Genomic DNA, 273,153 nt, shown 5'->3' on the forward strand with positions numbered 1-273,153 from the left:
AGCCCTTAAGGAGCCCTAAGCGCTTCTTCAGCGCAACGTATTTGCGCAGTGAATCGCATTGATTTGCCCGCGTGTCTGCGCATAGTCCTGTACTTTTTTTTGCGCAGGCAGGACATATTTATGTGCGCATGCAACACACAAATTAATGGGTTCCATTGGCGCGAGCAAATACGCCCGTGTGACGCAGGCCTTATGCATCACATGTCCTGGCTTTGTGTGAGTATATAGTACATCACAGATGTGTCTACAGTGTGATTCTAGTTGTGTTCCCCCCAGGAGTTGTTACCTGTCTGCATCTCACCTGTATCTGCTTCCCTGGTGGCCGTCTGCGATGAAGAACCTCCTCCCCTCCTCTTCTTCTTCGTTTCCATATCTCACCTGCTCCCCCCTCCCTTGTAATATACGTCTTGTATCCTCTAAGGTAAGGACCGCCACATCCTCCTGTACCCACCGCTACTATTCTAAATGGCGTATGCCAAATTCTGTTACTTTACAACATGGGAGGGTTTTCAGACTGACTGGCATCATTAAATCACCCTTGTATTTCTCAGCAGGCTTTTCCTTAAAAAAAGACCAAATTCATGCGGTATCAGCCCGAAAAGATCAACTACCTGCTGCAAAGTAGAAAACAACAAGCGGCGTAATGCAGAGCAGCGGTGGTCAAAAGGCCCAATGGGCGCTCGCCTGCTGGAGTGGTGATTACATAGACACAACGGTAGTGTGGACATCTAGAATAAAGCCTTCGGCACACTAGCGTATTCAAGGCTATATTAATTAACGGACAGCATGCCGTCCCATTATAGCCTATGGGGCTATGCAGATTTTTTCTCGGACTGATGATCCGCATGAAAAATCTCATCACATGCCCTGTTCATCACATGCTAATCCTTGTCTATGCACTGCATCCGTGTAACTACCATGGGCGCAACTACGCTCGGTGGCACGGATCGTAGCTGCGCCACAGCACAGGAGCTTGAAAATAACCGCGGGAAGATAGGTGCCGCACGATGAAACTGTCATGGAATTTAAAGCCGCAGCATGTCTTTTTAATCGCCATCGCCGCTGCGGCGCAAGTTTTGAAGGTGCATTTCTGCCTCGGAAATCTTTATTTCCATGCGGTCACGCTGCGGTCATTCTGCAGCCTTAGAGCCCCGTGCTTTCAATCTGCTATACACATCTATGGGGAAGCGCACGCACGAGAACCTGAAAAGAGTCCCATTATCTAGCTCCACGCGATCTTTGCATGGAGACAGCGCTGGATTGCGTGAGCCGGTGAGTATAAAAAATGCATTAGTCGATTGCCTGTCATGTCCCCTAACAGCACCACAACTTAGTTTATAGTGCTGTGGGGATGTGACAGGTTAGGGCACATTCACAGAGATGTATAGGGATTCACGATAGAGTAGGGATTCGCGAGACAACAATGACCCTTGAAGTGGGCTCACGGGCTTGGCAAATTCACGAACTGATACTTCGTACTTTTATAGCTATTCCATCTGATTATGTGCACAGGTGTGTTTGGTAAGTGTTTTGGTCATTTGTCCATCGTTGTGCTATGTCTGTATTCCAGTCTATGTCTTTCCACCCATCGTTTGTTGTTGGACGCCTGTTTTTTTTTGTTTGTTCTAGCCGTCTGTTGGTGGGCAGATGCACCAGCCTTGCCCTGCCCCCTTTGTCTGTTGGTAGGTGGATGTTAGGGCCTTGTTGGTCTGCCTGTTCCTGCATCTAGCCACCTGTACACCAAGCAAGTCGTCCGTCCTGAGTGCCCCTATATCATGTGATCCCAGTGTCCCATCGGCAGTTCAGGACGAACGTAACACTCAGAAGTCCAAATCTAACCCCAAAATGTGCATTATGCTTTTAAAATGTTGGTGGGAAAGAAAAAAATGCAGCCTTGTTCTGCATGTATATCTTATGTTATTGGGACGCCTCAATTGCTAATCTCACACTTGTTGCACAATGAGGCTCATTTAAACCTTCTAAAAGGCTACGGGCACTGGTGTAACTATATGGGATGCAGGGGATGCAGTTGCACCCCGGCCCAGGAGCCTTAGGGGGCCCATAAGGCCTCTCTTCTCCATATAGGGAGCCCAGTACTATGAATAAAGCATTATAGTTGGGGGCCCTGTTACAGGTTTTGCATTGGGGCCCAGGAGCTTCAAGTTACTCCTCTGGCCACGGGTGCAGGTTTTCTCCATTGCACAATGAGCCTTCGCTGGGCTAGATCTATCAGATGAGAAGGAAGTCTAGCAGACAAATACTGCAGCTGCTTCAGTAGCACACTCCATGTATATCTGGTTAGCTAACTTGAAACCCATCCTGTGGTATGTGACCTTCTGTTTTATCTGATGCTTCCATCAACAGATAGGATTCAGGTGTGCGCTAATCTGGGCAGCGCCTATAGTATTACCGCTGATTGGAGTACTGAAGACGGGAAAGAAATGAACAGGTCCCCAGTAGAATTACCCTACACACGGGGTTGAATTCTGCCTTTTGCCTTAACCCTACAAGAATGAAAAACTATAGGGGTTGGCTCTATGTGCGCTTAATACCCCGACATAGGACCTGTTTGGCCTTTGGCTAAGGCCTCATTTATGCAACCGTACGCGTTTTTACGCTCACTGCATCGAGTGAATGAAGAATAGCTGCGATCAACTGCTGATCTAAATGAGCGTTTTCTCATCCATTCACAAGGGGCGACTGCCGTGTATTGGCGAAAAAATACACTACTGCGCGAAAATCCCTCGGTTGGCAGAAATCCTTGGAATAACTATTAATGCTTATATAGAGGCACTCGTCATCTTCTCCCAGCGTTGGTCACAGCAAAACTCCCTACCCCTCCCTTTTTTTAAGCTCCTATAGAAACCTTTGGGAGCCCCTCGCGTATCTCAACCAAAGATAGGGCAATACCTATCTTTTCATGCACCGTATAAAATCGGTCGCCGTTGTCCTATTATTCCCAGTGCAATGTTTTCGAGTGCCTGAAAATCGCTCATCTGAATGAATACATTGGAACCCAATGCTTCAGGCGATAACCTCTTATGGCTTTGCCTTATAGCCCATCAGCCTTTATGGCTTTGCCTCATAGCCATAATAACTTTGCCTTATAGCCTAGTCGCCTTTATTGCTTGGCCGTAGAGCCTTTATGGTTTGGTCTAATAGCCTTTGAAGGTTGGCTTCATAGCCTAATAACTTTTATGCCTTTGCCTATAGCTGCCTCATAGCATTATGGCCTTGCCTACTAGCCTTATAGCCTTTATGGCTTTGCCTCCTTGCCTTATAGTCTATGTGTATCAGATGCCCTGATAGCACTAATGCCAGCCACACAAATAAGATGCCAGCTAAACACTTGTAAGGCCAACATCTATGCCTGTAATCTCCCCATTAATATGCATGCTCGATTGGGAGTGCATGTTAGTTTTAGCAGGGAGACAAGCTGCTGCCAGGCACCCAATCTTCCCCTTGAACTAAAAGACTAGATTTCAACATTCCCCATCCCCATTTTCTCTAATTTAATGTTGGGGTACAGTCAGAAGACCCCCACCCCTACCATATGTACATTATTGTCCCAATAAAAGAATAGGGTAGCTGGTGGGGGTCCAACTGCTGGGACCACCCGCGATCACCAGGTTGCTGAGTCTCCCTGTGTGAATGGAGCAGCCGCCCTGCGTGTGCACTGCTGGACATAGTGGAGTACACGGCTCGGCAGCTTTTCTTCAAATATATATTGTGGCTTTGTACCAAGTAGGTTATGTGATCATGATATTTAGGGTACGGAGATGTACTCGGAGTACAAAAAGCTATGATCTAATTTTAGGAGACTGTGGATAAATAGAGCCGTATTTCCTGGCTAAGTGCTCCTTCTGCCTCCAGTGATTTCCTTTTAATACATTCTTCAATGAACGCTCTCTTTGTCTGGACGTGGTTTACGGCTGCCATAACATCCACATCAGTAATCAGTGCACAGAACAGTAAACCTTATAGCCTATAGTAATCGCTAGTCATCCATTCTAAGTACTTTTCACTTTATATACATCCAGGAATAAGCTAAATATCTACAGTTATGTCAAAAATTACACTGCATCCATATTATGTATTATCGCAGCTGCAAGCAGCATGTAGTGAGTGTATCAGATGTTATCAGCTGTATGAAGAAAACAGTATAGAATCGTTGATGAAAGATTATTGCCCCGAGGCCTAGTTACTTTGTCACCACCACAAAGGGATCTTTGCCGCCACTGGAGATGAGCGAGCATACTCGCTAAGGGCAATTACTCGATCGAGCATTGCCTTTAGCGAGTACCTGCCCGCTCGGAAGAAAAGATTCGGAACGGAGGGGAGATCTCTCTTTCCCTCTCCCCCCCCCCCCCCCCCTCACTGCCGCAACTCACCTGTCACCCGCGCCGGCAGCCGAACCTTTTCTTCTGAGTGGGGAGATACTCGCTAAGGACAATACTCGATCGAGTAATTGTCCTTAGCGAGTATGCTCGCTCATCTCTAGCTGCCACTTATATGATTCTAACATTATATTGCGGAGTTGCCTTATCCGCATTTCTCTAAAGTTTTGGCTACAGGGTGACCTTTGGAGTAACTGGGGTCACACAACCAAAGATTGCTGTGTAGGCCAAGGCTAGATCGTATCCCCACACAGATTTAGCCGAAACAATGCGCAGAATTCACATGCAGAATTTCTGTCGCACTTCCATGTGGATCCATGCAGATATAGGTATGACTTGGCTTAGCGAATGAAGATTTAAGTTGGATGCTGTCCACATCTACTACAGGCTTGCTGATGGCTGGCGAGTCCAATTCGAGATAGGCAGATCCGGCCACAGTGATTGCAGGGGAAAGTTTGTCCTGGATTCGATGCTGCAATGTCCTGATCCTTCTCCATCTCCTCTTGTTCTCAAGAGCAGCCCAGTGAGCATTCTCAAAAGAGGAGGCAGCTTTGTAAGTGATATGCCTCCAAGCTTTATGATTGGAGGGTAGAGTAGACCACTAGTTATGATCAATATGGCAGGCTTCAACGGACTTCTTCAAAGAATCCTTATACCACTTCTTTGGTTTCCTTCTATTTCGATGTCCAGTACTGAGCTTGCCATGCCACACAATCTTGAGAAAATGGTGATTCTCCATCCTGGAGATATGCTCTGCACATCGTAATTGTGTCTTCAACAGCATGGCTTTAATGCTGATGATTTCCACCTGTTTGAGGACTTCAATATGGGTAGTGAAGTCATATCAAGGAATCTTGAGAATTGTGCAGAGGCAACGGTCAGGATTATGCTGATTGTATATATGATTATTTAGACTCCATTTTTGTCCTTTTCAGCCATTTATGAACTTTGAGTAGTTTTTTTTCCTGAGCAGAGAGCCAAAATGAAGAAATCATGCCTAATGTGTGGGGTCAGAATTTATGGTTGTGTAACAGGATGCAGCTGTGGCAATGAGCTTGCTTTCTGCTTTGTGACAGAATACACTGAGGTAGTTTCAGTCTTGAGAATTAAGAAATGAATACATAGGCATTTGTGCTAGTTGTTACATTTGTGTGGGCAAGTGAGCATCGGGCCCACACGAATGTTACCAAGGATTGGGAACACCAGGTGAAACAACTACCAAATTAACACCTCTCCCTATCTTTTACAAAGGAAGCTGACCAAGGACTTACCTGACTGGGGACATCGCCCCAATAAAGGTCGGCCCAGCGATCTTCCGATCTGGGCCCTTGCTGCCCCTAGGAACCCAAGCATCCAGGCTAGGATGTATATACATGCTACCACCGACAGGGACAACTGGACAGGATAAGAAAACACACAGAGCCAAAATCACACCATACAGCAGCCAATACGCAAACACTAGTAGCAGATGTTAATGCTATAAATGCGAGGTATTAGTTGACATTTTGGCCAAAATATGAAAGCTAGCTGGCCACGTCATGGCTTCTGGCTATACTGCTAGTCCCTTCACTAACCAGGAGTCCAGCGACATAACCAAACAAAACACAAACCTTTCTTGCAGCTACCACACATAGAACCTGCTAACACCACACAGAGAGGGAGAATGACAACAGAGAAAGCGGAACACACCTACACCTGGGAAGACAGCTTTTATGTGTACTGACCCAGAGTGATTGGCTGGCTGGAGACACACACAAACACCCAACCAGCACAATCCCCCCACACCTGAGCAGAAAAGCTCCAGAGAACCTGTAAAACCACAGGTCTCAAGAGACACACGTGACACTAATATAGTCTAAAGCTTGTATTTTCATTGAGCAAGCTAAGATAGAAGTTCTTCATGACAGGTGAGGGGATGTCCTACTTGTCGGTCTAATTCCTGGAGAAGGTTTCTCTGTCTTGGTGCCGTTGAAAACGAGCTTCCCTGATGCTCTTATACAAGTCTGATGATGCTGCCTCTCAGTGATGTGATGTAAGTTACAGTGTTTATCTGTTGTATATAGATAATGATGTGATGTAAGTTGTAAACTTTATCCTTTGCATATGAATAATTTACAAAAGAAGGACAATTTTTTATATTATTGTTAAACCTTCCACATTGTCTTACTCTCTTTAAAGCTGTATCCAAACCTAAGTCTTGCTGATGGAAACTCTCGAGATGTAGACCAATCCGTATAGAAATGCATCGGTTATTCCGCACGCAGACTTTGCCCAACTATTGTGTGGATCCATTGCAAAAACCACAGGAGAATAGCTGCAGATTTCTACTGCGCTTTTACAGGCAGCATTGCGCGGAATCACCTGCGTAAACATACATCCTTGTTATGATATTGTATGATATTTATAATGGCTCTAAAAGTAACTGCTTAGTCATTGTTTTTGGCAATATTCTAGAAATCAGTCATTACACCCAGAAGTGTATTAATATTTTGAGCGTACAGTTTGTTCTCCTGGATTGGATAGTGAATGATAGTGTCCGGACTTGGAGATAGAATATAAAAGCTTACTTATTACACTGGGCAATTATAGCTGCAATTCATTTGTGAACAATCATACTAATAACTGGCAAGTGTAAATGCACAAAAAGATCAAAAATAAACCACAAAACTGGCATTTTGCATGGATCTGATTGATTATGCTACTTTAAAATCATTGTTAGCAGCAATGGTATCAGAAAATGTAAATAGTATCATAGCCACATTTATGGTGCCTTGCAGAGCCTCTAGTAGCCACATTTTAGTGTCTTGCAGAGGCTCTCATAGCCCCATTTATGGTGCCTTGCAGAGGCTCTCATAGCCCCATTTATGGTGACTTGCAGAGGCTCTCGTAGCCCCGTTTATGGTGCCTTGCAGAGGCTCTCGTAGCCCCATTTATGGTGCCTTGCAGAGGCTCTCGTAGCCATATTTATGGTGCCTTGCAGAGGCTCTCCTAGCCCCATTTATGGTGCCTTGCAGAGGCTCTCCTAGCCCCATTTATGGTGCCTTGCAGAGGCTATCGTAGACACATTTATGGTGCCTTGCAGAGGCTCTCGTAGCCCCATTTATGGTGCTTTGCAGAGACTCTCATAGCCCCATTTATGGTGCTTTGCAGAGGCTCTCGTAGCCCCATTTATGGTGACTTGCAGAGGCTCTCGTAGCCCCATTTATGGTGCCTTGCAGAGGCTCTCATAGCCCCATTTATGGTGCCTTGCAGAGACTCTCGTAGCCACATTTATGGTGCCTTGCAGAGACTCTCATAGCCATATTTATGGTGTCTTTTTCTTTTGCACGAGAGAAAAAAAATGGACAACCCACCGAAGTGAGAAACGGACACATGCAATTTACATACAGATTCCAAACTGAACATACACACACATGGATTAAAATTGGTTCATTTTTCACTTACCAAAATCAGACTTGCTCGTCTCCATGGGCCTTTAGAAGGAAAAAGCTGCATGTGACATGGCAGTGGATCGCAGGGTTTGCAGCCATTCTAAGGATAGTGTGGCATATATACTAAACTTTGTGTGCCAGATTTCTGGCGTACAAAAGTGATAAGTTATGACGCCTGCTATACTTTGCAACTTTTTTCTCCGGACTCCATAACTTTTTGAAAAATTGCGGTGCTGCGCAAAAAGGGGCTATAGTTGGAACATATACCAGCTACTAGTTTGTGTAGATTTCAGTGTGGCACATGGAGGTTCCGCCAGATGAGATAAATCAATTACCAGGCTTGCTCCTCTTAATACATTTGTCGCAATTATGCTGGTACATGGTATACTTACACCGGCATATGAAAGTAAATACGCCCCAGTGTACCCTCAGGGCACGTCCATAGGTTGTGGAATTTCTGCAGTAGAAAATCCTTGATAAAAGCCATGTTTTACATGTTTAGGGTTTAAACAGAAGAGTGTGTAACGCTGCGATTTTGCAGAAAATCCCGCTTGCAAAACACGGAGAATAGAACTCATTGATTTCAATAGGTTCATTCTGACTTCTTTTTTTCTTCTGTTTTCGCTCTATCTTGTGCATGCTTGTGCACCAAAGAAACTCATAGAGGTCTATGGGAGGTGCGCAAAGACGCACATCTGCCCGCGTGGATATGCGGTAAAGCTGCGCATACCCACGACCACCGGGACCACATTAGGCTTAATAGCAATTTAAAGCGGGCAAGGGTATTCCCCCCACTGCTTCTCGGACTGCGCCATTGTGAGCTGTCCTGGCGGCTCAAACAAATATAGTAAAAACTGCTGATACAGGCACAATAGCATGTGGCTGCGTGCCCTGCAAAGCACATTTATCTCATGGTATGGTGGGCATATATGCGCTTACGCCCATGTGCAGCTGACCTTAGAGTTGATTTTAGTAGTGGCCGAGCATACACATGGGGCATTTAGCGCAATAGTCTCGAGATTACTGGGGGTCCCAGCAGCCGGACCACCAACATTCGGACATTTATCTCCTTCCCTATGAATCGGAATACAGGTCTTTAATGAGAAAACTGCTTTAATTTTTCTTGCGCCATAAACCATTAGTGCATTATAAAATCAGAGAGGTGAGAGAAAAAAAACATACAAAGACATAACTCACAGAAAAAGAAGCCAAGTATGCATCCCATTGCAGGGCAGGCTCAATCACCATGTTCATTAGTGCATTATACACATCATCCATTCACTGCTCAACTCCAGATACCGCCACACAATATTTCTCTATTATGAGGTTTATTGAAAAAGTAAAGTGACAAGCTCTGTAATTACATACATATTACATGGATGGTCACAACGTGGGCTGCACGTCACTCACACACTGTAGCAGGATGGAGTGGGAGTCACTCTCCTCCATTGAAGGCTAATAAGGGACAGGCACAGAGCAGTACTGTGGAGATGAGATCCGTACCGTCATGTCTACATGTGGCCGTAAGCTTTCCAGCTGCTACATCAGTCCAGAAGGGAATCGGTACAACTATCTGTAACTTTCTTTTCTTTTTGCTTGTATTTCACTGTATAGATGTAGGAAGTGTCAAGGTGTGAAGACGCTGTCACAACGTAGCTTACAGTAAGGTGTGAAGAGGCTGCAGTGTGTCATTTTGATGGAGGGAGCTATATCAGAGGGACATGGTTTACCCCGATTCCACCAATGCAGAGCTTTAGGCCCTCAAGACAGGTTGCCTGTAAAGACGATATAGGTCACTGTCCATTTACTTCTTGTGCTGTGTTTTCACCTCCATACGTATATTTTGATTTGCTCAATAGATCTATATATACCGCTCTTTATACTGTATGTCACTTATGTGGTAGGTACCCATGTCCAATCTCATAGACATGTACTTTTCTTCAATGCTATCTGCCCCAGCTGTAAGCTGACGGCACATGTATGGTATAAAGGGAGTATATAAGCCACATGTTGGACAGCAGAACCACGTATGTAGCAAGGGCACACAAATGGCGGCTACACAGTATACACAGTAGCATGTAGTACGTGTTTCTCGTGGCACTGACCCCTGGCCGGGTTACACTTTTCGAGTTGGATACCATAAATGGCCACTATAGTGACACATTGAACTCTGTGACCAGAAAGTCCATAAAATCCTTTTCTTTGGTCTTAAAAGCTTCAGCAATGATCCTGGCAGCCTCACGATGTTCTTTATCTTGTAAGGAGACTCCATTTACTTCTAGGATGATCTGTCCCACACGGAGCTTGCTGCAGTTATGAGCTGAGCCTCCTCTCTGCAAAAGGAAGGGGCAAATCAAGTGGTTAGTCAAGTAAAGTGCAGTACGTGGCTGAATAACTAATGCCAAGTTAACGATTTTCTAAGGCTAAGCACTTCCGGTTTGGCCTATTATATCCCGAATGCCCACTCTATTGGAGATTCCCACCTAGTAGCATGTTGGACCTTCTTTGGCCTTCAAAACAACAGCAATTCATAGATGTAAGGAGTTAAATGCCATTATGTATATATTACTGCTGTACTTTGTTTATATGTTCCTTCTTAGGCTGCCTGTAGACGGCCGGGTCGGATCCGGCTGCGAGAATTCTCGCAGCGGGACCCAACCCGAGCGTCTGCAGAGAGCAGCGTGACACTCACCTGCTTCTGCGGCCCCGGCTCTTTCATGTGCCAGCTGCCGGCGCATGCGCAGAGCGGAGCCGGCGGCCGATGAGTGATGTTTCTGTGCGGGGCTAATAGAGCATGCCGCGATTTGTTTGCCGCGCAAGATTTCGCTCGGACAAATCGCGGCCGTCTGCATAGGATTGCGTTTGTTAATGCAATCCTATGGCAGCTTCCAGAGGCGGAAATTTTGCGGGAAATCCCGCCGCGGAATTTCCGTCCTTCTGCAGGCGGCCTAAGACCTACAAAGAGAGAGAAGTCACTTTGATTTTTGTTACTGTGGACTGACAGCACCTGAGCTGCAAAATGATTGGCTGAAAGGTTGGGTATAAAAGAGGTCCTGTTACTGCTCTGATGAGCTCAGCAGTTTTAGAGAGGGCAGGGAAGAGAGAAACCCAGCTAGTGGGAGCTGCAGCAGAGCTGACCTGTAGCTGGACTTTGTGTGTACCCAAGAGGGAGAGCCTTGAGTGATTGATGCTGCAGCTTCTTACTGAGCAAAAGGGACCTGTACTGGTGAGAGCTGGCAACAGAGACTACAGGTGCACTGATTCTGCAGGTGAAGCACCCTACAGAGAGGCCTCGAGAGTGGAACCGTAAACAGGATCCTACCTAAAGACCGCTTACAGTGTCACCAGAGACTACAGAGTAAACCGATAGTTAGACTAAACAAAATACCCTTGAGTATGGGTTCGGATTCAGTGTCTGTTACTATTCTTGGCCAGGATGGACTTCATAGTAACTGTTGTCAGTTGAGGGTGCGCACCTATTATTGCAGGTACTTGTTCTTAAAGGGACTATTAAATATATATTGATACATGCAGTGATTTCAGTTTTAGAAAACGGTTATTCCCGATATTATCATTATCCAATTTTTCAGTAAAGTATTGTTTTTGTTATAAACCTATGCAAAGCCTTTCCATAAACTGCGTCATGTTCCGATCCTGTTACATAGATTCAATTAGGTGTTGAAATCATTCTGCAGTAATATTGGCCTATGAGGATGGGAGATATTCTTATTAGAAATTCAGAGCATGTCAGCACCTCCATCTAACAAGAAGGGTTCATCGATTCGTGCTTCTAGTGCCAAATTCTCACCTTCCCATCAGCACAGTGCCAGAGAAATCTGAATTCATCTGACCAGGTGATGTTTTTCCACAGCTCAGTTTTCTAATTTTTGCACTGTTTTACCCACTGGAGTCTTGTCTTTCTGCTTTCCTTAGTAATGGCGCTGGAACTGGTGGTCTACTGCTATGCACATCCATGTTCGGACACATTAGTTGGAGCACCAGAATTGTATAAGGCTTCAATTTCCCTGACTGTGCACCACCTGTTTGTCAGAACGATTCCTGACATCCTCCCCGGACCCCTTTTATTGATGAGTTGTTTATATTCACAGGATCCCCTTTCACTAGATCCTTTTTTTCGATCACACTATTCTTGGTATACTCTCCTCACCGTTACATGAGTAAACCTATCAGTGAAACCCTGGCCCCGGCTAGTCTAGCACCAATGACCAGGCCTCATTTGAAGTTACCCAGAAGGCTGGATTTTCCTTTTCCAACGTGGATTCGCACTGAAATTGATCCACGGAAAAAACTTGTCATTTGATTTTATGCTGCATTTCGGGGTCATATGTCTAATTTCTATGCTCCAATCGCGAAAAGGCTGGGGTCTCTAACAAAGTGACCTTCAGTGTATTATCCCAGCTCATGTTCTAGCAATTATCTAATGTCCACAAGGCCCATCACATTCATGTCTCCATCAAAACCAACCAAGCGCGTTATACGTTAGTGTCTAATTACTTATTTCGTTAGTTAAATTATCTAGGAAGCAGAGTGACTTTGATGCCATTACTTCTACAGAGTTTTCTAGACTCCTGAAAGGCATATCCGCCTCCCTAATTAACCCTTTCCAATCCACTGTCTGACGTCTAAAGACATTCTGATTGAAGGCTGTACAGCTCTAATGTCAGAAGACATCCGGCAGGGTATTCTCACTGTAGATTACTGGCTGCTCTGTTGTCAGGGGGCCTCTCCAGCATGTGCAGTACTGGCTCTAGCCAGCAGATGGCGCCATTGTATAATGGCAGAAAGAGAGAGCCCCCTAGTAAACCATGAATCCAAAATTGGATTGCAAAGGGTTCATAAGAACTCCCATAGTTCTGCAATTTCCGCATGTGATCTTTACTTTACAAACTCCTTTTTACTTATTTACCCTCGCCTGGTAAAGGAGTGGGATGCCAATGAATAGTGGTAGCAAGTGAATTTGATGGACTTACCTGTATGGTAACAATACGTGGCAAAGGTTGGCGAGTCTTTGCTCCTCCTTCGATAGCTATTCCTAAGGTAGGGGCAGTCTTCATCACGCGCACTAAGGTGGCAGAAGGCTCGAGCAGGCCTGGCTATGGAGAGAAGATATTCTGTCAGTTCCTATTGTCAACTAGGTGAAAGGATTAGTGTCATGAGCGGATAAAAGAGATTAACACAGAGCACACAATGCAAGAGGGACACAGCGGCACAAACAGAAGGAGCTCACCATAATAACATCTGCCCTTCTTGTCACAACCAGTCCCAAAAAGCCACTAAACATTTACCGCTGCCTATTTTTATACATCAGACTACGGGAAAGGGAACTGATAACGAGCAATAATCACTGTGTAATGTATTGCACTGGTCAGAACATCAATTGGATCTGTTTATAGATTATATCTGGACACTAATTGATCAATTGTAGCATTTAATGGACCAATCTGAGAAAAGACACATTTTTCCATCCCTGCCCCCTTCACCCGATTATCTATTACACTTGGGATGTCTTTTCTGTGTATTGCACTCACTTCCATGCAGTGCAGACCCCTGTCAAACATTAGCAAGTAGAAATGAGCGAGCATACTCGCTAAGGACAATTGCTCAATCGAACATTGTCCTTAGCAAGTACCTGCCCGCTTGGAAGATTTCTCCCTGCTCACTTTTTCTATGCTCTGCTAGCACTCCCATGATGCATCAGCACAGCATCACATTAACTAAAATCTGTACCATCTCTGCCTGCTGGGAGGATACTGCCATTATCTTTAATATTCATCTAAATAAACTACAGTCAGGAGGATGAGCTGTGTTCTCCTTCCTTATAATTGTGTGACAGGAGCCTCTAATCATCATCAATAAGGCTGCCTGCAGACAGGCGGGTCGGATCCAGCGGCGAAGATTCTTGCCACGGGACCCGACCCGAGCGCCTGCAGGGACCAGCGCGTACTCACCCGTGCCCGCAGCTTCGGATGTTTGATGTACCGGCTTGCCGGGCAGCCGGGGCATTTTTCAGACAGGAGCCGGCGGCGGGTGAGTGACGTTTCTGTGCGGGGCTCTGCGAGCCCCGCACAGAAATAGAACATGCCGCGGTTTGTTTGCCGCGCGAGATTTTGCGCGGCCAAACCGCGGCCATCTGCATAGGATTGCGTTTGTTAATGCAATCCTATGCAGGCTTCCAGCGGCGGAAATCCCGCTGGAAATCCCACCGCGGAATTTCCGCTCGTGTGCAGGCGGCCTTAGGCCTCATGTCCACGGGGAAAATAAGATCCGCTGCAGATTCTCCATGTAGAATCTGCAGCGGGTCCCTCCTGCCCCGCGGACATGAGCGCCGAAAATAAGAATTTAAAAGCATTTACCTATCCGGCGCGGGCGGGGAAGGTCAGCTGTTCCTCACGGCCGGATCTTCATTTTCGGCCGGCGGATGAATTCCTGACGCCGGCGGCACGTCGCCGGCACGTCGTTGACGTGCCGCACGCATGCGCCGGGCACATCCGCCGAGCCGAAGCAAGGGAGATGCGGCCGTGAGGAAGAGCAGAGCTTCGCGGCCCGCTGCGGGTGAGTAAATGCTTTTAATTCCTATTTTAGGTCTCCCGCGGATCCGGACGGCTTCCATAGGCTTCAATAGAAGCCCGCGGGAGCCGTCCCCGCGGGAGACCCGCATGAAAATGGAGCATGGTCCAGATTTTTTCATGCTCCATTTTTTTTTAAATGCCTTTTATTGACGATCCGCGGGTATTTATCTACCCGCGGGTGGTCAATGCATCCCTATGGGGTGCGGATCCGCGCGCGGGAGATCCGCTGCGGATTTTAAATCACATTTTGCCCGTGGACATGAGCCCTTACTGTGATAGGGGTGGCTGTGCCCCCCCATGAAGAGTTTGTGTGGTAGAGTCCATATCATTTGATCACACAGGAATTATACTAACTGAAAAACTGACTTTTTGAGAGATCATAAAGCCCAGTAGTTCTCAGGTGGTCAGAATGAGATCACATCATCCACCTGAAGACAACGACTTCAGGAAGTTTCAGATAGAAAGGAATACTAGCAGACTTAATATATACTGCGGGGGCTGGTCAAATAATCAATGAGACAAATGTCACCCGGGTGGCCCTTTAATAACATTTGCATGAGATTGTAATATTTAGGACAATGCAACTGTTTTATCGGAATGATCCCACTTGAAAACCAAGTTATTGCCAAATGTGTTGGGTTAACGATAAACTATCTGCTTTTGGAGAATTCATCTGATCGTGCGCAAATCTTTGTGTCTGTGGCCACTTTAATAACAGGGTAACGAATAAAGATTCACGTGGAAATAAATTGCTAGATCCGATCTTCTTACTGGTTTCGCCATGTTCTCTGCTCCTTTGGATTTTTGAGGCTGAGGGCTGCTGTCTTTGCTGCCGCCACCAACTTCTCCTGCGTCTACTCCACTGTCCTCGCTCAAAGTTTGCCCACTGTCAGAAAGTTGGGAAAGAGAGGCAGGAGGCGACGTAGGAAGGACAACTGAAAAAAGAACAACGCAAAAAAGCGTATCGTAAGTAAACTAGAGCGTCCTAAAAAACCAATCATACAGTATACAGCAGTTAATATATTTCAGGTGGTATAGCTCTTTACATACGGATGCTGTCAGCACCCATGTAGAAATACAGCATACCCTATGCTAGCTGCCGGAGAAGAGAGGTGGGAGGAGTTTAGCAGTCAGCGTGACTGATAAACTCCCTCCCCCTTCTCTTGTCCTCTGCGCCCTTTGCCTCTGTTTGCAAAGAGAGGGGGCGTGGCAGGGGTGAAGCTAAACTGGCTGCAGACAAGGAGCGGGAGCTTAGCCCCGCCTCTATCCCACCCCCTCCTACTGCAAAAAGTCCGGAGAGGAGGTGAGCTGACGAGGGGGAGGGAAGAGGGAATGTCTCCCCAGGCCCATGGCATTGTGGCCTCGGTGTATATGCGCCGGGCCCTTTGCCATTCAGGTGTTTTTATGGCAAGGCGGGCGTATATAAAACGCCTACGGACGTGTAATAAGGCCCTTAAATACGCTCGTCTGAAAGCAACCTTAAGGCTATTTGCCACGAACGTATTTGAGCAGGCATTTCCGCGCACTAAAAAGTCGCAAGTATAACGCGACCGAGTGATGCATTTCATTTTGTGTTTTCCTCCACCCATTTAAAGATTCATAACTAGTGATGAGCGAGTATACTTGCTAAAGGCAATTGCTCGAGCGAGCATTGCCCTTAGCAAGTACCTGCCCGATCGAGACAAAAGGTTCGGGTGCCGGCAGGGGGGCGGGGAGCTGCGGGGAAGAGTGGGGAGAAACGGAGGGGAGATCTCTCTCTCCCTCTCCTCCCCCCCCCCCCCGCTTCACCTGCTGACTGCCGCAACTCACCGCTCCCCCGCGCCGGCAACCGAACCTTTTCTCTCGAGCGGGGAGGTACTCGCTAAGGACAATACTCGCTCATCTCTATTCATAACTCTTTTATTTATCCATCGCTGTAGCAGTCTGAGGGCTTGTATTTTTAATGTACCATATAATGTACTGAAAAACTTTAAAAAATTTTAAGTGGAGTGAAAAGAAGAAAAAAAAAATTCCACCATCTTTGGGAATCTGAGCAATTATTGCTCTTATTGCTTTGGCAGTGTCTTGTTTCTACAGCATACAGACTGCTACAAAGATGACCTGATCCCTTTATTCTATGGCTCCATACCATTACTACAATACCAAATTTATATCCTTTTTTTTTTTTTTTTTTGCTGTACTACTTTTTTTTTCTTCAAAGTTATATTTAATTTAAAAAATTTTATTTTCCGCCGCCCTCTTCTGACCGCCATAACTTTTTTTTATTGTACCGTCAAAATAGTTGTGCAGGGGCTCATTTTTTGGGGTCGTCCTATAGTTTCTACTAGTACCATTTGGAGTACATACGACTTTTTGATCAATTTTGATTACATTTTTTCTTGGAGAGGGGGTGACCAAAAAGGTGCAATTCTGGCAGTCTTTATTTTTTTTTTGATGGCGTTCACCGTGTCGGGTAAATAATGCATTACTTTGATAGATCGGACTTTTACGGATGCAGCGATACCTAATATGTTTTTTTTGTTTGCGTTCTGCAGGCTTAATCCGGCCCACATGAAAACATCCTTAGAAATGCTTGACATTCAAGGCTAAAAAAGCCATAAAAAAGTGTAAATGAAGGAAGCCTAAGGCCCATTCAGACAGGCGTATGCGAGCTGAACCCGAAAATCTAGTGAAAAATCTCTTACAGATTTTGCTTTGATTCCGCAGCAAAATCTGGCCTGGATTTTGCTGCAGATCTCGCCCTATGCGTTGCATGCTTCTTCTTCTTCCTGGAGCGGTTTTTAGCTTTAGCGCAAAAATCTGTATCAAAACCTGCAGTGTCATTAAAAGGAAAACCGTGTGAAACCACCATAGATTCGTAGGAACCTTTCAAGGCCATGATGTAATTCAGCAGCTGTGTGATGCGCTCTAGTAGCTCTGCCCGCCATGGATTAGCACCCGCGGCGCATCTACTACCTCCTCCGTATCTAAAGAGTTAAACGATTCAAGCAGCACAATTGCTATTACAGTTTCTCAAAAGATGAAATTATAATGCGTACTGGAATTTACTTCTATTGCTAAACTGACAAACAATGTGCTAGATCAGTAGATGCTGTATGGAAATATTCAATGCAACCACAAGGGGGCGATATTTGGCATCTTTTCCTTTAGTGATAAGCCGTAATACTGTTCTTTGTAAAAATAAAAAAATCCGGCCCCTAGAAGGAGTTGTTGTTTTGCTGCAAAGCTCAGCATGCAGTTATATTTCAGGCCGGCTTCACACGGGCGAGAAAATCGGGCGAGATGCACAAATCTCAGACGAATATGAACCCCATTCTTTTCAATGGAGTCATACACACGAGTGATGTTTTCCATAAGGGACCTTAAAAGAAGTCTCATGGGACCCGCTACAATGTACATGTGAGTGCGATGGAATCCTCTGACACACATGAAAAAACACCTCGCATTGGTGTGAAAAACATACAGCGCACGCCCACGTGAAAATAGCCTGAGTAAAGCCATTTTGGTGTCCGGATCAAAGACTCACTAAGTAATTAATCAGATCACTAACCAGACTTGTACAATGTTCTTCCATACAGACAGAAAAAAAAATTAAAGCGTACCTAACTTTTCAGATTAAGTTGCCATATGAGGATAATAAGGAAGATGGAACATTACCTCTGCAGCGCCACCTATTGGGTGGCAGCAGTCCTTCAAATCAATTTTAGATCCTTTATACAAGTCTTTAAAACAATGATTGGGAATTGAAAACCAAGCCAGGAAACCATACACAGACAGCTGTTTCGGGGTGTTTGTCCCTCATCAGTGTGCAGTAGTCGTGGCTGGTGAGAGGCCTGTGATGTGGGTCGAGAGGGGGGACTTGTCTCTCCCCAAGTAGAGCACCCAGAAGGGGTGTGGAGACACCTAAGAGGTGAGTGAGGAGCCTTACAAGGCCATGCATGCTCCTCTGGGTAATATATGCAAATAAGGAAGATGGAACAATACCCCTGCAGCAATAACACTATTTCTGGCCATTATGTAACGGGTTGCGGGTAAGCGCCCAATTTGCAGGTTTTGTAATGGCGCAGTAGCTGACAGAAGGAGACAGTATTTTTTTCTAATGTTGTAATCTTTACTAAACATACCTGTGGCTTTATATCACTCCATAGGAGGACACAAGCTAGCTAAGGGTTTTGGTTTCAACAAGGGTCCATACTGACAATATGTATCTACTTCGCATGTCATTTTTCTCGTCAGGCGCGGATCTGCGTGCAAGAAAAAAATGGACATGCTCCATTTTCGTGCGGGTCTCCCACGGGGACGGCCCCCGCAGGCTTCTATTGAAGCCTATGGAAGCCGTCTTGATCCGCAAGAGACCCGTACCAAAATTAAACTCACCTGCTCCGGACGATGCAGATCTTCCTTCCTTCGCGGCCGGATTGTCTTTCTTCGGTGCCGAGCACATCCGCCGGGCTGAAGAAAAAAGATCCGGCCGCGAAGGAAGGAAGATCCGCATCGTCCGGAGCAGGTGAGTTTATTCTTATTTTTAGGCCTCATGTCCGCGGGGCAGAAGGGACCCGCTACGGATTGTACATGAAGAATTCGTGGTGGGCCTGATTTTCCCCCGTGGACATGAGGCTTAACTGCTTTAACTATGAAAACACTGTGTCACAGTCACTACACTACAGTCCATGTTTGTTCACCACAGTCCTAATACCATGCTCAAAGTACCACATCGGAGACCGGTCTCATGCATTTAGCAGCTTTGCCTATGTCCCAGGTCCATGCTGCAGTTAGCGTCTTCCAGGACTGAGTCCTATGCGGGAAGGGAGATTCCATCACCTTCCATGCAGCGTGTAAGATTCTTCGACCACTGGGTTGCTTAGGGCATATTGGTAGCTAGGGCATCACCCATGGCTCAGGCCAGGGGCGTAACTAAAGGCTCAGGGGCCCTGATGCAAAAGGTGAGCTGCCCCCCCCTCTATCTGTATCTGTACCCATACCCATACCTAAACAATGCTGCACAGAGGCATAACTTGAAGCTCCTGGGCCCCAATGCAAAACCTGTAACAGGGCCCCAACTATAATGCTTTATTCATAGTACTGGGCTCCTTATATGGAGAAGAGAGGCCTTATGGGCTCCCTAAGGCTCCTGGGCCCGGGTGCAACCGCATCCCCTGCATCCTCTATAGTTACGCCCCTGGCTCAGGCTGTCTCTCTCTGTTGCAGCCTGCCTCTAGCTGCTTCCCCGGCAGGTTAAAAGCTTCCTACCGCTGCTGTCTTTAGCTTGCGAGCTCCACCACTTCTTCTGCAGCTGTGTCACAGTCACCTTGTGATGCTGCTGCCTCGGTCTCTTTCTGATGCTGCATCACACCTCTTATGGCGCAGCTCTTTTACTTTATATATGGCCCAAGATAGTCACCATCTGCATAACACAGGGGTGTCCAGGGGCAGGCCTTACCGCCCCATACACTGTGCCTTATTGAAGTTGCAATCTTCTCAGTGGTGACGTGCTAGCTGCGATTCTGCTGGCTGACGTCATGCAGGAGGTGGTGCCTCCTCTCACATCAGCGCTGTAAGCGCCATCTACTGGAGCTCTCAGCATCTGTCTTTTGCGTACTTTTGAGCGCTGCCAGTGCTCTTAGCTTGGCACTGCCTATGCCTTTCTTCTCTGCTTCCTCTGCCCTGTCTGACAAGAGCAGGACCGAACTCTGTCCTCAACATACTGTACAGTGGCCTTTGGGCTGCTTGTTCCAGCAGCTGTAAGCCGCTACCGTATACTAAGAGGGTAGCGAGATACTGCTCCCCCTTTTTACAATTATATGGCTTGTATCCTATGTTTTTACTCTCTGTGGGGTGTATATCTGATTCTCAATCCTCTCAGGACTGATGAGAGGAGCCTGGCTACTGTGCTGTGTTCTACATACTGGGGCGCAGAGAACTACAGATCCTTGACTGTAAGTGTCTATAACACACAGGCATAACATCATCATGTAGGAATGTACAAGTAAGACTGAGCAGTGTACATGAGAATAAACAGCAGCCGGCAACTCATCATTAGCTCATTCACCATGTCTGTATGTGTCTCTCCCTCTTCTTTCTCCGCCTTCCTCTCTGCTTTCATACATTTCAATGAACACAATGTCTCATCCCCCTCCTCCTCCTCCCCTGCTCTACCTCTCTTGTCAATCATTTGAGAGCAGACAGTTCACAGCAAGCTAAGAGGAAGGGAGACCCCTAGTGACCAGCAGTTTAGAGTCATTTTTCAGCACAAAGACATCATTTTAGGTAAATTAACTAAATGACAGTTTTACTAGTAATCACAATGGCTATCCTATAAACACATGTTGCTTGAAAAGTTAGTGTGCATTTAAAAGCATCTTACCTCGGGTTTGTGGAACAGCTCGGATTTCATTCACATCAGGTTCACTATTGGGTCGATGGACTTCCACCATTACAAAATGTTGACTTGTTTGAGGGTCTAATGCATCTGTATGTGAAGGGGAAGATGGCTGAGGGGGGCTCTCTACCACAGGCTTTAATCTAGTGGGTGACTGAACTCTTGGGAAGGGGGTCAGAGGTAGCTGCGTGACCAGAGCCAGCTGGGCCGCATGGCATATAGGAGTATGGTTTTTGGGTGAAACCGTAGCATATATAGCTTGGTTTGGGTTCTGCGACTGAGGAGAGGCTGGGGGTGTAGTAAGAGGTGGTAGAGGTGGGTTTGGGATTGGGGGAGATTTAAAAGGTGGGAGAGGAGGACTTGGGTGAGATGGAGCAGTGAAGAAGAGTCCGGACTGAGATGACCCAGAGGAAGGGCGTTGAGTTCGTTCCCCACTCTGTCTTCGAAGAACTGCAGGAACTTCTTCTTTGCGTATAGGTGGAGGTGGTCTGTAAGCAGGGGGCTCGTCTAGGAATGAGTTGACATCATCCTACAAATATTAAAAAAATTATAAACCTCAATGTAATCCATACAAGTATATACTCCAGCAGATCCCCACAAACTACAATGTATGAAAAGATAGAACTCTTCAAGTTTTTAATCCACCTTACAGATATTGGATGTTGGCGCCGTTGGTGACACTAGACAACCTAAAATAATGAATCTCTGCTGCAGTGGAGTCGATAACAGATGATATGTTGGTTCGCGTCTGGTGAGAACTGGACTACCAACTTGACATTTGCCGGATCACCAATGGTGCCCACATCGAGCATCTATAAGGTGCATTAAAAGCTTGAAGGCCTGGTTTTGTCGTGTTGAAAAACGGCTTCTGGGACACTTTGGAGAAATGGTCGTACTGCTGGTTCCATGACCAAATCAATGTAACACTGAGCAGTTAGTGTACCTGGAATAAAGACTAGAGGGGTCCAGCTACCATACATAATGACACCCCACATAATTCCGGGAGCAGGACTGGTGTGACGTTCCCTCATGAAGGCCTCTTCATGGCATTGCCCACATGGTTTCCAATCTCTGGCTATGACTGCGTGTGAGACAAAAGCAGGACTCATCACTGAAGAGGATAGACCTCCATTGTCAACCTGCTCTACACCAGGATAAGCTTAGAGAGCAGTGGTGTGAGGTCAATGGAATACCTGTCGCTGGACGTCTGCCTCATAGCCCAATGTCCTTCTGATGGTTTGTATAGACATTATTCGACACTTTAGGCTTGGGATGCAGCATGGTAACATAGTATGTAAGGCCGAAAAAGACATATGTCCATCCAGTTTAGCCTATTACCCCCCAATGTTGATCCAAAGGAACGCAAAAAAGAACCCAGCCATAGCAGCGGTCCCACTGGGACTCAGAGAGACGTGGAAAGCTGATTTCTGCGTCTCACACGCTACTCTTCAACTTTGCAATTGGGTTTTTCTCTCTATCTCTTACAGGGGCCACAACAACAAATTGAAATCTGTGTTCTTTTCCCCCAGGGGTCCATGCGCCATACCATCATGTAGAGCATCCATGTCTTCCTGTTCAAGTACACTATGGTTGTTTCAATATAGAACACCAGCAGTGAGTTGTAGCGCTGGATCCGGCTTTTTGACCATACCCTGTCTAATTTATCCACTTCATAAAGAAAAATAAATATGTATACGACTGTCAAGCTACAGGGGCGGGCTGTATCCTGTTCATTTCAAGTTATACTAGTTTCATTGAGCCACATACTGATCCTTTGTGTGACCCATCATTGGGAGAGATTTACGAAGCAAAATGCACCAGAATTTGGACACAAATTGCTGCAAAAAATGTGTATATGGTTTACACACTTCTTACACCTAAAGGCTCACGCATATATGGCCCCCGCATCACGGTCATATTTTTTACACATGTCCACAGGAGGATTATTGTCCATAAGGCCAAATGCACACGGCTAAGTCAGATTCCGCATGTGGGAACCCGCAGCGGAATCAGACCCTGTGCTGGCCGGTGATGCCTCGCGTACCTCTCCGGATTGGTCTTCTCTCTGCTGTGGATGTGCCGGCGATGAGCAGATCCGCAGCAATTTTAAAATTGACATTTTGGAATCGCCGCTGGCCGGACGGCTTCCATTGACTGCAATGGAAGCCGTCCGTGCGAGTTCTGCACAAAAACAGAGCATGCCGCGATTCTTCCTCCACCAGCGCAAATCGCAAGTGTGCGTGGAAAAATCATTACATGCTATGGACGGACAATGCTGCGGAATCGCAGCCAGGCGCCCACCGCGGATTACGCAGCAAAAATCTGCCCGTGTGCATTGGGCCTTAGGGTGAATGGCACTGCTGCAGAAGTTCAGCGGCAGAGCGCAAGCCAAAATTCTGCAACAATGTACAGTAAAACTAAGTAATTATTCACGAACTCCATTCATTCACAGCGGAAAATAGACTTGCTGGGGATTGTCATTCTTCAGCATGCTCTTATTTGTTGCAGACATGCCAGTAAATTACGCAATGAAACAATCAAAATCCGTACGTAGATTTTGGCGTGGATTTTCTTCACGATGCCCTAAAAACGGACAGATGCGCTAAATATTTTCAGTGGAGTTTTCCTTTAAATGTAGCCCAGTCCTTTCATAGCAGAATCCTAATGAGTTATTAAGTATAGACTCGCCTGACCAGTTTTGCATACATAATCACCTTTCTCCTCAAATAGGTCTACTATATTAGCTCCGCGTAAAAAATACTATTGACCTGTCCGCAAGCCGCCCGGATTAATGGCCAGATCATGCATAAAACATTGCTTTTAATCTGTAGGACTGTGCAGAAGGCCCCGAGGGTAGAAAGATTCATTTTGGATTTGCTGGTACTATTTCCAGAACTGTCTATTGTAGCGCCAGCTGCAGATTCTATCAGCGGTATAAACCACGTTCACGATGCCTGCGAGGGACGATTGTCCTTGGAAATGCATGACACAGCCTGTCGATTTGAGTCTATCACCAGCATGGATCGCCATAATTACCAACGTCAGAACATTCATACTGACCAGGGAAATGTCAGGCAGGGTTGTTCGCAGGCTTCCAGAATCCGCACTCCCCTCGGGGTCGGCTCCATTCTAGTTAAAGCAGAGGAGAAATTTTCAATACCAATGTAGGAAACAATTCACATTACGCCGTAATAGCCTGCATGGAATAATAGCATTGAAGAGATAATACTCCATCATTTTTTGTGTTGCAGGCTAGAACTCCAGAGCGAAGTTACGTCGGACGTATAGGAGTCATTTACGGAAGCACATTATGTGTGGGCATGCAGAGATTCTCTGCTTCTGCTAACGTGTCTATTAGGCCATCTGGTGCTTGCGTGCAACCTGCTTTTAGTAAGTGCATTTGGAAAATTACTGCGTGACTGCTTTAATAATTCTGCGGGTCAAGCAGAAAAGGTTTAAGGAGCTAGTCACATTTAAAAGGTTTTCCCAAAACTCCAATGTTGATGACTTATTCTTAACGTGGGTCAGGAAGTATCGTTTCTCCTTAAGGAGAGCAACCAAAAGTGTGTGAGTAGACTTATAAGGCCACCCACGCTCCTCTGGGAAATATGCAAATAGGAAGATGGAACAATATCTCTCCATCACCACCTATTGGAAGGCAGAATTTCTGCAAGTCGATGTAAGACTTTTTGAACAAGCCTTGTAACAATGACTGGGAATTGTGAGCCAAAGCCAGGATAACCATGCACACATGACATATATTTACATCATGAAGGCTCCATAGATGGCGGGTGCTGGCTGTGTTTGACAGCTGACACCCACCCGTAACAGGCGTGATCAGAGATAATTCTGTTAATCCTTTAAATGCCGCTGTCACTTCCGACTTCACTGCTCTGGATACCTGCCGATCAGCTGTTGAAGAGACCGTGGCACTTGGGTGAGTACCGCGGCCCCTTCTCAGGTCAGTGAAGTCTCATTAATTCATCACTTTTGGTAAGATAGTATACACTACCTATCTATCTATCTATGGGCTGTTTCACACAAGCATATATTGGCCACTGTTCTCTTGGCCAGCCAATACATGCTACGATCTGATGCATTGGATTCCAGTGCATCAGATCACATGGCCATATTCCCGCGGCGTAAAAGCGCCCGGCTGGGCCACTATTGCGCCAGGTGCTTTCATGCCAAGCCGAAAAGATAGTCCTGGAACTATCTTTCCGGCTGGAATACATTGGCTGCTGCATGGGCTCCTATGGGAACCAATGACAGTGGCCAGAGAAGGGAGGTGGGAGGGAGCTTAGCAGCGTGACTGCTAAACTGCCTCCCTCTTCTCCACTCCTCTCTCCTCCACTCTGCCTGCTTGCAATGGGAAGAGGAGGGACGGGAGCGGAGCTAAGCTCCCATTGCTGGCTGCGGACAAGGAACAGGGAGGGGGCGGGCACTTAGCGCCGCCCTGCTCACTCCCATTGCAAACCGCCAGAGGAAAAGAGGGAGGAAGTGAGCCAGCAAGGGGAGGCAACGGCATTGCAGCCTCGGTGTATATGCGCCGGGGCCTGTGCTATCTGAACAGGCGCACAAACGTTAGATTTGTGCACCCGTTCACGCATTTTTTACGGCGCCGGCGTGCGCACGTAAAAATGCCTGTGGCCGTGTGATAGAGGCCTCACTGCGGCAGAGGTTCCGTTATGGTCTGGGGATGTTTTATGTGGAATGGCCTCAGTCACGGCAAGAACCATGAAAACAGAGGTAAACCCTGACATTCAAGACAATGTGTTCCAGACAATGGGAATGGTCGGCCATACTTCCAACAAGACAACGCGCCTTGTCACACATCCAACATTGTTTTATGACTGTTTCAGAACATGGATGTTCCATGATTAGACCGGCTGCACAACCTGAACTCTACTGAACATCTTTAGGATGATCTGGAATGTCTGGTCAGGATTCTGAACAGCATCTATCTTCTTTGAGAGAACTCACCAGAAGTTTGCAGGATGAATGAAAGGAAATACCAGCTGAAGTGTATCAGACATTAGTAGAAAGTATGCCACAGAGCGTATCTGATGTCATTAGGGCCAAAATACTACTTTCGATTCTTGCTCAGGTGTCCAATTACTTTTGGTAGGAAAGTGTAGATTACACCAGTGCTTTGGCAATTTGCCTTATCTGAGTTATTTAATAATCAGCTACTTATGCCGGCTTTGCAATTTTTGAAACAAATTATACGGAGGTCTCTGTGGTTTAAATGAGCCCTGTAGTCTAGTCATTTTAATGATTACAGTAAAGTTTTGATTTTCAGTTGAGGAACAATGTTAATTGGACTTATTTGCCAATTCAGGCAATTTTACTAATTCACACAGATAAGGACACCACTAAACAGTGCCGCTAGTGCTTTAGAGCTAATTGCTGCGCTGCACCTACACTTGCAAGTTCAGCTCAGCAATCATCTATAAAACACGGGCGCTAGCAGCCGCCGCTAGCACTTGCGCGATAGCGCCCCAAGTATGCAGACTAACAATTCATTAGGAGTGAGTGATGCTACCGTGACACTTTATACCCCAGGGGTGCCACTATTTCCCAATGAATTGACAGGTTGAGAGTCTAAAAAAAAATCCCTTTATATCACAAATTCTCTCCTCCGTGCACAAAAGCTATCAGCCTTTCATGCTAATAACAATAAAATATATAGCCAATGTGACTTTCACCAAGCAGGTTTTTTAAATTGTGTCATCAGATTTATTGGAGCTCATTTCGGTTAATGCAGTATTTCTCTGATGCTGATTCAAGCTGTTATATGGATAGTAGCACCCTGGAGATTTCCGATCATATGCATTGGATATTCCCAGAGGAAAGCAGTAATTGGCAAATGATGCCAGGCGTGCAAAATAATGTGGGACAACAATTATTCTTCATCTGCTGTAACTTTACAATAAATCACATTCCAGGCTGTGGAATAAAAGTTTTACAAGGTCCTTCCGTTAGCAGCAGAGACAATAGTGACTCGCACCTGGTACCTGGTCCCATTAGGTGGCTCACAATCCAGCAGTACAGAACATGTGTGTGTCCACTTTGTAGAGTGCTCACTCCCCTTTGGAACCAATAGCACCCTACTGATCCGTGGTACACATAGAAGACAGCAAAGAACCCTTCGTTATGGTGTTGGATTTAGTTTTTTACCTTGTGTTAGTTTCCTCCTCTACTATCTTTTTAGCATTCTTGGACTGTATTCAGATGGCTGTATGTGAGTTGTGCCCGAGAAACGTGGGAACGAATCACATTGGACAGCATAGAGATACTCATCTATGTGTGAGAGGGGTGAGCAGTGCTCTGCTCCCCTCTTACAATTTACAATGGCTCTGCCACCATGTACTGAGCTCCGGGGAAAGGTCTCGTGTCCTGCCTCTATCAGCCATTCTGTGGCATCTAGGACTGAGTTACAATAATGCAGACTACAGTATCACCTTTGGCAGCAAGACAGAGCCCAACACAATTAAAGGCTCTTACACAAGTGAATAGAGAAATTAGGCTGTAACAATCTGGTTCTGGGTTGGAGTCTCCTTGTTATAACCGATGCGGATCGATAGCGTGGTTAGTGTAAGCCAGGGGTCAGTATTTGGGTTGCATCAGTTGCAGTACAAGACAAGCAGTCAGGTAGCGGAGTCAGGGGAGAAGCCAGTGGTCGGTATCCGGTTAATATCAGTTGTAGTACAAGAGGAGCAGGCAGGCAGTGGGGGAGAAGCCAGTGGTTGGTATCTGGGTAATACCACTTGCGGTACAAGAGAAGCAGGCAGGCAGTGGGGGAGAAGCCAGTGGTTGGTATCTGGGTAATACCACTTGCGATACAAGAGGAGCAGGCAGGTAGCAGAGTCGGGGAGAAGCCAGTGGTTGCTTTCTGGTTTGTATCAGTTGCGGTACAAGAGGAGCAGGCAGGTAGCGGAGTCGTGGAAAGCCAGGAGTCAGTACACAGAGCAATTGCTTGGAGATGAAAGAGCAGGAAAGAGAGGCACTTGATTACAGGCTGGGAGCTCAATAACCACACACTGATGGAAGAGACAGGGCACGGTTGATGCTCCTGCCCGGGCTAGGCCTCGGCTATGTCTCTGCTGCCAGAACTTTGCCTCCTCCGGGAATGAAAGCACAGGAGATGCTGCTTAAGAGTCAGTATGGGAATGCAAGAATTGTATGCACCCCCACTGAGCTGCATGTGGAGGGGAAGCGCAGAAGTCTGTTACAGCTAACGACTAAAGTGAGAGTGAAATGAGAGACCATGTAACCCAAGCAAGTGCCCTTAAAATAACAGCGACTGAGGATGTGTGTGCTTTGGGAAAATATTCCTCTGTTATTCCTCCTAGAACTCTATGAACAAATTGACGACTTGGCGTTACCAGTTGGAGTTTTGCCCTTGCAAGGCACTGGAGAGCGCAGGGACCAAGGAGAGAGACAGACGCTCCTGCCTCTAAGGAGAAGAGTCTGCATCCGACCGGGTGGGGAAAAGGCTGAAGTCAGTGGAGAGGGCAGTGCGACGGAGTTGGGTCTGTTCGGTTCCATCGAAGACGAACCCATTCGGCCATGGGATTCCCCTTTCCTGCTCCCCGAACGGAACAGGAAAACAGAACCCTGAGTGTAGATGTGAAGGCAGCCTTCTACTAAGAACACCGAACTGCTGTTAGGATTCAGATACCCGAGTTCATGGACTGCGTTATGTAAAGGGACATTGCGTGTGTATACGGGAACCGGCTATTCAAAGAGACTATATCAGAGTGTTAACCCTTAAAGGGAAAGCTGTATATTGTATTCTAAACCTGTGTTCCCCTGAGATGGCATCGTTCTTGAGCCGAGTATTATTGTCATTGGTGCTGTTATTGCGGATTGTTCACAAAGTGTTGTTATGCCAACAGTTTAGCTAGCGATAAATAGTGCTTAGGTCTTTGAAGGTGAACTTTTAACTGCATACTCGCTAAAAACGTCACTCACAGTCGTGTGAATGGACGAGAAAACACTAATTATCTGTGGCCGTGATCGCGGAAAATCATCCATTCTTGCGAATTTATGGCGCGGACCAGAGAATGTAAAAACGCATACGCTAGTGTGAAAGAGCCCGAATTGTTACTTCATGCGGAATGCAAGTATTTACTAAAAAAAGACATGTCGGGAGCTATAAGGGTTCTACGTTAAAGAAAGGTTCCAATGGTGGAAGATTGACAATGATGGGGGATTTTTACTGTGTCTGCACTTGTTAACCCCTTCCCGACTGCATAATGTCCATATATACGTCATGCAGTCATGAGGAGTGCATGGAGCCGAGTGCATTCCCTACCCAGATACTATCAGCTGCTTTTAACAGCGGACAGCTGGTAGAAACTGATGCAATTTGAATTAGCTGTGATCGTGGCAGGTTACTGCTTAAGTGTCACGGTCAAAGCTGATTGGGAGCTGCTGATGGGCTAGCATGACAGACCGCGTCTGCTGAAGTCTCCCAGGGCTGCCGGGCAGCATTAAAAAACACATTATACACTGCAATACTTCAGTATTGCTGTATATAGTACAATAAATCAAATGATTGCAAGTTCAAGCCCCTTGTAGGGACTAAATAAAAGTGTAAAAAAAAGATTTAATAAACATAAAAAAAACCATTTCACAATTAAAACACCCCAGATATTACGTATTACCATGTATGTAAAATTAAAATATCACAATACTTATCAGTGAAGGCTGTAAAAGAATGTACAGAATGCCAAAATTACTTTTTTTGTTATCCCTGCTCCCAAAAAAATGTAACTAAAAAGTCACCCAAAGGGCTTATTCACACGAGTTTTCACAGCCGACCAATACATGGTACCGTGTAATGCAAGGGCTCGGCGAATATGCAGTTTTCCTCTCCCCTCAGCGGCTTACCTCCTCTCTTCTCCCCTCCACTGTTTGCAATGGGAGTGGGCGGCATAGGGGTGGAGCTAAGCTCCCGCCCCTTGTCCGCAGCCAGCAATGGGAGGGGACGGAGAGGAGAAGAGAAGAAGGAGGGAGTTTAGCAGTCATGCTGCTAAACTCCCTTTCACCTCGCTTCCCAGGCCACTGTCATTGGCTTCCATAGGAGTCAATGGTAGCGGCCGTAGTCTTTTTTTTTCATTAATCTCCACTTTTTCCATACATTATATGGTGAATTAAATGGTGCTATTAATAAAAAAACAACTCGTCCTGCAAAAAACAAGCACTTATATGGCTTTGCCAATGGAAAAAAATCAAAAAGTTATGGCTGGGGCCCAGGGGCGTAACTAAAGGCTCAGGGGCCCGGATGCAAAAGGTGAGCTGGGCCCCCCCCTATCTGTATCTGTACCTGTACCCATACCTAAACCATGCTGCACAGAGGCATAACTTAAAGCTTCTGGACCCCAATGCAAAACCTGTAACAGGGCCCCCAACTATAATGCTTTATTTATAGTACTGGGCTCCCTATATGGAGAAGAAAGGCCTTATGGGCCCCCTAAGGCTCCTGGGCCCGGGTGCAACCGCATCCCCTGTACCCTCTATAGTTATGCCCCTGCTGGGGCCGAAAAAACAAAAATAAAAAATCTCCAGTCCTGAAGGGGTTTAAGAAAAGTATGGAAGAAAAACATTAGTTACAAATAAGCCTTTTGGAGAGATGTTCTGTCATAGATTTGTCAGACGCTCTGACATAGGAAATCTCAAGAGCTCCAGCTGCGGTTAAAATCCATTTTCCAGGGTGTTTCGCCAGTCATCGCGGAATCTGCTTTCTATTTTTACGGATTTCTCCTAAAGATAGCAAGTATCTTGTATACAGAACATTGTCACTTCTTCAAGCTTTGGAGATACATTTACAAGACTCGATGGCTTTTCACACGTTCCATCCGGCTCTAGAGAGATTCTACTCTTGATGAATAAGACATCTGTATTCTGTTCCAAGTCAGTAGAAATAATGTTTTATAAAACAAAACAATGGGAAGAGATAGAGCCCCGACCTTGTCAGCGGCGTGCAGTGTCTTCTATACTTAAGTCTCGCCAGATCAGATGATACATCTTGCACTGATGTTATGCAGCAAAAATGTCCTATCCTCTTAAATTGTCATTGATTTGTTGCTGCGGAGTGCGGTGAAAATAACGACGGGCTGAGAATAATTTTTAAGAATGTGCAATACATCTTCAGCCTGATGGAACGAATCTCCATCTGTCTAAGCAAGACTTTTTCGCTGTAAATAGATAAGTCCGCACATTCTCGGTTATTCTTAGTTATACGTGTTTTGGGGAAAACTGGATGACAAACAACTTGTCTGCTATTATGACTCCCAGTGGCACTGCTGCCTAACTCTGTGCAGCAAGTCTGCCTCATTATACGTCCGCCCGAGGCTATGTTCGCATGCAGCAGGTTTGTTGCCAAAATTTCTCAGACTGAAAATTAGTTCCATACAAGTGAAGGGGTTAATTTTTGCTGTATGTGTATGGATTTCTGCAAACCTTATTCAGATTAATGGGACATTTGCAGAAATTTATGCAGCAAATCTACATGTGATTTCATCCTAACGGCTCATGAACAAGGTTGTATTGTGGCTGTTCTCTATGGAGACTTTATAGCTGTGGTCCCGTTGAAGTAATCACTTAATTTAGGGGATACTCAAGGGGTATAGAAGCCTTATCAATCAGGTATGCCTAATTATTATTCGATGCATCAGAGAAAAAAACAATGAGAAACACTAAAGTGACGTTTCCAAGCTCTTCTGTTTTAGTGTTCCAATGCAAGAGGTTATATAGCGTTGCATCCCCAACAAAGTCAACAATTCAAAGTTTACAGCATGTGTGAGACTTCTCTCTTAGTAAAACATTACAAAGGTTAATAATGACAAAGCTGCATACTTAGCGGCTGGGACCCTATTAGGAAAAAATTTCACTGTAAAGCGTGTCTTTTGCACACATTCTTCTTACTATGAACACAGCACAAGTATTATGCACATGACACTATTGCGTAAAATATAATTCAATACTTTCACAATGTGACTAAATACTTTTATAGTTCCCTGTCACTGGCTCAAGCAGAGGATGTTGCTAGGATCTTAAAAAAATCAGGGGCACAAGCCCCAAGGTGATACCCCCCCTCAAAAAAAAAAGATTTACATACATATATAATTATCATATGTTTGGACCACATATCACCCCCATACTCTTACTGAACATAATGCATTATACAAAAGGATGTTATTACCAAGATACAAGGTCCTAATAATACCACCACACCTTGATCACTACTGATACCACTAAATACTGACTGAATAATACTGCCATACAGTAAATGAATACACACACTTTATAGAGACTAAGCGGCCTCCCAGAAAGTAATTACCAGTCTGTGGCCAACATTATGTAATAGTGTGTCCCCTCTGTGGCCAATAGTGTGTCCCTTCTCTGGCCACAATTATTAGTGTGCTCCCGGGGTGCAGCCCCGTAGACTGCCTGAAACTTTGTGAAGCAGGATACGATAACATATCATTAGAGCTGACACTCACAGCACTGCAGTACTGCTTGCAGACGTCACTCTTCCTGCTGTCTCCAGCCCAGCACTTGTGAGCACTTATGAGAGTAGGCAGCGCCGGACCGGAGACAGGAGGAGGAGCTTAGGTGAAGGCTGCATGCGGCACTGCTGTGCTGTGATGTTTTTCACTGAAGGGGGGCAAAATTGGGCAGCCCTAAGTATCTTTTGGGACTGGCCTTGACAGGCATTGTAATTTCAAGGGTCAGAAACACTATCTTTTCTCCTTAGGGAGAGCACCTAGACAGTGAAGGAGGAGACTTATAAGGCCATTCATGCGCCTCTGGGTAATATGCAAATAAGGGAGATGAAACAATACCTCCACAGTGCCACCTATTGGATTCCTGGTCATTGTTACAAGGCTTGTATAAAGAGTCTGATATTGACTTGAAGGAATGTTGCCTTTCAATAGGTGGCAGTGTGGAGGTATTGTTCCATCTCCCTTATTTTCAATATCAAGAAATGAATGCCTTCACCAAGATGGCGCCGTGCACGAGAACTGCCCATTGTAGCTGGCAAAGATTAAAAAAAACACAAAAAAGGCTTTTCCACAGGGGGCAACAGACAGCAAATCACTGTAGAAAAACTCCTCAGAAATGTTTGCCAGCAGCATTCAATACATATACAGATACCTAAAGACATCCAAGTCCATATGCAACGCCACTTTAATTGTCAGAGCCGATGACTCACAACCATAGTCCACAGTATAAAAGATATCAGTGACAGCATATAAGGTGCGAAAAATAGTTTCCTTCTTTATTCAAGCTTGATAAAGACCTCTATGGGTCGAAACGTCGCTTTGATAGAGGAAACAAGAAGGAATCTATTTTTTGCACCTTATATGCTGTCACTGATCTCTTTTATACAGCAAATCCCCATAGAGACTGTGAGGCACTCGACAAATGTTATTAGCATGTCAATAGGATTAATAATATGCAGTGAAAATAAAAAAAAGTTTACTGATATGGCATCAGGTCTGCGCAGTAATAATGCTGTAAAGAGGATGCCATAATAAAGATGGCATAGTAAATGAAAAGTTAGAAAGTTGAATATACCAAAATAAATGGCGCATACACTGCAGAGGAAAAAGAGGACTTTTTAGGGTCTATTGCAGAAAAATAACAACTAAAGGAAAGGGAGATCACTGTACATAATTACTAGAAATGAGCGAGCGTACTCGCTGAGGCAAACTACTCGAGCGAGTAGTGCCTTACGCGAGTACCTGCCCGCTCGTCTCTAAAGATTCGGCTGCCGGCGGGGAAGAGCGGTGAGTTGCGGGAGTGAGCAGGGAGGAGCAGGGGGGGGGGGGGGGGGGGAGAGAGTGAGAGAGAGATCTCCCCCCCCCCCCCGTTCCTCCCCGCACTCCCCCACCACTCCCCGCCGCCACCTGAATCTTTTGAGACGAGTGGGCAGGTACTCGCATAAGGCACTACTCGCTCGAGCAGTTTGCTTTAGCGAGTACGCTCGCTCATCTCTAATAATTACATCACATTAATGCAAGAAAAACAAGCATAAAAACTAATTATACCATGGATACCTAATATAATAAGTATATGATAAAAACTACTATGGTAATGGTAATAAAAGAAAAAATATATTAAAAAAACACCTATAAGTTAAGACTGCCATTCATAGAACCAAAAGTATGTATAAGGAATGGAGGAGAAAAATCAAAGTGCTTCATTGTCCCAAATACTAACTAAAAATAAAGATGTCTAAAGTTCAAAAGATGGGAGAAACCATAAGTAGATAAAGGCAGACAAAGAAAATCCCTACAACAGCCAAACAAGTGAGCTTAAATATCCATCTTGCTTCTTCTTTACAGAGTTTTGGATACAAGTTTCCGCCGTGTGGGCCCAATTTGAGTTTACTTCGGGCCTACTTGCCATTGGCAGTTCCTTCTGTATTATACTTTTTATGCCCTGGTACTTCCCTGGGTCTCTTGTTCTGTTTTTTGTTACACCGAGCATTCCGGTCTCCGGCCAATCATTCTCCCTCTTTTGAAGGCTACCACTTCCACCTAAGGGACCTAAGCAATTAGTCTAAAGTGTGCAAAGGTGCTTCAGGGATTCTGTTTATTGTCTTGGTTTTTGACTTCTGCTTGGCTACTTAGCCTTCCCGACTTCTGTGCTCCTGACCTCTGCTTGTTTATGGACTATGACTAGAGATGAGTGAGCGTACTCGCTAAGGGCAAATACTCGAGCGTGTATTGCGTTTTGCGAGTACCTGCCCGCTCGTCTCAAAAGATTCATCGGGGGGCGGGGAGCGGCGGGGGAGAACGGGGAGGAGTTCCCTCTCTCTCTCTCCCCTCCCTGCTCACTCCCGCAACCCGCCGCCACCCGAATCTTTTGTGACGAGCGGGCAGGTACTTGCAAAAGGCAATACTCGCTCAAGTATTTGCCCTTAGCGAGTATGCTCGCTCATCTCTAACTATGACTATTCTGTTTGCTGCTTGCTCTGACCTTTAGCCTGGTTCATCATGATGGATGAATTCCACCTGTCTTGACCTCAGTTCCATTCTTCAACTATGTATCTGTCTAAACCCTCTGGTACTAAGTTAGGTCGCCTGCATACGAATGGATTTACATTGCAATATCCGTGGTTGGCATCCACACCGCAGATCCGCAGTAAGATCTGTTTGTTACAGGCTATAGTAACTTAGTATGTTAGGCTGAATGAAGACAATGTCCATCTAGTTCAGCCTGTTCCTAACCCCTCCCTTGTTGATCGAGAGGAAGGCAAAAAGAAAACAACGAGGCAGATGCCAATTTAGCTCATTTGGAGGAAAATGAGTTCCTTCCCGACTCCATAATGGCAGTCAGAATAATCCCTGGATCAACGTTTGAGTTCCTACCTGACTACAAGAATTGCTCCATTTTTATGCCGATTCCACATGGACGGCTTCCATTGAAGTCAATGGACGCCATCCGAGCAGCGGCCCTTTCGTGGAAAGGTCGCGGGTACTCAGGTCATCGCCTAGCAATGATGTGGGATAAATTAAGATTTGAAAAAAAATCTGTACTGTGCATGTCCAACAGCGAGCCGTACGGACCATCAGCAGTACAGATGAAAATGAAAGAAAGCCGGTACACAGGGTCGCCGGCCGTGGTCAGGGCTGGATTCTGCTGCGGGATTCCATATGCATAATCCGGCTCTGCCGTGTGCAGACGGCCTTACGGAAAACCTGCCCAAGTTCTATCAGCTGTCTCTTAACCGAGACTATTTCTGGGGTAGTTCTAGGGTTCCCTGCAGCAAAGACCAGATCCCAATTAGTGGAGGTAAAGGGTGAAGACCAGGGATTCGCAGGCACAGCCCTCAGATCTAGCCCTAAGCCAAATCAATTTTGAGGCACATCGGATCCACGTCTGCTGTTATGACATACCTCACCTAAGCCTAATGCTGGTCTCTATTAAGTAAATCACCAAGAAGAATAAGATACTCGATAAGGGGTGATTGTGGTGAATATGGCATTACAAGAAAGAAAATATTTCACAGCTGAGACATTCGTGCATGAAGCACTGCTCACGGCTGTCTGCGCAATATCTGGAATAGCAAGCTACGCTGCCATGTCAAGAGCTGCTATGTCATATTTTCTTCCTCATAAACGGCCATGTACTTGGAGACACTAGAAAAACAACAGCGTAAATCATTGATGGAAGATATACTTTATTTATAAGTAGGGATTTGTTTTCCCTTCTTCAATAAATCAAGCGAGAAAATGCGATTACTTACTAAGAACCTCGGCTCTGTGTCACGTTAGAAGGGCCCTCCAAAACTCACACAACAATCAAGCCATTAATGCAAATGAGATCATTACAGAATTCAAGTACTAAGGATGAAACAAATGTACATTTCCACCAATACACACCAGTATACAAAATATGGATTATTGGTACAGAAATAGGTCTCAGATCTGGAAGAAGGTTCTCAGAGATGCCAAAGGGGCATCACTGGCCATTTGCCAATTCTGTCAAATGCCAGATGGATTGGTGTCCACAGTGGGCTGTCAACTTTTCTCTTCATCCCTGGGTCCTGTCCTGTACCTCCACACAAGGATAGCCTTAGTCGCGTGCGACCCATGCAGATGCACAGGGCACGGACCATTGGGGGGCAACAGGCAGATTGGGGGGCAATCTCTTCCCTTAATTCTGCCTGGTGAGATGATTCTTTTTCTCTGTGTAGCAAAATCTTGCGGAGTTACATGACTCATTCTCCTCACATATGATGTTCTGCAGCACAATTGCCTAGTTTTGGTACTGTATTAATGTTATGAGTTTGGTTCTGGTATTGTGTCTATGTACTAAGGTTGGTTCATGCTGTATATATCAAATGGGTTTGGTTGTGGTGCTGTACTTATGTTATGAGCTTGGTTCTGGTGCTGCACTTACGTATGAGCTTGGCTCTGGCGCTGTATTTATGTTATGAGCTTGGTTTTTGTGTTGTATTTGTGAGGGTTATGAACATGAAAACTTATATATGTATACATTTCATCCATCTGTAATATACGTTTCCGGAGGCTGTAGGCCTAAATTGTACACTCTATTCTGTGTCCTATGAAAAGCTCTGCTAAATGAAGTGGAGGTGTAATCTTAAATGTCCATCATGTCTCCAAGATCTTGTTCAGCTTTTGTTTACAAAGGTTGTGAGGAATGCTTTGATCATTGTCTGCTGTCTAGGTAGGGCATGTGATTAATATGTAGAGTGTGATGATAATCAGGATACCAGACACGATGTCTACATACAAACAAATAAAGCATTGTTTATAGAGAAGACAAAATTATGTACCAGTAAAACAGGTCGACCTCTGTAAAGCAGTTCAACCTCTGATACGCCTACTATTTTCTGTATAAGAATAAGGCAATGTATACAATAAACTCAGATTGCTCTAAGACACGACCGTGATGCCTGTGTCTATTGCTTTCTCATGGTGGCTGCCATAACCACCTCTGATTTGGAGCCCCACAGCATATTAACGTAACATGGATTTTATCCCTAACAAAATTGGCGCCCGAACGCGGGGCTTGATGGAACAAGAGGACCACCTACACCTCGAACCCCCCCGGACCCAGATGGGATAAGGAGCCACTCGGAACCACGGATTGACAAAAACTGCGCAGTAAGGTAAGGTTTTATCTTGCCACAATCTATCCGTGCTTCCTGGCTGCTCCTTTCCTGTCCGAGGGGTAAGAAGTGCATGCCTCTTATAAATCTTCAAGCTTTTTAAGAATTCATATGGTGGGCTGAATATGCTGTGCGGGTGTTTAACTGTTATTGTCTTTATTTGTTACTTTGCATGGTCAGTGTACAGAATATGAAACCCTCTTGCCAATCTCTGGAAGGCATGGTATAAGTTATACCAGAGAAGCCTAAAATTTTCAGGGGATAAAACCCCTGATGGGATCCTCTTATTAACATAAGAGAAGTAGTAGAGACGAGGTAAAATATGCAGGGTGAGGAAGTACAGAATATGAAACCCGCTTGCCGATCTCGGGAAGGCATGGTATAAATTGTACCAGGGAAGCCTAAAATTTTCAGGGGATAAAATCCCTGATGGGAGCCTCTTATAGGTATAAGAGAAGTAGTTGAGACGGGGGGAAATAAGCAGGGTTGGGAAGTACCGACACTTTTAGACAAGTGAAGTACTGACACTTAAAGTACTGACAAAAAAAAAAAAAAATAGTAACTGACATGCAAATGTTTTTGTCTTTATGTGTGTGTATAAATGGAAGGACCTGTATGAGAGACTGTGTTATATGGTGTATACTGTCCGGTAACCAGAAACGAAATGAAGCAAAAATGACCAAATGCTGAGCCAGACCACAGGGGGTGGAGCTAGGTGATGTAAGGAGATGGGAGGGAAGAACAATAGGAACAGGTCTTGCTCCACCCTCCACACAGTCCAGCCTAGGTGAAAAGTGTGTCTCCATTTTAAGTGGATGTTGGTGTATATATATGTATATTGTGGTAATGTATAGAGTGAAGGTCACTCTTAGACTCCATGTTAAGTCTCTCACTTGAACAAATGGAGTGACCAAAGGAGGGGCATCTAATTTTATTCCTGAGACTAGTTGTGTGAGATAATAGCCCAGGATTACCACAGTGCATATATGTATATACAGATTCGTGGAATATGTGGAATTCAAAAATATTGAGTTGTGTTAATTTGAATATTATTGAATTTAGATATTAATATGAGATAATTGTGTACTTGAAACACCTGATAAGTACTTTAGTCAAATTAATAGCAAAAGTTCTATTTAAAGTGTATCTCATTTCCAATTAACAACAGTATTTTATTTGAAGAGTGTATAAAGAAAATAATAATAATAATAATAAGCCTCTTGGTGTACATAAACCGCCAGCCATTGGCCATAGTGCTGGTAAAGAGGATAAGGTATGGAAGACTGCATAAGAAAATAGTGAAACAAACAATTGTTTTATGTGTGTGAAAGAATAAAAACAATAAGCCTCTTGGTGTACATAAACCGCCAGCCATTGTCCATACTGCTGGTAAAGAGGATAAGGTGTGAAGGATGGCTGGGGAGGTTGGCGGATGAGTGTTGGTCCCCATCCCACTTATTAGGGTCCCAATCAACTACAGTATGAACCTTTTATAGTGTCTTAACTCTTTTTAAAGCGTAATTTGAACTAAGTCTTGCTCCTTGCAGCAATACATAAATGGCGCTGTGAACAGGATTACGCAGAGAGTAATACACTAGTTTGTTTTAAAGGAAAATTTTGATAAACTGATAGTTGAAGAATTTCTTGTGATAATCGGGCTTAGTGTGAAAATGTCGCCTTTTAAGAAAATCCGCAATAGTACGAAAATGTCGGTAGCTAAGAACAAAGAAGTGTCCGATGAATTGTTAATTATGCCAGGGTGGAATAAAGCCCCCTATAATATATTGGCCGCTGAGTGGTCGCAGTGTGGTGAATATCAGTATGTGAGTAGAAATGGGCATAAGTTGTATTGTGTTTGTCATTGGGTAGCCTATTCTGAGCAAATTGTGTAAAAACCGCGGTACTAAGAGTTTTTCTTATCTATACATAATTCGCTCATTATTGGAAGTCTGGTGTACAGTAAATACAATCCCAATTTCTACTTCACATATTATCAGTCCGTATAGGAATGAATAAAACCCCCCTTAGTGAGTGTGAATTTGCAGTTTTGTAAGGTGGGGGGGGCAAGTGTATTACATTCTGGGTTAATCTTAAATAGACAGCCCAGGAAGATAGTCACAGGCAGTGGAACCAGTTATACAGCTATCTGTCTGGACAAGTTTCTGTGTTCTATAGAAGATAAGATAAATTTCAAAGGGTGGGGAGTACTGGGCTTTAGAAGACCTACTATTTTAATTTGTCTGAAACATTGGGGAAAAAGAAAAAAAAAAAAAAAAAAATTTGAGAGAATCCTCCTTGTCTCTTTCTAATATCACACAAAGAGAAGGAAGAAAGTGTAAAACAATTCTATGCCCGCCTTCAACAACATTAGTCAGATCTGGGGTATAGGGGCATAGAAAAGATGGGCAAACATGTACTTAGTATGGCCTTTGTAGAAGGTCTATTGGAATCCCTAAGGTCATAGATAATAAACCAGAGTGGAGACAGTCTGAATCTCCGGCCCTTTTTCAGACAAAAGGGCATTTATGTAACTGTCCTGCAGGCTTGGACTCCGCCTGAGGGGACTGTGCTGTTGCAATATGTTAATGACTTTCCAGCTTTGTGTTGAGGATCTGAAACATGTCAATCTGCATCTATTTCTCTTCTAAAATTTTTTTAGCAGAAAATGGCTGCAAGGCTTAAAAAGGAAAAATTACAGCTTTGTAAACAAAAGGTTGTTGTCTAGCTCAAGAAGGCAGACATCTCACAGAACGACGCAGGGCTGCAGTTCAAGCCATTTCTGTATCTTCTGCTGCCAAAGCTTCGCACCTTTTTGGGACTTGTCTCATACTGCCGTCCCTGGCCTTTCATGCGACAGCAGTATTGACGCAAAAACATGGAGGACGTCCACGGCCACTTGGGTATTACTCCATGAGATTGGATCCGATAGCCTGAGGAGCCCCCTCCTGTGTCCGTGCGGTAGCAGCAGTACAAGCAATGGTTGACAAGTCTTCTGAGTTGGTCCTGAACTACCCCCCCCTAGTGGTTCTCACCCCTCATGACATCCAGAGTATACTCACTCAAGTACAACCTAAACATCTGTCTCTAGCTCGTCAAATAAGGTTGCAATGTGCTTTGCTCATGCCCCCCCTTTAATATTTCTTTTCAATGGTGAACCCGGCTACTCTTCTTCCAATCGAGTATCCTGTTTCAAATGGGGGAGGGGGAGGCATAGGTGATCAAATGGGGGAGGGGGATGCATAGGTGATCTATGTATTACAGATCAGCTATTTAAAAAAAAAAAAAAAAAAAAAAAAATTTTTGCAAATAAGAACGTGATCTATTTGGAATAGAATATCAGCATGATTGTCTAGCATTGATGCAACAAGAAAAGTTTAAGTTTTAAAGAGTTATTGAAACCCCTTGTTAATACATATTTTGAGTTGTTTTTATAGATGGTACCAGGGTGATTGACTCCACACCAGATATGCAGTGTTCACACAACAAGATCTCTAAAAGCAGAATGCCTCCGCATGTCTCGATACAAGAAGCGGAACTGAAGGCCCTCACTGAGGCGTGTAGAGTGACAGAAGGTAACCATTTACACTGACTCCTGGTATGTATTCGGCATAGATCATGGTTACGGCCCAATATGGAAGGCCAGACATTTTTAAACTTCTGTAGGACAACCCATTGAGAATGGTGTAGCAGTACAGAACCTTATGAAAGCCCTACTCCTACCAGACAAAGTAGCAATCCTGAAGGTGAAAGCTCATACTAAAGCCAACAGTGCAGAAGCAAAAGGCAACGCCCTAGCAGACTTCAGCGCAGACAGCGGCCCTCAAGCCGTGGAAGAAAGAAGAAAAGAAGATACTGACCGCACAAGTCAGAGACTATGATTTGGACTTTGATAAAAATTTGAACATTGATGTACTAAAGACATTACAGTCACAAGCCAGCAAAGAAGAAAAAGATAAATGGACTAATATGAGAGCAGTAGAACAGGGTGGCGTATGGCAAACAGTCAGTAACTTGCCTACCACGATCCCTGTACCCCATGATGGCCCAGCTGATCCATGGAAAGACTCACCTATCGAAGGCAGCTATGTTACCTACGCTTGAGAGAGAGAGGGTTGCCCCCTGGGTTCTTTGTAGCTGCTACATCATTTGTCCAGTTTTGCATGAGCTATGCCGTAAGCAACAGGGTAGAAGTAAATTGACCACAAAGGCACTTGCCAGGACCACTCTACCCATTTCAGGGATTGCAAATTGACGACATTCAGCTCCCACGTGTTGGGAAGTATGAATATGTGCTTGTTGTTGATGTTTTTCAGGTTGGAGGCGTACCCTGTTACAAAAGTAAATGAGCAGGTAACCGAAAAGAAGCTCATGAATAAGGTAATCTGCAGATACGGGGTACCAGAGGTAATCGAGTCAGATAGAGGTACACATTTCACAGGTGAAATAATGCAACACTTCATGTCTGCCCTGGGTAACTCCCAGGCATTTGACACCCCTTATCATCCACAAAGAGCCAGAAAACCATATTGCATTATAATATTTCTCTTCAGGCAATGAAACCCTGCACCAGAGGAAAACGAAAATGGTATGATACCCTATTAGGGGGAATTGGTACAGGTGTAGGGGTTCTGAACTCTATAGATTTAGAGGTGATGAAGAATAAAATGGCTGGGGTAGGACAGGATGTTTCTAGATTGATAAATGTTCAGGCACAATGCATGCCTTCCTTGTTCCTCCCCCGATGTCTTGCATTAAGATATGATAAGGATGTATTAACGCTTTTTAATCTGGTTTTGCGGTTTAAAAGGATTTGTTTGTAAATATGAGTAAATTCATGAACTATACACAATGTAGCCTGCAATATGTATATATGATTCACGAGAGGGACAAAGCAGTCAGATGTGATGACAAATAATGAAAAATTGTGGAGAAATATTCTCAATAATGTAATTCCAGTAGCATCCTGGATACGGCCCCGGGCTGATAGTGTAGAATGCTCTGATGAGTATAGCACTGGGGAAATGACTTTATGATGTAAAGGACACAAGCCTGATGTGTAAGTCTGTAGTACTACCTGTGGTGTTCGGACCGCCTCTATATGCTTTACAATATTGGTTGCCCAAGTTCACAGGTATGATGATTTATAGTGAAAATAAAACCCATGGTATAGAGAACTGTGAAGAAACACTGGATGGCCTAGCATGCGGACGGAGTACAGCCGCATATGAGCCATGTTTCCAGCAGCCTTCAGTCAGCATATGTGATTGGACGGTGTTACCTGCTTCTTCTATATGCTGATAGAAGTTGGCCCCCAATATGTATATATTCTTTGTTGCCAACCGAACTGGAACCACCAGTATGTATAATCTCACCACTCCATTATCTGGATGTATACAGAACATATCGGTGATACATAGATTTACAGAAACTTACACATTTTTGCCAGATGCTGAAGCAACATTAAGGTACTAGTGGTACCCAGATACTATCCCTATGTCAACTCTGACAGTATCCTTGGGTAGAATTGTAAGACTAATGATAGATACTGAACACCTTTAAAAGCATTTGGATGTTACTAACCTCTCCCTTATGGAATTAGAAAAATGTATGGGTAGGAGATAAGCTAGTCAGCCTAGGTATTGAGATCCAGGTAGACACAGAGTATAACTGGTATGATATTTTTACTGGATGGTCACCTACAGCAGGAAAGATGATGTATTTTATGTTTCACCCATTACTAATACTGTTTCTTTTGTTCATTCTTTTGAGTGTTTGCAATTTATGGACATTCTGTGGGATACGGAGACAAGCAAATTATCTGGAATCGCTCCCTCTACGATATCGTTAAAACAGTCATACGTAAAAGAGCAACAACAGTGGGGATCCGGCGAAGAGGATAGAAAGACCGGCAGGGGTGGCTTAGCACCCTTGATAGTACCACTACAAAGGCTCTTTTCAAGATGGACTGTTTCAAAATGGGGGACTGTGAGGGTTATGAACATGAAAACTTATATATGTATACATTTCATCCATCTGTAATATACGTTTCCGGAGGCTGTAGGCCTAAATTGTACACTCTATTCTGTGTCCTATGAAAAGCTCTGCTAAATGAAGTGGAGGTGTAATCTTAAATGTCCATCATGTCTCCAAGATCTTGTTCAGCTTTTGTTTACAAAGGTTGTGAGGAATGCTTTGATCATTGTCTGCTGTCTAGGTAGGGCATGTGATTAATATGTAGAGTGTGATGATAATCAGGATACCAGACACGATGTCTACATACAAACAAATAAAGCATTGTTTATAGAGAAGACAAAATTATGTACCAGTAAAACAGGTCGACCTCTGTAAAGCAGTTCAACCTCTGATACGCCTACTATTTTCTGTATAAGAATAAGGCAATGTATACAATAAACTCAGATTGCTCTAAGACACGACCGTGATGCCTGTGTCTATTGCTTTCTCATGGTGGCTGCCATAACCACCTCTGATTTGGAGCCCCACAGCATATTAACGTAACATGGATTTTATCCCTAACATATTTATGTACTGGGATTGTGTCAGGTAGATGGATGTTGATCCACCTTGCCACACATCGGTTTGGCTGTTGGGCTGGGGTGGCAGTACCTGGGGAATCTCGGTTTTCATGCTTAACCACTTTGAAGGATTTTACAGTTTTAGGACTGGAGTGACAGAACTTAAACAATGAGTGTGACGAGTTCTTCAACAAGAAGTTTGCCCAGTGGGCTAGTTGATGACTGGTGAATGTAGACGCAGCCAAGGTAGTCCTAACAACACTGAGTTTATAGATCTGGGTAGAATGAGCAGGGGAATCTCTATGCAAGAACCTAATTTGCAGATTGAGTGGGACGGTGACAGACCTGATGACATCAGACAACCATAAGTGATGGAGTGGGTATTTTATGCTTGACCACAAGATCCTAGTGGATGAAATTCCTGGCGGAGCTGGAATCCAAGCATGCCTCTGTAGAGTAGTGCGAGTCACCACAGGTCAGAGATGCTGGAAGCAGGAGTTTTGGAGAGGACTCCACCTAGGGCAGCTTCTCCTACTGGTGCTAGATGGCGCAGTTTCCCTGGCTTGACTGGACAAGATTTTACGTAGGTAACTTCACTGACATGCTCTCTAAAACATATATCAATTCTGGAGGCCAAGGAGATGGGGCCTCTAAAGTTCTGAAGGTAGATCTTTGCAAACCAGCTCATTTTTGATTCTGCTAGGGAGCCCCTCGCAAAACGCTGCTTGGCTGCGAGTTCCCAAGCTGTTACACAGAAATAGTCCCAGTTATGTGGCTACTGTTGCTGCACCGGGCAGAGGTGCAGTACTTGATCGTCGGAACAGGAGCTTAACCGAAAACATAGCAGAGATCAGCAATGGCAGCACAGTAGCAATATCAAGGTCCAAGCAGAAAGTCTGGACAGGCAGCAAGCAATAATCAAGTCCAATAAACAGAGCCGAGGTCAGAGTTGTCAGGGATCAAGCAAGAGTCAGAACTGGAATACACAACTAACTGGGGCTTTGTCACAATGGCTAATGAGACCCTAGGGGGTAGATGTCTAATATAGCGGGAATAGGATTGGAGGAGGAATGGTTAAGGGAGTGTGCGTTGACCCTTCAAGATAATGGGACGAGAGTGTGTGACGGAGCAGGGGCACATCAGCGACCCCTCGCAGCAAAAGAAGCAGCGTACGATGAAAGTGTGCCATGACAGATTCTGTAGCTAAATTTATGTTATGATCTTGGTTCTGGTGCTGTATTTATGCACTGAGCTGTTCTGGTGTGGATATGCTATTATCTTGCTGCTTTTTGAACAAGCAGAATACAAGCAGACTGCCTATAAGAGTAATATATAGAGGTTTTTTTGTTATAAGGTGTTTTTCACAGGGTGCCATGTAACTTAAGGCCGGCACGGTCTCTATACTCTGCTAAGGCTCGGACTAAGTAACTTCTTCTCTGAGCAATGCACAGAGCACTCTCCGACCAGCATCTGCTACACTATTGCATACTGTAAGGCTGACTGTCCACAGGCGTAGTGTTTTCCTGCAGCATATTTCTGTCGCGGGAGAACGCTAAAGTCACCACGATTTTCCGCAATGAACCTATCATTAATGATAAGTTCATTGCGGAAAATCGCGGCAATTTTCCGCTCGTGTACATCGGGCTGCGCTTTCCATAGTTATCCTATGGAAAGCGTTCATCGTGCTTCCCGTGTACAGTTTATCGCAGTGGATAACGCAGTGGAATATCACCCATAGACAGGAGGCCTATCTGTGGGTATTGTCATCTGGTTGGTTGCAGAGCGGAGCTGACATTGAGTCCCAGCCCCATTTCCTATCATGTTGCAGTAAATTGCTTTAAAGGGGTTTTCCGGGCTAAATACTATTGATGACGCATCCTCAGGATGGGTCATCAATAGTTGATCAGCAGGGGTCCGCCGCTTGGGACCCTGACCAATCAGCTGATTGCGCCCCCACTGACAGCGCCACAATTACTCAGGGGTCAGAGCAGAAGCAGATGCTCCGACACCGGTATAGTGGCTGGCGCTTGTAACTGCAGGCTGGAGTCTCACTGATTTCAATGAGAGCTGCGTTTTTGCGGCACTGTCACTGGACACACAATCAGTTGATTGGTTGAGGTCCTGAGCGGCGGACTCCTGGTGATAGGTCATCAATCAAATTTTTCCTGGAAAACCTCTTTAAAGCAAATTGCTGTACATTACGGCACGGTGATGGAGCAAATGGGCCTGTGTGCTTTCCAAAGCCAAGGCTGAATTTCAGTTTCGGTCAGATTCTGAATACTGATATATTCAGCCAAGTCCTGAGGATGGAAATAGAACTTCCGAATATACCGTCTAATGAGGATTTGTAATATCCTCATAATTTACTGGAGACCTTCACAACAGACTTTAGTGGTAAAAAAATTTTTTATGCTCGCGCTTTGATAGTTGATGGACACAGCTCACCTAATCCGCTTCCCTGTCACCTATGCTATTAAAATAAAAAGCTGGAGGCAGAAAACACAGAATCACATTATTAACTATATATAATGAACTCATCTCACCTCCTCCTCCCTCCCCAGCATAATGACCTCTATACAGGGCATAGTAATGTAAAAAAATAGAATAAAAAAATCTACCGAGAATAGAAACAGATTAAAAGAGAAATTGTGTTGCAGTATATATCGTGTCGAAGAGTAGTACACAGAATGGCCTGTAGGGGGCTGTAGACGGGCATTCTGGTACCTAAAAGGAAAGAAAAAACCTGTGGGTGTGGCAGGAAGCAAGATAAAGGATCAGTTCCTGCCACACTCAGGGGAAAGTTGTCTGAAAAGCAGCGGCCACCAGGCACTTGAAGCTTGAGGTCTGGCGTGGACCAGACTAGAACCAGTCACAAGTCTGACAGAGGAGGATGCTCTCTAGATGCCCCAGGTCAGAGATAGTGACCCTTGAGTTTGTCGTGTGTTCCAACATGTTAAATACTGAAAACGTTTGCTGTAATATGAAATAAAAGTGGCAGCTGCCAGAATGGCAAGAGACCTGAGTCCCTGGAACGTTTATGCACATAGTGCCCACCCTGCTGAAAGTAAATGGTGATCCTATAAGTGAGCAACCCCAGGTTGCCACAATTCTTTATTAGTAAAAATACATACACTCCTCCTGCTCTGTCCCTTCCACTTGCTTTACATTGCAACTTTGCTTACTTAGATGTGTTTACTATCACCGCAAAATACACAAATAACAAACCTATTAGAGACACCCATCTACTGGGTTTCCCTGAAAATAGGACCCTATCATATAAATTTTTGGCCCAAAAGAGGCACTAGGTATTATTTTCTGGGGAGGTCTTATTATACTTGCCTAGCAGGCTTGGTCCAGGTCCCTCCCGATCCTCTCCTTAGCTCCGGCGTGCGCTTCCCCGCTATCCTCGGCGCTCATACAACATTGCTTCCTGGTTATGGGATTCATAAAAGCCACCTCCAGGAAGCGATGGCTGTGATTGGTTCTTCGAGTGCTGCTCAGCCAGTCATTGCAGTGCTGGATGAACCAAACACAGCCATCGCATTCGTTCATCCAACGCTGCATTGATTAGTTGAGCAGCAGTCGATGAACCAATCACAGCCATCGCATCCTGGAGGCGGGATTTAATAAGAAATAATAATCTTTATTTGTATAGCGCCAACTTATTCCGCAGCGCTTTAAAGCATGGGAGAAACACAATCAATACAACAATTACAATGTGAGATACAATCAGTTTGAAACAAATGGGGTTGGGGTGGTACAGAAGGTACAAGAGGGTGAAGCGAGGCATTGGGAATACAAGCAGTAGGGAATTTCATGTGGAAATCAGTTATTAGAAAGCAAATGTGGTGGGGCGGTGAGGAGGTGCAAGGGTAGAGGTTGTATGTGATCGGCATGGTGGAAGGTGTGGGGATTTGGTATGTGTCCCTGAAGAGGAGCGTTTTTAAGGCGCGTCTGAAATTTCGTGCATCAGGAATTGTCCGGATGCCGTGGAGTAGAGCGTTCCAGAGGATGGGTGCTGCTCTGGTGAAGTCCTGGAGGCGAGCATGTGAGGTTCGTATTAGAGGGTTATTTGGTCTGAGAGTGTTAGCGGATCGGAGTGAGCGGGCTGGGTGATGTACGGACAGAAGGGAGGCAATGTATGGTGGCATGGCGCCATGCAGAGCTTTGTGGGTGAGGTTTATGAATCCTGTAACCAGGAATTGATGATGTATGAGTGCCGAGGACTGCGGGGAAGTGTGTGCCGAAGCTATGAAGAGGACAGAGAGGGTCCTGGACCGAGCCTGATAGGTAATTCCTTTTTTTTAATGAAGCGTTACAAGGGCTTATTTACGGGGTAGGGCTTATATTCCAAGCTTCCCCGAATATCCGACTAGGGCTCATTCAGACAACAGTATTTGGTCAGTATTCTGCATCAGTATTTGAAAAACAAATTCAAGTTTGGATCCAATATGGAGAAAGGCCAGGCTCACACGGATTCCGCATGAGGGAGGCCCACAGCGGATTCTGTCTGTGACCCTAGGCGGCAACCCCACCCTACCTGCATTATCTGTAATGCGGATGACCGTGGAGGCTCTCTGGCGGTCATGCGCAGTACTGTTTTTTTTTCCAACATTCGTATTTCCCGCGCCGACACTTGTATAGAGTTTGTCTGCACGGAGTTCGCAGCAAAATAGAGCATGATGCGATTTATTTCTCCACACGTATCCGCGAGTGGGAGTAAGAAAGCGAATTTACATGCCTAGACTTCGGCTAGCCAAGCACCAATGACCGGGCCTCATTAGAAGTTTCTCAGATCGCTGGGTTTACCCATTCTAATGTAAATTCACACTGAAACTGATTTCCATTCCAGAAATAACAGAATGATTAAAAACTACAAGCAACTAACCCATCAATGAGAGAATAAACCCACTGTTGGGTATCTGCTCCACATATGCTGTGGTAACGAGCCTCAATACGTGAAATCTAATTAAGGCCTCCATACACAGCAGATCCGGATTACGACGGCGGAATCCCCAATGGAATCCGGCCCTGACCGCGGCCAGTGACTCCTGCGTAGCTGCACTTTTCTTCTTTTCCTATACTGTGGACGGACCGGCCGTCATGCCAGCGCACATGCGCAGTACAGATTTCACCACACTGTCGCTGGGCGATGACGCGAAATCCGTGGCCATTCCGGAATTGACATTCCAGAATGGCTGTGGGTTCCGCACGAAAATGGAGCTTGCTCCGATTTTTCCTCCGCCAGCGGAAATCACTATTGATTTCGACTCATGTGGAGGAAGCATTGGAACTCCATAGGAAGTATTGGCCGATATTTGCTGCAGATTCGCAGTGTGAATGCCCACCGCGGGTTCCGCAGCAAATATCCGTCCGGGTTCACACGGATTCCGCATGAGGGAGGCCCACAGCGGATTCCGTCTGTGACCCCAGCCGGTGGCCCCCACGTACCTGCATTATCTGTAATACGGGTGACCGTGGAGGCTCGCCGGCGGTCTTGCGCAGTACTGTTTTTTTTTCAATATACGTATTTACCACGCCGCCACTTGTTAATTGCCTATGGGCTGCGGGTTGGACGGCCTCCATTGACTTTAATAGAGGTTGTCTGTGCAGAGTTTGCAGCTAAACAGAGCATGCTGCAACTTATTTCTCCACTCGCAGAATACTCAATTCGTATCCGCGAGTGTGAGTAAGAAAGCGAATTTACATGCCTTTGAATGGCTGCGTTTTTCTGCGGATCCTCTGCGCGAACGCCGATCGTGGATTCCGCAATTGGAAACTGCTCGTGTGAGCCCGGCCAAAAGGTGCAAATCTAACCATTATCCTGGTTTTGGTTTACAAATACTGATGCTAAATACTGTTCAAAATGCTGCACATTGAAAGGGATTTCCAGGACTAACATATTGATAAGCTATTGTTTGGATAGGTCAACTAAATTAGATTGGTGGGGGTCTCCTACTATGGACACCCGCCAATCACCTGCCTGAAGTGGTTGTAACATTCACTTGAGCACTACTGTCACACCAGAGACAGTGCCATACATTTCATAGTGGCTGCACTTGGTATTGCAGCTCAGTCCCATTCACTTGAGCATGTGACAAAGAAACGTGACATCACAGGATCGAGAAAAGGCTGTGGCATTCACCCAAGTGCTGCAACCCGTCCAATCAACTGATCAGTAGGGGTCCTGAACAGCACACTCCGCCCCCCAATTTGATATTAATGACCTAGCCTGACGATAGGTCATCCATATCTTCTTCCTAGAAAACCCAATTTAATGGTACCTCACCTTGTAGAATAACATCCCAACATAAAATGCTGACTTACTGCCTGCCTACATCATACAGGTATGCCATACACCTGGAGACGTACAGTATATACCCATCTCAAGAACAGGACTGAACTCCCTCTGAGAACTCAGACAGGCAAATCAAAGAGATACATAGGCGCAATTAAATAGGTCCAACCTGAAGGGCAGGAAAATCAATAGTAAAAGAAAGCAGTTTTATGATCTAATCTTAAGTCCAGTAAAGATAACAACCTGGAACAGACGGAAGACGCCAACAGCTCACTCTTGCATTTAATGCTGCCATAGCATTGTTTTTATAGGACGCCGCCTGGATCTTATTTCTCCCCTTTAGTACTTGTAAATAGTAAGCTGAAAGTTTTTGTGGGTATATTCAGATAAACCATATATGGCCGCAGCCTGGAAGGTGGAATTATATAGTCAATTAATGCTTTAAAGGGCTTTTATCACGACCATAAAAACTTCTCCGGCAGCTGGGCCCGCTAGAAAATAAAAAAATAGATCATATTCACCTCGAATCCCTGAAGCAGAGCTGAGCAGCTCACACTACCCCGGCGCCAGTTTCTGGGTAGAGGGTCAGACGTCAGTGAGTGAAAGCTGTGGCCAATCAGAGTCTGCACTATCAACGTCCGTGATCCTGGGATCAGCGCTCATATGCTGGGCGCCATGGTGCCAGTAGTTTGGAGACATGACACTGCGACCTTTGATTGGCCATAGTGGTCACATGTAGAGATGAGCGAGTATACTCGCTAAGGCACATTACTTGAGCGAGTAGTGCCTTAGCCGAGTATCTCCCCGCTCGTCTCTAAAGATTCGGAGGCCGGCGCGGGTGACAGGTGAGTTGCGGTGGGGAGAGAGGGAGAGAGATGTCCCCTCCGTTCCTCCCCGCTCTCCCCCGCCACTCCCCGCCCCCCGAATCTTTAGAGACGAGCGGGGAGATACTCGGCTAAGGCACTACTCGCTCGAGTAATGTGCCTTAGTGAGTATACTCGCTCATCTCTAGTCACATGCTTACGCCCGCCAGCGATGTGGAATATGCTGTCCTTGAATTCCACATCAAAATCTGCACTGGTAACCGCGGATCTGATGCAGAATTGCCAGAAGGATTCTACTATCTTCAATTCTGCACCAAAACCCGGACATTAGCAGTGCAGCCTTTGCGGATGAATATTCCGCAGAAGGGCATATTCTGCAATGCTGTTGTGGAATATTCTGTCTCGTGGGAAAGGTCCCTAAAAGATGAGCATGAACATTATATAAATTATGGCTAATCTTAAATAAAGTCCAACGTGCCAATGAGTATGGGGCAGCTTGAGTGGGTCGGGGAAAGCAAGCATTAGCCATGTTGGAATTTGACATGCTCCATCCTTTGCTTCGACTATGAAGAAGGTACTTACCAGTTTTGCCTGGCAGTGGATTGCCCCCAACATCCATGCTCAGGTAATCCTAGTATGGTATGGAAATTAGAGATTGATAGCTGTTGGCTGAACTTCCATTATTTTTAACCCTTTCCAATCCAGTGTCGAACCTCGTCCGACATTAAGATTTCCCTGCATAGCTCCTATGTGGGGCAAGGTCCAACACATTTCCAGTACTATGCAGGACAGCACTCTAATGTCAGAGGCTGTTCTGCATATGTATGTTACAGTATGCAGGACTGCATACCGATGTTGGAGGGGTGGTGTTCAATATGGTGTCCATTTGGAAAGCCGCCATCTTGGAACCAAGTTGATATTTTCAAATGTATCTGATAGAGAATTGGATGATTAGTGTGACCTACCTTAATTCCTGCCAAAGTTATTATCTATTTTCTCTTTGTTACAGACACAGTTATGGCTTTGAGATGAATATGCAAGGAGAGAACAGAGATTGTACTGATCTCTGGGGAGCACAGTACTCGAGTCATTGCAGTGGATTTCAATGGTCGGCACTCTAACAGAACACCCATCTGCTATGGCACAGTTGGCAAATTGCTTGCCAAATTTCCCCAAACAGATTGTGGGTTGAACCTGACAAAAAGTGGATATAACAAAACTGCCACAGATGACATAACAACAATGACCATCCTGGCGTCCTTCTACAAGAGCCCACATCATAGTATCCAGCGTTTGTCACAGGGTGAGTCCAACCACCATCGGATGGGTACTGGCGACACACAAATGGCACCCGGACAAGATCCAGTTGTTGGATCATCTCAATAGGAATGATCCCGATCACCATGTTGGATTTGCAGAGTGGGTGTCACAGCGATTACAAAGGGATCCACATTTCACAGAGACGGTACTGTTCAGTGATGACGCAAACGTGAATGGGGAGGTGAACAAACAAAACCTTCGCTACTGCTCCGATACAAACCTGCACTGGACGGATGGTTGGTGCACAGAAAGTCATCGTGTGGTGTGTGGGGTACGAAAATAATGGGCCCATTCTTCTTTGACTGTAACCTTACTGCTGCCAAGCATCTGCAGTTATGTGACGAAGATGGCACATTCCCAGTCTTCTTCCAGTAGAATAGTGCCCCTCCAACCCCCCACCCACACATTATAGATGTGATGTCCGCAAGTTTTTGGATCACTAGTTTTCAGGGAAGTGGATTGGGCATTGTGGTCTGGTGGAATGGCCCCCGCTTGCCAGATCTCACCCCCTTGGACTTCCAACTGTAGGGTGATGCCAAGTCCAGGGTGAACATCCAGAGTGTGAAAATCCAGAGTGTGGAGCGCATGCAAAAGCGGATCCTGGACACCTGTGCAAGCATTTCTGCTAAGGTGTTGCTTTCAGTGCATCATGAATGAGAGAATAGGATAGCCTTGACAATTCAAAGCAACGGGAAGCATGTTGAGCATTGCCTGTAATTGTGATCCATGTCACTGAAAAAATGTAAAATAACTTTGGCAGGAGCAAAGATGACATTTACGGGTTGGATTCCATGTCAAATTCTCTATCAGATACATATGTCACATTAACCCCTTCCCATTTGAAAATATCGACTTGGCTCCAAAATTCTTGCTTTCAAAATGGCTACCATGTTGAACACCGCCCTTCTCAAATTTGCTTGCTTCCCTTTACCAGCATGCCACACACAACATCCCAACCACCGTTTTCCATTGATTCAAGAGTTTCCATACCTTTGGACCACCCTGTGTAATGCTAAAAGCTAAGGCTGCTTTCACATGTGCAGTGGGGATTCCATTGTCCTGATCAATTCGGGGAGCAGGAAAGGGGAATCCCCTGATAGGATGGTTCCTCCCTATGATGAAATTGAACAGCACCGAATGGACCCCATTGACTATAATGGTTTCCGCTCAGTTGCCCAGCAAGAGAGATGGATGCAGCACACAGGAAATGAGGGTTAATTGGAATCTATGTAATGTAACTTAATAAAAAAACTATTTAAAGTACTTTTTCACTAGCTATAGGGGAAATTAAGAGTTTATTTCTCCCCTCATGTTTTTGCTGATGTTAATAACATTTTTTAATCTATTCTTCACTTTAAATAATCATCATCATATATTTCTTGATGTTGGGCTCATACAGCATTTTTAATCTCTCTTGAGCTTTCTTGGCAGGGGGCTACATTTGAATACCTGAAAACAGCGCTTTCTTAAATTGAATGGTTTCGCCGTGGGATATGTTTGCATACTATTTTCGGGTATTCAAATAAAACCCCCTGCCGGTAAGCTCAACAGAGATCAAAAGTGCTTTGTGAAGCTCATACATTTGAGCAGAAACTTTGTGGACTCGCTTTTTCCGAACACAATAAAGAACAACCTTCTGAGCTGCATTAACCATCTTTTGCCAAAGTGTGGTGTGTTACCCTTCAGACTACTAGAAAGTATCGTGCTATATTGTGTCCCATCATGTCATGTCTGTCGGAGATTGCAGATGAACTACTGTGCTTTCCCAAAAATAGGACCTACCCTGATAATAAGACCTACCCCAGTTTTTAGGGGAGACTTAAAATATAAGGTCTCCCCCGAAAATAAGTCCTAGCTAAACTGCATTAAAAAAAATCTATACTCACCTGGTCCGCGGCGTCGCGATGCCTCCCAATAGTCTCCGGTGCGTCTCCGGCAAACTGTGTCCTCCCTGTCTGACAGCCGAGCTTCTTCCTGGTGACGGGGCTTTGAATACCCCGCCTCCAGCAAAGCGAGCGCTGTGATTGGCTAATTGAGCCCCAGCCAATCACAGCTGGCGCTCGATGAGCCAATCACAGCCTCTCAGTGATGTCATTCACTGAGTGGCTGTGATTGGCTGATCGAGCGACGGCTGTGATTGGTTGTCTGATGAGCCAATCACAGCGCTCGCTTTGCTTGAGATGGGGTATTCAAAGCCCTGTCACCAGGAGGAAGCTCAGATGTCAGACGGGGAAGACGCAGTTTACTGCAGCGCCGCCAAAGACATCAGGACACTGCGAACCAGGTGAGCATAAGCCACCCCCCCCCCCCCCCAACGAAAATAAGACACTGTGCCTGTTTTGGGGCAAAAATTAATATAAGACAGTATCTTATTTTCGGGGAAACATGGTAGGACGAACAGAATACCAAAGCAGTCTGGACAGGTGTGTATACCGAAGAATTGTGGTAGCTAGACGCAGGACCGGAGAGAGCACATCGGTGCAGAACCCTTCCTGAACCTCCTCAACTGGACTCGCCTCGAAGCGTAGCACCCGTCCCAAAAAGGACAACCCCACTGCTTTAGGAGGCAGGGTCCAAAGTGAGAGAGAAACCAAGGAACCAAACCAGGGGCTATGGAAGTACTGGATGCAGAACACTGACAACAGACAGGTAGGCTGAGAGTCCTGACAGGACCAGAATACTAGAAGTATAACCAGCATCCTCAGCAAGGAGGAGCTGGTTTGTATATCATAAGAAAGTAACTGACTGGGCTTTCAACCAAGCCAGTCAACCCATTGGCTAAACAATTCTAACTAGGTAACTTGCTGGTTGGACTGTCAATCACCAGCCAGTCCTTCTGCTAAACAGCACGGAGATGTTTAACGCTTGATGACCTGGACTGACCGAAACATGTGTACACCAGCAGAAGCACCACATGACCCGGAGCTGATGTAATGACGTCCCCTCAGACCTGATCCTGAGACACAGAAGAAACCAGCAGCAGTGGCGCCATTGCACATCAGTTCTATATACTGCATTGTGCACTTGGTGCCAGGTTCAGCATAAGGGCTTATTTACATGAGCAATATTCTCAACGTGCGTTTTGTGTGATGCCATGTCCATTCTGGATTGGCTGCACGAAGAGTGAGAGATCGGAGCCAGATACTGGATGGTAAAATTATCTAAAATTTGAGCAAAGTTGTAAGCCTCAATAATAGCTCCACACCGGACCCATCACCGGATACCAGCAATGAGACCGAGCTGTGTAATGTAGCTGAATGATTCCTGTTTTGACATGGATTTGCAGATTACACACAACTTCATGCAGTCACCATCTAGGAAGACAGTACATATAGGGGTATTATAGATGATCTTCTGATTTGAACCCCTCATAACTCCAGTTTAGGCGGAATGCACATGGCAGATCTGGATTCCGACAGCAAAATCCCGCCTTGACTGCGGCCGGTGACCCCGCGTACCAGTCTTCTTCTTTCTGTTTCTGTACTACTGATGGTCCGGCCGTTGCGTCGTCACTACGGCGTTGACATTCCGGATGGGATGCGGGTCGGACAGCTTCCATTGACTGTAATGGAAACCGTCCGTGCGGAGCTCACACAGAAATGGAGCAATTGGTTTCCACTCATGTGCATGAAAAATTACTTTTCTATAGCATGCAATGGGCGGCCGCCCCGGATTCCGCAATGCAAGTCCACCTGTGTGCAAGCGGCCTTAATGGCACTCAGATACATACATTTGATATCAATGGAAACAAAAACTCAAAAAGTTTTGTTGCACGACATAAAAAATGTTTCCCACATCAAAAGGTGTTCAGTGTGACCCCCCTTTGTCACTCCACACACATCGAGCCTGCAAGTCAAGTTCCTTCTATACACGTCTTAATGTATCACGACTGACTGGTGCAATGGCTTCTATGATGCCGAAGATTATGGTGGGTGGTAAGGGGAGAATATAATTTTAACACTCCCCCAGAGAAAAAAATCACAAGGAATAAGGTCCGGGGAACATGGAGGCCAAGGAAGAAGTTCACCATCGTCACCACCGGCACGGCCAATCCATCTGTCTGGTAATCGCCTACTGACCTCACTTCTGACCTCATTCTGACAACTAGGAGGTTACCCTATATCAACTTTTCAAAAGTCTGATCAGTGTGGCTGATCTCACTGTTGAGACCCCCACCAAGCCTGAGAATTGGGGTCCTGTGTCCCCCTTTTCGCAACACTGCGGAGTTGCTGCACCCACCGGCGGTGACTTCGGATTGAATGGAGCAGTGGTTGCATATGCATGGTAGCAACCCATTCATTTCAGTAGGGCTGATGGAAATACCTGAGTACAAGCGCTCTGCTATCTCTGACGGTCCCATTGAATATGAATGGAGCCACACTTGTGCAACATTCAATCTCCTCCTCACTGTGGGGGTGCAGCAAGCCTACAGTAAGGAAGAAGGGTACATAGGATCTACATTCTCAGAATCATGGTGGTCTCAGCGGTGAGACCCCCACTGATCAGACCATTACCACCTGTTCTAGTTTTTGGTACAACTCATCTATAGGGATTTACTGTAGAAGATTGTAAAAAAGGATCTGCATTTGGTTTTCCATTAACTGCCACTCTCGTCCATGGTTGAGTCTGGTATTGCAGCTCAGTCTAATTCATTGCAGTGAGTCTGAGCTGCTATACAGGCCGTGAACAAAAGTGGCGCTATTTGTTAAAAAAAATCTGAACTTTTTTCCAAAAATCAAAAAAAAAATCTAAGAAACACAACTTTAGCACAGGAGGTGCACAGACATGTGATACTGACCTCCATGACATCCAGCAGCCATAGAAGACGTTCCTAAAATGTGAAACAAGGAGACTTAGTCATTTAATGTGATTGTGAGAAACCAGTATTCATTGTAAATCAGCTTCTTACGTACGTACAATGAAGTGACCCCTACCGCGCCGACGGGACTGCACTCTACACTGCGGTAATCATCCATTTAATATCATGTATATTCCGTCTCCATGCCGGCAGAGTTCAGATGCTCAAGTGCTCAGCCACTTCATACCGCTCTTAATACTATTCTAAGAATTCAAGAAGGGCGCAAGACTTCAATAACGATATGTCTTCCTGGAAGGAATCGCTTTCTGCTGCTAGAATATAAGCCATTGGCAGGAGTGCTTGCTGGGCACTTATGTAATACAGATATGACATGTAGCTTATTGAGCCAGTAAGAGAATATGGTTTTAATTTGGAAGTGATAACCTCTAACCCCTTAAGGACGCAGGCTCTTTTTTATTTTTTCACTTTTGGTTTTTCCTCCCCACTTTCAAAAAGTCATAATGCTATTATTTATCCATCGACGTAGCTTGATATATAATGTATATATATAATGTACTAAAAAACTTTTTAAAAATTCTAAGCGGAGTTCTTAGGTTGTACTGCTGGAGTTTGTTGTTCTACAGGGTTCCAGGAGCACACCTGCACAGGTGAGGGTTAATTGAGCTGGCTGGGTGTGGTTGTTCAGGTCAGCCAATCCCCTGGGTCTGGGTGTAGATATATACCCCAGTCCCTCTGCAATGAAGAAGCTGTATTTCCTCAGTCTTGTCTGCTGTGTCAGTAGTGCCTGGTCAGCTTGCAGCTTGCTGTGTGAGTAGTGTCTGGTCAGCTTGCAGCTTGCTGTGAGTATGGTCCTGTGCTGCCTGTTTAGTGTCTTGCTAGAGTAGGGACTGCAAGAAACGAGCAGCCTTGTCGAGGCCTTGATGCTTTAGTTCATTGGCCAATGTACGAACTAATCCCTCGCTTTTATATTCAGCTTTACCATCTGCTTTAGTGTGCGAGGTTGTGTGGTAAGTGAGTTTGTGCATTTAATGTGTCAGTTCTGCCAGGTTGTGAGTGTCACCCTTTCAGGGAGAGCAGGGCCAGGGTTCCAGCGTGGGGCCACCTTTATTGAAGCGATGGCTCTGCTTGTAGGTTGGGCCCCACCATCTTCCCTGCAGCACAGTTTCCCCCCCGTGTCTTCGGGTCACGTTGGTGTGGGCCCGGTGCTTAGTTGCCCACACGAGGAGTGAAATAAAAAAAACCCACAATTCTGCCATCTTGGGGGAGGGGTGGGGGGTGGAGAGTGTCTTGTTTCTACCGCGTACCGGCTGCAGCAAAAATAACTTTATTCGGTGAGTCAGTCCGATTACTACTATATAAAATTTATATAGTTTGTTTTTTTTTACTTTTAAAAAAGAAAATATCTTTGGAAAAATATACAATTAATTTCCGCCGCCATTTTCTGATAGCCATAACTTTTTTATTTTGACTTATTTAGTTTGACAGCTCGTTTTTTGACAGACGTCCTGTAGTTTCTATTGGCATCATTTTTGAATACATACTACTTTTTGATTGCTTCTTATCAATTTTTTTCGTGCAGACGGCGTGACCAAAAAAGTGCAATTTTGACATTGTGCATTTTGTTTCTGATGATATTCGTCATGCAGGAAAAATAATGCATTACTTTTATGGATCGGACTTTTATGGATACAGCGATACCAAATATATTTTAGTTTTTTTTATTGTAAATATTTTGGAAAAGAGATTTTTTTAACTTTTACTACTTCATTTTTTAAATAATTATTAAAAGATTTTTTTACTCTTTTTTTTTGGTCCCCATAGCGGACTTGAACTCGCGATAATATGATTGCTCCTGAAGTATAATATAATACCATAGTACAGCAATATGACAGGCAGTCTATCAAACCACACTACAGGCCCCCCAGCAGCCATGGCAACCAAATGGCATCCTGTGATCTTATCGAGACCCCCAAACTCCAATTGGGGCATCTAAAGGGTTAACAGCTGCGATCAGGATGTGCGTTTGCATTTTTAATGTGCAAATATCATCAGAGTGTCATCTGTTTTTCATGCGCATCAAAATAAATAGTAGTTGGCCCAAATGATGTAATTTAAAGCTCCCACTGAAGTCAATAGAGTGTGAAAAAATGAAGCACACTCATGTCATGCGAATACATTTCATTTTTTCAACGAAGCCATTGACTTGAATGGGTGATTCTGGGACTTCTTTACTCGGACCAATGGTCCATGAAAAGAAAAGATCACATATGTGAATGTACACATTGACTTTAATAGGTCCAAGTTCTGTCAGAGCTGGGATGTTACAATCTCCTGTGTGAGCAAGCCCCAATAGCAACCTAATCTGTTAACACCCAAGAGAAACCAGGGGATAATGGACAATTCACAATATATTTGGGAATATAACCCAAATTATAGTATCCCTTTACTAAGAGATATAGTCTTTATTGATGTGCATTAGATGTGAATTGATGTGCAGGAGTTTGGGGCTAAATGGCAGTCCAATGGGGGGTGGGCAGGGTAGTTTGTAGCCTCGGATGACCTCACCAACCTTCGTCCCCTGATCCAGTCACGTTTCTCAATGAACCAATAAGGACCAATCTAATTTGTGAGGAACAGCCAATCACACATAGTATGGAGTTCACCCTATAGCCACTTGTGACATTATCAACTTGTGTTCTCCAATCAGATCAAGTTTCTCAATCAACCAATAAGGACCAATAAAACTTGTGAGGAACAGCCAATCATGCATAGTATTGAGTTCAGCTGATGACTTCCAATGACATCATCAACCTGCATCCTCCAATCAGTTCCAGTTTCTCAATGAACCAATGAAGAGTGGTGTAAGTTGTGAAGAAGAGCGGATCACACATTGTATGGAGGAATCACTCACCAATACTGTTGGACCTGCCAACCACCAATTAAATGTTGATGCTGGTGAAAGCGTAGAGTGCGGCCAATCCCCCCCACAGGGTCATCAAGTTACATCTCCAAGTTAGTGGGAAAATATTGGGTTTTATTGCCTCAGGCAAATCATGAATAAGCCCTGATAACACTTTTTAGATCATGGAGGAAAATAAAACCTGTTTACTGCACTATGTTGGAGAGTGCATGAGACCCTAACACAAAGTTTATATAGTTCCCTCTGTTGTATAGTTGATGCAAATGGCGACTATTCTTCCTTTTAAGCAGGAATATCTGAAAGAGGTCTCTCCAGTGTACCCATCAGCATTGGTAATTGGAAGAAGCCCGATCTTGGCGACCATAGACAATTTGCATTACATGACCCAATGTCTATCGAAGAACAAAGAGGCATTTCCGTATTCTTACCCGTGCAGTGCTGGCCGTACTGACAGTTTGGTGGCTCTCTGTAGATGAGGTGCTCGGACTGTGGGATAAGACAGAGATAGTGTCTCCTGAACGATGACGAGATTTCATTGTTTCGATTTCTCTTTTCAACACCATATTATCAAACACTGCCAAATCATGTGGGTAGATCTGAGGTCGGAGCTCAGACAAGAGAGCAAACTGAAAGAGAGAGAATTTTGCATCCTTAAAAAGTGGGAATCTCAAGTCCAATATTGCTAGAGAACATGTCAAACCAAGGTCTGTAATAGAATGGACCCAATGTTTACCGTATAGAATGGTATAGCCATTCAGTTTGCAGTAAAACTCCACCTAAAACTGATACAGCTTCACTTTTAGAGATTGGTGGCATAAGCACAAAAAATAATCCCTTTAGTAATTGTCCCCGGCACGGATAGGCAAGTATGTTCCCTTAAGCATCTGGTACAAACTTGTCCACCTTCTGTTCCATGTTAGGGCTTCTTCTTTGCCTAGAGTTCTTATGCAGAGCACGAACAACCGACTGGGATTGCAGGTTGTAATTAGCATGCAAGTCGGGCTGTTTAGCATGCTGGATGCATTGATTAACTCAATAATCATACTGAGAAAGATTGGATATGGTAGATTATAAAGGAAAAAGATATATCTCTCTGTGGTAATATACTTAATTGTCCTTAATAGTAGGGTAGATAGGCTGATTAGCTTAATGGCACGAGCAGAAAGCTATCTGTCCAACTTGCTGGAGCCTGTACGTGATCAACTAAAAGGATGTTATGTAAGGATTTGTTTTCATTGCCAACGAATAATTCCTATATGTCACAAGTGGCGGATATAGATTTATTCTTAGGGATGCAGACAGTGCTAAGTAAAAATCCACTATGCCAAAGGATTCGCTGTACTATATAACAGTATATTATGAGCGTACATCTTTGGATAAAGGTTACATAGTTCTATAGATGCTTACATTGAAAAAACACACATATCCATCGAGTTCTAACATTTTCATTTATACAGGGTGATTATCATGAAAGTATCAGAGATGTCTAGAGAGAGATCTACTGGGTGTAATTCAACTAAATTTCGTAATAATACTGTCCAGGAGATGCAGAAGTGATCCATGTGAAAAAATGTAGTTACAAATCTCACCACCAGAAACAGGATTTTCAGTACTGTGACTGGGCTATATCTAAGGGGACTTTTACATGGGCCAATAGTTGACCAAGTAATCATTCAAAAGAGCAATTATGGGCAATTGCCGTCCCATGTAAACAAGAATCACTCACTTGTCAGTGGGTGTTTTTAATTCACCTAAAAACCAAGTGACTGTTGGCCTGTTTAACAGGCAGTTGTTCAGCTGCCTGTTTACTCTGAATGGAGGAGGGTGATTGGAAAAGATCTGCGGCATACTCCACCTCCGTTCAGTGAGAAAACATTTGTTATGGACACAGTGTGGACCCACTGGACCAACCAACCAACTTGGCGCAAGGCCACTCCTGGCGTGGCTGGCAGCTGATCCCTGGTGGACAGATGGGAAAACTAGCTCTTGACTAGTAAGGGAGATGGAGGTTACCCTGCCTAGAAGCAGGGTAGGTGTCCTAATAAGACGGCCCTGCGGTCTTCCTCTCGGACCTGACTATCCCTGACAGGACACAGGAGAGGAAGAATTGATACGGGATGCACCAAAGACACAGGGCAAAACTGTACAAACCAAGGAACTAAGGACGGTGCCGAGATGGGATCTGTCAGCAGAAGGCACAAGCAAGGCCAGGGACAGACCAGGGTTAGGAACAGGTACGGCAGAAAACAAGCACACACACTAAAAAAGGTACAAGATGCTAATGCTGGGTGACTGGAGCAGGAATACACCAGGCAAACATATCAAAATCAGGCAGCAGCAAACATAAAAGGCAAAGAGCAGACTAAGAAGACAGGAGTGGGGAAGCTATGCAGGAAGACAGAACCAAACACACAAACGGAATAAGGGCAGAGCCAGGGAGTCAACCAGCAAATGGAATACAGATAAAGATACATGATCAAACAGGCAATAAAGACAGAAATAGGTGACCTAGGAGAGCTGAATGTCTGAGCAAACACACAACAACTATCAGGCAAAGAGGAAGTGCCTCAGCCCAGCTTAAATAGGAAAGTAATACCTATTAACCCCACAGCTGGGCTGAGAGCCAGAGAAGAAAACAGACATAAAGAGTCCATACACACAGGAGAAGCAGAGAGATGTTTGAGTCTGCCCAGAACCGCAAGAGGGCGGCAGAAAGGGTAGCAGACCTAACAACGTCACTCTAGTGCCAAAGCACAGGAGCGATAATTGTTGGAACCGCTGCGAAGCTTAACTGCCCAACAGTTGTCCTGTGAAAAAGGTACTCTAATTGTTTTGAAACAGTACATCCACTGCTTGTTTCTTGCAGATTCTCCATTGACCTCCCAACAACAGCTGTAGCCATGTCTTCTGCTTGTTGTTAAGATTTTATTTTTTCACACAGATCACTTCCACATGTCCTGGATAGTATTATTACCAAGTCTGGTTCAATTATGTCCAGTAGTTGTCTCTCTAGATATCTCTGAATAGGGATACTTTAATTACGGGCGGGCGGGTCAAGCTTGATAAAGGCTGGTGACCGGCCGAAACGTCGCTGCTTGTATCCAGTTTTATGGATTTGAAATAAAAGGAAGTTTTTTACTACATCTTCAGTCTGCTGTGGATCCTCTTTACAATTTGAATTGTGGAAACAGCATAGCTTGCATGCTGAGTTGCTGCAGTCACTACTATTCACTTCTATGGGAGCGTAGAACAGCCCATTCGGCTGTCTCCATAAACCTGGCCACAGTGTGCCCAGGAGGGTGACAATAGGTGGAGTCCCAGATGTGGGACCCACATCTGTCAGACATAGATGTATGAGTGTCTAAGCAGTCATTGTATCTGGCATTACTACCTCTTGTGGTAAGACATTACTTAGCAGCACACTATCCTATATTGGCGTGTGAATCACTTTTCCTCCCCACATAAGGAATGTCCCTCCTGGTCCTTTCTACAGTTTTTGGAATGAATACATTATCTTTTAATTCTTCATATTGTCCACATTTATATTTATACATCTATACTTTCTATTATAAAGTCTTCATCCTCCAGTCTTCTTTGTTATCAGTCTTCCAGTCCCCAAGCTGTTACCCCAAGATATCGTTTATACTCTGCAACTTGGACCACCTTAAAGCATAACTTGAGTTTATGTCAGGTGCAAGCTGCAATAAAGCTATATTCATACTTACATTGGAGTGCCAAAAAAATGGAACACCAGAATGAACGGATGCCATTATAAGTCAATGGAGTCTGTCAGGCGCCAATTGTGTCCATCATACAATGGAACAGGCATTGCGCTGTGGCCTCCGTAATAAGACATACAATATTTTAATACCTATCATCTTGGTCTGAGTGGCAAAATCACTCTCAACATAACCAATTTCACTTCTATGTTCCTTTCGAGTATTTGCCGGCAACTTCGTAGAGGCACAGTCCCATCGCTACAACACATTCTCTGCAACAAATACTACTTTTCCTAAAGTTCCCACATACTGTACCTTGGCCTGGGTGTTGAAAAGTTCAAACATAGCCATAATAAAGGCCTGTACGGGAATGTGGTGTTCCTTGTACTGATGGAGGTAGTAAGTCATAGTGCTTCTTTCAGGTTCAGTCAGCAGCAGACGTGCCTTCTCATCTAGAAGAACCAAGGTCTGGTTTCCAAGACTGCTTAGGGTGACTTGTGATCCCGCTGGTCCTCTGTAGAAGACAGGCTGTTGGGAGACAGAAGTGTTAAACATTATATTGTATGGTTTTTGGACTTTGTGCATCATTTTTAGCCACCATGTGTTTGCGTGTCAATGGAAGATTGAGTGGACTTAATCCAAAGCTAAAAATGTGTCAGTAATCTGTGAGGATCACGTTGAACAGCTCTTTAGCCTCTTAATGATGCAGACCTTTATTTTATTTTATTTTTTTTTTAATTTTTGTCTTTTCCTACTCACTTTCAAAAAATCATAACCTTTATTTCTTCATCGTCACAGCTGGCTGAAGGCTCGCTTTTGTGGGATGAGTTTTATTGTTCAATGGTACCATACTGAAAAACCTTTAAAAACCTCCAAGTGGAGTGAAATGGAAAAAAAAACGCAATTCTGCCGTCCTTGAAGGGGGGCTCTTGTTTTTACAGCGTACTCACTGTGGCATAAATGACACAATACGTCTATTATGTGGGTCTCTACTAGAGATGAGTGAACGTACTCGTTTCGAGTAATTACTCGATCGAGCACCGGGATTTTCGAGTACTTCAGTACTCGGGTGAAAAGATTCGGGGGGCGCCAGGGGGCGGGGGGAGGCGTGGCGGCACGGGGGGTAGCAGCGGGGAACAGGGGGGAGCCCTCTCTCTCTCCCTCTCCCCCCCACTCCCCGATGCAACCCCCCACTCACCCACGGCGCCCCCCGAATCTTTTCGCCCGAGTACGGAAGTACTCGAAAATCGCGGTACTCGGGTGAAAAAGGGGCGTGGCCGAGTACGCTCGCTCATCTCTAGTCGCTACGTTTACGATGCTTTCAAATTTTATATAGATTTATTTGCTGTAATACTTTTAAGAAATAAAATATCTTTGGGGGGAAAAAAAAACAATTATTTTCTACCGCCATCTTCTGACAGCCAAAACTAGTTTTATTTTTCTGTTGATATAGTTATGTGAGGGCAAGTGCATGGCAATCTGAAAAGAGTCAGATTTCTGTGCGCCATGCGGACTTTAGCAGGGAACAACTTGGAGTGGGCGAGTATACAAAAATACATCACCAGTAGAGATGAGCGAGTATACTCGCTAAGGCACATTACTTGAGCGAGTAGTGCCTTAGCCGAGTATCTCCCCGCTCGTCTCTAAAGATTCGGGGGCCGGCGCGGGTGACAGGTGAGTTACGGCGGGGAGCGGGGGAGAGAGAGGGAGAGAGAGATCTCCCCTCCGTTCCTCCCCGATCTCCCCCGCCGCTCCCCGCCCCCCGCCGGCCCCCGAATCTTTAGAGACGAGCGGGGAGATACTCAGTGCCTTAGTGAGTATACTCGCTCATCTCTAATCACCAGGTTCCTTGTTATAAACTTAGTTTATGGTGCTGGAGGGAGGTGGCAGGTTCCCTTTTAGTAGGTTTAATATTTGCTTCCAGAAAGTATGAAGAATTGGACATGTTGACCAGATATGTAAATGATCACCCACTGTATCACATCCGTGGGAACCAAGAGTCAATGTTCTCAGAAACTTAGAATGCAGTTTAGTGGGGACATAATAAGCCCAGTGCAGATCCTTGGCTGCAGTTTCCCCAAGTGAGACCTGATAGCTAACTTTGGAGACCATCTTACAACAATAAGACAATTTAAAAAAAGAATAAAGAGATATTTGGGTCTACCTCCCATTGGGACATAAGTAGATGGGAAGTGTCAGAAAGAAGGGTGTTGAAAATAGAATAAGGAGTAGAAATGAGTCATCTCATGGATATATCACCACAGCATCTTCTTACGGAGCACCATATTGTTTATTAGCTCGCAAGGCGATAGCATTAAAGTGGATGGCGCCATGCGTACCATCCATTACACAATGGAAGAATATGGTAGATACCACTGTAATGCATGAACAGGTCATTAATAAAAACAGAAAATGTCCTGAAAACATGAGGAAGGTATGGGGAAGTTTGTGTGATTGCCACCTAAAGGTACCTTGACATGGTCTGAGAGTTGCCCAAATAGTCACCCCTGTACACGCGGCCCCCGAGGGGGCACTGTGTGAGAAGTCACACAGTAGCCGCTAGTCATTCTGTTTCAGTGAGCTGAAATAGAATAACTACTGAGCAACTTCTCACTCATTATAAACAAGAGTTGTTCAATCTTTGAGCGACTTCTTCTTTGCAGTAAATCAAGGCGGACGTCTAGACTAGATCACCAGCCGGCTCCTCCTCCACCCTCTGGCAGACTATCACTTGGCTGTTGGGTACAGTCATACCATGTAAAAGTACCTTTACATCAATGACATCATAGGGCTTACACTCATTATTAAACACATAGTAAGGTGTTGACATACGATATGCCTCTAGACCTGATGGATCGTCCATTTGTGATACTGTGTGGGACCATGAAACTACTGATTTGTAACCTTTATTTTATATGAGGTTATTTGTATGATTCTCTACCTTTTAGTTTAACTGTGTTTTAACAAAAGTTTCAATAAGCCGAGTTAAAAAAAAACATAAATCATTACTCTTCCTACAGGATCCATTACACGTTAGTTCAAAATGAGTGGCTTTAGGGAGACCTCCTTGGGAAAAAATGAATTTGAAGGGGTTGCACCAAAATATTACGCTATCCCCAATCCACAGGACAGGTGATAACTTGTTGATTGGTGGGTGGTCTCATCGCTGGGATCCCTGTCTATCTGGAGAATGGGACTCCCGTGGCCTGTTCTCCTGTCACTGTGGGGGTCGCTTCTATGAGCATGCATGGTCAGCGCTCTAGTAATTTCAATGGGAATTAGGGAAATACCTGAGTGGGTGCGCAGCTCGGGTACTTAGCAGTCCCACTGAAAGTGAATGGAGCGCTGGTACTCTTGTGGGAACAGTGCTTCATTCAGTCTCCTTATTGCGGGGAAAAAGGTGGCACAATGGACCCTCCTGATTCTTGGGATCGGTGGGGGCCTGGGTGGTGAGACCCACACAGACCAGCAAGTTTTCACCTCTCCTGTGGCTAGGGAATAACTTGCTATTTTGGTACAACATCTTTAAGAAAGTGAAATACGGCACAGGATTAAAGCCTTTACTCCTGCAATTAAACAATGTCAGACACAGCCAAGAGACCTGGAGCGCTAAAAAGTAAATGCGGAAGTGTTAGTTCCGCTATGCGACCCGACAATCACGTGACTGTCAGGTGCCCTCTGTCACAGTAGAGCTGCAGGGTCCTAGTAGATCCTCATCAGCTCTGTTAGTGGATGCCCCAGCTACAGTGGAAAAGTGTGAACTTAACAGAAAAAAAAAACTAAAACATATGAATGACCTCCAAAAGGTCTTATACGACGTCATGGGGGACAGAGATGTTAAAAAAATAGTTACAAAAATATATATATTTTTAAATTACAGAATATAACAAAAATATATATCTAAAAAAGAAAATGACCCCAAGCCGACGACAACCATGTACCCTGCAATCCAAGACTATACAAATTATGTATCAAAGTGTCCAAAACAAAATGAGGAACCCATTTTTATCCCATTAAGGACCAAGCACAGAAAATTTACGGTGCTTGGTCCTGGGCTTTAATCCCAGCCGATAGTAAAAATACGGTGGGGGATTAAAGCCAATGCTTCTGCAATCAATTAGTAGCAGGTCGGCATGTCAGCTGTTAGTCACAGCTGATAACCTGGAAGAGGATGGAGAAGTGGTTTTTAACTCCTCCTGCCTTCTCCTTTCTTTAGTACACATCGCTCAATGAGTGCTATGTACTAAAGAGTGAAAGTGGAAGTGTTTCACGTGACCGCTAGGATCCCCTGGCACAGCAAAGCTACAGGGTCCTAGCAAACCCTGATCACCTCTGTCAGTGACAATTTTCACGTCAGGGAATGTTTTAAATGCAACTGGGGCTCATATGGATGCCCCAGCTACAGTGATAAAATGTCAAATAAAAGAAAAAAAAAGACCATATGAATATCCCCCAGAGGTCTTGTATGACATCATGGGAGACATAGATAGTAAAAAACATAATTCCATACACAAGTATAACAAAATTACAGAATAAAATAAAAATATATACATAAGAAAGAAAATAACTAGAGATGAGCGAGCATACTCGCTAGGGACAATTACTCGAGTGAGTATTGTCCTTAGTGAGTACCTGCCTGCTCGGAAGAAAAGATTCGGGTGCCGGCGCGGGTGAGTTGCGGGAGTGAGCAGGGGGGAGCGGGGAGGGGGGGGGAGAGAGGGAGAGAGAGATCTCCCCTCCGTTCCCCCCTGCTCTTCCCCGCCGGCACACGAATCTTTTCTTACGAGTGGGCAGGTACTCACTAAGGACAATGCTCGCTCAAGTAATTGTCCTTAGCGAGTATGCTCACTCATCTCTAAAAATAATCCAAAGCCGACGCCAACCAAAACCGTCGTCAAATGCGCCCTGTAATTCAAAACCATACATATCATATATCAAAACGTCCGAAACAAAATGAGAAACCCGTTCCCATACTTTATTTTAGCGTAAATATACTAATTTAAAAAAAAACTATAAATGTTAAAAAAAAACCTACATTTTTTTTAGCGTTTTACCCCCAATAAAACTAAAAAACGGGGGGAAAAAAGGCAGTGAAAAATATATTTAAAAGATTATATGCCACGGGAAAAAAAATAGGGCAGTAAAACCACCACATGGGTAAAATCCCTAAAAAGTGTCTGATCCTTCTGGTTAATCTCCCAGCTGGTGTACAGCTATACATTGTCTATTTTCTACATTTTCCTCCTACAGAAGTGGGATACTCTCCTGCACCAAGGCCGCAGTGCCTACAAATGTACATGTCTGTGTTAGAAATTCAATTCATTTCAATATAGGGCACAAGAAAAAGCAGCTATAAATATAGGCAGGTGGTAAGACATGAAACTGGAACTCTAGCAATTATAAAAGAGCAGCCCGAGGCTCCAACAAATAACTGGGACTATGTTCTAACCGGTTAACTAATAATTTTGAGCTATATTTCATTGTGCAGCATATTATGGCAGGAGCACAGCCAAAGACGATGCCGCTGCCATACTCCTAGGAGGCCCATAGACCTCTGATGCTACATAAGAGAACAGCAGTAGTATATGGAGGCGGTGTGTGTGGGGGCACAATGTCTTCGTTATTCCTACGGTGATGTAATGGTGCTATACAGATCAATACTTCGCTCTTTCTTGTAATGTATTTAGATCTTATACCAATCAAATACAGCAGAACACAAAGTTGGACCACCTTCCGTTTAAAGCGACCCTGCGGTTTTGGGAAAAAGTTCTGGCCCGCGAGTGAAGGGTGGAGGAGGTATATTTCCTGCACTTGATCTACTTGACCATCTCTCCGTTCCACCGGTTATGGTTCCCATTTGTAGGCAAGCGTTTTTTAACCACACTGTTTTGTGATTGGCCAGCAGCGCTGCCAATCACAGAGCAGGTAGTCTTAACGCTAGCAATGCACTCTAGGTGATTAGTTATTTTAATGATGGCGGCCAATTTGGCCGCTTGAAAAGGAAAACTAGAACCGGCGGAAAGAAGGGATGGCAAGAAAATCTAGTACAGGTAATGATCACGCTCCACCGCTGGTCCAGGGACAGAATTTTGTTACGAAACCAGAGGGTCACTTTAATGATCTTCTGTGCTGCTGCTCCCTATTCTGCTATGTTGATACCTGTCCTCCATCATATGGTTAGACAATGTACAGATAACCATACCATACAGTGCCTAATTAAACACACTATATAATAAGTTGCCCAAATAACTGTGTGATATGTCAGTCCTGTAACATTTCCACATGCATTGCTAAAATAATGCCAACGTAGTATGACCACATAACAGCTCCATGCGAAAAGTAATCTAATAACAGAGCTATATAATGTCTAAAAAAACGCTGTATAATTACTATTAAAGTGGTTGTCCAGTTGTAAACTATTGATGGCTTACCATCAGGATAAGTCATCAATAGTAGATTGGCGAGGGGCCAATTCCCTGGAACCCTCATAGATCTGCTTTTTGCCAGGCCAGAGTTCTTGTGCCCTGAGCTGATATCTGCAGGAAGAAGACAGCTCTATTCTTCTTGCAGTGGCCAGGCTTGGTATTGCAGGCAAAGCTCCTATTCATTTAAAATTCAGTCCAGTACATGTGTTCACCAGCCCAGTGATCAGCTGACTGTTCCCGGCCAACAGACGCCCTCCAATCTACTATTGATAACTAAGGATAGGCCATCAATAATTTAAAACCGAAAAAACCCTTAAAAGGCTTTTTCGAGACCTCTATAAATGTAATGAAAACCAAGTATCATATTAAAATAATAGATATATTTCATCTGTTTCTTTTGCTGCCATTTTGGCACTACCTGCTGTTCTTTGATCTTAGCACTGCAGCAGTTACGTCACCCACTATCCACATGACAGCTCGCTACAGCCAACTGCTAGCCTAAGTGGTCACATGGCTAACTTCTGGCATCACTGCTGGGTCTAACCAACTAAAAAGCTTCATTGATAGTATTGGTTTGCAATATGGGGAAGAGAGACTTTATGGACCCTCTAGGGCTCTTGGGCTTGATGCGACCGCACGACCGCACTCTCTGCATCCCCTATAGTTACGCCCATGGGTATCGGTGTCAATATCAGTGCAGCCCCAGAAAACAAAGACCACCTGGAAGCACTAAAGCTGCAGTGCTGGAGCGGTGGTAGAATGAACCCTGCAGCTCTGCTATGGCAGTGGGCACCCGGTGGTCACATGATTGCCAAGTTGAATAGCGGAAGTGACACTTTCGCTTTCTCTATTCAATACTAGTGCTCATTCAGTGTTATGTAGCCTGCGAAAGAGAAGGCAAAAGTGGTTAAAATGATCTCCGGCTTTCATTAAATTTGTGCAGGTCTCAGAAAACCCCTTTTTAAGTCTTGCGGTGGTTACATGCCTTGGTTGCCAGCCTATTTGTGACCCTTCAACAGCAGCGTCTGTTTTGCATTGTGTAACTGCAGATGTCACACGGCTCAATGGTTGACCCTGCTTGTTAGGTCTTGGGCCAAGGCAAATGACCTTCAAACTCTATCTTTGTACTCCAGTAATAAAATAGTTTTGACATATTCAAATCCCTATGAAATCTTCAAGAAATTATGAGAACTCTCAGCCTTACCTTTGTGGTGGGTTCTGTTGAGGAGTTCCCCAGGATTCTGTGGAGAGAAAGAAAAATCAAGCTTATTCCATTAAGTCTTTGTGTTGTGTGCACAAAGTGATTTTTACAACAGGGCATAGAAACGCTTTCCTTCAGGTTCCAGTACTGGCATTGTATGAAGAAAGGTATTTTCCATGGAGACAGGAATAGACAAAGAGATGATTCTGTACTTGCTCGTGAAATAGTAATTGAAAAATAGATGTAAGCTTCAGATGACCTTCAGAGGTCACTTTATCTTTTTCTCCTTTACTGTTTGCTCCGCTGTTTGTTTAGAGTCATGAAGTGAAGAACTCTTCTCTTTATGAAATATTAAACAATTATCTCTCCAATCTTCACGGTTAAAGAGTAACTGCACTTTTTAAAAAGTGTTGACATTTCAAAAGTTTTGATCAATGGAGGTCCAAGTGCTGAGATCTCTGCTGATTGCTGAAATGAGTGGGCTGGAGTGCTCACCCAAGCGCTGTGCCCCTTCAACTGTCTTCATGGCCTGTCGGCTCTTGAAGACAGACACATAGATGTCTATAAAAGTCTGTGCATCCATCATTAGCTGCCGAGAGGACCCAACAAGCAATGGAGCCAGCAGAAGCGGCACAGCACTTGGGTGAGGTTCCAGCCCCTTCATTTCAGCAATCAGCGGGGCTCTAAGCACCCGGACCTCCACTGATCAAAATGATTGACCTGTCGCTCTGACATGTCAACGTTTATAAAAAGTGTAGTTACTCTTTAAGGAATCAATATTAATTATAATTTATGAAGTTTATTGACACATGATCTCGCATTCAGCTTTTTGGTCCAAATGCAAATGGAAGTAACTAAAATCTAGATGAGCACATATAGGGGTGGGGGGGGGGGGGGCATGGTAAGATATCTGTGAGGTGCAGCTTCAGCCAATAGCTGCAGAGAAATGAGTCATGTCAGAAAGTGGCATCATTTTGGCAACTTCTGCTGTACGGTCCAATAACATGCAGCAGTAGTTATTAGAGATGAGCGAGCATGGTCCGTTAGGGCAATTACTCGAGCGAGCATTGGTCTCACCAGAACGATGGTGCATCAGAGTGCCCAGAACAACAGTAGAATGAGTATAAGTTTGATATTTTAACGCAGCTTTGAGATTATTTTCCCCCACAAGACTACCCCTTTAACACCACAGGAAATAATAGCTACTAGAGATGAGCGAGCATGCTCGGTTAAGGCAGTTACTCGAGCGAGCATCGGTCTTTTCGAGTAACTGCATACTCGTCCGAAAAAATTTGGTGGGGGGGGGGGGGGCGGGGGGTGAGAGAGAGGGAGATCACACTCACTCTCCCTCCCGCCGCCCCCCGAATTTTTTCAGACGAGTATGCAGTTAGGTACCATTGCTAAGTCCACTGATTAGCTACAGTGGTCACATGTTTAGACGAATGTGATCAAGCTACCCAGAAGCAGACAGAGACCAGAGGGGACCAGAGTGGCAGGGATCGGAGTGCCCATCACATTCATAGTATGTTTGTTCGCTAGTTTAATGCAGCCCATGCCTTTAGGAATTATTAATCCCAATGGACAACCCCTTTAAGAACCTATTGTGTATGTATTGGCTGCTCAGATAAAGTAAAAGTAAATTGGATAGTTGGTGTGCTTTATCCAATTTACTTAAATGCTGCGTTGGCGCCACACTAACTACACATCTGAAATGTACTTTGGGGGAGGGGGTATCAATAGTTTAAAAAAATTATAAGTTAGACAACCACTTTAAAATTAATTCACAAACACCCTCCTTATAAAGGACAAGCCAGCACAGTCATCATACCCAGTTTCTCTAACCTCCATCAGCTGTTATCATCGAGAGAAGCCATTTCTGTGGTTGCTGTGGGGGAAATGTAGCATTACATATTGGCCATTCAGATGAATGACTGGCCATATAATATTGCTTGAGTCCAGATAGTGTACAGTTGAGAAGGCCTACCCTAAAGAGTCAAAATATTGCCATCGATATAGACTGTGAGTTGTGCCAAAAATTGCACTAAAATCACCATTTCCACCAACAATTGCACCAGATTTCAGTACACTGGAACTGAGCATGCTTAGTAGGAACTTTCTAGAGACTGGAATCTTGGTTATAAAAGGAACTGAGATAGTGCTGAGCAGAGAGAGCTGGAAGTGCTGATAAAGCTGGGCCTGAGAGAGCTGAGGCCTGTTAGGGGAAGCTGCTGATAAAGGAGGGATTGGAGACTGCCTGGTGTCAGGAGCTAAGAGAGAGAGAGCCAGCATTGTGTCTTCAGACCAGCCGGACACCTGGATGGTGACAGGGTCTACAGAGGTCATGGCCGAGCAGCACACCTGACCCTGGACTAGCCTGAGTTAGTCAAAATGGGTACTCCCATGCAACATATTGTAAGTGAGGCTAGCCTCAATCTGCCAATAGGTGTGCACACCGGCAAAGGGGTTAAAGACAGTGTGTTAGCAGGCCTGCTATAAGAGATAGGACTTGTTATTATACATACTAACATTTTACAAGTTTCTGATGCCCAAACTCAAGTTATGGACTGTGTTATTTAAAGAGACATTATGTGTGAATACGGGAACCAGCTTTTCTAAGAGACTGTATTGGAGTGTTAATCTCTGAGGGAACTCTGTGTTGCTGTGCCATATATTTCATAACCGGACATAATGATAATGTGAAACGATGCTGATAATAGTCGAGTGTTATTGCTATTTTTCTTCTGGAATTATTTCATAATGCACAAAGTAATATCTTTAGGATCTAGTTAGTCGTAGTTAGCAACGGGTGATTCTAAGTACAAATTGCCTCATTGGTTGAAGATAGAAGGTTATATAAAGCACGTCTAACATGGTTCCCATAAGCCCAGTTTTCTAAGATTTTTTTTGAAAGATATATAAACAGTGAAGGACATAGAGGAGCAGGTAAGAACATGGCAAATATATCGCCATCTGTTAAAATGGCACCTACTATTAACAAAGAAACAACATCTGTAAAAGCCGATGGGGGTGCTGTCAGAATGATACATGACAAATATACTAATGAGCATTTGTGGGGTCTACTTTTTCTTCACCAATCTCATTTGGCCAGTCAGTAGTTCGGTGAGGGAAACACATGATGTACTGCTAGACTAAGCAGGACCATTCTTTGGGGGGCCATTTTGTAAGTACACTTGGCTGTCCGCGGCACATTAAAACTGAACGAGGTTACTAATGTTTATAACAGTTATTTAAAACTAGATAGTTTGGAGCTAAATACATTCATTGTGAAAAAATATCACGCGCCGGGAAAAAGTGGTGGAATCAAATTAAGCTTGGTATGTGTGATTGTAACATTGATATAAGTGATTACAATATAAAAGCAAAAGGATAATTTATTGCGGAAAATTGACCCCTCGAAGGAAGGCTCTAGTACCCTGTTGTACCGCCTCTAGCTTGGACACAAGATGTGATACGGGTGGGCATGGAGGCTCTAGGACCCTGTTGAGCAGCCTCTAGCTTGGATACAAGATGTGATGCAGGCTGGCATAGAGGCTCTAGTACCCTGTTGTACCGCCTCTAGCTTGGATACAAGATATGATATGGGCAGGCATGGAGGCTCTATTACCCTGTTGCACAACCTCTAGCCTGGATACAAGATGTGATATGGGCAGGCATGGAGGCTCTAGTATCCTGTTGCACAACCTCTAGCCTGGATACAAGATATGATACAGGTGGGCATGAAGGCTCTAGTACCCTGTTGTACCACCTCTAGCTTGGATGCAAGATATGATACAGGCGGGCATGAAGGCATACATATTCCATATAGAATCCTGCAGCATATTGGTCCACATTTGCTGTAACTGAGCCTCTAGATCAATCAAACTTGTAGGCTGTTGAAGTTGGCGTCCCAGATGGTCCCATACATCTTCTATTGGTGATAAAGCTGGCAACCGGGCAGCCATGGAAGCGTGACAATGTTGTGGGGGCTCCTGTGACCCCCTTGTATGTGCGGCCGAGCAATATCCTGCTGGAATATGCCTCTTGGAAGCCGCCATGAGAGGAACACATGTGGCTGCAGGATATCCTGAACATATCACTGAGCTATCATTGTCCCTTGTATCACTACTAGGGGAAGACCGACTGTCGTGTGCGATGGCCCCCCAGACCATCACACCAGCAGGGGGCAGTGTGCCACTCCACAGCAATGGCAGGATTGAAGAGCTCACCCCGAGGTCTCTAGACATGAACACTACTGTCATCAGTGCCCAAACTAAACCCGGATTCTTCGCTGAAGACAACCCGGTTCCATTGCATAGCATTCCAGTATAGTCGTTCATGGCACGACTGCAAACAGAGGTGATAGTGGGTGTCAAAGGCGGTACATGCAATGGGCGCTGCTGTGTTACCAAATGTCCTTCAGTCAAGCATCAGGTAATGGTTCCGACAAACACAGGGTGTAACGATGGCGCCACCTGTCTCTGGATGGCAGACAACAAAACAGATGCAGCTGCTCGTGCTTGTCGAAAAATCCTCTCTACTGGTTGTCTGTTGAGACCGCCCTGAGCCTGGTCACCTTGTGTGCCCTCACACATCCACTGGTGCCAACACCTCCTAACAGTCTGGACAGAACAGTGCAGGTAGCGACAATTCATCGATACGACCATCCAGCTTCTCACACCCCAATAATGCGCCCCTCTCAGACTCTGGTAATGGGTGAAATCTCTTCTCTGTGTCATAGAGGCGTCTAGTGGCCAACAAGCTCTACACAAGCGGAAGAAGAGGTCACTACACACAAGGAGCCTCCGAGAGCCTCTTATAGGGCAAGGGGGAACCACTTTTAGGGCCTCCGGTGACAAGACTGTCCATCAAATCACCACAACTCTAATCATTTACATATCTGCCTGAGATGGAACTGCATGCCGGCTTTTGCAGCAAAACGACAACTTCTTCTAGGGGCCGGATTGTTTTAATGTTTTTGATAAAGATTGCATTTCATGAACAGCCTTTCCCTCCCACACCGGCATTTATCTCCACACTGTAGAGGTGTGGAGATAAACAGATATAGAAAAACAGCCGCCTGTTTCTTACAGCCTAATTATTTCAGCTAAATGAACACACATAATCATCTCCCAAACTGTAAAACAAGAAACTGCTTACTAGGATTTCTGTGCGAGATCTTGAAGATTGCACTTCCATTTCTTCCCCTGGGTGTACGTCTCTCGCACAGACTAACATTATAAATGTGTTTGTTTCCACTTCATTTGGTGAGGCATTTGTAATCGCTCTCAACAACATATTAGACATTACTTGTAATGCCAAGTAGAACAAAATACACCGCAGCAGGGTGTTCGGCGTCATTGGATGTCATGGACGGAGTGATTATGCAGCACATTGGGATCCTACTCAAATATTAAAGTGGTTGTTGGCTCTTCACTACACTAGTGAAATGGAAATGGGGATACAACAATTTGAACAAATATCACTGCAAAAACTAACCCCTCTAAAAACATATACTTTACTAGCTGATATACCCGGCTTCGCCCCAGTTAATTTGGTACTGGTGTTTATCTGGTGTTCACACAGAAAATCTTATGAAGTCGTGGTTACTTTAGAGATACTAAGGGGAAAAAAATGTTCACCATTTTGCATAGTTCTCTGCGTTACCCAGGAAACACCACGTGGAGGAAACCATGTGACGTTTCCTTTATATAAAATGACATCAGGAAGTGAGAGATTTAGATTACGTACGTAAAATTTGGACGCTAATTCTTTTGCGCTTAGAATTGAATAATCGATTTGGGACCCATTAGCTTTTCCTATTTATGACATAATCAATGCCCGTGCCAAATTTCATGTTTCTACGACATCGGGAAGTTGGAGAATTAAATTCCGTACAAAAATTTGGACGCTAATTCTTTTGCGCTAGAATTGAATAATCGAGTTAGGACCCCTTTACTTTTCCTATTTCGGACATAATCTATGCTTGTGCCAAATTTCATGTTTCTACAACATCGGGAAGTTGGAGAATTAGTGGCGAGTCAGTCAGTGAGTGATTGAGTCAGTGAGGGCTTTTGTCTTTATATATATAGATTACTCTAAAATACCTGTGTATCAAAAACACTGATACCCTTACATAAAAGGTAGACATATGCATACATCCATATATATATATGTATATATATATATGGCATAAGGCACAATTGACCAAATTCAAAAGGAATGATTAGTTTTTGCAGTGATACTTGCAGCTAACAGAAGCTATGGGTGCAAGTCGGGATGGGGTCAGGGGACTCCTGCTCTGGTGATTGGTGTGGGTCATAGAGGTGGAAGTTGGATTTATCTGACATTTATGGCATATCCTGTGGATCTGTCATAAGGACTAAATGTGAATACTCCTTTAAAGGAAATGTGTCATGTATATTTTTTTTACTAATCAAAATTAGATAGTGAAACATCTTCCATTTTATAATCTAGTTTTATTTTCTGATCGTACATTTCTTCACTCCATTGTCTGTTGCTATGGAAGTGTCCATCTTGCCTGAGCTGTAGTTGGCAGCATTTAGAGATATGCTTTACAGCAGAACTAATGTCCTGTAGACATAATAGACATGAGCTGACCCACTGACTTCTACAGGAGACTATTCTAGGCATGCTTAGTGACCTGCTCAGAGGTCATTGCATACGTTGTGCAGGGAGGGTGAGGAGGTGAACTGTGAGCATTAACTATTGTACACAGTGGATCATGTGTTGTCTATATAAAAGTGTTCCCTTTTATTGTAATCCTGCCTGAAATGATAATGAGGTGAAGGCTGAAAAGTTTTCTCTACAAAACATAAAGTGTCGGACTATTAGGCTTAGGGGTCAGTGCGAAAAGTGCAAGATATTAAGATAGGTTATAGATTGTTGTAATATAAGGAGATGAATGAAGTGTCCCCCCAGCTGTCCAGTATCAATCAGCTGCCATTCAGGACACTAGTAAAGTGGAGTGACATCCTTCCCCCTTGAAATTCCCCTTACTTAAGATAAATACATAGATATAAGTTGGATAGATATTGTAAAGACTTAGCCTGTCAGACATTCTGTGTGTGTCTCAGCGTCCATTGTTATGTTAGCCCATGCAGGATGATGCGTCTACCTTAGTCCCACATGGTTGGTCAACAGTGTTGTATAGTTTGTAGGTGAAGGAGTTAAATGCTTTTTAGCATCCAGGAAAGCTGAGTGCTGAAATACCTTTGGAGTAGACTTCAGCAAAGGCTGTTATACCCCTCCCCCAGGGGGTCTCTGATGTCCTACAGCCAGAACTAGAAAATGTTTATATTAGTAGATAAGGGCAGGAACAGGCTTCACGTTCCCATGAGCTTCTCCCCCCCATTTCTTGAAGGCTATAGCCAGACCTGTTGACCTACAGCCACAAGTTAAGAAAGGACGTTCACTCGAGACAGAGAAAAAAATGTGATTTAGAAATTATGAAAGATCTGTACATTGCAGCCTGCTGACAAGGGTATTTTGCGAAATGTCGCATCACCGTGAATAAGATGCTGGGACTCCCATTTTTCTGGGATGCTCAGAAACCAAGAATCACATATCTGGGACAGGATACACCCGAAGCTACTCATGTGTGGACTCAAGATGTAGGTAAAATCATGAGAGGAAACGTCGTTGTTGTATTTTTGTGGTGGATCACATCCACACGGAGTTATGAAGAAAATATGTATTCCTGGGATTATGTGCTCCAAGGTAAACCAGACCCCCACGGTGGCTGGAAGGAACTAAATGGGAGTTACCCCACTAAGAGTTTAAAAATCACACTTGGAGGTCACTATACGTGAGGACTGGTCCATGGTAACCCTGCGAGACTCCATGCATAAGAATGGTAACACTCTTACTTTAATCCCTGTAATATCATATGTAAGTCTCTTGCGGATTATTTTATAACATCATTTTTGTATTTTTCTGTAAATGCACTGCTCCTTTTTGAGAAATAAACTTTAAATGAATTAGTGAACTTTGTCTGTGTTAACACAAAACCATATTCTCCGAAGATTGTATTCACAAATCGGGTTACAGTTTACCGATAACGAAACTGGTGGTGGCAGTTGTATGCATATTGTAGAGTTCTGCAGAGCGTTAGAATGGATCAGGTGGATGATTTGAGCCTTCGCTTTGCATGTGTGCAGGAGCTTGGGAAAGCTGGGTACAAATCAGCCTGTATTCTAACGACTTCAAGCTTGCAATACTGCAGAGTGATTGAGGACAGAAGTGGGATCGATAGGCATCATCCCCTCTCTCTCCTCCTGTTCAGTACAGGACAAATTGGTTTGCAGTGCAGGGCCAGGTGGATTGCTGTAGAGTTGTGGCAGAAGGTGATGATCGCTTGTCTGGTTGACTTGCAGAGTCCTGGGAAGTTGGGTACCAGTCACTCCACAATCTAACCCTTCTCCTCGCCTACTACATGACAATGTGGCATGGAAAATAAGAATAAAATCACCAAAACGTCTTTAAAAATATGTTTAAAGGGAATCTGTAAGCTCAAATATAAGATGTCCAAACTGCAGGCATCATGTTATAGAGCTGGAGGAACTAAACAGATAGATATATAGTTTTATGGGGAAAGATTTAGTATAACTTGTATTTTATTCATCTATACCTCTGCAAATTCTGAGCTGGATAGTCCAGTGGGTGGAGCTATCAGTGACTGACAGCTACCCCTGTATATACAGTCATACATATAGCTGTCAATCACTGATAGCTCCGCCCACTGGACTGTTCAGCTCAGAATGTGCAGAGATATAAATGAATAAAATGCAAGTTATACTGAATCTTTCCCCATAAAACTATATATCAATCTCATCAGCTCCTCCTACTCTATAACATCATGCCTGCAGTTTGGACAGCGTCTTTGAGCTGACATATTCCCTTTAACATAGAAACATGATTTATATAATAGATCATTTTCTGATGACACCTTCCCTTTAAATAGACGCTTTCACCTACTTTTAGTCCTATAAGCTAAGCTAAGGCTAAAACTAGATGACCCACTGAGTCTGGGAATAGTAGTGTATATCCTCCATTATTTTCCCGGTGTGAACGCTGAAAGCCACTGCTCAATGCATTGAGCTTTCAGTGCTCACCCCAGGGAAATAATAGGGGAGGTAAGTATAACACCTGTACTCAACGGCTCACTTACTTTCAGCCCATAAGCTTAGCTAATAGGGCTAAAAGCAGATGACAGATTCTCTTTAAAGAAGCCTGACAGACAGGAGCTCAGCCAGTGGTCATCTTTTATGAGACAACCCCTTTAAATCAGGCAAATGTTAAACAAGGAAAACCAAAGTTGCCATAGTAAATAATGGGCAATGGGATACAATGGAGAGATTTAGTTATTTTGCCATCAAATTCTACATATGGGTTGTACCACCTAACAGTTGTTGAAATAATATCACAATTGTGAATAAACTGCCATAGGCCATCAGTGATATCCTGAAGCACCGGAAACATCTTGCAATTGCAAGTAGGCACAAGTCCCTGAAAGTCGAAAGTTGCAGGTACGACTACTGCTTACCCTGTAGTTGTGAGGGGGTCTCCGGTTCCTGTATAGGAGCTACTGAGCCACTGAGTCTCATCCACAACTGTGCGAGAATGCGGGATACGGCCTACATCCCTGACAGTTATCATCAGATGTTGTGAAGAGCGAAGGATTCTGACAGCCTCATCATGGGGAATGGAGAGGAAGCTGATGCCATTTATATCCAGGATCTGATCACCCACCTGAAACAGAGGAAGATTCTCTCCGATCAGTTTTAAGAAACAAATACTACAGTGATCAATAATCCAATTTTAAAGAGATGTCACTGATATGTCACACATAGGAAAATATACAGACTTTATATTTAAAGGGAACCTGTCATCAAGTTTTTACAATGCAATCCGTGATAAACCTTTAACAGCGCCGCTAATAAGATTTCCTTATCGCTAATTAGCTTTGTAACACATGCCCCGCTAGCTTTACAATCTGCTTTCAAAGTTTTCCCACACTGTATTAAAATGAGTTGACCTCCGTTCGGCCATGCTTCATACTGCTGCCCACCTATTGTTACCATCCTCAAACACTATGGGACTATAAGAGACTTACTGCTTAATAATTTCATCCAGGTGTCTGATGAAGAGGTCTCAGCCTTGAAACGCATTGCTTGCTGGCTTATAATAACATCTTAACCACATCACTTCTCATTTCATTGCTATCACGATTGTTAGGTTGTGCCAGACCCCTAGTTTTTTTTTTTTTCTACTGTTCCAAATTTAAGGTGGGGTGACAGGAGGGATTTGATGGGAAACTGAGCAAATTTGCCGACAACACAAAGTTAAGAGGGATAGCTAATAGAGATGAGCGAGCGTACTCGCTAAGGCAAACTACTCGAGCGAGTAGTGCCTCATGCGAGTACCTGCCCGCTCGTCTCTAAAGATTCGGGTGCCGGCGGGGGAGAGCGGTGAGTTCTGGGAGTGAGCAGGGGGGAGCAAGGGGGAGAGAGTGAGAGAGATCTCCCCCCCGTTCCTCCCCGCTCTCCCCCGCCGCTCCCTGACCCCCACCGCCACCCGAATCTTTAGAGACGAGCGGGCAGGTACTCGCATAAGACACTACTGGCTCGAGTAGTTTGCCTTAGTGAGTACGCTTGCTTATCTCTAATAACTAACACTAGGGAAGAGAGAGAGGATTCAAAAAGATCTAGAAAAGCTCGCACAGTCGGCAGCGACTAACAGAATGGTATTTAACAAGGAGAAATAAAAAGTCCTACATTTGGGCAAGAAAAATGAAAAAAGCGCATACAGAATGGGAGGAATTGAGCTAAGCAGCAGCACATGTGAAAGAGACTTGGGTATACTAATAGATCACAGACTGAACATGAGTCAACAATGTGATGCAGCAGCCAAACAGGCAAACACAATTCTGGGATGTATTAAGAGAAGCATAGAGTCTAGATCACGTGAGGTCATTATCCCCCTCTGCTCTTCCTTAGTCAGACCTCATCTGGAATATTGTGTCCAGTTCTGCGCACCCCACTTTAAAAAAGACATGGACAAACTGGAGCAAGCTCAGAGAAGAGTTACCAAGATGGTGAGCGGTCTACAAATCATGTCCTATGAGGAACGGTTAAAGGATCTGGGAATGTTTAGCTTGCAAAAAAGAAAGCTGAGAGGAGACTTAATAGCTGTCTACAAATATCTGAAGGGCTATCACACTGCAGAGGGATCAACCCTATTTTCATCTGCACAAGGAAAGACTAGAAGCAATGGGATGAAACTGAAAGGGAGGAGGCACAGATTAGATATTAGACAGTGAGGGGGATCAATGAGTGGGACAGGCTGCCACGGGAGGTGGGGAGTTCTCCTTTAATGGAAGTCCACAAACAAAGCCTGGACAATCTGGGATGACTTAATGAATCCTGCACTGAGCAGGGGGTTGGACCAGATGACCCTGGGGGTCCCTTCCAACTCTACCATTCTATGATACTATGACAGGTCCTCTTTAAAGGAATTGTCCAGCAGTAAACTATTGATGGTCTATTTTGAGGATAGGCCACGAATTACTAGATCATCACGGGTGTGTCACTTAGGATCCCCACTGATCAGTTGTTCACCAGACTGGTGTACTTGTGCACTGAGCTGATTTCTGTAGGAAGTAGACAGCTTCGTTTTTACTGCAGTGGCCAGGTTTTGTATTACAGGCACGGTTCCCATTCATTTCAGTGGTAGCTGTGCCTGCAATACTAAGCCTGGCCATTGCAGTAAGAACGGAGCTGTCTGTTTCCTGCAAAAATCAGCTCAGAGTGCAAGTACACTGGACCAGTGAAGAGCTGATCGTCAGGGATCCCAGGCAAAAGAATACTGGTGATCTACTGGTTGGTGGCCTATCCTGAGGATAAACCATCAATAGTTTACAACTTGAAAATCCCTTTAAATGGGATTTCCACTTTGTAAGTCTCCTCTATTTAATAGCAGAAAAAGACCAAAGAGATAATGCAGAAAATTAGAACTGGCATTTACTACAAGAGTTGCAAAATTACCTTCAGCCCAGCACTCTCAGCTTCCGAGCCATGATCCACTCCTGTGATGTAAATCCCCAGGGAGTACTCAGCGCCTCCACGGATAAGCAACCCAAGAGAACTCCCCTCTCCCAGCACCAGGTTCACCTAGGAGTGAGAAAAAGATTTAACTGTTTGGGAAATGTGTATAATTTAGTTGTCATAATGTACATGGAATTTAGGCCGTTTTCACATGAAATGCACAAATCTCACCCGAACATGAACCCCATTCTTTTGAATGAGGTCATACGCATGAACGATTTTTTTCCTGCATCGCACCGCGGAAAACAAATTGCGGCACATCCTATCTTTGGGTGTGCTCTCACATTGCATCGCCTCTGGTTTTTAATGGAGCCGGCGGCAGCATGGCACTACATGCTAGGTACACGCGGTGCAATGTGATGCGAGGTCTCCCCTTTGAGAACAATAGGAAAAACTCCACTACCCTCCGGTGCGGATGAAGCTACTGTAGTAATGCGAGGTGGTTTTAATGGAGTTGTCCAGGTTTAGAAAAAAGTGCTGCTTTTTTTCTAGAAAAGCGCCACTCTTGTACATGGGCTGAGTCTGGTATTGCAGCTCAGTTTTGTTTACTTGAAGAGAGATGAATTGCAATACCAAACACAGACAATGGACAAGAATGGCGCTGTTTTTTGTTTTTTTTAAAAAACAGCCCGAACCCCTGTCTGTTCACTGGACCAGCATGCTCATGCACTCAACTGATTTCTGCAGAAAGTAGACAGCTCTGTTCACACTGCAGTGGCCAGGCTTGCTATTACATGCAAAGTTCTCATTCACTTCAGTGGTGAAATGGCCTGTAATACCAAGTCAAGCTACTGCAGTAGGAATAGAGACCATGAAGAGCACTAACCAGAGAACCCAAAGATTCCTTGCTGCAAAGTGGGAGAAAGTAGCCGTGTTGCAGCCATGATTTGTTGGGAACAGCTGATATGCGACAAAGGAACTAAGGAGAACAATGCAGCAGAGTTGCACTTCTGACTTGGGACAAGCCTAAATTGGTTGTAGTGGCGATTCCCATGCAACAAAACTGTAAGTGGGTCTGGCCTCAATACACACCTTAGGTGCTTACTAGGAACGTGACTAGTCAGGCAACATTCCTGTTGTATAGGGAGGCACCACATAAGGGATTTGGACTATTTAGTAAATTACCATTGCTTGTGGTTATGGACTGAGACAGTGTTAACGAGACGAGAGCCTATATAATAGACTGGAATTCGAACGCTGTATCTCCAATATATGGTACAATACATGGTATTGAAATTAGTAAAGTGTTAACAGTTTAGAGAAGAGCTGTATGCTACATGATTTGCCTGTATTGTTTTACAGGGCTGATCTTTGTATAGTGTTACTGATACTATGCTTCCAGCAGTATTTTGCATTGCGCACAAAAAAGTATCATTCCTAGCATTTAGTTAGCCGTAGTTAACAACAAGACATTCAAAGGTAAAAGTCTAATTGCTTAACCCTTTATTGCCTTATTATTATTGTTCATTTCTATTCCTGTGTTTATAAAAAAATATTGTAAACTTTGGTTACTCCATCCGCTGCATCCTATCCTGAATCCTGCAGCAACATAATTTGGCGTAGCTGGCAGGATACAATAACAGAGAAGGAAGTCCACAGCCAAAGTGTTGAGGTTGCACCATTGGGAACCATGTTAGGTTACCTCAGTAAATTTGACAGGTGCATCTTACAGTCTATTACCATGTCAACATTTTAACCCTTTTATTGTGGCCCCTTACACTGTGCATGCTTGTTGAGAGGTGACAAGTTCCCCTTTAAGCAGAATGCAGAAATGTGCTGTAAATGAATCCTATAGGAGAACAGCTACTTGCAAATATAATTTCAATTTGTCACCTAAAAGAACATATAAAGTGATTATGAAAATGCTATATAATGATTGTTTAGAATACAGTGTTACCCCCACACCTTCTTTTCATCCCCTTCCTGTAGTAGCTGTAGATGACTCCTCTTTTCCTCCACCGATGGATTGTGAAGGCGGGGTAACCCAATGGGAGGCGAGACACTACGACCTTGCGGATCAACCCAAGTGTAAATATGACTGGAGATATGGCCTCCGGGGACTCGGCCTGAAGACAACACGGAGAGGACCAGCTTCTGAGAACCCCGCAAAGCCTGGAAGAGTAAGCATAGAGCATGTAGGATGTACAAAATATTAGGCACTGTATGGTATAAGATCAAGGAAACAAGAGGAAGCCATTAGTTACAAAACATCACTGATGGTGACGATGCTTGACTGATGACTAATCTGTATAACATATTCAACATCATATTTGTCATCTATTTCCATATATCCAGTCGGATTTTGCTTTATTGTTCTAGTATATAAATATCCACATTCATATTCAGTCCGGTATCTGTCTCAGCTGTCGCTGCGCTTCAGGACTATGACATGATCCTAGTTGTCAGATTGTTTTATAACAGTTCCATCTAATCATTTCCACCTACAATAAAAGAACCAATGCATATAACTTTGTGAAGACTTCTTCTCTTTCCTCAAGTTTCTAACTGAACCATTGAGAAGTTTTTAAGTTATTACTTTTTCTTTCCTCTGGGGTTTTTATAAAAGTGACAACAGGAATTGGCAACCAAAACAGCTTCTGCAGGTTGTCTCTCTATTTTTCTAAACTTCTGAATGGCTAAAATCCCAATAAAGGGGCAAGCAAAGTGTAATCGAAATGGTAACCTGCCTGTATGTAACTGGTCACACTATGGTTAATTCTTGGAACAGGGGCAATAGATTCTTGGACTCAGGAGGGTCTGGCTAAATGTTTATAAGGACATTTTGACAAATGTTTCTTTGCCCAGTCATTGGGCCATGTAAATATGCTCACGATCAGCCGATAAATGAGCAAATGCTCGTTCATTGGATAATCGTGCCTTTTATGCCACCATACAAATGCTCAATCACAGGCTGTACATTTTCCCATGTAAACAGGGAGATGTGTAGCCGACCAATCATAGGTGTAGAGGGATGAACAATAGAGTTGAGCGAACGTACTCTTCCGAGCTTGATGCTCGTTCGAGTATTAGCATACTCGATGGTGCTCGCTACTCGAGCGAGCATCACGCCGTGTTCAACCCCGCCCCAGTTTTGGCCCCTCCCCGCTGCGACGCTGCGCACATCAACGGTAGTTTGTGGCTGGCTTGGCAGAGGAGAGAGAGAGAGAGAGAGAACGAACAAAAAAAAAAGCTCGGCAACCGGCGGGTCCCATACAAAAATGCTTGAGTCTCCCATTGAAGTCAATGGGGTTCGTTACTCGAATAGAGCTCTTGAATTTTACGAAAAGCTCGACTCGAATAACGAGGACCCGAGCATTTGGGTGCTCGCTCATCTCTAATGAACAATCCTATTAACCATTGTTCATCTCCATACTAACTCTTTTGAGGAAGCACAAAAAATAGGCAACATTAAGGACCGTAGACCCAGTGGTTGGCCAAGGAAACTCAGTGCAGCAGATGATAGACGCATTATGCTTGATGATGATGATTTATCCATTCAATCGTTGTCAACTTTCAGTCAACTTGTGGATAAGCATACGCAATGCTTCCCTGTCTTTGGCTGCTTCTTTCCAATGTTCACATGTTTATATCAACCCTGATTGTGTCTGTGTCTAGCCAGTGTGTTCTTTGGCGTCATCTTCTTTAAGACCCACTGACAGTACCAAGCATTAATGTGGTTTCCAGAGAATTGGCTCTTATGACATGACCAAAGCATGAAAGCCCTTGTTTTGTAATTTTCCTTTCTAGTGATACAATTGGTCAAACATGGTCTGGGATTGCCTTATTTGTGACCATCTCTGTCCATGGTATGCGCAGCACACTCTGCCAACACCACAGCTCAAAGGCCTCCATCCTTCTTCTACCTACTTTCTTGATTGTCCAGCTTTCGCATCATGCTTATTTCCCTTTGATATTTGAAGATGTCCAGCAGTACCATCAGCTCAGAACTGGCAGAAAACCCTGAGACCCAGGTACACCCAGCTAATGTTCAGAAAAGTATGGCCAGAAGTGGTCTACATGGAAGAATTCAGGCCAAAAAGCCATACCTTCAATATAGAAACAAGACCAAGAGACTCAACTATTCACAAAAACTTAGGAATTGGGGAAGAGGCAGGAGGGGATAATAAAAATGGCAGCAGTTGCTTTGGACTAAGAAATCATAATGTGAAATATTTGGCTGTTGAAGCTTGAAATCAATAAATGCTCCTGACTTGGACAACAACATTTGTTCAGTGTGCGGACCAAATCCAAGTCTGCATTGTGTGACCCTCGTGTATTCCTTCCCTCATGGAACAGAAGAGACTGTGAAAGAATTGTGTTTGTTCTTTCTCTCTTTTATTTTGAAACCGTTTTATGTTATTTTAATGCCATCATGAGGTTTATGCTGGGAATGTTGGGCATGTGACACAAAGTATCACTGGCAGATTTATCTTTCCAGGAGTTTGAAAAAGTTGACACACTCTTTCATGTAGCAAACATTCACAGGCAGCCTCCTTTTAAGTAACTTTCCACCATATAAATTATTTTTTATCTGTCCTTGAAAATACAATGTGCCGCAGCTCGGCTTCCCTCCTATCTGGACAAGAGCTACAGATAGTTGCAGAATTTATGTGTGTTCCCTGAGAATAAAGATTATTCTCTTCTCCCAGACAATCACAATAAGATGCTTCAGCGGGTTTTACCTGCAGCCCCATGGAAGACTACAAATAACAAATCACAATATCACAATGAGTCTTGCCAAATGACAAACCAAGCTCTGCTTATTTATATAGCGCTTTTCAGCCGGAACCATATGCCAGAATGACAGTGAAGTCATAAACACATCAATATCTCAATAGGCTGGTTAGCATATGAATAGCCGATACCAGAATCTGGCATTCATGTGTTAATAAGTAGGACTCTTGTGAATATCTATGTCTTACTGGACTGGGCTGCAGGCGGTACATTGAATGGTTCATTCATGTGTGTAGATTTTAATGTGGTTTTCAGCATGGTTTTGACTGCTTTTATAGAAGTGACAGAAACTGCATTTTTCTGTTCTTAGTCTATAAAAGTATCACAAAACAGCATTTAAATGTAAATGTGTGAACGCATCCTGAAAATGCAAATGGGCGAATGAAGTACTAAATTGACATATTGTACTTTATATGATCAGCCAGCAGAAGCTAGCCTTCATGCTGACAGTTTCCATGTAGCAATTACATTTTTCATGTAATGCACAGAGTTAAAAAAAAACTAATGGAAGAATGAAGAAAATAAAACCCAAAAAAGGGTAATGAGGTGTATCACAAAGATGCATTTGTGGACTATATAGTATGTCAATCTGAGATGGTATGCAATAGATCAGACACTGACTTGCAGGAATGCTACCTTCTAATTGGTGGCACCGTAGAGGCATTGTACCATCTCTCATTTGCATACTAAATCTCCCAGAGGAGCATGTATGGCCTTATAATGTCCCATTTAGATGGGATGACAGTCATCTGAGCCCTGACATGACCACTAGGTTGTTATTGCTAGTGCAGAGCATTTAGACAAGAAGATCACCTCTGTATTCTCACTGGCTTCTCGCGATAATCGGCCCATGTAAATGGCCCTTAAAGGGGTTGTCCCGCGCCGAAACGGGTTTTTTTTTTTTTCAACCCCCCCCCCGTTCGGCGCGAGACAACCCCGATGCAGGGACGTACAGAAAGCTTACCGGAGCGCTTACCTTAATCCCCGCGCTCCGGTGACTTCTATACTTACCTGTGAAGATGGCCGCCGGAATCCTCTTCCTCCGTGGACCGCAGCTCTTCTGTGCGGTCCATTGCCGATTCCAGCCTCCTGATTGGCTGGAATCGGCACGTGACGGGGCGGAGCTACACGGAGCCGGCATCCTGCACGAAAGGCTCCATAGAAGAAAGCAGAAGACCCGGACTGCGCAAGCGCGGCTAATTTGGCCATCGGAGGGCGAAAATTAGTCGGCACCATGGAGACGAGGACGCCAGCAACGGAGCAGGTAAGTAAAAAACTTTTTATAACTTCTGTATGGCTCATAATTAATGCACGATGTATATTACAAAGTGCATTAATATGGCCATACAGAAGTGTATAGACCCACTTGCTGCCGCGGGACAACCCCTTTAAGTCTACTCACACCTACTCTGCTCTCCACAAGGAGAAACTTTACCTCTCCTGGCACTTGACTTTAATAAAAGATGAATTACTACTGATATCCCATTTTCTTAGCATTAAGCATGAAATGAAAAGACCAAAACATAACTATTTTGCGTTATACTTAAAGGGGCTGTTTAGTTGTAAATTACTGTTGGTCTATGTGCAAGATAGGCCATCAATGGTCGATCAGAAGGGGTCTGCCGCCACAGGCCCTTTGTGCTCATGCATTGAGCTGATTTCTGCAGGAAGTAGACAGCACCATTCCCATTAGAGTGGCCAAGCTTGGTATTGCAGGCATTGCAGTGAATGAGAACTTCTCCTGTAATACCAAGTCTGGCCACTGCAGTTGGAACAGAGCTGTCTACTTCCTGCAGAAAAATTCATATGTTTAGACAGCACCAGATGCCCCTCCGTGTACTTATCCACAGTGTTACAGGAATACAATAAGGTTGCCAGGATGATCCTTCCCAGCTATTTTGAGACTCCAATGATTCTAAAAGAGGTCAGCATTTCCAGTAATTGCTTTGTTAGATTCCAAATATGAACAAAAATTGCAATGATTTGGTTACTATGAACCTTTTTGAAGCATACATTTAGTCGATATATACCATTACATATATATATATATATATTTAGGCGGTACCATGAGTCCCATTTTCTCAACTATGCATGTCTGCCCAACTATCTCATTGCACATCTTACAATCTTGAGCGTCCATAACAACTGAAGGGACGGGGGATCAAATGACAAATCACATGACATACAGAGACCTGCTTTGATAATGACATCATTAGGTCCACCCAAGAAACTGAACTCACAAAGTCTATATAATCTGCCAACAGAACAGCTGTCATGTTGCCACGGCAACTCGAATGCTGACTATCAGTACAGTGCTCAACAACTCCCAACCTTGGGATGTGTATGTTCCCGTGCCCTGGCTTATAGTGTTGCACATTGGGGAGTTCTGAGCTCTACATTCCAATCTTAAGAGCATATGATGGTCTTCTCATCTACTTTCATCCTATCCCCCCCAAGGCTGGTCTTCTGACCCACCATCAAAACATAAATCCCTGTATATTGGGTCTGTATGACAAAGAAAATAATGCACCCAGATAGAATTGTCGGATTGCTGCAAAAATTCTGCAGTTATGTCTCAGGTTGATAAGCAAATGCTTACAGTTTAGGTCAGATTAGAGGCCCTAAAATGCCTCCGCTGTTGACTACTAGACATTCCTCTACGATGCTCTCAAAGATATTTTGCCCATCTAACAGAATTTGCGAAGGGGCATATCATTGGAATGAGAGAAGGAGGATGGTCATTTTGATGAATTGCCCACCACCTGGGCCATTACTGACCAAGCTGTTAAGGAGGTGTTGAGATCAGTGCATGCGTGAGGGCACATACACACAGCGAACAAGCTCTGGATGCCCCAGATAGTCCATCAGTAGAAGGGATCGTTTAAGCCACCGACAAGCATGAGCAGATCCAATAGTTTCATTGTCCACCATCCAGACACAGGTGGTACCATTATTACAGACCCCAGTCTCTGCCCGAACCATTTCCAGGCACTTAGCAGAAGGAAATTTGGTGTCATGGCACCAATTACATATGTGGTGATGTCATGAATGAGAACTCTGGACTTCTATAGACTGGAACTGCATTGTCTTTACTAGAGATGAGCGAGCACCAAAATGCTCGGGTGCTCGTTACTCGGGACGAAATTTTCGCAATGCTCGAGGGTTCGTTTCGAGTAACGAACCCCATTGAAGTCAATGGGCGACCCGAGCATTTTTGTATTTCGCCGATGCTCGCTAAGGTTTCCATGTGTGAAAATCTGGGCAATTCAAGAAAGTGATGGGAACGACACAGCAACGGATAGGGCAGGCGAGGGGCTACATGTTGGGCTGCATCTCAAGTTCACAGGTCCCACTATTAAGCCACAATACCGGCAAGAGTGCCCCCCCCCCCCCCCCATCCCAACAACTTTTACTTCTGAAAAGCCATCATTAGCATGGCATACCTTAGCTAAGCACCACACTATCTACAACAAAGCACAATCACTGCCTGCATGACACTCTGCTGCCACTTCTCCTGGGTTACATGCTGCCCAACCCCCTTCCCCCCTGCACGACGCAGTGTCCACAGCGCACACCAAACTGTCCCTGCGCAGCCTTCAGCTGCCCTCATGCCACACCACCCTCATGTCTATTTATAAGTGCGTCTGCCATGAGGAGGAACTGCAGGCACACACTGCAGAAGGTTGGCACGGCTAGGCAGCGACCCTCTTTAAAAGTGGTGGGGCGATAGCCCACAATGCTGTACAGAACCAATGAGAAATATAATCCTGTGCCACCGCCATCAGGAGCTGCACACGTGGGCATAGCAATGGGGAACCTATGTGCCACACACTATTCATTCTGTCAAGGTGTCTGCATGCCCCAGTCAGACTGGTAATATGTACCTTAACAGTAACCGCGTTGGTGGTAATGTGGTGGTGACTGCGGACCTAGTAGCGCGGTTGTATTTTGTTGGTTTCGGAATGTGGCCAGGATTAAGTTGGCCGTGGCGGGGGATGTTTTTGAGGCACTACGTGTCCTCTCCACGTGTCCGTGGTTATATGCACCTTAACAGTAACCGCGTTGGTGGGAAATGGCATCGCCGCCATCATGTCTTTGGGAAGCCTCTGTTTCCACACCCCAGAGACATACCATTAGCAGCGGTATAGGCAGAGCCCATAATTCGTAACATTTCAGCCGTAGCATTAGGACAGGCCCCACTAACATATCACTAGCAGCATTATAGGGGGAGCACAGTATTAGTTCCATTTCAGTAATAGTAGCACTCAAGACAGGCCCCAGTAACAATTCCGAAGCAGCAGTATAGTGGGAGCGCAGTCTTCGTTCCATTTCAGTAATAGTAGCACTCAAGACAGGCACCAGTAACAATTCCGAAGCAGCAGTATAGTGGGAGCGCAGTCTTCGTTCCATTTCAGTAATAGTAGCACTCAAGACAGGCCCCAGTAACAATTCCGAAGCAGCAGTATAGGAGGAGCATAGTCTAAGTTCCATTTAAGTAATAGTAGCAGCCTACACAGGCCCCAGGAACAATTCCGAAGCAGCAGTATAGTGGGAGCGCAGTCTTAGTTCCATTTCAGTAGCTGCAGTATAGCCAAGGCCCAAGTTACATTTATGTAGCTAAAGTGTAGGCCAACCCCACACACCTTTCTGTACCATGAGTGCAGGCGAAGAACATAGAAATTGCTATGATTACACTGTAGGTGAGGGCCCCAAAAAATTGGTGTACCAACAGTACTAATGTACCTCAGTAAAAATTGGCCATGCCCAACCAAGATGGCAGGTGAAACCCATTAATCGCTTTGGTTAATGTGGCTTAAGTGGTAACTAGGCCTGGAGGCAGCCCAGTTTAACGAAAAATTGTTTCAAGTTAAAGTTCCAACGCTTTTAAGAGCATTGAAACGTATAAAAATTTTTTAGAAAAATTATATGAGTGAGCCTTGTGGCCCTAAGAAAAATTGCCCGTTCAGCGTGATTACGTGAGGTTTCAGGAGGAGGAGCAGGAGGAGGAGGAGGAATATTATACACAGATTGATGAAGCAGAAATGTCCCCGTTTTGGATGGTGAGAGAAAACGATGCTTCCATCCGCGGGTGCAGCCTACGTATTGCTTAGGTATCGCTGCTGTCCGCTGGTGGAGAAGAGAACTCTGGGGAAATCCAGGCTTTGTTCATCTTGATGAGTGTTAGCCTGTCGGCACTGTCGGTTGACAGGCGGGTACGCTTATCTGTGATGATTCCCCCAGCCGCACTAAACACCCTCTCCGACAAGATGGTAGCCGCAGGACAAGCAAGCACCTCCAGGGCATACAGCGCTAGTTCAGGCCACGTGTCCAGCTTCGACACCCAGTAGTTGTAGGTGGCAGAGGCGTCACGGAGGACGGTCGTGCGATCGGCTACGTACTCCCTCACCATCCTTTTACAGTGCTCCCGCCGACTCAGCCTTGACTGGGGAGCGGTGACACAGTCTTGCTGGGGAGCCATAAAGCTGTCCAGGCCCTTAAAGACTGTTGCACTGCCTGGGCTATACATGCTGCTCAATCTCCGCACCTCCCCTGCTACCTGGCCCTCGGAACTGCGCCTTCTGCCACTAGCGCTGTCGGATGGGAATTTTACCATCAGCTTGTCCGCCAGGGTCCTGTGGTATAGCAACACTCTCGAACCCCTTTCCTCTTCGGGAATGAGAGTGGGAAGGTTCTCCTTATAGCGTGGGTCGAGCAGTGTGTACACCCAGTAATCCGTAGTGGCCAGAATGCGTGTAACGCGAGGGTCACGAGAAAGGCATCCAAACATGAAGTCAGCCATGTGTGCCAGGGTACCTGTACGCAACACATGGCTGTCCGCACTAGGAAGATCACTTTCAGGATCCTCCTCCTCCTCCTCCTCCTCAGGCCATACACGCTGAAATGATGACAGGCAAGCAGCATGGGTACCGTCAGCAGTGGGCCAAGCTGTCTCTTCCCCCTCCTCCTCATCCTCCTCATACTCCTCCTCCTCCTCCTGAACGCGCTGAGATATAGACAGGAGGGTGCTCTGACTATCCAGCGACATACTGTCTTCCCCCGGCTCTGTTTCCGAGCGCAAAGCGGCTGCCTTTATGGTTTGCAGGGAACTTCTCAAGATGCATAGCAGAGGAATGGTGACGCTAATGATTGCAGCATCGCCGCTCACCACCTGGGTAGACTGCTCAAAGTTTCGAAGGACCTGGCAGATGTCTGCCAACCAGGCCCACTCTTCTGAAAATAATTGAGGAGGCTGACTCCCACTGCGCCGCCCATGTTGGAGTTGGTATTCCACTATAGCTCTACACTGCTCATAGAGCCTGGCCAACATGTGGAGCGTAGAGTTCCACCGTGTGGGCACGTCGCACAGCAGTCGGTGCACTGGCAGATTAAACCGATGTTGCAGTGTCCGCAGGGTGACAGCGTCCGTGTGGGACTTGCGGAAATGTGCGCAGAGCCGGCGCACCTTTACGAGCAGGTCTGACAAGCGTGGGTAGCTTTTCAGAAAGCGCTAAACCACCAAATTAAAGACGTGGGCCAGGCATGGCACGTGCGTGAGGCTGCCGAGCTGCAGAGCCGCCACCAGGTTACGGCCGTTGTCACACACGACCATGCCCGGTTGGAGGCTCAGCGGCGCAAGCCAGCGGTCGGTCTGCTCTGTCAGACCCTGCAGCAGTTCGTGGGCCGTGTGCCTCTTATCTCCTAAGCTGAGTAGTTTCAGCACGGCCTGCTGACGCTTGCCCACCGCTGTGCTGCCACGCCGCGCGACACCGACTGCTGGCGACGTCCTGCTGCTGCTGACACATCTTGATTGCGAGACAGAGGTTGCGGAGGAGGAGGAGGAGGAGGAGGGTGCTTTAGTGGAGGAAGCATACTCCGCCGCAGATACCAGCACCGAGCTTGGGCCCCGCAATTCTGGGGGTGGGTAGGACGTGAGCGGTCCCAGGCTCTGACTCTGTCCCAGCCTCCACTAAATTCACCCAATGTGCCGTCAGGGAGATGTAGTGGCCCTGCCCGCCTGTGCTTGTCCACGTGTCCGTAGTTAAGTGGACCGTGGCAGTAACCGCGTTGGTGAGGGCGCGTACAATGTTGCGGGAGACGTGGTCGTGCAGGCCTGGGACGGCACATCGGGAAAAGTAGTGGCGACTGGGAACTGAGTAGCGCGGGGCCGCCGCCGCCATCATACTTTTGAAGGACTCCGTTTCCACAACCCTATACGGCAGCATCTCAAGGCTGATAAATTTGGCTATGTGAACGGTTAACGCTTGAGCGTGCGGGTGCGTGGCGGCGTACTTGCGCTTGCGCTCAAACACTTGCGCTAGCGACGGCTGGACGGTGCGGTGCGAGACATTGGTGGATGGGGCCGAGGACAGCGGAGGTGAGGGTGTGGGTGCAGGCCAGGAGACGGTAGTGCCTGTGTCCTGAGAGGGGGGTTGGATCTCAGTGGCAGGTTGGGGCACAGGGGGAGAGGCAGCGGTGCAAACCGGAGGCGGTGAACGGCCTTCGTCCCACCTTGTGGGGTGCTTGGCCATCATATGTCTGCGCATGCTGGTGGTGGTGAGGCTGTTGGTGGTGGCTCCCCGGCTGATCTTGGCGCGACAAAGGTTGCACACCACTGTTCGTCGGTCGTCAGGCGTCTCTGTGAAAAACTGCCAGACCTTAGAGCACCTCGGCCTCTGCAGGGTGGCATGGCGCGAAGGTGTGCTTCGGGAAACAGTTGGTGGATTATTCGGTCTGGCCCTGCCTCTACCCCTGGACACCGCACTGCCTCTTGCAACCTGCCCTGCTGCTGCCCGTGCCTCCCCCTCTGAAGACCTGTCCTGTGTAGGCGTTGCACACCAGGTGGGGTCAGTCACCTCATCGTCCTGCTGCTCTTCCTCCGAATCCTCTGTGCACTCGTCCCTCGGACTTACTGCCCTTACTACTACCTCACTGCAAGACAACTGTGTCTCATCGTCATCGTCCTCCTCACCCACTGAAAGGTCTTGAGACAGTTGCCGGAAGTCCCCAGCCTCATCCCCCGGACCCCGGGAACTTTCCAATGGTTGGGCATCAGTGACGATAAACTCCTCTGCTTGGAGAGGAACCACTGCTGCCCAATCTGAGCAGGGGCCCGAGAACAGTTCCTGGGAGTCTGCCCGCTCCTGAGCATGTGTCATTGTAGTGGAGTGAGGAGGCTGGGAGGAAGGAGGAGTAGCAGCCAGAGGATTTGGATTTGCAGCACTGGACGGCGCAGAACTGTGGGTGGATGATAGCTTGCTCGAAGCACTTTCTGCCATCCACGACAGGACCTGCTCACACTGCTCATTTTCTAATAAAGGTCTCCCGCGTGGACCCATTAATTGGGCGATGAATGTAGGGACGCCAGAAACGTGCCTCTCTCCTAATCGCGCAGCAGTCGGCTGCGATACACCTTGATCAGGAGCTCGCCCTGTGCCCACACCCTCACTTGGGCCTACGCATCCTCGGCCACGTCCACGTCCACGTCCTCTAGGCTTACCCCTACCCCTCAGCATGCTGTATTACCAGTGATTTCCCAGGCAGGAAATAAATTGGCGCAAGCCTGCGGGACAAATACAATTTTTCCCTTGTTAGGAAACGGAGGGCCCACTGACTATATTCAATCAGATAAGATATGTGTTGCACAGAAATGCAGTTATATGAAGTGCAGCAGAGCAGAGACTTTTCACAGGCAGCAAATAAATTGGCGCAAGCCTGCAGGACAAATACAATTTTTCCCTTTTTGGGAAACGGAGGGCCCACTGACTATATTCAATCAGATAAGATATGTGTTGCACAGAAATGCAGTTATATGAAGTGCAGCAGAGCAGAGACTTTTCCCAGGCAGGAAATAAATTGGCGCAAGACTGCAGGACAAATACAATTTTTCCCTTTTTTGGAAACGGAGGGCCCACTGACTATATTCAATCAATAATATATGTCTTCTGGCCCTGCCTACACAATTCTCTCCCTGTAGTATTACTGCAAGGCGCAATGCTCTGCAGACAGCCGATTTTGAAAAGAAAAAAATATGCAACACTGCTAACAGCAGCCTGCACAGTACTGCACACGGATAGATGTGGCCCTAAGAAGGACCGTTGGGGTTCTTGAAGCCTACACTCACTCCTAACACTCGCCCTACCTAACCACCACTTCTGTCCCTGTAGTATTACTGCAAGGCGCAATGCTCTGCAGACTGCCGATTTTGAAAAAAAAAAAATTTGTGCAACACTGCTAACAGCACCCTCCACAGTACTGCACACGGATAGATGTGGCCCTGAGAAGGACCGTTGGGGTTCTTGAAGCCTACACTCACTCCTAACACTCTCCCTACAGCAGCACCAGCAGTAGCACTTTCCCTCACTAACTCACACGGCATCTGAGGCGAGCCGCGGGAGGGGCCGACTTTTATACTCGGGTGACATCTGATCGCCCCAGCCACTCACAGCAGGGGGGTGGTATAGGGCTTGAACGTCACAGGGGGAAGTTGTAATGCCTTCCCTGTCTTTCAATTGGCCAGAAAAGCGCGCTAACGTCTCAGAGAGGAAACTGAAAGTAACCGGAACATCGCGTGGTACTCGTTAAGAGTAACGAGCATCCCGAACACCCTAATATTCGCACGAATATCAAGCTCGGACGAGTACGTTCGCTCATCTCTAGTCTTTAGTTAAAAATTCCAGGTTCTGTTTGGGAGCCAACTATGGTCATGTTCAGGTATGGAGACCTCGGGGTGAGCACTTCAATCCTGCCCTTGCTGTGGAGCGGCACACTGCCCCCTGCTGGTGTGATGGTCTGTGGGGCCATCGCATACGATAGTCGGTCATCCCTAGTAGTGGTACGAGGGACAATGACAACTCAGTGATATGTGCAGGACATCCTGCAGCCACGTGTTCCTCTCATGGCGGCTTCCAAGAGGCTTCCAGCAGGATAGTCTCAGCTGAACACACAAGGGGGTCACAGGAATGTCTACACAACATTGTCACACTTCTGAGGCTGCTTGGTTGCCAGATTTATTGCTGATCAAGTATTTATGGTAGCAGCTGGGATGCCAACTTCAGCAGCCTACGAGCCTGCAGGGTCTAGAGGACCAGTTGCAACATCTGTGGGGAAATGTGTTAGCAGAATAGCATAGGGAACCTGTATGCCTCCATGCCCCACTGTATCTCATCATGTATCCAAGCTAGAGGCGGCCCAAAAAGGTAGCAGAACCTCCTCTGAATTGTATAGTTTTCCCAATAAACTTTTCCTTTTGCTGTAATATTGTAATCACTTATTTATATCATCATTGCAGTCACACATAGAAGTGTGTAGTACATCCATTCCTGGCCCACTCCATAATATCATACATGTCATGTCTTATGTTAATGCGCTGTGCAAACGTGTCTAGTCATTCTGTTATGTATATTGCCCAGCTGCAGCAAGTGAGGAGTTAAGTGTTTGCAAAAGCCTGCAGATTGCCTGTGAATGTATCAGTTTATGTCCTGTCACATGGTATGAGTGAGAGTATAAATAGGAGTGTCAGAGAACAGGAAGAGGTGCATATCTTTTGGGTTCCTGACCAAGAGTGTCAGCTACATGGGGGTACCTTTAGCCTTCATGTAGTGAAGAATGAAAGAAAAAGAGAGGTTCCCTGGATTGACTGTTCTAGCATGGGAGAGGAGTGAGCCACCAAGTGGAGAGAGAGCGTGAGCAAACCATGAGTGAGTTCTTCCAAAGGTCCAGTGCAGAGGTACTCGTCTCTAATTCACACATCCGGTGTCCTGAAGTCTGGGACTACAGGGTGGAGGTACGCGTCTTTAATTGTTCACACATGGGCGTCCTGAAGTCAGGGATCACCGTGTGGAGGTACTCTTACTCAAGTCTGTCTTAATGCCTGCACTGGGAACATTGTTTATTCTGCCTTGTACTGTTGAAGTGTTATTCAAGTAATGTTTTGCCAGGCCCTGACCATTCCCAGGTACCTGAGGTACGTAATATTTGTCTGCGGCTCCTTTATTCTCCACCAAAGGTCATTCCGGTTTCATTCCAGAAACCTATCCCTGTTCTCATGTTTATTGGGCATCCCAGGGGTGTCCGGAAGAGGCAGAGGCGCTCTCCGGGAGGGAGTGTGGTAAGTGCCGCTGTGACAAGCCAGCATCTTACCCCCCGGCTCCTCAACGTATGCCCTGTGTCTGGGGTCACCCTACGGGATGCTGCACATCCAATTCCAACAACTCTTTCTTGGTGCATTATTTTTTTTAATGAGTATATATCGTTTGGAATGAGGGTGGATGAGAAGACCATCATATGCTCTTTAGATTGAAATGTAGAGACCAGAATTCCTCGATGTGGCAAACTATAAGCCAGAGCACGCGAACATACGTACATACCCCAAAGTTGGTGGTTGTTAAACACTGTGCATTCGAGTTCTCATGGCAATATGATGCCCATTCGGATGGCGAATCTTATAGGCTTTGTAAGTACAGTTTTGGGGGGCAGACCTTATGATGTAATTATAGAAGAAGGTGGTCTCTTTAAGTCAAGTGATATGTCATGCCCCCCCCTTTGGTTGTCATAGGCGTTAACGATTGTGACATGCGCAATGAGACAGTTGGACAGACCTGCACGGTTGAGAAAACAGGACACCAAAATAATGTGGATCTGAAGACCCCCAGCCTAGTGGATTTTCTTTTGGATTATGTATGTGATTGGATATGAGGAATATCATGTCACATATTTGTGACCGAAACATTGTAATTTTTGCATGCATTTAGGATCTAATAAAGTAATTACTGGACAAGCTGACATATTTTGGAATCACTACTTCCTACTGAAGTTAGCTCAGTGCATAAATGCACTGGCCCTGTACACAGCTGATCATGGGGGTCCCTGACGGCAGGCTCCCACTGATTCACCGTTGATGGCCTATCTCAAGGATAGGACATAAGTAGTTTGCAACTGGACAACCACTTTAAAATGACAGTGGGTGGAATATGAAAAGAGCTATGTGATATTAGGATAGGTTCACATGGTGTTTTTTTTACCATACATTTGTAATGGATTCCACCCAAATCTGTGGCAAAATCCGCATCCTGAGCTGTTCCATTGGTTTTAATCCACACTGTATATACTACTTACTATTTTTAAATCTGCGTACAGGAAAAAAACAGTAACGACTCATCATCAATTCTTCATAGGGACCATGCCAAATCTACATTGGGAAATCCACGTGTGGATTTGCCTATTGAGGAGCGATAAATCTGCATGCAGATCCACAGCACACCGAAGTGCAAATCCACAGCAGAAATTCAGCTTGAAAGGGGCCTTTTATTCTGCTGAAACATTGCACTGTATTATGACTAGATTCATTAACTAAGGGTGCATGCAGACGAGCGTGTTTATGTGTGTACATACGTGCGTACATAACCACGCGTCTATGAGAACCATTGGTTCCGTATGGTGTGTTCACATGTCTGTGTTTTACAGGCGTGCAAACACATGTACCTGCCAAAGATAGAACATGTGTGCACCATAGGTCCATGGTGCATGCCAATATCCCCCACGGTGAGTCTCCTCATCACTGAATACTGTGACAGCACTGTCACAGTGTTCAGTGACAAGGGGACTCCCCGTGGGGAGTAAAGAATCCCCTGCCACAGCTATAACAGCTGTGGCAGAGGATCGTGCAGCTCTCCGATTGATTTCAATGGAGCCGCCGCTCCATTTTCGGGGAAGGGCTTTAAATGAATTCAATGAATGGCTGAGCGCTGCCTGCTGCAAAGAACTTCATTACAGTGATGGGACCCAAGCGGCTTGACACGTCTGAGCCCCAGCAGTGGCAGAGAGGTGACTATATACATTTTTTATTTTTTACAGCATATAGGAATGATTTTCAGGGAAGGGTTTATATTTAAAGCCCTTCCCTGAAAATCACTGCAGGGATTCCTGGCAGACCATTGCTTCCAATGGGGCCACCGGCAGCAGCTGTGGCTCCATTGAACGCAATGCTGCCTGCATTCACCCGTGTTTGTGCAGACCCGTGCTACCCCACTATAATTGCTTTCATGTTTCTGATTAGACCAGTAAAACGTCTGACAGCTTTCAGACCCGTGACCTATTCATTGCAGTTCTGTATAGGACACGTAAAGAACAGCTTGAGTTGGTGGTAAATCAAAGATCATTGACCTTGACAACTGAGGTCCCATGAGCATACACTATTGTATTGGACGGACGATACAATATTCTAGTCACATAGAAGCAGAAGTGCTTAGATCACCATTTACTGAGCTGTGGCTTGACCATGGTCAAGAATTAAAATATCTATGGCTTAGCTTTACGCTGTATATCCTACTCAATTAAAGAGACATTCCGTTTACATGGGACTGATCTATAATAAATGCAGTCTAAAAAATAAAAGTGTACGAGAAAATATACGCTAACTAAAAGCAGTGGTTACAAAGGATCGCCTCCGAAGAACTTGAGGCTGGAATCTTTCCATCTCTCTGCACTGCAGCAAAAGCCTCGCTCCCTCCTACAGACTCTCAACTGCACTTGTTCTTCTCCAGCTAAATTAAAGTACTTTGTAACCATATCCCAAATAGCGAGAGACAGAACATTTTTCACGAGGAGCCTCCCTGGATAATTAATAGAGACGGCGAACAGAGAACAAACAATGTCTGCTGAGTTTTCATTTTAGAAACCTTGTTACAAATAGAATAAGGGTCACATTGATGTTCACGTTAAATAAAACCTGGCACCACTTCTTGTCCTATTAAACAAACACATGGGGAGTGTACAGCCCTGCTAGACTAGTGCTTCTTAAAGCTGTGAGGTGACCCTCCACCTTTAGTCCTTGATGTGAAACTATTAAATAATATTTTACGCAGTAGTGTCACTGGATTTTAAGAAGGATGTGTGCAAAAGAAACGCATTGTAGTATAGTTTTACGAACAGGGTCTCAGACGCTGAGCATGCAGCTTTGTTACAATTAACCTTTGTAATGCTTTACTAAGAGAGAAGTATCACACTTGCTGTAGACCTTGAATTGTTGACTTGAAGTATGACTTGAAAAATTGTTGAAGTAGTATGTTTACAAAAGACACACATTGTAGTAAAGTTTTACTAACAGGGTCTCAGACGCTGAGCATGCAGCTTTGGTACAATTAACCTTTGTAATATTTTACTAAGAGAGAAGTATCACACTTGCTGTAGACTTTGAATTGTTGACTTTGTGGGGAAGCCACACTATATAACCTCTTGCATTGGAACAATAAAACAGACACATTTGGAAACATCCCTTGAGTGGTTCTCACTATTTTATTCTCCGATGCATCACAGAATAATTAGGCATACCTGACTGATAGGGCGATGATACACCTTGATTATCACCTAAATTAAGTGATTATGTCAACATTGATGAGCTGCAACAATACTGCAGTCCCAAGTGACTATCAGTGCTACAGACCCACTTTCCCAGGACACAAATGGCTTCATCCAAGAAGACATTCTCTGATGTAGATTGGCACAAGTACAGCTAGTTAGGCCTTGTTCCAAAATATCTGGTGAGCCAGTGTAGTTTCCCTCTTGTGTGGTATAGAAACACTAGGTTTCCAAGGATAGGCCATCAATTAGAAGTCCCAGCCAATCCTTTTACATTTTTACCAAGACCTGGAATTGCAAATGTCTAAAGTCTGTGTTCCCTCTTGGTCTCATTACTCACTCCTGCACATCTGTAGCCGCTCTTAGCAGCAGATTTCTTGGCACAGCATATGTTACACTTTACATGTTCACACAGTTTAGCATAACTTCTGGGTTGAACAAAGTAGCATCCAGAGAGATTGTTAGTTTGCCTACATTAGAATCAATGAGGAGGCAGATATCCTAATGATACGAAAATCTGCTCAAAGTAGGAGCTGTATTCATCCTTTCTTCCTAGTATGAATTTGGAAACTAATGATAAATTTTAAGATAGAGAGAATAACGGAACTCTTAACCCAGAGGCGTAACTTGAAGCTCCCGGTCCCCAATGCAAAACTTGTAACAGGACCCCCAACTATAATGCTTTATTCATAGTACTGGGCTCCTTATATGGAGAAGAGAGGCCTTATGGGCCCCTAAGGCTCCTGGGCCCGGGTGCAACTGCATCCCCTGCACCCTCTATAGTTATGCCCCTGTCTTAACCACTATGTGACAGGTGTTACTAGAGAAAATGTTGGCACCGATATATACTAATTGTTTGGCTATTGAGTATGAACCAGCAAATTAGGGATCTCGTACAGTAAGCACTGGTTTCATAACATGCACTGCCGGTCAAATGTTTTTGTATACCTCGATCACTGATGGTTTAAGGGTGAAAACAGTCAAGAAGAACATGGATATTCGAGCAAAGCAAAATAAAACATTCTATTTTTTTCCTACAGTAACATAGTATGTAAGGCCGAAAAAAGACACACGTCCATCCAGTTCAGCCTATTACCCCCCAGTGTTGATCCAGAGGAAGGCAAAAAAATCCCATGACGTAGAAGCCAATTTTTCCAGTTTAAGGGTAAAAATTCCTTTCTGACTCCAATCTGGCAATCGGAATAATCCCCAGATCACTGACCCTTTAAAAGGTATTAATGATCATAACATAATATTGCATCGCTCAAGAAAGACATCCAGGTAAAAAACACTACCATCCAAGTCCTTTACGATGAAAAAAAAACAAAAAAACCTGTCTTTTCATAAAAATATATTTTTTATCTTATTTTTTCGATTGATACCAATCAGCCGAATTCTGGGTGAATGTCACTGCAGTTAGCGCAGGAGACAGAAAGCGCTGACCACGGCGCAGTGGCCCATCTTGGTACTGCAGTGCAGTTTTCTTAGATGAGAGCTGCATCTGCAATACCAACTCAGGCTGTTGCACTATGTTTAGTGCTTCCTGCTTCCTTTGCTGACCGCAGTGGTGGTGGTCCTAAGAATCAGCTGATAAGCAGGCATCCGAGCAGTCATCAATAGAAAAAGTTTTTAAAAGTTCCGGAATACCATTTAAAACACTTTTGATTACTTTAGGCATCCCATTGACTAGATTTTGTAAAATGGTTAGTTGAATTGCTTCCATGAGGCTCGTAATATATTCTATAGGCTTTTTTGGAAGGTTGGACACTGTTCTCTCACTTCACGGTTGAGTTGTACCCAAAGAAATTCAATTGGGTTTAGTTCAGATGATTGTGGTGGCCATTCCATTCTTTGCCAAGTACTTCTGGAAAAGCTTTGAGGTGTACTTTGGGTCATTATCCTGCTATATAACAAATCCTCGGCCCATCCGTTTTTTTCCTACAGGGGCAGCATGGTGAGCAGTCCTTTTGTGGTAACTTCTATGTTTAAGAATTCCACCACTCACTCAAGTATAGGAAAATTCCCTTCCAAACCATTATGGACCTTCCACCAAGTTTGCTAGTTGGTGGAACACAGTTTGACATCATCTTTTCATTCAGTCATACGGTAAATTTCTCTTTTGCTCCCAAACATCTCAAATTTGGACTTGTCCATCTACAACACTTTAAAATCTTCTACGGTCCTATTCTACTCTCATTGCATTGTCTTTTCTTCTTATTTACTGCCTTAAAAAGTGATTTCTGCACAGCAGCTTTCCCAAAGACGCCAGCTAATCTACGTCTTCTCTTGACAGTCTCCACAGATACCTGCTTGTCCTGGCCTGCAGTAAATTGTAATCTGCTTGAGTTCCAGTAGTTTACTGTCAACCTCATTTGGAGAGCAGCACGATGGACTTATCTTCTGCTTTCGTCGTCACCCGTGGCCTTACACTTCGCTGTTAATCTTTGAGGGTCCCAGTTTCACAAAAATTCTTGATGGGGTATGCAGCAGTTTAGCTGAGGATCCTCAGTTTTGAGGTAATGTCATGAATGGAAAGACCATCTTTGTTGTAGTGTACATTGATGATGGCCCTTATCTCTCGGTCCACATTTGGTCACAGCTGGGGAGCCATCTCCATCGATTCACCAACTGCAAATCCTTATGACCATGTGATCTCATAAATTACATGATGGTGAACCTATAGGAGGTCCAGAGGTTTCTGTCCCATTGGGGTCCTGATGCCACAAGAATCACAAGAACAAGAATACTAGATTATAAATGGCACAATAATGTAACAACATGGGCGACGCCATATCACCGCGAGAAAATCACAGTGATATCGGATCTGTGCTCTGCATTTTCTCGTGGCGATATTGCAATTTTATGTGGCTATAAAGTGTTACATGACATGTAGCGCTCTTTTGCTGGGATTTTGGAGAGGATGCTTGAAATATAAGCCCTATCCTGAAAATAGGCCCTATCTGCATAAAAAAAACCAAAAACATCCCCTATCGGACGCTGCCAGCTTCAGCGTGTATCTCCGGCACACTTTTCTGCAGTCTTCAGGCAGCCCTTCCTGGATTGGAGTTTTTAAATACCCCCCTCCAGAAAGCGCTGGCTGTGATTGGTTCATCGAGCACTGGCTCTGATTGGCTGAGCCATGGCGTTAGAGAACCAATCATAGCCAGCACTTCCTGGAGGCTGGGATTTTAGACTTCCAATCTGGGAAGGGCTGCCTGAAGACTGCAGAAAGGTGTGCCGGAGCTGCAGAGGAGACACGCCGGAGCTGGCAGCACCTGATAGGTGATGTGTTATTTTTTTCTTTTTATGCAGCTAGGGCTTATTTTAGGGCCTCTACAGTAGGATATCCTACTGTAAAAGTTGCATCGCACCGCATGAAAACTGCGTTTTCGTGTGATGTGATGCAACACAAAGAAAGGCTCCATAGGGAAACATGGGCTACAGAACATAGCAAATCCCGGCTGTATACAGCATGTTGCGATTTTGTATTCTCGTAATGTAGCAGCCTACAAAACATCGCTCATGTGAAAGAACCCATAGGAAAGCATAGGCTTCACATACATGCGATCTGTAGCACTGTCGCATCGTGAGAAAATTGTGTGATTTTGTCGCCCATGTGGAAGCGGCCTAAAAACCATACCCCCAGACTCTGAGGCGCCTGTTCTATGAATCCATAAATTTAGTTTCTAAATTTACCGGAAATTTAGCAATTTTCAAACTTTGAATTTTTCTGCTTGTAGACAGATAATCTATAAAATGCAAAATGGTTAATATATATCATGCACCATATGTGCACTGCATGTTAGCGCCATTCCTAAAGCACCCTTTTTTATTTTGCATATCAGAAAGCGTGTAATTATAGCAGCAGTTTTGAAATTTTGCTGAAAATATTCAAAATCGATTTTTTTTAAAGGAACCGATTCAGTTCTGAGGTGACTTTCAGAGGCCTATATATTAGGCCTATATATTAAGTTTTAAGCCTCCTACACAGCTATTTCTGTTTCAGTTAATGACTGTATTTCAACCTACAGGTGAAAATGATGCTCATTATCACCCATTTGGTATAATGGATAAATCATACACCTGACTACAATCTTAGGCTAGTTTCCCATGAGAGTTGTACTGCGGCGATCTTGTAGCGATAAAACGCCTGCCGAAAATCGCGACCATCTGAAGCATTGGATTCCCCTGCATCCATTCAGATGGGCGATTTTCTGATGTGTGAAATCGGTCGGACGAAAAAGATAACTCATACGATGTGCATTCCGACTTGCCGCTTTTACGCTGGTTGGAAAAGATAGAACTTGTCCTATCTTTTGCCGGAATATGCCGGCTGTACCCATAGACTCCTATGGGAGCCTATAAGAGCCGTGAGAAAAGGGAAGGGGAGGGAGTTTAGCAGCAGCTCACGCTGCCAAAGTCCCTCCCCTTGCAGGCAGCTCCCATAGGCTGGAAAGGGAATTTAGCCTGACAAGCGCTGCTAAGTCCCTCCCCCTTCCCTTGCCGGCAGCCTCCACAGGCTTCTATGACAGCTTCTACTGATGCTATCAGCCGGCAAGGCGAGGGGAAGAGAAGGTCTCTGCCACGGCCCACAGAATTCCGAGCTGCTGCATATATACACCGCAGTCCGGCCATGCGTACAGGCGAGAAAACTGGAGATTTAGCCGCGACTTGGTCACGGCTTTCTCCTGTTCATCAGATTTTTGGCCGCGATTCGGGCATTCGAGAATCGCAGCGCCCCCATGTGAAAGAGCCCTTACAGAATCCCTGACTTGTGTACCTAGAAGAACTGATACTGTTTTGAAGGCAAAGGGTGGTCGCACCAAATATTGATATGATTTAATTTGCTCTTTTGTTTATTTATTTTGGATTTTGTTAATTGACGAAAATAAACTATTAACCCTTTCCAACCCACTGTCTGACCTCTGAAGACATTATGATTTAAGGCTGTACATCTCCGATGTTGGAAGACGTCCGTCGGGGTTCTCTTACTGTATATTGCCAGCCTCTCTGCTATCAGAGCCTATCCAACGTGTCACTTCATGCAGTACTGGCTTTAGCCAGCAGATAGCGCTGTTGTTTAACGGTAGAAAAAGAGTAAGCCCCCTAGGAAAACCAGGATACAAATTGGACTGGAAAGTGTTAACACTGTTAGATTTGAAAGCGTTCTTACTTTGCAGCATTATTTCGACGCCTGCCTAAAACTTTTAGCCTAGATGGACCAGAAGTCTTTTTCTGCCCTCAGTCATCTATGTTTCTAAGGAATATTCTGCAGGCGGTCTAGGGTGGCCTTGGACGCGGCTACAAATAGCACGCAATTTCGGTCCCTTCCTAGGTGATTTAAAGTTGCCTTAGTGACAGACTCTCCAAATACAAAACTCCATCACAAAAAGCACTTTTCCATTTATGAGCAATAATAAATCAAGTGACACTTACAGCTGAGAAAACAACTGCTATCCCTGCCTCTTGACACTAAAGTGTCTCATCAACTTAGTATATTGTATGAGTTATTACACCAATTAATAATTCCGCTGCAGGTGCACAATATAGAAATATTATCACACTCTCGCTATTCTGCAAGGAAAGCCTGGACCTTAAATTTCTGTATCAATGCAGCCGACATGTTTAAAGCTGCGTCTCTGATCCAGCGTATGCATGCACATTACAACCTGTGTAGCATCTGAAATGTGATCGCTCCGGTAATTATAAGCAGTCATCATGAGCAGAGGCAAGGTTCAATAAGCTGCAATCACAGCTAGATTTTCCAAATGATCAGTTTATGCACCAGTCACAAGATGAAATTCCTCAAACTTGAGGTAGCAGAGTATGATGGAACAAAAGCGTACAGTAAATACGTGTATTCTGCAAACTAATAATGAGTTTGTGAGCAGAGATTATAGAGGTTGCAATCAAGCTCTTATATTGGAATGGCTCACATCTACCATGCTCTGCCACTTGATTAAAGCTCAGTTACGCATCTAACTAAGGGCCACTAACCCCACCACTCAGACATCACATGTACAATCAACTGTTCTTTGGGCTGAACTGATTTCTGCAGAAAGCAGACAGCTCCGTTCTCACTGCAGTGGCCAGGCTTGGTATTACATGCCATTGTCTTAAATGGGAACCTTCCTGCAATACCCAGCTTGGGCCACTGTAGTGAGAATGGAGCTGTCTGCTTCCTGCAGAAATCAGTTCACTGCATGAGTGTATTGGCTTAGAGAACAGCTGATTAGTGGAGGTCCCAGGCAGCAGATCCTATTGTTCTACTATTAATGGCTTATTCTGCGGATAGGTGATCAATAGCTTACAACTGGACAACCCCTTTAAACCTTGCCATATACATTAGCCGACTGTTAACTGAACCACTCTTATTTTTGGCAGGATTTTCTTGCCTAAAAGTCTAATGTACATGGAGGGTCACAGAAAAGTAATTTGCAATCTGGCTCTGATAATACTGCGACAGGATGAACAAAGTGGCTTGTTTTTTTCCAAAGCTTTATTATTTTTCCCAACTGGTAGTGGTACCTGTTCACTTCTATGCACCTCTGAGCACATTGCAACATGTTGGCTGATACTGCCTGCAGCTCTTCAACGGTGATGTTGCAGATAGTGTTCGTGATGTCTTGCTTATTATTTAGACCCAATAATCTACACACCTGAAGAAAAATATGTTTATCAAATGGAAGGGGGGGGGGGAATATCTAAAGAAGAATATAATGTAGTCTGCAGAAACTGTAGGGCAAGTGTCAGAAAAGCTAAAGCTAATAATGAATTAAGGCTTGCAACAGAGGACAAAAGCAATAAAAAAGGATTTTGTGGGTATGTCAAAAGCAAAAGAAAAGTCAAAGATTCTATTGGATGCTTACAAGATGAAAATGGTGAATTGGTTAAGAATGATGTTGAGAAGGCCGAACATTTAAATTCCTATTTTGTATCTATTTTCTATCAGAAAGTAGATGGAACATCAACTGATCTTCCCTGTGCTATTGGGGGAATAAAAAATGCAGGCTATCTATAAGCAGAGAGATGGTGAGGGAACAGTTAGCTAACTTAAATGAATTCAAGTCTCACGGTCCAGATAAATTATATCCTAGGATGTTAAAGGAAGCAGCAGAGGTAATTGCTGAACCACTTGCCATAATCTTTGAAAATTCCTGGAGAACAGTAGAAGTCCTAGAAGATTGGAAAAGGGCAAATGTTGTCCCTATCTTCGAAAAAGGGAAGAAGGTGGATGTAGGAAACTACAGGCCTGTGAGCCTGACTTCTATACCAGGAAAGATCTTTAAACAAATTATTAAACAGCATGTATGCAAGTACTTGGATAAAAATGGAGTAATTAACCAAAGCCAGCATGGGTTTGTAACAAACAAGTTCATGCCAGACTAATCTAATTTCCTATTATGACAGAATTACCAACTTGGTGGATCAGGGAAATGAGGTAGTATAGTATATCAAGACTTTAGTAAAGCATTTGAGAAAGTATCTCATATCATACTTATTGAAAAAAAATGACCAAATATGGGATTGACAAGGCAACTGTTAAGTGGATTCACAACAGGCTGAGTGATCTATTCAAAGAGTGCTGCACATCCAAGTGGAAGAATGTATCAAGTGGGTTACCAGAAGGCTATGTTCTAGGCCCAGTGTTTTTCAACATTTTTATAAATGATTTGGGGGAGGGAATTGATGGGAAACTGATCAAATTTGCCAACGGCACAAAGCTAGGAGGGATAGTTAACAATAGGGAAGAGAGAGAGAGTATTCAAAAAGATCTAGAATAGCTTGAACAGTGGGCAGAATGGTATTTAACAAGGAGAAATGCAAAGTCCTACATTTGGCCAAGAAAATTGAAAAAGCGCATACAGAATGGGAGGAATTGGGCTAAGAAGCACATGTGAAAAAGACTTGGGTATACTAATAGATTATAGACTGAACATGAGTCAACAATGTGATGCAGCAGCCAAAAAGGCAAACACAATTTTGGGATGTATTAAGAGAAGCATAGAGTCTAGATCACGTGAGTTAATCCTTCACCTCTACTCTTCCTTAGTCAGACCTCATCTGGAATACTGTGTCCAGTTCTGGGCACCCCACTTTGAAAAAGACATAGACAAACTGGAGCAAGGTCAGAGAAGAGTCACCAAGATGGTGAGCGGTCTGCAAATCATGTCCTATGAGGAACGGTTAAAGGATCTGGGAATGTTTAGCTTGCAAAACAAAGGCTGAGAGGAGACTTAATAGCGGTCTACAAATATCTGAAGGGCTGTCACAGTGCAGAGGGATCAACCCTATTCTCATCTGTACAAGGAAAGACTAGAAGCAATGGGATGAAACTGAAAGGAAGGAGACACAAATTAAATATTAGACAGTGAGGGTGATCGATGAGTGGAATGGGTTACCACGGGAGGTGGGGAGTTCTCCTTCAATAGAAGTGTTCAAACACAGGCTGAACAAGTATCTATCTGGGATGATTTAGTGATCCTGCACTGAGCAGGGGGTTGGACCCGATGACCCTGGATGTCCCTTCCAACTGCACCATTCTAGGATTCTATGAAAATCGCAGCGCCTGTGTGAAAGAGCCCAAAGATTGTTGTATCCGAATACAAATATTTTTTACGAATTAAGGTTGGACACTTTTTGATCACACCTCGTATTAACCTTTAAAATGATTTGCTGACCAAAAAATGTCATACATGTTGTCATTCAGTCAATCAATAATAAGATAGTTATCGGTTGTTGTCAGATACTGATTGGTTATTGTTATTTTTCATTTACCCTTAAAAATAAGGAAGTCTTAACTTAAAAGAGCCTTGAGCTGAGACTCAACCACATCTGCGTTGTGTCCAAGTTCTTCTCCAGTGAACTGTACAGATAATTAGACCTACCTGATTGATAAGGTTAAGATATCCTTTGAGTATTACCCAAAATGAACCAAATACTCTATCACCAGCACCTCTCTTTATTATACCCCATGTGTTAGGTATGTAGTTTTTGCAGCACGTCTACATGCGGCAAAGGAGATCTATAAACTGTTACATAGCATTGTGCCAATTTACAGATCTGTGCATTGAATTTCTTTTTTTTCACTCGAACACAAATAATACTGCAGCTGGCAAATAGCAATCACTGCGGGGACTGGAATAAACAGTCTATTGCTGTTCTGTTTGATCAGTAGAAACACAGAGGCAGAGCAAAGCTATCAAACTGAAGGTTCCCATAGACATTCAACAACTGTCAGGCGAACAATTGTTTGTCCGACAGTTATTTCCACTGGCTGCCTCGTACCCATAAATGTTCAGCTTGGTCGAACTTTCATGCGTTTATATAGGTAAGCCACAATCACATACCTCTGGCAGTGGCTTATCTCCTGGGGAACAATAGGATCAAGTGTTGAAATTCATCCCGATCCTTCTTTCCCCCTGACATCACCTGTCAAGAATAAGTTGAGCCGCCCCCATATACATTAGACAGTTGAACAAACCTTCTGTTATCGGCAGGTTCAGAAGACTAAAATTTTAGGTGTTTTGGGGGTCTTTAGACTTTGCCTAGATTCCCTTATTGTTGCAGATCCAGATATGAAACAATGGCTAACAGAATGATGGTGCTGGGTTTTACATACCAAGGTTAACCCTTTCCAATCCACTGTCTGACCTCTGAAGACATTATGATTTAAGGCTGTACAGCTCCGATGTTGGAAGACAGCAATCTGGGTTCTCTTACTGTATATTGCCGGCCTCTCTGCTATCAGAGCCTATCCAATGTGTCACCTCATGCATATAGTGCTGTTGTATAACAGCAGAAAAAGAGTAAGCCCCCTAGGAAAACCAGAACACAAATTGGATTGGAAAGGGTTAATAAATGAAGAAAACCCAATTTTGATTTTGGCTGTTTGGTTCCAAGTGTTGGCTGAAGATGGAGTGTCTATCTCGCCCAGCCATCACTCTAGAGTTGTATTTCTTTATGGCTGCGTAATTCATCTTCATCGGCTATTATATATTGCTAATGCTGATGGCAGGTGAAGGCATAGTCCTAGCAAAATTCTAATGACAGTGTCATGAGTTCTACAAACTAGAGCCAAGATGTAAAACTCACGATTCGGGGCAGCCTATATTACAAAATTCTCACAGTCATAAGATCATGAAGATGGATGTCCCCTGCAGTCACCATCAACTTCGAAAAAGCCAAATGAATCTGAGCTAATCAAGAAAAACTATTCTCTGTCATGCAGAATTTCATAATAAATGCAAATAAGTACATAAATAAATTACGCTTTTCTATCTTCAGATCTTTGTTCTGAACATTCAGCTCTCACTTATTCAATTGCTCATAAAATTAGTTTTAGAGAAAAAGAATGTAATGGGATAGATTTACATTTTTTCCATATAATTCTTCAACGGGTGGAACTTTTCGGAAAAGAATGTGATTATCCAGCTATACACTGAACAATCATTGCATTAACTTAATAACGGGTTGGTCCACCTTCTTGAGCGATTACGGCTTTCGGATGTTGGTAGAACAGTTTCCACAAGGTGGTGAACATCCTCCATACTCAACTCAACCCATGCCCACTGCAGCAGCTCCGTCAGTTGGTGCACATTTTGTCGATAAGTGGGAGCAGATCTCACAGCCCTTTCCAGCATATCTCAAACATGTTCAATGGGGTTATAGTCCGGTGACTTTAGGGGCCTAGGCAGTGTGGAGAATTCATTGTTGTGTTTCTATTGGCACTCCTTAGTGATCCGAGCTTAATGACAGAGTATTGTACTGTTGAAAGATCTTCCTGAAGATCTGGGTGCAAATGGTCAGCTAAAAGGGCCCTAGTGTTCGCGATTCAAGGATTGTGGTAGGATGAACAATGGTCTTAGGCTATGCCAGGAAAACTCTTCCCAGATCATGACTACTACTTCCGGCCTGTTGAATCGTAACAGTACACACATGGAATATGGCGTCATGCTGTTTTTGCGAGATGCAGACTCATCTATCCATATGGTTCAGCAGGAAACAAGACATCACTCTAGATAACCTTCTGCCATGTGTCCAAGGTCTACTGATGTCTTTCCTGGGCCCATGCAAGGTATTGTTGGCAATTACGTGGGGTCATCAGTGTCACCCTGGTTGGTCTTCAGTTATTGAATCCCAGTTGACGCAAGGTACACCACAGGGTCATTGTGTAAATTTGTCTTTAACTTCCACACTGTTATACTGCTTGGTAAGTTGGTTCACTGTGGCCCATTGTTGCTGAGATGCGAGACGTACCTCCTGATGCTTGCCTTTAGGATCAACAACACATGGCCTGCTACTGTGTGATCTTCTGGCATATGTCTGTCCGTGGTTCAAGCATGCTTTAGGAATAGCAAACAAGTGCAACTGTTTCAGAAATACTGGCACCACATCTCTAGGCACAAACAGTCTGCCTGTGGTCAAAATCACTCAAGTCACCATGTTTACTCATGACTGCCAAGTGTTGCCTTCTACTGTGGCCATCAAATGGTACCATGTTACTAATCACAAGATGTCAGTCAGCAACTTTTCCTAATGCAGTGATCATTCAGTGTAGAGTGCTAATCATATTCAAAATGCCTAGGGACCAATGGTCTGTTCTCCTCACACAGTTGCTTTATCTGGTAGGGTAAAAATTCTATTACACAATTAGAAAAAGGAGGAATGGATTGGAAGATTTGCATCAGGGAAGGGTTGGGATAGATCAAGCAGGACCAGTCACTTTCTAAGGCCCCTCCATAGTCTTGACTTACCTCCAGGAAGACACAAGTAGACATGTTTTACGTAAAGTTACCACTATATTTTGTGGGAAAGATCTGGTCAGAGTACTTGAAACACACTACAGCTGTTCACTCAGAAGTTACCTACAATGTCAGTAATCGTACATCCAAGAAGAAATCAAACTTATAGAATCACAAGAGAACCCAGAAAGAACATGAACATGAAGGCTGTGGAAAATTGGCTGGCCGGGCTGTCTTTACCCCAGCCAGCTTATCCGTAACTTAGTTTAGGTATTTATACTGGCTTCTTTGACTAGAGGATTCCAGTTATACTCTTGAGATCAATTGTATTCCCAGTCTGATACGTTGTGGTGTGGGGTTGTGCCCCTTATAAGGTCGCTCAGCTTATTGTTTTGTCTCTGGACTGCATCAGTTTGTCCACCTTACTCCTTGCACTGTCCACTCCTCTTGTGCCTTTTGTCAAGTGTATCCTATATGCTTGCTGGTTTTTGTCCCATTTGGTCCATCCCTGGTTACTGCAGGGTAGCCCCAGTTGTGGGGGGGTCGCCCTTTTCAGGGCAGGTGCTCTACTTCCTGGGCAGGTTCATCCACTTTAAAAACAGGGACAGATACTTGCCCCTCCTCATCTTATGTCTCTGAATCGTTGTGGTTTCTGTGTAGTCAGAGTTGGATGTGACACCTGGACAAAGATGTCAATACCCATGACCCACAGAACAAAAAGATAGTGAAACCACAAACCTAAATGGAGCTATTATAGTTGTGATGCTTTCTTATGTAAACCTCATATCCATACTCTTATTACATCATGCTGCCTCAAATTCCAATTTGTATTTCTACAATCATCCTTCCTCATGCATGAAAGACCAAAAATCTTAGTCCATACACTTATACGACGTCTAGCCTAGTGCAACACCTTTCTTTGTGGCATATCCTTAAACAGACCAACACTTTCGATATCTTTGAAGTAGTATTGCAGTAGGGGTGCAAGGATTACAGTCCCAGGGGTCTACAAGACTTAGGCTTCTGGGACACTAGCCATGAGTGCAACTTGAGGCTGAGATGCTTGGGCGCAACTCGCATTGGTCAGCACACAGATTCAAGTCTGTGCGCAGTCCGATTTACACATTGACATGCCCTGGCATATTCTGATTATCGACTGTAAAATGGACAGGCATAAGACATGGCATGAATTGGTGCATGTAAAAAAACGTCAATGTGCATAGCCTCGTAGGATAAAAAACTGGAAAGTATATGGTCCCAAATACGGTAGTGTGCACCTAGCCTAAAGGTAGTTTTACATGGGCAAATATTCTGCCCATTAACAAGTGTCATTCGACAATATAACATTTCGATTGGCACGTGTTACTGCCATTTATATGCGGCAGATGATTGCTAGCATGGGGTCAAACGATTGTTAATATTATTGTATCAAGCAGCGGGTGTGAACCCACCTTGCCACAAACTGATTTGACTTTGGGCTACTTCTGAGCACAGCAACATTTTGGGGCTCCTGGTATTCACCTTTAGCCTCACCATTCGGGATCTGGTCTTTACTGCAGGTCAGGAAACCTGGGATAGGTATAAAAAGGAAGGATCTAGCCTGTCCTCTGGCAGAGAGTAAGAGTAAGCCAGTATTGATCTAGTGTGCACACTGTATTGAGAAGGTCAAGCCTAGGGCTTAGCATCAGCAAATGAGGCCGTCACTAGAGTGTGCCACCCCAGCGCCCAGAGAGAAAAGCCACGCATCACTCAATCCAAATAAAGTTCTGTGTTAAAAGTTGAAAATGGATGTGGGCTCCATTAATGCCAGCGATGGTGAGTGCCAGTGTAAGAACCAGTTACTGAGAGCGGAAGGCAAAACTGTGGCAGAAAAAAACGTTGGTGAGCTAGATAGATGAAGTGGATGCCAGGTTCATCCGGGAGGAAGTTGCATCGCCGAATACAGGTAGGCCCCTGACCTCTCATGGCCTACAACACCTGTTGACTGATTCTGATCCTGGCGCAGGGGACTCTGTCTGTCGCAGCACTTTGTTCTTCATTTGGCATCACGAATAGAATCAGCAGGGGGAATCAGAGGTCCAATGTGACAGCAGGTGTGTTGCCGTACAGCTTGCATTTATAGGCAGCACATCCACCCGTTTACATGAGGAGGTGTGCTGCCTACATGAAAGCATGAAAGCCTAATCGCAGGCATATTCAAACAGGCAATGGTCATTAAAAAGGAATGTTTAGACGAACATTTATACTGACAATCGAGCTGCGTAAATGGGCCTTAACCCTTTCCAATCCACTGTCTGACGTCTGAAGACATTCTGATTGAAGGCTGTACAGCTGTGATGTTGGAAGATGTCCAGCAGGGCATTCTTACTGTATATTACTGTCCGCTTTGTTGTCGGGGGGCCTCTCCAGTATCTCCCATACCGCAGTACTGGCTCTAGCCAGCAGATGGCGCTATTATATAATGTCAGAAAGAGAAAGCTCCCTAGGAAACCCTGAATCCAAAATTGGATTTCAAAGAGTTAAAGAGACTCTGTCACCATTTTTTTGCAGCCGTCACTGAGAGCACTATAAGGTAGTGCCTGTCACACTGATTGCAGTGATATGTCTTCCGTGTAGATCTGTGCAGTAGTTTTGGAGAAACGTGCATTTAATTAGTAGCAGCCAGACCCAGAACTAGTCCTCCATATACATGAGCTGCATTTAGCCACATCCACCCCACCAATCATTGACAACTCACTCACTATGCACACTAATAGGCAGATAGCAGTCACTGGCTGGAGAGTGCGGTGGGCGGAACTAGCCTGCAGCTCATGTATATCCAGGACTACTTTAAGTAGTCCTCTGTGTATGTGCTGCTACTGATCAAATGTAATTATCTAGAAAACTGCTGCACAGACTCAAACAGCAGACATATCACTGTAATCAGCGAGACTGTCATTACCTTATACTGCCCTCAGAGAGGTGTGCAAAAAGATGGTGACAAAGTCTCTTTAAGGCTATGTTCCATTTATAACAGAAGCCACAACACTGCTGGATCTGTCGTACGATGGATACCAACGTCACCATATGGACCTCGCTGAATTACAATGGAATATGCCAGTTCAAGCAACGCTATTCCTCCTGTCAAATCTGAAGAAATGTACAAGAGTCTTTGATGCAAATATGAAAAGCCTAAGACGTTAAGAAAAAATGCTGTGCAGAAGTGAGATGTGATATCATGATGACTCTACAGTAATTATGCAGATGACATTTAGAAAGGCTCTGGTACAGATTTTGCATTGAGGTTTTAGAGCTTCCACCTTCAATTCTGTAAAAAGTAGAGTCTGTAGACTGAAAATCTGTACAGCAAGTTTGTAAGTGAGCTTGAGTCTACCTATAAACAGGATCATTTGCCATATACACTGAATGGCCCCTTTAAGATACACCGGAACTTTCAGTGGACATTCCCTGTATGGAAATTGGACCTGTGACTCCGGAGTGCCGAATAAAATCAAGTGAGCAAGTTTCTGCGGACCAGTTTCAGTGTGAATCCACTTTCGAATGGGAAAATACAACAATCCGATAGATTTCCAACGAGGCCTGGTCATCAGTGCTAGACTAGCCGAGGCCAGGATTTCATACACTGCCAACCTTGTGGGGTTTTCTCATGCAGCAGTGTAGAGTAACCAAGGAAAAGTGTCCAGCGAAAGGGCATCCTGTGGACTTAAACAGCTTGTCAAGGAAAGGGGTCAGAGGAGGATGTCAGGAATCGTTCTGATGAAAAGGTGGTGCACAGTCAAGCAAGTTTCAGGCAAATACAACTTATGTGTACAAATACACAACGCGTTGTTTGTTAACACGGATGGACTATAGCAGCAGATGTAAAGTTCTAGCTCCATTGCTGTATAAGGGCGCCCACCCACTGGCGATTTTTTTTCCCTGCGAAATTCGCAGCATTTTTTTCTCTGCAGGGGTCTATGGGACTTGTAATGTTAAAATCGCGATCGCGCAAAATCGCGATTTCGCGGTAAATTGCGATTTTGCGCGATCGCGATTTTAACATTACAAGTCCCATAGACCCCTGCAGAGAAAAAAATGCTGCGAATTTCGCAGGGAAAAAAATCACCAGTGGGTGGGCGCCCTTAGATTTATAACCTATAATATCCTTCCTCTCCAGAAAGACATCAAGTCCCCTTTTAAACTCCTTTATGGATTTTGCCATCACCACTTCCTCCGGCAGAGAGTTCCACAGTCTAACTGCTCTTACAGTAAAGAACCCCTCCTCTTAGCTGTCCAGAACATGTCAGCTCCTGCATTTAATTTGTGTCAACTGCCAGATGCTTCCTATCCACATGGGCTGATATTCCTGCAGAATGATTTCAACACCTAATGGGATCTATGCCACGATGAATAGCTGCTTCTGAAGGCCAAAGGACGGCCAACGTGTTACTAGCGAGGGGTGTAAAGAGGGAGGGAGATTGGTGTTTTTTTTGCCCACTGTTTTATAATATGTTTTATATTTGTATTTATGTGCAAGAAAAGAGCAGAGGCTTTAGAAAGAACAGAACTGATGCCTTGCTTACCGCCCAGTAGTTGGCTAGATTCTCCTCACTGTCCCACCACAAGGGAGTCACTACATTAATGGCGGTGATAATCAACGGGCTCACCAGAGTCAGTATACCCGGTTCCCGGGGACATAAGAATACTGCCATAACAAAAGCCTAGTTGCCTGCCGAGCACGGGAATATCTGGATACATAACTGTGGCCCGAGCAAAGCCTTGCATCTGAACTGTTATTATTGTATGCAAGTTGTCCACTGCCAGAGCAAGACCTCTACTTCAGACTTGTTTCTCCTGTTCCAATTAAAGTTGTTACAGCAGTAATGATAACTTTTCAGAGTTACCCCAGAAGCATTTGTTGCGTTGCTAGCCCCTAAGTGGTGTGTAAGGCCAAACGTCACAGACCACAAGCGATTTACCTTGGTAAAGCACAGGGAATGAAAGTTCGATTACCATGCCCCAAAGCAGGCTGACAAATCCACTATGACCCCCTCCATAGTACCGGCTATAGTGCAAACTGACTAGTTGAGTCCTGTCATGGTAACACCTTGGCTTGATTCTCTAGCCCATCCACCTATGGTGGAGGAAGCCCCAGCCAAGCCTGATCCTCTGCACTGTGTTTTAGAAGGGGGTATCTAATAAAGTGTCCAACTCTAGTGGCTCAGAGTTAATGAGGTCCCCTCCAGAATGACAGCTGAGACCTGCCCCTGATTGGTCCCTGCGCCAATTACAGGCAGCACTCACTCACCCATTCATGAATTGGTGAGTGAGAGCTGCCTCTGATTGGTGAGGGCTGTGACCAATCAGAGGCAGCCCATTCAACAGGCGGGGATTTTAAATTCCACGCCTGCTGAATACTACAGAGAGCAGTTCAGGAGAACTGCCGGCCGGACGCGGCTGAACTCCGGCTGCAGAAAAAAGGTGAGTATACTTTTTTTTTTTTTTTTTTTACACATTTGCAGGATGCTTTTCAGGGAGGGGCTTATATTTTAAGCCCTTCCCCGAAAATTCATACAGCGCTTGCCGGCAGCCCATTGCTTTCAATGGAGCCAGCTGTATTGCCGGCTCCATTGAATTCAATGGGCGAACAGCTGTGGCAGAGGATAGCGGGCAGCGCTCCTTTGATCGGGCCCTTTCGCTGAAAACGCTGCTAGGTGCAGATTTTTCAGCGAATCATCGGCCCCGGTCACGCGATTTGCGGATGTGCATCATTATGCGATCCGCAAATCGCGGGAAAAAACACCAGTGTGACCGAGGCCTTACAGCGAGAAAAGAGAGAACATTGGTGTGAGTGTGTTGCCGGTGAGAAAAGTGATTGCCGAGATTGAAAGAACCTGCAGATAACTTGGACTGTGGACTGTTCCAATACCCCGTGAGTTCCACCGAGATAGAAGTCTTGTATGTTGTAATTCCTGCAATTGTTATTGACTTTATTGAGAAGTTAAATAAATGGACAAGATCGACCATTCCCAGTTTTGTTACAAAATATATTCTTCTGGTGTGGGACTATATTTTTCATCTACAAGATTCACTCTAGGAGGAGGAACGTTGGCGTCACGAGTGACAATTGGACTTAAGGTAAACAAACCCCGGTTACTATCCCTGTGATCTCCCCCAGCAATAACGAGGTCAGCACCCGAGCTACCCTCAGGGGAGGAGATGGTAGAGCCCCGTATCAAGCATAACACCTCTACCCCACTGTCTCCTCGGCTGTGGGCCTGCTTCTCGGATGCTGCACATTCAATGTATGTCTCTCTTTTGTGCACCTACTCAGCCACCCCACAGTCAACATAGCTCAATACATTGTTTTTAAGTCCTAAGAAAATAGAAGCTAGGTTCTTACTGTTAGAAGCTTACTTTTTCTGATTCCCTGATTGGTAATTCCGGAAGGGAAGGGGGGAGGGGGTGGCATTTCGTGGGTAAATTCGAATTTAGGGCATTTCTGTAGGTAAAGATAACCTGGCCTTTGATAGCTGCTTTTAATTAAACCATGTAAATATCATATGATCCAGCAATTACAGGTTATTTGCGCCCACGACCTTGTTTTATCTGAGCAATAATTGATATGGACTGTTCAGGATTTGTTTTACGGCTTTAGGAAGAGCTGTAGACATAATTGAAATGACACAACTCCATGTAGATGACCTTCTGGCTTATTTTACATGCAACCGGGGTGTGATATAGCCAGACGGCTTGGCGTGTTGGGGCTGTATTTTAATTCTGCAGTTTTAATCAAACTGACGGCACACTTGTAGGTGTAAACATCTACGGTACTAAAGTATATTGCTTTATGGCTGCCTACATAGCAATACTCTATAGTGGCATCCAGGGACACCGTGGCTGAGCCTTAGAACTATTGTAAAACCAATCGAACTCAAAGTTGCCTTGAAGAAACAATTCACCGCCCTCTCCGTCATTAAAAGCATCGCTGGATGTGGTTATAAATACATTTCGACTGTACTGTGAATATGAGAAAAGTCTATAGCATGTGAACGAATGGTGAAAATTAAATGTAACCTACAGGGAAAGAGATGCTTTTGTGCATTCGGTCAATACTGAAGCGGAGATGTTTCCAAGGACTATTTCTATAGAACAGAAAAACCTTTTCCCGTCTCTCATGATAATGCCTTGAGCACATGGCCGTATTACCATACTGTACAACCTCGGAGTTGTATGAAGCCATTGTAGGTCACCCACAAAATATTCTGTATGCCTCTGTATTCACTTGGATGGGGCTGATTTGCAGACCCCTGCACAGCGCATGTCCAGGATCGCCGTTGTGCAGAGAAAACAGCCCCCTTTTATCTTAAGGGAGTGTTCCAATTTTTTTTATACAGGGTGTCTCAAAAGTGTGGAAACACCCATGTAGAATGAAAATGGTGTGCAAGGTTCCCCTTGATGTGGCGGATGGGCACACATGACTTTGATCAAAGAACCTTGCATTTTTATGCTGTTAGTATAAACAACAATTATGCATTTTTCTGCAGATATTATGTGTGTATGAATGCTGAAGCAAGTATGTGTTAGGCCGCTTTCACACAAGCGCCAGGGATTCCGCTTTCCTTCTCCATTCGGGGAATTCCCTCGGCCGAATTGGTTCCGTCCATGGATGGAACCGAACAGCGCCGGCAGACCCCACTGACTATAATGGGGTCCACCTGCTTTCTGCCCCGCCACCTGGCTTTGGGCCGGAAGGAAAAGTGCTTCATGCAGTGCATTCTCTTCCGGCATTTGCAGCTGGATCTGTGGCGGAGTCTCCGACCGCAGCTTCCAACGCAAATGTGAAACCGGCCTATCCTGAGAATAGATCATTAACCCTTTCCAATCCTCTGTCTGACGTGTAAAGACATTCTAATTGAAGGCTGTACAGCTCCGATGTCGGAAGATGTCCGGCAGGGTATTCTTACTGTAGATTACTGACCGCTCTGTTGTCAGCGGCCTCTCTAGCATGTCCCACGCCGCAGTACTGGCTCTAGCCAGCAGATGGCGCTATTGGATAATGGCAGAAAGAGAAAACCACCTAGGAAACCCTGAATCCAAAATTGGATTGCAAAGGGTTAATAGTAAAAGTCCCGGAGAACCCTTTTAAGATGCGTGTAAGTCCTAGAGGTCCGACACACACCAATCATAAAAAGCTAGTATAGCCTTGCCATATGCCATACCTTAATACATTGGGAATACCCCATTTATATAGCACTTACTCAGCGGTCACAAGAGAAACGAAAAACTGGCAACTAGATGCACCCCAACCGAATTATTACTAGTATTGGCTTCTATAGTCTTAGCTCTTGAGTCGAATACATCTTGGACTAAAGAACTTCTTTAAAGTGTTTATCTTTATTTTAGACTTCATCGTTCCTCTGGGCGTTTTTTGTCAGACTTTGAACATTTTTCATTTTGAATATATTCACATTTCCGAGGCCTCGGAAATTCAGGGTCACGTTAAACGAGAGCGTTCAGTGCATTCCTAATTATAAGCTGTGTTTTATGATAAGCCTGTCTTCTTCAATCCAGATCCGGAACCGGAGAAAATGCCTCAAAAGTGGATATTTAGTTATCATAAACGTTGTCAACGAGGCATTTCTGTAACGGAGGCTCTTTAATGCACCACAAGTCGTGTGAAGTTGCCAGCTAAATCTCTCTAATCTACACCACGAGAGGGGTTTTAAAAAGGAATATCACATAAAAATAAATTAAATGGTGCGGAGGTTGAATTATGCTGCTCAATTATTGCGCTGTGTAATAAGATGAGTGACAGAGCACTTCAGAGGAGCGAAACGCACAGATTATTATAACAGCGGGATCGGGAGACAGGTACGCTTTATTTATACTGAGGATGAGATTTATTATAGGCCTAGAGCCAAACGATGCTTCTGTAAGATACATTCAGGAACCAGACTAGCGGGGGCCAGATCAATGTAAGGCAGTTGGGAAGATTAAATTAGCCTTTATCTTTTATTAAAAGGCATAAGCCTTTTCACCTTCACTGTTGCTCGCCTGCCTGTGGGTATTAGAACAATAAACAAATCAGTTGCGCCGCAGAGATGGCATTTAAATTCTCAAGCGGATGCTCAAACCTCAGGAAAACATCTTTTCTAGCGCACAGTTGTATATAGAAATTCATCTCCGTGCCCTTACAGAAAATGAAGGCTGCAAATTAAAGCTTGGAAGCCCTCAGTGCTCAAAAATGTTGCGCCTATCAATAAACTTCATCACTAGAATAAATACTTGGTTGGATATAAAGCAAATTAGGACCCCTTTGCACGGGCGTATTCGCGAACGCAATATGTGCGTGGAGAATAGAACCTTTTGATTTCAATGGGTTCGTTCACATGTACATATTTCGGTTGCACGAAAAAAAAAATGCAGCCTTCTCTTTATTCCTGCACATTTGCACAACCAAAGTCCCCATAGAAGTCAATGGGGAGGCACGATAGGCTAAGAGATGCGTGAAAGACTGCGTAATTGCGCAGGAAAAAGATCACATCTGGAACTAATTAGCCATTTCAATTGGTGCGTCTTTATTTGCCACACGCAAATGAACATGCCTTGTGGCACAAAAAGTGTAATAAAATATGGCAATATGCAAATGTGCATGAAGGGGGCCTTAGGATATCAAGTCAAACTACTAATGACCACTTGTCCGTTATATGTATGTATGTGTGTGGGTGCTTCTCGTGCTCCGCCCCATGTGATGTCATCGCTCCGTCCCTGGTAACGTCATTACTCCGCTCCCTGGTGACATAATCGCAGGTCCTACAACATATATAAAGCACAGAGCCTGACCGACATAAGAACAACAAAGTTAGGGCTCTTGGAAGGGGATGACAAAAATAACAAAATGAGAATACAACCAAGCCGTTATCTCAGACACAACTCAGCAGTCCTAAGAGGAGACATCGACCTACCACCATCACAGAGATCTGGTGAGCTAAAGCAACTGTGGTAATGTCACTGCTGTGGGAGGAGCCATGGTGCAGTTTGGTAAAAGAGATCCATTGGGCTGAAGGGCCTGCGGTGACGTCACTGCTGTGGGAGGAGCCATTGTGCAGTTTGGTAGAAAGTACTGTATACTGGGTAAACCGACAGCAGCCACCAGGACCTGTGATGATGTCACAGTCATGTAATTGACTGTGTGGGTGGAGTCAAGGATCACATGATCAAGGGCTGATCACTGTATCCAGGAGTCTGCTGAACTGGTGATGTCTGGAAATCAGCATGGATGTACCCCAGCTGTATGTGTGTGATGTGTGTGAATCAGGATGCAAATAGTAGAGCTGTGTGTGTGATGTGTGGGGATCACAATGGACGTACCAGGCAGCACAGCTGTGTGGTGTGTTGTGTCACCAGAAACACTGGTACTATAATTTCCTAATAATTACTAGTACTCTTGTATAAAAAAGACAAAAGTATCGTAGCATTGATACCTTTATTAGCTAACTATAGACATATATACAAGCTTTCAAGACTACTAGCAGGCTGGTGTAACAATATATATCTGAAGAAGAGCCCAAGTAGCCTCGAAAGCTTGTATATATAAGTTTATAGTTCGCTAATAAAGATATCAATGCTACAAAACTTTTGTCTTTTTTTTTTAAACAAGCGTATTAAAAATCGTAGATTTTTCTGGCTAACAAGGTAGTACACTATGTGGGCTCTACAAGCAAGTTATTAAAGGGGTATTCCCAAAATTGACTTTTAGCATCTATCTATGTGTAATGCTGAGAACAGTGCTCTTGTGACCCTCACTGAGGGCTCACTGCAGCCCCACAATGAAGAGGAGACAGAATGAAGTGGCAGTTGAGCATCTGCGGTGCCACTCTGTTCATTTCAATGGGGCTGCTGGTGACAGCTAAGCAAATGTACTCAAGCTATTTCCGGCAGTCCCAATCAAATTAATAGAGCGGTAATGGATATATTCGGCCGCAGCTCCATTCAATCTCTACATCACTGCATGCGGTGCAGTGAGCCCACAGTGAGGAGGATAGGGGGACATGAAAGCCCCATTCTCAGGAACAGTGAGACCTGCACTAATCTGACTTTTAGCACCTATCCTATAGACAGGTGATAAAAGTCAATTTTGGGAATACCCTTATAAAGGGGTATCCCTACCATATCCATTGAAAGTGCCATAAGTGTCTGAAAATTGGGGATCCCACCTCTAGCACTCCTAACTGGTAAAATAGGGATCTCATGACCCAATTTTTGCAATAGGAGCTGTGCAGTGGTAGTAGGAATCAGGGAAAATTTAATCATGCATTCTATGTATACCGGTCTTCTCATTAGTCTATGATAGAAATAACCTGGCATGCAATGCTTTGGCATTCAATGAGAAGTGCATGCAAAAACTGCAAGATCCCTGCATACAGTTCCAATAGAAAACACTTGACAATTAGCAATCTAACCAATCTTTGTGCAATAGGTGTACACTTAAAAATTGATGAACTACTACTCTTTATGAATGAGGCCTAAAGGCTTCCATATACTTTAGACAACAGTTGTCCAAACCTGCCAATTTTAATGCGAATGGTCAACTCATATGTGTACGGCGGCCTTCGGACTTTCCCCCAACAGATGAAAGAAGGATAAGGGATGTTGAATTTTTATGGCAGATCTTTTTGTATCTCCTGGAGATATAATTGGTTGACTAGTCAGGGGGAGGTGGGATTCTTTGGCGGATGTGTATTTGAAATTTCGACCCCTCCCCAACGAACACTCATTGCTTCCTGAATTCAATGAACACACATAAATATGTGAGAGTGGTCTTCAAATGAACACTCACTGCTGCAGTCTCTCTATGGTTTGTCTGAACAATTAGTGCTGTGGCCCTCCTTTCTTCTAGAACCATAGAATGGTAAAGTTGTAAGGGACCTCCAGGGTCATCGGGTCCAACCCCCTGTTCAATGCAGGATTCACTAAATCATCACATACAGATAACTGTCTAGCCTCTATTTGAAGACTTCCATTGAAGAAGAACTCACCACCTCCTGTGGCAACCTGTTCCACTCATTGATCATCCTAACTGTCAGAAGGTTTATAGAATCAGTTTTTTTCTCGTTCGAGCTATTCATACATGTATTCCATTTTGGCTTACCTCTGATAACAGATGAGCCAAGAAATAAAATCTAGGCAGGTGATTATCAGCCGGCATCAATAAGCATCTCTTCGAAGACGAAAACCAGCCAGAAACCATAGCAGCCAGTGTTTTTTCAAACACTTGCAGGGACTCTTCAGTTGAGGATCACTCACACATATTCATGTGTTTTGGGGAATGGATGAACATTAAGTAGGATGGCAATGTTGAAAAAAATGTCGGGAGCCAATTAGCGTTTAGTGGGAGGCACACGCTGAACAAGTGCACACCACCCAGCAAAGTTGTTGGCCAGTCATTGAAAGACATTGATAACCAGTTTAAACCAAATGATAATGAATCAACTAGTGAACAAATTCTTGCTCATCAAGTTGGTTGGTGGCCATGTTAACATGGAACAACTGTTGCTTACATTCGCTTTACCGAGTGGCTATTCAGACGATAGTTGTCCAGTGTAAAGCCACCTTATGATGATCCAAGCATTTATGCTTATGGCGGGTTTGGGAGAAATAGCTGTTGGCCGATCGAGCATTCGGCTGGCAACTACTGAAGGTATATGGGGCACATTAAGAAGATAATGAGAGGAAATGTCAGTGGTAAGAAGTCATTGGGAAAGCCACCGTTTAGATGGAGAAATGAAAACAGGTGGTGCTTTGATATTCAGGGTAGTGCTATAAGATATAGACACCATAAACTAGAATGGGGGGAGGCTAATGGAACATGGCTATTCGCAACAAGATTATGCTGGATACCCGAAGAAATCTTCCCGAGTCCTCAGCATCTAATGCAGTTATCTCAGCATATAAGCCGCTAGTATTCCTTCAGCCCCTGCAGCCGATGTAAGCAATTTGCAGCTCTATGGTGAATGCTAAATTGGTGATTCTAATGTCCGTCAGCAATTGCATATATTTAATAATTCACCCAGCACGGAGCCTGATATCAGGAACTGACTCAGGAGAAAGTCGTTCTCTTTTTAGTTTTATTTTATCGAGCATTTTAATGGATTTTAAAATGTGTGAATTTCCGTTGCCCTTTAGAGAAACATTAAGGGGATTGGGATGCCTCCAGGGTCAGGCTCCAGTACAATACGTAGGGCTCCAACATTCTAATTAATTAGCAATAAAGGTCAGTATGTGGACAGCTCCTATAATTACTATTAGTTTTATGGTTTAATAGGAAAAGCTCCAAATGTTCTACTTTTTTGCTCAGTTTTCGTATAAACTGAATGTGCCACCCATTTCTTAGGGCTTATTCAGACGGGCGAATAATTGGTAATTTTGTAACTTGCCGTCCATATAGTTCACGGATTGGAACCATTATAGTCTACTAGGTTGAGACAAGTGATCTTTCACACGGACTGATGGTCCATGTTATAGGAATCGCAGTATGCCCTATGTTCACCCACGGACAAGAATCGCACACGTAATGTGCAGGGTCTGAGCAGTTCGGACAGCACACGCATGGGTGTCCATGTGCTGTCCAATCCATGTTGCTCCCAAGATTCTAAGCCACAACACACATATAGCTGTCAATACTCACCAGAGCTTCAGGCACTTGTCAGTGCTGACAGAGCATCTTTTGCTGGTAACCGGGTTTCAAGACCCCGCCGCCAGCAAGAGATTGCTCTGATTGGCTGAGTCGCAGACTATTGGATGCACCAATTACAGCCATTCATTGAATGGCTGTGATTGGTTCATTAAGCGCTGGCTCTAATTGGCTGAGCCAGCGCTCGAAGAACCAATCAGAACAATCTCTTGCTGGAGGCGGGATCTTCAAACCCTGTTACCAGAAAAGATGCTCTGTCAGCGCTGACAAGTGCCCAGAGCTCTGGAGAGGAGCGAGAGGGACCCGGTCAGCACCAGCTAGGTGAGTATTGATTTTTTTGTTAGGTAGTGTAGCGAGGGCTGCCCAATCATTTCAATGGCAACACACAGCTGAAAACGGCAAAAATTAGAACATGCATCGCTGACAAAGCGCAGCATTTTGAAGTTGCATTTTGACGCTTGTGTGAACAGCCCCATTGAAATAAATGGGAGCGTTGTACAGCGTTTAGCGCAGCGTTGAAAAGGCAGCACTAAACGCTGCACAAAAATGCCTGTGCGAGGGAGGCCTTAGGGTGCGTTCACACAAGTAAGTTTCTCGCAAGAGTTTTCTGCGTTGCGAGAAACGTGCCTTCTATTATGTAAAAACCCCATAGAAATCAATGGGTGGAAAAAAAACTGAGTTTAATTTAGTTTTAATTCAGTTTCTCTGCTCTAAAATTGTATCAGAAGAATGGAATGATGACTGAAGCCCTAATTGACTGAAGCGCTTACGCAGATCTGAATTGTGCCTAACTTTTCATTATACAATGAATGCAATTTATTTGCTAAAACTAGAATACTCCTTTACTGATACCTTACAGATTGCTATTGAAAATCCAAAAGCTCTTATGACAGAGATGGTTAAAAACATTCTGTATGTTTGTTTAGTGTCATACAACTCAATGAGAATTTAAAAGCTATGAAAACCTTTGAGCATGAAAAATCAATGCAGACAAATTTTACTGAGTCCCTGCAAAAAAAATGATGCACTTTTCTTACTTTGAGTTCCCATTCTCATGCATTTAGAAAGCCTCATACTTGATTTGGAGGCTCTACTACATTTACATTTCTGGCTGGGAGGCATCAGCTGGTCTCTGACATGAATGCACACGAGCTCAGCCCCCCCTATCCTCTTTTAGAGACTGTGTAGCAAAACCACGCCCACTAAATATTACACAGCTATCTCATTCCCCCTCTCTCTCTGAGTAGCTGTTGATCCTGTTCCTCTTCTCAGCTAATAAGAGCAGAAAATTCAGCTGTAGTGAATTAGAGCCCTCTGTAATAGTAGCTTTCTCTGTCCTCTGCCCTCCTGATCTCCTCCACCATCCCCCGGCACTGTCATACAGCCCTCTGTTATAGCTCTTTGAAACGGCAGTGAATGCACATTCACAGAAGGAGAGCTGGCTCGGGGAGGAGCTGTCAGTTTACTAAGATTTCAATCCTCCAGTCTGCAGAGCCTTGGAAAACAATAGAAGCATAGAAATCAAACAATCAGAATTTTTTAATGGAAACGAATTACAAAAAGTCTTCATTCCCAAAAACAGATTGATTCAAAGAAAAAAAACTGCAAAGGTGCATATAGCCTTTAAAGCTTTATTCACATGGGCAAATGAATTGCGCCAGAGAATCTTAGGAGCAACTTGCATCAGAAAGCATACAGTCACTTATCCATGTGCTGTCCCATCTACATGAACTATTCACAAAAAGGAGAGCAAAAGGTGTACATAGCCTTTAAGTGCGGCTTCAGATGAGTGTAAGCACAAAAAACGTTCACTCCAGTGCGACGCATTTGCGCGGCGAAGGAGGATTTTTTTGCGCACGTGCCTGTGCAAATACAGTGTGCATTTGCTCTCATTGACATAGTTGGGGAAATCGCTCCCACCTTGATTTAAATAACTATTAAGCTAAATTAGTCGCCGATGTTCGCGGGTATGCACAGTGTTTTACGCTGTGGAGTCATGTGTGCACATTTGCGCACCTCCATAGACTCCAGCTTTGATGTGCAAATGTGCACAAAAATAGAGCATGTTGTGTTTTTTTTCGCAGATCTGACAGAAAAGGCATCAGAAGAATGTATGATTCTTGCGCGGCAAACCACTGCGAACGGAAAAGCATCAGCGAAGTAAACAACAACACAATAAACAGGACTTTATTAGTTTCCCATGGTAATCGTGTTTATAGCGGAATACAATGAAGGGTTTTGAGTGTAAAATAAAAACACGGCATAAGAGGTTGTAAAAAATAATGACCATATTATAACATTTCAGAACACGAATGGCTGGAACTTAAATAAGTACATAAATACGGCATTTGTACGGCGCCCTGCGATGAATATCTATATGAAAGAAGCTCGCAAAAAGAACCTTAAAGCTCCGCTTTTGATTAAAATAGGATATGTAGTCTTCAAATGGAAATCTTGCATTTGATACATCTTCCTTTCTTGCTTTTTTGTGCTTTCCACTTATTTTTCACTACTTTTGTGCAATGTAGAAAAATATCATGCTGCTACCTGGAAACTGTCATCTAGCTGCTGTCGATGGATCTGTCATTAGGTGCTCCTTCTATATCTGTGAATAGGTTGTCATCGTGAGTGGCTCTTTAACATTTTAATACTCCCGATGTTCATATGGTAACTAGCTGAGCTGCCAAATGTATCCAGGTACACATGGCATAATTGGAATATACATGAAGACATAATAAGATCTGTCAGCAGCAGACAGTCTGCTAACGGAGAGTTGCAAGGTAGCAAAAGATTCCGTTTCTGCCTGCACAAAACTGGAGAACAGGGAGAAAACTACAAAAAAAGGTAATGGAGATAAATGTCTCCGGTGGATTGCATTCATATTCTCATAGATTTCAGTTCAAACCATTGGAACTTGGGTTCCATCAATAAAGTGAAGATATAAGACCAGAGGAGGAATTACTCATGACAGCAGGAGAGGAAGAAGATAAAAATGGTTCCAAATCCAAAAGGTTTGATCAGGGAAATGCAGTAGATATAGTATATCTTGACTTAAAGGGGTTGTCTCGAGGAAGCAGTGAAATTTTTTTTTTGCCCAGTCCCCCTTATTAAGCATACATTACTAATCACCTGTGTAAATGACTTTTAAAGCCGGTTTCTACTTACAGTTCCAGCGTTTCAGCAACTTATAAAAAGTTTCCCAAAGATGGCCGCCGGCTCTTTTCCCAAGGTGCACCGCGGTTGCTTCAGCCCGACGTGCGCGCTCCCGAGACGCTACCAGCTGTGTCTCCCTGACAACCAGACGCCCCGTAGCCGCCGACCGGACCCCGGGATTGAACGCGGCCGACCACGGCACACGCTCTTGGGCCACAGTCACCCACCGCCAGGCAGCAGGTAACCGGCGCTAGGCCCCGGCTCCCCCGCGCTAGGCCCCGGGGCCCAGCGGCAGGCCCCTGACAACAGACGAAGGCTCCGGGGCCCAGCGGCAGGCTCCGGGCCCCGGCGGTCTATACAGTCCCCCCAGCGCACACAAACCCCCCCCCACCCCTCACTTACATGGGCGGCTTCTCGGCAGGGCTGGGCGGCTTCTCGGCAGGGCTGGGCGGCTTTTAGGCAGGGCTGCTGGGCTGGGCTTCTCGACTGGGCTGCTCAAGTTTCTGCACCTTTCTCTAACAGAGAATGGTAGCAGAATGGCCGCTCAAGCGCGTTTCCGAGAAGTGACAGCTCGTCTGCGCATGCGCAGAAGAGCTGTAGCGGCTCGCAGGCTGAAGCGGCTCGTGCTGAGAGCAGAAGACCGGACTACGCAAGCGCGTCTAAAAAAGCAAGCAGACAGCGAAATTAGACGGAGCCATGGAGACGGGGACGCTAGCAACGGAGCAGGTAAGTGAATAACTTCTGTATGGCTCATATTTAATGCACGATGTATATTACAAAGTGCATTAATATGGCCATACAGAAGTGTATAACCCCACTTGATTTCGCGAGACAACCCCTTTAAGTAAATCATTTGACAAAGTATCTCATACCATATTTATTGAAAAAATGACCAAATATGGGATTGACAAGGCAAATGTTAGGTGGATTCACAACAGGCTGAGCGATCGTACTCAAAGAGTGATCATAAATGGCTGCACAAGTGGAAGAATGTATCAAGTGGGGTACCAAAAAGCTCCGTCCTGGGCCCAGTGGTGGTCAACATTTTTATACATGATCTAAAGGAGGGATTTGATGGGAAATTTGCAGACGACACAAAACTAGGAGGATAGCTAACATAAGAGATGATAGAAAGAGGATTCAAAAAGATCTTAAAAAGCTTGAACAGTGGGTAGCAAATAACAGAACGGTATTTAACAAGAAGAAATACAAAGTACAGAATGGGAGGAATTGGGCTAAGCAGCAGCACAAGTGAAAGAGACTTGGGTATACTACTAGATCAGACTGAACATGAGTCAACAGTGTGATGCAGCAGTCAAAAAGGCAAACACAATTCTGGGATGTATTAAGAGAAGCATAGAGTCTAGATCACGTGAGGTCATTATCCCCCTCTATTATTCCTTGGTTAGACCTCATCTGCAATACTGTGTCCAGAGATAGACAAACTGGAGCAAGTTCAGAGAAGAGTTACCAAGATGGTGAGCGGTCTGCAAATCATGTCCTATGAGGAACGGTTAAAGGATCTGGGAATGTTTAGCTTGCAAAACAGAAGGATGAGAGGAGACTTAATAGCTGTCTACAAATATCCGAAGGGCCGTCCCAGTGCAGAGGGATCAGCCCTGTTCTCATTGGCACAAGGAAAGACTAGAAGCACTGGCATGAAACTGAAAGGGAGGAGACACAGATTAGATATTAGAAAAAAGCTTTTTGATAAAGAGGGTGATCAATGAGTGGAACAGGTTACCACGGGAGGTGGCAGGTTCTTCTACAATGCAAGTCTTTAAACAGAGGCTGAACAGATCTTTGTGATGATTTAGTAAATCTTGCACTGAGCAGGGGGTTGGACCCGATGACCTTGGAGGTTCATTCCAACTCTATCATATTAAGCGGGCTGTGTTTACACATCATTGTTTATTAAATAAGGTCCTTTCTTTTTAGCACCCATGCAGTGATTGGAGGGTAGCACATGGTTGGCGGCCCACAGAGACGTTCTGTTTGCTTATCTGCCTAGGTCCCCAACAACAGTGCCACCTGTACTTCCCTGGGACCATGGTGGGCTGTAGAACCATATCAGATAGTGATGTTAGGCAAGATTCAGGTGGATAGTTAAATGGTTTGTGCCAAAATTCACTTTTATCACCTATCTATAGGGGTCCCATGTACACCTATCCTCCTCCTCACTGCTAGATCTTTGCACTTCCTGCAGTGAGGAGGAGATTAATAATGAGGTGTCCCTCTATTCATTTTCAAAGGGACTGCTGGAGATAGTTGAGCACTTGTACTCAGCTATTATCATGAATGGAATGGTGCCACACAACCACTGCACCATTCAATCTGATATTGCGGGTAGGTGCAATGAGCATGCAATGCAAGAAGAGGGGGACATGGGACCACTGTTCTCGGGATCGGTGGGAGTCTCAAAGATGAGACTTCTTTCAACTATCCTACTGGATAAAAGTGGATTCTGGCTCAACCCATTTAGCACTATGCAGTCAACAGGTACCAAGTGAAGCTCTAAAAGATTAACAAGCTGGATTTAGGAGATGGCTATATACTTTAGATATAGATCAGCTCAATTCAGAGGGTTCAGCAGCACCGCCAGTCATCTAATATGTATGACAACCTCTCTAGACAGCAGATGTCAGTTGATATAAGGAACAGGCAGTTGGATTTCAATGTGTCTGACAATAGCTTTCTCCCTTTACTACACATGCACACTTGGCTGAGCGTGCATGTGTATGTAGGGATCAGGAGATAGCTGTTGGCTGTACAAGCATTTGGCCGACACCTATCTCATTTGTACAGGTAGCTTAAAAGGTAACTAACCTGTTTACAAACTTCTGACATGTCATAGTGGCATGTTAGAAGTTTGATTGGTAGAGGTCCGGCTCCTGAGAGCCCTATTAATTGCTATAACGAACGGGCAGAAGTGCTGATCTGGGTGCTATGCCCTGTTTCCATCACTGCTTCGAGTGGTGTATGGGCTCCATAGAAAATCTATGGAGTCCATACACTGCTCGCAATGACAGCCAATGGACAAAGTGCTCCTGCCCTTTGTTTTATCCATTATCGGGTCTCAGTAACCAAACTCCCACCAATAAAAACTTCTGACATGCAACTATGAAATGTCAGTAGTATGTAAAAAGGTTAGTTATACTTTAAATCAAGAATGAAAAAGGCCCAGTGCATGTACAGATGGAACAATCATTAACATAACTGGCGCATCATGATAACTCGACTTACAGCATTGCTAAGTTATCATGACGTGTTAAATGTCAAGTTGGCGTTTGCTACATATGTACAGAGCCATCTTGGTACAATCATTTCCTTTAAATACAATTACCATTTATTACATAGTGTGAAACGAGTGAATCATATTTTATGCAGTAGTGTTGTGAGCATAATAGTTGTGCCATGTGCCACGTATATTGCAAGAAGTAAGTGTACAAAAGACATGTATTGTGTTGAAGTTTAACTAACAGGGTCTCAGACACTGAGCATGCAGCTTTGTCATAATTAACCTTTGTAACGTTTTACTAAGAGAGAAGTATCACACATGCTGTAGACTTGAATTGTTGACTTTGTGGGGATGCCACACTATATAACAGAAGAGCTTGGAAACATCACATGAGAATTTCTGATTGTACTCTTCTCAGATGCATCAAATAATAATTAGGTATACCTGACTGATAAGGCTACGATACCCCTTGAGTATCACGTAAATTAAATGATTACTTCAACAAGGCTGCATCCTCCCAACATAGATCCTAGAGTGTCTGCCACGGCAGAGCCTTAGAAGAAGCATATCCATCATGACAGTTTTGTTGTTTTACTCACCAAATGGTGTTATTTTAGAGTTGCTAGTCTAGTGGATGGCAACCTGTGACTTACTAACAAGGCTCACAAAGTACCAGGAGACTGCAGTCTCACAACAACTGGAAACCACATTGCGAACAAATGTTGTAAGCAAATTATATCCATTATTTTGTGTTCTTTTTTACATCTTGGTTGTTTATTGTTATCTTGGGAATTACTGTTTCTCTTCATGTCTATAACTACATGATGTTCTCTTCATAAGAATATATTTGTATAGCACTGCATTAAAATTGGCAATCAGTAGGAGGATGTTGACACCATCAAATGAAAGCATCAGTTAGTTGTTACTGTCTGTTACATAATGCCTCTAAAATACTAAATATACACTGAATGATCAATGCATTAGGAACAACTGAAGTGTGTCATCTTGTGATCAGTAATGTGATACCATGTGATCGTCGCGTCACGATCTGCTGTCAGATTATGTGCTGACCTCTCCTCTGTGCATCAGAAGACAACATTTGGCAGTCTTGAGTAAACATGGTGACTTGAGTGACTTTGACTGCAGGTAGTCTGATGGTGTCTGGAGATGTGGTACCAGTATTCCTGAAATAGTTGCACTTACTGTTCCCAAACCGTGGTATCAAGAGTATACCAAGACTGGTTGAACCATGGACAGACATCTGACAGAAGATCACATAGTGGTAGCCCACTTGTGGTTGATTCTAGAGGCGTTGCGTGGCACATCTGGTATCTCAGCAATGACGTGCCACAGTAAACCAACTGACCCAACAGTAGAACAGCGGGGTAGTTAGACAATTTTACACAATGACCATGTGGCATACCTTGCGTCAACTGGGGTTTAATAGCTGAAGACTAACAAGGCTGGCTTTGATGACCACCAACAACACCTTGCATGGGCCCAAGAAAGACGTCAGTAGACGTTGGACGCATGGCAGAAGGTTGTCTTGAATGACGAGTCCTGTTTCTTTCTGAATCAAACACATGGACAGGTCCACATCTGGTGTAAAGAGCTTACAGCCATGTCCCTTGGGTGCAGCATTGGGTTCCACAGGCTCACTAGATTGTAACCCTATTGAGCATGTCTGGGATATGCTGGAAAGGGTTGTCAGATCTGCAGCCACTTATCCACAAAATGTGCATCAACTGACGGAGCTGCTGCAGTGGGCATGGGGCGAGTTGAGTATGGAGGATATTCACCAACTTGTGAAATCTCTTCATCCACGTCTGAAGGCTGTGATCAGCCAAAAAGGTGGACCAACCTGTTATTATGTTGCAGTGATTGCTCAGTGTATATATAGATAGTTTTCTTAGGACATGTGAATTTTAGGGTGCCATATAAGAGCTTCTTCTAGGTGCTCATTCATATACAGTGTGGTTGGATTAGGAGAAGGGAATAAACAACTGTTCATTGGAGTCAGGCATTGGGACCCCCAGTGATCCTGAAAACTCTGACCCTGAATGCCCCATGTGAATGGAGCAATGGCGCACATGCTTGACCACCACTCCATTCACTTTTATGAGACAAAGGGAAATTGATATGGTTGGCAATCTCCCTCTGTCCCATATAAGTAAATGGAGTGGTGGTCACGCATGCACACCATCGCTTCATTCACATGGGGCATTTGGGAGTGCTGTTCTCAAGATTGTTGGGTATGCCAGTGATTGGACACCCACCAATCAGAAAATTACCCCCTGTCCTGTCCAAATTTACACAATGACCATGCGGCATACCTTGCATTGACTGGGGTTCAATAGCTGAAGGCTGCCCTTGATGACTCTGCGTCATCGCCAACAACACCTTGCATGGGCCCAAGAAAGGCGTCAGTAGACCTTGGACACATGGCAGAAGGTCGTCTGGAGTGACGAGTCCTGTTCAGGCCATATTTCACGCGTAATACGCAGAGGATAGAACCAATTAATTTAAATGGATGCAATCAAATGCGCATATTTTTTCCTGCACATTTTGGTCGCACAACCCCCCCTCCCAAAAAAAAGTATATGCTCGTGTGAATCTGGCCTATACCTTAAAGAACAAAATCTGTCAAACAGCATATTGTTAATAAACCACTCACAGTGCTATCAAGGATAACAGCTCTTGAGAGGTGACCATCAGCGAGCGTCTTGAGGGAATGACCTCTTTGCACATTGAGGACATCCCTGAATCTCAATCATGACCGAGTTCTAAAATGCTGGGATTAAGCACTGTAGAACTGTCAGGCTGCGGTACGTATGCTCAAGGAATCAATAGCAGTAAGGCTTGGAGATGAACAGTCATCTGTCACATAGTTTGCTGCCACTAAAAAAATGATCTGCTACGATTGTGTGACATGGTGCACCTCTATGGTGGCGGTACCGCCGGATAAAATGAGTCATTTTCAGTGATTTAACACAATATCTCGCACTGCTCTTCTTTACAAACTCTTCTTAAGAAGCCGTATCTTCTTCCCTTCACATTACTAACTATAACGATCTGCACACCTCTGGTATACCAGCCGTTTTTCTTTAATAATGATACTATACTAGTGGCCATATTGTCTGGTTTGGTGTTGGTCTTCCATTAGTTGACGGAATGGTTTTTGGTGCTCTCATCATAAGAAAAAATGATATACTGTGTATTGCACGGATATACAGTATATCTGTATTCTGATTGTACAAAAAGCAGTAGGATAGTAGCATACCCACACCAGAACAGCTCAGTGTATAAATATTGTACCAGAACCAAGCTCAGCACATAGATACAATACCAGAAGCAAGCTCATAACATAAATAAATCACCAGGACCAAGCTCATAACATACATACAGCACTAGTACCAAACCAATAACAGAAATACAGCCTCAGGATCAAGCTCATAACACAAACACTACACCAGAACTAAACTCATAACATATATACAGCACCAGAATCAAACTCAACACAAATACAGCCCAAGGATCAAGCTCAAAACATTAATACAGAACCAGAGATAACCTTGGTACATACATATAGCACCAGAACCAGTCTAATAGCTTAAATACCACACTAAAACCAAGCTCAAAGCATAAGGGCTCATGTCCACGGGCAAAATGAGATTTAAAATCCGCAGCGGATCTCCTGCGCGCGGATCCGCACCCCATAGGGATGCATTGACCACCCGCGGGTAGATAAATACCCGCGGATCGTCAATAAAAGTGATTTTAAAAAAAATGGAGCATGAAAAAATCTGGACCATGCTCCATTTTCATGCGGGTCTCCCGCGGGGACGGCTCCCGCAGGCTTCTATTGAAGCCTATGGAAGCCGTCCGGATCCGCGGGAGACCTAAAATAGGAATTTAAAGCATTTACTCACCCGCAGCGGGCCGCGAAGCTCTGCTCTTCCTCACGGCCGCATCTCCCTTGCTTCGGCTCGGCGGATGTGCCCGGCGCATGCGCGCGGCACGTCGGCGACGTGCCGCCGGCATCAGGAATTCATCCGCCGGCCGAAAATGAAGATCCGGCCGTGAGGAAGAGCAGAGCTTCGCCGCCCGCTACGGATAGGTAAATGCTTTTAAATTGCTATTTTCAGCGCTCATGTCCGCGGGGCAGGAGGGACCCGCTGCAGATTCTACATGTAGAATCTGCAGCGGATCTGATTTTCCCCGTGGACATGAGGCCTAAACAGCCCCAGGACCAAATGCATAACATAAATACAGCAGCAGAACCAAACTCATAACATGCATACAGCACTACGAGCAAATTTATAACATATATACAGCACCAGAACCAAACTCATAACACAAATGCAGCCCAAGGACTAAGCTCATAACTAGAGATGAGCGAGCATACTCGCTAAGGACAACTGCTCGATCGAGCATTGTCCTTAGCGAGTATCTCCCCGCTCGGCAGAGAAGGTTCGGCTGCCGGCGCTGGTGACAGGTGAGTTGCGGCAGTCAGCAGGGGGGAGCGGGGGGGGGGGGGGGGGAGAGAGGGAGAGAGAGATCTCCCCTCCGTTCCTCCCCGCTCTCCCCCACAGCTCCCCGCCTGCCGCCGGCAGCTGAATCTTTGCTCCCGAGTGGGCAGGTACTCGCTAAGGGCAATGCTCGCTCGAGCAATTGCCCTTAGCGAGTATACTCGCTCATCTCTACTCATAACATAAATACAACACCAGAGCCAACCTCAGTACATATATACAGAACCAGAATCAGACTAATAACCTAAATATCACAACAGAACCAAGCTCAAAACATAAATATAGCCCCAGGATCAAGATCATAATTCAAACAGGACATCAGAACTAAGCTGCAAGTCACAGCTCCATTCAATGACAGTGCCAGAGATTGCTGAAGCACTTGATCTCTATAATCTCCGGCGCTGTCATTGAAGTGAATGGAGTGGAGGTTGCGCTGTGTCATTGAATTGGATGGAGCTGTGACTTGGAGCTTAGTTCTGATGGAGTACCAGTCCACCAGTGCAACCTCCACTCCATTCACTCGAGTACCAACCAGACCCTCGTTCTCAGGATCACTAGGGGGCCTAGCAGTCAGACCCCACGATCATAAAGTTATTCCCTATACTGTGGATAAAGGATAACATTGTAACTTTGCACAATCTCTTTAGTAAATAGCGTTTATATATATATACACACACACACACACACACGTGTATATTCTCTGATGTAATTCATGGAAGATCCTTGCTGCGCTATCATGCATTAAAGGGGTATTATGGGACTTATTTAGTTTCTTTATTGGTTTGGACCCACTGCTCGGATCCCCACTGATCAGTTGATTCCCGGGTCGCTGTCACCATAGAAAGCGCTGACCATAGTGCAACAGCCAGGCTTGGCAATGCAGCGCAGCTTACATTGAATTCAATGCAATACCAATCTGGGCTGCTATGCCATGGTGAATGCTTTCAGCATCCTGCGTTGACCACGGTGACAATAACCCTGGGAATCAGCTGATTGGCAGGGATCCGTGCAGTGGATCCACGCCGATCATTTATTGATGACCTGTCAATCATCAATAGAAAAAAAAAATGTTTTAAGTCCTGGAATACCACTTTAAGGGCATGCTCGGCTCATTTAAATAGATGTTTACAATTAAAAATTGCAGGCGCACACCCCAGAAAAGCAGCATCGGTTACTATGAAAGCACACATACCCCCAAAGGTTAGCTCAGAGCTCTTCAGTTAATTGTGTCTGAATCTCTCTGCATTAATCTTAAATGGTCCTCCATGACTGTTTGATGTGCGGAGTGGATTGCCAGTGTTCTCATTATAAATGATATACATAGTCACAGCCCATATGGTCGGCTCTCTAGATAGAAGATACTGTGGTTCTTCTTCCGGCTGCTCGGTCCTCCATGTAAATCGTAGATTTAACTCTCGGATTGCCCTCCATTGTATGAAATCATTGCCAATATCTATTTTTCAATGCTGCTTGACATGTAATGTCCTCGTAGGCCTATATTTCACCGGGATTAATGACCCACCCCTATGAACGCTGACACCCAGTCTGCTCCATGCTCCGGATTAATCTGATGAGCAATCGTGACCAATTAATGTGACAGGGCCCTTCTCTGTATCCTACACACCAGTGATCCAATTAAAGCCACAATGTATGTCTTATACAACAAGAGAAATGTCACGGCAGATAAACGCAGGGTGAGATTTATGGAACGGAGCATAAACAGAATAAATACTTGTCTTCTCCCATATGGATTTCCAGCTTAAGTCTTGTCAAAGGAAGAAAGAAAGTCCTGCAAATGTGATGAAAGGGTTCTTTATCAGCGCAGATCTACTTCCTGCTGATGTAATAAAGTTTTCATAGTTCTACAAAAGTTTAAGGGGAAGCTTCGGTGATGGAATTGTGTTCCCTAGTGTACACCTATAATTAAACTCACTCCTCCGATGTACAAATACCCTTTGGAAACTATTCTGTTAAAAAGGAAAGTACAGCCGCCAGCAAATCCCTCCCCGCCTCCCTTCATTTCCTTGCAGCAACTCTTCTCTATAACCCAAACCACTCCCCAGAGGTGCGACAAAAGTTGTCTGTGCCTTCAGACAACAGTCATGTACCACATAACACAGTTGGATACTTCTGTCTGACAAGGCCAAGCTGTTAATGCCAGTTGTATTATGAGAGCAGGAATGAGATTAGGTTTGGCACTCTTAAAGGGGTTGTTATCACTTATCCAATAAAGTAGGTCAAAAAGTTTCATTGCTGGGAGTCTCACTGCTGAGACCTCACCGATCAAGAGAATGGGGGTCCTGTGTCCTACTCTTCTCACTACAGACTCACTGTCTTTGTTCTCAGTGGGATTCCCCTGCTGTGCACCAGGAAACTGGCCGTTCGTTGGATACTAAAGCATAAGGGTGACTTTAAAATGGACAACTATTGTCTGAATAGCGGCTTGATAGTGTGAATGTAAGTGATAATTGTTCCATGTAAACACGACCGCCAACCGGTTGATGAGCGAGAATTCTCTCGCTAGTTGCTAGTTGCTTTATTTCAATTCACCAAAAAATAGTCGCTGGTTGATTAATTATCATCTGGTGTAAACAGGTAATCACTGGCTTTCAGCGACTAGCCAACAACTTTGCAGGGAGGTGTGCACTTTTTCGGCATGCACCTCCCACTGAACACTGATTGGCTACCCCCTTTTTTTCGGCATTTTGCCCTGCCTCTTGATGCTTATTGGTTCCTGAAAACACATAAGGTGAATAATCTTTACTGGTCTTCAAAAGAACACTCAATATTACGGTCTCTGGCTCATTTTGGCAAGAGACCGCAGCACCAAAAGTTCACTTGAAGACTACTCAGATGTATTTATGTGTTCAGTGGACTCAACAACCAATGATCATACATTGGAGAGGGTTTGAAATTTCAAATACATGCCTGCCAAAGAACTTCACACCCCCTAACTAGTTGCCAAACAATATTTTGGCCCTTGTAAATGATGCCAACAATTCATTCAGTGATCATGAAATTGAAAAAGTAAACAACAACCACTATGTGTGTAAACAACATTCGTTCATACATTTTAATGACTATTTTAAGTGACCATTTAGACGATCATTCTCCAATGTAAAGCCACCTGTTGTTGCGTTCAATAACGTGCAACCACAATAACATAAATCAAAGGCATAACTGTGCAAAAAGGAAAACAAAAACTAAAGGTGGATGCTCTCCCTATCGTCCCCTAACCCGGGAGGGGACCCTGCCTACTCGGCAGACTAACCGCGCTGAAAAGTGCGAGCCCACACTCGAACCAGGGCCACTGACCAGTCCCTAACTGGGAGCCCTAGTGCAAAACAAAGGGAGAACAAAACAAAACCAAAAACAGCAAAGGACTAAGCTTGTCCAGCAGAGCTTCCAGCACACTATGTTGCTCCATCGCTGTCCAACATGGAACTGCAGAGAATCATTGACCAGCACTGGAGAAACAGTTAGCACTGCTTAAGTAGCAGCAGAGCTACTTAACACCAGGTGCTGACTGACATTAATCTTGCCACCACCACACCTCTCAGCTCCAGGAGAGGCAGGAATGCTGCTAAACCCTGGTTTGGCCTGAAAGCAAGGCGGGAGCCTCAGGACGGCTGCAACACCTGTTAGGTCACTTACCCATCTCTGCCTCCCTCTTTCTATTCTGGGCAGACATGGGCATCATTCTGCTCCTTCTATATGAATGGACTCTTTGCTTTTACTTTCTATCAGCAATGCAAGAGTTACCCTCCTCAGTACTCTCAGACCAGCTGCAGGGTAAATGACTATTATCTGCCCATTTAGCTGAGCTGGGGATCCCTCCCTCTTTGCCTGAGTGTTGTTGTGTGTTTGCCTCAGACACCCAGCATACATATGCCGGCTGTCTCTGACTTTATCGTCTGCTTTATTTTGTATGTTTGCTGCCTTCCTGACTTTGCATCAGATCCTGTTTATGTGTTTGTCTCTGTCATCCAGCATAGCTTTCCTATCTCTGACTTCACTGTCTGCTCTTTATCCTGTACACTCTCCGTCACACAGCATAGCTTTCCCATCTCTGACTTTGCTGTCTGCTCTTTATCCTGTTTGCAGTCCGGCGCGTTTCACGCTATGCACTGGTGCTTCTGACTCTTGGGAGTCAGCTGCCATTCACACCGGGACTATTCCAAGAGGTAGCGGTTTGCTCGGTTCCCCACAGCAAAAGGCCAGATCCCTGTACAGGAGTTAAAGGGTGAAATCCAGGGAACCGGCAGGATAACGCCCTTAGGTTTAGCCCAAAGTCAACCCGGTTGTTTGGCACAGTGAGTTCACACTTGCTGTCCATAACACCACCCTAAGAGAACTAGTCTTTCTCATTATGTGCGTATGCTGAGTAGCCCCTAGGGACCCCGGAACATGGATTTCAGTTTTGCATTGTGTCCCCTTGTAAGATCTAGAAAGTAAAGCTCAGTTGCAAGGTTGAAAACTAGTATGTGAGCAGCAAAAAACCACTTTCTGTGTCCCTCTAAGTCCAGTGGGAACACTGCTATGACTGAAGTAAGGAAAGCCAATTCAAAGTGGCCCCCTTCTGTTACAATAGGGGCAGATCATCCAGGAAGTCACCCACCATCGTTTGCAGGAGATTCAGGTACCAATCCACATTGAGAGTTCTTAATGAGCACAGGTCCAATGATGGCTCTAGCAGAAGAAGGCCACAACACAAAATGGAAATCCATGTGCGGGGCCTCCATTGTGTAGAGTATCCATGCGTTCCTATTAACATACGCTATTGTTATTTCAATGTAGGACACAAGTACTGAGATATAGCGCTGGATCAGTGTCTTTCTGACTACACCCTGTATATGCTAGCTAGAAGGGGGGATTTAGCTGGGAGGAGATTCCATGATTGTCAGGGTCAGATGCAGGAAAAAGCAGATGCATCATAAAAAATATCAACTGTGAGTCATTGGATGCAACTGTTGTTTCCCATCAAATAAAAAGCCTGATCGCATCCAGGAGTGACCCCTCATTCCTTGTTGTCATAGTTATGGGTACATGGTTCAGAGTTGATTTTCATCCTGAAATATGCCAGTTGATAAATGAAAAGTACATAGAAGTATAATTACAGTGTAGTCCAATCTGCTTCATCAGATACATAACATAAATCTTAATCGCCCCTTTCAGGAAAATAGACGGATAACTAGATCAATATACCGTATTATATTATCGTTTCAGTAGACCTGTAAATTCTGTATTTGAAGCAAAATGTCCACCTGGGTATTTAATACATTTATAGAGACTGCCAAAAATCCAGTCCCCGTTGAGTGCATTTCATAACTATACGCCTCTGACGGTAAATCCTTTTTACAGAAGGAGATTAAATGTTTCTTTTCTAGTGACTAACAAGGGTTTTGTGTCCCTGGTGGGCACCACAAGTTATCATAACTTTCTCTGTGGAAGAATAAGTTCCAGTTCCTAAAAATGGGTTCATGGACTGTAGGGGCATATATGGCTACATATACTATAGTGTCTTGATCAGTACATTAAAGTAACTGTTGGCGAACCATTGAACAGATTGGAACCAAGCAATTCTCCAGTATCGTAAAGGTGTTCTTAGTGGGATGTGAAATATAAGCTATTTAAATGACTGGGATCTGAGCTTTACGTCTTGCATACACCAGTCGGAAATGGTTTACATGGAGCTATGTATTACTATAGAGCAGTGTTGACCAACCTTTTTGGTCTCTTGGCACACTTTGTCAAGAAAACATCTCACAGTACCCCTGCAAAAAAAATAATCTCTACCTTGTTTCATCTTGTTCTTGCTCTCATTCTGTCTCTTGTTCTCTCTCTCTCTCTCTACTTCCTCCTGCACCATTGGGAGCCACTCATGGCCGCATGATTGGGAAACGCTGCTATAGAGGATGGTAGGATTGCCAGTAGGACATCATTTTAAAAAAACAAAAGTGATTTCTCGCTCAATGAAATGGGAGTTGCTCAAGCTTTGAACGACTCCTGTTTACTGTGAATAGAGGGAGGCGACCGTAAGAGATCTCCAGCCTCTCCACCTCCATTCTCTGACAGACTGCTGCTCCTGTATGAAAGCAAGGAGTGATAGTTATTGGAATGGATGTCGTATCGTGTAAAGGTAGCTTTACAAATGGCTACCCGAAGAAGCTAACTAAAAATTTAGGTCGGGAGGGAGACACAAGCTTGTTGTTTGGAGCCTCAATCCAGATATTCAAAGAGCCATTTGTACAATGAATCACAGTCTTTTAGATTTCTAATAGGGTACAAGTGCCTTCAATGGTACCCACAAGTGATGAGGGAACTTTCGAAAAGTTTGTTTGCCAAACGTTTGCAAAAAAATTAGATTTGGTCCAAATTAGTTCAAACTAGAGATGAGCGAGCATTCTCGGTAAGGTCAGTTACTCGAGTGAGCCTCGCTCATCTCGAGTAACTGCCTTCTCCTCCGAGCGTGCTTGGGGGGGGCAGCGGGGGGCTGGAGCGGCTACCGCCCGCCGCTCATCCCCGCCGCCTCCCCCGAGCACGCTCGGAGGAAAAGGCAGTTACTCGAGATGAGCGAGGCTTGCTCGAGTAACTGACCTTACCGAGTGTGTTCGCTCATCTCTAGTTCAAATGAATCGGAAGTTCACAAAAAACCCTAAAACTGTTGTATAACACTATCTAAAAGCCATATAATCCCTGTATAACACACTCAGACAGTGTTATACCCCAGTGTTCAAGACTAGTGTTGAGCAAACCAAACCACTAGAACCCTGTTTTGGGTAGAACTTTGCAAAAACTCAGTTCAGGTACTGAACTTTTAGCAAAGTTTGACTCGAAACAGGCTTCCATTGGTTCAGTATGTTCAACACTAATACCTACTCATATTTTCTGGTGGCCTGTTTGACCTGAGTGGCTGCTGACCTTGGTGTAGAGGAGAGCACCAATGGAATTAAGCTGGATTATTAACAATTTGTCTCTTTGTGGGTTACAGTGTGGCATTATCTGATGCCACACATTTAGTTGGTTCCTTCAGGATGTATTGGCCTCTTCTAGTCGGTATGATTTATGACTCAGTTTGGAACCTGTGAGAGTCTTTTAATTTTCTGTTCCTATTTTATTTAGAACTTTTGTAGTATTCTTAGTGAGTACAACTGCAAACCTGGCTGGACGCCAAAGTCCACTGGGGTTGTGGGGACCACGGTAATTTGGGTAAACATGTTTTATCGTTGTCATACCAAGATTTGAGTAGACAGGGGGCCCACTGCTGCTCTGTTGCTAAAGGGTCCAGCTATATTGTGTGCTTGCACATGTTGAGGCACTAATGGCCCCAGCACTCCCTGTACTTTATTGTGGTGGGACCATGCCTGCCAACACAGTGGATGTTTGGGCAGTGCATGTGCATTAGTTGGAGCACTCGTGGCCCCAGCATTGCTTTTAGGGCTTTGTGTGACACAGAGTGTTAAGGCAGCAGTATGCAGTCCTATGCTCTCACTCATGACCTGAAGGTTGCAGGTTCGAGCCCTGAATGGTTCAGGTAGCCAGCTCAAGTTAACTCAGCCTTCCATCCTTCCGAGGTCAGTAAAATGAGTACCCAGCTTGGTGGGAGGTAATCAACAAATTACCTGAAAGTGCTGCAGAATTAGTTGGTGCTATCCAAATAACAAGTCCCTTTAACCCCTATACCATTGTCTGTAAATGGACTGTCTGTAGATGGACCTGCTATATGACGGATCCCATGTAATTTCCATTGAGTTAAAAGAATGGAGTCATTTATGAGTCCGGGCTGTATTTCTGAATGATGATATCACAATCATAGTTATATTTTAGGGATTTCATAGAAGTGTTTGTCTTCATTCCTTCTTTGTGTTCTGTAGTGATGGTGCCACAATAGCCTGTTTACTCCTACTATAAACTGTTGTATTTTTAAGGTGACAATACTGTCTTCATTTTATAAGCTGTGTTCTACTGAGAATATCACAGCAGTGTTTGCCTTCATTTGCATGCGATGTTCTATTGTGATGGTGCCACAATAGTATTTGTCTTTATTTGTGTTCTATTGTGATGATATCACAATAGGCTTTGACTCATATTTAGCGATACTAGAAAAATTTAATTCTGTCTATTGTGCTTTTTTTACCTGCTTTCTGTGGCTTTATTTGTGCCAAATTTATCAAAATGTTGTGTGATCTTTGTTAAAGAGTAACTGAACTTTACAAACTTTTGACATGTCAGAGTGATATGTCAAAACTTTTGATCAGTGAGGGTCCTACTGCTGAGACCACCACTGATTGCAGAAATGACGGGGCTGCAGCACTCACCCAAGTGCTGTATCCCTCCCAATTGTCTTTGCTACCTTTTGGCTCCTCTTAGCAGCTGAAGACGGATGCATAGAGGACTACAGACTATGTCTATAGACCTTTATTTGTCCGTCCTCAGCTGCCGAGAGGAGCTGGCAAAAAACAAAGAGCTGAAGGTGTGCAGCACTCGGGTGAGGGCTACAACCCCCTCGTTTTAGCAATCAGCAGGGTCTCAGCAGTAGGATCCTCACTGATCAAAACTTTTTGACATGTCGCTGACATGTCAAAAGTTTGTAAAAAGTGCAGTTACTTTTTAAATGTTGCGTAAACTGAGATTGAAAAATAGACAATAGTAATCTATTAGCTGCCCCTTGAGGCCTGAGACTTTGTGCAAAAATGAAAACAAGTGCGCCCCCTATGCCATGTTCATTTAAACTAGTATGATAGGAATTAGCTGGGGAACACCTGGACTAGGTACCACAAGGCACACCTTTAATTCAAGCAGCCTGGACACAGGCCTTCCAACTCAATCTGATGTTTTTTCTTTTTAACTTAATGTGCAGCGGTATAGACATTAGCTACTTCAGAAAATAACACAAACCTAGCCTGTCCGGCTCTAAATGTACTTCAAAGGCCCTAACTACTCACTGGTGGGCTACTCCCTCTCAACATAAATAAAACAAGTACAGTTATATAAAGGGGGCAATAAACAGCAAAAAGAAAGCATTTAAACTACTAAAACAAAAAGGCAGCGAAGAATCATTAAAAACGAGAAGAAAAAAAAAATTATGTAAAAAGCAGATAAAAAGCAACAAAGGTGGAGACAGACTCATTGCCAAAGAGAATATAACTAACCCTAAACTGTTCTTCAATTATATAAATAGTAAAAAAAAAAGACAACTACTGAAAGTATTGGCCGTTTAATAAATAATGTAGGGAAATTGTAGAGGGTGATGAAAAAGCAAATCTATTAAATAGTTTTTTCTCAAGTGTATTCACAAAGGAAAATAGGATGCAAGTGAAAAAGTAAACTCTCCAATAAATGTCACCAGTCTAACCTGGTAAATCTACCTGGATGAGTAGATCAAAGCTAGGAGGGATAGCTAACACTAGGGAAGAGAGAGTATTCAAAAAGATCTAGAAAAGCTTGCACAGTGTGCGGCGACTAACAGAATGGTATTTAATAAGGAGAAATGCAAAGTCCTACATCTGGCCAAGAAAAATGAAAGAAGCACATACAGAATTGGAGGAATTGAGCTAAGCAACAGCACGTGTGAAAAAGACTTGGGTATACTAATAGATCATAGACTGAACATGAGTCAACAATGTGATGCAGCAGCCAAAAAGGCAAACACAATTCTGGGATGTGTTAAGAGAAGCATAGAGTCTAGATTCCGTGAGGTCATTATCCCCCTCTACTCTTCCTTAGTCAGACCTCATCTGAAATGCTGTGTCCAGTTCTGGGCACCCCACTTTAAAAAAGACATAGACAAAGTGGAGCAAGTTCAGAGAAGAGTTACCAAGATGGGGAGCGGTCTGCAAATCATGTCCTATGAGGAACGGTTAAAGGATCTGGGAATGTTTAGCTTGCAAAAAAGAAGGCTGAGAGGAGACTTAATAGCGGTCTACAAATATCTGAAGGGCTGTCACAGTGCAGAGGGATCAGAGCTATTCTGATTTGCACAAGGAAAGACTAGAAGAGATCTGTCTACTGACCTCTGATATATTTATACATAGCTATTAGGTCGCCCCTCAGCCATTTTTTTTTTCTAAAGTGAATAACCCCAATTTTGATAACCTCTCTGGGTATTGCAGTCCACCCATTCCATTTATTACTTTAGTTGCCCGCCTTTGAACCTGTTAAAGCTCTGATATGTCGTTCCTGAGTACCGGTGCCCAAAACTATCCACAATATTCCATGTGTGGTCTGATCAGTGATTTGTAAAGAGGAAGAACAATGTTCTCATCATGCGCCCCTAGACCTCTTTTGATGCACCCCATGATCCTATTTGCCTTTCTTGAGCGCCTTTCGGCCATGTTAAACTGGATTACTCTTTCTGTCAGCTGCCTGCCCTGACTCGGAACTTTTATCATATTTCCCCTGTTCTGCCAGCCCTGACCACCTGCCTGATTCCCTTACTGAACCTTATGCTGCCTACCATGACCTTGGCTAAATCTCTGTGCAAATCCTTAGGTACAGTGCCTTGGTCTTATGTTACATCAGCTGCCCCATAACTGACTACTTCTGTGAGTAACGGCCTGCAATCAAGATCAGATACCCAATTGTTGGGGTGAAAGGAAGAAAACTGGGGTAACCGAGGTGCTGCCTTCAGATTTAGCCCAAAGGAACCACTTTGTGGCAAAGCAGATGCATTCGTCGTTCAATTTCTGCATGCAGTAGACCGAACGACAGATCGGAAAGTGTAAACAGGCAGTCATCTACGAACGACCACCTGCTTACTGTGAATGATCCCTGATCCGCTATACCTCCATTCACTGAGCAATGCTCGTTTCTGCATAAAAGGACAGAAACAATTACCACTGGGACAAACTGCGTCCAACGGGTCATTCCGTGTAAAGGGGCACTTCTTCCTACGCTATGTTCTGTTGCGAGCATGCTACAATAGTGATTATCTGTATTCCTAAACTGTGCTCTATTGTCATGAAGTTATAATTACCCGTGCCTTCATTTATAATCTTCTTTTCCATTATTTTGCTGTCTCTCATGGTGGGACTGGCCCATCGGAGTACCACAATATCCTCATTGGGGCCCAAGTTCTAACACAATAATTAGTCCTGTATAATAATATAGATCCAAAATAATTTGCATCTAATGACTTTTTTTTACGGTTTTGTTCACAAATAATCCATATAATTGATTAATTATGTGAGCCGTGTGTGCAGAATGATAACTAAAGCATTTATAATGCAATTAACAGTAGACGTGCATAAGGGCGCTCAGAATCATTTTCTCCCGTGAGCCCAAGATACAGTAGCGTGTGACGAAAATATATCAGTGTGACTGTCACTTCTGAAAGCACCAGGACCACGGGAAGTTTATTGTAGTTTATTATTTTCCAACAGGGGGGCGCTTGAAGGTTGTCAGAAGAACCTTTTAACGACTATGGGCTTGTAATGGCAGTCAGTAGTCGTTGACTCCTTCACACATCAGTGACACCTGAATAGCTCCGAAATAGCTGAGTAGAGTATTAAAAGACTTCACGGAAGATGACTCAATGAGTCAGCGGGAGGACTTCTTTACTTTTTAAAATTATTTTAGGGTACATGCACTTTAAAGCTGCTATTTAAACTGTAGGAAGGTGCGCCAAAGCCGAGAGGTCTAAGAAACTGATGTTAGATGGAATTTCATAGCTTAATACTGCGAAAAAAGGAGCAAGTAATTAAATGGTGAATTGGGATTTGGCAACTCTTAGTGATCTACACTATCCTACCAAAAGTATTGGGAAACCCTATCAGTAGAATGGATCATGTCATTAGCATGTCACGTGTCCTAAATAGAGATGAGCGAGCATACTCGCTAAGGGCAATTACTCGAGCGAGCATTGTCCGTAGCGAGTACCTGCCAACTCGGAAGAAAAGATTCGGGTACCGGCGCGGGTGAGCAATGAGTTGTGGTAGTGAGCAGGGGGGAGCGGGGGGGGGGGGGGAGAGAGCAAGAGAGAGATCTCCCCTCTGTTCTTCCCTGCTCTCCCCCGCCATTCCCCGCACTCCGCCGGCACCCGAATCTTTTCTTCCAGGTACTCGCTAAGGACAATGCTCGCTCGAGTAATTGCCCTTAGCGAGTATGATCGCTCATCTCTAGTCCTAAACCATGTTACATAAGATACAGACCCTTGGAGGTGTCAGCTATAGTTTTTGATAGGAGCTGCATGCTTTGGACATAGCTGCACACAAGCCGTTCATCATGAAGCGCAATGCATCGGCCCATTTACAGTGGTGCAAGGAGTGTAGTCATTGGACAGTTGTGCAATGGAAGAACGTTCTATGGAGTGAAGAATCACGCAACTCCATCTTCATATCAGATGAATGTACCTCGGTGTAGAGGAGCCCAAAGAACGACTTTTGCCCGAGTGTGTTGTGCCAACAGTTAAGTACAGTGGAGGTCCTGTTATGGTCTGGGGATGTTTTACGTGACATGGTCTTGGTCCATGTTGTAGTGACAAGAACCATGAACACAGAGGTGTACCATTTACATTCTAGACAATAATATGCTACCAACAATGTGGCAATACTCTGGGCATAGTCAGCAATACTTCCAACAAGGCAACATGCCTTATCACAAACTGAACGCTGTTTTATTTTGGTTTGAAGATATGGATGTTCCATGATTAGACTGGCTGCACAGAGTCCCAACCTGAACCCTACTGAACATCTTGGGGATGAATGGGAATGTCGGGTCAGGAAATATGAAAACCGTCCATCTTCTTTGAGAGAACTTACCAGAAGTTTGCAGGATGAATAAAGGGAAATACCAGTTGAAGTGTATCAGATGTTAGTAGAAAGTAGGCCACGGAGAGTATCCAATGTCATTAATACCAAAGGAGGCCCCACAATGTATTAACATAGTAAATTTATACTGCTTTTGATTCTTGCTGAGATGTCCAATTACTTTTGGTAGGATAGTGTACATTAGTGGCCAGAGATATCGCTGACATCCAAGTAAAGTTTGGCAATGATATGGACATATCTGGGCCACGTCTCCAGCACAATAATGTTTTAGTAATGTCTTGATTATGTCTGAGAGGCTAGGCGCTGGTAGGATCAGAATGCAGTTAAAGTTGACAGGGAAATCAGGATTTTGTCACTACCAATAAACTTCGGAAGGGAGACATAAATATGCTTTCTTCCACTATAATTCTAAGCATGACCGTATATTGGCTGAAGACAAGTGTGCGCAGCTGGTTTATACACAAAGCTTATCACAGGAGTCTCCTTCTACAGATCGCCTCAGTAATTTCATTACAGCGAAGACAACAGTGACAGATGTAAGTATTGCCAAGACCTAGCAAATACATAACATTAGGCTATGCTGCTCTACCCTAGACATAAAATAAAGCAACTGGCAACTTTTCTTTACTGCAGGGCCCCCAATTCATGTTAAAGGAATAGATACTACCTGTATGGAACCTGGGACCTCCTGCACTCCAGTCAGTAGCTCTCACTACTGAACCATCCAGTCTGTGGACAGTCCCCCTGCATGACTCTCAGCCCAGTTATCTACCTCCTGCCTCTTGGTCCTGACCCCACCTCTGTTTCCTGATTAGGCTCATTATAAAAGCCTAAACCCTGCCACTACACTAGCACGTGATTATTGTGCGCCAAGCCTTAATTAAGCTTCAGCTCTACCTGCTCCTCTGAAATTTTACCGAGACCTTCTGATACCAACCCCTGGCTTCCCTTCTAACTACGCTACACACCTTATCCACCTACACTGCAACTGAGACCTCCCGTTGCTGACCCCTGGCTTCCCTTCTGACTACTTTCTGGACATGCATGGTAACTACATCCATGGCTCTATACCAAACCCAGCATCAGAATACACTATACTATCATTGGCGTGTATCCTCTCACAATAGCGCTTGAACCTTATCCAAGCCTTGGGGTCCACTTCAGGCCCACTTCAAGCTCGCTTGACTCCTCTTGGTCTCCACACTCTTTCCCATTTCATCTGTGAACTCCTCTGATCTGAGAACTGAACTAAACAGGAAGTGAAGGGTCTGATATTATCTCCCCTTTCAGAAGCTTCTAGCACCTTTCAGATCAAACCCTCCTCAGCTAACCCAGGCTCAGGTAAACACAGGGGGGCTGATCCATAGCAGGGTATTTCCTAGTTACTAAGGCCAGGCAGAAATACTGAAGATAGAGACAAATGATCATATACAATATAATCAAATACTGTACATATGGTGCCACAGTCTCCCTGAGAAGTTATTAACCAGTAGTTCCAGTACTAGGTCAATACACTAGGCATGAATTCAAACTAGCATTGAACATTCCTCGATCCACATTGTCCCATGTATGCTGGGAAAACATTCCATCCACAGTGGACAGTGCAGTGGCCGCCCACAGGTGCTTAAAGGGTTTGTCCGAGTTGTAAGAACTCTGTTTAATCCCTTCCCTATGCATAAAAATAAGAAAATGGTGATATATTCACCTCTTCCCACTCCATCTGCGTCCAACTATGGTGCTCGGTCCCGGCTCCAGTCTCTGTTGACAGTTGCAGTCCCGCCCGGTTTATGGGATGTCACAGGGGCTGCAGCCAATAACAGAGCTAAGCAATCAATCACTGAGTTCTTACAACTCTAACAACCCCTTTAATTATCACAACCAGACATGCTTTCCTAGAATTGTCTGAGGGAACAGACAAGAGACTCTGGCAGAAATTGCATCCATATTCAATGCAGGAGGCCCCAAACACATAAGCTGCAGGTCAGTGTTCTTTAGCTGCCATGGGATATTGGAGCAGAAGACCCACCAGATGCCTCTGTTAACATCATAATACTGGACACAGCACTTTATTTGGGCTCGTAAGGTGGCTAACTGGACCCTAGAGGACTTGCAACATGTGGTGTGGCCTTATGAGTCACAGTACCAATTGTTTCAGGCCACTAGTAGGGTTGATATGGCGCAGACCACACCATTGACCAGTATTTACTATGTTTCACTTATTTGTAACCATTTGCAGTACTTCTTGGACTTAATATACCCCTACAATGATGAGATATTCTAGCAGGAAAATGCATTGTGGTGTCAGGCCCAAGTTGTCCAAAATTGGTTCGAGAAGCATTCTGAAGAGTTCCTATGAATGATGTAGCCTGCATGTTCACTTGACATGAGCCCAATCAAGCATTTATGGGATTTGGTGGAGAGGTCCATTCGCACCCGAGCTCTTCCACCTACAAATACCACAAAACTCTAAGAGGCTATCCAGATGGCTCAACATCCCTCTGGATATCTTCTGTCCACTTGTGCAATTGATACCACATTGAGTTGCTGCACTTCACCAGGCTATAGTGGGTCTTACATAATGTTGGTTCCTGTCCCATGACTTTTGGCATGTCAGTTTAAACTTAGAACCTGTTATTTCAATCAGGGGAATGGGACCTCTGAAGAGGTTGAGGATTATGTGCATCAGTCACAACCCCCAACAGAGCCTATAATCATCGACACATGTCACAGAAAGGTTGGCTGCACCATTGCTTTGGGACTAATGACTACTAAAGGCCCCTTTAGACCCAATGATCCTCGCTCAAAATTTGCTCAAAGCCATCTTCTGAGCGACAATCGTTGGGTCTAAATGCACGGACATCGTGCAGTTTTCGTGCATGATTCATTCCTCGCTCAATTCTAGAAAACTCTTATCAGCAGTGCAGGCTGTTATCACAGTCGGCAGCGCCGATAAGATTCTTATAGCCTGTGTCCCGCTGGAGTTCACAGTGGGACGTGAGCTTATGCAAAACAGCTGTATTGTGCGCTGAGAGATAGTGGCGGTGTCACCCTCCGCCTGCATAGCTAATGAGCTACTATAGACTATGCAAAGATGATCGCTCTAAACTGTCACTCAAACTATCGTTTGAGCGATTTTTGAGCGATCATCTATCAGTGTAAATGGGGTCTAAGTAATTATATCCAGGACTGTCTTGGGGATGTGTTTTGGCCCTTGTCTTACACACAATCTTCAATGTTGCCAAACCTGTTGAAAAGTCACCTGAGAGTACCAACCAGTGCTTAAATGGAGGTTTAGTTTTGATACATTGTTGGACCCTACTCCGCTTCGTATAGAATCTAATTTCTCTGTCTCAGGCATACATATAAATATGCTGGGAAATTTAGAAGAAAAGTAACCTCAGTGCCATTCTGACTCTACTATCCTCCAAAGAATATTTCTGCTCACATCTCTCAGACGCTATGTACCAGACAACCAGAGGAGTTTTGCCAATGCATACATACAGCAAATGACTAATGTTAGGCCCTGGACTCCTGCAGACAACCTTTGTGCTACAGGATTGCGCTGCGGCCTTGGATTTGTTTTTGAATGCAGGTAAATATCATGTTATAACAATGAACATAAAAATATATTCTAAATGAAAGCCAAACATTCACTTCTATAGGAAATGTCTGCTGCTGCTTTCCTCTATATATAACGATACCGGATGGCCACAAGAAGACAGAACCTGACTTCACCTATAGCAGTCATCTTTCCTTGACACTAACAATGTCTGCATGTCCTTAGATACCCCCAAGATTTACAGTAATGCCAAATTATGTAACACCCAGACAGTCAACTCATAATATGAAGCATGCATCAATACTAATAGGTAAAGAAATGCAAAGATAGAAACTCGCTAATAAATTACAGGAACAGAACGGTGATGGTAATCACATGATGGCACAAATGGTTGATGGAAATGGTAGTCAGATAATGGAGCAGATGGATGATGGTGAACAGATGATAACAACTGAGAATAACTGTCCCTAAGTCGTTTCCTAATCTATCACTGACCCTAACACCAGGCATCACTGTCCCTGAGATATCCCTAATGGAAACCCTATATGAAATACTGACCCTGACGAACAATGAGAGGGTAGTAAGACCTAGAGACAAGAGAACCAGACTGAGCAGTACTGAATTAGGAAGCAAGAAAAGACCAATATAAACAAGGTAAGAGCAAATGATAAACTATAAGACAAGCAAGGAGTGAACTAGAAATAACCACATGATTAAAACTAATAGTACTGACATGAATCCAGACTAAACTGAGAACAAGATACTAGAAGCATACAAGAAGTACTGGGATTAAAGTGCACAAGGCTTACGCTATAACTGGCAATGCATTGCAGAAGCCAGGAATATTTAAAGAGAGGCTGACAAATCAGAAATTTCTCCCTGAGGGAGCCTGCCTGCTGACCCATCCTAAGGTATCTACTGTAGGACAGTTGCAAAGCAACTGCTCCAACAACAAAGCAGTATATAGAAGATGGCAGTACAGCAGGAGGATGGACAGTTATAGCAGCTGACATGGCTTCCTCAATATATATGCACCCTGAAAAAAACAGAACTATATTCCATTTTATACGTAAAGTTGTAGTATTATCCGAGCAAACTATGGCGTCTTTATCATTTCAGCTTCTGCAGCTTTTCCCAAGCAGCGATGAAAACAAGTATTCGAACATATGCTAAAGGAATGGTGCAGATGATCGTACTGAAAAAAAGTCTAAAATTGGGAACAGGCAAGGTGAGGGTGGCGGAATATGAACATCTGCTTTATTATAATGCTTTATAATGTGTCACCCTTAATTAGGTGTTCAGTCAATTTTATAATGTCTTATCTTTGATAAGTTGTACGAGCCCAGTGATTATTAAAATTACTTGGCATTGTGCCCAGATATAAAGCAGGTTTTGGGATTAATAGAACATATTTTAATTAATACCGTGTTTCCCTATTTGCTGCTGTCATGTAAAGCTTAAATGTATTATTTCTCCTATAATAAGGCTCCTGGGAAAAAGATAAAAGTGTGTGTAATATGCAATAGCTGCATAAAAGTTTAAATCATTGTATATTATAATACTCACTAGCAAATGTGGTGCCGATATTCAAAAAAGGGGTCAAAACTGAACCTGGAAACTACAGGCCGGTAAGTCTTACTTCTATTGTGGGTAAAATGCTTGAAGGGTTTCTAAGAGATGTTATCCTGGAGGACCTCAAGGATAATGGCCATATAACTCGTATCAGCGGGTTTATAAGAGATCGCTCCTGTCAAACCAAGCTGATCGCTTCTACAAGGAGGTAAGTTCTAGGCTAGACCGCAGGGAGACACTGGATCTTGTGTACCTGGACTTTTCCAAAGTGTTTGATACTGCGCCCCGTAAAGGATGGATATATAAAAGAGAATGCTTGGTCTGGGCGAGAGTGTGTAAGTGGGTAAGTAACTGGCTCAATGTAAAGCAGAGGGGGGGTTATAAATGGTACATACTTGGATTGGGTCACCATTACTAGTGGTGCCACATGGGGCAGTATTGGGGGAGTTACTAGTGGGTACCACAAGGGTCGGTTTGGGGCCCTATTCTTTTTAATATATTTATTAATGACCTGGTAGAAGGATTGTGCAGTAAAATAGCAAAATATGCAGATGATACAAATCTTTGTAAAGTAATTAACACAAGAGAGGGCAGAATGCAGTTGTAAATGGATCTTGAAAGGTTGGGGCAGAAAAGTGGCACATTAGATTTAACACTGATAAATGTAAGGTTCTGCACATGGGCAGGAAATACATGTCATCATTACACACTAAATGGGAAACCACTGGGAACACTGACATGGAAAAGGACTTGGGGAGTTTAGTTAACTGTAAGCTTAACTGAAGCAACCAGTATCAGGCAGCTGCTGCCAAGGCAAATAGGATCATAGGGAGCATCAGAAGAAGTCTAGGGGCGCATGATGAGAACATTGTTCTTCCTCTTTACAGGTCACTGGTCAGATCACGCATGGAATATTGTGGACAGTTTTGGGCACCGGTACTCAAGAGGGACATATCAGAGCTTGAGCAGGATCAAAGGCAAGTTACTAAATTACTATATTACGCAGAGAGTTTATCAAAACTGGGGTTATTTCGTTTAGAAAAAAAGACAGCTGAGGGGTGACCTAATAACTATGTATAAATATATCGGGGACACTATAGAGATTTCTCCCATTATCTGTTTATACCCAGGACTGTGACTGTAACAAGTGGGCGCTCTCTACACCTAGAGGAAAGAAGGTTTCTACATCGACATAGAAGGGGGTTCTTTACTGTAAGAGCAGTAAGCCTATGGAACTTTCTACCTGAGGGCGTGGTGATGGCGAACTCACTAAAAGAGTACAAAAGGGGCCTGAATGCCTTTCTTGGGCAATACAATATTACATATTATAGTCCCTGATTCCTTCAGAAGGGTCGGTGATCCAGGGATTATTCTGATTGCCAGATTGGAGTCGGGAAATGATTTTTTTCCCCCTAAAATGGTGAAAAGTGGCTTCTACCTCACTGAGTTTTTTCCTTCCTCTGAATCACCATGGTGGGTGAACTAGATGAACATATGTCTTTTTTTAACCTAACATACTATGTTACTATGCTAAGAGGACAATGGCAGCTTGTAGTATTAGGGTGCTCTGTGAGATTCTCCTTATGTATAACTGATAGTCTACAGTATGAGATTTTAAATTATATTTGTCATCTTAGGCTTCATGCACGAGTCCTTAAAGGGGTTGTCCCGAGGCAGCAAGTGGGTCTATACACTTCTGCATGGCCATAATAATGCACTTTGTAATGTACATTGTGCATTAATTATGAGCCATACAGAAGTTATAAAAAGTTTTATACTTACCTGCTCCGTTGCTGGCGTCCTCGTCTCCATGGTGCCGACTAATTTTCGCCCTCCGATGGCCAAATTAGCCGCGCTTGCGCAGTCCAAGTCTTCTCCTCTTCTCTATGGGGCTCCGTGTAGCTCCGTGTAGCTCCGCCCCGTCACGTGCCGATTCCAGCCAATCAGGAGGCTGGAATCGGCAATGGACCGCACAGAAGCCCTGCGGTCCATGAAGACAGAGGATCCCGGCGGCCATCTTCAGCAGGTGAGTATGAAGACGCCGGACCGCCGGGATTCAGGTAAGCGCTGTGCGGGTGGTTTTTTTAACCCCTGCATCGGGGTTGTCTCGCGCCGAACGGGGGGGGGGGGTTAAAAAAAAAAAAAAAACCGTTTCGGCGCGGGACATCTCCTTTAAGGCGGCACATGAAACCTCCTGTGACTTACTCTGTCGAGTCCTGTATGTCAGAGGTCTTCAACCCTAGAAGCAAAAAGTCCTCTCTATGCTTCTGTATATAATTTGCGCCATGTAGAGTTACAGTAAGGCCCCTTACACTCCTATAGGTGTCTTTTAACAGATAAAATATGGGAATCATAAATGAAAAGTAGTTAAGACTGGGTTCTCATATATCCCATATTTCAGTTGTGTTTGGACAGTGTTTTAATGCCAGAGCCGGACACAACTGATGTCATCATCGTGCACTTTGATCATCGGACTGACGTCAATAGTCCGACCTAAAAACGCTCTATTCAATGTTTTTCTGTCCAGTGCAGGAAGGCATCCGGCATGAAAATTTATGTGGCAGATGCCATGAAGTGTTTCATAGAAGTTTATGGTATTCTTCTGGCATGTCACTATACTTTTGGTGGAAAAGAAATGTTGAACTGCTGGAGCCTGGCCTGAGTTAAAAGGGTTGTCTGGTTGGCTGTAGTAAAATAACAATCTGAGCAGTACTTACCTTTTCACTGCAACGGGATCCAGCGCAGCAGCCCCGCTGTGGTCCCGGCTTTTGTTGTGACAGCTGACATCACAGGAAGTCAAGTGCCATTAGGCTGCAGCGCTTTGTTGCCGAACTCCTGGTATCATGGCGCTTAGGATGTCAATGCTAGGAGAACAGCATATGATGCTGCAGCCTCTGATTGGCTGCAGAGGTCACTTGACTTCCTGTGACGTCAGCTGTCACAACAAACAATGGGACCACAGCGGGACTGCAGCACTAGATCCCGGCGGCGGCAGAGAGGTAAGTACTGCTGTTATTTTATTATATGGAGCCGTATTAAAGGGACATCGTCTGGTAATCGGACAACCCTTTTAGAAAGTATTGCCTACGGTGATTAATACATTTTTTTATTTCCAAGAGTTCACCTTCAAAATATCACTTGTGATTTTCACTTTAAAGAGTACCTGTCATGACGTAATATGTTATGGGGCTCTAAAGTGAGGGACTACGGAGTCTGGGCACCCAAGTGCCCCGTTCCTAGGCGGTGTCTCTGGGAAGTTGGCGCATACACAGCGTGACTCTTTTCAGATAGCTCAGTGCGCATGCTCTCCCATAGAGATGAATGGGAAGGTGTGTACACAGAGCCGTCTGAAGAGTAACACTGTGTGCATGCCAACTTCACAGAGACATAGTGCAGTTAGGGGATACCCGGTGAGTATTAAACACTGCTCCCCGGCATCTCCATTCCCTCCACTCTTGAGCCCCAGAATGTAGTTTATACAGCTGAGAGGTGATGACAGTTTCTTTTTAAGGCTCCAGCTATGTGACACATGATACCCACTTTAAAACGGATTGTCTCATGAAATGAAGTTATCCCTTATCCACAAGATAACTAGCTGATCATTAGAATGCTGGTCAGGAGAATGGGTGTCTATAGTGACCCTAAATAACATAGTAACATAGGGAGTAATACCTAATAAAAAACCTATGTCCATCTAGGTCAGCCTATTAGAAAAAAACTTTTTGACAGTGAGGGTGGTCAATGAGTGGAACAGGTTGCCATGGGAGGTGGTGAGTTCTCCTTCAATGGAAGTATTCAAAAAAATCAATCTGAGATGATTTAGTCAATCCTGCATTAAGCAGAGGGTTGGACCCGATGACCCTGGAGGTCTTCCATTCTATGATTCTATTACCCCCCAGTGTTGATCCAGAGGAAGTAAAAAAGAAAAAGAAAAGATAGAAGACAATTTTTCTCATAGTTACATAGTTCATAAGGCTGAATGAAGACAATGTCCATCTAGTCCAGCCTGTCTAGCCTCCTGTTTTGTTGATCCAGAGGAAGGCAAAAAACCCCAAGAGCAGAAGCCAATTAGCCCTTTTGGGGAAATAATTCCTTCCCGACTCCCTAATGGCAATCAGACTGTTCCCTGGATCAACCCCTAATAGTTCCTACCTGCCTGTATACCCGGATTAACAAATAACCTTAGATTTATAGCCTATAATATCCTTCCTCTCCAGAAAGACATCAAGTCCCCTTTTAAACTCCTCTAAGGATTTTGCCATCACTACGTCCTTAGGCAGAGAGTTCCATCTTAGGGGAAAAAAATTCCTTCCCAATTCCAATCAGAATAATCCCTGGATCACCGACCCTTCTGAAGTAATTAGTGACTATAACATGTAATATTGTATCGCTCAAGAAAGACATCCAGGTCGAAGCCAATGAATGGAGCAATGGTCACACACATGCACCACTTTCTGTCGATGGGATCTCCGGAAATAGCCGAGTACAATTGAGTTGACAAGATTAAAGTTCCCTGACTTATTCTGAGTCGCAGGCCAATGAAATCTAACTCGAACAGGAACAGCTTTGCGATGGATGACTCCCACCACCCGCATAGTGTATGGTTACACAGTATACAAATAATCATACTACATACTAAGTATCGGATGGTATGGTGCACAAATTGTAGTGCTATTTGTTGTTCATAAAGCTACATAAAGCTGACAACCCACAGAGGCCAGTCATCTCAGGTGTGGGAACCCTTACTGAAGGGATCTCAGAATGGCTAGAAGGTGTCGTCAAACTACTGGTGAGAAACACAATCAGCTTCTTATAAGACACCATGGACGTACTGAACAAATTATCAACCATAGGCCCCCTCCCTGATGGTACCATCTTGGCCACCATGGATGTGGAATCCTTATATTCCAACATGCCACATGAAAATAGACTGACCGCCTGCTAGGCACACCTTGAGGCCAATGGGGTCACCTCTGAATCAGGGTTACATCTCACGAGATTTATCCTCACATACAAGTATTTCTCCTTTGGCAAAGAGATATTCCTGCAACGCACTGGAACTGCCATGGGCAGTAAAATGTCACCGCAATATACCAACCTTTTCATGGCAAAACTGGAGAGTGACTTTCGGGCCTCCTGCTCCAGCAAGCCATTGGCCTACTTCCACTACATGATGAATGTAGACAGAAAGGAACATCTATAACAACTTAAAAGGACATTTTTAAATCAGGGCTACCATCCCACCTCAGTTTATGACCAAATCACCAGAGCTACCAGGATACCCAGAAATGAACTACTCCAATACACAGAAATATATACATGCCTCTTTGGATCTATTTCATTTAAACCTCAAGCAGAACCCTAAGAGGTTTGAAAGCTCGCTATAACATCATGTATTTTTGTTAGCCATTAAAAGGTATCCTATCTACAATCTTACTTGGATTCTTTTGCCGGGAACAATCACAATATATTGTTCATATAACAATTCCATAGACTTTCCCAAATAACAATGTTATACAATATTACCACTAGCATACACTGACAAATAATGTATTGTGTAGTGCCTAAGTCACAATACCAAAGTACAAAAGATCACCATACATTGTTCAAATAATACCAATATACAGTGACCAAATAACAGTTCCATACATGTAATACAATACATCCTGAATGCGTCAGCCAGGCTCATCTTCCTGTCCAGCCGCTACCCGGACGCCTCTGCCCTGTGCCGGTCACTGCACTGGCTGCCCGTTAAATACAGAATTCAATTTAAACTCACTACCCTCATCCACAAAGCCCTCCACAGCACTGCCCCACCCTACATTGACTCCCTCATCTCAATCCACCACTCAGCCTAGGCCTTCTGCTCTGCTAACAAAATCAGACAGAGTGCCCCTTTAATTCAAACCACTCATTCCCGCCTCCAAGACTTCTCCAGAGCACCATCAGTCCTCTGGAACGCGCTACCCAAAAGTATCCGGGTAATCCCTGACACACAAAACTTGGTGTGCCCTAAAATGCACCTCTTCAGGGAAGCATACCATATCTCCTAAACCAAACCCCTCTGTACCCTGCCTGATAACATGCTCCCTGTCCTACTGACTGCAATCCCTGCTAGCCACCATCAACCGCCCGCTGCAGTCACACCGATTCAGCCGCCTGTACGCCGCCTGATAACATGCTCCCTGACCTACTGACTGCAATCCTTGCTAGCCACCATCAACTGCCGTTGCAATCATACCGATTCTGCCATCACACGGATAAATGTCTGACCACTATCTATGTGTGTAGCATCCCTCACTCTCCACCTCGCCATACCGTGCACATCTCCAGCCCCTTTACCTTCTGTATCACCCCATTACTTGTAGTATGTAAGCTCGTTGGAGCAGGACCCTCACCCCTATTGTTTCCATCAATTGATTACTATGTAACCGTGGTCCTGTAATTTTTGCAATTTTGTCTTTCTGTATTCCCCCTATCTATCTAAGCATTGCGGAATATGTTGGCGCTATACAAATAAAGATTATTATTAATTGGGTGGTCCAGAACCATTGGCCATTCGGCCATTCTTTCTTTTGATGACCTGTCTTCAGGATAGGTCATCAATAGATGATTCGCAAGGGCCTGCCACTTGGGATCAGCTGATTCCCGGCACTGCTGTCAGTATGTACAGCGCACGAGGCAAATCACACCATCCGTACTGCAGTGATCTGGATTAGTAGTGCAGGGGGAACTGCTTTTGAATTCGACGGGAGCTGTGCCTATACTACCAACCTGGTTTGCTGCAGTATGGATGGCGCAATCTACTTCCGGCACTGTCCATACTGACAGCGATGCCGGGAATCAGCTGATGAATAGAGATCTCAAACAGTGGATTCCTGTCGATCACCTGTTGGGGAAAAGTGAGAAAAAGTACCAGGACAATCCCTTTAACTATCATAGTAGTCACAAGTGTCAAGTGCCAGGTCTTCTATGTCACCCATTCAGCAGGGGCAGCTGATACACATCACGTGTGGCTGCACATGTCACATATCCCAGAGGCCAGCCCTGGTCATAAATAATGCATTATCATTAATAGTCTAAAATAAATTGGGTATTCGTTCCCAATGGAGTGTCTGTTTTATCTGGTGTTTATGCGACACAAAGTTGCTTACCAGTCTGGACCATAGTCATCGTGGCATTTGAGGAATTGTATTACATCTGGAAATGTTTGCTTTAATGTCCTCGTGTTCCCTTGTTTGTTATTATACTGGTACTTTATTCCATATGGAGACATTCACGTATCTTGATAATGGTGCAGCAAGGCTCTGGCTTTTTAAACAAATCGTTCTAAGAAATGTTCCTAGAAATGCTTCTATGGAGATGTCTATCCCCGTAACATTGTGATTGTTGTTGTAACATATGGTGTTTCCTGCCATGTTTTTCCCCATTGAAGATAATTGGGTAGAAAGCGCAACAAAGTATGCCATAAAAACTGTGCCGCTTGGTAATTGCTATGTGTTATTAGTTTTTTTTATATATCCCAATCACTGTAAAGTCTTTTCACTTAATACATTAAACTAGATCAGCCAATGACTCATTCAGGTATGGCAGTAGGTTGGAGGCAGTCACTATGTATAGTACTGACGAAACAGTTTCTAGGCACCAAACAGAACCTAGACTGTGTGTCAAGAGCAACATATGTAGATACATTGAATGGCCATTTTATTAGCGGCAACTGTCCTTTTACGATTCAAAATTAGAGACGAGACTCTGGAGTGCAGCATAAAATCAAGTGACAAGTTTTCTGTGGATCAGTTTCAGTATGAAGTCATAACAGAGTAAGAGAATCCATCCAAAATTTGAGCAACTTCCAACAAGGCATGGGTCCTGGTGCATCTTGTCTCCACTGGAACTATGAGTGGAGATGTGGGTTTGTCCAGCTTGAGTTGTAGGGAACGCCCACAACCCCCGATTGGCTAACTTGATGGCGGCAAAAGTCAGCGCAGAGAGCGGCCCCGGATACCTTGACGACGGCTCAGACCCTTCGGGGGATGGGGAGACACAGAGTGGGTCGAGGTAAGCTCCTGTGCGTGTCAACGGCGCTCCCTTCTTCCCTGCCTGCTCTGCCACTGTGAGTGTCCCCACCGAGCAACCATTGTCACATGCTGGTACTTTTCCACGCCAGCTGCTGCCATCCCACACTGCCAGTGCCCCTACTGCTGAGGACAACAGCGCTATTTTCCTGCAGTGCCTTCGCCAGCTGCCGCCTGCTCCCATCCCATGCTGTCAGTGCCGCCACCGCCGCCAACAACTGCGCTAAGACAGAGAACTGGGCCACCTTCTGGGGTGCAGGGACGGCATGACATATTGCAGGGAGGCCAGCGGTAACAGAGTTACAGCTGGGGGCACTGCAGGGAGCCTGGCAGTGAAGCGGCTTGCAGCTGAGAAAGGAGGGCATCGGGGGAGCTAACATGCCTGAAGGACAACAGCAGAAAAAGGAGTCCAGCGCACAGTCGAGACAAAAGCCTTGGCGTACGCTATACCTCCCACAGCACAATCCCAGGTCTCCACCCATTTTTCTAGTGGAGACAAGATGCACCAGTACCCGAGGCATGGTTAACGGTGCTAAACTAGCCAGAGCCAGGATTTCATTGCCAACTTTGTGGGGGTTACTTGTGCAACGGTGTGGAGAGTATACAGAGAATGGCATAAAACATCGAAGGAAAGGGGATTCCGAACGTGTAAACAGCTCATGGATAAAAAAGACTGGAGAAGGATGTCAGGAATCATTGCGACTAACAGACAGTATATGGTCAAGTAAATCGCAGCCAAATACAACACTGGTGCTTTAACTAACGTGTCCAAACAAACAACTCGTCCTTCCATAGCACAGATGGGCTTTAACAGCAGATGAACAGTACAAGTGCCACTGCTGAAAGAAACAGAAAGGTCAGACTCCAGTAGGCAAAAATTGTATCACATCGCCTGATCAGATGAATCCAAATTTCTATTGCACTGTGCTGATGGGAGGTTAGAATTTGGCACAAGCAACATGAATTGATGACCCCTTCCTAGGCAAAACATATCAGCGCCTCCATCTCTTGTAGCAACCAAGAGAAGCTTCCTGTCCGCAGGGGGCCAATATTCCTGCAGAACAATCACTTAGTGGGATCTATGTCATGACAAACTGCTGCGGTTCTGATGATGAAAGGTGGTCCAACGCACTACTTGAGGATTGTAATAAATTGGCCATTCGGTGTAAATTTTAGTTTAAAATATTCCATAGAAGGAGTCGATAACTTATCTCCAGGCACTAGCGACAATAAGGCATTGAGCAAACCTAATAATAGCTAGAAACCTAACAATTAGACAAAAGCTGTCCTGAGAACCCTTTTTGTGCCGATGTGGTCTTACAAAGTATGTGCCAGTCACTACCCGCATAAATCCTTGCCAGTTATGTCTTTTCTTCAGCTTTGGCAGCTTTTTAGTTCTGCAATAATTTGGGCTCTGCTTTTATCAGTGGCTCCAGGATAGCGGCATTGTCTACCTAATGTATTGTACTCACCCAATATATTGTACTCATACTCAGCTTATTCGGGATGGCCATTGTATATTAGCACAAACAGCACAAGTGCAGCAAAAGTTCAGTGCTATGAGTACAGGAAAAGAATCAGTATTAATAAGGGGAATCCTAGAGTTCCTCTGTAGGGACCTGCGGGTATATAGGGCAGCCTTAGGCCTTCCTCGAAATACCTCCTTGAAATTCTGCACTTGTCATCCTAAATTAACTAGTCAAGTCACTGACACACATTTCGTGAACATTATGCTAGTAAGGGCCCTTTGACATGGGGCGACCTGTTGGGTGCAGATGCCCGACAGGTCGTCCAAGCAACAATGTACCTGTGCTTAAAGCACAGGTACAAGGCCGCCTGCACATGTGAGGATTTGCATTGCGGAATCCGGAAAGGGCGTCCGCCTCCGGATTCCACAGCTAATACCTTCCATAGCATGCTATGGAAAAGTGATTCTTCCTGCACACGAGCGGAAACCAATTGCGGTTTCAGCTCGCAGAGGAAAAATCCCAGCATGCTCCATTTTGCGCGGATTCCGCATGGACGGCTTCCATTGAAGTTAATGGAAGCCGTCCGATCTGCAGCCCTTCTGCAATTGACATTGCAGAAAGGTCACGGATTCCGCATCATCGCCTAGCAAAAAAAACAGGCATTCGGGGGAAAAAAAACTGCACTGCGCATGTACCATCTGTAGTACAGATGAAGAAAAAGAAAGCAAGTACATGCAGACGCCGCTGCTGCCAGGGCCGGATTCCACATGCAGAATACCACCCGCCCGTGTGCAGGCGGCCTTGCACAGGAACCATCATCGCTTAGTGATTAGAGGTGGATTGGCCCGCAGAAATCTGAACCATCTGTCGGCCCTAAGGGACCTTTCACATGGGGACGGAACATGCTAAAAAACGCACCGCAAGCCGTGGAAAATTCTGCACAAATATCCACAGGATTTTGATGCGGAATTAAAAAATTGCTTAAAAACCTGCCTGCAATTCTGCATCAAAATCCACAGTTAGACTTGCGGATTTTGGTGTGGAATTCCGCAGCTGTGGATTTGCAGGCGTCCTGCAGTGTATAATTCCCCAACCAGCAACTGTTCTTTAGATAAGCTGAAAAAAAATGACTAGTGGGCAAATTATCGCTAGTCGCTCTATTGGTGGTCAGGATTACAAAGAACAACTGTTACTTACATTGGCTCTTTCGAGCAACTATAACTGCCCAGTGTAATCTCTTGCAGGCATTGGTAATTAAATCGACCAGATTAAATTAGGACATCTATTAAATATCTGAAAGCTGGTGTGCTCAGCGACCGGCAGCCTAAACAATGCTAACTATATGACCTTTGTAACATGTGTGCGCCATTTTTACAGTATTTTTCTGTCCGTAAGATGCAGTATTCCGCAAAAAAAAAATCTTCTAGTCCAGAGTCAGGGGGATCTGACAATTTCTGAGCCCCCTGACTGCTTCCTTTTTGGATTTGGACATCATATAGTGTCCTGTCCTGTTACATAAGAAGCACAGTTTTTAAGTATTGAATATTATTTCATTGTTGAAAGTTATGACACCCATAGAACAGATGATACAACAGCATCCATGCTGAGAATCGTATTCTGCACACATGCTTAGGCTTGTAAAGGTATCATTTACATATACATTATACATCTACAAATGTTTTGTCATGTTGTGCAGCAAATTGCATCTCAGCTGTCACATTAAAATGCAGATATTAATGAAATACACTCTATTATCAGAAAACATCCCTCCCCCAGAAGGAGTTGTCGGAATGGAATTACACTTTCCCGGTGTGATAATTTAGAACGTTGAAATTAAGTGATTATAATATCAGAGCAAAATGATAATTTAATGCAGAAAACTGACCCCTTGAAGGAGGCTCTAGTAACCTGTTGTACCGCCTGCATGGAGACCTTAGTACCTTGTTGTACCGCCTCTAGCTTGGATTCAAGATGTAATACGGGAAGGCATGGAGGCTCTAGTACCCTGTTGGGCCGCCTCTAGCTTGGATACAATATGTGATACAGGTGGGCATGGAGGCTCTAGTACCCTGTTGTACCGCCTTAACCTTGGATACAAGATATAATATGGGGGGGCATGGAGGCTCTAGTACCCTATTGTATTGTCTCTAGCTAGGATGTAAGGTGTGATATGGGTGGGCATGGAGGCTCTAGTACCCTGTTGGGCCGCCTCTAGGTAGGATGTAAGATGTGATATGGGTGGGCATGGGGGCTCTAGTACCCTGTTGTACCGCCTCTAGCTTGGATACAAGATGTGATATAGGTAGGCATGGAGGCTCTAGTACCCAGTTGTATCACCTCTAGCTAGGATGTAAGATGTGATACGGGTGGGCATGGAGGCTCTAGTAGCCTGTTGTATCGCCTCTAGCTTGGATGTAAGATGTGATATGGGTGGGTATGGAGGCTCTAGTACCCGGTTGGGTGGCCTCTAGCTTGGATGTAAGATGAGATACAGGTGGACATGGAGGTATATGGGTTCCTTATAGTATCTTGCATAATATTGCTCTGCATTTATTGTAACTGAGGTTCTAGACCATGCAAACTATCTGGTGCTCAAGTAGGCCACAGAAGTGTGACAATGTTGTGGAAACATTCCTCTGACCTCCTTGTGTGTGCGCCGAGCATTATCCTTTTGGAAAATGCCCCTTGGAAGCAGCCATGAGAGACATCACATGTGGCTGCAGGATGTCCTGAACATATCATTGAGCTGTCGTTGTACCACTACTAGGGATGACTGCCTATTGTATGTGATGGACCCCCAGACTATAACACCAGCAGTGGGGGAAGGATTGAGGCGCTCACCCTTAGGTCTCCAGACACAAACACGGCCGCCATTAGTTCCCAAAATAAACCTAGATTCGTTGCTGAAGACAAACCAGTTTCACTCCGTAATAGTCCAGTTTAGTTGTTCACCACATCATTGCAAATGTAGGCAGTACATGTAATGGCTGCCATGAGACCCAATGTCCTTCAACCAAGCACCTATAAATGGTTCCAACAGACATAGGGACTGTAACGATGGTGCCACTTGTTTCTAGATGGTGGACAACAAAACAGTTGAAGCCTCTCATGCTTGTGGGACAATCTCATCTACTGATGGTCTGTTGAGGGCCTCCTGAGTCCGGTCAACTTGGGTGCCCTCACACATCCACTGGTCTCAACACCTGCTAACAGTCTGGTTAGAACAGCCGGTGGGGGACATTTCGTCAATACAACCATCCAGCTTCTCAGATTCCAATAAGGTGCTCCTCTCAGACTCTGGTACCAGGGTGAAATCTTTTCTCTGTGTTGTAGAGGCGTCTAGTTGTCAACAAGCTCTACACAAGCGGAAGAAGAGGTCACTACACACAAGGAGCCTCTAAGACCCTTTTATAGGCCAAGGGGGGAACCACTTTTAGTGCCTCAGGTGGCAAGACCGTTCATCTAATCACCACAACTCTGATCATTTGTATATCTGACTGAGATGTAACTGCATGCAGAGTTTTGCAGCACATTGACAACTTCTTCTAGGGGCGCGATATTTTTTGACAAAGAGTATATATAAAGTTTTATTGATATGGGTAGAGTTTTACCAGATTGTACTGTTATAGACATAAACTCTCTATGTTTACTTGTTTTGTAAGGGGGTAATGCTATTGTGTTCCCCCTTACTAATAGATTGGCATTCTGCGTTCAAGCCCATCCCCTCCAGTCAGGAAAGGGAACAGGAATGATGAGGAGCCATGCTAGCAGCAGTCTTAAGAGCGCCGATAGGCTTGTTCCCCTCTGCAGGCCAGAGCCACGGCCAGGATAGGGAGTCAGAGAACAGGCGCTGTAGACGTCATGATGGAGCCACTGGTTGGCGCCTTTTTGGCTGAGCCTTATAGAGGGTGAAGAGACTAAGGTCTCCGCCCCCTTAGGTGATGTACCAGAGACGCATCACCGCTGCGAAGACCAGTCCCATGATAGGGGAATAGTGAGGGCTTAGTCCCAGCCCCTCTCCCATACTTCCATACTTTTGGCACCACACGGGTCTGTGCTGCATCATAAACACAGAGAGCAGCAGTGAGAGACTCGTTGAGAGAGGTCAGTTCAGCAGCAGAGCGTGGCGGACAGACACAGCAGATCATTGGGGTAGCTATTTCAGGGGCAACAGAGCGGCGCTGTCCCCATGCTATGGTTGTAGCAGCACTAGAGACCACCAGAGGAGTCCCTGATGACCAGAGGGGCAAAGATGCCGCACCAACGACAAACCACGTGGAAGGAAATGTAGCCTCCCTTCCCTCAGGGGAATTGATGCCCAAAAAAGATGACAGCACCATGGACCTTAAATTGATTAAGGTTGCATGAATAACGTAAGACGGGTTAGTGTGCGCACACTACATAGACTATGACCTATAGATGTAACTAGGGGAGGATCTCCCCAAAGGGACTGTGATGTAAGGTTGATGATGCCGTGTTTAGAGTTACCGGTTATTTAGTGAGAGACACTGTATATAGTAAATCAATGAGCCAAGTTATGTAATGATGTAAAGTGTACTGTGAGAGGGGACAAGGCAGTTTGGGGTTATATACCATTGAGAGATGTGAGGTGGAAATGTACGAGAGATGTCTTTTCGCACCTATGGTACATGAGTCTGCAGTGACGTAGAGGTCTGAAGTTTAGGATTAGAGATGAGCGAGCGTACTCGGAAAAGCACTACTCGCTCGAGTAATTTGCTTTATCCGAGTATCGCTGTGCTTGTCCCTGAAGATTCGGGTGCCGGCACGGAGCGGGGAGCTGCAGGGGAGAGCGGGGAGGAACGGAGGGGAGATCTTTCTCTCCCTCTCTCCCGCCCGCTCTCCCCTGCTTCCCGCTGCGACTCACCTGTCAGCCGCAGCGGCACCCGAATCTTCAGGGACGAGCACAGCGATACTCGGATAAAGCCAATTACTCGAGCGAGTAGTGCTTTTCCGAGTACGCTCGCTCATCTCTATTTAGGATATACTTTAGCACCTACGGTGCGTTAGCCACGAGGTAGTCATGGCGCAGACTTTGGAGAGATAGTACGGAGTACAACGTTTTAGTATGGCGTATTACTACTAAAATGTGAGTCACCGGATGTTACAAAGTCCCGCCGAAGAGCTCCTTATGTGTCCTGCACATGGTGGCCAGAGACGCTGAAGGAAAATGAAGGAGATGTACCTGGCACTTATGGTGCATGGATTCCGCATGCCGCGGAATGTATGATACAGAGACATGTTATTATTGTGTGACTTCTTCCGGTTAAATTATGAAATGTTAGAAGTACCCATACCCTACTATGGAGCAAAAGTATTATTAACAGTTCGTTAAGAAAAAGTTTATTTTTTTATAAAAAATTGTGCCGCCTCTGCCACTGTTGGTCATCGTCGCGCCATCCCGAACCTGTGTCACACCACCACCCGCGGACTGGTTACAATTTTGTAGAGCATGTGATCTCAGCTTACTGCCTTCTACGGTACCTGACGCAGCAGAGACCTGCACATTAATCTGTCTGGCAGCACTCTTCGCTTACAGGGTTGACAGCTTGACAGACATACTTCTAGCTTAAATAAGTCAATGAAACTGGAGTTTTGTCTACATATGTGATAAATAGATAACAGTACCTTACCTTAACCGCCTCGCTGTGGGTGACTCTGTCAAGCGATCGCCCATTTGCTTTTAAAATCTGGTCCCCAACTCTCAGTCCTTCAGCTTCTGCCAAAGAACCGGGTTCAACCAGTGACACATAAATACCAATTCCATGTTCCACGCCACCACGAATGCTAAAGCCAAGTCCTTCTTGGTTTTTGCTCCGCTTAAGTATAACTTGTCGAACCTCGGACCTGGTGCCAGCAGTAGTGTTGCCTTGATGACTACAACCTGTTGTTGCCCCAGGATATGACGCTCCGGCTACTAAACTAGGACCAAGTGATTGATTACTAGAGGCAGGAGCTGTCCCTGGTACTGACGGGCTAAAAACAGGAACTGTCCCTTGTCTTGAATTACTAAGAGAAGGAGCGGTTACTGTTACCGGAATACTAAAGACGGGTTTTGTGCCTGGTAACAGTGAAGTCAAGACATTAGCCGTCCCTGAAATTGTGGTGCTATTTGCCGAAACTCCATCGCATAAAATTCCACTGAATCCGGGGGATCCTGGACTCAAGTCCTTTATGTACAACCCTTCTGATGTATACTGGTCGAATAGTAGTTGGTCCGACCGTGGGATAACAAGACGTAGCATGGGGAAAAGTTGCCTTTGGTCTTGGGGGCGCAATATAAGGCGCAGTGTTCTCACCAGGTCAAACACATTTCTTCGAGAATGGTAAAGTCTCAAACAGTGCAAAAGCTGTTCCCGCTCCGGGTCACTTAGCAGTCGGTTCAGAGCTCCATGCAGTCGACGGACATTTGAGGAGAGGACACGTCCGATGTCCCCTGAGCATATTGAGCCCGATGATGAAGAATGGATGGACCCTGTCAGAGATTGGTGTATGGAGCCCCTTGGCGAGGGGTGAAGAGTACCTGTCTCTGAATTCATTGCCCAATGGCTGCAGATAATATCATAGTATCGTTCATGTGGGCAACTTTAATGGTCCCATGAGGCACTTCTGTCTGCCAGACCTTCTGTGCAGTGTTCTTCACACGGACCTGTGAAGAAGAAAAAACATCTTGATCTCCTCTTGGGCTCTTACATGCCGTCAGCCAATTTTTTCCCTCTTCAAGCTATTTGTAATCTCCAACGCTTTCTAGGATTCAACCCTCTTTGCCCTTCTAGACTTCATATTTGCAGTTTCTAACATCAAGGTCCCTGGCATCTTATGGGCTAGTGTTTTCTCCATTCTCTCTTACGGACGAGCTCTCTTGGAAGACTCGGTCGTTCACAGTGTTTTAAGTCTCTGCTTCTGCTTCATTCGGTGTCTTCCCTCCCCCTCCCCGTCTTCTCTATTTCTCAAGGTGATTCTCTGGGTCTGCTGCCCTCCTCCCTATCTAACGTTCTCTGCCAGCCACAACAAATACCGGGGACCTTTGCAACAAGCATTAAATCCCTCTTCTAGGATTTCTGGCTCTATGATCGGTTGTAGTTCTAATTTCATAAAGTCTATTTTCAATATCCCCTCTGCATTTTCTTACAAGTAGTACATAAAATTCTTCGTCCCATTCCGCCCCTCGGGCTCTGTTGGACTCACCTGGTTTCTCGTTCTGCAAAACACATCTCTCGGTCGCTTAGATCTCTCCACGTCTTCTTGTCATCCTTTCACAGTCTAACAGGTGTCATTCCATACCTCTCAGATACAGGTGATGAAGATCAGACGCGGCAGATGTCTCTCCCCATCTGTCCTATTGCTCAGGTCACTCTTTTTGGTTCCGACTCTCTCTTTCCTATGGAGACCGGTCTCAGCAGTCTCTAGGTAGATGATAAAGTCTTGCATGTAAGGTGTTTGTGGTCTTCGTTTTGGAAGCAGAGGCTTTCGCTACTCCGTTTCCTGTGATTCTATTGCTTCGTGAAATTTCTCGTTTATGGAAAAAAAAAATGTCTCTTCCTCACTTTTAACGGCTCGTTATGACATAAGACGGGTATATTTCCAACGACGGCACTGTTTTCTATATTGTTAGCATACTCTCCAACTTGGACTAAATAGCTTTTACCCTTTCCGATGATTTGATAGAAGCACTCGGATGAATTCTGGGAATTGCCTGCTTTTCCCTAGTTTGCATCTCCCTCCGCAGATAGACTTGCCTCCATCGGCCACTCTCCCCGCTCTCTCAGGTAGTTATCTCACTGTTCCCCTTGTCCCTGACTGTCACAGGTGTCTCTCAGTGAATCTCTTGGTCTCTCCCGGATCTGACGTCCCTCATTAATGTCAGCGTTGCCTGGAGACTGAGAAGACAACACTAATATGCACAGAGCTTAACCCTGCACTGCCAGACGGCTGTGCATCAATCTTGTGAGTCTAATACTTCAAACTTAACCCTTTGTGGCAAGTAAGCCTGAAATGCCAGCTGCTGCTGAGCCTGGTGACATCTTTATTGTGCTCAGCACTATGGTCAGTCCCTGACGGCAGGTGCTTGTAATAACACATAAGCTGACACATATATAATATTACTACATATGATATATGAACAATAGTGAACTTAACTTATTTTTCGTTCTATTGTTCTGTTATAAAATGATCAAAATGGCCAGCCTTAGCTACGTGCAACCAGTGTGACCTCACAGGGAGTCGGCTACCAGCATGTAGGGAAAGGGGACGACAGCGGGTCAGGTAGTGATATAGGGCAGAGGATACCATTGGTACTTATGTTGTATTTATGTTATGAGCTTGATTCCAGTGCTGTATTTATGTACTGAGCTTGGTTCTGGTGCTGTAGGTATGTTATGAGCTTGGTTCTGGTCCTGTATTTATGTACTGAGCTTGGTTCTGCAGCTGTATTTATGTACTGAGCTTGGATTTGGTAATGTATTCATGTATTGAGCTTGGTTCGCGTACTGTGTTTATGCACTAAGCTTGGTTTCCATTCTTTATTTATGTACTGAGCTTGCTTGTGAGCCTGTGTTTATGTCATTCACTTGATTCTGGTGCTGTAGTTATGTTATGAGCGTGGTTTTGATGTTGTATTTGTTATAAGTTTGGTTTGGTTCTAGTGCTGAAAGTATGCACTCTGCTTGTTTCCAGTTCCTTATTTATGTACTTGGTGCTGGTGCTGTATTTATGTCATTTGCTTGGTTTTGGTGCTGTAGTTATGTTTTAAGTTTGGTTTTGATGCTGTATTTATGTTATGAGCTTGGTTCTGGTGCTGCATTTATTTCACAAGCTTGGTTCTTGTGCTATATTTATGTCATTCACTTGATTCTGGTGCTGTAGTTATATTATGAGCTTGGTTGTGATGTTGTATTTGTTATAAGTTTGGTTTGGTTCTGGTACTGTATTTATGTACTGTGCTTGTTTCCAGTTCTTTATGTATTTACTTAGCTTGGTGCTGGTGCTGTATTTTTGTCATTTGCAGTAGTTATGCTTTCAGTTTGGTTTTGATACTGTATTTATGTTATGAGCTTGGTTCTGGTGCTGCATTTATTTCACAAGTTTGGTTTCTGTGCTATATTTATGTAATGAGCTTGGTTCTGGTGCTGTATTTATGTACTGATCTTTGTTCTGGTGATGCATCTATATTATGAGCTTGGTTCTGGTGCTTGTTTCCAGTTCCTTATTTATGTACTGAGCTTGGTGCTAGTGCTGCATTTATGTCATTTGCTTGGTTTTGATGCAGTACTTATGTTTTATGTTTGGTTCTGATGATGTATTTATTTCATGAGCTTGGTTCTGGTGCTGCATTTATATTACGAGCTCGGTTTTGGTACTGAATTTATGTACTGATCTTAGTTTTGGTGCTGTATTTATGTACTGATTTTAATTCTGATTTATTGATCTTAGTTCTGTTGTGGTAGATGGGATCTGGATATGAAAAAGTTAATGCAAGTAAGCTGGTGGGTGTTGTAAGAAGGAGGGCAGAAGTATGCCCATTTTGGGGCACGAGATGAGACAGCAGTTCTAGGGTTAAAGAGTTACTGTGTCTGTGTAATACAATTCTTCATCCCATTCCACCCCTCCGGCTCAGTAAAATGTAACCAATCGGATTGCTTTTAGATAACGAAGGAATGTCTTTGTGTTGATTGTATAAGAGAGTATGTTTCCTTTTGTTGTTGGTTCAGTCTTGGGAAATGATTAAAAGAATACATGCAGACTGTGCAGTGCTATAACAGGTTCTGCTCAGGGTTTCCATTGTTTTACAGGAAAAGATAGCACAGCACGCTGCACTATTTTTTCCAGCCTTTATGACATAACACCTGAACAGAACGAGCAAAAGGAAGTGTGATCAAAACCTAATATTGTTATGACTTTGATATCAAAATGAAGGCATATAATAAAATGATATTTATAAGGCCTCCCTCACACAGATGTTTTTGTACAGTGTTTAGCGCTGCACTAAACGCTCCCCTTCGTTTCAATGGGACACACAAGCGTCAAAATGCCGCATTATCAACGCTGCGCTTTGACAGCGATGCATGTTCTATCTTTGGCCGTTTTCAGCCCTGCGTCGACCACTGAAATGAATGGGCTGCTGTTTCAGTGCAGCTGAAAACGTGGCACAACTTGGTACCACGATTTTAGCAGCACTAAACACAAGTGCTGGCTGCACTACTGAAAAAAAGTAGTAATACTCACCTAGCAGGCGCCATGCAGGTCCCTGCCGCTGCACTCCGAAGCTCCGGGCAGGCTTCCGGGCACTTGTTATCACCGACGGAGCATCTTTTGCTAGTGACGGGGTTTGAAGACCCCGCATCCAGCAAGAGATTGCTCTGATTGGTTCCTCAAGTGCTGGTTGAGCCAATCGGAGCTAGTGCTCGATGAACCAATCACAGCCATTCAATGGTGGCGCTCAGCCATTCAGAGCAATCGGTTTCTGGAAGTGTGGTCTTCAAACCCTGTCACTAGCAAAAGACACTGCGTCGGCACTGACAAGTGCCCAGCAGCCTGCCCAGAGTTGCGGAGAGCAGCAGCAGGGACCCAGACGGCGCCAGCTAGGTGAGTACAGATTTTTTTGTCAGCTTCCTTGGCTGCATTTTCAGCTGAGCCAGCGCTGTTGAAACCGTAGTAAACACAGCATTAAAAAATGCTGCGTTTCTGCAAATGTCTGTGTGAGGGAGGCCTAGGACCTGTTCTGCATTTCATATTAATCAGTAATCTTGCAAGGATTGTGCCATAAAGACGATTCCTATCCATTCATTTGCTTTTTTAGACTGTATCAATGTCTTGGAGGGCATTTTCCTTCTCAGGACGTCTTCCATGAGTCAGAATATAAAGCAACTAAAAGAATTGTCCCACAAAAATAACTTATCACCTACCCATGGGATGCACTTGTACTCACTATCTCCAACAGTCTCATAGAATACAATGGAGTGGTAGAGCACACACAGGATTGCAGTTCCATTCATTCAGGGACACCGAGGACCCCCATTCTCTTGATCAGATATCTGTGATAGTCCCATAGAAGTGAAGGCCAGTTAATGCATACCAGTGACCACTGCATTCATTTGGGCACACTCAGGTCCCTCGTTCTCATGATCGGTGGAGGTCATAGTAGACGGACCCCCACCAATCACCTATCCTGTGGATTTTTGATAAGTTATTTTAGTAGGACAACTCCTTTAGATAAAAGCAGATCCTATAGCTATGGGAAATTAACATCATGCACCCATGGTTATTCAGGGTGCGTCATTGGCTAGCGTTCGATCCAATCACAGTGCTCGCTTTGCTGAAGGTGGGGTATTCAAAGCCCCGTCACCAGAAAGAAACTGATATGTAAGCGTGGATGACACTGCAGCTTGCCGCAGCGCTGCTGGAGACCATCGCGAGGCATCGGGACGCCGCAGACCAGGTGAGTATTGAGTTTTTTTTCATGTAGGATCCGCAGCCATACATCTGCTGAACTGCGGATTTCTGCTCAGATTTCAGAGGCAGTATCCCCACGGAAAAATCCAAGCTTGATTCCGCCGTATGAACATACGCTTACATCGAAGTCTGCAACTGAAATGCTCCCTCCACTTTGCACATATTTTGCCATGTGACTTTAAATGTTATTGTCATTTATTTGCGTGGATTCACACCTGTGAGAATTGCGCTCGTCTTGTAATATCGCTCCAGACTACAATATGTCCTTAATGGGCGTCTGGTGCTTTTACCAGAGCTGTAGCGAAAATGAAAGGATTCTAATAAGTTCCAATTTCTACCTCTCGTCTCATATTGAAAGTAATTTATGAAATGTAAAAAATGTAGAAGCACAGCGTGTGATTAGATTTCGCACAAATTTCCTTTGATTTCCACTGAGGCGCATCAGTTTGATGGCCGGGACGGAAGTCTTTGCGTGGGAGTTTTCCGATCTGTGTAAGGGTGTATTTACATGGGAGTTAAAAGAGTTTGCACCTGGCGCAACGCAGAACGGACAGCTTGCGGACATCCCATGTGCGGGACACCACTCGTTGACTTGTGCTATTCTCTAAATGGGCAATAGGACCTGCTGTGACTATGTTACTCTGACTATTCATCCAAGTAGAAAGAAGCCCGTATAAACACATCCATTCAGATCAATAGATGTCTTTACCTTCCGATTTTCTGGTTCGAAAACCAGACGTAAAAAAAAGCTTGTGTGCATGTACCCGAATAGGTAAGAATTGGTAAAAATCAAGAGTATTTGGCCGTACTCACATGAACGTGCGATCATTCCTGGAACGTAACGCACCAAAAACGCAAGTTGCGTTTTTAACATTGGAAAGTCCCATTGACAATTGGAAAAAAAACGCAGCGAATTCGTGGCAGAAAAAAAAAACTTGTGGGTAGGCACCCTACAATAGAGCATGCTCATTCTTTTCTATGGGAGCATTAAAAAAAATGCATCGTACTCACAGAAGCGATTTTCATGCATGTGGAAATCACATGTGCAGTGATGCGATGCATTTTTCTTGCAGAACGTATCACAATCGCAGGGAGAATTTCAGGTTCACAACTTTGATATCAGTCCAAGTTTCCCAATATCACGCTTGCCCATGTGAAAATGCCCCAAATCAGATCCAGTAATTGGCAGCTAGACCTCATATTGCCCACCGGAGCCCCGCTAATCCTTACCAGGATAAGACTATTGTAGGATGAAAAGGATGACTAGACAATCCTATAGTGGTGCCTGGAGGTGAAGGCTATAGTGAGGCCATTGATTGCATCAATGGGCTAAATGGAGGTGCTGCCAGCCAGATGTATGCCTACTGGTAGTTGGCGTGAAACCATACGGAAACAAGAGGTGTGAGAAAATATCAGGCTCCCAGCACAACCTTCCGAGTGAGAACAAGAAGTGAAGGATCAAGTCTTAATTATTTAATGGTAAAAGTAATAAGCCAGTATAAATAGTAAGCCTTAACCCCAGCTGCCCTGATGAAGAGGCTTTCTGCCTCGTAACGTGTTTTATGATGGCTTACTACTCTGTCACCATGAAAAACAGCTCTGAGCTACTATAATGTGTGAATACCTAAATAGACACAGATTTCAACCATGTAATTACTATCTCTGAACTCCCATTCACTCACATGCAGTAAGCCAGCAAATGGTACATGCTCTTTATTGCAGTGTCAGTCCCAGACTCCTAAGCTCAGACAGACAATATAGTAGGGCTCTTCGATGCCTCATTGGTATACAAAGCTCAGACATTTTTTTGGCTTACTGTGGGGGAGTGAAAGTGAGTTCAGTGATAAAAATGACATTATTGGAATATTATATATCTAAATTCCTTCACAGAATTCATAGCTTATACAGCTTTGTCAGAAAACCATGGGGAGGAAGATACAGACACATAGGATAAAGTATGAAGCATGCCACTGAGCTCTACTTAACAGCTACCGAGCTCTGAACTTGCAGCATCACATGCGGGCATGAAAGATAAAGCAGGTATTCAGCTAGATCATTATATAGATGGTAGAAAGTAATTTACTCTGCTGAGATAAAGTGTATCGCTCATGCAAAGCAAAAGTTTAATGCTATAATCAAGAAAAACAGTGTATACCTGAATGCATATGAACGTAAAAAGATATGGAAGTACAGAAAGTAGAAAAACCATTAACATATCCCTGAGGTTGTTATTAGACTGCTTATCTAAATAGGAAAATAAGACAGTATGATCTGTAAGGCTTTAGGCACTGTTCACGTTACTGTCGTGGGTTCGGATTATAATGGAAGCCAACACTCTGGTGGATCCGTCATAGGATGGAAACAACTGATATCTGATGGGACTGTCAAGTTCCTTTGTTGCATCTGTCATTCGCCAGAAAGATTAGTGCTACGTGCACCAATAGCCTTTTTCCTGAAATCTGCCAGGATTGCCAAATATGAATGGAACCCCTAATGACACTGTGAACATGTGCATGGGCGGGTCGAATTCCGAATGCGGGAGACTGCAGCGGAATCCGACCCTGCCCAGGGCTGAAGACCGCGCATACCTGTCCGGATCTTCACTGTGGATGTGTGCGTGAGAGCCAGCTGGCGTGCTGCCGCACATGCTCTGTAGAGTTTTGTAGGTTTTTTTAAACTCCTGCTTTCCCGCGGAATCCACGGCCCATCTGCAATGTCAATTGGGATTGCTTCTATTGACTTCAATAGAAGCCGTCGGTGCAGGAACCACACTGAAATGGAGCACACTGCGATTTGTTTTCCGAACCAAAAGGTCTACAAAACAAATGCACGTGCTTTAATTCAGCTGAGGACACCCATGTTTCTCTATGGGCGACTTGAACTGCGGATCATCCGCACTGGTGCCTCATGTGGATTCTGCAATTCAAGTCCGCCTGTGGACGTTGGGTCTAAGACCCCCATACACCTTCAAAAACTGTCAGATGAACAAGCATTCGTCTGACAGCTGTTTGCTCCGGCTTCCCCATTCACATGGGCTTATCTCCTTGGGAAGAAAAGGATCAGGTGATGAAAATCAACATTCCCAATCCTTGTTTACCAGACATCATCTGTTGGGGGAAAGCCAAGTCACACCAATATACATTAGAGAGTCATCTGCCCCACCATTATTGGCGGGTTCGAATAACTTAACTCTGATGTGCGGTGCGATGCCATGCGAATTTCCCCATTGAAAACAATGCGAGAAAGTCCATGATCCTCCGCTGCGACTATTAGTGATGCAAGGCGGATGTGATATAATAACGCCTCACATTCGCGGAAAAATCCCATGTGATTCACGGCCAATATCGCGGTCACACGTGTGAAGTTAGCTTCATACAAAGACAACTGCAAGAATGGGAAGTTGCTCTTGTAGATCTGCTCTCCATTCCAAGTCAAAGAGGGGGGAATCCTAATAGGGTATATGAACAGAGGTCACCTTCTTGGCTTAACTCCTTAAGGGCTCATTTACTTGAGCATAAATCGGCGGTGTTTTCACAGCCGGCAGATATACGCTTTAATCTGAGCAGTCCCCCCTTCCCTCCACCTCACCGGCTCTCTGCTTCTCTCCTCCACTCCGAGCGGTTTGCAATGCAAGTGGGCGGGATGGGGGTGGAGTTAAGCTCCTGCCCCTTCCTGCCCTTTGTCCATAGCTAGCAATGGGAGTGGGCGGGACAGAGCTGAGCTTAGAGCCGCCCCCTCCCATTGCAAACGCCAGAGGGGAGGAGAGAGTCAGAGAGCCGCTGAGGGGGAGGGAAGGGTGGGGAACTGCTTAGATGGAAGCGTATATCGGCCGGCCGTATAAACGAAGTCAGCATACGCTCGTATAAATAAGCCCTAAGAACACTGCCTTTTTTTTTTGCATTTTTATTGTTTACTCCCCACTTTTAAAAAATCATAAGCTGTTTATTTATCCATCAAAGTAGATGTATGAGGGCTTGTTTTTTTCAGGACAAGTTGTTTTTTTTCAATAGTACTATTTAACGTACCGTATAATGTACTGAATTGAAAAAAAGAAACACAATTCTTTGGGGGGTTGTCCTGTTTTTACAATGTTTTTACACTACGGCAAAAATAGTATGATAACTGTATTCTACAGGTCAGTGCGCTTATGACGATACAAAAGTTAGAGATTTTTTTGCTCCGTTGCTATTAAAAAATAAAATATTTTTGATGCTATCTTCTGATAGCCATAACTGTATTTTTTTGTCAATTTAGTTGCCTGAGGGCTCATTTTTTTGCGGGATGTCCTTTAGTTTCTCTTTTGGAGTACATACATTTTTTGACCGCTTATTAATTTTTTTCTTGGAGACGGGGTGAACATAAAAAGTGCACTGACGCATATTTTTTTTTCTGACAATATTTACCATGTGGGATAAATAATGTGTTACTTGGATAGGTCTGACTTTTATTGTATCTTGTCACCACCAGGAAGTAAGGGTGGAGACAAGATTGTGGGTGCTTGACAGGCTGGTGACACCCCCTCTTCGTGATTGGCCTCCCCATCCTCATCCTCACAGGTCCTGCCACTGAGCACTGCGTTCTCCTGTTGTGAGTGTTCCGCTGCCATCTGCCCTGGTGCTCTGACTGTTGCCGCCGCCGCTCTCCCAGCAGCACTGCTGTCAGTGTGGGCGCCCATCTCCCCTTACCATGTCCCCTTAGCGACCCCGCTGTCAATGTCCCCAGGGTCTGTAATGTCGCACCTGCGATCCCCTTTACTAGAATTTCCTACTGTCAAAGTTGCATCGCACTGCACGAAAATTGCGTATTGTGCGATGCACTGCAACAGAGAGGAAGGCTCCATAGGGAAACATGGGCTACAAAACCTTACAAGTTGCGTGCCTATCGCCGAGCCGAGAGGTTTTTATGTCAGAATGTCGCATGCTACAAAACATCGCATGTGTGAAGTAACAAGAATAGGAAAGCATGGGCTTCACATACATGCGATTCATAGCATTGTAGCAATGCGACTTTGTCGCCCGTGTGAAGGAGGCCTTAAGCAGAAATTATACCCTTCCTGCCTCATTTCTATGTTTCTTAAGTTTCGGACTAACTATTATCGGTTTTGGTCAATTCGCTTTTTCATCCTTAACTGAAAACTATGACGAGGCAGACTGACTTATTGATCATTATATTTTCTAAAATTATCTTTAGAAGTGCAGAATAAACATGGATATCCCATAAACAGATTATAAAAGCTGTGAAAAACATACATAAAAGAAATGTATAGCGTAGGGACATTTCATTATTCCATCATTGGTGTCACTTCTGACATTGTAGTTGACTACAAACACTAATGTGAGCGTTGGTTGCTGGTGCAGGGAGCAGTTTCTTGAATTTGGGAGTGCAGTAATATCATCAATCCACTGACATGCACATACTCATTACATCCTATTAGCTGATCACATGGGGACAGGTGGGTGGAAAGTGGAAAGCTGTATAAGATGGATGTATGCATATCTGATTCAAATATTCGCACACTTAAACAGCATGTAATGTGCTCATTGCTTTCATGATCCATATTTGTTCACATAATGTCCAATCCTACAGTTATTAAATGCTATAGAAAATGAGGAGTAAAAATAGATTTTTTCATTTTTGGAATATACTTGAAATGTTAGAACTTAACGGCTGCACTTCATAATAGGTGACCTAGTGTTCATAATAATGCCCTCTGAAGTAGAACTAATTATCTCAGTACTTTGGTACACAATGTTTGAAACAATTGTGCTTGCTGGTTCATTATGTCGTCTTGTGTGTAGTAATTGCCGGCTTTAGCTGCATGCAAACCCTGCAGATGCACAGGGCGCCATCCGCCAACTTGTTGGTGCAGCACAAGTGGTAGCTGGAGGTAATGCCCCCCCCCCCCCCCCCCTTCCCCCCCCAGAAGATCTTTTTTTTCTGTGCGGCAGCTTCTGGTGGAACTACATGAGTCATCTTCCTCCTGGCTCTGTCTCCAGTCCTGATGTTCTGAGGTGCCGCCGTCAACCCATTGGAACTCCCGAAACACAATCTCTTAGTTCTGCTACAGTATTTATGTTGTGACCTTGGTTCTGGTGCTGTATTTATGTTATGAGCAGGGTTCTGGTATTGTATCTATGTACTGAGGTTGTTTGACTACTGTGGATGAGGAAGGGAGATGCTTTGAATACCGTAGAGAAAAGGGGCATTGTTCTGACTCCTGGGAGAAGGGAGAAAACTGTTGAGACTGCTGGTAAGGAGAAGGTGTACAGTGCTGTAAAATTTCGGAAAGGGTGTACACGATACTTTGATTAATGTATTGGGTCTTGTATGTGGAATGCATGAGACTGATGTGTATTAGAGGTCTGCAGGCATGAATGGGTTAATGTCTAGTCATGTCTGGAAAATGTATCGTTTTGTATTGCGCGTTGTATAAAAGAGGGGTCACATATCTATGAAGGGGGGACAAGAGAACAAGAGAGAGAACTGAGAGAGGTGAGAAAAGGGAGATAGAGAAGAACAGAAGAGGAGGGAGACATGGAGGAGGCCAAGCGGTGGTCAGCTGTTTCCACTTGGGCCTATTCTTCCCGAGATACTCCCTATAGTGACTAGCAATATAGCGTGCATGAGCCCGGACCTGAAGAGAACCACGCTAGAATAGAGAACCCACCAGAGAGCGATAAAGCCAGTGAGTCACTGACAGAAGAGAGAGAGAGTTACCGGGAGAGTGGGTTCCTACAGATAACTATGACTGTGGATGTACAAATATCCCGTGAATCCTCCCTGCGTCACCACTGTAAAAACTGCTTTGTTGTTATTTGTTTTCATCGCTTAAGTAAACGGACAGAACCGAATGTTCCCGGTTCTTGTTTAGAAAAGACACTCTGTGTTTGTGGACTACTTTATTCCGCCTGAAAGATTCATAGCAGAGGATGGAACGTTGACGTCACGAGTGACAAACAGGACTACAGGTAACCCCGGTTACTAATTCGTGATCTCCCCCTGTTGATAATGACGTCAGGTCCCGAGCTATCCTTAGGAAGGAGATAGTAGAGCCCCGTGACAAGGCATTTCTCTACCCCGCTGACTCCATGGCTGAGGGCCTGCTCCTCAGATGCTGCAACAGCAACGGTTACTGTTATTTTGGAGCACAGCTGTAAAATCTAGCCTTAAAGTGTACCTCCAGAAAAAATAAAAATTGCATACTGGTCTTAGATCCTCAATTGCAGAACTTATTCCTAAGGGTCCTTTTAATTTGAGCATTGTGCTTCAGAAGATGAACACCAATCAATGAGATCAACCCTCCTCTGCCTGTCCAATTCAGATTCATTTGTTTGTCCCCATTATTGCCGGCAGCATATTCCAATGGAGAATGTACTGCCGACAGTAATGATTTTTGTGCCACATAAAATATGCAATCACCCAACAAATGAGCGTTGATCAACGGCACATTCAGACAGGCCAATTATCAGTCAAATGTTCGTTCCTAATAATCAACCCATGCATATGGCTCTTTATTTTGTAATAGAAAGTTGTTGATCATAGTCTACCATGTTATAGGTGCAGTGGAGTTGCAACCGAGTCACTGGTCACCATATACAAACCTGCAAGCTTAAATTAGACTTACCGCCCCTCTCTTACTCCCTTGTCAACCTCTCCACTCCTACACACTGCTGATGTTGCTGTGATCACAGGACTCTATTAACTAACTAATTCCCTGTAGAGATATACAGAAAGTGGGCAATTCCCTGTTTAGGTGAGACATTCAAGCTAATTTTCTATCTATCTATCTATCCCTTTTTATATCTGCTCATGTAGCTGACATCAGCAGGGAGGAAGTAAAGGTCTACAGTAATTCGAATCCTTCTCTCCCCATGCAGAAATGAATGCAGCATACAGTTTATAGGTGATTGAAGAAAAAAGCACTTATTTCTTAATTTTAGATTAGCAACCTCAATGTACACACAGTGGTGATTTCCAAAATATAGTTTCTATAGTGACTCATTGGAGATATGCCTTAAATCAGAGCCACTTTTGCACCACGTTCCATGTCACACGTGATGCTGCGTACAAATATAACAGACACAAAGATATTTATGTAGCGGTACAGTCGTAACACAGCCTTTGGCATACTGCTAGAAAACAGCTAGAGCTGTTGAATAGGAGACACAAAACTCCATAGTTGGTCAAATCCCTCTCCTGGAGTTAATAGAGAGATTTGTACCTGATTAAAAGAGCACACACTGCGATAGCATTCAATGAAGCAGAATTCTGCCGCACAAGCTGTGAAGACCAGAAGTCCCTCCTGCAGTTCTGGAAAAAGAACTTGAGTTTTCTCAGAGACTATAAATCAAATCTTATGAGAATATGGTGTCTGTTGAAGATAATTCACACAAGTTCTTTGCCGTCATCCCTTGAGCAGACATTTAACACATAAGTAGCCCTGAGCTGCTCACGTTTAAAGCCTCCCAGTCCTTTTCGTGTGGTGTGATACCTTTTCCCTCACCAGGCTCTACTGAGACTTCTTGGCAGAAGGCAGCGGAGCAGGAATTCTATTTAATTAAGAAGACGGGGGCCTTTTTGCTGGGAGAATCATTTAGAAAGGAGAGGAGATGGGAATCAGCACGGCAGAACGGAGCTAATTACACCCCAGAAATTCATTCCTTCTTCATTGTTCTATTAACAACGGAGATTGCACTGGCTGTCTTATGGAGTTCAGCTCCACCTGTCACTCCAACCCCGATGGAGAGATTATTGTGTGTTAGATGTCAGGAGCTTCAAATGTCATTAACACCGGGGGAAGAGGTCAATTCCACAGTCAATATGCAGATCTACTGCAGACCTTGAGGCAGAACGTCCATCAGAGCCAAAGAGCCGCATAGCCTAGCCGGCAATAAATACTCTCATTTGGCCATTTGCACTTGTAAAATATCACAGGCCTCGTTGCCCAAAATTGTATTTTTTTTTTTCCGTTCAAATTGCCCAGAACTTTCGGCAAAGTAATTTGCAGCTATGTACATTCTGAGATGATTCAGAGCATGCAAATGACTACCCCATAAGGAGAAAACCACTTTCCTATTCCGTTGCCTTTTCATTGTTATTTTCCTGCCAATTATTCATATACAGCCAGAATACAATTTGAATCAAGCGTGTTAACACGTAGAAAAGCATCTCTTTTAATTAGAGTTCATCAGTGAAAGACAATGGACGTACAGATGTTAATTAGATCTGTTGCCTATAACAACCTACCAGGTCTATCGTTGTATTTTCTAACCTAGACTGCCAAAATTCAAAAAACTCAAATAATAGTGCTGGCCCAGGGCATCTTCTCCCTTTATATTTGTCTACACCTTGTGTGTACTGCAGATTTTTATATGGATTAGTCAGAGCTACCAAATCTTAAAAATTTGGGGAAAATCTCTTGTGGGTGGTGTCACGATGCAGATTCAGGATACGATGCAGCAGAAGGTGTTACAAAACAATACAATACTTATTTGCAAAGAAAGAAATGTGTCACAGCTCTCCACTGCTGCTCACCCGCTGCTGGGACTGCAGTCAGGCATAGCTGTCATTCACACTCTGCATGCCTCAACCCTGCTCACTCTCAGGCTTCTGCTCATTGGACTTGCGTATGCTCTCACCCTTTGTCTTAAAGGACCAGCACAAGCACCCACAATCTGTCCACCTCTAATCACATTCTTGCACCTGCTATATTAGGTCTCCACCCCTTAGGGTGGATGTCTAAGCAATTAATCTCCTTACCATTGTGACAAAGAAACGTTTGTGTATTCCTGGTTCTGACCTGTGCTTGTTCTGACAGCTTATTCTGACTTCTGTACTCCCTGACCTCGGTTCTGTATCTCTTACTCTGTTTTGTCTGCTACCTGCACAGCCAGGACTTGCAATAGGCACCTGTGCTGTCAGCTCTGACTACTGTGTATCCCCGAATATAATGTAGGTCCTACAGAACACTCACAGTACACTTGTCCTGTCTCACCTGTCTGTATGCCGTCCATTATTACAGAAAGTGCCGTCTGTGGGAGAGACCCTGTGTCTACCCTTCTGCTCCAAGCATAGAGCTCAACACTGATGTCAGCTGGTCTCTCATTGGCTGACAGTCAGGTTTAATTTCACTGGTGCGAAGCCCAAGGGCGAGGAAGCAGCTTCACAAGTCCCTATGCAGGAGGAGGAGTCCAGAAAGTGCGGGAAGGAAAGAGGTTATAAAAGGGAGTGACAGAGAACAGTTAGTCAGACTCAGCCAGGTGTGAGTAAGGAGAGGATGCAGTTCAGTCGTCGGAGAGGAGGAGTCAGTTTCAGCACGTTTGCCACCCAAGGTAGAGTGACGTGAAAAACCCACTCCCTTGGCACCCCGCAGCAGAGGAAAAGAACCACCTTTCTGGGGTCAATCTTCCACATACAGTGAGTTATAGCTACACGGTGAAATCAAAGCCAGGATTAGCATACAGTCACTTGTCCCTCTGCTTCATAAATCCTTCAGACAAATCAATTCAATTATTCATCTAAATCCACTAGTGAGGAAATTGTCTAACTAAGCAATATCCAGGAAAGGAAGTGAGAGAGCGTTGAAGTTAGAGTATCTGCAATTCAATACTGCTGTATCTTCATGTTGTATTCAAATTGCCTGCTTGCTGTTGCATCTTAGTGTACTCATTTCAAATACATTTAACAGAGAACTGTGTAATCAATTTGTTTCCTGCACTTTTCAAAGTTAGTAAATCTTCACACTCTCAGATTACTAAACTACCACTGGATTCGTCTCTGTTATTTCTGCGGCAAATCATTCTGAGTGTCCAGTTAAGAGTGTTGGTATCACGTGACAAGGACTAGGCCCCCCAGCCATATGGACAGTAAGTTCATTGGGGTGTTACAATAAGACACTGTCTTATATTCATTTTTGCCCCAAAAGAGGCACAGTGTCTTATTTTTGGAGAGTGTCTTCATACTCACCTAGCAGGAGGCTTCGGGTCCCTCTCGCTGGTCTCCATCACTCTGGCAGTCTTCTGTGTAATCCTCAGCACTGAGAGAGCATTCTCTTCCTGGTAATGGGGCTTAAACACCCCACCTCCAGCAAGAGATTGCTGTGATTGGATCACTTGCACTGTGACTCAGCCAATCAGAGCTGGGGCTCAATGAACCAATCACAGCCATTCAATGATGTAATTCACTGAATTAACACGTTGCCAACAAATTCCTTGATGATCTCCTTGATCTTGATCCATTGCTCAGCAGCGTGATCCTGCATTCTATCAGGTCTCCACATGACTCCCACGGTATTTCTAGCTTCCAGAGTTCTTGCAGCCAGTAAAGCAGCAGCTCCTTGAACAGGCAACTGTCTCTTTCACAGCTCTTGTAACGACTACAGTCTCTAGCACCCTAAATCAGCACCCCTCTAGCAGCACCTCTCACTGCCGCTTCCAGACACAGCACTATCTAGCAACAATCCCTGCACTCTGCCCACTTGTGGAGCAGCAGTAAATCCTCTTATAACAGCACCAGTAGGCACCGAGAAAGTTTGGGATCTGGGGGCGTGGCTAAACTCAGAATCCCACAGCATGCTGAAAAATGCTGTGAAAACGCTCCCAAAGGGCTCATGTCCACGACTTCACTGATCAATGCACACCAGTATGTAAACACTGCGTATCGATGGGCAAGAGAAATAAATCACAGCATGTGCTACTTGTAACCACACATACGCAGTGTTAGCCCTATACACAGCAGTCGCAAACTCAGCAGCCGCTGCTGCCGCCGGTCCGGGGCTGCCGGTGAGGTGCGTGTAAGGCCTATAAGGATGCTAACCGGGCAGAGGCCAATAGGGGAGAAGGCCTCTTGCCAGGCAGCACCTCTGGAACTACTATGGGGGTCACTGTTACTATTGGGACAATAATGGGGGTCACTGTTACTACTGGGGCCCCTATGGAGTCACGGTTACTATTGCGGTCACTATGGGGTCACTACTACTACTACTACTACAGCCACTATGGGGGCCACTATTAGGGTTCGTTCACATGGGTGCAAGTGCATTTTGGTCATAAAAATATACTGTACATTTGCTAGACCAAAAAAAATAAATAAATTTTAAAAAAAATTCGCTTCCATCTGCGTTTTTTCAGCCGATCCAACATGTTTTTATGCACGCAAACATACAGCGGATTTGCGCACGCAAAAAAGATAACGCAAACAGACTCATTCAAATGGTGTGCAAATATGCAATGAATATACAAGTTTCCTGTGTATTCACTACATAATTCCTCCAGTCGATTCACTTCAATGGCCTATTACGGTGAATATTAGGCACAAAAATAGGTCATGCCGCGCATTTTTTCACGCTATGCAAAAACACTCATGTGAGCGAGCCCTTACTATATAATTACAATCAGCCCTTTGAAGGCAACCATAAGGCTGATGTGGCCTTCGGTGAAAATGAGTTTGACATTCCTGGTCTAGACTAACTAAAATCATATGATATGATTGGGTGGAGCGAGAGCCACGTAACTCTGCAACAGGGAATTTCACAGCACAAATCATCCTAACCTCATGCAGTGTATTGCTAGCAACCAGTCAGTCACAAATGACTCAAAGCTGCATTGACACTCCCCTGCCTGTAGACAAGGGAAATGCAGCTTGTCAGCAGTCAAACCACACAACTACTTTCTGTAATTAAAGGGACTGTCCAGTTCTAAACTATTACTGGCTTATTCTTAAACTTTTCTGTATTGTGCTCCAAGGCACTACAGACTGAAGGACTGAAATCTTGTAAACTGACAGCTCCTTCCCTAGCCTGCTCCTCTACTGTGAATGTGCATTTCCACTGAGCTGTTAAGAAGGGCTCATATGACATTTTGGAACAAGTTGCCATAGGAGGTGGTGGGTTCTCCTTCAATGGAGGACTTCAAACAGAGGCTGGACAGACACCTGTCTGGGATGATTTAGTGATCCTGCATTGAGCAGGGGGTTGGAACCGATGACCCAGGAGATCCCTTCCAACCCTACCATTCTATGACTGTGCTGGGGAATGGTGGAGGAGATTCAGGACAACAGGGAGCAGAGGAAGCTACAATTACAGAGGTCTGTATGAGACTGTCAGGGAATGGTAGAGGAGATCACGAGGATAGAGAATAGAGCAGACAAAGCTACTATTACAGATAATTCACTCCAGGTGAATTCCCTGCTCTTATCAGTAGTTAGGTGGGATGGGATCAGCAGCTACTCAGAGAGAGGATGAGATAGCTGTGTAGTATTGAGTGGGTGTAGTTATGTTACACAGTCTCTGATAGAGGAGAAGGAACGATTGAGCTGATAAATACTGGGATCACCTGCCAGAAACTTGAAATTAGGAGATCCTGCAAACCAAGTATGGGACTTTCTAAATGTATGAGAAGGAAAATTCAATGCAAAAACACAGATAAATGTGTATGGTTTTCTGCTATAAGATATGTGTGTATTGATTTTTATTGTACAAAGGTTTTCATTATCTTTAATAATCCAAAATAATAACAATATCACAGGAGATGGCCTCAACAAACCAAGTGTCTATCAACTTTCTTCATAGGCCCAAGATTTGGCCTCAGCATCAGATCTTCGGTCGTTCCAAGATGGCTCACTAACTCTAAGGCTGCATTCTCACGAACGTATATTGGCTCGGTTTTCACGCCGAGCTGATATACGTCGTCCTCGTGTGCAGGGGGTGAGGATGGAAGAGCCAGGAGCAGGAACTGAGCTCCCGCTCCCTCTCTGCCTCCTGTCCGCCCCTCTGCACTATTTGCAATGGGGAGAGGTGGAACGGGGGCAGGGCTAATTCTCGGAACTTAGCCCCGCCCCATCCCGCCTCCTTTCATTGCAAATAGTGCAGAGGAGCGGAGAGGAGGCAGAGAGGGGGCGGGAGCTCAGTTCCTGCTCCTGGTTCTTCCATCCTCCCCCCCCCCTTGCACATGAGGACAACGTATATCGGCTCGGCGTGAAAACCGAGCCGATATACGTTCATCTGAATGCAGCCTAACAAACATGCCCAACCATGTGTGCTTAGTCTCTTCACAATCCTTTCCCCTTTGTTGAACAGCAAAGGTTAATTAAGGTTAATTGCATAATTAACAGTCATAAGAAAAAGTGAAGGTAGGTCCATGATATCCCATGCCTCCTCCACCCTGTAAGAACTCCAGTTGGAGTGCGAGAATCATTTATCTAGTTTCTCGGCCCTTTTTACATGGGCCAAGAAATCGTTTAGCAATCCCGCAATTAGCAAAAATCTTAATTATAATCATTTAGTCTAAATGCATGCACGGAAGAAGGATAAATCTTGTTCAGTTTCTGCATGCATAAAAACTGAACGCCGGATCTGCCTGTGTAAACAGGCAGTCGTTCATCCATGATCAACTGCCTGTTTACTGTGAATGGAGGCGGGCCGGCCCTTTGTACCTCCATTCACTAGTAATGATTGCTCCTACGTAAAAGCACAGGAACAGCCATCGCTGGGACAGCCTGTTGGGCATCCGCGTCTGACAGGTCACCCTGTTTAAAAGCACCCTAAGGCTGGGTTCACACGGGACGGATTTGCAGAATTTCTGTGCGGCAAATCCGCCCACAGCACCTAATCCCGGGAGCCAGCCATGTGGACGAGATTTTGCAAAAATCCGCGGGTTTTGAAGCTGCATCTCTCACGCGTAATTCTTGTGGCTTTTCGGTGCAGCCAAGCCGCGAGATTTCCGCTGAATTTCCATCCAGTGGGAACCCGGCCTAAGTCTCGAGCAAGTCACTTCTACATGTGCCTGGACAGGTTGATGATAGCAATAGAGAATAATAGCTCAGAGGATGGGGCAAACACTCATAGACTCCAGTAGAGAAAGAAGCATAAAATCAATAACATATCACATCAGTAGCAGATATAAGGTGAACAGAATGCACCGTCACAACCAATTTCACTGTCACCTTTCCTCACTTCTGCGCATAAGTGAATTATGGACTGATGTGAGAAATGAAGCAACTACTTTTTATTTTTCACCGTTGTCTATACAAGCTCTGCAGCCAATTCAAGAAGCAACAGTGATGACTGTAATTCCTTTCTGATTGACATATTTGGATATGTTACATAATATATAAATCCCTACTGAAACTTCTTCCGCACTGAATTTTATAAAAATGCTAATCCCCGCTTCCAAAATACAATTCTAGATATTTGGAAGACACTTACACTGAGTTTTGATCATCTGTGGGACATGTTGAACTAATTCTTTGAGCTCTTTGAAACTAAAACTTATACTTATGACATATATTCAAAGGGTTTTAACCCTTTCCAATCCACTGTCTGACGTCTAAAGACATTCTGATTGAAGGCTGTACAGCTTCTGATGTCGGAAGACGTCCAGCAGGGTATTCTTACTGTATATTACTGGCGGCTCTGTTGTCGGAGGTCTCTCCAGCATGTCCAATACCGCAGTACTGGCTCTAGCCAGCAGGTGGCGCCATTGTATAATGGCAGAAAGAGAAAGCCCCCTAGGAAACCTTGAATCCAAAATTGGATTGCAAAGGGTTGAAGGTGATGTCTTCATCTAGTTATTGTTCCATGATGGGACTAAAGTTGGCCATAGATGGGGACAGCAATGATTGGTTCCAACCAGCAAAGATATATTTGGCTGACCAGAAAAAAAATCTAACTCTAAATAACTTAAAAGAGCTAAGTACTGTATTACCAATGCATGGGTTTTATTTCCATTGTCTCCTTACTCTCTCTCTCTGTACAGCATGTGGGCACAAGGAAGGCGACATGACAAGACTCAAATAATTCTACCTCCCCATAATAGTTTGTTTAATATATGTGTAGTCTTTCTTTTGCAATTGTCTTTGTGTAAACTGCCTATCTTGTCTCACGCAGTGTAATGGATCTGTCATTAACCCTATAGGTACATGGACCTTTTTTTTTTATTTTTGCTTTTCCTCCCCATTTTCAAAAAAATCTTAACTCTTTTATTGATGCATCAACATAGCAGTCTGAGGGCTTGTTTCTGGCGGGACGAGTTGTATTTTGCATTGGTACTATTTTAAGTACCATATAAATGTACTGAAAAACTTTAAAAAATTTCGAACTGGAGTGAAATGAAAAAAAAAAACAATTCCGCCATCTTTGGAGGGAGTCTTATTTTTATGCAGTATATTTTGCAGCAAAAGTGTATAGTGTTTTTTTATTGTTGTACTACTTATGAAAAAAAAATATATATCTTTGGAAAAACATTATTTTCTGCCATCAGCTTCTGACAGCCATAACTACTTTATTTTTTGTCAATATGGTTTTGTGAGGGTTCTGTGGTTTGTTTGTTTTTTCAAGGCATCCTGTAGTTTCTATGGTGCCATTTTGGACTTCATACGAGTTTTTGGTTTTTATTACATGTTTCCTTGCATAAGAGGTGACCAAAAATGCGCAATTCTGGTGTTGCGTATTGTTCTTTTCCAGATGATGTTTACCGTGTGCAATAAACAATGTGTTACTTTGATAGATTGGACTTTTATGGACAGAGCAAAACCAAAAATGTGCTTTTTTTGTCTTGTTTTGCTTTTGTTTTTTTTTTACAATAAGGCCTTGGTCAGACGAGCATGCGTCTAAATTGCATGAACGGGCAATATTTCAAGCGCAGAAGACCCGAGCTTCATGCTCAGGAAAATTGCTCATTCACTAGAGCAGCTGCGCTTTAAAAAGGAGGGAGCGAAAAAGCCCCGTAGGGCTTCAGGATTTCTGCATAGCAGGAAAAGAGAGCGGAGCTATGGGGGATTAATCCATAGCAGGGAGAGATGGAGCGGGCTGTGCCTTAATCCGCCATAGCTCCTCTCTCTCTCTCTCCCTCTTATAGGGATCCCCGAGGGATACCCCCATAGCACAGAGAGAGCAGGCGGAGTTATAGGTCTTCTCACAGAGAATCCCTATAGAAAATATTGAAGGGGCGGGGCTAGAGATTGGATCCATCTCACCAGCCCTCTCCTCCCACACTCTCCGGGAAAAGTCCTGTAACCCCCCGCCCCCTCTCTCTCCCCGCTATAGGCAAATCCCTTGGGGAGAGAGGGGGAAGGAGTCCTCTACTGCCCCCCGCTGCTGGTGAATTTCCCAGCAGGGGGCAGGAGGAATACCCTGCTTACAGCAGAGCATTTAGGATGTGTTGCCCAGAAGCACATTTTAAATGTCCCATTGTAAATTCCTGTTAGTCCTCGCCAGGATTAACGGAACCCTCGGGAGTCCCCTCATCCCCCCCAGGGACTGACAGTAGTTTAAAGTGCTTTGTGCAGCAAGTCTTAAATCTCCTGCTGTTAGCAGCGGGGAATCTATTCCCTGCGCAGGAGTTTGCATAAACTCCTGCTCCTATAGGAGTCAATGGAAACTCCTGCGCATCACACTGAAGATAGGTCAGATCCTATCCTTTTTAGGTGCGCGCCATTTTGTGCACCTAACAATCTCTCATGTGAGCGCTTCTATAGGAACTCATTGATTCTTTTAGATGTGCTCTTTTTGTGCTCCTATTGGTGCGCAAAAAAACGCTCGTCTGACCGAGGCCTAAATATGGAAAAAGAAGTTCTTTTGATACCTTTTTTTCTAATAATTAAAATATTTTTAAACCCATTTTTACATTTATTTTTTTAGTTTCCCATAGGGAACTTGAATTTGCAATTGTTTAATCGCTCATGCAGTATAATGTAATACCACAGTATTACATTATAATGATCTGGCAGGCAGTCTATCAAGCCACACGACTGGCATGACTTAATAGGCAATCAGGGCCCCAGGCTGCCATGGCAACCGAACGGCACCCCATGATCGTATTGCAGGGGAGAGTGTGCATTCGGGATCCTGCAAAACTAATCAAGGGATTTAAGTGCCACAGACTGAACTGACAGGTTCATTTACAGGGTTAATAGCTGTACTCAGCATTCACGCTGATCGTGGCTGTTGCCGTCGGGTGTCAGCTGTGAGAAACAACCAGCCCCCACCTTGTACAGTGTGGGATCGGCTCCCAATTTTACTCCATACAAAGCCCTGTCATTAAGGGGTTAAAGGGGTTCTGCCAAGTTATAGAGTTATTTCCTATCCACAGGATAAGGCCTTTTTCCCACTTTTTCCGATTTCACGGCCGGCTGATATACGCTGTGATCTGATGCATTGTTTTCTAATGCATCAGATCACATGGCCGTATCCCCGTGACGTAGAAGTGCCTGGCCAGCCAATATAGCGCCGGGCGTTTTTACGTCGGGCCCAAAAGATAGTCCTCGAACTATCTTTTGGTCCGGAATTCGTCAACCACTGCATGGGCTCCTATGGGCCGCAGATGGGAGGAGACTGCTAAACTCTCTTCCTTTTCTCTACACCTCTCCGGCTGATTCCAGTGGGAGGGGGCGGGTCAGGGGGCGGAGATAAGCGCCACCCCATCCCACCTCCTCCCATTGCTGGCTGCGGACAAGGGGTGGGATGGGGGCGGAGCTAAGCTCCCACCCCTTGTTCACAGCCAGCACTGGAAGGAGGCAGGACATAGTGGCGCTTAGCTCCGCCCCCCGCCTCACCCCGTCCCATTGGAATCAGCCGGGGGGATGTGGGGAGCATAGAAGAGGTGGGCCGGCGAGGGGGAGGGAAGGAAAAGGCTCAATGGCATGGCAGCACCGGCGTATATGTGCCGGGGCCCATGCCATGTGAACCGGTGCACAAATGTTAGATTTGTGTGCCTGTTCATAAGCTTTTACGCCCCAGATGGTAGCATATAATCAGCCGGTGGTGGATACGGCGGCCGATATAAGCTCGTGGGAATGAAACCTAAGGGGATAACTTATGATAGGTGGGGGTCTGACTGCTGGGAGAACAGGTGTCTGGTTGATTCGAATGGAGCGGGGCCACACAGGTATGCCTATGCTCCATTCACTTAAATCCAATATAAGAACCTGCTACATGGAGCAACCTTACAATAGAAACGTTCTTGACAGCAAATTAAATTTAGTCGTCTATTATTCTTAAGTGCCAGCAATAAAACCGCGTTTCGAGGCCGAGGGACTCTTCATCAGCTTCATATACTCTAATAGCATGCAGCAAGCCAGATTGCAATATAGAGGATCAAAAGTATTCATGTGCAGACTAGTGGGTCTATGAAGCTGTTATATGTCTGTGTGCGAGTCTACCAACATAAACCTGCCTATTTTATGAGCATATTGGTAAGCCATATGTTTTCAGCATGCAAGCCTATTTGCGTATTTACTATAACATGATAACCTGGGGAATTGCTAATATAATGTTTTAAGCTGCTCCAAAAGTGTTGCAAAGAATCCCTCAGATGCTAAGTCTTCTGATTCACATTCATTCACCTTGGCAGAGCCTCCTAAAATAATGAACATAAAGATATCACTCACAGATTTACACTTGCAATACCTTGACAGAACGTGAAGTATTACGATTTGCTTGAGGGATAAGTAGAAATTTCTGTTTTATATAGCTTTTGATGTCCCCTGTAATCCGTTTAATAGGATTACACAATAAGAAGTGTAGGACAGCATCTTCCTTATGGCTAAGATTTGATGTAAAACACATAGGGCAACAAGTTCTTGATAAAAAATACCACAGATGGCCTCATAACAGAGGGGTAGCTAAAGGCTCAGGAGATCGGATACAAAGTTCAGCATGGGAGCCTTCCCCCACAACCTTCCTCTGCAATCGTTGGGTTTCTTAAGCAGCCTATCAATGCAACACTAACAGCCAGGCACAGTGCTAGGTAGAGGTAGGGTTGCCACCTGGCCAGTAAACCACCGGCCTGGCCAGTATTTTTTTGTCAGGCCGGTGCCGGTATTTTTTGTTTTTACCGGCCCTATTACAGGCTAGTATTTTCAGAGCCTGCACTGCCTCCTAGCGCCGGATATATGCCCTCCCGGCAGCATATTTTTATATTCCACAACACTTCTGCTCGACCCAACCCAACCAATCACTGTGAATCAGCCAACCCAAACAGCCAATCACTGTGAATCAGCCAACCCAAACAACCAATCACTGTGAATCAGCCAACCCAAACAACCAATCACTGTGAATCAGCCAACCCAAACAACCAATCACTGTGAATCAGCCAACCCAAACAACCAATCACTGTGAATCAGCCAACCCAAACAACCAATCACTGTGAATCAGCCAACCCAAACAACCAATCAGGTTGCAAATCGAGCAGAAGTGTTGTGGAGTACAATAACATGCCTCCCGGCAGGGGAAGCGCGGACCTGCAGAACCCGACAGCTTCCAAGGCCTCCCATGATGTAATGTCATGCAATACCCTGTGTGGGAGGAGTCAGGGATCACATGACCACGGGGCTAAGTAAATGTAGGACTCTGCAGTGGTGGTCTCTACAGCTGTGTGTGTGTTGGAGCTGTGTGGTTCTGGATGGATGGATTGAGTGTGTGAGTAGAGTTATGTGTGTGGGGGTCAGGATGGATGTAGTAGAGCTGTGTGTGTGAAAGTCAGAATGGATGTAGTGAAGCTGTGTGTGTGATGTGTGGGGGGGTCTGGATGGATGTAGTAGAGCTGTGTGTGTGATGTGTGGGGGGGTCAGGATGGATGTAGTAGAGCTGTGTGTGTGATGTGTGTGGGGGTCAGGATGGATGTAGTAGAGCTGTGTGTGGGGGTCAGGATGGATGTAGCAGAGCTGTGTGTGATGTTTGTGGGGGTCAGGATGGATGTAGCGGAGTTGTGTGTGTGATGTGTGGGGATCAGGGTGGATGTAGCGGAGCTGTGTGTGTGAGGTCTGGGGATCAGGATGGATGTAGTGGAGTTGTGTGTGTGCAATGTCTGGGGGTCAAGATGGATGTCTGGCTGGCCCTGTAGTGACAGTGTCGGGACCCAAGGAGGAGAGCGGAGGAGCAGTACATGTGGTACGAGGTATGTACCATGTACTTCATGTAATCTTGTATGTTTAGGTGGCATACGTTATACCAGCTGTAAATTTACTTATGTACAGGACATATGCAGGTTACATCAGCATCACTATATACAGGGGAGGTATATCTCCTGTATATAGTGATATGGACCCTGCTGGGGTAACCTGGGTATCTCATGTATATAATTATATATGTGTAGATTGTATGCGATGCGAGCGTGTACTCGTGAGTAGATGATGTGTGCATCACACTAAACGTCATCTACTCGCGAGAAGATGCTGGACGGGATCCAAGAGATAAAGGAGGTAAAAAAATGCTGATAGGCCACGCCCCCGACACACCCCTGTTTACTATGGGCGGTATATTTTCGTGACAAAGGTGGCAATCCTAGGTAGAGGTTAAATGTAGGAATGCAAAATCTATAACATGACCCTCAACCATCCATGTGCCATTTATAATACTGGTGCTTCCTTATATGATAGAGCAGCCTTGGAGCCCCTTAATGCTCCATGGCCCGGTAGCAGTTGCTACCTCTGCAAACCCTATAGCTACGCCCCTGCACATTCTGCTCAACTGTTCCTCAGAGAGCAATTAATCGTTGGAATCAGAAAACAAGTCATTTGCTTTCAAACAATGAGAATTCAAACACATAGATAATAGTTTACATTTTTCATAATTTTCCTCGTTCATTTGATTGTTGGTCTGCCAGGGTAGTGCTTATACTGAACTATGACTAGCTCAGGTGGGTGGGGAAATGTCATTTGGGAGTATGCCACTACAAGATATTGCTCATCCCACTTTGACAGTCATAACTCTCCTATTGGCTGTTAGAGTAAGGATATATGTATCCTATTGTATATATCTTTTCATATGTTTCTTACATCAGCCCATGCAAACACGCATATGTATATATATATATATATAATTTTTTTTGTTATATCTTCTTAGTAAATAGCAGCAGCTAAATGGTTAACTTGTTTAATATTATACTACTGGTATTATACACTAGTATGTATTACATTGTTTTCCTCTATTTCTTATGCGTGGTTCTCAGGTTCAGGCCTCCACTCCACTGCTGAAAGCTTCTCATCCCTCCATAGCATTTTTATGCTAATGAGCACTGTGAGAGTTTTGATTCTCCCTTGCTTCTTAGAAATCACTTTTTTAAATAGTAACACACACTTTAAGGCATTAACATATGTTAATTATTAGAAACTAGAACCTCTCCTGAGATCTTATGACTTTAAGGGCATGTATCTCTACTGTTACACAAAATGTCATATGTAAAGGCTGGTTTAGACAACGATTATTGCTCAAAAAAATCTTTTGAGGGATTTTTGAGTGATAATTGTTGTGTGCTTTTTACAGGGCAAGGTGATCGCTCAAATGTTGAGCGATCACCTTGTGCTGTGAGCGGGGTATGCAGAAGACAAGTGGGGCCGCTTGTCTTCTGCATCCAGCTGTTCCCCGCCTGGAGCGCCTGGCTGTTATACAGCTGAGCACTCCGAGCGAGGGATGCAGAAGATAAGTGGGGTGGCCCCGCTTGGCTTCTGCATCCAGCTGTTCTCTGCTCGGAGTGCCCAGTTGTTATACAGCCGAGCGCTCTGAGCGGTGTATGAAGAACACAGCTGGACCGCTCTGTTCTTCATACCCCGCCTGTCATCAGGAAGCGGGATACAGCTGAAACAATAGTATCAGCTGTATCCCGCTGTAAATTCCTGATAAGGCTGATCGTTGTCTTTCAGCATGCTGAAAGATCAGCGATCAGTGACGGCTTAACGAAAACTGCATGATGTCAGTGCAGTTAGACACAACGATTATAATGATAGCTTTGAGCGATTTTTGAGCAAAAATCTCTGTCTCTAAAAGGGCCTTAAGGTAACCAATCAGATGTAAATACGATTACCCTTCTGTGCACTCCTCTTTTGTGATGCAATGATTTGTCTGTAAAAAGCTATGTTATTACTTGATAAACAGCAGAACAATATTGCCTTTTGATACAGCCCTCTGTGTCCCTGGCTTTACGGCATGCACGCCCTTCTCAATAACCAATTTGGAACAGTCAGTGAAATCAGAGGGAACGCATTGGGGTTCCGATAACATGGCTATCGGAGAGCCGGAACTATGTAACTATGTACGCACAAAGCTATTGGCCAGTCGGAACTGCGTGCGCACAAAAGTACATAAGCTTATTCTTTGTTTCCTTTGTCTGTATACAACACGTGCTCTCTCTCTCTCTCGCTGGAAGACATTCGCCAGGGAAGACACATCGACCTTTTGTAACTAGGTAATTTCCGAAAGTAATGTGAACCTATGTACAATCTGCTCGATCACAAGTTGATTACAATGTACCTTGTTCTGTTTGTTTACAGTTTTGAGGACCATCACTATTTTGATCACTACGAACGAACATTTGCTGCTTGGTCTACTTTCTGTTAAGCTGAAGAGATGAGTGATGATCAACTGGGCCAAAAGCTGTCTGGCTACAGAAATCATGGTGTACGTAGCAGAAATGGAGGAAGACGTCCCTGCAAGAGTCAGTGAAGAGTTTGATCCAAACAGTGGCTCCAACAAAGAGACGGCTTCTCACAAATGGGGCTTTTGACAGAGATACGTGGGAACAACCCAGATGATTTCAGGAATTACTTCTGTATGTCTGAGGAGTCATTTTCTGCTTTGCTGGCAGCTGTGAAACCATTCATTAGTTTTATCTCGTTTAGGGAAAGTTAGGCGACAAGCATATGGTGGGCCATTAGAACTTGATTCCCGCAGCTCAGGGATGCCTCTTAACGCTGAACCACAATTAACCTAAACTCCACTCCCCCCACCTTTATAACCTCAATAATAAAAGCCAACATTACACACCTTATGGTTGAACTAAAGGCCAAGGCGGGTGTGTTCACCAATTCTAAAGACATAAACATCAAACAATTCAAATGAGACCGCCCCTATACCAAAATACCCTGGAAGCCAAGGATGCCGTAATGCCTCATCACTTTCTTACCCCAGATGGGCATGTAGTCGGGCACCCCAACTCCTTCTTCATTCCAAACTAAGGGGTGACTACACTTGCCATGGCAGAACAAAACCTTTATGACTCCCAAGCCACCAAATCACCAAATACCAAAAAATGCTCCACCTTCACAGAACATAACTTAAATTTCTCTATATCTCAGTCACTTCATATATATATCTCAACAACCTTTCATCAAATTTCCCATTATACACATGCTAATCCCTCCCTTTTAGTTTAGAGATATTTTTTATATGATTCTTATTAAATACCTCCTCATTTTCCTTTTTTCAAATTTTATTGTATTTTTATATAACACATACAACCTCTATTGATCAGCCTATCAACAACTCTCAAACCTGGACACACCAAAACAATGGGAGAGTGGGCATATACCTTCTCCTTCACCTTGCCATACTTTGACACACTGCATCAGCAGAACCTAATATGACTCCGCCTCCTTGTCAAACAATATCAAGCTCTTCTTCCTCCTGTTGTCTCTGGAGCTCCTCAGCTGCAAAAGTTGTGGCTTAACTTTCACAAAATGTAAAATATCTACCTACAGAGTGACAGAAGATTTGAGAATTACTACATTCATAAATAGGCAAGTTTGCCATTCAGGACTCCAGGAAAACTGGTTGAGTACTCTGTGTTAATATTAATGGTAGCAGTATGGGGACTCAGCTTTTTGCTATAAACAGATATGAGTAAGACCATTGATTTGTATTGGGCCACTCATACCGGTGATTTCTTTCGTACACGTACTACTTACATGAAAAGAATCGCGGTATGCTCTATTTTGGCATCTACTTTGCGCACATACACGCCAGAATAGTGCATGGGCTATTTACGGCTGTGTCAGCCCAGCCTTAAAGACAGTATTTACGAATGATTCTTTTATTTTAGGCGGGAGACGCTGTCACTAAGCGGTTGGACTGATGTTAGTCACTTTGCTGTAATAGATTTCTTTTCTCACAATGACTCCCTTAGAAAAGCTTTGTGGATGACGAGTTGCCTTTATAAATAAAGAATAACCGTGATAATGGGGAGATGGGAGAGAATTATTTTCTAGTGACCATTACAGGAAGTTTATTACGCATTACAGTAACCAGTTCAATTACGTTTTGGATGAGAAGCAGTAATTAAGATGTCAGGTTTATTGTTATGTATTAGTGTGAAATGGTTTTCGGGAAAGCATAAGCTCTGTCTGGATGAGATAAGGAACAAGCATTTTGTCCTGTTAAATATAAAGCTGTTACTAAGCACAGGTATACAGGAGTAGATAACTCAGAACAGGACATCGGCAGTAACATCCAATGTTAGGTCGTACATCATCAATAATAGCGCATGGCATTTACATGGACATTTACAATGCAGCTTCATCCCATTTAGGCCACATCTGAGTAAACTGGGCAATGCATATATTTATACGGATACTTCTACGAGCCAAATGTTAGCCAAAAACAGCGTCTTTTTGGCACACTTTTGCCGATAGATGGCAGTATACCTTTGTCTTAAAGGGGTTGTCCCGCGAAAGCAAGTGGGGGTATACACTTCTGTATGGCCATATTAATGCACTTTGTAATATACATCGTGTATTAAATATGAGCCATACAGAAGTTATTCACTTACCTGCTCCGTTGCTGGCGTCCCCATCTCCATGGTGCCGTCTAATTTCAGCGTCTAATCTCCCGATTAGACGCGCTTGCGCAGTCCGGTCTTCTCCCTTCTGAATGGGGCCACTCGTGCTGGAGAGCTGCTCCTCGTAGCTCCGCCCCGTCACGTGTGCCGATTCCAGCCAATCAGGAGGCTGGAATCGGCAATGGAACGCACAGAGCCCACGGTGCACCATGGGAGAAGACCTGCGGTCCACCGTGGGTGAAGATCCCGGCGGCCATCTTCGCAAGGTAAGTAAGAAGTCACCGGAGCACGGGGATTCGGGTAAGTACTATCCTTTTTTTTTTTACGCCTGCATCGGATTTGTCTCGCGCCGAACGGGGGGGCTATTGAAAAAAAAAAAACCTGTTTCGGCGCGGGACAACCCCTTTAACTGTATTGAAAAGAGTAGTCAACTATACTTTTCAATACAACTGTATAAAAAAGTATCCCGTATTCTTTTCCATTGGAGTCGATGACCGACATGGCCAACTTCCTAAGACCTTTAAAGGCATGATGGGTTTTCATTGATGAACTTCACAACAAGGTCCAAGTTTTATATAGAATGACCTCTGAAAGGGGCTATCTAGGCTATCTCAACATTGACAGTTGCGGCACATCACCAGGATATGATATCAATGTATAATAACTAGAGATGAGCGAGCACGCTCGTTTAAGGCTGCTACTCAATCAAGTAGCAGTCTTATCAAGTAACTGTGTACTCGCCCGAGCAGCATGCGAGGGGAAGGTGGGGGGGGGAGAGAAATCTTTCTCACTCCCCCCCCCCCCCCCCCCCCCGCCGCCACCCCCCCCCCCCCCACATGCTGCTCGGGCGAGTACACAGTTACTCAATAAGACTGCTACTCGATCGAGTAGCAGCCTTAAACGAGCGTGCTCGCTATCTCTAATAATAACCATGCTGACCACTAGAATGAAGTGATGGCTGCATGGCCAACAATGTGGCTTCTGAGGAAAGTGAGTAGAACTGCCAGGAGACTAGTTGGTATGGTCGTTTCTTAATACCGTTGCCACTGCTCTACTGATCACCAGAGTTTACATCAGTATGACTTGCACCTGTTGGACATTGCTGGCATATCCTAGCCATATGCTACCAGTATCTATACTAAGACAACCCCTTTAAAGTGGTTGTCCCAGCATCATGTTTTATCAGAGGTTTCATGTCCCCCTCTCCTCCTTACTGCATCCTGCACAGAGAGGAGGAGCTTGATGGGAATATTTGGTAATTTTATCCCAAATCACACTTGCAGTATTTACCATCTGTGTCATAGACAACAACAGCCATGCCAGCTCACCTGTAGGACATCGTAAACCACAGCCACATGCCCAGTAAAGCCACGAGTGTAAGGGGTTCTTCAACTGATAAAAAAATAATATTATAAGAAAACTACATGAAGTAACATATCTGAGAAGTACGTACAGTATTTATAACGTAAAGAGTCATGTTGTCTACTATTCAAGACCAAAGGGGTGCGTCTTTGTAATAAAAAAATCCACTTAGCCTCAAGACTTAACAGAATTCACCTAAGGTCACCACCCCTTTCGGGCTTGAATCCCCTCTTAATGCCTTTAAAAAATAAGCCTGTGGTATCTCCACCATGTATTGTTTAAAAATGCTTCCATACTGCAGAAACATTGACAAATTTTGTCAAATTTTCAGCATCAGATAGAAGCCATCGGATGGGAATTCAGTGCAGTGGAAGTGACCCAACGTACTGTATATTACAAGACCGACATGTGATTAAATATATAGCATTGGCTGAGTTGCTATTAACCGCTTAAGGATGGGTGGGTCAAAAAAATTATAACTTTTATCTATCTATAAACGTCGCTGTATGAGGGCTTGTTTTTTGCACAACGAGTTGTATTTTTCAATGCTACTATTTAATGTACCATATAACGTACAGAAAAACTTTTAAACAATCCTAAGTGGAGTGGAAAGGAAAGAAACATCTCAGAGGAGGTCTTGTTTGTACGGAGTACACACTGTGGCAAAAATGACACAATAACCTAATTCTATTGGTCAGTGCGATTACTACAATACAAAATTTATAGGTTTTTTTTTTTTGCTGTACTACTTTTAAAAAAGTATAGCCATAACTTTTTTATTTTTCCCTCAACATAGTTATGTGAAGGCTCGTTTTTTGCAGTATATCCTGTAGTTCCTATTGGTATCATAGTGGAGTACATAAGATTTTTTAAATCATTTTTTATTACATTTTTTTGGGAGAAGGATGACCCATAAAGCGCAATTTTGACTATGTGCATTTTCTCCACGACAACGTTCACTGTGTGGGATAAATAATGCATTACTTTGATAGATTGGCTCATTATGAATGCAGTGATACAAATATGTTTGTTTTTTTATTTTAATTTTTTTATTATAAACATGGGAGAAGGTTTTTTTAAAAAAAAAAAACTTTTATTACCTTTTTTAAAAATAATTACATAAACTTTTTTTTTTTACTCATCTTCAAAAATGTTTTTAGTTCCTATAGGGAACTTGCAACCAATTAATCGCTCCTGCAGTATAGTGTAATACCATAGTGTTACATTGTACCCCGATCTGACAGGCAGTCTATCCAGGCAATCCGCATTGGCAACCCTGGGAGCCTTCAGATAGCCCTCGCCTTCCATTGAAACCAAATGGTACGCCGCAATCTTATTGCGGAGATTTTAGGGGGGCATAACGGAAAACCGAACTCTGATTGGGGCATTTAAAAGCACTTAAAGGTTTAACAGTCGCCATCAAAAACAGCCAATACCCGCATTGTATGGAGCAGGATCGACCCCTGATCCCGCTTCATACAAACCCTGTACCTCCATGACGTAACTTATGCCATGGAACATTAAGGGGTTAATGAAAGAAGAGATTTTATATTCTGCCTTGGTTACCTCTGATTTAAATGTTACTGTTCTACAAGTGTCTTTACAAATTTTGCAAACAAGATGTCCACATGGGAAAAAATACCCACAGTGGACAACCAATTCTTTTTAGCCCTAGTTTTGAAAAAGAAAAGGTTAGGATACAAAATAGACATCAGGGTAGGAGCACGGCGCGACATATATCCAACATGATTATGTCAAAAACGCTGAAATAGCAGATCCTCACATAAAATGGGCGCATGTTTTTGTATAATCTTAACCCTTTGCAATCCAATTTTGGATTCAGGGTTTCCTAGGCGGCTTTCTCTTTCTGCCATTTTACAATGGCACCACCTGCTGGCTAGAGCCAGTACTGCAGTGTGTGATATGCCAGAGAGGCTCCTGACAACAGAGCGGCCAGTAAAAATACCCCGCCGGATGTCTACTGACATCGGAGCTGTACAGGCTTCAATCAGAATGTTGGGAGACGTCAGACAGTGGATTGGAAAGGGTTAATTATATTGTTAAGTTGGAGACTATATGTACTTGAAAACTCGACTGAGATATTCTATAATCAAAAAATGAATCTGCCTCTGACTGTCACACAAAAAACTTTCCCTATGTATATTACGGACAGTTTTTTTTGGCTCCAGTCAGGGACTTTGTAGGACATCATCTATTGGCCAGATTAGAGCAGTCTTGTTTTTCTTCCAAAACATATTTGTTCTCATTTGAGCAATTGTGTTTAATTCTCGTTACTTCACCCACAGGAAAATTTTTCATTACCGAGAGACGATGACAGGAAGTCGCAGTACGGGTAGAGTTTGAAGTTGTTGGCTTAATAAAGGGACTAAGTGATACTGAATCTGACATGTCACATCCTTCTAAAGTAATATCCAAAAAATCAATACATTTACAGGCAAACTTTGATGTAAAATGTAAGTTCATGATGTTGCTATTGAAGAAGGAGACAAACTGTGATGAGTCTTGCTCAGTGTCATCAATATAACGACCTTACTATCTAATATGGGGAGCAAAAGGACACCGATCGTCAAAACTGTGAAAGCGCCCACACGCCCAAGTTATGTGGTATCTGACATATGGTGGACTTGACAAAGACCTTTGTGTTATCTGGTCGAAACGTTGTCTGTGTGGGCACAATAAAGCAACTTTCGTGAAGAAATACCTTGGAGTGCTGCTCTACATCTATTTCATTGGGGATATAGAGCAGTTACATCACAAGCAAGCCAACTGTATAAATCCTACTGTAAAAAGGACCCAAAGGCCCAAAGTATGTAATATTGAAGAGTATAGCATAATTACATCAAAAGCTAGTCAACTGTATGAATCCTGACACTGAAATCTATCAAAAATGGAAACAACGTGCTTAGTATCATGTATGTATCTGGTTGTAGGTGATGGTCAACCCTTTCTCCCAGACACTCTCCCAAAGATCTAATTTCTGAGACAATAAGTCTCTGGAGGGGTTAAAAAACACCCTTCTGGATCCTAATTGATAAATAATCTTTAATGCGTTAGATAATCACCCTCCATTTGTAAAACTCGAGATATCAACTCGGATAATTTATTTTGAAAAATAATCATAGGATCTGTAGATAAATGAGTGTAAAGGCCCATTTAGACACAAAGATAATCGCTCAAAAGATAGCCTTTGAGCGATCATTTTGCATGATCTACTAATTGGTACTAATGCCTATTAGTACCAATTAGTAGAATGTCAGCCGCTGGGAGCTGAATTTATTCAGGACCATCCGCTGTTCTCTGAATGAATTCCTTTTGTTCTGCCAGCGGGGCTGACAGCTGAGAACAGCTGATACAATGCAATCAGCTGTTATCAGCGCTCCCCGGGCAGAACACAGCATGTGGTCCGTATTATCAGCTGGTCTGCTGAACAACGTATTTCAAGCTGAACTGAAGACCATTGTTTGGCAGAAAACTGAAAGATGGGCACATTTACACCCAACGATTATCACTCAAAAGACGGCTTTTGAGCGAATTTGGAGCGATAATCATTGTGTCTAAATGGGCCTTATGTTTCTACATCAGATAAAATATCAAGATTTAATTTTCTACAGAGAGTAGCATCAAGGAGAACCATAAATTCCCCTTGCCAGAAGGTTCAACTAGAAGGTCTGGCTTGTTCTTAAGATCCTGGATTGCTTGTTTCTCGTCATTGGATAAATTAGATTCAGTGGATCTACAATATTCTCTAGTGTGAATAGACTTAGACAATTAAATTAAATCCTCTTCGACGAGATCTTGAAAGTGGTCCATTGCACTAGATCTAGACTGAATGGGATAGAAGGGTTTATATTTATACAGGCAATGAAGCATTAATGTCCGTAACATTCCTGCAGGTTCATGTTGTAACTGACGAAGACGTACCAAGCTACATTGATCTTGATACAGCATAGCAGGAGTACTAGAGTTCATACACTATAGAGGAGCAACAACAGCAGAATCCGGTTATGGCAATTCAGTATTATGTTGTGCAAAATGACGGTTAACCGATAGTCTAACAAATTCTTGACATCCAATAATGTAAGAAATGTGTCAAAATTCCGAGTGAGAGAAAGTCCCTTTGACAGTCTTGCATTTTGTAAATCCGCTAGAATATAGCTTGAAGCTTTCACTACCGGCTTAATAAAGGAACTAAGTGATACTGAACCTGACATGACACAAGCTTCTAAAGTGATATCCAAAAATCAATACACTTATGGGTGAAGTTTCATATAAAATGTAAGCGCATGATGTTGTTATTCAAGCAGACAAACTGTGATGCCTATTGCCTCCCAACATCAGTAGCAGATTATCAATGAAACGACCTTACCATCTGATGTGGGGGGCAAAAGGACACTGATCGTCCAAGACATGAGCTTCCTCCCAAACTGCCATGTAAACGTTGACGCACCACATTTCTGCAAAGAATATACACCGTCGAAAGCAAAATAATTACATTCTAATAAAAATTCAGTAGGAAGTAAAAGGAATTAATTAACCGCAGGTGACTATTTACTATATGTGTCAAGTAACTGTGAAAGGACCTATATCCCCAAAGTATGTGGTATCGAAGCGCAATTACATCCAAAGTTAGTCAACTGTATGAATCCTGACTAGAGATGAGCGAACCTACTCGTTTCGAGTAATTACTCGATCGAGCACCGCGATTTTCGAGTACTTCCGTACTCGGGTGAAAAGATTCGGGGGGGCCGTGGGGCGGGGGGAGGCGTGGCGGAGCGGGGGGGTAGCAGTGGGGAACAGGGGGGATCCCTCTCACTCTCCTTCTCCCCCCCCACTCCCCGCTGCAACCCCCCACTCACCCACGGCGCCCCCCAAATCTTTTCGCCCGAGTACGGAAGTACTCGAAAATTCACGGTGCTCGGGCAAAAAAGGGGCGTGGCCGAGTACGCTCGCTCATCTCTAATCCTGACACTGAAATCTATCAAAAACAGAAACATTGTACTTAGTATCATGTATGTAGCCGGGTGTTACTTCATTAACATTCGTGAACTGGCGAAACTCCAGAGGAACTCGGTAGAGGGCGGACATAACACACTGACTGACAACGCCCAAAACACAACCAAGCATACCCGCATGCATAAACAGATATAAATAGATATGATGTGAGGTATTGGTTTGTATTTTGGCCAAGATACTTAAGCCCGTGAGCCCACTTCAAGGGTCCTCTTTGTATCACGGATCCCTACTCTAACTAGACAACTAGCCCCTGGAAACCTGCCTGCATATAGGGTGAATGTATTAAGAGAAGAAAGATATAAAGGCAAAGATTATATATTCTAAAGGTTAGAGACTGAAGATTACAAGAAGGTAAAGCAGGAGAAAAGAAAGTAAAGGAAATAGTGGTATTACAAAATACTCAAGCCCATGAGCCCACTTTAAGGGTCTTGGTTCTCTAACTCTAATGTTACAACTAACCCCAGGAAACCTTCCCCAGTGCTGGAACCTAGGGACCTACCTAGACCTAGATGACACAGCAGGACTAAATGCAGCTCACACCAACACGCCAAGGAATTGCATACAACACCAAACAACATGCACCCTGAACAGGACTGTGTGCATCTAATGTCTGGCACATGACACTGTACCACTGAACATGCTGAACAAACAGAGGAAAGCCCAGCAGCCTCTAGCAGAGGAGCTGGTATATATGAGCAGCAGACTGGTGGTGATTGGCTGGCTGGAGAAAGCCACACCCAGCCAGCTCAATCAATGCCTAACAGTGGGGCTGTGCTGCTGGAAACCCATGTAGAACAACAGATCCCAGCAGCACACCCTAACACTGGGAATCTACTGTAATAATAGTTGTAAGTGATAGTCAACCGATTCTACCAGCTTCATACTCTACCCATACTGTGACTTCCTTCAACCCTTTCCAATCCAATTTTGGATTCAGGGTTTCCTAAAAGGCTTTCTCTTTTTGCTGTTATACAATGGTGCCATCTGCTTGTTAAAGCCAGTGTGTGCGCCAGAGAGGCTCCAACAGCGGAGTGGCTGGCAATAGACGGTAAGAATACCCTGTCGGACGTCTCCTGACATTGGAGCTGTACAAGCTTCAATCAGAACGTAGGAAGACATCAGACAGTGGATTGGAAAGAGTTAATGCTCCCTCTGTAATGAAAAATACTCCTGTGGGTGAAGTAAGGAAAATAAAGTGCAACTGATCAGATGAGAACAGAATGTTTTGGAAGAAAAACGAGTCTGTTCCAATATAGCTAATATAGGTTATGTTACAAGGTCCCTAACTAAAGGCAAAAAAAAACAGTTGGTAATATACATAGAGAACGTCTTTTGTGTGACATTCAGAGGCAAATCCATTTTTTGAATGATAGAATGTCTCAAACAGTCACATTTGCAACTGTGTATAGTCTCCAATTTAAGGATATAACTAAAATTACACAAAAACCATTTGCCCATTTTATGTGATGATCTGCTGTTTCAGTGCATCTTACATAATCATGTTCGATATATGTCCCGCCTTACCCTGAGGTCTAATTTGCCTCCTAGCCTTTTCCTTTCCCAACCTGGGGATGAAGACACTTGTTCGTCCACTGTGGGGGGTTTTCCTTGGGGACATCATGTTTACAAAACTTGTAAACACACTTGTAGAACAGCATCACTCAAATCAGAAGCAACCAAGGTGGAATATATAATATCTTCTTTCATTAATTGTATCTGTGCTAATATTATATACTTAATCATGGCGGTTTTGTAACATACAGTATGTTGGGTCAGTTCCACTGCACTGAAGGTGCGGATCCGACGGCATCTATCTAATGCTGAAAATTTGACATCTGTCAATGTTTCGGCGGTATGGAAGCCTTTTTCAACAATACATGGTGGAGATATCTCAGACTTATTCTTCCAAGGCATTGAGAGGGGATTCAAGACCAAATGGGGTGTTGACTGGAGATGAGCGAGCGTACTCGCTAAGACAAACTACTCGAGCGAGTATTGCCATTTTCGAGTACATGCCCGCTCGTCTCTAAAGATTCAGGTGCCAGCGGGGAGGAACAAAGGGGCAGATCTCTCTCTCACTCTCTCCCCCCCGCTCCTCCCTGCTCACTCCCGCAACTCACTTCTCTCGCCCGCCGCCACCCGAATCTTTAGAGACGAGCGGGCAGGTACTCGCATAAGGCACTACTCGCTTGAGTAGTTTGCCTTAGCGAATATGCTCGCTCATCTCTAGTGGTGACCTTAGACGAATTCTGTTAAGTTGTGAGGCTGTATTTTTTTATGCAAAGCCGCACCCCTTTGGTCTTTACTATTAGACAAGATGAGTTATTACACTATGAATACGTACGTCTCGGCTTGTGTTACTTCATGCAGTTTTCTTCTATGATTTTTTTTTTTAACTTGTTTTTTGCTTTCTGCGAATTTCTTTTCCCAGTTGGTGCTTTTAAATTATGCGACCTGTTCAGGTGTTTATGTAATTAGAGGCTTGTGTCTGTGTATTCAGCTCTGAAAAAGGATTTATTCTGAAATGCGTAGCTGCGGGTGTGCGCCTCTCTTTTCTGTGTATTGTGTAAGGATTTAAAGCAATTTTATATTAAACTAAGGTTTTTTAACCCACACCGCTGGTTGCTGGACTTCTCTGTGGATTGTATCATTTACATGCATTCTAGTGCATATCCTCTACAAACATAGCTTTGGGAACACTTTTCGAATTTCATTTTTCGATCTCACAATAGTAAATGTGTCGTAACCTAAAATACTCACACAAATGCACCCCAAATAGTGGCGAACAATACAGACAATCGCAGCAAGGAAAACACTGTCTCTGAATAGCCGAACCTACAGAATTGACCTGTCTATACGCAGGTAACCCGCCCTAAGAAGGGCGAACCTGACCACATACCTAGGTCATTAGCTGACCCATACGTGGGATAGGAGAAAATTACAGCAAACAAGATGTAAAAGGTAATAACCGCTGTACTTAGCTTTGAGAAGACTCAGGCAAACAGGATGTCCAACTCCAAGCTCTGACTTCCACGAAAGCCAGAGGAAGACTGAAATTAAACAGCACTGAAGCAAAGTACAAGGCCAGGTTAAATAGTCTTGACAAATTACCCACAGGTGAGGCCAAGCACGTCTCACCTAATACCACTCCCACCAGAGCCAGAAGATAGAGAAACACATACAACACCTGTACCAGATTTCTTAGAAAGGAAGTGATCCCAGAATCGCCGCAACAGTAATTTCACTTAAAGGGGATGTCGTAGACCCACATTTTATCACCTATCCTCAGGATGAGTGATTAAACTCTAATTGGTGGGTGGCTCACCAATGAGAACCCTACAGATCTCAAGAACAAGGGGTGCACTTAGGAGGAGCTTGAATGAAGCAGCGGCTGAGCATGCACAGTGTCGGTCTATTCATTTCAAAGAACAATACAAGAATAAATGGCCAAGAACATAATAAATGTAACAATGATTATTAGCCCAAAAATATATAACATAATACATAAATTGCAACCAATGACAGATGGACAATAGGAAGCAGTGCTTGCAAATATAGGGCCAGCGTACCTTATTCCAGAATTAGGATATATTGCTCACTATATTGGGAACTTCATCAATTACAAATGTTCACAAATATTAAACATAAAATAGATATATAAAGACCATCATAGAAATAAGACAGGACCTAGAAATAGCATAAACTGCCCATAGTGGTGATACCAAGCTAGGAAAAATCCATAAAACATCACATAAGCTTACCCAGGCTCACAATAGAGTTCCGGTCCACAGATGTTAGGCACAAGGATGCACACGCCATGATCTAAAACTACTGCGGGAAAGGCACAATGTAATTAAAGGGGTTGTCCAGTTAATAGACAACATTGCTGCAATAGCTTCAACTGTCTTAACCCTGTAGTGACAAGCCTATTGTTTGCCTTAAGGACCAAGCGCTTTTCATTGTTGCTTTGCAAGAGCCATAACTCATTGACACAGCTGTGTGAGGGCTTGTTTTCTTGGAAGAGGTGTCATTTTTTAATGGCACCACTCTGGGGTACATATAATGTGTTCTAGAACTTTTACAGAATTTTTTTGGCAGGCAGATGGAAACCATCCCCAGACATACCGCCATTGTTTTGGGTTTTTTTTCCTATGGTGTTTGTTGACCGTTTGGTAAAAATAACACAATAAATTTATCTTAATCAGCACGATTATTGCGATACTGAGTTTATATGCTTTTGGCCTTCTTCCCACGGATGGATTTCCGCCGCGTAATATGTGGCGAAAATCCGCCGCGTTGCCCGCAGCTATTAGGTTCCATTGAACCTAATAGCTCAATGCTCATGGTGCAGAATTCCATCGCGGAATTCCGCACCGTGAAATCTCCCGACCTCACCCGCGGCATGCTCTATTTGCCGCGGGTGTACGCGGTACACCGATACACTGTAGCACAGCGAAAGATAGCGTGAAATCGCCTCTCCGCCCACCGCCGCCGCGTCATATGACACGGCCGGCCGCGTCATGTGACGATGTGGGCGTGTCTTGTGACGTGGCCGGCGTGTCACATGACGCTGCGGCGCGTCACGCCGAAGCGTCATGCGGGACCCAGGACGTCGGATCCGCTGGTAAATATGGGGTCTCTGGGGGGCGCCGTGATGGGCTTCGCCGCGGAATATTCCGCGGCGGAGCCCATCACGGCCGTGAGCAGCCGGCCTTTTACTACTTTTGCACAATAAAAACATGTTTAAAAAAACCAATAGAATCTGCCTCGCCGCATTCTAACATAACATTTTTATTTTTCCGGCAAAGAAGCTATGTGAGGACTCGTTTTTTGCGGGAAGAGTTCGGTTTTTATTCATAGCCACTTGAGATACATGTGACTTTTGGATTGCTTTTTATTACGTTTTTGGGGAGGCAAACTAAAGAAAAATAGCAATTGTGGCATTACTTTTTAAAATTATTTTTACGGCTTGCAACATGTGCGAAAAACAACTAAATATTTTCATTGTTTGGGTCATTACAAATGCAGCAATACCTATCATCATGCTTTCCTTTTTGAAATTTTGGGGGTATTTTATCTATTTAAAAAGGTTTTTTGGGGGGGAAATGGATTTTCTTTCTTTCAAATGAACATCATTACTAGAGATGAGCGAGCATCGCTCTTCTCGAGTAACTGCATTCTCGTCCGAGCAGGCTCGGGGGGGGAGCGGGGGGAGAGAAAGAGATCTCTCTCATTCTCCCCTCTGCTCCCCTACGCTCCCCCCCCCCCCCCTCTGCTCCCCGAGCCTGCTCGGACAAGAATGCAGTTACTCGAGAGGAACAATGCTAAACATGCGATCCTTCAATCGCTAGGATAGTGTACAGCAATACTTATGTAATGCATTCTACTAAGCCTATGTGCTCATTTCCACTGGCAGGTTTGAATTTCAGGGTTCCGCGTGAGGGAACCCGCGTGGATGGTCCGGAGTTCAAGCCACCCCTAGACAATCATGGTCGCCCACAGCTTAATTAAAGCGTGCAGGTTTCTTTTCCGGAACTTCTGTTCCAGAAAACAAATCGCAGCATGGTCCGTTTTGCCGTAGATGCTGCAGGGACGGCTTCTATTGAAGTCAATGGAAGCCGTCTGATCTGCGGCACACCTGGAACTGTCACCCTGAGTGTGCTGCGGCTCCCGCGAGAAAGCAGGAGTTTTAAAAAAAAAAAAATCTCCACTGCACATGTGTGGGGGACGTGGCGGCCGGTGGGCCTGCCCACACTCAGGCGCGCCCGCCCACACTCAGGCGCGCCCGCCCACATGCACGGAGAAGATGACGGATGACCCCCATGTACTTGGGCTCATAAGTAATGTCCTCATGCAGCGGGCAGGGTAGGATCCTGCGGCGGGGCTTCCGCCCACGGAACCCGACCCGCCCGTGGACATGAGGCCTATGACTGCAGCCTATTAGACTCTGCTAGAGGCGGGGCCTGATAGGCTGAGTTACATGGCAGACATGGAAGTCTTTGTCAGGCTTTCATTGGTACCTTGCAAGCGCACTGTGGAGTGCCAATGGGTGACAGAAGGATTCCCCTCTCTCATTCATCTGCTTTCCTGCTGCAGTTGCTATTGATTGTGGTTAAACTGCCAAGATCTGTTAACAGTCAGCCAAGCCACCGCCTTAAAAAGATGTATGCGCAGGCATAACGTCCATTAGTGAGGTCAGTAAAAAAGCCATCGCTCTGTGGGATGCACACACTGACGTGTGCATCCGGGATCTTCCTCACCCGACCTCTCCTTGTTGGTTCCACAGGAGGAGAGGAGCAGGGAGAAGCTGGTGCCAATACAGGCCGCTGGGAACCGGAAGCTGGGGAGCGCTGACAGCGGGAAACCTTCGGAGGAGGTGATGGGAGCACCGCATACTATGAAATCAGCTGCGGATACACGGCTGATTTCCAGTCAAAATCCACACCCATGGTACGGATTTTGACTGTTTTTTGGATGCAGAAATGCTGTGGAAGTTGCTCCCTGTCTTTTTTGAATTGGCCCTATACTTTTTATAACGACGGAGGTAAAATCATACATTGTGATAAGCCCCGCCCCCAACCACACCCCTTTGACCCTGGTAAAATCTGGCCACCTTAATAAAATACCAAACATTGTAGTATTTACTAGTCTTCTGCCGCTGTTGCTCCACCGTCCTTGATTATAATAGAAAATGGTGTCAGCGGAAGTCACAGCTGCAGCCAATCAGAAGCATTGTAGCAACGTTGTCCGGTAACCAGAGAACCCCTTTAACATTGCATACCTGGCTATTACTTGGGTAAGATAAGAAAAACAATCAAACCAGATGTCTTACGCAAATTCAATATTCTCATTAGCAATGCACAGAAATGTGTACTGTATATATATATATATATATATATATATATATATATATATATATATATATATATATAAAATGCATGATGATTGACTAGGAAACGCTAATTATACACCTCGCAGGGTACTTCATTACAGATGCTTTTGTTTTGCCTTACTACCTTGACAGCAAGAATAATCCCATCTAAAATTTCTCATTCTGAGCCCATTCTTACTTCTGCACCAGACTGAGCAGTAACAATTTTTCAGGTAGGTTTGCTGCGGATAAGTCCAAATAATTCCCAGTGCTAGTCATGCTGCGTAACTTCAATTATTTCCTATGGGGGAAAAAAGGCACACTCATCCTTCAGACTATCACAAATTTCCATTATAGATAGTTTGCTGGCTTGAATTCCCGACTGCAGCACTGCTAAAGGAGGTTATTCAAGCAATTCTTTAATACAGTATGTTCTTGTCATCTATAATGAACCTTTATATTAACATTGCGGACGCTGAGACGGAAGCTGCAGGTAGGGGCAGGGGTCACCAATGTGTGCTAACTGCATGAGAACACAGAATAAGCTGTGACCCGCAGCTATAAACCCGCACTGTGTCTCCAGATAGTCCACCTTCACAAATGCCAGCATTTATCTTTAATAAGTGAGACCCTAGTGCACTGTCAGCACTTCCATGCTCGGAGAAGCTTATAACTTCAAAGGCAGGAGTGCTGCTGCAGTGTCAAAGCAGGTAAGCGGGACATAAAGGTGGGGGCGGACAAGACGCAGAAGTGGGGCCGGAGAGGCGGTAGCTGCCCCGCTGTCGTCTGACCTGTCTGCATTTTCATCCCTGAGCACCAGAGGATCAGACATAGGACTATAATTAATAGCCAGCTTCTGATTATATGCTTATATTTTTCCATTCATTATCTGGCTGTCATTTTGAGCTCTGTGATAGCTCATACCCTCATCCATCACTTTGGCGGGAATGATTACGCAGGCAGACCGGCAATTTTTTTTTTTTGCAGCTTGCTTGCTGATCTATTTTGAGCCGAGAAAATTCTGATAACCAGAAGAAAATAATAAAAACGGGATATGAAATCACCAAATGTCAACCTGTCCATAGAAAGCACGGAATAAGTCGAAATTTAGTTTCTCATTTATATATAATATATACGTGTGTGTGTGTGTGTGCAGAAAAGCACAATATCTTACTTTTTCTATATATAACATCCCATCATGATGTCATGTAGGTACACTTGACATGCCACAGCATGGCAGTAACTAGGGTTAGAGCGCTATGATTAATACCTATTGTTACTTACCAAACTTTCCTCCTGTCAATGCAACTTTCAAAGCCGGGGCAGGAGAACTCACTTGTCTTCCATCCCTTTGACGCTGTTTAGTGAGTGCCGTTAGGCTTTCAAGTTAAAGGAATGATTTCATGACAGGTTTCACATGTCAAGCAAACACAGCATCGTCCAAGAAGCGGGCCCCAGCCTAGGAGCCGGCTGGGATAAGTTTGGGCCTTGTCACGGTGGCTCTATCATCTCTCACCCGGAGGGTAAACAGGGACATGTGCACGGGGCCGAGAGCAGGCTGTTAAATAGGTTAACCCACTGGTGGTTTACCTTAGTCCTTCTGTCACTCGTGACGCCACTGTTCCGTCCTCTGTGGTGAATCCAGTTGGTAGCAATAAAGAGTCCACACACAGGGATTTACTCCGAAGGAGGGGGGTGTATGAAACAAGAAGCCCCCTCCTCTGTGTGCCGACTCCTCAAAGTCCTCTCCGTCGCCGATGGAAATCGCGAGAACCAAGGTGATTAGTCCAGTTTTAATATAATAAAAACAGGTTTACAGAAAGGCAACGTGTTTCGGTGCAGTATGCACCTTTTTCAAGCCTATATCAACATATGCTGAAAACCAGGTTTACTCACATTTATACAAGTCAGGATAACACTTTACTTCTGTGTGCAGCGCCGGGAATAGTCGGTGAAGCTCATTTACTTGAAATAACTTGGTACAGTTCCGCAATACACCCCAGCAGGGAAGCAGTTCAAGACACAAAGTGGTTTGACAGGAAGGATTCACGGGTAGGCAGGAGAAACCACAGTCCCGTTATCTGTGGGTTCTGATCCCGGCAACACTCTTCCTTCTCTCTCTAACTCTCTACCGGTCATCACTCACATTTGGAAAGTGGGTACGCTGCACAGCGGCTCCTCATTCTCTCGCAGTCCTTCCCATTCATCAACACATAGGTCTGGGAACATTGGGCCCAAGGCATACACAAGGCATCCGCTTGGCCTCTTCCATCTTGGTGTTCTTCTAGGGACAGAGTAAAGTCTCTCCCACTCACTGGAGTAACCCAAGCACAAGGCTGATAGCAAGAAAGCTAAAGCCCCCCCCCCCCCCCCCCGCCCCAAAGACCAGAACTCAGAACCCCCACTCATGCACTGTGCAAACACATTTATATCACAAGGTCATATGACATACAAAAGATACATTTCCAGACATAACCCAGACAGTAACCCATTCAGTGCTACAAAGGTGCAATACACTTCATATTCATACACATAGAAGACACTGACAATACAGTAAGCATGAGACAAATACATTCATGCTAATGGAGGGGCACACACTAATTCTGGGCCACTACAACACCCTAGCTGCAGTTCTTCTCAAAGTGAAAGGTAGAGGGCAGCTGGATGAGAATGGAGTAATTAACCAGAGCCAGCATGGGTTTGTAACAAACAAGTCATGTTAGACAAATCTAATTTCCTTTTATGACAGAATCACCAACTGGGTTGATCAGGGAAATGCGGTAGATAAGGTATATCTTGCCTTTAGTAATGCATTTGATAAAGTATCTCATACCAAATATGGGATTGACAAGGCAACTGTTAGGTGGATTCACAACTGGTTGAGTGATCGTACTCCAAGAGTGGTCATAAATGGTTGCACATCCAAGAGGAAGAAAGTATCAAGTGGGGTACCACAAGGCTCTGTCCTAGGCCCAGTGTCGGTCAACACTTTTATAAATAATTTAGAGGAGGGAATTGAGAGGAAGTTAATCAAATTTGCAGATGACACAAAGCTAGGATGGATATCTAACACTGGAGAAGACAGAGAGGATTTAAAAACATCTAGACAAACTTGAACAGTGGGCAGCGACTAACAGAGTGGTATTTAAGAAGGAGAAATGCAAAATCCTATATCCCGAAAAATGAAAAAAGCACATACAGAATGGGAGGAATCGGGCTAAGCAGTAGCACATGTGAAAAAGACTTGGGTATACTAATAGATCACAGACTGAACATGAGTCAACATTGTGATGCAGTAGCAAAAAAAGCAAACACAATTCTGGGATGTATTAAGAGAAGCATAGAGTCTAGATCACATGAGGTAATTATCCGCCTCTACTCTTCATTAGTCAGACCTCATCTGGAACATTGTGTCCAGTTCTAGGCACCACAATTTTAAAAAGACAGATAAAAACTGGAGCAAGTTCAGAGAAGAGTTACTAAGATGGTGAGCGGTCTGCAAATCATGTCCTATGAGGAACGGTTAAAAGATCTGGAAATGTTTAGCTTGCAAAAAAAGAAGGCTGAGAGGAAACATAATAGCTGTCTACAAATATCTGTAGGGTTGTCACAGTGCAGAGGGATCAGCCCTATTCTCATTTGCACAAGGAAAGACTAGAAGCAATGGGATAAAACTGAAAGGGAAGAGACACAGATTAGATATTAGAAAAAACTTTCGGACAGTGAGGGTGATCAATGAGTGGAACAGGTTACCACGGGAGGTGGCGAGTTCTCCTTCAATGGAAGTCCACAAACAAAGGCTGGACAGACATCTGTCTGGGATGATTTAGTGAATCCTGCACTGAGCAGGGGGTTGGACCCGATGACCCTGGAGGTCCCTTTCAACTGTTTCATTCTAGGATTCTACCACTGCTCTATTCACTTCAATGGGACTGCTAGAGATAGCCGAGTCAGCTATCTCTAGCAGTCTCTTTGAAGTGAATGGAGTGGTGGTGCGCATACACAATCAGCTGCTGCCATTCACACATAATGAGCCGCGACTGGGGTTTCTGCTTGCCAGGTAAAACCTGTTGTTACACAACCCCTTTAAACAGTATTATAGCTTGTCCCAGTTTTTGGAACAATTGAAATACATTTAGAGGTGATTATTTAAAGTGTACCTGTCGGTTCAGGTGACGGTTCAGAATAACCTGTTGTGTGTGCACAAGATCGGCGGTATTTCTAGCCATCATATGACTTGTATATGAAATTTTTCAAGAGTTTTCCTCTCGGCAGGTTTCATCTCTAATTATCAGTTTTTCCTGAGCTGCTGGATATAGACTAGTTATTGTTATCTCTCCAGCACATAGAGAAGAGGAGATACTGCATACAGTTATCCCTTGTCCTGTGGATAAGGGATAATGCTAGATTTTGGGATAAACCCTTCATTTCAATAATTTTATATCATTTATTTAGTCAATTTATATTTCACCTAGACAGATCCTCAAGATCAATTATTGCAGCTGACAAACTACATTACAAATCAGAATTAGATGTCTGCAAGGGTATGATGTGATCTCATGTGACTATGACAAAGCCACCGACTTAGATGACTCATACCGAGTACAGCATATTCTGGATTGGGTCTGGGGATAATATAATGGGACAGATAGATGATAGATAGATAGATAGATAGATAGATAGATAGATAGATAGATAGATAGATAGATAGATAGATAGATAGAAGATAGATAGATAAAAGAGATAGATAGATATGAGGTAGATAGATAGATAAATAGATACTGTACATAGATATGACATAGATAGCTAGATACATAGATATGAGATAGCTAGATACATAGATAGATATGAGAATCATAGATGGATATAACATAGATAGATAGATCTGAGATAGAAAGATATGACATATATAGATATTAAATAGATGGAAAGATATGAGATAGATAGATACATACATAGATATGAGAATCATAGATAGATAGAATACATAGATATAAGATAGATAGAAAGATAGATAGATACATAGATAGATATAACATAGATAGATATGAGAATCATAGAAAGAAAGATAGATACATAGATATGAGGTAGATATATAGATATGAGATAGATAGATATGAAAATCACAGATAGATAGATACATAAATATAACATAGATAGATATGAGATAGATAGATAGATATTAAATAGATAAATAGATGATAGATAGATAGATAGATAGATAGATAGATAGATAGATAGATAGATAGATAGGAGAATCATAGATAGATAGAATACATAGATGTAAGATAGATAGATAGATATAACATAGATAGCTAGATACATAGATAGATATGAGAATCATAGATAGATAGATACATAGATATAACATAGATAGATATGAGATAGATAGATTAGGGATGAGCGAGCGTACTCGGAAAAGCACTACTCGCTCGAGTAATTTGCTTTATCCGAGTATCGCTGTGCTCGTCCCTGAAGATTCGGGTGCCGGTACGGAGCGGGGAGCTGTAGGGGAGAGCGGGGAGGAACGGAGGGGAGATCTTTCTCTCCCTCTCTCCCGCCCGCTCTCCCCTGCTCCCCACTGCGACTCACCTGTCAGCCGCAGCGGCACCCGAATCTTCAGACCCGAGCACAGCGATACTCGGATAAAGCAAATTACTCGAGCGAGTAGTGCTTTTCCGAGTACGCTCGCTCATCTCTAAGATAGATAGATATGAGATAGATAGATAGATAGATATGAGATAGATAGATATAAGATAGATATGAGATAGATACATAGATATGAGAATCATAGATAGATAGAATACATAGATATAACACAGATAGCTTTTAGATAGATAGATAGATAGATAGATAGATAGATAGATAGATAGATAGATAGATAGATAGATAGATAGATAGATAGATAGAGCCATATGTCTGTCTCAAATACCTTTGGTGCTCTTAATAGACGGCACATGTCCTCTTCCCGCTCATTTGTACCTATCCCTAGGCTCCTATTGGGGGCATTATCATCATCTGGAGCGAACACTTTTCCCAGCATTAGTGATATTTCCCATTCCCATTTACAGCATTTAGACATCAGATACTTATATAAAGAGTATATTTCTGCAGTGCTGGAGATAAGGGAAATGTTTCTCAAACTGTAACCCACGTCTTACTAATGCCCTCTGCAAATTACATCTACATACCCTGGATTAAGAGAATTCTTTCCTTCAAAAACATTTACATCTTAGCTGACATATTTTACTTAACCCCTTAATGACAAAGTCTGTTTGCGCCTTAATGGCCAACTAATGTTTCCATTTTTTTTCATCGTTGCATTCCAGAAGCCATAAATTTTTAGTTTTTCCGTCGACACAGCCATATGAGGACTTGTTTTCTGCAGGACAGGTTCTATTTTTAATGGCATCATTTTTGGGTACTTACAGGGGCGTAATTTAAGGCTCAGGGGCCCTGATGCAAAAGATGAGCTGCCCCCCCCCCCCCCCCCTCTATCTGTATCTGTACCTGTACCAATACCTAAACCATGCTGCACAGAGGCATAACTTGAAGCTTCTGGGCCCCAATGCAAAACCTGTAACAGGGCCCCCAACTACAATGCTTTATTCATAGTACTGGGCTCCCTATATGGAGAAAAGAGGCCTTATGGGCCCCCTAAGGCTCCTGGGCCCGGGTGCAACCACATCCCCTGCACCCTCTATAGTTACGCCCCTGGGTACATATAATGTACTGTATAACTTATATTAATTTTTTTTCAGAGGAATTGGTGGGGATTTTTGGATTTCATTTTTACGGTGTTTAGCATGCAAAATAATACGATTATTCTCTGGGTCAGCATGATTCCTGCAATACCAAGTTTATACAGTTTTTTTATGTTTTGCTGTTTTTGTATAGGCTTAAAATGGCTTAAACAGAGGGGAGATCCGTGGTTTCTTCGGTCCTTGTTGCTAGAGCAGGTGCTAGGCTGTCATCCGAGCACACGCTGCCCCTGACACGGGAAATCCATGTCAGGCTCCTGATGCAGCGCCTTTAAAAAAACGACACATCAGAATAAAGCCCCTAAACGGCCACCTTGACGTATGGGCAGTCATTAAGGGGTTAAAGGAACCCTGTTACCTGCCTAAAACACCATAAACTAACTGTGAAGTCCGCAAGCTGACTGAAAATCTGCCTCTTTTTAGAGTGCCGTGCATGCACTCTTCTATACAAGTCTATGGGAGAGCGTACACACAGGACTCTAAAAAGAGTCCGATTTTCAGCTGGCACTCAAACGTCAGCGACGGGCACCACAAGAACCAGGAAGCGGGTGAGTATGAAAACTCAGCACCCCGCTCCCGGTCACCTGCCCTAACAGCACCATAACTTATTTTATACTGCTTTAGGCAAGAACCAGTTTCCCTTTAAAGGGGTATACCCATCCATATCCACAGAGCATGCCATGAAAGTCTGATAGATTGCAGGTCGCACCTTTGAGATCTGCAACTATCTCTAGAACTGGCCCTCTCTTTTCGCAGTCCGACTGAATGTGGTGGCCAGGGATGGTCGAGATTTAGGGTGCTTTTACATGAAACGATTATGGTTCGCCCGAGCAAACCATGTCACAGTCAGTTTAGACACAAAGATAAATTTTTTTTTTGTAAAATGATCATTCAGTCCTTCAGTTCTCTGTAGAAGTGAAGGAGAACAGCTGAACGATCAGTGTTTAAACCGAGCAATTTGCGAAAGAGCCAATGGGGATTTTTATGCTTGTATGAAATGAATGATGAACGATCATTCAATAGTTGGTTATGTTTACACTGAATTATTATCATTCTTTTTCGATAATTTAAATGACTTGGCCAGGAGCAGCGGCACGAGACGGAGGCACGAGCGGGGAGCTGAAGGGGACAGCGGAGCAGCTCAGCAGCCGAAGCAGGTGCGGGGGCAGCCGAAGCAGGTGCGGGGGCAGCCGAAGCAGGTGCGGGGGCAGGAGTGACCAGTGAGACCGGAGTGCAGCAGCCGGCGCCAAGAGGCCACCAGGAGTTCAGCGGAGCAGCTGAGACAGGAGGGCAGAGTGAGCGGCCGCCGGGACAGCGGGTGACGTCACCAGGAGGAGCGGAGGAGCTGATAAGTATCTTCTGTGTGTGTTTGTGAGCTAAGTGTTTGTCTTCTGTGTATCTGGTTAGTGGTGTCTTCCGTGTGTGTGTGTCTGGGGGTCTAAGTGTTTGTGAGGGGGGTATAAAAAAAAAAAATTTTCTTTGACTGGTTGCGCATAAGTGTCAGCGGGTAAGAGGTTGCGCGAGAGCGGCAGCGTGTGAGTGGTTGCACAGAGGTAGCAGCGGGTGAGGGGTTGCAGCAGCGGGTGAGGGGTTGCAGCAGCGGGTGAGGGGTTGCGGCAGCGGGTCAGCGGTTGCGGCAGCGGGTGAGGGGTTGCGGCAGCGGGTCAGCGGTTGCGGCAGCGTGTGAGCGGAGTGTGAACAAGTCTATCTTCACTACTTCCACAAGTAAATTGTAGATTACCATTAGGATGAGCTCCATGCCTGGCAATGTCATCCAGTGTGCTACTTGTGCAATGTATGCGGTCCTTGATCAGCTGATCGAGGGTGCATACTGTTGCGCAAGATGCGTGCACGTCGAACATTTAGAAGCCCAAATTCTGGATCTAAATGGGCAACTAGCAACACTGAGAGCCACTGACATCATGGAAAGGAGTTTGGTGCTCACTGAGCAGGCACTCGCTGGGGTAGAGGTTGGGGCGGATGGTGCTACGGAAGAGCAGGGGGAGCAGGCAAGAAGCTGGGTGTCAGATAGAAGGAGGCGTAGAGGGAATAGATCCAGGGAGGCTGGTCCTGAACTGGCACAACCCAACATGTCTGCAACGTTGGCAGATGAGGGCAATGCCATTACAGAGCCAGCACCACTGCAGCACGACAGGCCCTCTGAACGCCAGGGGGATGACTGCTCCAGTGAGACGGGGACGGGGAGCGCAAGGTAGGCTAGACAGGTTCTAGTGGTGGGGGACTCAATTATTAGGGGGACAGAGAGGGCAATCTGCCATAAAGACCGGGATCGTCGAACGGTGTGTTGTCTTCCTGGCGCTCGAGTTCGACACATCGCGGATCGGATTGACAGATTACTGGGAGGGGCTGGTGAGGATCCAGCAGTCATGGTGCACGTTGGCACCAATGAACAAGTTAGAGGTCAATGGAGGGCCCTCAAAAATGATTTCAGGGACTTAGGGTCCAAGCTCAGGGCAAGGACCTCCAGGGTAGTTTTCTCGGAAATACTACCTGTACCTAAAGCCACACTAGAAAGGCAGCAGGATCTTAGGGAGGTAAACAAGTGGCTCCGGAGTTGGTGTAAGAAGGAGGGATTTGGGTTCCTGGAGAACTGGGCTGACTTTGCGGTCGGCTACAGGCTCTACAGTAGGAACGGGCTGCATCTTAATGGGGAGGGTGCAGCTGTGCTGGGGGAAAAGATGGCTAGAAGGCTGGAGGAGTGTTTAAACTAGGGACTGGGGGGGAGGGTAAAATGAGAAATAGTGGGGTAGCCAGTGTAATTAGCGATCCGGGTCCAAGCAAAGGGAATGGGGGACGAGCAGGGGGTGGGGTTAGTACAGTTAGAACTGATAGATCAGCCATAAGTACGAATAGCAACAAAACAAATTTAAAAAACAAAAAAAATTATATAAATTGTATGACCACGAATGCACGAAGTCTGATCGGTAAAGTGGGTGAGCTTGAAGCGAGAATGACTGATGAAAGCTATGATATAGTCGGAATTACTGAAACATGGCTTGATGATAAGTGCGATTGGGCGGTGAATTTGCAGGGGTACAATCTCTTCAGAAGAGAACGAAGGAACCAGAAAGGGGGAGGGGTATGTCTGTACGTCAAATCGAACTTGAAGCCGAGGCTACGGGAGGATATAGGGGTGGGAGACGAACAGGTGGAATCTCTGTGGGTAGAAATACAGGGAGGAAAAAATAACAAAATCCTGATAGGGGTCTTCTATCGACCACCAAAAGCAACAGAAGAAACTGAAAACTTACTACTAAGGCAGATAGAAGAGGTGTCAAAGTGAAACGAATTAATTATCATGGGGGACTTTAATTACCCAGATATAACATGGGAGAACGAAACCTGCAAATCTCACAGGGGTGATAAGTTCTTGAGAGTAATTAAAGACAATTACCTGAACCAACTTGTGCAGGAACCAACAAGAGGGAGGGCCATTCTGGACCTAGTACTAACCAACAAACCGGAACGTATAAAGGGGGTGCAGGTTGAGGCGCACTTGGGGAACAGCGACCACAATATAATCAACTTCCAGCTGTCAATCAATAGGAAGCCTTATCAAGGAGCGACAAAGAAACTAAACTTTAGTAAAGCAAAATTTGATGAGCTTAGAACTACTATCGGTAACATTAAATGGGACAACATCCTCAAAAATATCAGTACGGAGGAAAAATGGGAAAAGTTCAAAAGGATCCTAATCGCCTCATGTGAGCAGTTCATTCCCTTTAAAAATAAAAGAAACTCAGCTAAAAGGAAACCAATGTGGCTCGACAAGACGGTACGAGGGGCAATAAACGAAAAGAAGAAAGCGTTCAAACTACTAAAGCAACAAGGCAGCGAAGAAGCGCTAAAATCATACAGGGAAAAAAACAAAATATGCAAAGATACGATCAAAACTGCCAAGGAGGAAGCAGAAAGACGGATCGCAAAAGAGAGCAGAAACAACCCGAAGCTATTTTTCAACTACATAAACAGCAAAAGGATTTGCAGGGAGAGCACTGGCCCTTTAAAAAACAATGCAGGAGAAATCATTGATGATGACGAAGGGAAAGCAAATCTACTAAACAGTTTCTTCTCAAGTGTGTTCACCAAAGAAAAGGAAATGCCACACGAGATGCAGGGGAATAAAACGAACCCCTCACAAAATATCTCATAACTAACGCAGGAGGAGGTGCGGAAGCGTCTAAAGAAAACTAAAATTGATAAATCGCCGGGCCCAGATGGATTACACCCAAGGATACTAAAGGAACTAAGTGACGAGATAGCTAGACCGCTATACCTAATATTTCTAGACACTATCAAGACCGGAGTAGTACCATTGGACTGGCGCATTGCCAACGTGGTTCCAATTTACAAAAAAGGGATCAAAAGTGAGCCTGGTAACTACAGGCCAGTAAGTCTCACTTCAGTAACGGGAAAAATTTTCGAGGGGATTCTGAGAGACGCCATCGATGAGTACCTCAAGGAAATTAAGGGAATAACTCCTCACCAGCATGGATTCATGAAGGGTCGCTCATGTCAGACAAATCTGATCAGTTTCTACGATGAAGTAAGCTCTAAGCTGGACCAGGGAGAATCTATTGATCTTGTATATCTGGACTTCTCTAAAGCCTTTGACACCGTGCCACATAATAGGCTAATATACAAAATGAGGCAGCTCGGACTGGGCGAAAACGTGTGTAAGTGGGTAAAAAATTGGCTCAACGATAGAAAGCAGAGGGTGGTAATAAATGGCTCATACTCTGATTGGACCACAGTCGCTAGCGGGGTGCCACAGGGTTCAGTATTAGGCCCCATTCTGTTCAACATATTTATCAACGACCTGATAGAGGGGCTGCACAGCAAAATATCAATATTTGCAGATGACACAAAATTATACAATATAATTAATGCAACGGAGGACAATGTACGGCTACAAATGGACCTGGATAAGCTGGGGGCTTGGGCAGAAAAATGGCAAATGAAGTTCAATGTTGAAAAATGTAAGACTATGCACATGGGCAGGAGAAACGGATGTCACAAATATTCACTTAATGGGGTACCACTAGGGAAAAGGGATATGGAAAAGGATCTGGGGGTATTAGTGGATAATAGACTAAACTGGAGTAACCAATGCCAGTCAGCTGCTGCAAAGGCAAATAAAGTCTTGGGGTGCATTAAAAGAGGTATAGGGGCGAAGGACGAGAACATTATCCTTCCATTATATAAGGCACTTGTCAGGCCTCACATGGAATACTGCGTACAATTCTGGACACCGGTGCTCAGGAAAGATGTCACAGTGCTTGAGGGGGTTCAAAGAAGGGCAACTAAACTAATACATGGAATGACGGGACTGGAATACCCAGAGAGGCTATCCAAATTGGGACTATTTACTCTAGAAAAAAGAAGGTTAAGAGGCGACCAAATAACCATGTATAAGTACATGAGGGGACAATACAGGGGTCTCTCCCGTGATCTCTTTACACCCAGGACCACGACAGTAACAAGAGGACATCCGCTACGATTAGAGGAAAGTAGGTTTCATCACCAACACAGAAAGGGGTTCTTTACTGTAAGAGCAGTTAGACTGTGGAACTCTCTGCCTGAGGATGTGGTGATGGTAAAATCCATAGAGGAGTTTAAAAGGGGACTTGATGTCTTTCTGGAGAAGAAGGATATTACAGGATATAAATATTAGGTTAAGTGTCAATCCTGGTATACAGGCAGGTAGGAACTATTAGGAGTTGATCCAGGGAACAGTCTGATTGCCATTAGGGAGTCGGGAAGGAATTTTTCCACCAAAAGGGCTAATTGGCTTCTGGCCTTGGGGTTTTTTGCCTTCCTCTGGATCAACACAGTAGGATAGACAGGCTGGACTAGATGGACAATGTCTTCATTCGGCCTTACATACTATGTTACTATGACTTTTTGGGTGATAATTGTCCCGTGTAAAAGGGTCTTAACAGAAATAGCAAAGTGGGCTTCGCTACACTGTTTCCATAACTCCCATATAAGTCAATGTAAAATTTCAATGTGCAATAACTGTAGATTCTATCTAACAATAATGTAACTTAATGGTGGCCTCTTTTTAGAGATCCTAACTATTTTGTATTTTTGTATACCTTACCAACCTCTTTGAGACAACCAACCAAAATTGCATTACAAAACAGTCTTCTAGAGGAGCGCTTCTATCAAATAGGACGGTCAGCATATATAGAATATGATGGAATGGAAGATCTGTCACAGTAAATCTAGTCTAGATAAGACGAGGTCCTTAAAGTACCTTTACATGAGACCAGGGGTGTAACTAAAGGCTATGGGGCCCTGATGCAACACGTGAGCTGGGGCCTCCCTCTATTTGTACCCATACCCATACCTAAACCATGCTGCACAGAGACATAACTTGAAGCTTCTGGGCCCCAATGCAAAACCTGTAACAGGGCCCCCAACTATAATGCTTTATTCATACTACTGGGCTCCCTATATGGAGAAGAGAGGCCCTTATGGGCGCCCTAAGGCTCCTGGGCCTGGGTGCAACCGCATCCCCTGCACCCTCTATAGTTACGACCCTGCATGAGACCATTTTTGGGTGCCCGACCGCCCGATAGCCATTCCAGCGCCCTGTCGGGGTCAGTGTATAAACGTGCCAACAGTTGCCCATATATATAAATCATGTGGCAGGACGACAGGATACAAGTGCCTTCCTGTGAATGTATCTCATGTACAGTAGATGGATGAGATTTTAGTTAATACTTAAAGTGGTTGTATCAGAAGTGGCTTTTATCATCTAATAAGAAGATAGGAGATACAAAGCCTGATTTGGGGGGGTCTCATTGCTGAGGTAGTCGAATACTTGTACTCATCTATCTCTGGCAGCCCCATTTAAATGAATGGATCAGCGGCGCACATTCTTGACATCCGCTCCATTCAAGCTTCCTATTACTGCAGGGCATTGTTGAGGTTGGCATGGACCTGAAGGTGAAAGTAGAGTGTTGCACCATCCTGCTGGTAGATGTAATCATCAGAGTGATCGTTTACTTGCTACATTAACCGATTTTCCTGTGCGATGTCCAAGAGTGGGAGGTTGGGATCACGGTGGCTGTTTAGTTACAACTCCCAACATGCATGACAGTGAAAAAGTTCGAGACTTATGATTCCTGGTGGGATGTCGTGGTATGGTGGTCCATTGAGAACACACATCCCCAAACCCTTGGCACAATGGCGCCCAGAATATGGCCTCTTGATTGGCCGCAACACCCGCATGCTTCTACCTGGCCGCCTAACCAGAAGCCGATGCTGGGGCAATGTGAGACGCTCAGCTCTGCTTTGGGGGTCCGAGGAGAGGTGTGTATGATCTATTTTTTTATTTTATTATAGGCCTAATTGCTGGAGATGTTTTTATGGTCATGATACAAGCCTGTTAATCTCCGAATTGATGCCCTTCTCAGGTAATTGATGATTGCTCAACTGCACTCAATGAAGTCGCTTAACCAACTCCACTAATTGACCTCCATTGCCCACTCACTGAGGGCGCATTCACACGGCATGATATTGGTCTCGCAAACTCGGACCTATATTGTACTCTTTTTAAAGGTGCAATTCTGGATAGGAGCATGGTGCGTTTTTGTTTAAAAGAACACATCCCATCTATGTACTTACGGTTTTCACTTGCGTGAAAAAAAATCATGTTTACTACGGTTTCAGAGGTAAAAATCACATTGCATGGCATGCAAGTGTGATGCAATTTTTTTTAAAGATCCTATAGAAAATTATGGGGGATTCCTTGGGAGGAATCGCCCCGTCATATGACATGCAGCGATTTTTCAATCTTGCAGTTCATATGAATGAACACAATGAAAGCAATGTGTTATTTTCACGCTTGAGTTCCTTCCATATCGCAATTGGATGGAACTTGTGCGATAAACTAGCCTGTGTGAATGCACTCTGACTGTGCACTGTACGTGTCATAGAAATGATATCATCTCAACTCCTCCCACTTGCCCAGCGCTGATTGGCTTGCTGTGTGAACCATTTGTTTTGTCATTTGACAAATCTCAACCACCAGCTTTATGATAGAATACAACAGGTGAAATATACATTTTTACATTATAACACGACTATAACCATTTCGACATATCACATCCTGAAGAGACATATTGTTAGAGTAAGAAACACTTGTTTCTGGTTACCACACCATTATATAGAAGAGGCTGGTACCGTGGACTCCGCTAAGAAGAACAGGCCAAATGACTTGTGATGAGACCCGTAACCCAAAGCATTCTATCTTGGTGAGTCGCACTCTCGCTTATTTATGGAGTGGGCTATTCTCGGTCTCCCAAATTCCCCCTGTATTCCATGGCTATTCATTGTCTTAGACTACGGCTTGTGAAAGTCTTAAGTATTTTGTGTTACACTTGTTATTCAAGCGTTAATATATAGGTAGAATGTTGTGGAAACTGCGTTTCCGTGATGCTTGAGAAGGGGGTTAAGTGTTTCCGAGAAATCATGTTTAGTCATTATATCCGAATTTGTGTACTTCTTCTCTAAAGTAGTAATGTATTCAAGCTTCTAATTCAGAGGCGTAACTTGAAGCTCCCGGGCCCCAATGCAAAACGTGTAACAGGGGCCCCAACTATAATGCTTTACTCATAGTACTGGGTTCCCTATATGGAGAAGAGAGGCCTTATGGGCAACTCAAGGTTCCTGGGCCTGGGTGCAACCGCATCCCCTGCATCCTCTATAGTTACGCCCCTGGTCATATTACATATTTTCAAACTTTTATAATGACTGATTTTTTTCTATTTTAGCACTTCAAAAAGGTGTAGCATTGGGTGTTGTCCATAATGATTGGTCTATTGTAGACCTCTTTGTTTTACTTTTTACCATAAAAACCCTTGTGAGCGAGTTACTTCCTTCAGGAGGGCTTTGGAACAAGACCCGATCGCTCCATGTTGTGTTCTTCTCGAGTGTACCCTATTAGAGATGAGCGAGCACCAAAATGCTCGGGTGCTCGTTACTCGGGACGAAATTATCGCGATGCTCGAGGGTTCGTTTCGAGTAACGAACCCCATTGAAGTCAATGGGCGACCCGAGCATTTTTGTATATCGCCGATGCTCGCTAAGGTTTTCATTTGTGAAAATCTGGGCAATTCAAGAAAGTGATGGGAACGACACAGCAACGGATATGGCAGGCGAGGGGCTACATGTTGGGCTGCATCTCAAGTTCCCAGGTCCCACTTTTAAGCCACAATAGTGGCAAGAGTGGGCCCCCTCCCAACAACTTTTACTTCTGAAAAGCCCTCATTAGCAATGCATACCTTAGCTAAGCACCACACTACCTCCAACAAAGCACAATCACTGCCTGCATGACACTCCGCTGCCACTTCTCCTTGGTTACACGCTGCCCAACCCCCCCCCCCCCCCCGCACGACCCAGTGTCCACAGCGCACACCAAATTGTCCCTGCCCAGCCTTCAGCTGCCCTCATGCCATACCACCCTCATGTCTATTTATAAGTGCGTCTGCCATGAGGAGGAACCGCAGGCACACACTGCAAAGGTTTTGTCACGGCTAGGCAGCGACCCTTTTTAAAAGGGGCAGGGCGATAGCCCACAATACTGTACAGAAGCAATGAGAAATATAATCCTGTGCCACCGCCATCAGGAGCTGCACACGTGGGCATAGCAATGGGGAACCTATGTGCCACACACTATTCATTCTGTCAAGGTGTCTGCATGCCCCAGTCAGACCGCGGTTTTTTATAAATAGTCCCAGGCAGGTACAACTCCGCAATGGGAATTCCGTGTGCACCCACAGCATGGGTGGCTCCCTGGAACCCACCGGCTGTACATAAATGGATCCCATTGCAGTGCCCATCACAGCTGAGGTAACGTCCGATTAAATGCAGGTGGGCTTCGGCCCACACTGAATGCCCCAGTCACACTGGGGTTCTTTAGAAGTGGACACATGCAGTTACAACTCCCTGTGGACCCACAGCATGGATGGGTGCCAGGAAGCCACCGGCGGTACATAAATATATCCCATTGCATTGCCCAGCACAGCTGATGTAACGTCAGCTTTAATGCAGGTGGGCAAAAAATTAATTGGATTACACTGTAGGCGAGGGCCCCAAAAAATTGGTGTACCAACAGTACTAATGTACGTCAGAAAAATTGCCCATGCCCAACCAAGAGGGCAGGTGAAACCCATTAATCGCTTTGGTTAATGTGGCTTAATTTGTAACTAGGCCTGGAGGCAGCCCAGTTACGATAAAAATTGGTTCAGGTGAAAGTTTCAACGCTTTAATGATCATTGAAACGTATAAAAATTGTTTACAAAAATTATATGACTGAGCCTTGTGGGCCTAAGAAAAATTGCCCGTTCGGCGTGATTACGTCAGGTTTCAGGAGGAGGAGCAGGAGGATGAATATTATACACAGATTGATGAAGCTAAAAGGTCTACGTTTTTGATGGTGATAGAGAACAATGCTTCCATCCGCGGGTGCAGCCTACGTATTGTTTAGGTATCGCTGCTGTCCACTGGTGGAGAAGAGAAGTCTGGGGAAATCCAGGCTTTGTTCATCTTGATGAGTGTTAGCCTGTCGGCACTGTCGGTTGACAGGCGGGTACGCTTGTCTGTGATGATTCCCCCAGCCGCACTAAACACCCTCTCTGACAAGACGCTAGCCGCAGGACAAGCAAGCACCTCCAGGGCATACATCGCGAGTTCAGGCCGCTTCGACACCCAGTAGTTGTAGGGGGCAGAGGCGTCACCGAGGACGGTCGTACGATCGGCTACGTACTCCCTCACCATCCTTTTACAGTGCTCCCGCCGACTCAGCCTTGACTGGGGAGCGGTGACACAGTCTTGCTGGGGAGCCAGAAAGCTGTCAAAGGCCTTAGAGAGTGTTCCCCTGCCTGTGCTGTACATGCTGCCTGATCTCTGCGCCTCCCCTGCTACCTGGCCCTCGGAACTGCGCCTTCGGCCACTAGCGCTGTCGGATGGGAATTTTACCATCAGTTTGTCCGCCAGGGTCCTGTGGTATAGCATCACTCTCGAACCCCTTTCCTCTTCGGGTATGAGAGTGGAAAGGTTCTCCTTATACCGTGGGTCGAGCAGTGTGTACACCCAGTAATCCATAGTGGCCAGAATGCGTGTAACGCGAGGGTCACGAGAAAGGCATCCTAACATGAAGTCAGCCATGTGTGCCAGGGTACCTGTACGCAACACATGGCTGTCCTCACTAGGAAGATCACTTTCAGGATCCTCCTCCTCCTACTCCTCCTCAGGCCATACACGCTGAAAGGATGACAGGCAAGCAGCATGGGTACTCTCAGCAGTGGGCCAAGCTGTCTCTTCCCCCTCCTCCTCATCCTCCTCCTCCTCCTCCTCAACGCGCTGAGATATAGACAGGAGGGTGCTCTGACTATCCAGCGACATACTGTCTTCCCCCGCCTCTGTTTCCGAGCGCAAAGCGTCTGCCTTTATGCTTTGCAGGGAACTTCTCAAGAGGCATAGCAGAGGAATGGTGACGCTAATGATTCCAGCATCGCCGCTCACCATCTGGGTAGACTCCTCAAAGTTTCCAAGGACCTGGCAGATGTCTGCCAACCAGGCCCACTCTTCTGTAAAGAATTGAGGAGGCTGACTCCCACTGCGCCGCCCATGTTGGAGTTGGTATTCCACCATAGCTCTACGCTGCTCATAGAGCCTGGCCAACATGTGGAGCGTAGAGTTCCACCGTGTGGGCACGTCGCACAGCAGTCGGTGCACTGGCAGATGAAACCGATGTTGCAGGGTGCGCAGGGTGGCAGCGTCCGTGTGGGACTTGCGGAAATGTGCGCAGAGCACCTTTCCGAGCAGGTCTGACAAGCATGGGTAGCTTTTCAGAAAGCGCTGAACCACCAAATTAAAGACGTGGGCCAGGCATGGCACGTGCGTGAGGCTGCCGAGCTGCAGAGCCGCCACCAGGTTACGGCCGTTGTCACACACGACCATGCCCGGTTGGAGGCTCAGCGGCGCAAGCCAGCGGTTGGTCTGCTCTGTCAGACCCTGCAGCAGTTCGTGGGCCGTGTGCCTCTTCTCTCCTAAGCTGAGTAGTTTCAGCACGGCCTGCTGACGCTTGCCCACCGCTGTGCTGCCACGCCGCGCGACACTGACTGCTGGCGACGTGCTGCTGCTGACACATCTTGATTGCGAGACAGAGGTTGCGTAGGAGGAGGAGGGTGGTTTAGTGGAGGAAGCATACACCACCGCAGATACCACCACCGAGCTGGGGCCCGCAATTCTGGGGGTGGGTAGGACGTGAGCGATCCCAGGCTCTGACTCTGTCCCAGCCTCCACTAAATTCACCCAATGTGCCGTCAGGGAGATGTAGTGGCCCTGCCCGCCTGTGCTTGTCCACGTGTCCGTTGTTAAGTGGACCTTGGCAGTAACTGCGCTGGTGAGGGCGCGTACAATGTTGCGGGAGACGTGGTCGTGCAGGGCTGGGACGGCACATCGGGAAAAGTAGTGGCGACTGGGAACTGAGTAGCGTGGGGCCGCCGCCGCCATCATACCTTTGAAAGCCTCCGTTTCCACAACCCTATACGGCAGCATCTCCAGGCTGATAAATTTGGCTATGTGCACGTTTAACGCTTGAGTGTGCGTGGCGGCGTACTTGTGCTTGCGCTCCAACACTTGCGCTAGCGACGGCTGGACGGTGCGCTGAGAGACATTGGTGGATGGGGCCGAGCACAGCGGAGGTGAGGGTGTGGGTGCAGGCCAGGAGACGGTAGTGCCTGTGTCCTGAGAGGGGGGTTGGATCTCAGTGGCAGGTTGGGGCACAGGGGGAGAGGCAGCGGTGCAAACCGGAGGCGGTGAACGGCCTTCATCCCACCTTGTGGGGTGCTTGGTCATCATATGTCTGCGCATGCTGGTGGTGGTGAGGCTGGTGGTGGTGGCTGCCCGGCTGATCTTGGTGCGACAAAGGTTGCACACCACTGTTCGTCGGTCGTCTGCACTCTCAGTGAAAAACTGCCAGACCTTTGAGCACCTCGGCCTCTGCAGGGTGGCATGGCGCGAGGGGGCGCTTTGGGAAACAGTTGGTGGATTATTCGGTCTGGCCCTGCCTCTACCCCTGGCCACCGCATTGCCTCTTCCAACCTGCCCTGCTGCTGCACTTGCCTCCCCCTCTGAAGACCTGTCCTCAGTAGGCGTAGCAAACCAGGTGGGGTCAGTCACCTCATCGTCCTGCTGCTCTTCCTCCGAATCCTCTGTGCGCTCCTCCCTCGGACTTACTCCAATTACTACTACCTGAGTGATAGACAACTGTGTCTCATCGTCATCGTCCTCCTCACCCACTGAAAGCTCTTGAGACAGTTGCCGGAAGTCCCCAGCCTCATCCCCCGGACCCCGGGAACTTTCCAAAGGTTGGGCATCGGTCACGACAAACTCCTCCGGTGGGAGAGGAACCATTGCTGGCCATTCTGGGCAGGGGCCCGGGAACAGTTCCTGGGAGTCTGCCTGCTCCTCAGAATGTGTCATTGTAATGGAGTGAGGAGGCTGGGAGGAAGGGGGAGCAGCAGCCAGAGGATTCAGAGTTGCAGCAGTGGACGGCGCAGAACTCTGGGTGGTCGATAGATTGCTGGATGCACTTTCTGCCATCCACGACAGGACCTGCTCACACTGCTCATTTTCTAATAAAGGTCTACCGCGTGGACCCATTAATTGTGAGATGAATGTGGGGACGCCAGAAACGTGCTTCTCTCCTAATCCCGCAGCAGTCGGCTGCGATACACCTGGATCAGGAGCTCGGCCTGTGCCCACACCCTGACTTGGGCCTCCACGTCCTCGGCCGCGTCCACGTCCTCTAGGCCTACCCCTACCCCTCAGCATGGTGTATTACCAGTAGTGCAGAAACAGAACGCTGTAATTAAATGTGCCGCTTATTGGCCTGTGGTTGGAGGCTGACTTCGCCTACGGAACGCACAGCAGAGGCAGAAAAGAATTTTGCGCAAGCCTGCTGTAACACTTAGCTGGCTGCGTATGAATTAGGACAACTACCCCCAGCAGAGACCCAGTACACTTGTGGACAGGAATACAGCGGTGATGTAAGAGGCAACACAGAGGCAGGAAAGAATTTTGCGCAAGCCTGCTGTAACACTTAGCTGGCTGCGTATGAATTAGGACAACTACCCCCAGCAGAGACCCAGTACACTTGTGGACAGGAATACAGCGGTGATGTAAGAGGCAACACAGAGGCAGGAAAGAATTTTGCGCAAGCCTGCTGTAACACTTAGCTGGCTGCGTATGAATTAGGACAACTACCCCCAGCAGAGACCCAGTACACTGAGGACGGTCACAGGCAGCCCAAATAGATTTTTTTTCCCAAATGTTTTTGGAAAGGCCCACTGCCAAATACACTAAATATGTCTTCTGTCCCTGCCTCACCACTACTGGCCCTGGACAATGTAAAATTACTTCAGGACGCAATGCTCTGCACGGCCGATATACAAAAAAAAAAAAAAAGTGCAACACTGCAAAAAGCAGCCTCAACAGTACTGCACACGGTTAGATGTGGCCCTAAGAAGGACCGTTGGGGTTCTTGAAGCCTAAAATAACTCCTAACGCTCTCCCTATAGCAGCTCCGGCACCAGCAGCACTGTCCCTGAACTATGTCAGAACGCATCTGTGGCGAGCCGCGGGAGGGGCCGATTTATATACTCGGGTGACACCTGATCTCGCCAGCCACTCACTGCAGGGGGGTGGTATAGGGCTTGAACGTCGCAGGGGAAGTTGTAATGCCTTCCCTGTCTTTCTATTGGCCAGAAAAGCGCGCTAACGTCTCAGAGATGAAAGTGAAAGTAACTTGAACATCGCGTGGTACTCGTCTCGAGTAAGGAGCATCTCGAACACGCTAATACTCGAACGAGTATCAAGCTCGGACGAGTACGTTCGCTCATCTCTATACCCTATAGATAATTGGGCATACATGGTTGTTGAGGCTTCGATGCCCCTTAAGTATCAACTTAATTAATGGATTACTCCAACAGGCTACAGCATGACCTCAAATCCCAGACAAGTAGCAAAGCTAAAAAAATGTATGTCAGCTTTCATGAAACGTCACATGTGATTTATGACCAAGAGTTCAGCAGTAGAGATGAGCGAGCACGCTCGGTAGGGTCAGTTACTCGAGCGAGCATCGCTCTTCTCGAGTAACTGCCTTCTCGTCCGAGCGTGTTTGGGGGGGCGGCGGAGGGGAGAGAGAGATCTCTCTGACTCTCTCTCCGCTCCCCTCCGCACACTCAGACGCGAAGGCAGTTACTCGAGAAGAGCGATGCTCACTCGAGTAACTGATCTTACCGAGCGTGCTCGCTCATCTCTATTCAGCAGGTTTGGATTTCTTGTGACAATGGCATCACGGTTGCGGGACGTTGCATGTAGCATGGACAAGCATTAGATAGGATGTTGCAAAGCAACATTGTGATCTTCATGCTGCCGTCTAGCCCTGGCCGTAGGCTGCGTTCCCATTTACAGGTAGCGGCTGAGTCTCTTCCCAGCCATTGCTGCCAATGGAAGCGGAATCTAGCCAATAAGGTTGGCAAGAATGTGTGGTTATTGTCAGGCGCGGCTGAGTGGAGTCTCAGCTGGTACCTATACATGGGAACACAGCCTTATAATAATGAGTCATTCAACATGCCTGTGATGAAATAATACTGTTAGAATGTAACCCATCTTTGCGTGTCAATCTGTCACCCATATGGAAAAGTTAAGTGGATTTAGGCAGGTGTTTAAATGTTCTTCCTGCCAAGCAGAGCTCATCAATATTCATTCCACTGCCTTTCACACCTGAACCAGAGGGGCCTTTGATCTCATTTGCTCCTTTTGGGACCATCAAGAAAGCCCTTTGTTGTAATGAAAACAAAATTAGACATTTGCAGGAGATCCCATTGTTTCCCTGTTCCTCCAATACACATCCTACAGACTTGCTGACTGCAACTTCCTACCACTGTGATGGGATAAAAAAAAAATGAATAACGTGGATTATGGGGTATTCATAGCTTCCAGCTCAAGAACAATTTTATTCTCAAAACCGTGAGTGTGCAACGGACGCAGCGCATTCAACTCCCGCCGCTGTATGACCCCCGGGACCCCCAGAATCTCATACCTGTGAAGCTAATCATCTGCCGCATATCATGTTTGGTATCCACTCATGATATGAAATATGGCGGACTATTGGAGTGCCTCATAGGGAAATACGATTGAAATGCTAAATTGGGTTTCCATCCAGAAGATCTGCACATCTCCTTAGCCCGTCTTTGGTGCATCCATCGCTTCCTTGAGATGGGAATTATGAATCCAGCAACCAGGAAGTGATCTTCTGTGCCCGAATGAGGACTGCGGCACGTCCGGCGGAGCTCCGGAGAGCAGCGGGAGGACCCGGACCAAAGCCTTTTAGGTAAGCATTCCTTTTCTCTTTTGGAGTGCAGCTAGGGCTTACTATCGAATGTTAAAATCGCATCGCATGAAAACCGCGATTTAGTGCGTCGCGATGCGACAAAGACGAAGACCCCATGGGGAAACGTGGGCTACAAAAAAAAGTGCAAATCGTGGCAATATAGAGCATGCCGAAATGTATTTTCCTTGCAAGACAACATCAGAGAAAACAGCGCTAATGTGAAGGAACCCATTTGAAAGTGTCGCCTTCACATAAGTGCGCTTTCCCGCGCTATCGCATCACGGCAAAATTAACAGGATATATATTGGATTCATGACAACTACAACTCCCAGCATACAGCTGTCAGAGCATGATGGGAGTTGTAGTTTTCAAACAGCTGGCAATCCCTGATTTAGAATATAGGGCGCCATTTACCAGCGCTGTCTGAGGCCGGATTCACACGGACGTATTCGCGCGTTTATTTGAGCATGAAAAATTAGCATGTACAATACGCAGAAAATACAACCCACTGATTTCAATGGGTTCGTTCACAAGTGCGTATTTGGCATGCGCAATTCCGATACACAAAAGAATACGCAGCACGCTCTATATTCTGCGCAGGGAAAGAACACATCATAGACTCATTAAAATACAATGGCTGAGCGCATCGGTGCGGGTTTTTTTGCACGCACAAAAGTACAGTAAAAAACACTTGCGCACATAAATATGCAACGCCCCATGTACAAATGTGCACGCAAATACGTATTCGCTCTTATGAATCCGGTCTTAGGCTGTATTTATACGGCCAATAGTGAGTCAAGCCCGAGACTCTCAGGCATAACTTCCATCGTACAGAACACGGACACCGCGTCCGTGTGATATGCGCAGACCGCACATCTGCACGTTCCATTCTCATGTGGGACCGGCACGAAAATAGAACATGGTGCGATTTTTCCAACTCTGCAAGAAACAAATCTGCAATGGGATCTATTTTGTGTGCGTTTTGTGCGTCTCACAACGCAGAAAACCCGGGCAAGAATTTCAACTGTGTAAATTGGGCCCAATGACAACATTATTTTAGTTGCCCTTAGCAACCAATCAGAACTCAGCATTCATTTCTTAAACTGTTGTGGTAAAATGACAGCTGAACTCTGATTGGCTGCTGTGGGCTAATCAGTCAGACTCCAGCTTTGTCCGCTCCTCCCCTTCCTCGCTCTATCCTATGACGACGGTCACGTGACTGTCACAGGACCTTAGGGCGGGCCGGTAATGAATGGAGTGATCACGTGATAGCGCAGTGACGTGTGCGGTCATCTGACACGGAGAGCTCTAGCACACGGCGGTGAGCGGGGAAGCCGAGCTGTCATGGCGAGTCAGTCCGCGGGGATCCAGCAGCTGCTGCAGGCGGAGAAGAGGGCGGCCGAGAGGGTAGCGGAGGCCCGGAAACGTGAGCGCACCTGTTGCTATGGTTACCTGGTCAGGGAGGTCTCGTGCCCGCGCAACCTGTTGCTCCCCCAAGCGGATTATCCCGAGTCCCCTGCTGCCGCCTCGGCTTATGTCTGCTGGCGGGGCATGCTGGGAGTTGTAGTCATTAAAGAGTTACTCTGTGCATGTAATGGGGGAGGGGCAGCAACTTTGTAGATGGCATCTCCAGCACTGATGGGGGGCATTCTGTTAGATAGGGGGGCATGAAGTGCTAAAATTTACCCGGCGGGATCGGGATTCTTCACACTTCTTCATTATGCTGCATATTCAGCGGAGAGCCCGGGCTGGGTGATGGATTGAGATGAGGGAGGCAATATAATCATCGCCTTCTTGTATTGCAGGGAAGAACCGGCGCCTGAAGCAAGCCAAGGAGGAGGCGCAGGCGGAGATCGAGCAGTACCGCCTGCAGCGGGACAAGGACTTCAAGGCCAAGGAGGCTGCGGTATGTATCACGCCTGCAGCGGCTCGTTTACAGTTGATAAAGGGGCTCTCCGGGTTGATTCACGGTGCTTTAAACAATAACTAAACTTTTTTTAAAACATCTGACGCGTCGCAATAACATATCGGGAGTTCTGATTGGTGGAGGTCCGGGTGCCAAGACCCCGCCGATTGCGGAAGTAAACGGGCAGAAGTCAGTTTGTCACTAATTGGTCTTTCACTGCTTGGAATTATCGCGCAAACCACCCGATCGAACGGGCGATTTGAATGAATGAGGGGGGAGGCTCCTGCTGCAGCTGGTTATCTTCCAGGCATACGTGGGATAGTAAGAAGGGAGTTCTGGGACACGGAGAGATTTCTGTATATTTTTCTTAGATTTTTTAGGGCGCCTGCACACGGGCAGGATTTCCGCCACTGAAAGCCTGCATAGGATTGCGTTAACAAACGCAATCCTATGCAGACGGCCGCGGTTTGGCGAGCCCCGCACAGAAACGTCACTCACCCGGCCGCCGACTCCAGCCTGCACGAGAATCCTCACCGCCGGATCCGACCTGCTCGTCTGCAGGCGGCCTTAATTGCCATATAAGTAAGAAATGCGCAAAAAAACTAATATATATATACACACACAGTCCCCTACTTGCAAACAAGTCCATTTGTTCGCAGGTCCAAACAAATGGTTGTATGGAACGGGATCGCGTTCGGATCCCGCTCTATACAACGTCGGGTGCCGGCTGTTCTTACAGCGGGCACCCGGCGGCAGCAGTTTCGTCGAGCCGTACCACTCATCGGAACTGTTAACACTTTAAATACCGCTGTCAGAGTGGTATTTAAAGTGTTAACCGTTCCGACAAGCGGCGCGGCTCGTCGGAACTGCTGCCGCCGGGTGCCCGCTGTGAGAAACAGCCGGCACCCAAAGTTCAGGGGGCCCGTACAGCGTCCCGCGATAAGATCGCGGGACGCTGTGCGGTTGCTAGGCAGCTGGGGACTTCCTAAAAGGCCCCAGGGGTGCCTATGCAGAGTGCCCATCAAGCGCACGGCTTGATAGGCGCTCTGCATAGACAGCCCTAGGGCCTTTCAGAAGGCCCCTGGCTGCCTAGCAACTGCACAGTGTCCCGCGATCTGACCGGACAGGCTCCTATCAGGCTTGATAGAAGCCTGTTGGTCCCTGCACAGCATGATGTTATGCCATAGCATGACATCATACTGTGCAGGACAGATTGTTCGCATCTTGCAAAGTTCGTAAATCGATTGTTCGCAAGTAGGGGACTATCTGTAATTTTTTTGTTTGTCCATTCATCAGTTTATCCGCTGTTGGAGTCAGATCCTGCTTACTTCCTCCCCCTCACACACTTCTTCCTCCTTGGGCTCAGCCATTCCTTCCCCTTGCAGTTCCCCTATATTAACATGTCATGTGACCTTGAGAATGTCCGTAAATGACTGTCCGATGCTCTCCAGTGAAGATGAAGGCAGGGGCGTCTGGCTTCTCCTGCACGCATCCATTACTCTGGACGCCGCAGCCGTCTCCTCGGGTGTAGGCTGAATGTTTCTGAGCTTTATATAATCATATTCTATACTCTGACGATTCCCATCATTCTCCGTGATGCATATCGGATGGTGAACCTTCATTATATCACGCACTCAATCATTCACGCTGTAACACTTCATCATCGTGTTTTATGGGATGAACCTTTGTGGTCGAAATTAAAATCGTCATTTAGAATTTTTGTGAATAATTGTCAGATTTCTGGATCTGAAGCCTGGGGTCAGATAGTCTATATCTGATGGTAGATATAGCCTTGTAGGCCATAAATTAGGCTGAAGGCTTTGTGCTGTCTGACACACCCCTGTGGGACAAACTGACATTTGGTCAATTCTACCCAGTGTTATCCAGGGACCGCTGAGTGCCGAGCCGTCAGCATCAGATATACACTGTGTCCCCGAGAGATTGCCGCAGCGTGCGGAGACAGTCACACGATTAGGGAGAGCGAAGTCTGCGGCGCTAACTGGGGGCGACGTCACCCATGGAAACGGCTTTGTGGCGTTTTTTTGTGTTTGCATAAAAGTTTAAAAAGTGAAGACTCCTCCAAGACGCCATCAAGAGCCATTTCATCTAAAGTCCCCTTTACACGTAACTATTATCACTGCTGTATGAATGGGCGGCCCGAGCGAATCAGCGGCTCTAAACAGACCCGGGCGGATGAGCTTACTATGGCTTCATCATAGGGCTACATACAGCTAGTTGGTCTTTACATTGTAATGCAACAGAACTTCAACACGATGCGACAACCGTAGGCCAGATTGGGAGACCATCGTCGGCAGAATGAAATGTGCGTCTTAGTGTGATGGGAGCGGTGACACGAACGTCACACCGCACAGACTGACTCATCCGCCATCATGCAATAGTAGCTCCACCGTACGGACAGCTCTGGATGCTCCAATATGGATGATGACCGTTCACTTAGATTGGCCAAGGCGGGTCTGTGGTCAAATTGTCCATTGTGAAGACCGCCCCTCACACCACACCGTCGTCGTGAACCCTTGCAGTGGTGTCGCTCCAGAGCTACTTCTGGGGTTCTTTTACTTAAAAGATCCCTGAAATTCGTGCTGCTCTCCTCTTACCAGTGGATGCGATTGGCATAGGCAGAGTTTTTCCAAGAACTGCCGTGAGGCACCAGGGCACCCGGCCTTTTTTTTTTTTTTTTTTTGGGTACCTGGTGAGTCCCAAACCCTTCATAGAAACTCCAAGGTGCTCCTGTTTTTTCTAAATGGTACAGTATGGTGTTTAGTAACCAACTGAGATTTGGTCACAGCAATGATGATCTCCAAGCAAGGGTCTGGAGGTGGCATGGCAGTTGAGCTGATCTTTCCACCATTTTGGAGTGCCACACAGCTCATCCGCATGAAGTCGTGGTTTGGGGTGCCATCCGCAACAGCAGCCAGTTGCCTTTAGTACACATCAGGGGCTCATTGACTGCATGCCGTTATGTTTAGGGGGTGCTGTTGCCATCGCACTGCCATATCTTCAGGGCATAACCAATGCCATTGTGCAGCCTCACTCAGCAAGCATGGTTTACAAGGTGGTGTCCAGGTGATTCCTTTTACCAAGATGATCCCCAGATCTCTCTCCGATCAAGACATTAGTGAGTGCTCTCCCTCAGCCTCTTAAGGAGGAACTGTACACTATAGTCAACACTACCCCAGGCCCGTATTCAAGCGCTCATCGAATCAATGTCTCTTTAACGACTATATTTCCCAGCATGGTGACCCCCCCCCCCCCCCCCCCCGACTACTTACTGATCATCCTGCTTATTACGCCACGTGATGTCTAGTTGTTTTGATATAAGAATTGATTGTCCAGAACGTAATTCTCTGTGACTTTCGTCCTCAAGTTGAGCATTTCTTTAGGGTGTGGCGTTTTCTCTGTGGGGCGTTGTATTTTGGCTGAACCCATTGATTTCTACAATACCGGCCAATCATCTACTGTATGGCAGCCTCCCGACTCTCCTCAGATGGTAGATATCAGGGAGAAAAGCATCGGGCGGTTGTCGGGTTTCAGGACTCGATCCTCGGGAGATAAGACTGCGCCAGAAGCGTTTTGTAGAGGTTTTCTCACCTCTTATGGGGCGGTTGGGAGAGGGAGCGGTCGGTCAAATAAGTGTTCGTCCAATAACCTATATAGGCCGCCTGCACACGGACGGAAATCCCGCGGCGGGATTTCCGCCGCTGAAAGTTTGCATAGGAGTGCATTACAATACGCACTCCTATGCAGACGGTCGCGGTTTGGCCGCGCGAAATCTCGCGCGGCAAACAAACCGCGGCATGTCCTATTTTTCTGCGGGGCACGCACTCACCCGGCCGCCGGCTCCGGTCTGCGCATGCGCCGGCTGCGCGGCAGCCGGCACATGAAGGAGCTGGGGCCGCCAGGCGCGGGAGAGTACGCGCTCGTCCCTGCAGGCTCTCGGGTCGGGTCCCGCAGCGAGAATTCTCGCTGCCGGATCCGACCCGCTCGTGTGCAGGCGGCCATAATTAGAAATTCTCTGCACCTCTTTACATCGTGATATCCGTTCCTGCTTAGATTTACCTTGTCTCTATTCTCTCCTAGGCTTTGGGCTGTCATGGTAGCTGCAGCGAAGGAGTGGAGAAGGAAACCTCCGAGAAGATCTCCACCATCCAGGAGAACTATCAGCAAAACCGAGAGCTGGTCTTAGAGAACTTACTGTCCCTAGTATGCGATATAAAGCCAGAGATCCATGTCAATTATCGCATTAACGGTTAGCTTCTCTCTCAGGGCTGACTTGTACTATTTATTGTAGCTCCCCCTGGATTTAGCACTGCCCCATTGTTGTCTATGCAAAGTTAGAATGTAATAGTTGGGGGAGCCATGTATGGTTCTTAGTAGGACGTGCAGTTATACTGGTTTTACCATGAGCCTTACAGAAGGGGTTAACCGTTACACAACATGAGCTTTCTTGTCATGTGAAAGGGGAACAATAAGATGGGAATTGTTCTGAGGGTTGAGGAAGGAGCGTGTCTTAATCAGGTCTCAGACTTTCTACTGAATGTCTTAGTTTTGCACTTCCTTATCTACCTTTCAAAAATTAAACTTCAGTTTTTCTCCATAACTTGTGTCCTTATTCCACCACAACCTTTTGTGAATGAGAGTGAATGAAAACGTATGACTATGAAACCGATGATTTTCAATGTTTTCATTTCGCTGCTTTAATTCTTGCGATGCTGCATGAAAAAAAAAATCACAGCATCTCTTTTCTTTTTGCAGTATCGCCCATTGTTCTCAATAGGGCTGGCGGCGGGAGCAGCAGCAGCGTCTGGCCCATTAAAAACAATGGTAAAAGCTAGCGAATTCCCTGCTGCGGCTGTGACAGCCGTGCCAGGGGATTCCTTCAGAAGCAGTGAGGATGAGGGGATTCCTCGCAGTGATGCATGGCTGTTTTTACATGAATCATGGCCTGACATTGCCCTCACCAGTGTGAAGCAGCCCTTAAAGTGGTTGTCCCACTTTTAAGCTATTGATGACGTATCCTCAGGATAGGTCAGCAATAGCAGATTTGCAAGGTCTGCTGCCCAGTACCCGTGGCAATCACCGGTCCAGGAGAACAGTTGTTTTCGTGTACGGAGCTGTTTGGCTGCTGGAAGTAGACGGCACCCAGGTTGGTACTGCAGGCTGAGTCCCATTGAAGTGAATGGAACTCAGCCTGCAATACTAATCCAGGCCACTGTGTAATGCACGGAGCTGTCTGCTTCATGCAGCAAAGCAGCCCTGTACAAAGATGCAGAACTGGGTGTGTAAGTGAGGAGAAAAATTCAGTGTGTCTTAGTGCACACACCGAAATTCAAGTGGCCGGCACTATTGCAGGATCAAATGTCTGGCTTGGTCCGCTCCATAGGAGGGGAGGAGAGCAGTTCTTTCTCCTCTGCACTGCCGCCCCTACATAGCGCTGATTAGTGGTAAGCTGCGGTGGGAATTGCTTCATCCTGCAGTACCGCAAGCGCCGCCGTTGGAGCTCGGCTTTTTCTGCTGTTGAAGAGAAAGGAAAGGAGTTATGGTGGCCCTCCATCGCCCGGTACTGTCACCAAACGTCCCTGGGTGAGTTCAAAATATGTTTCCACATTTTCCTTCTCTAAAACATAATATATGTCTTATAAAGCAAAAAATAGAATAGGTTGAAAATCAGCATGCACTCACCTACAGCAAATAACTGGACACCTGAGCAAGAATCAAAAGTAGTATTTATTTTCATATGGTAATACTTAGTGGGGCTCCTTTGGCCCTAATAACATCAGATACTCTCTGTGGCATACTTTCTACTAATGTCTGATACACTTCAGCTGGTATTTCCCTCCATTCATCCTGCAAACATCTGATGAGTTCTCTGAAAGAAGATTCATATTTCTCTTACGCCCGTAACGGCACCAGTGAGAAACCGCTTTCCATCCAGACAGGAACCTCCCACCTCTCTTTAGAGGAAGGCACACCACCTCCCTAGTTCCTGCTTCCGGTTGAAGGAGGTAGCTGCTGCCTTTCAAGATCTCTAAAGGTCATAGATGGTAAAAAAAAAAAAGCGGGGAAAAAACACCTTAAAAACTACAGTAGAAGATAAAAATATACACATTGACCCAATACCAAGTAAAACCATCGCCTTGTGCGCCCTGTAATCCTAAACTATACATATTATACATCAAAACGTCTAAAACAAAATGAGGAACCCGTTCCCATACTTTATTTTAGCGTATAATATACAAATTGAAAAGAAATACACCTATGAATTTTAATTAAAAAAATCTTGTCTTTAGCTTTTTAGACCCCCCCCAAAAATGAGAAAAAAAGTCAGTGAAAAAAGATATAAAAAATAGTTTTCATGTCACAGAAAAAAAGCTGCAAAAATAACTTTGGTAGCTGAAAGACAAGAAAATTAGGGCAGTAAAACCACTCCTTAGCCAAAATCCCTAAATAGGGTCTGGTCCTTTAGGACCAAAGCAGCCTGTTCCTTAAGGGGTTAATGAGATCTATAGAACATCCATATCCTCAAACCAATGTACAACAGCATTGGATTTGTGACAAGGTGCGTTGACTTGTTGGAAGTATGGCCGACCATTCCCAGACTATTACCACATTGTTGGCGGCATATTATAGACTAAAAAAAAATAAGGGTCCACCTCCGTGGTCGTGATTCTTGCCACTACAACCAACGGACTGAGGCCATGCCACGTAACCCATCCCCAGACCATAACGGAATCTACGTCGGAATTAACTGTTGGCACAACACACTTGGGGAAAAATGAGTTCCCCAGACTCCTCCACACTGAGGTACATTCATCTGATGTGAAGACGGAGTAGTGTGATTCGCCACTCCAGAGAAAGTTCTTCCATTGTTCCTGTCCAATCACGACGCTCCTTACACCAGTGTAGACGAGCGCCTTGTGATGGACGGCTTGTGTGTAGTAGCATAACCAGTGTATCCAATGGCTTGCAGTTCCTGTTTCCAACCATGGCTGACCCCTCCGCCGGTCTGCAACTTATGTTGCATGGTTTAATAAGAGATATAGAGGTTTGTTATTAACCCTTTCTAATCCTCTGTCTGATGTCTAAAGACATTATGATTTAAGGCTGTACAGCTCCGATGTTGGAAGACGTCCGTCGGGGTTCTCTTACTGTATGTTGCCAGCCTCTCTGCTGTCGGAGCCTATCCAACGTGTCACCTCATGCAGTACTGGCTTTAGCCAGCATATAGCGCCGTTGTATAACGATAGAAAAAGAGTAAGCCCTCTAGGAAAACCAGGATACAAGTAGGATTGGAAAGGGTTAATATAGTGATCCCTGCGCTTCTACTGCTGAAGTATCGTCCTGTGAAGGGCTCTCCCAGGGTGCTACCTTCTGGCATTACAGCTCTACAGAGGGATCTATGACATGGGATGCCTAGTGGAGCACAATAACATGGCAACCCCACTGCCGGGGATGGGTGCGGCTGGGCTGCCCGAGTGCACATCTCATGACTGGCGCACTAAATCGTTGGAGATTTATAGATGCTGTTTTTCATCATGTTTGCTCAATAGTAACATTATTTATTGGAGTTTTTATGCCTCCACAAATCACGTTTTTATATTTATTTATTTTTTACCATGTGTAGGATCGTGTATCATCTGCTAACAGTGATGCCGCTGGCAAGCTAAAGGGACCCGTCATCCACTATAAACTTATAGTTTAGGGAACATAAAATCATGGGAGCCCTTTCCAGTCCCCCGTGCCTGCAGTGTACCCTGGCGAAGTCAATGCACACAGGACAAGCCTAACCCTTTAACCCTTTTGAGAAGGGAGTGTGCATGCATTCCCATACTTCCCTATGGGAGCTGCAGACGCACGGCCTACTGAGAAGATGAAAGCTTGCTGTGCATGTACTGACTCTGCTGGGGTACACCGCAGAAACGTGGGACCAGGCAAGTATGAAAAGGGGCCCCCCAGACTCCACGTTGCCTAAACTGTAAGAACTATAACTTAGTTTATGGTGCTTATAGTTAATGACAGGCTCCCCTCACATGGGTGAGCGTGATATGGTGAATCACACCAACACATCACACTCCCCACTATGTGAAATACCCTTGGGGAAAAAGCCTGGCATCACTTGGGGGATGCAGGGACCCTCCGGCGCAGCAAGCACATAGCAAAGGATCGTGGCGTTTCTCTAATTAAAAACAATGGGCGCTGCGATGCGAGATCACATGGTAGATAGAGCATGCCGCGATTTGTTTTATGGTGCCAATTTCTTCTGAAGCTGACCTACAGGAGGTTTTTGAGTTATTTACCATACTTTTTGGGTTGGGTTACTCATGTTCATAACTGTATGTAATATACTCACCACGGTGCTGGACCTGCATTTTAGAGGTCCTGTACTGCGGCATCTCACAGGAGACGTCACCCGACCAGAAGACCCGGTATTGTCCAGTGAACGCTTCTAGGGGGCTTCTAATGTAGAAGCTCCTGTAAGGTTTATAAGACATCAGGCCTTCTATTGGCTGCAGCGGTCATGTGAAGCGGGAGAGCATGGTGGCGGAGGAGTATTGTGTGTTTTTGAGTTGTTTTTTTTTCCCTCTTTGTAGGTCCTTACTCCCCCCACTTCCCCACTGCCCACCAATGGCCTTGGCAAACCCACTTGAATTTCCCATGTACTTCAATCTCTCTTACTGGAATATTTGTTTATTAAGGGAGCAATTTTAATAATGACAATCTATTAGGGAATTGTTATTTATGCATTTAACGAGAGGGGGGGGAGTTCACCGCTGTAGACCAGAACCCTGAGTGCAGTACTAGAAGTAACGGCTTGCATAGTCGTTCTATGTTGTCATGAATACCCGGCCTTATCTGAACATCTACCCCTATGTATATTTTATGAGCAGGTCCTGCAAAGCCAATCAGTTTGCATCCCCGTTGTAAACCGTAGAAAGTAGCCGGACTATTAGAAGCATAAACTATAAGCCGTGTCTAAAAACAGATTCAAAGAGGGGGTGCAGGAGGTGGTATTCTTGTGTTGTATACAGACATGCTCCTTTTTACAGAAAGCTGTACCCACACACTGCGACCAAATCTGCAGCAGGAACTGACTTGTGCTGCGGATTTTTAAATCCACAGCCTGTCAGTTTATGCTGCTAATTTACAGAGCGGATGAGGGAGTGAAAGCTGAGTGCCGCTGGAAATGCCGCTAGGTGTGTACGTTGCATTAATTGTGGTTTCGCACAGTTTTTTGTTGTGTTTTTTTTTTTTTCTCGTCAAAGCAAGAAGCAGGAAGGAGGCGTAGACACTAGAGATGAGCGAACGTACTCGGTAAAGCACTACTCGTCCGAGTAATGTGCTTTATCCGAGTACCTCCCCGCTCGTCCTGAAAGATTCGGGGAGCGCCGCGGAGCGGGGAGCTGCAGGGGAGAGCGGGGAGGAACGGAGGGGAGATCTCTCTCTCTCCTTCTCTCCCGCCCGCTCTCCCCTGCTCCCCGCTGCAACTCACCTGTCAGCAGCGGCGCTCCTCGAATCTTTCAGGACGAGCGGGGAGGTACTCGGATAAAGCACATTACTCGGACGAGTAGTGCTTTACCGAGTACGTTCGCTCATCTCTAGTAGACACCCTTTATATTTCGTATAGTTTTTGAATGCACTTCTGTCTTCTTGACTCAAGAAACCGCATATAAATCCGCCATAAAAACCTGAATGTGAAGCCGCGCTCATGTTTTCTCACAATTGACATTAATAGCCACAGGATAGGTCGGTGTAGATTGCTAAGACCTCAGCAATCACTAAGATAGTGGTCCTGAGCATCCTGCTCTTCTGTACTGCGTGACAAGAATCCTAGACTGGTAGAGTTGGAAGGGACCTCCAGGGTCATCGGGTCCAACCCCCTGCGCAGTGCAGGATCACTAAATCATCCCAGACAGATGTCTGTCCAGCCTTTGTTTGTAGACTTCCATTGAAGGAGAACTCACCACCTCCCGTGGCAACCTGTTCCACTCATTAGCGAGGAGGAGTTTGACTGGAGTGGCGGTCAGGCATGTGCCGTGCCGTTCCAATAATAGTGAATATCCATCCAGAGATGGATAAGTACAGCAGTTATGTGTTGTCAGTCCCATAGAATTTATTCGAAGGAGAAAGGGGGGAAGCAGGCAACCCCTTCTCTATTGATCATTGGAGCCTCCAATACTCAGACATCTATGCCCTTTTCTAAGGGAAAGTGGTAAATGTCAGTTGTTGGAACGTAGAGCCTCGACCATGCGGTCATTTCAGGTTTGTAGGCCTAAGGTTGGGCTTGGGCATTGGGCTGTAATATGGGCACATAAATGTGTTTTTGTGAAATTACCCTTAGGCCTCTGGCACACTAGCTGAGGGTGTTCCCAAGAGCACAACTCCCATCAGGCAGCATGATTTACACACTGACCTGCAATGGCATGTCCTATTTCCTGTCTGTGAAATGGACGGGAATATGAGAGGCCATGAGGTTTTTCATGCAGATCATTGCTTTGTGTTGGAAAAAAAAAAGTCAAGGTGCATAGCCTCATAGGTCTAAAATGGGCCGTGTGCTGTCCCTTGAGTAACACAGTCAGCGCAGAGTCACAAATACGGTAATGTGCCAGAGACCTAAGGCTAGGTGCACAATAGCGTATCTTTGGGGCCTTGTACTCTCTGTGTAACTTCACAGACAGCCCCATCATAGCCTGTGGGGCCCATTTACCTAGACCACTCATATCAACCACAATGCCCGCAGACCCACTCTGGCCCGCCACCCCATTTAAGTGGCCGGCCAGCCGTGCAACAACCTAACGGGCACTCCAATCACCCAACCCGCAGCTCCGATCTGGCGGCACTAGTGCAGAGAATGTGACTGCTGACCTTTCCCTTCGATGTCTGGGTGTCCCATCCTGTATGCAGAGCGAGCAGCAGTCACAGACTCAGCAGCGGCTGCTGCCAGATTGGCTCTGAGGTTGGGCGTGAGCACATTTGCACAATGGGAATTGAGTATTTGCGTCCGCATGTGCGTGTTTTACCATACTTCTTGCATGTGCAAAAAAACACGCAGGCATGCCCCCGTTCATTAAAATGGACAATTAAGTTAATTAGTTTAATATGTGGTATTTTCGTGTGCAAAAGCGCAAGAAAAAAAAAGCATGTTGCTTATTTTTTTTTTGTGCGAACCATATGGGTGTACAAAATATGCACAATCAATAGGTTCTATTTTGTGCGTATTGCGGTGCGGAATTTATATCTACGGCATGTCAATTTTATCGCCACCTCCGCTGCGGAATTCACCCCTTCTCAATAAGGGAGTGAATTCTGCGCAAGAGTTCACAATGAAACCCGCCCCAAATGGTTGTGGGTTTAAAAGCCGGCATTCCATGGCTGATCTGCAGCAGATTGCCCGCTTTGGACATTCTGCTGGAAATCGGCCCCCCTGTGGACCCAGTGTAAAAGCTGAACGCACCCTCCACAAAAAATGGTGCGACTGCATTTTTTTTGTATTTCTCCTCACTTTTTGTAAAGTTTTTTTATTTATTTTTTTTCAGTACATTATATGATAGCATTAAAAAATACAACTCATTCCGCAAAAAAACAAGCCCCCGAATGGCTATAGCAGTAGGAAAAAAAAAAAGTAGAAGGCGGAGACAAAAAAGCAAAAATAAAAAAGTTAACAACCTCTGCTCTGCTCCTGAAGGGGTTAAACCATTTAGACTGCAGCATAGAAATATTTGTTAACCTGCCATGTATACAGCCCCCACATAGAATACCGCTATATTGTAAGCAGCTAGTGTAGGGTAAGGGATGGCGCATATTCTGAAATATTAATGAGACCAGCGTGTGTTCACAAAGGTAATGAAGATTAGCGCTCTCTGCACAATACGGTCTAATTTTGCTCACTCCGGGAGAAGCAGGTACGCAGCAAGGGACTGAATTTAGTATGTAGCCATGAAACCACAAAGTACCGCAATATTGTGCGAGAACAAAAGATTAATTGCATTTTTTACACCTACTTGTTCCTATTTTAGCACTGAACAAAGAAAATTTTATCAGTAATATTGTGCAATTATTTCAGACACGCTCACCTAACAATACGCGGATGGGAAGGCGCCGTTGTGGGACGCTCCGTTGTCTTACCGTAATTCTCTAGATTTTTTAATTTCCCAGAATTTTTTTTTTGGAGAGCTGTAATCTAAAGAGATTGTTAAAAAGGAGTTCTAGGCAAATAGACGTGTACACCGATGTAGTGAGCGTCTGTACGATACCGGGGGATTTAGGGTGTGCCTGCAGTTACAAGCGCTGGCCACTACACGAGTCGGAGCAGCGGTTTCCGCTCCACCCTCGGTGTATTCCAGAACTGACAGCGAGCAGCAAGAAACGCCAAATGTGAACACAGACTTAGGCTCAATGTCCATGGGCAAATTGGATTATGCATGCGGGAGCCCGCGGCAGAATCCGACCCTGCCCGTGACTGAGGACACTGCATACCCGTCTGGTTCTTCCATTTTCTTCGCCGGCCGCCACACATGCGCAGTGGAGTTGTTTTTTTTTAAACTCCTGCTTCCGCACAGAATCAACGGCCCATCCACAATTCAATTGCGGATCGGACGGCTTCCATTGACCCGTGCTGGAACCGCACTGAAATAGAGGATGCTGCAATTTGTCTTATGGACCAAAAGGGCCACAAAACCAATCTGCAGGCTTTAATTCCTGTGTGGATGCCCATGCTTCCCTATGGGTGGCTTGATTTGCAGATCCTCCGCCTGTGCAGGTTCCATAAATCAGATCCGCCCATGGACATTGGGCCTTAGGCTATCTTCACACGGGTGAGCGGCGTGATATCGCGCTGAGAAACCCAACCCAATATCGAGCCATGTGTTTTACCAGCAGATACGAGGCGTTTTCATGCAAAAACTTCTCCGGTCACTTGTTTCACGCACATCGGAAGATCGGCAAGTGTTTCATATTGATTTCAATTAGACACCTCCCATCATACTTGCATGCACATCATACGGCATGTTATGTGTTTGACTATCCCACTGAGGACAATGGGCGATGTGTTCCAAAGGGACGCGGAAAAATAGCACATGCAGCGTTTTTTACCTCGCAGCATCGCTCTGAGGGAAAACTCCACCCATGTGTATGACTCCGTTCAAAAGAATGGAGTTCAGATTCACGTGCGGTTTGGTTAACAAAACTTTTTACTAATTTTGAAAATGTTAAAACTAGAGATGAGCGAGCATTGCCCTTAGCGAGTACCTGCCCGCTCGGAAGAAAAGATTCGGGTGCCGACGGGGAGAGCGGAGGGGTGGGAACGGAGGGGAGATCTCTCTCTCCCTCCCCCCCCCCCCCCCCCCCCCGCTCCGTCCTGCTCACTCCCGCAACTCACCACTCCCCCGAGCCGGCAGCCGAATCTTTTCTTCCGAGCGGGCAGGTACTCGTTAAGGACAATGCTCGCTCGAGTAATTGCCCTTAGCGAGTATGCTCGCTCATCTCTAGTTAAAACCTATTAATCGTGACTTTCAACATTACATTCATGTATTTAGTCAGGGGGTTACAAAGTTGAGCAACATGCCCAAAACTTACATGCCAGATACTTATAAAAGGTAAGATTCAAGGTTCTGTTCCTTTTATTAACTTAGCCCCTAATAAAGTAAAATAGAATCAACCTGAATAGACCCGAAACAAAAGTAACAGTTGGGGGAAGACAAAGAAAGTGGGGAAAACGCATAAGGAGAAGATCTGGGGTGAAGGCAGTTGGGCTCTACTTGTTGCTTGTCATATTGATGCTCAGATGTTGGAAAATAAAGTAAACTCTTCTGTTGAGTTGATCAGATGATCTGTACCTTCATAAGTTTGTTGGGGGGGGGGGGGGATATACTTGATGGTAAGCTAGATGCTAGGGTGGAAGATCTGGCTGTTTGATTCCAAAGACTCATTGTGAGTGAGTATTGGTGCCAAGACGACCAGGTTTTTTTCTTATACCATTTCACGGTCCATAAGGATGGCCGCCAGTTTCTCGTTGCCCTCCACATCCCCTGAAACATAGGCCTGGGAACAAGCTGGAGAACCAGGTACCAACACATTGGAAGTTTATAACTCGCCTCTATAATTGATACATTAATAGAAAGTTTTGCGGTTGATAGAGCTATTTTAATGCAATCCAAAATTGGCAATTCTTGACCTAGTTCCCCCTCCCATCTCCGCATGTAGGGGAGTTTATCCTTCACGTGCATTTTGTGCATCTCGCAACCCAAAAAACTTGTGTGAGCCTCGCGCTCGGGTGAGAGTAGCCTTATTGATGCGGTTCAGCAACTGACTATTGCCTAAAAGTGACCCTCCAAGCCTGGAGAAACAAAGATGGCTGAACCACTTCTCTGACTACCAGAAGCGCGCTCTGCATTAGTACATCCTCAAAGGAACTTCCGCAGCGTTTACAGGAGCAGCAAACTGGAAGAGATTTTGAAAAGCTTATGCACAAGCTGACGAAATAACCCGCACAAAACCCGTGCGGAAATTGACATGTGTTGCAGGATTCAATACCCCAGCATGTCAATTTTACCGCCATTTCTGTTGCGAAATTCACTCTTCTCAATGAAGGGTGAATTCCGCACAGGAATACAAGATAAAACCTGTCTGCACCAAGCCTGCAAAATGGATGGAAATCGTGTGTGAAAATTGCAAAAGTGCATAGAAATTACGAGAAAATCACAAGAAAAATCTGACAATTTTTTTACGGATCGCAATCGCCTGTGTGAATACCGTCTAAGGATGGACATGGAATGTTACGCTGCCATTTACAGCCAATTATCTGGACTTTAGTTCACCTGCTACTAGCGGACTTAAAACGTCCATTTCATTCTGTGTCCTTGCTGTCGTTTGTTCTACATTGTATTTGTGAAGAAGGAGCATGGATGGACGCTGTTATACGTCACTAGACGGAAAGGAGTGCACTGAATCCTGGGAAGTCTGAATTTGGATGGTAAGATTTTTCTCTTTAATTAAACACAATTCTAGTGCTTTTCATCAGAATGAATGCTAGATCTGTTACTACACTCTGTGGAGTCCTCGGGGATATATCTTCTCTTACAGGGGCGTAACTAAAGGCTCAGGGGCCCTGATGCGAAAGGTGAGCTGGGGCACCCCTCTATATGTATCTGTACCCGTACCCATACCTAAACCATGCTGCACAGAGACATAACTTGAAGCTTCTGGCCCCAATGCAAAACTTGTAACAGGGCCCCCAACTATAATGCTTTATTCATAGTACTGGGCTCCCTATATGGAGAAGAGAGGCCTTATGGGCCCCCTAAGGCTCCTGGGCCTGGGTGCAACCGCATCCCCTGCACCCTCTATAGTTACGCCCCTGTTCTCTTATGAACATGCCACCTGCCTAGGTTCCCTTTAATAACCCTATGAAGTTGAGATGTATTATGTGGCATAAGGCTCGTTAATTTTAGCACTTTGGGTTTGGTTTTCATGCTCCATTATTGGAGTAGGGAAATGGATCTCGCTGGCCGAATGGAGCCGTCATATGACGGAACCAAATAGCGCTGCACGAGCTCCATTGATGATAATGAGGTCCGTTTCTGGCCCTTTGTCCAGCGTTTTACAAAATAGCACTGCATGCAGTAATGAATCCCTAATGCATGGGAGTGGAGGGGGTCGGGGATTGTTCCGGCCCACCTACCTCCACAGTAAACAGGCAGTTGTTCATAGAAGAATGACTGCCTGGTTACACAGACTGATCCGTCCTTCGGTTTTTATGCATGCAGAAACAAGCGACGAACAAACTTGTCGTACAGTGGTACATGCACTTAGACCGAATGATAATCAGTGAGATCCTCGCTGATCACGGGAATCTGAATGATTTCTTGGCGCTAACTCAATGCTGATGTGAAGTAGGACTGAGGCCACCCATGACTTATGGGGGATCAAATAGTTTACAAATCCTGTTGGTCTAAAATATAAACTAATGCTGAAGGAAATGTACTAGACCATTAAGATTTGGTTTCAGTGCACATGCAATTTTCACTACATGGAAGCACGATGCGATTTTTTTTATTTTTTTTTAAAATGTTTAATTTTTTTTTCTTGGGCTATATCATCCAAAAATAGGATGTGCTGCGATTTTCTTTCTTTTTAATCTCATATAAATGCGAGTTTCATGTGAGTGCGATTTTAATTTAAGTGTGATATCTGATCAATATCGCATTTATCTATGGACTAAAAATCTGGGTTTCCCTTTTCTGAAATATAGCATTCTTAGGCTATCACATAGCTTCTATAGGTAGAGATGAGCGAGCCTGCTCAGATAAGACAGTTACTCGAGCGAGCCTCGCTTTTCTCAAGTAACTGCATTCTCGTTCGAGCAGGCTCGGGGGGGGGGGGGGGCAGCGGGAGTGAACAGGGGGCGGCGGTGGGTAGCGGGGGAAGAGAGATCTCTCTCACTCTCCCCCTGCCGTCCCCCCAAGCCTGCTCGGACGACAATGCAGTTACTCGAGAAAAGCGAGGCTCGCTCGAGTAACTGCCTTATCCGAGCAGGCTCGCTCATCTCTAGTTTTTACCCATCTTTCCCAAGCTGTTGAGTAGTCAGTCTGGTGAAATGTGCTATTACATTACTGCAAAGGGAGGTAAGTCTTTGTTTTTTTCAGTTGTGTTTTTTTTTTTTTTCTTATTTGGGAGTCTGGAAAAGTTGAGTGACTTCTAATATGCCCATCTTGAGTTTTTGCCCAACTTTCCTAGATCTGTGGATGGAAAATCTAAAGAAATGTTCTTTCATTTATCCTCCACGCTTATAGAATTGACTTCTAGTATACGGACCTGGAATGGTGTCTGTTTCGGACAGTGCAATAATGTAACCTCTGCACATTTCTTGTACAACTTTTGCATGTTTCCCCATTTTATAGAACCGCCACCCTATATCCTATACCATACAGAGAAGGAATCAGCTATGGAGGCGTCTATATGCAAATAATCATGGTAACGAGGAAGACATTTCTTCCATGTCTCACATTCGTAGTGGGATTCATCTAGGAGGATATTTTGCAGAGACCGTTTTAATGGTGACATTTAAGTCTGTGGATATGATCTTCTCATTAGTTGTTCTCTTCTGTCATGTTACAGGTCAGTTCTACATTTCACGCTGCTGTGATATTTGCAGAATAGTTCTCACTGTCACCATCCAGATCTCGCGTCTCAGCGCTGATTCGGATGAATGCACGGAACATCACAGACGATGGATCACAGCGTTATTTTATATACTCTATGGAAAATTCTTGTTGAAATGTTGTGTAAAGGCCATAGATCTCGCCCAATAACTGCATTGACTCTGGAAATCTGCACAGTGCCTCCAAAAAAAAAAGGATTGTGGTTTTTACATGCAGGTTTTTAATGCTGTGATTTTCTATTGAAGTCAACCGCAGCAAATCAATACAAAACCGTAACGTACCCTTGAGCCTCAGGCGCATGGCAAAGTCGTTTTCATAAAACAAACCACTTTTATTCCTTGGTGCCTACTAAGAAGAGCCTAAGGAATGGCTTTTCTTCTTAAGCTCAAAGTCTTGTTGTAATGAATATTGTGGACTAATACGATGCCTAAATGAGATCCCTGAAAGGGGTATTGCTGCTCTAGCATATAAATATTCTTCGTACAATGGAAAGTTTTTTTTGGGAGCTATATATAATATATTAGACCTTCTATATCTATTTCTTAAATGCACTTTATTTACCTAAAATGATGTTTAAGTATTTATAAAAAACATTCTAAAGTGCTGACCACTAGGGGTCTCACTTCCTCCTAATTTGCTATCCATTTTCTGCTCACAAATGACTGACAAGAGATGCTAGGTCTGAACAGCTGGGGAGTTAGAGGTGGGATGAGTCATCTTGCGCATTGAACTGTATGAAAGCAGAGAGGAGGGGGAAGGAGGAGGTTGAGACACTCAAAGATCTAGTAAAAGAGCTAATGGTGAGTTATCTGCTGCTGTTTATTCACACATACAATGTTCAGTCCTGCCTGTACAGTTTCACACAATGCAGGAAGTAGAGGAGAACGATGATGATTCATTTTTACCATTTTGAAGTGTATAGAGAGCAGAGGGTAGGAGAAAAGAGAATGATTGATTGATTTACACAGATTTGCTGATAGAGAAAACTGAAAATTACAGATTTGTAGAGGGGAAAACTGGTAGAGATGATGCTACTCCTCATGTACACACAGCAGCTTATTCTGAAATGTTGAAAAGGTACGTTTTAAGGTTCTAACAATATACAGTATTATGCATACTTAATATTGTCTTCCCTTTATCCTTGAAAATGACTTGTCAATTCAATTTAGGGTGGTCGTCTTATAAAGGTTTCACTGTATCGCAATACATATAGCAGTTAGCACACTGTAGTACATGGAGACCATGCGGTTTCGTACTAGGGATCTATTAAGCCCCCATTAACTGCCACCCAGGCTTTGTGCATGTGAATCTGCCTTGTTCATGGGGCCTAATCTGGGGGCAAAAGGCTAAGCAGAGGTTAATAATTATGACACCCATCTGATTGATATAATGGACACATAGCCACAGCCTGTTTTATATTAGGAGCTCTACCATTACAGAAGTTAGAGCAAGAACGGGTGCAGCATATGCAGGCCCATCATGACTGGGGTTTGTAGTGGGGCTGGAGCAGGGCAGTAAGGGGTAAAAGTTAGTTAAGGAGGTATAGGGAGTGGGGGAATGATAGGTGGAGAGCGACGAAGGGGTTGGGCATGCAGGGAGAGTACCGCCTGTGAGGAGTCCGCCATTCCTACCAAGAGCCTGGAATAGCAAGCAGAACCATGTTTAGGAGAAGCTCTCTAAACAGCAGATGAAGGTTGAGGGTGAGACTCATCATTGCAGTTATGGGGAGGAGGTCACGAATGCCGATCTGTAAGTGGGTACAAGGGCCCATCAGAGGTGGAGGCGCCCCTCATTAATAGGTCATCTAATAGTGGTTGGATGCTCTGCTGGGGATCTTGGTCTAATGCATCAGGCAATACCTCTGGCAGATGTGTCATCCCCGAGTTGGCACGGTGCGAATGGAGGGCTCAGTATTGGGTACTGCGTTTTTGATTACCACCTTGACATCCTCGGTTACGAACAGTTCTTCTTGACTGTATAATAGTTTTCATGGTTATTGTTTTATATTGAAAAGTTTAGTAATATTTACTATTTGATTACCAAAGAGGCTGCTGAGGCCATTTTATGTTTCTATCATCCCTCAGCGTCGCAAGTGTTTATTTAACCCTTTCCAATCCCAGTTTTCCTAGGGGGCTTACTCTTTTTCTGCCAGTACTGCATGAGGTGACACATTGGATAGGCTCCGACAGCAGAGAGGCCGGCAATATACAGTAAGAGAACCCCGACGGACGTCTTCCAACATCGGAGCTGTACAGCCTTAAATCATAATGTCTTCAGAGGTCAGACAGAGGATTGGAAAGGGTTAAAGGGGTGGGAGTAAAGAGAAGGGGAAGAGGAAGCATTGGTCAAGTATAGCGAGGAATTCCATTTACAACACCCTAGTCATGTATTTAATATACTTTTGTATAAGGGTCCCATACACTCTATGGTTGACTTCCACATGGTTACAGCGAATCAGCGTAGCGTATATATGGGCACCCTAAATATTCAGTAATCCAGAATTTTATAATCTGGCAAGTCCTGTTAATGCCAAATCAAATAAATCTTCTGTCGAGCAGCCACAGAAATAGGTATAGCACCAAGCCGCTATATTACATAGCATCCTAATGCAAATTATAATCTGGAAATAAATAAGCGGCGTGACACACAAATGGATACAAGTGCTATTAGTAAACATTTGTTTGTTGCATCTACTTTACATCCAAATTCCTCCAGGGTATGAATCGTTCCGAATTGCAGATCCGTCATTGACGAGAAGGACGTCAGTCTGCGCGCATTACTGTAAAGAGCACCGTGCTGTGTGGCGTGAGTCACTGGGGAACATTTGCTGGAGGATAAGTGGCTCTATCTCTGTGTCACAGCCTTGGGGGAACATTGTGATTTACATATCATACTGGATGGCAGATAATGATTTCCTGACTGGTCATATTTAGAAAGAAATGTTTTGCAAGTATGGAAACAGGTTATTATTTTTTAAAGGCGGCATCTATGATTGTTAGCTGAACTATCTGATTTCGGTGGCACCTATGTACTAAAGAATATCTGTATGTGACTAATGTGACCTCCTACCACAGCACTTTATTACATACCTATAAATGAGTTAGAAATCAGATCGTGATGTACAAACAAGACTGGTTAGAGGGTTTCCAGTTGTCGTCTCTTTCTAGCATTAGTCGGCAGGGGTATCGTCACTCCTTGAGGAGAGCACCTAGAAGGTGAGTGAGGAGACTTATAAGGCCATGCATGCTCCTCTGGGAAGTATATGCAAATAAGCATAAGGCATGTGTTGGCAACTGAAAGTAGTCCTAATGGGGACGTTGTTATGTATAGGATAGGCTGCTTTCAGATATCTATAATACAACCTTATTTTAGCATCCGTGTTCTAGCTGAAAAGCCCAGACCTCCCGCTAGTCTACTGAGTCACCAATGTTTTTCATCGTGAACCTAGCTCAGGTAAGTAAAACCACTATTATAACTGACTGAATGCGGCCTAATATAGAGAACATACAAATATCCTACAAATGGATTTGAGGTTACAAAACATAAAATCCCTTTTGCATTAAGCATGATGTGTCTTTTGTCTGCTGCACTAAGTTTCTGTCTACAGTGCTCAACGATGGCCGTTTCTTTGTCCTTCTTCAATAGAGCTTGAACAATACATCTAGAAACCCCAGTCTGCTCTGAGATCTTTGCCTGGGAGAGAGCTTTCTGATGCAGAATAAGTACCTTGTGTCTTGTTGCTGTGCTCACGTCTTGCCTTGGTGTATGAGGGGCGTTCATTAAAGATTTCCTCTGACCCACTTGCTGTGGACTGAGAACAATGAAACTTGGCACAGTTATTAGTCTTTCTCTACATAGGTGCCACCTAGGGACACATTTCTACCATCTCTTTATGCAACTCTAAACACCTAGCTTGTAGAAGTTGACAGGTTGTTCCAAAAGCCACGTTGTGACTTCGGAAATCAGAGTCTCCTCATCTGGAAAATGCTTTCCCTTCGAAAATGACTTCATTGTTGGAAAGAGGTGGAAGTCTGATGGTGCGAGGTCGGGTGAATAAGGGGGATGCGGTAGAATTTCATATCCGCAGCAGTGTGCTTCCATCTGGGCAACATGTGAGTTGTGAACTGGGGCATTGTATTGCAGTAGGCGGGCACCTTTGGTGAGCATGCCACGTCTCTTGGTTTTGATGGCCTCCTGCAATTTCCGCAGCAGTGAAGCATAGTATGCCCCAGTAATCGTGGTAACTGGGAAATCCATCAAGACTCCTCTGTGCTGGTCCCAAAAGACTGTGAGCATGACCTTGACTGCTGAGGGTTCGGCACGTGCCTTTTTTGGAGGCGGTGAGTCCAGATGCTTCCATTGCATTGACTGGACTTTAGTCTCCAGATCGTAGTGATGGACCCAGCTTTCATCCTGTGTGATCAGTCTGTTGAAAAAGTCCTCTTGGTCTCCATGGCACATCGTCAAAGAGCCTGGGAGCACTCGACTCGTTCCTGCTTCTGGAAAGGTATCAGCAGCTGGGGGAACCCAGCAAGCGGATACCTTATCCATATGAAGATGGTCTTGGATGATTTTTACCACGGATCCCACACTAATCTCGACATTTTGACCTAGGTCACGAATGGTTATGCAGCGATTTTCCTAAATGGCAGACTCCACTTGCTGGATGGTATGTTTATCGATAGCGGAGTGGGGTCGCCTTCGGAATTGGAGCCATTTTCACCGAAGTCTGACCACATTTGAATTGACGATGCCAGTTCTTGACTACAAGAATTTTGGTCTGTGAAAAATGCATGTCTGAATACCCCAATGCAAATCAATTGAGTTTAAGCTGTATATACATTATGCATCTAAAAAATATACACGTAATACAAAGTGCAAATACACCCATATGAATGAGTCATTATAAATGGCCCCCAGTCACAATGAGTTTGACACACCTGGTGTATGACCTGTGACATGCAACGGTCTTCCACAGTCTCACTTTTGTAACAGAGTTTGGCTGTTCTTCATCTAGTTTTAAAGGGGTTGTCCAGTTATAAACTACTGATGGCCTACTCACAGGATAGATCATCGATAATAGTTTCATAGGTGTCTGCTGCCTGGGATCTCCACCCAGGCAGCAGACACTTGGCAGACTCTTGGCTGTTCACTGGGCCTGTGCGCTTCTGCACTGCAGGAAAGGGACAGCTCCATTCACACTGCAGTGGCCAAGCTTAATATTACAGTCAAAGTCCTCATTGAAATGAAAGGAATCTTTCTGTGTAATACCAAAGCTGGCCACTGTAGTAGGAATGGAGCTGCCTGCTTCCTGTAAAAATCATCTCAGTGCATGAGAGCAGCAATTGAGTGAAGAATTGCTCTGCAGCAATTCTGACCACTGGTCCCCCTCCAATCTACTATTGATGGCTTATTGTAAGTATAGTCAATCAAGAGTTTACAACTGGACAACCCTTTTAAGTCTCCTACACAGCTGTTTCTGTTTTAGTTAATGACTGTGTTTCAACTTACGTATGGAAACTGATGAACATTATCACCTGTTTGGCATGATTGGTTGATCATACACCTGACTATAATCCTACAGGATCCTTGTCTTTGCAAGTGTACCTAGAAAAAGTGATGCTGTTTTGAGAGCAAAGAGTGGTCATGCCAAATATTTATGTGATTTTAGATTTCTTTGCATTTTGTTCATTGACAAAAATAAACTATTACCAATTCTTCTATTTTTTTAAAAGCATTCTTACTTGGCAGCATTTTTTCCTCAACTGCCTAAAACTTTTGCACAGCCCTGTAGTCCCTTCTTACTTGTCATCGGTAATCTTATCAGTTATACTAGCCATGTACTGCAGACACCCTGCTCTTTTCTGACATGCAAGCAGAAAACTATTTCTGTTAGTTGCTGAGCAGTGAACAGAGGATCACCGTCACACCTGTCCAGGACTGACACCAAAACTAGAGGTGAGCAATGGAGAACTGGATACCAGGGTAGACTGGGTGATGTGTATATAGGAAACTAACAGTAGCTAGATCCAAGAGCAGACAAACTAGCTGAGGTAAATCTAATGATGTAATACTAAATAGAGCTCCTTGAACAACTCTGACTGGACTCACCATAAAGCAGTGCACCCATCCCGACTAGGGCAACCCCACTGCTTTAAGAAGGCAAAGTTTTGAGGTCAGAGAGGAACTTATAACTTAGTACAAAACAAACACTAAGAACTAAACATGCCAATGAGAGATAAACCTGTAGAACTACAAACTCAGAATAACACCACTACTCACACATGACCAATATACAGAGAGTATAACCAGCATCTTCTGTACAGAGGAGCCGGACTATTTACCATAAGTCACCCAGCCAAAGGGACTGGCTGAGTGATTGACAGCCCAGTCAGTATATCAACTAAACAAAAGGGAGATGTTTCTTAGTCATTACGTCCAGGGCTGACATTGTGGTTTTACCCGTTCCCAAATCCCGGAAGTGACCAGAGCCAGCAGTGCTGTGACAGTCAATATTCAGTGACCCGGCTATAGAGAGATTTACTGAGCATGTGAGCCTCCCAACCCTCGGATCAATAGGGGGATGTTCACGTTGTTGGGCACATTTGCAATATTTACAATCAAACCCCTTTGATCTGCATGTAGTTATACTACCAACTAGGGTTACTCGTCGGACAAAAAAAAAGGGGCTGAATTTTGCTAAATTGGATCATCCTGATCTGATTTTTAGCAAAAATTGCCAAATATTGTCTCTCTCCTGGCTTAGTACTGTTGCCGTGCAGTGTGGGAATTCTAGATTTCAGCCTTGACCCCACAACTGCAAGACACCAGAGCTAACCCGTGGGCCACCACCACCATCACTACCTCCACTGATGTTCAAGGGACATTTTGGAGGCCAAATTGGAGAACCCGATTTTTTTTTTATTACTCCTATCAATTTTAATAGAAGTCAGAATAGGGAGTCCCGATTCACAAGTATTTTTTAAAATTGAGTCGGGGGTGACTGACCTGATTATTTCAATAATTGCTCAACATTACTACCAAACAAAAAGATTGAGCAATTATACACCAAATATCAAAAATCCATAACTTTATTGTATCACAAAGATCACACAATATCGCACAGTAATAAAGACACCATATAGCGGCTACAAGTATCCATAATAAATAATATATACAGAGCCAATTAATAATATATGCACTGGAAGCACACATACAACAAAATGCAATATACTGACCTCAATAGACTCGGCTACATGTGTCCATAATAGATGATACACGAAAAAACTGTTAGTAATATACAGAATATACTCAGGTAATCCATGTAACAAGGTGCAAAGTGCTAAAACTAATGACGTTTGATGAAATTAACTCCATAAGGGAATACTTAATGCATGCTCTGTCATGTAACAGAACATAGTAACGTAATGGTAAAGTACAAGATGCTGAAACTAATAGTGCAATAATAGAAATGACTCCATAGAAGGAATAGTTTATAGAGATGAGCGAGTATACTCGCTAAGGCACATTACTCGAGGGAGTAGTGCCTTAGCCGAGTATCTCCCCGCTCGTCTCTAAAGATTCGGGGGCCGGCGAGGGGCGGGGAGGAACGGAGGGGAGATCTCTCTCTCCCCCTCTCCCCCCCGCTCCCCGCCGCAACTCACCTGTCACCCACGCCGGCCCCCGGATCTTTAGAGAAGAGCAGGGAGATACTCGGCTAAGGCACTACTCGCTCATCTCTAATAGTTAACCCATATTAAATTCTGTATCCAGGTTTAATAGAATGGCATCCTCCCCAACATACATTTCAGTCCCGCTAGCCTCCGTCTCCAATAATAGCCCCTCCTATTATTGCACTTTACTGGTTTCAGCATATTGCACTTTGTCATTCTGCTAAAGGACATAACATGAATTAAGTATTGACTTGGAGTTACTTTCTGCTGCAGTATAACTACCTTGTATCTCCTTGCTGTGCTCAGTCTTGCCATGGTGTACGACCTTTGACGTAAAACTGTCTTCCACAGCCTCACCATTTTAGTAGGAGTTGGCTGTTCATCACCCAGTTTTAAGCCAGTTGTTTTATTTAATGACTGTGTTTCAACCTACATATCAAAATGATGATCATTATTAACTGTTTGCTATACCGTATTTTTCAGCCTGTAAGTCTCACCCTAGATACATAAAACAGGAAAACGTATTTCGTACTAATTCAAACATCTCTGGGGGTCTAACAAAGTGGAGGGGCTGCCGTCATTAACTTTGGTGTTGTGGTATAGAAAAGGGGGTTAACAATGAACAGTCAGCTACTATTAAACTTAGTGTGTCCATTCAAACAATGGTGCAAGCACATAAGTTCACATTATGCACAGCACTGCTACACGCACATTGTACATGCACACAATACACACTGGTCTGTAACATGCACATATAGCTCTGTAGCATACACAACTCTGCTACATACACACATACAGCTCTGCTGCATGCACACACTCCCCTGCAGCTGGCATGCTACACACTCATTTTATTACCACTAATCCCAACATACAAGTGCAGTAATACATGACTCCTCTAGCTGGTTATGGCATCATCTATGGTCCTACTGCTACTATAAGACCTTTGATCTTTGCTTGTGTGTACCGAGGAGGACCTGCAACCCGGGGGATATATGTGAGTGATCTCCAGTGTTATCTGCTGGAGGGGACTGATCGGGCAGAAAGAGGGAGGACTGTGCAGCCACGGTATGCATGGCTGCAGAGTTCTCCTGATGATTGATTAACGCACTGCTGGATCTTTAAGGGAGCGGTCAGGGGTCTCTGGATCTATCAGACCCCCCTAACTCTGGACAATAATGTTGCAGAAAAGTGTCTTCGTCTTATGTCTTGCTGAAAACTGCGTCTTTGCACACAACTCAGCATATCTAATTTCAGCTATGAATGCCATATTTTATTGTACTTTCTGCACTCGCAGGGTAGGTTCATTTGTGCGCACCACACAAATGCACCTTGATTTAAATGGCTATTTAGCCTAATGAGTTTCAGATGTGTTCCTCTCCTTATGAAACTGCGCAGTGTATAGTGCATCCCAGTGTGCAAATGTGCACAAAAATTCAGCAGGTCCTATTTCTTGCGCATGCCAAAAAAGTAAATGTGAATGAACCCATTGACATCATTAGGTTCTTTTCTCTTTTGTGCACTCAAATAAGCCCATGTGAAAGGGCCCTTATGGCTCTTTCAGACGAGCGTATATCGGCTGCCATTATAACGGCCGTCCGATATAGCTACAACCTGATACATTGGATTCTAATGCATCAGATCACATGGCCATATTCCCACGGCGTAAAAGCGCCCTGCCGGGCCAATATAGCGCAGGACGCTTTCACACCGGGCCAAAAGGATAGTCCTGGAACTAACTTTACGTCCGGAATATGTCGGACACTGCATGGGCTCCTATGGGAGCCAATGACAGCGGCTGGAGGAGGGAGGTGGGAGGGAGTTTAGCAGTGTGACTGCTAATCTCCCTCCCTATTCTCTCCTCCTCTCTCCTCCCCTCCAGCTGTTTGCAATGGGAGGGGGCAGGATCAGGGCTTAGCTTCGCCCCCGTACCGCCCACTCCCATTGCAAACAGCCGGAGGGAAGGCGAGAGAAGGTGAGCCGGCGGGGGGAGGGAAGGGGAGGCAACGGCATCGTGGCCTTGGTGTATATGTGCCATCTGAACAGGCGCACAAACGTTAGAACAGCACCGGTGGGCACACGTACAAACGCCTACGACCATGTTAAAGGGGCTTTATAGTAAGAAAAATTTCGGAAATGGTTTGATCACGCACCTAACTATAATCCTACAAAATCCCTGACTTTTTTGCAAATGTGTACCTAGAAGAAGTGATGCTGTATAGAAGACAAAGGGCGGTCACACCAAATATTAATGTGATTTAGATTTTTCCTTCTTTCGTTCATTCACTTTTCATTTTGTTAACTGACAAACTTAAGCTAATAACTAGAGATGAGCGAACGTACTCGTAATGAGAATTTACGCACCCGAGTACCGCCATTTTCGAGTACTTCAGTACTCGCGCGTAAAGATTCGGGGGGCGCCGGGGGGCGGGGAGAGGCGCGGCGGTGCGGGGGGTAGCAGCGGGGAACAGGGGGGAGCCCTCTCTCTCTCCCTCTCCCCCCCACTCCCCGCTGCAACCCCCCGCGCCACCACGGCGCCCCCCGAATTTTTTCGCCCGAGTACGGAAGTACTCGAAAATCGCGGTACTCGGGCGAAAAAGGGGCGGGGCCGAGCACGTTCGCTCATCTCTACTAATAACACTTCTACATATGAAAACATTCATACTTTGTAGCATTTTTTCCACACTTGCGTAAAGCTTTAGCCCAGTTCTGTATATTACTGTTATATACACGTGCAGCAGAGTCTATTGCCTTCAGTATATTCTGTTGTGTGTGCTTCTAGTGCATATATTATTAATTGGCTCTGTATATATTATTTATTATAGATATTTGTAGCCGTTATATGGTGTCTTTATTGCTGTGTGATATCATTTTTTAATTGTGTGGTGTTTGTGATACAATAAAATTATACGTTTTTGATATTTGGTGTATAATTGCACTATTTTTTGGTAGGTAGCTTATGTTAATGAGCGTGCTCGCTCATCTCTAATGTTGACCCATCTGATAGTCCCCCACAGCTCCATGGGATTTGTAGGTGCAGGATCTTGAGTGTAAATGGATTTCTCCATCACATTTCATAAATGCTTGATTTGTGCTCCTGTTAGGCAAATGTACACATCACACCATTCATAGGAACTCTCCAGAATGCTCCTCCAACTAATTCTGGATAACTTGGGCTCGATGGCATGCTGCATTATCCTGCAGGAATTTCCCATCATTGTGGTGGTACATGAAGTCCATCAGGGGCTGCAAATGGTCACCAAGCAGTGAAACGTAGTTAGTACCGGTCAAGGAGATATTTAGGTGGACCAAAACCATGCCATGGGAACACACCCCGAACCAGTATGGAACCACAATCAGCCTGCACAATGCCATGTTGACTACTGAAGTCCATGGCTTCATATAGTCAGCACCACTCATGAACCCTGCCACCAGTCCAAAACAATTGGTACTATTACTAATTGGACCACGCCATATGTTGCCAGCTCTCTAAGGGTCCAATTAGCAACCTCCTTAGTCCAGGTGAGGTACTGTGGCCGGTGTTATGGTGTTAACAGAGGCACTCTGATGGAGAGCTGTTTGGATGGAGAGCTGATAGCAGGGACCGCACACTGTGATTCTCCACAGGAGCGCTGATAACATTGTATTCAGCTGCAGTTCCATGGCAGAACAAAGAAGCCTTATCAGGGAGCAACAAATAAACTAAACTTTAGTAAAGCAAAAGTTGATCAGCTTAGAACTACTATCGGTAACACTAATTGGGACAACATCCTCAAAAATAACGGTACAGAGGACAAATTGGAAAAGTTTAAAAGGATCCTAATCACCTCATGTGAGCAGTTCATTCCCTTTAAAAATAAAAGAACTTCAAGTAAAAGGAAACCATTGTGGCCCAACAAGACTGTAAGGGGGGCAATAAATGAAAAAAAGAAAACGTTTAAACTACTAAAGCAAGAAGGTAGCGAAGAAGCGCTAAAATCGTACAGGGAAAAAAACAAAATATGCAAAGATAAGATCAAAATTGTTAAGGAGGAGGCAGAAAGACTGATCGCCAAAGAGAGCAAAAACAACCCGAAACTATTTTTTAACTATATTAACAGCAAAACAATTTGCACCGAGAGTACTAGCCCTTTAACAAATAATGCAGGAGAAATCATTGAAGATGATGGGGGGAAGGCAAACCTATTAAATAGTTTCTTTTCAAGCGTATTCACGAACGAAAAGGAAATGTCACATGAGATGCAGGGGAATAAAATGAACTCCTCACAAAATATCTCATACCTAACACAGGAGGAAGTGCGGAACCAGTTAAAGAAGATTAAAATTGATAAATCACCAGGCCCAGATGGAATACACGCAAGGGTACTAAGGGAACTAAGTGATGAGATAGCTAGGCCGCTATAGCTAATATTTATGGATGCTATCAAGACCGGGGTTGTACCATTGGATTGGCGCATTGCCAATGTGTTTCCAATTTACAAAAAAGGGGTCCAAAAGTGAGCCTGGTAGCTACAGGCCGGTAAGTCTCACTTCAGTAACTGGAAAAATATTCAAGGGGTTTCTGAGAGACGCAATCGAAGAATACCTCAAGGAGAACAACGGAATAACTCCTCACCAGCATGGATTCATGAAGGGTCGATTATGTCAGACCAATCTGATCAGCTTCTACGATGAAGTAAGTTCTAAGCTAGACCTAGGAGAGTCTATTGATCTTGTATATCTGGACTTCTCTAAAGCATTTGACATCAGGCCGCATAATAGGCTGATGTATAAAATGAGGCAGCTCGGATTGGGTGAAAATGTGTGTATCTGGGTAAAGAACTGGCTCACAGATAGAAAGCAGAGGGTGGTAATAAATTGTTCGTACTCTGATTGATTGGGCCACCGTCGCTAGCGGGGTGCCACAGGGTTCAGTATTGGGCCCCATTCTGTTCAATATATTTATCAATGACCTGATAGCGAGACTGCACAGTAAAATATCAATATTTGCAGATGACACAAAATTATACAATATAATCAATGAAACGGAGGACAATGTGCGGCTACAAATGGACCTGGATAAGCTGGGGGCTTGGGCAGAAAAATGGCAAATGAAGTTCAATGTGGATAAATGTAAGGTTATGCACATGGGCAGGAGAAACGGATGTCACCAATATACACTAAATGGGTTACTGCTAGGGAAAAGTGATATGGAAAAAGACCTGTGGATACTAGTGGATTGTAGACTAAAGTCGAGTAACCAATGCCAGTCAGCTGCTGTAAAAGCTAATAAAGTCTTGGGGTGCATTAAAAGAAGTATAGGGGCGAGGGACCAGAACATTATTCTACCTCTATATAAGGCACTTGTCAGGCCCCACATGGAATTCTGCGTACAGTTCTGGTCACCGGTGCTCAGGAAAGATGTTACAGTGCTGGAGGGGGTTCAAAGAAGGGCAACTAAACTAATACATGGAATGAGAGGACTGGAATACCCAGAGAGACTATCAAAATTGGGATTATTTACCCTGGAAAAAAGACGGCTAAGGGGTGATCAAATAACTATGTATAAATACATGAGGGGACAATACAAGGATCTCTCCCATGATCTGTTTATACCCAGGACTGTGACGGTAACGAGAGGGCATTCGCTACATCTGGAAGAAAGCAGGCTTCATGGCCAACACAGTAAAGGGTTCTTTACTGTAAGAGCAGTGAGACTGTGGAACTCTCTGCCTGAGGATGTGGTGATGGCAAAATCCATTGAGGAGTTTAAAAGGGGACTTGATGTCTTTCTAGAGCGGAAGGATATTACAGGATATAAATCTTAGGTAAATTGTTAATCCTGGTTTACAGGCAGGTAGGAACTATTAGGGGTTGATCCAGGGAACAGTCTGATTGCCATTAAGGAGTCAGGAAGGAATTTTTCCCCCAAAAGGGCTAATTGGCTCCTGCCTCTTGGGTTTTTTGCCTTCCTCTGGATCAACAACATAGGAGGATTAACAGGCTGAACTAGATGGACATTGTCTTCATTTGGCCTTACATACTATGTTACTATGTATGCAGACAACAGACCACCTGCTGTTCTCTGTATACAGCTCAGGGAGGCTCATTTACATGCAAATTAAGCTAATAAGCTGCTAATGGGCATTAGTGCCCATTAGCAGTTTATGCAAAATGATCACTCAAACTGTCATTCTCCCTATCTTTTGAACGAATTTTAAGCAATCATCTTTGCGTGTAAATGGGACTTAACTCTAACTAAGGATATGTGCAACTCTAACATGCACAGAATATTATATTTTATGAATCACAAAGATTAGCAATACACCTCAACTATAAAACATGCTGTACATTCCAACCCAGCAGGGGCAGTCACCCGCACTCAAAGACCTGGAATCTACTAGGTAATCCCCAAAGTGCAAGAAAATGTTGCTGCACAGCAG

General features: G+C 44.7%; 2 protein-coding genes across 2 annotated transcripts; one reads left to right on the plus strand and one right to left on the minus strand.

Annotated features, from left to right (window-relative positions):
• Positions 1-9,159: 9,159 nt before the first annotated feature.
• On the minus strand, positions 9,160-174,333 carry WHRN (whirlin). The gene is made up of 14 exons (XM_066580713.1): positions 173,712-174,333; positions 172,157-173,172; positions 85,541-85,747; positions 83,576-83,701; positions 81,076-81,281; positions 71,517-71,553; positions 64,203-64,415; positions 60,597-60,794; positions 57,228-57,260; positions 23,858-23,926; positions 20,783-21,326; positions 15,190-15,353; positions 12,820-12,942; positions 9,160-10,161 (listed from the first exon to the last, which is right to left on the minus strand). The coding sequence occupies exons 2-14, from the start codon at positions 173,060-173,062 to the stop codon at positions 9,979-9,981; spliced, it is 3,009 nt and encodes a 1,002-aa protein (XP_066436810.1). The 5' UTR covers positions 173,063-173,172; positions 173,712-174,333; the 3' UTR covers positions 9,160-9,978.
• Positions 174,334-241,246: 66,913 nt separating this feature from the next.
• Positions 241,247-246,505, plus strand: ATP6V1G1 (ATPase H+ transporting V1 subunit G1). The gene is made up of 3 exons (XM_066580714.1): positions 241,247-241,407; positions 241,787-241,887; positions 245,986-246,505. Exons 1-3 carry the CDS (start codon positions 241,326-241,328, stop codon positions 246,157-246,159), a joined length of 357 nt encoding a protein of 118 aa, XP_066436811.1. The 5' UTR covers positions 241,247-241,325; the 3' UTR covers positions 246,160-246,505.
• The last annotated feature ends 26,648 nt before the right edge of the window (positions 246,506-273,153 follow it).

This window comes from Eleutherodactylus coqui, chromosome 10 (assembly GCF_035609145.1).
Source record: "Eleutherodactylus coqui strain aEleCoq1 chromosome 10, aEleCoq1.hap1, whole genome shotgun sequence".
Lineage (NCBI taxonomy): Eukaryota > Metazoa > Chordata > Amphibia > Anura > Eleutherodactylidae > Eleutherodactylus > Eleutherodactylus coqui.

What these genes read in the sequence shown, in the direction of transcription:
- ATP6V1G1 (XM_066580714.1), top strand. Translation starts at nt 241,326, where the DNA reads ATGGCGAGTCAGTCCGCGGGGATCCAGCAGCTGCTGCAGGCGGAGAAG. An exon ending in GGTAGCGGAGGCCCGGAAAC is followed by an intron (nt 241,408 to 241,786) that starts GTGAGCGCACCT and finishes CTTGTATTGCAG; the next exon opens with GGAAGAACCGGCGCCTGAAG. An exon ending in TCAAGGCCAAGGAGGCTGCG is followed by an intron (nt 241,888 to 245,985) that starts GTATGTATCACG and finishes ATTCTCTCCTAG; the next exon opens with GCTTTGGGCTGTCATGGTAG.
- WHRN (XM_066580713.1), bottom strand. Translation starts at nt 173,062, where the DNA reads ATGAATTCAGAGACAGGTACTCTTCACCCCTCGCCAAGGGGCTCCATA. An exon ending in AGCTGTTCCACAAACCCGAG is followed by an intron (nt 15,354 to 20,782) that starts GTAAGATGCTTT and finishes TTCTTTTTTCAG; the next exon opens with TTGTCCTTCCTACGTCGCCT. An exon ending in CAGAGAACATGGCGAAACCA is followed by an intron (nt 12,943 to 15,189) that starts GTAAGAAGATCG and finishes TTCTCTCCATAG; the next exon opens with CCAGGCCTGCTCGAGCCTTC.